The sequence below is a fragment of the Acinonyx jubatus genome, chromosome B2, assembly GCF_027475565.1.
Source record: "Acinonyx jubatus isolate Ajub_Pintada_27869175 chromosome B2, VMU_Ajub_asm_v1.0, whole genome shotgun sequence".
Classification (NCBI taxonomy): domain Eukaryota; kingdom Metazoa; phylum Chordata; class Mammalia; order Carnivora; family Felidae; genus Acinonyx; species Acinonyx jubatus.
In genome coordinates, this window is record NC_069385.1 from 127,484,983 (window position 1) to 127,773,340 (window position 288,358).

Here is a 288,358-nt window from a genome sequence, read left to right on the forward strand (position 1 = left end):
GTGAAGGAAAGATAAGGTAAAAACAGAGAGGGAGACAAACAATAAGAGACTCTTAAATACAGAGAAAAAACTGAGGGTTGCTGGCCTGCAGGTGGGAAGGGATAGGTTAAATGGGTGATAGGCATTAAGAAGGGCACTTGTGATGAACACTGGGTGTTATATGGAAGTAATGTTGATGAATCACTGGGTTCTACTTCTGAAACCAATACTACACGGTATGTTAGCTAACCTGAATTTAAATAAATAAATTAAAATAGAAAAAAAAAATTGAAATCTTAACCTTCAAAAAAATAAAAAAAGAAGTGGTGTTCAGTCATGGTGTGTCAGTTCCCAGTCTGCTCAGCCTCTCCCACCCTTTCTTAGGACAAGGACCAATGCACTTACTAACAGGATATATGCTGTCAGCACTTGGTCTTTTGAGACGTGAAATTTCCCTTTTCTCAGAGCATCGTTTTTGTTAATTCAGATTTTCCTGAAAGCATAGTTTTCGTGCATTTAATGCCCTAAGAATTTGGAAATAACAGACATCTACATTTCACTCTAAATGAGACATCTCTATATCTGGAATTATAGGCTTTTTCTTTCCCTGAAAATTACTCAGGAACATGAAGGTTAAATTTCTTTCCCAGGAAAATTACTCCACAAGAGTGGAGTTTGAATGCTACTCTTTCCAGGGCTGCTTTCCTGTGGTCTGTTAAGATGAGGGACACAGAAAGTGGCAATTATATCATCAGCCTTTAATGCCTGATTCTTTACAGAACAGACAATCCCAATTTTCTATGAAATTTTCTACTTTAAGTAGTGTTATAGACGGAAAGGCTGAGACTTCATAGTTAACAGTCCAGTCGGATCTGCACTGTAGAAGACTTTTTACCACTCCCTGGTGGATAAAGTAAGAGAAACAAGATCCCCAAGGTCCAAGGCCAATGAATGAGCAAATTGGTTAATTCTTGGAGGGGGGTTTGGAGGAAAGGAACAGCAGTATTAAGTGTATGTGGACCTGTGAAGTAGGCAATAATTTGGTAACTCCTTTATTTAAATGTTCTCTCTCCTTATTTTGTAGGGCCCACCATTGGGCCCAGGTCCTTCACTGTTGTGTTCATTCTGGCCCACCACTTTAGCCTACTCTTCCTACCCAGAGGTCCCTAACATTTCCATGTTAAAGGAGGAGTCCCTTTCCCAGCCAGCTTCGAGGCAAGATTAGCTTCCATCTCATCATACGCTGTTCAATTGTCTTGCTGCTGATAGTTTTTCCTCCCAGACCTGTCTTCTGATGTGCAGCTATCTCAAAGCTTATTCACATTCTGGATGGTAGCTAGCTAGCAATGGGTCTGTACAACGCAGAGTACCACACGCTTTTCAATGAATTTATGCCTCCATATGTATGTAGTATTTCTTGAAAATTTGAACTCCTCCAAACTACTGATATAGTTAACATTTTTGGAACCTGAATTGTTATTAATTGCCCAGTCCTTAACATCAATTTGCTTATAGACCTCTATTTCAACCTGATTTAACTAATATTCCATGGTTGTTAATTGGAAGGCTATTGTCATTAAAAATTGGGCCTCACGTGCTGTGGAAAAAGCCTGGGAACCTAGCTAATAAATTGGGAAGTCTCTAACTCTTGTTACTTCCACATTTTCATTACTAGCAGTCCAAGAGCATGTTGTCCTTATCTGATAAACACAGTTGGCTACAATGGCATACTCAGGAGGCTCCAGTTATGAATTATGAGTGAGGTAGCAAAATTCTTGTTTATGGACATATGCTGCAAGCACGATCCATGATAGCCATCTTGGTCACAGAATGATTGAATGACACACTGAGTGTTTCAGCTGACTGTGTTGATGTGGAAGTGTTAGGTATTATAGAAAATGCAGTCTTAAAATGATAGATCCCTAGACTTGGAAGTGATTCTAGAAATCATCTTCTCTATTCTCTTGTCTAGTGCAGAATCTCATGAAACCAACCCCAACAGATGGGCTGCCACCAGGCCTTTGCTTCGGCATGTCCAGGTTGAGGACTCACTACCTTGGGTGGTTGTTTAGTCCATGGTGAGAGCTGTATTTGTGGGAAGGTCAGCACGTGGTATCCAGTTTGGAGATAGAAAATAAAAGCTTAGCTTCTTTCCTTTCTGTTGTCTTCACCTTTAAGTTCCCTAAACCCAGCCTCACCCTGAACCCCAATCTCAGCAACCAAAGGTGCTCTAGAGTGACTAATGTTATCTGCAGAATTGTTTAAAATCACGTTGGCAGTAGTCTGAGCAGAGAAAAAGTCTATTCCAGATTCTCTGACTATTTTTTTGAGGGTGTTTGTCATGGGAAAAGAGGAGCTAGGGTTCTGGGAAAATTTGGTTAGGAGAATTCAGGTTAAATGTTTCAGGATGTTCCATTTCCAAGGAGAAGCAGAAAGTCAGTAGGTTTTGTTCAAATGAGCTGTGTTCAGTGATGGAGTTGTCATTCTTGCCCCATCTCGACTCCCATTCCTTTTTATATTATTTAGGCTTTAATTCTTAGGCCAACTCTAGGGGGTGGAATGGTAAAAAAGGAAACAAATTGCCTGGAGACAAAGTGCTTTGGGATTTTAGTGGCATAAGGGAAATACTTGAATGAGAGTAACCAAAATGACAGGACCAACCTGAACTATAAGTACCAGGGAGAGTAACACTTTCCCTGCTCCATTAGGTGGCCATTATGACCATTCATTCATTCAACAACGCTTACTGACAGACTATTCTGGACCAGGTACATAGCGATGTATACACCAGAACCACAGACCTTTTATAAGTTGAAAAGTGGATGCTTGCCTAAATGGGATCTATTTTAGTCATTTGAAACTGTTAGTCATTTTTGGCAAAGGAAATCATCGTGATGGGTCAGCCAGATACTACAACTTCTTTCAACATTTGGTAGAAATTGTCAGGGGAAGCCATGCCAAGGCACAGCAGAGATAGAAAGAGATAATCAACTTTAAGATTAAAGGGTATTATTTCTCCATGTGTTAACATATGGTCTGCCACACAATCTCTGCTGCATTTACTGGCTTTTAAATACAATAAGGTGAACCCTAGCTGAGGTAGCCTGAATATCAATGGTGGACTGTTGGCTTTTTTTGCGTTCTGTTTCTATGTGGTATTGAAGTGAAAACACCAACTCCTCCTTCTCTGGCATCCAGATATTACCCTCTTAGCTAGAGAACTAGACTAGTTGGTCAAAGAGACTCGTTTTGTTCTGGTCAGATGGTGGCCTTTCAAGAAGTAAATCCTCAAGCTTGATGTCTTCTGTTATGGAGAAAAGACCCTCAAAAAAATTAATTGGAAGTCACTTAGTATGCATGGATAGCTTCTTAGGCCTTGGAAGGAGGGCAACATAAAACCAAAAACGTATGACTTCATCTTAGCACTTCTAAGAACAATTTTTTTAACTCAAATTTCCTTGAGGAATAAGTAAGATATCCCCCAATGATTCCCACGTCCTGATATTCATGCCCTGTGTAATTCCTTTCTGTTGACTGTAGGGCTCGACTCAGTGACTCAGTTTTAACAGAGTATGACAAAAATGATGGGTGTAATTTCTGAGGTTAGGTCACAAAAAGATTTTAGCTTCTGTCTTGCTCTCTTGACTCCTCATTGTGATGCAAGCCCAGTGTCAACTTGTGAGCTGCTCTATGGTGAGGCTGGCAGGACAAGGAACTGGGAGAGGCCACCAGCTCACAGCCAGCAAGGAACCGAGTCCTTGGTGCACCAGTCTGCAGAGAACTGGCAGCTGACAACTGAGAGCAATCTTCAGATGAGACCACAGTCCTGGCTAACCTTGACTGCTACCTCATGAGAAATCCCAAGCCGGAGTACCCAGTTAAGGATCATCTGGATTCCTGAAAAATGTTTTGATTATTTTGAATGTTACGAACATTCTTAAACGGTCTTATCTTTTGATAAATATATGTACATATTTCTATCAGAAATATACCTAGGAGTTGAATTACTGGGTCGCAACATGTATTCGGATTTAGTAGATACTGCCAAGTAGTTTTTCAAATTCTACATTGTCACCAGAAGAACCCTCGATCAGTCACTATTTTTGACAGGGCAGGACTCTTCACTGCTGCTCAATTCAGCACAGGACCAAGGGTGCCATGGGATATAAACAGCATGTTTTATTAGTAATAACACCAATGAAAAAATAATAACAGTGAAGGTAACCTTTTGGATACCTAATTATCTAATGTATTAATTTTTGAAAAGCAACATATAGCCAGGATTTCATTATGTGTTATTATTTTACGTATAATGAGTACTAACAGAACAAAACATTAAGCACAAGTTAAGATACATAGATACTGTGGCTCTGCTTAAATTAGATTTTTTTTGGAGATAAGCAGGATTAATGAAAAGAAATGATGGAAGTAGAGTACTTTTATATTATATTTTCACTATTTGGGTTATTTAGGTGAGCCCATGCTTTTATTTATTTATTTATTTTATCATACCTTTCCAAGATAATAGCTGTCACTTTCTGCTTAACATTACTAGTGAAGATATCATGGAAGCCTATTGTTTTTCAACATAGAGAGAGATTTTGCTGTATTACACCTATTTTTCAATTTTATATCAGTAATAACACTTTGTTGATCTATATGGGCTTTTAGCATTGTATACTCAATAAAGTTAATTAGAATGTTATTGAAGATACCTGGCATTTTAATTACCAGCATAAAAGGCAGATTCCTTTATTAGAGTCATATTTTTTGAATTCATGGTTATAGCCAAGACAAAAGAAAAAATACTCATCAGCTTGGCCTTGTGTCTATACCAAAAGAGATGTACAAAATTCAAGTTTGGCAACACCAGGCTAATACCATGGGCACTTCAGCCTAGACAGGCATGGTTTGGGTAAGGGAATACTTGGTGGGAGGGTGAACTTCTCACTTGAAAATCTCCAGATGATATAGTTGTCCAAATCTGAAATATGGGTAACGTTAGCCTTAAGAAACTACCCCAGAAACAGTAAAGGAAAAGTGATCAATGTCATTATGGTAGGAAACTATTCACAATCCATATTAAATGTCATGGTTTGCGATATGAAGGGATGCTCTACTAAGCTTAGGAATCTCTCTTTTGAGGAAAAGGTATAGAATGGAAAAGCAGGTGCCCCTCTGCTTTCTGAGGGCTGTGTGGTATTGATGAGCATGGGCAAGAACAACAGGGATTGACTACTCCCAGTGCCTTCTGTCAGGGATCTCAGGGAGCCACCTGGATATAGGCCTTCTGTGGGTTTTGGATGTTTTGGTGAAAGACAGCACAAAAATGGGGAGCCTCACTGTGGCCAAAAGGCCCTTGTAGATGAGAGGTTGGGCAGGAGGATAGCTACTCATTATCACCACTAGTGAGTGCTGAGAACACATTTCTAGAGGGTAAGACTGCTCTAACATCAATTGGCTAGTTTCTCATCTTTAACCAGAAACTTCAGGTTTCAGGCCATTATCCAGCTTACCTGTAATAGTAGCCACAAATTTTGGGTTTAGGTATAACTAATAGAAAAATAAATTATTTCATTCCATTTTGTTTCAAGTAGTTTAGAGCTAAATCAGTGTAGACCTATATGCAAATCAAGGCATTTTTGAACATTCAAGGAGAAAACAATGGCATGTAGGTTCATGACCAGACTGTTTCCCAGTACTTCAGCTCATGGGGAGGCTGGGTTTATGGGGGTAGTAGAGGATTTGACCTGCTCTTTGAGGTTCTTAGTGGAATGGTCCTATTTCCTAAGTCGCTGTGAGAGAGCAGTATCAGCCTTTTTGTTGTGCCTTCTCTTTCAACTTCAAGTTACAGCATCTAACCAATCCTTGATGAAGCTGATGAAGGTCCCAAAAAACCATAGCTTAAAAGGAAGAGTTGAAGGAACTGGCAATATTTAAATTATTAAACTTGGAAGAATACATGTTTAGGTCTCTTCCAATACATGGAAGTTGTTGAGTAACAGCAAACTATATATCACTATATATATTTTGGAAAGAAAAGATGAAGTTCAAAAACATAGCATTTCCCCAAATCAAAAAAAGCTGTTAATCAGTAAATTGCTCTCCTTTCTGAGATTGTTGGGTTAAGTACTCTGGTTTCATCTTACTGCATTGCAGATAACCTCAAATTCAGTGATGTAAAACAACAACCATTTTGTCATCTCTCATGATTTGATGAGTCAGGAATTTGGGCAAGGCTTGGCATAGTGATTATTCTGCTCTAAGTGACTGAGGTTACTCAGTGGCACTCTGCTGGTGGATGAGTTGGTCTGGGATGGGGGTGGGGGCTAAGATGGCTTCATTATCTTGTCTGGTGCTTTGGTGGAGGTTGCTGGAAGGCTGAGTTCATCTATGATGGTTGACCAGAGCATTGAATGTAGTTTCTCTAGGATGGCAGTCTAAAAGTAGTTGAGCTTTTACATGGCAGCTCAGGTCTTCTATGGAAAGGATTTCAGGAATGAAGAAATGAAAGCCACCAGTCTCCCAAGGCCTGGGCCATATAACTGGTAGCATTGTTTCTACCACATTCTATCAGTCAAAGTAATCATAGAGACCACCTAGAGTTGAGGGGAGGGAAGGTGGACACCACCACTCAATAGGAGCAGTGATGACAATTTTATGGTATTCTATAATCTACAATTTTTAGGTAACAAACTCTAAGTCTGATTGTAATTATTTTTCATGCTATGTTTCCTCACTGTCTAAACTTGCTCCAACCAAAAAGAAGAGGAAAGTATGCTTTTTTTTTTTTTTTTGTATTTTGGGTACTTATTTTCACTAATAGGAAATACTTATTAGGACCCCTTATGTTTGAATTAGTTTCAGGGCTGGTGAAACATTGCTTAAATAATTACTTAAGTCCTAGAACAATGATTAGTGTGAAAATTAATGGGGGTTCACTAATTGTATCAGCAGCAAGCTGACCAAGCATCTTTTAAAAAATGTCTATTGTCTTTGGAGCTAAAAAATGCTCAGTGTAACTCCTGGCACTTGAGGTGAGCACAGTCTCTTAGTCACTCATCCTGCTGCAGTGGAGGTCTTTGTTTTTTTTCTTCTCAGTTATTCACGTGTTTGTTTTTATAGAGAGATTTCTGACAGACATACTCAAAAGATGTTTTTATTATCTTGTTTTCATTCTTCTACAGAGACTTAAGAAGGTGAAACAGTTGAAATGCTGAAAACAAAGGAAACACTTGTCCTAAGGTGGGAAGGAGTATCTGTAGAAGCAGTTGACTCACTTGGAGAGTTTGTCTTTAAGACAGCAGTGAGAATGGCCCTAAGAATAAATCCTGGGTCTTCATCAGTCTCTACCAATGGTAATTACTTGGTTGCCCAAATTTCAGCTTCTAGGAAGTTGTCTGTAATATACTTGTATCAGTCTTTGAAATGGACAGCTCCCTTGACATGCTACCTTTCTCACCTTTTTAAAAAAAAATTATTTTAAAGAGAGAGTGCAAGTGGAGAAGGGGGGAAGAGAGAGAGAGAGAGAGAGAGAGAGAGAGAGAGAGAGAGAGAGAATGAATCTTAAGTGGGGCAACATCCCATGACCCTGTGATTTTAATTCAATATTCTTAAAAACTTTGGGAGACAAAATATTTAAAGAAAATATAGTAAACCAGGGGTAGATTTCACTGGTTGCTCCTATCCATACCTTGATTTACCATGATTCATAGCTTCCTAGGCCTTTCTGGGTTCTGCAACAACAGGCTGGAAATAATTACATTTACTTCTTTTACGGGGTTGATGAAGTGAAATTACTTGTAATTATATGTATTCATACAATCTCTCCTATATCTATCTATCTATCTATCTATCTATCTATCTATCATCTATCTATCTCTCTATCATCTATCTATCATCTATTATCTATCTCATCTACCTATCTACCTATTTCATGGTCTACCATCTATCTATAGTTTTACATGTGTTGTTGTGAAGTTTTGCTTGATATATCCCCCAGAAGAATCTTGTGATAACATAAGTATTGTTATCCTTCTTTGGTTATTGAGGCTATAAACACAAATAAAGATTTGTTCAGAAGCACAGGGGACTAGCACAGGCAAAGTCTAGAATTCAGAGTCTCTGGTGCTGAGATTCATTGCTTGTTACTACCGCTAAAATGATTTTTAGAGCTGCAACATTATTATACAGTGTAGAATCCCAGTTGTCAGAGGGGATGGGCTGGCTCTTAGGCATGATGAATAGGTTTTATTTTGAGTGCCAACTCTAAATCAGTTGGTAATAGCTGCCTGGAGTACTGTGTGGAGGAGAATTCTGAGGTCTTATCTGAGTTGCAATTATTCAGTGATGTTTGCCATGAATGTAAGATCTCCCATACACACTTGCCATATATTTTCCACCTCTGTTCTAAGACCAAAAAAGGTATTCATTATGATAGGTATCCATGCTGGTTTGTCCGCTGATTCACCATAATGATGCAGGAGAGCATTCATGAAAAAGTATCTACAGAGATTTTGCAGTTTCCGGAAGCTGGTTTTGAACTAAATACGTATACTTCCTCCTTTGGTGAATGCGGTTAATAAAATGTAAAGAGAGCAGTAAGGAAAGCTAACTGACATGAGTACTGACTAAAGTAATTTCCTTTAAAGGAGAGATGCTTGTTTTCCTTGCAGAGTCAGTTATCTACTGCTAAGGAAGGGTGGTTTATTGAGCACTTGTAGTGAGTAGTATGTTGTATTGAAAATTAAAAGTGTTCAGTTCTGGCAGCACCTGGGTGGCTCAGTCAGTTAAGCGTCCAACTCTTTGTTTCAGCTCAAGTCATGATCTCATGGTTTGTGAGTTTGAGCCCCACATCGGGCTCCGTGCCGACGGTGCACAGCCTGCTTGAGATTCTCTCTCTCCCTCTCTCTCTTTCTTCCCCTCCCCCTCTCACTCTCTCTCAAAAATAAATTAATTAATTAAAAAAATAAAGAAGTGTGCACTTCTGTGAAGATGCAAACACAATCAGATGAACTTTATTTGAAGCTTCGATTACACTCTAGTTAATAAGAATAAACTCTATGAAGCCAGTTTAACAGTATAGCAAAATGCATTTCATTTTAAAATTGAGTATTGGAAGGCTGGGAGATTACTTAATAGAATTAGGTATGATGCAACTATAGAGGTGACCCCTACTCTTCATGGATTCCTGGTGCTGGGAACAGTCTCAAAGGCTTATAAATGTGGTTATATAGATCAGAAAATTCCACTATGGCTTTTCCCACTTTGTTTTTGTTTTTGTTAAGAATCACACCTTAGGCATTATCGATGGGTAATTTTGGCCATAAATCAGGCTTGCAAATCCATAGTAGATAGCCTTGCCTGTTGGAATCTTGGAGCATAATACAAATGTTGTTAGCATCCTCTGTCATTGGGTCTGTGGCAGCACTGGCTATTTGCAAGATGGAGTCCATATTACCTTTCAGTGCTTGAGTCCTGAGCTGATGTCTCAACATGAGTGATATGAAGGACAATAGGAAATTAGTGGCTGCTCATCCTTCCACATGTCTGTCCACCAAATCTGCCAGAGTCTCCAACTTCTAGGGCTTATTCTATCTCTAAAAATGTACTTGGGCTGGCATTATTGTGTGAAGGAAAGGATCCCAGAGAGACACATGTAGTATAATCACTAATTAAGGAGATTAATTCATCATTCTCCCTGTCCCAAATCAGCCTTGTTGCTTTATAGTATTGTGGTCCCAAAAGAGTTAAAGTAAGGGATATTGGTTCCTGCTGATCAGGCCACAGTGTGACACCTCCTATAGAACTCACCATAAAATTACATTATTTAATAGATCTGAGTATTGCACCTGCTATCTTATCTCCTCGTAGGTGATTAAGTTTCCCACAAATGCAATTTGTTAATACGGGGCCACATCTTCTCAGAAGGTAAATCTGTGAAATTTGGCAAGCAGTTGCTTTGCTGCAGGTGCAACATGAAAGACCTTGCCCTGGCTTTGCCAAGAAGAAAAATGATGTTGTACTCAATTCCTGGGAAAAATATTCTGACACAGAGAGTAGAATCTAATTCCAAAAAGGGGGAATAGAATTCTAGGGCCCAAATCATGTGCTTCTCTCCCTTTTGGGGAGTATACTACCTCCAAAAGGCTGAGTGGGAGATCAGAGTCTTGTTTTACATGAAGCCAGGTATTGAGCAAATCCCCTTGTTAAATGAAGTCCTCTGATATTTGGAGCTGCAGCCATTTGTGATGATAAATGATGACTTTTACTCTTATGAGCTATGAGAGCTTAATTAGAGCTTAATTAAAGCTAATGCTCAGAATTCTTTGGAAGGTGGAGTGATTAAAAACTAACTTCCATATTGAATAGTCATACTGAAAAGTTGTGTTTGAAATACATGGCATCTCCACTCTGGAGCCCCATGAAATCCTGGCTGGGTCTTCACACCTAAGTTAAAGCAAGAGCTATTTTTTGCATTAGAATTTCCTTAGCCAAGGCTGCAAGGGGCTCAGTGCCTGGGTCCATCTCAGCCCCCTGTGCATTTACACAGTTTACACAGAAGGTCGTCTCTGAATCTGCAACTCCAGCTCGCCATACACGTGTCTCAGGGAGTCACTGGTCATGCTAGCTATCAGCTTCCGAGGGCCAGACACCCAGGGTCGACAAACTTCTTCCCATTGCACAGTGGAGTTGGGCCGGATTTCACTGAAAGGATGGGAAAGAGAGGAAAGGTTTTACTCTTCAGAGAGGAAGATCCAGTTCCCACCTTGATCAGGAAGCAGTAAGAACACCTGCCTGATTCATACGCTCTCCTTCTCTCAATGGATGGTGGTTAGAAGACAAAGGGCTGATTCCAAAAGTTCTGATGCAAATAAGGCCTCTAGATGGGGATGTGCTAGAGACAGACCCATTGGGTCATGGTTCCTTACACTTGAATGCATCAACCGGCCACCCAGTAGACGTGTGGTGAAGCTGGGGCTGAGCCTCCCACCAGCCATGATCCAACTGAATTCTAGGTTGTCCTCCAGCCTCCACAGCAGCCTCATGGATGTGACTAATCTCCTTTGGCTCACTCTGGGCCACTCTGGTTCTCTCCTGGATTAGACTCCTAGCTGAATCTCCAGCTGCCTTTGCTGAGGTCCTGATAATCTAATTAGTTATTGCCAATTCCCTTGGAGTAGACATTGTTCCCAGGCCCAAGATCTAGAACATAACCTTACCTGCTGCCAACTGATGGAGTATTTGCATGCTCTATAATTCATAATCCTGTTTAACCAACAAAATGGGTCCCTTTGACTATGCACTTTTCTGCTACTCATTTGTATCCGTCCTGATAATGGGACTGACCTTTAATGGTTCTAGTATTCTCCTCTTCCTTTGCAGCCTATTTCTGAGGTTTTCCTAAGCTTCATGGTCAAGCCCACTCCAGTGAATGACTGACGTCAATCGGGGTTGAGGGGATTTAGGCTTCTCTGGATGCTTCACATATATCACCCTATTGAAGCCTCAGGAGGAAGTTACATGTAGGTTTTATATACATGATAGTCCTTTGAGATAGATACTATTTAACATATTTAATAGTTCAGAAAAATGGAGGAAGGGGTATATGGGTGGCTCAGTTGGTTAAGGGTCCAACTTTTGCTTTCCATTCAGGTCATGATCTTATGGTCATGAGGTTGAGCCCCAGGTCGGGATATGCACTGGGCATGGAGCCTGTTTGAGATTCCTCTCTCTCTCTCTCCCTTTGCCCCTTCCCCGGCTCTCATGCTCTCTCTCTATCAAAGAAGAAAAGAAAAAGAAAGGAAAAGAAAAGAAAATGGAAGAAAAGAAAAGAAAGAAAAGAAAAAAAGTGGAGGGATAAACAAGCGAAGCAATTTTCCAAGTTCACACAGCTATTAATGGACAGAGGTGAGCTTTGGACTCAAGATGTTCTGAGTCCCAAATTCATGCTCTTTCTACTATTGTATTTCATACAATATCTGCCAAAAGATGAGTTTTCTGACCACCGCACTTGCTTTTTTGGTTTTTGTTTTTTTGTTTTTTTTCACGAGCAAGACAGATGCCCTTTTATTCAATATTAAGAGCTTCTTACAGTGTTGTTCATGGAGGATTCCTGGTCTTTGCTCTCTGACCCTCAGGGAGGGTATGTGCTGGGTGTCTTTGCAGGGAATCCTGGGCCAACATTTCTCTGGGAGAGCACTGGGGAGATGAATATACCACCATGTGTATATTAGAAAAGGGACCTGCTTTCATGGGATTATTGAGGCACAGCGCATCAGAATTAGAAAGGACTTAGAAATCATTTAGTCTAGTGACTTCATTTTACAGGCAAGGAAGATTAGATCCTATGGAATCCTCCACAGTCACAGTCTGATGGCCCAGACCATGGAAGAACAAAGATATGCTGGGGGACATGAAGAGTGTGCTCATGCTCAGAAATGAGGAACATGTTGTACAGAGGCATTCTGTGAATACATCCCAAATGGATGGCACTTACTACTAGTACCATGAAGGGGCTGAGAGACCAAAAGAGCTGGGGATGCTCTAGCTTCAGACTGGGGTGGTTACAAGGAAGGGGAACTGTCAAGGAAAGTCTGGAGTGGTTCAAAGACCTCAGCTATGTAAGCCCCCATTTGTCCCTGGGTGCCAGGGCCGTAGAGCATCACTTTAAGCAGAGCCAAAGTACAAGGAGAAATATGGAGCCCCATACCTGTGTTTAACCTATTCTATGTAAACTTAGAACCCCCAAATTTCCTTAAATAGAGCTAAAATCTATGTATTTTAGCTGGCTGTGGGTGTATATCCTCTGGAATAAAAAGGGGAAATGCCCCAAATCTTAGAAATCTAGGCACTAAATAAGAAATTCTTTTCAAACTCTTATCTCTGTGCCCAGTGAATTGGGAAAGGCATCTAAGTCCTTGGGGACTCCTCACTTTGGAGCTGCTCTAGGCATTGACTTTGACACTACTGGTCTAAATGTGTTAATTTGGTATTTGCTAATTATTTTCCTTATTTTTGTTCTTTATAAATGTGATTCTATACACTATTTCCATCCATTACATAATAGGCAAATTATGTGAAAAGTGCACACACATCACCTATATAGGTATTGTTCAAACTCAGTAAGTTGATTTTACGATTCAAAGTTTGAAAAACATTGACCTCACCATGGGTTTCTTCACCTATAAAAAGCGGACACTGTGGGATATTGAATAGAGTGGGGGGAGGGTGGTGGTGAATTACTATTTGTACTGCACTTGGAAGCGTGGCAAAATATGGTAAAGTGCCCAGTGTTGTTTATAAAAGTATTACTGTTGTTGCTATTGTTATTATTATTACCACAATCCCCTTTGTGGTCATTGCTTCCTCTGCCTGAACTCTCTGTAATGTAACTAAGAAAGTAAGCTCCCCCTGCCTGTTTGCAGAGCAACAGTTCTCTGTCCTTAATTTACAGTGATTAATTCAATATGAATACATGTTTTGAGATATTTATTTCTCAAGAGCTGTGCTATTTTTACCCTGGTCCATTCATTCTTTCTTCCCTGGTTTCCCCAAGTGATCAATCAGAAACACTTAGCAAAATAGTCATCCTGCTTAAGGATCTGGTCTGGGGCCATGTAATGCAGGTGACTACCTCCAACAGAAACTATAATCCCCAAGCTTCACTTTGTTATTGGTTCTTACTCTTATACTCAGTCCCATAATGATATTTGTACATGTATCTCATACATGTATACATGCCTACTCAAGAGAATCATACAAAGATACTCATAAATGAAGATACACTTGCATGTCTAAGTATGCATTTACTTACAGATAACTATGTACAGAAAGAGAAAAGAATCATTTACCCATATTGGTAAGTGGAGTAATACTGGAATAATCCTATTTGCCTGGGGATAGATGTTGTGATAAATGGTTCTCGGTTAATGTGCTGAGCTATCAGGATATGCTGGCCATTTATCATCTTGAACGCACGCAGGCAAATGGGATTATTATTACAATAAACTGCAACTATCTATGGGTTGTTCTCTGTGTGTCTAGCCCTCAGCTTCTGTCCTACTTGAGAAACTCAAAATTTAAGACAAAATTTACAAAGTCAGGGAACTTTTCTCTTGAAATAACTTACTGAACCTGATCATTTTTTAAAGAGAAAAATGAATCTGGAAGATGAATTATTTGATGCTGTGGAAGGATCAAGTGCAGAAACTTGAAAGCTGAGAGTCTGTGGGGGCAAGCACTTCCAAGCATCTGAGATAGGAGGGAGGCGGTGGGAGAAGGCAGACAGGTAAACCATCTCGGAGCACAGTTGGGTCTTACCCTGAACAAGGAACAAGCAGCACTGCCTTCCTTGTTCCTAGTTCAATTGCATGTTTTCTGGCTCCTGCCTTCCAGGCTCCCTGCTTTGAGCTTGAGACCCCTTGCCTTCTAGGGCCCTGGCAGGAATGTGGGTGGATAGGTAGGGGTAGTGATTCTCTTGACGATTCAAGATGTGTATCCTAGAAAGGAATACACTCTTACGAAGGATTCTTATTCTGCAGAATTGCTCTTTTTAAGGGTCCAAGTTGTTACATGGATCTGCCACTCTAGATCAGATCTTGGCAGGAGAGGGTACCCTGGAGTTCTTGTAATTATCTGACAATATGGATGTGGGTGCTGGCTGGCTCAGGTCTTAGTTGTGAATGTGTGTGCTGGAGTCAGGAGGAGACAGAGAGAATAGTGCTCTTTCCAAAGTCCCAAGCCCACCCTAGGTATTAAACATTTTCTCTCTCAAGTTCTTTCCAATGTTTGACAGTCTAGGAGAAATAAAGCTACCCTTGCATTGAGAGATCCACCCTATGGATCTGGATTCCCAAAACAGATTGAGGACCTGGCTTTCTGTCTGTTATCTATCTGCAATAGACCAGTGTGTTGGAAGTAAGTACCAATAGTACCTTAAAAAAGAGTGTGGGCAGGGCATTTGCCTTGTGTCCATGTAGGGACTGGACTCTTCCATCCTTTCCATGATTCACTCCACTTCACTACCCCAATGTAAGATAGTAACAATAAATGCCTAGACACTCAACCCACTTGGAGCCCTATGCCTTCCAAATGGTGGGTCTTTACACCATGTGATGATTAATCTTTCTTCTAACACACAGATGGTCTTTTTTCATGCATTGGCCTGTGATCAAGGTGGGATTTGAGGCATAGCCAAGGTGTACAGGGACCAGGGGGTTCTGGTAGCTTCAGATGAAGCTTCTGGGGTTACCGTCTGAGAAGGAAAAATTGGATGCAGCAGGGGGCTGTTTTGAAGAAGAAACTTGTTTCACTTTGCCTGAGTGATTCTTGCATCTGATTCAAGTGGGAAGGTGTGAGAAGGGGTGAGTAAGGCTATCAGTTCTGACAAAAGCAAGGCTATCACTGCTGACCTCTCCCTGTGGCTGAAGATGATTTCTAATTTAATTTTTTTTTCCTGCAACTTTCCTATTAGCACAGGAAGGGTGTTATGTTTTGTGCTTGCATTCTTTAAAAAGCACTCAAATTATTTTCTCTGTTGTTTATTGCATTCATGGGCAGCAGGCATTTCTTGGACAATGGGATTACAAAGGCTGTGAGCACTGTAACTTAAAAGAAATGCAGAGAGCACTTAGTGGGCAAAGTGTTCTTTAAAGGCATCCCAGAAGGGGTGAAGGAGGCCTTGGCCTGGTCCCACAGATTCAGAAGTAGCTTTCAGAAAGCGCATTGAAGATAATTCCTAACATCATCAGGCACTTTCCGCAGCCCTCCACCTCCCCTTCTCTATTTTAGAAGGTCACCCACAGGAAATATGCTAGATTGATTGATGCTGACAGGGACTTATTTGTGGTAGAAATGAAAGTAATAAACCTCAAAGATTGGGATCCATTCTGGGTGTCACAATTTCAGAGAAGCCCTGACAAACTGGAGTTAGGTGGGAGATGGGGGAAGCTGAAGCCCCATCAGGGGTCAGAGGGATGAAGTCAGTGGAGGTATGAAGAAATGTGACAGTTGTTTGCAAACATTTGCAGGGCACCAGGTGGAAGAGAGTTGGGCTTTGTTCTGTGCCAATCCAAATGACAGGATCACTGGGTAGGATCAAGAGGTAGAATTTTTTCCTAACAATTGGAGCTACCTGACCATGAAATGGGCTGTGTTGTTGGGTGATACTCTTTGTCAGTAGAAGTCCCAGAAACTGCAGCGCACAACCCAATTGCACTAGGCATGGATGAAGCGATTTCATTCTTATTATCACAGAGCCTGAGGTCCCCTGAGAACCCAGTCTGCAAGTCTTGAGGCTCACCTTTATTCTGCTGAAAGGAACAGTTCTAGAGTGCATGTGTCAGCAAAATCTGTGGGGTGGCGTTGGGAAGAAAGGACCCTTGCAAAGGGACATCTTTCAGCATCATATCTGCCACATAGTAGGTACTCAATAGATATTAGTAGCACTGCTACATGAAGAGGTGGCACAATGCTTGAGACTTAGGTTCTGAATCAGCCACCCTGAGTCTGAATCTTGGCACTACATTTTTTTTAAATGTTTATTTATTTTTGAGAGAGAGAAACAGTGTGAGTGGGGGAGGAGTAGAGAGAGAGGGAGACAGAATCTGAAGCAGGCTCCAGTCTCTGAGCTGTCAGCACAGAGCCTGACGTGAGGCCCAAACCCATGGACTGCAAGATCATGACCTGAGCCAAAGCGGGACGCTTAACTGACTGAGCCACCCAGGCACCCGACACTACTCTTATAAGCTGTGAAACTCGGGCCAAATCAGCCAATCCCTCAAAGCCTCAAACTCCTCTACTACCTCAAGGGAGATGCTAATAGCATCCTCATTAGGGTGGTTTTATGGATTAAATGATGGAAGTGCCAGTCAAGTCAACCCTACTTTTACCCCATGACTCATAGAAATGGCCAATAAGAAGGCAGCAGCTTCTCAGACACATTCCTTGGGCATTATATGTAAGTTGGGAAAAGACAGAGAAAGATAAGCCTGCCCACGTCACTTCTCACCTTCCCAGTCCCCACCCCAGGCCTTACCGGAACATCTTCCTCATTGGTTTTGTCACTCCAGGACCATCCAGGTATATCCAAACATTTCGCAGAGTTTCTTTTAGAGGATTGGTGAATTCAACTGTCACCACCATGTCAGAACCAACCATCCTAGTGCCACGGACCTAAGACATGAGTTGGGGGAGGAAAATGCAGTTCATTAGCACCACATAAAAGCTTTCTGCTCTCCTGTGTCCTTAACCATCTTCACTTTTGCTGGTGTTACAGAATGGTTATTCTTTGGCAATGGAACCAGGATGATGAGGCTAGCTGATTGCTTTGACTGGGGGATACCTATTGAGACAAAGATGGAAAATTACTAATTAGGATCACACTCTTTTCCTCATTAGGAAAATCACCCTAATTAGAGCTCAGGTTAATAGCCGTGACCACCAGCTGCTCTCTATCAGCAGGAGATGGAAGTGCACTTGGTGTAGCAACACATTTCCATGGTGAGGGTGGCCAGGCAAACTCTGCTTCTGGACAGGACTCAAGCTTCCTGCCAGGACACCGGGCGGGGGTGGGGGGGGGCGGTGTCTGTGGAGGAATTCCTAAGTTCAAGAGGAAGAGATGGCTCCAGGGTGACTGAGCCTTCTTACTTTTAGGCATGCTTCGAAGAAATATGGCCAAAGAGGGAGTCATCACTGTGGAACTTGAAGAAAAAGAATCTGGACGCTAAAATAGGCCAAAAAGACTTTTCATCCACAGCTACAACACCTGAGTCCAGGAGAGAGTAAGGCTCTTTGTTAGTGAGTTTATCTATGACAAGTCTCAGAAGGATTGGGTATTTGGCAAAGCGTCACATGAGGTGGCCTGAATTCAGTGTCAGTTCAACACTTACTAGTAGTGGGGCCTTACTTAACCTTTTTGAGATTCAGTTTTCTTGTCTCTAAGACTGGACTGACATTCCCATGGGGTTGCTGACGTGGAATGCTATTACTGTTGGCTCTTTGGCTGTGTTTATTAGGTGCCAGGAATGGTATGCCTTCCCAACACCAACCCAGTGAGCTGGAAAATGGCCAGGTGGCTATGGGGTTTGCTTGCTTGTTTCAGAGGTATGTATGCTGAATGGATGGATCTGCATAAGCTCTATACAACTTGGGAATAATAATAGTAGTTCTTCCTTTCTAAGAAAAGGGTAGAATGAGAAAATGCATGTAAAATAGCTAAAACACTGCATAGCATGAGACAGAAGCTCCATAGCTTATGGCTCATACTGTTTTTGGAATAGCAATGTTCAAGGTAGCTTGTTTTATTCACCTTACATTTATATTTTAGTGCACTTTCAACTCCAACATGTAGCCAGTGCCCAGCAAACATTTGTGAAATTAATTTCACTGTTTAACAATGGAATTTATTGATTGAGTTTTCTACATAACAGCCCAGCCATTGTTATACCCCATTTCTTTAAGCAGACATATAATATAGAAAAAAATCATGTGGAAATGAACCTTTTTATGAATAGAGGGAAAGAGGAAGGATAATGCCCAGGAAAAAGACTCTCACTTACTGAATCTGCAGTAAAGAATAAATCTTCATTGCTTCACTGTTTAAGACACAATTTGTGTCTAAATTTATGTCTATGGGATTTTAAAAATCTATGAGAAAAATGAAAATTGCAGCCCAATGCTCTTGTTTAGTACATTCAAATCCACACCCGCTGGGGTGGGGGTGGGGGATCCTGCCATCAGAGGGATCAGGGGGTAGAGCAACGATCATGGTGGTGACCATGGCAGGTGTCACCAAGAGAGCACAGATTGCATGCCAAGTGGTGTGTCTAGCCTGTCACCAGTGGTCTTCAGCCTGGTATGCACAAAGAGTCACCTGGGGGACTTTAAAAATCACAGAGGTGTAGGCCCACTCCCAAGCAATTAACTCAGAATCTCAGGCAGAGCCTATAATAAGTTTATTTTAAGCACCCCTGTTGATTTCTAGGAACCAACTTAGAAAACTGCTCCCCAGTTGAAAATCTCTGATGCAGACAACACATTTGGAAGACAGGCTGAAATTTTCACTGTCTTCCCCAGATGCCCTGACTCTATCGATAGAGATACTGGAAGTACAGAAGTGCATTATTAGAATACTCTTAGTGTTCTTGGCTTAATTCTCAAGTGTGGCTGACATATTTTTCATAAGTTGGGAAAAAAATTTCAGAACACTTTCACATTTAAAAAAAATACAAGATAAAGATAATGTTTACAAAAACTGAATTGGAGAAAGTGGGGCTACTTCAGAGATGCTGTTGGTAGAAGTCTGCTAGGATCCCTTTAATTTCAGGGAAGAACTATTTTAGAGCCATCTGCCATCTTCATGGCATGCTATTACAAGTATGGACATAAGCCCCTTGCAAAAAATCTGATAATAGCTACTGGCCCTTCCTCAACACAGACATACACAGTGATGAATACAAGATACACCTCTCACATGTGGTTTTAGAGGATCCATTACAGACCCAGGTCTCTCTATGGCCCTCCCTGGGTCTGTGGGCTCCAGGTGAAGAATTATTTCCATACGCCAATTTCCATGCTAGCTCTGCAGGAAGACTCCTGCACTGTGGAAAGCCAAGTGCATCCTTCCAGGTCACTCTTGACAGTGATGGGGAAATTTAGTGTTTGAGAGGTTGGTGCCCATGCTCAGGCCTTCACGGATAGGCTTTAGATCTGGCCATGACTTGAAGATTAAGCCTTCTCAGATATCCTCATGCCTAACCAGTTTCCCCTCAGATGTCATCATCGTAGCCAGCTGCTACCATGGGCATGTAAATACTGCCCAGGCTTCCCTAACAATGGAGTGGGCAGGAGGCCAGAGGGAAGTGGGGGCAATGAAAGGAGAGGCCTATTCTCACATTGTAGAGTGCTTCCTTTGCACTTAATGAACACTCATTTTCCTTTTCCCGACATTCATCTTCTGTACCCAGAATTTAAACTTCCTTTGCCTGACTACTGAGATGATAATGAACCCTAGAGACTCTAACCAAACCAAATACAAAAGCCTGTGTAACATTTAACATCACTGTGTTCTGTTTAGAGAAATTAAGTGGAGATACGTTCCTCCCTTCTTTTGAGGAAAATGGAACGCACACATGGTATTTTCACAGTATGTGCTGATTGAGCAAGGAGCATGTTATGGTATCTGCGAAATGCTGAGAAGGCCATGGTGGATGAAAATGTCTGTCCAAATCTAATTTTTTAAGGAATCTTCACCGTTCCCCTCTCTTTCATGCTGTAAAAATAATTCCATATCATTGTAGTTATATTTTGGATTTTCTTGCTATCATAAAAAGTTAAACAAAAGAAGCCCTAAGCAATCCAGAGAAAGTTAGGTCAGGGAGAAACTTTTATGTGTACTTACTTTAGAGAAGGGTAGCCATTACTCAGGCCAAAGAAAAAAGATAAAGTCTATGTCATACTGCATGACATCAAAGTTTTTTCCATGTGTTTGATGGCTCTGATTGTTTTCAATATCCCATTTAAAAAATACATGTTTTGGGGGCACCTGGGTGGCTCAGTCAGTTGTGTCTGACTCTTGATTTTGGCTCAGGTTATGATCTCACGGTGGGTGAGGTTGAGCTCTGTGTCAGGCTCTGTGCTGATAGCACAGAGCCTGCTTAGGATTCTCTCTTTCCCTCTTTCTCTGCCCCTCCCCTGCTCATGCTCTCTGTCTCTCTGTGAAAGTAAATAAATATTTAAAAAAATAAAAATATCTGTTTAAAAAATTTTTAAATGTTTTTATTTATTTTTGAGAGAGAGAGACACAGTGCAAGCAGGGGAGGGGCAGAGAGAGAGGGAGACACAGAATTTGAAACAGGATCCAGGCTCTGAGTTATCAGCACAGAGCCCAACCCAGGGTTCGAACTCATAAACCATGAGATGCTCAACCGACTGAGCCACCCAGGTGCCCCCAAAATATCTGTTTTTTTTAAGTTTTTATATATTTTGAGAGAGAGCATGAATAGGGGAAGGGCAGAGAGAGAGAGGGAGAGAGAGTATCCCAAGCAGGCTCTGCATTGTCAGTGCAGAGCCCAATGTGGGGCTCGAATTCACAAGCCTATGAGATCATGGCCTGAGCCAAAGTTAGACACTTAACTAACTGAACCAGGCACTCCAATGAAAATATGATTTTAAATATTGACATAAAATATGATGATTTTCCAAGTTAAATACCATTCTCCAATTTTGACATCCTGAGTTCTTGTCTATCATACTGCTTAATGATAATGACTAGCTATTTTGATTCTTTGTGAACAAGATAGTTACTAACACAGATACACACACATACATGTAAACTTTTAGAGGGAATTACTTTGTAGGAAGTCACAAGTTCTCTTCCATGGAGCATATGCTTTATAATATGCATAACTGTATTCAAAATTGAAATGAAATGAGGGAAAAAGTTTGAGAAAGAAGTAGTTTAGGTAGCAATATAATTCACACAGTTTATTATTAGTTCACCTCACAACACTTACTTCAAGTGCCATCAATAATGTATTACATGTATTATTGGAAAATACATTTTTTCTTCTCTCTAGCCTTGCTGGTAATAAGTAGCTTCTTATTTGTGAACTCTGCTTACCAGCACCAGCACAACCACTGCTGAGTTTAGCATTTACTACATAATACTAATGGTTTTATGGTAGTCAGGCAATGTTCTAAGTCTGCACTATCCAATATGGTAGCCAGTAGCCACATGTAGCTATTTAAATTAAAATCAATTAAATTAAATTAAAAATTCAGTCCTTAATTGTACTAGCTACATTTCAAGTACTCAATAACTACCTGTGGTTAGTGGCTATCATATTGGACAGTGCAGATTTAGAATATTCCCATAATCATAGAAAGTTCTATTGGACAATTTTTGTTAAGTGATTTACTTATATTTATTATTTAATTCTCGCAACCCTATGAGGTAGGTATTGAATCTTCTTTTTATAGATGAGGAAATTGAGGCACAGAGAAATTAAGTAACTTGTTCAAGGTCACATGGACAATAGTAGGGGAAGTAAGACTTGAATATGGCGAATCTGGTGCCGCACCCCCTATACTGATAGCAATAATAGCAATAATAGTAATTAGTTATTAATTAATTGGTAGTTACTAATTAGTCATTAGCAATAGCGATAGCACCTCACATTATTTTTAGTGTTTACTTAGTAATGCAGGCATTGTACTCATAATTTTACTTACACAGTCTTCCCTCCAGCCCGCCCTATGGGCTTGGGGGCAAACATTATCATCATCTTCATTCAACTGATGTCATTCTGACACTTAAAAGATAATCAAAGGACCCGAGTTACAGAGCTAGTAAATTGGCAGAACACAGATATAAATCTAGGTCTTTCTGACTCCGAAACATTCATCTTTAAACATTACGTACACTGTCATCTCTGACAGCAGAGAGGCAAAAATAGTAATTTTTAAAAATGAAAATAGCTTCTTCATTTTCTGAAATCCACTGAAGAATCATTCTCAGTATTACCTTCTGTTACCACTAAACTTCCAGGTAAGCATGATGATTATACTAGAACCTGAACTAAATGTGAAAATATGTGTACAACCCAACTCTTTGTGTTTGACTTCACGGGAAAAGAATCTGATTCCTATGCCAGAGTAACATGTGACAGGGTAGCCTTGGGGCCTTGATATATTACTTGACGATAATAGGATTTTCCATTTAAGGTAAAGATAGAGATATCATTTTAGAACATAGTGGGATCATATAAAGGTAGGTAAGATTCGTTATTCTTGAAGTTTTACTTTGTGTCTGTGTGTGTGTTTTTTACGATTAAAAAATAGCAAACAGGAAATATAGAGAAGAAATTATGTTTTAGGCATCCCAGTTAGCAGCAATTTCTCATTTGCATTCCCAAGTCTAGGTTGTTCGATGGCTGTGCTGAGTGGGGAGATGCAAATGCTCAGTTTACAGTGGCCGGGCTCACTCATAGATGTACTCTAGGATGCTCTCTCCTGGCTGACGGAGCACACCCACTGTCTGCTCCTCTGTGACCAACAGCCACGATTGGGTGGAGAGTCAAGTCCCCGAACATGTAAAGTCATGGCTGACGGTGCCCCACCTGGGACCCTTTGGGGATACTTACAGCCCATAAGGGCTGACGTCTTTGTTTTTCTCCACAGATTGATAGGACAGTGGGAAGGGGCACAACTGTAGTGGTTGGGACACAGAAAGTGACCACAGTTGGAGGAAACCGAGGGGAACGTGCTGGACTCAGGGTCTAAAGACAATGGGGTTGCCACTGTATGTCTTTGGACTAAGTCATTTGAACTCTCTGGGCCTTGGTTTTTTTGTGTGGTTACTGGGAGGATTCAATGTGATATTATACGTGAAATCATCTGGCAGAGCATCTGAAACATAGAATTTATTGAATCTAAACTCAGTTCAGGTTTAAAGGGAGATCATGTTGCCAGAGTGACCATGAAATCCTTCTCACCCATGAGTTCTCTTATGTGGAATGATGCGGATATAGTTTCTCAGGTACTGGAGAAGAGAGTCACAAAGCAGAGAAACTGCCAGCCTCCACCAACACTTGAAAGAGAAGTGGAGAAGCCCAGGTCCCCACGGCTCTGTGCCAGCCTGCCTGGTGATCTATGGTCCTGGTGACCCAGACATGTGAAAGAGACATGGAGAACCCAAGGGAGGTTGGAAGGGAAAAATGTGCTTGGTTGGAGACAAGGGAAGGAAAAATGGGTCGGGGTTCAGGGGACATTTAGAACACCAAGTCTTTGTTTTCATTTTTTTTTTGCCTCACTGGAAGGTATCAATATTTAGGTGGTTGCAGAACAAAATGCAACTATAGGAACGCCTCACAATTTACCCAGTAACCGTCATGGTGACATTCATTTCTCAAGTGGTTTCCCAGTTTTACCCTCCCCTCCAGGGCACAGGTCTATGCATTGGGATGCTGGAGGAGTAGGGCTTGGGCACTCCCCACAACCACCCTCTGCCTTGCTCTACCCTGGTTAAAATGGGAGCTTGGGGGGCACAAGCAGAGAAGGAGCAAAAAGGATTCTACACTTAATCTCAGTAAGAATGCTGAGTGCCAGTTAAGAAAAACTGGTGGTGTTTCAAGTCAGAAGAGATGTGGATGTGGGGCCAGCACTGGGGTTTATCTGTGCAAGTTAGGAAAAGGGCACTCCTTTTTTGGCATGGCAGGTGGAGAGTGGGATGGATTTGGTCCCCTCTCTACCTCCCCCATCCCCAGGCTGGGTGCAGCCTGCCCCAATGTGGGTGTTGGCTTGGAGTGGGGCCCACTCAGAGGAAGGTCTTGGCACCCATGCTGGGGAGACATTTCCTATGTGGCCTGTGTTATCCTTATGACTACAAGCCCAGAAAGCTGAGACCCCACTGATCAGTGCTGGTCCTGCTGATATTCTGCCTGTTGATTTCTGTGAATTCCCTCCCTTCGCAGGCTCTGTATACACGGTAGCCAACCCATGCGAGAAAACAGCAACTGTGCTTCTGGAACTGACCTAGAGCAGCCACTGCTAGAAGGAAAATCAGCAATCTCTCCCTATTTCAAAGAAAAAGTCAATAAAAATGTTCTTGGTGGTGACCTTTTCTCTGGTTATTTTTTTAAGAGCATTTGCTAAAACCTATTTATGGAGTGGGCACCAAATAACTATTTGTTGAATGAACTGAATACATGAATGAATAAATGAGTGAATGGCTAAAAGGGAAGAATCAGAGGGAAGAAAATTCTTTTATCCAATGGAAAATATATGCTCACGCTGGGATGCCTGGGTGGCTCAGTTAAGTGACTGACTCTTAATTTTAGCTCAGGGCATGATCTCACATTAGTTGGTTCGAGCCCCAGATCAGGCTTTGTGCTGATAGTGTGGAGCCTGCTTGGAATTCTCTGTTTCCCTTTCTCTCTGCCCCTCCCTTCTTGTGTTCTCTCTCAAAAATAATTTAACATTTAAATTATTGCTCACACCAATGGAATATTACTTGGCAGTCAAAAAGAATGAAATCTTGCCATTTGCAACAACATGGGTGGATGGAACTAGAGGGTATTATGCTAAGCGAAATAAGTTAGTCAGAGAAAAACAAATATGTGATTTCACTCATGTGGAGTTTAAGAAACAAAACAGATGAACATAGAGGGAGGGAAGCAAAAATAAGATAAAAACAGAGAGGGAGACAAGCCATAGGAGATTCTTTTTTTTTTTTTTAATTTTTTTTTCCAACGTTTATTTATTTTTTTGGGACAGAGAGAGACAGAGCATGAACGGGGGAGAGGCAGAGAGAGGGAGACACAGAATCGGAAACAGGCTCCAGGCTCTGAGCCATCAGCTCTGAGCCATCAGCCCAGAGCCTGATGCGGGGCTTGAACTCACGGACCGCGAGATCGTGACCTGGCCGAAGACGGATGCTTAACCGACTGCGCCACCCAGGCCCCCCATAGGAGATTCTTAAATACGGAGAACAAACTGAGGGTTGCTGGAGGGGTGTTGGGTCGGGGGATGGGCTAAATGGGTGATGGGCATTAGGAAGGGCACTTGCTGGGATGAATACTGGGTGTCATATGAAAGTGATGAATCACTAAATTCTATTTCTGAAATCATTATTACACTATATGTTAACCAACTTGAATTTAAATTTAAAAATAACAACTAAAAAAGATAAAAATAAAATCTTGCTCATGTCACTCTTGGCCAACACCTATACAGGTGGGGGTGTGGCCCAACCTCAGGGTGGGGAAGGAGGTGAGGCAGGTCAAAATGCTGTTAAAAATGCTTGGAGGCGGGGCGCCTGGGTGGCGCAGTCGGTTAAGCGTCTGACTTCAGCCAGGTCACGATCTCGCGGTCCGCGTGTTCCAGCCCCGCGAGTTCGAGCCCCGCGTCGGGCTCTGGGCTGATGGCTCAGAGCCCGGAGCCTGTTTCCGATTCTGCGTCTCCCTCTCTCTCTGCCCCTCCCACGTTCATGCTCTGTCTCTCTCTGTCCCAAAAAGAAATAAACGTTGAAAAAGAAAAAAAAAAAATGCTTGGAGGGGAACTTGGATGGCTTAGCCGGTTAAGAGTCCGACTTTGGTTCAGGTCATGATCTCACGGTTTGTGGGTTCGAGCCCTGCATCGGGCTCTGTGCTGACAGCTCAGACCCTGGAGCCTGCTTCAGATTTTGTGTCTCCCTCTCTCTCTGCCCCTCCCCTGCTCATGCTGTCTCTCCTTCTCTCAAAAATAAACATTAAAATTTTTTTCTTCAAAAAGCTTGGAAACAGTCAATCGTTCTCATTTTAAATGTTTAAAAGATTTTTTTTTTTTAATTTGGGGACACCTGTGTGTTGATAGCTGTAATTAAAAATTTATTTTTTAATTTTAAGTTTTTATTCTAATTCCAGTTAGTTAACATACAGTGTGATATTAGTTTCAGGTGTACAATATAGTGATTTAACACTTCCATATAACACCCTGTTCTCATCATCACAAGTGTCCTCTTTAATCTGCATCACCTGTTTTACCCAACACCCCCACTCTCATGGTAACCATTAGTTTGTTCTGTAGAGTTGAGTCTGCTTCCTGATTTGTCTCTCTTATTTTGTTCCCTTTGCTTGTTTGTTTTGTTTTTTAAATTCCACATGAGTGAAATCATATGGTATTTGTCTTTCTCTGACTTATGTCGCTTAGCATTATACTCTTTAGCTCCATCCATGTTGCTGCAAATAGCAAGATTTCATTCTTTTTTATGTCTGAAAAATATTCTTTTGCACACACACACACACACACACACCCCTCTCCCATATTCTTTATCCATCTATGGGCACTTGGGCTGATTCTGTATCTTGGCTACTATAAATAATGCTGCTATAAACATAGGGGTCATGGTTGTAATTTTTTAAAAATCACACAAGTAGAAAGTGGTTATGTTTTCTTCTCACAAAATTGTTCCCAGTTCATAGGAGAAAATTAGTTCTACTGCTGTTTCCTGACGTTCTGCAAAGGTTTCAGGGTGTGTTCCACGTGATAATACTAAAGAGCTATTTTAGAATGACACTTGGAAGAGTTTATTTCCCAGATACTGAATGGAGGTCGTCTGAGGAACAGATGAATGCCTAGTCTCTCAGTCTTACCCCAGGCACTTTGAGGGTCGTTCCCCTCCTGTGAGGGTTCCACAGGGAACAGCGCATGTGCTGAACACCCAGAGGTCAAATTTGATGTCACCAAATAAGGTTATGTTCACTATAGGCCAGACGGCCACATGCTACCCTAAGCAATTCTCTGGGGTGTGCCAGCTGGATTCACAGTCATGGATGTGACCAGGCAGGGGACATTTATCAGCAACTACCAGGTCTTGGTGTGGTCTAAGCATTCTCACAACCATCACTGATGTTAATACTCACAACTGTAAATTTAAAAAAAAATTTTTTTTAACGTTTATTTATTTTTGAGACAGAGAGAGACAGAGCATGAACGGGGAAGGGGCAGAGAGAGAGGGAGACACAGAATCAGAAGCAGGCTCCGGGCTCTGAGCCATCAGCCCAGAGCCCGACGCGGGGCTCGAACTCCCGGACCGCGAGATCGTGACCTGAGCTGAAACTGGCACTCAACTGACTGAGCCACCCAGGCGCCCCAACAAAATGTTTTTTGATAGCATGGAAAAAGAGATACATGTTCATTATAGTTTACTGGGTGTCTCTCTCTGCCATTTTCCACATGAGGATCATCTAAGGCCACACATGGTGGGTGCTGGAGATAGCTAACTGGGAGCATGATTTAACCTAGTCTCAATCTTTATTTTCACAGGGACAAATGTAGTCCCAGACGAGGCCCCTTAGGATGTAAGAACATGTCCACTGAGCTAACTGCTTTGGTTGACAGTGACATGGGTTCAGATAGGGGGGCCAATATTGTTCCAGGTTGATCTTTATTTACTCTACAAAGGGAGCAAGGTAGGGACAGCAGCACACTGGTTGCCAGGCTGCTCCAGTCCCAAGGCTGAGGCTGGGGACTCATGGAAGAAGGCAATGCCTTGGACAGAGGCTTTGAAGAAAAAGGAGAAAGAAAACAGGGTTCTATTGGGAGGGCAGAGCTGACAATAATGTTACATTCATGCTCTGGAATCTTCACTGGAGCTTCTGTTCACAGCCTATTATAAATTCTCAGGCAAAAATGACTCTGAGCTGCCTTTCTAGGTTTATCTTCACTAGTCTCCTGTTGCCACACTCGACTCCAGTCAAGGCAGGCCTCTAGCTCTTTCCATGGGCTGTCCATCTCTCTCCTTGCTTGTTGCTTGAGATGTTTTCCATTCCTTGAGGATGGCCTATTGTTCTGCAGCCTTGAGTTTTGATGCCTCAACCCAATGTGATCTCTCTTTCCCTGAAGAACACAGACCCTTTGTTAAGGTAGGCACTTTCCGTGGAAGTTCCCATGTGAGAGCAATGTAGCCTTGTGGTTATCTGCATGGTCAGAAAAATTCCACTCCTTCCCTGATCAGCACGTGATCATGGGCAAGTCCTTTATGGACAGAATGGCAACCATACTAACAATGCCCCCAGATGCTCAGTGTTTACTCTGCATGGGACTTAGGCATCCATCAACTCATTACACACACACAACGACCTATGAGGTGAGCACAGCTCTAGTGCAGAGGAGAAAACAGAAGCTATGATAGATTAAGTGACATATCCAGGCTCACACACATGAGAAGCAGGTTTGATCTCAGAGAATTTGGCTCCAGAGCCCTTTTACTAAGATGCTACCACCCCCCTGGGGCCTCTGTTTTCTCATCTATAAAATGGGGACTGCAATGATACCCACCTCATAGGATGGTCATGAAGATTAACTAATATAATACAAGAGAAGTACAATAATCTAGAGATCAGTGGTTCCTAGCTGCTGTCATTGTCATCACCATATTCTGGTGTCCCAAATTAAACTGGATGGGCTGGACAGTCATGTCCTCCTAACCCTTTGCGTCTCATGTGGTATCACCCTGTGCCCAGCATATTCATCACAGTGACTTTGAGAAAGTCTGTCTGCTCTGGGCCTGATCCAGGCTCAAAGAGATCAACAAAGGGTTCTAGATTTTTCCTAGAATTTGGGAACATGTGTCCTAAGTAATTGTGGACCCCTGAGCCATTGTGCTTTTGTGCTTTCATGGTGTTTGACTCCCTTGCCAACTCCTGCTTTAGACAAATTGTCTAACCCCTCTCTCTGAGGTCTCCTGGGCAATGTTTCAACATAACATTTTCTTTCTCCTCTCCCCTCTGCCTTCTCTCCTCTCCTCTCCTCTCCTCTCCTCTCCTCTCCTCTCCTCTCCTCTCCTCTCCTCTCCTCTCCTCTCCTCTCCTCTCCTCTCCTCTCTTCTCTCTCCCTCTCTCCTGTTCCCCCCTTCTCTCCTGTTCTCTGTGTCCTCTTTCCCTCTGTTGGTCACTCTCAGGGTAGGAATGGCTACCTGGACACACAGGTGCTTTATCCAGGAGAACCTCTTCCCTTGCTTGGATTTAGTGCATCCCTGGGGCTGATATGGTAATAGGTTAGTGGTTTAGGGGCAGCTGATGTGAAGCTGCTCCTGCCTCCTTTCCTGCACAAACAGCACTGGACAGGAACCAGGATTTCCATCTCACTCATGCTGGAGTCCTGGTTCAATGACCCTGCCTCTAAATAAGTTTCCTCCAGGAACAGCATCCCCCATCTCTTTCTGGAAATAAAAATTAAAAAATTAAAAGGAAAACTGACCCTGCAACTCTTTTAAAGGACACTTGCCCTGCCCAGGTCACTCAACTTGTGGCAGAGGCATTTTCATCACACTGCTTTTTAAGTCAACCCAGAAGATAGCCAACAAATAATCCTTCACAGAAATAATGTCTAAAAGATTGGGGCACCTGCGTGGCTCTGTTGGTTGCACATCTGACTCTTGATTTCAGCTCAGGTCATGATCTCATGGTTGGTGAGTTTGAGCCCTGCATTGGGCTCTGCCTTGGTGTTGTAGAACCTGCTTGGGATTCTCTCTCTCTGCCCCTCCCCCACTAATGCTCTCTCTCCCTCTCTCAAAATAAATAAATAAACTTAAAAAAATAATGTCTAAAAGACGAAAAGGATTAGTTGCCTTTATACATCCAGTTTATTGGCAGCAGTGCAATTAAATTCTATCTTATGCTGTGGTTTGAGGGTTCCGCAGCTTGGAGGGGCTCCTCCTGAGCCCCTTCACAGGCACAGGGCATGGATTCATAATGAAGCGGAGCACGCGGCCCTGCCCCCGAGGGAGCACCTGCCATGGGAGGGGGGGCCCCGCCCTGGTTATGCACCGGCACCTGATGCTACTGATTTTGTGTTCTCACAGCACTGACACACCTCTGGAGGAGCCCTCTGCTACCCCTCCATGCATTTGTTTCTTCTTCTGCCTGCAGACTCTACACACACTCATTTTCCCTCTGTCTCCTAAGGCCTCTTTCCTGGATGGTGCTGTGACAGACCGCTGTGGGTGGTGCCTGAGTGGAAATGCTCAAAGACACGTGATGACTTAAGCCTTCCTTGAAATGAAGGGCCTGGGCTCTCTGTCTCAATGGGCATGACGGGTCTGTGTTTGGATGAGCCGCCTAGGGTGACTCATGTCACGGTCCTCAAGTGCCATCCACACGGGTGCCAAGACTCAGTGACAGCCCCACTGAATGCTACAGGATAGTCATTAGCTTTACAAATGATTCACAGCAAGTGATTCATAAGACACAAGGAGTGCTACCTCCCCTCCCCCACCACCTTTAGGGGCATTTAAAGTATGCACAACTTGGTAAACTTTGATTATCACTTTAGAAGAATGAAGCTTAAGACCTGTGCTAACTCTTTTAATCACTTCAGGAAAAATGTTCTTCAGCAACTTGGGAAGGCCTCTAATCCCTGGGTAAGGCTCACAAATGGTGTCATACTCCAAGGACATGGATGGAGGTGTGGATTTCTGCTCATAGGGCAGGAAGGTGTCTCAGGATGTGGTTACAGATGCTGCCAGTGCTCCCTCAAAAGAGGGAGCGACTAGGTTGCTATATTTGTCTTCCATTCCCACCCATCCTCAGCCCTCCTCTGCCAAATTCCTTTGAACCACTTGGGCAGAGATTTCTGGTGGTAAATGGAGAGACAACATTAAAACTAGTAGCCAAACAGTCAAACTAACCCTATGGTGACAGAAGTCAGAAAGGTGGTTGTCTTGGTGGATGGGGGGTGGGAGGGTTATTGACTGGAAAAGACACGAGGATGGAACTTTTTGGGATTTTGGGAATCCTCTATGCCTTTATGTGACTAGTGGTTGCAAGGTGTATACATATATAAAAAGTCATCATCACCAAGCTGACATCTCAGTGTGTGCATTCTATGGTATACAGTTATACTCCATGAACAACATTACTGCCCCAACACAGGTGGGAGATGATCCCAGTGGTTTCCATTTCATGCCATGCCTGACCCACTTTATTCTGGAGACACTGAAATTCTATCTGTATCCATTACACATCTTTATCTTCCTCCACAAGTATGTTTATACCCATAGGTTATATTTATATCTGCAGCCACATCTATATATTTAAATCTGGAGAGGAGAGAAAAGTGTTCTATGTGTGTGTCTATATATAGGGCAGTTTACTTCTTTCAAAGAACAGGAGGAGCTTAGCTCACCCCTCCTCATGTTTTTTTTTTTTTTTTTTTTTGAGAGCAGGACATTCACACACACACACACACACACACTAAGCCTAGTTGTCTGATCAACCACCTTTCCTTCTCCCTTATCTGAGATGGTAAAACTGACCTTGATGATGAGCTTGGGGATCGCCAGCACGGTGGATTTCTGCTTGGCCAGAACGTCCCTGGTCTCACTGACACGCGCTGTGACAAAGAAGTGCAGGAACCCTTGCTCTAGCAGCTGGCTCATGTACTCGCCTGCTCTGATCAGCACTTCCTGTTTCTTGACTGGTGGGGGAGAAACAAACATACAGAGCATTAGGCCCGGAGTGAGACCTGCTTGACTTGCCCCAAGTGCCCCATCTTTCCCATACTAGCCCAGCATCCACCAGAAGCACAGCAAAGGTCAGGGGCAAATGGAACAGAGTCAATCAAGGACAAAACCTCCTGCTTCTCAGGTAAAACAGGAATGTGCTAGAAAATTTAATATTCAGTAAGCCTTACTAGAGAAAATGAGCCGATTTGCTCCCAACAGTGCTTTTGCTGTTGTAGAAACGCAAAGCTGCGACAGAGATGTTTAAAGTCAAAGACCAAGGGGTTTTAACTGGGGCTGCTTTGAGCTGACCAAGGACAATATCAAGATGGCAGATGTGGAGTAGTGAAACCCAAGGCCACTTCATACAACAAGAAATATCTCATAGGCCATAGGCCACCGTTAAGCAAAACTGTCAACTACTTAAACCCTCCCCTTGTAGTGCTCCACATTTTCTTTCCAGCCTTTTATGTACCAATCTGACATGATTTTTCTATTTAAGAGAAAGAAGCCTTTGAAACCAGTTTTTACCCTAGGCATTCAGCTCTCTCCCACCCCCTTTCTATTTGCAACTTAAAAGACCTCTGTGCCAAATCCTTGTTTCCTCAAGTCACTGCTGTTAGCTTTCAGGTGTTGAGGACAGGCCAGTGAGGAGGGCATTTGGAAAATGGGGGAGGGGTGGTCTGGGATCCCTTCTGCTCACCATCAGGGCTGAGGACAGGAATACTCTCCTGTGGTTCTGAGTAAAACAGTGAGGTTCTGTTTGGCAGCATTGCCCACTTTCTCTATCATTCTCATTTGCCACTGCCCAGGATTCAAGAGAGCAAAGGCCACTTTTGTGTTATCAGCTCAGCAGGCAGGCCCAACGGGGAAACGGGTGGCTCACGCCCCCATCCCCACTCCCAGAACACAGGCTCTGTAAAGGTTTATGGAATTGAACATCTCCACCACTGCTTCCCTGCCTTATGTCTGCCTTTGGCCCAAGATTCCTTCTCCCTGTGGAAGTTATTGAAAGGAATGATTCCCATGCTCCATACTTGAAGTGCAAGGGACAGTCCCCAGTTGAAGAAATCTGAAATGAGGACAGGACTCTGTGTGGGGTGAGCCAGAGCACAGGGAAGGCTCCCTGACTTGTCATCCCACAGGCGAGGGTACATCAGGCCATGCTCATCATCTATGTCAAAGTCTCTTCATGGATGACAAGGTGCTGTGATGGTCTTGAGCCTCTGACTGCAGTTCTCAATCCTGGTTGCAGATCACAATCACCTGCGGACATTTAAAAACCTGCCCTGCTGAGTCCCACCACAGACCAATTAAATCAGAGTTTGGGGGGCTGGGGCCCAGGCATTATTTTAAATGTTCCAGGACAGTTGATTTTAATGTGCAGTTGGGGTGGGGAGGCACTGCTCCAGCAACCCCCCAGAGGATCCCCACGGAATCAGCTCTATAGAAGCCTCAGGTTACCAGAAGGTATGGCCCTTCCAGTGCAGCTGCTTGCTGCTCAGTGCGGTCTGCAGCCCAGAAGCACAGCCGTCACCTGGTAGCTCATTAGAGAAGCAGGTTCTTTGAACCCACCCCAGCTTACTGAATTAGGATCTGCATTTGAATAAGTGTCCATAGGACACATATTCAGCTTTGAGAAGCTCCCAGAGATAGGAAGGAGGTTCTAACAGAAGGGGTGGAGTTAGGGCAGAATTAGGGTGGACAGTCTCAATCTTAAAACGGAAAGTCCTGCACCCTGGAACCCATGCAATTCCTGGTAAGTTGGACAGGTTGGTCATTCTAGGCCAGTGGTTGTCAACTGGGGGTAACTTTGCCCCTAAGGGAATGATTAGTAATGTCTGGAGACATTTTTGGTTGTCACAACTGGGGATTGCTACCAACATCTAGTGGGTAGAGGCCAAGGATTCTGCAAAATATCCTATAATGCACACAATAGCCCCCACAACAGCCTGAAATGGTAGTGGTATCCGGGCTGAGAAACCCTCCCCTAGGCTATGCCGACTTACTAGAATGTATTGGTCCATCTCAGACAAGTACTAAACAGTGTGGCTAGGTTTTCTGGGCCAGTCCTATTCCATTTAGAATCAGCCTTTAGAATCTATGACCTTGGCTTGACCTTGGCCCTTGAATTCTGCTTTTTTGAATGACCCATTCATATTGCCTTCTTTGGGTCTGAGCCTGGATCCTACTTCCTCTATGGCTCCCCTGGTAATTAATTGTCCAGACACATAAGACTCCATCCCTTGACTGGCTACAACCTCAGATGAACACAAAGGGCCTCTTTTTCACTCCCCCAGATCTGGATGCATGCAGTGGCAAAATGGTACGCCTTGAAGAACATGCATTTTGTCTCTAGCTGCCTCCAGTAATAATAAAAAAAAAATTGGACTCCTTCTAATTATTACTGGAGGGCTGTGTTTGACCACTGGGTTCCTTTAGGCAGGCGAGATGTGCTTGACTTCTTTCTACCAATCTTAACGGTGGCTTTGGCTACCTTTATAATGTTGGCACCAGGGCATTATTCTCTGGGGCTGGAACATTCTCTAAATCATAGCACTAAGGAAACTGGGCTGTGCTTCCAAGCCCCAGAGAACAGTGCTCCTGAAATAGTATGTTATATAAGTGCTGTGTTTTGCCACTGCACAAGAAATTGTTCTAGATAAAGTTTATTAAACGTGGCAAGAGAAAGAAGAATAGGTTTTCATTCTATGAGTGGTGGAGCTGGGATCCTGCCAATATCATTTACTGTGTCTGGGGAAAGCCAAGGGAGACACAGACAGGAGCTGCCTCATCTCTTTTTCCAAAAAGCAAAGAAAACTAAATATAGCCAAGTGGAAATGATAGCACCTTTGAAGGTACTGGAAGGTTTAACTTATTCAAATCTTCCAAGCTGATTCTAGCCCACACATTCTCTTTAATCATCAATCTGGAAAGTATGCCTCCCATTCTACTTGGAAAACTTTCTTTGTAACACAGCCTCCTGGGACTGTACTCTGACTTGCTTGATCAAGGTCTAGAGTCAAGTGGCATTTTGCAATATACTGCAATTTATTTTATCTTATTTTATACTATTTTATTTTGTTTTATTTTATTGAAATTTATTTTAAATTGCAGTATGCAATCTATTGCCTACAGCCAATGCCACCTGGCCAGCTGTCCCTAGATCAATGACTGAGAGGGTTAATGGATCATGCCATTCTAGCCTACGAAATCATATAAGCTTCTTATCTCATAGGATTAGGGAGAAAAGGGGAAGAAGATGGGGCTCTGGGTCTCCCGTGAAGTGGGAAAAGGATGGTGCATAGTTAAACCTGAGTGAGATCATGCCTCATTTCTGCTCAAAACCCTCTATGGGCTCCTGCACTCACTTGGAATCAAAGCTAAAGTCCTCACAAGGGCTCACAGTTCTTTACATAATCTACACCCACCACTTTTCTCTGGCCACCTTTGCTCCCAACTCCAGCTTCCTACCTACTCCTTGAACACATCAGACATGCTCTGGCCTCAGGGCCTTTGCATTCACAGTTTTTTTCTGGCTGCAAAGCTTGCTCCTTTCCTTCTGTCAGGTTTCTGTTAAATATTACCTGGTTAGAGAGGTTTTCCCTGGTCACCCTACCCACACAGCATCCCCTTCATCCCTCACCCTGCTTTACCCTGTTTTATATTTTCCTCTTATATGCATAATCATACTATATAGTACTTGTTTGTTTATTGTTCACTCCCTTAAGACCACAAATTCCATGAGGGTAGGCACTTCTGTTGTGCTCACTGCTGTGCCTCCAAAACAGTATCTAGACATTCAGCATGAAATAAAGGTTTGGGGAATGAATCTACAACCCTGTGATGTGGGTGGTATTGTTCCCAGGAACAGAAGAGCTCTGATCAGATCACTTAAGTAACTTGCCTCAGGACACACAGCTGGTAGGTGAGGTAGTCTCGATTTACCTAAATCTCTATTTACCTAATTTCAAGATCCAGTTTCTGTAAACTCCACTGTGTCTGCCTGTTCTAACCAATTGGGATGCCTGTTCTCTTGAGTCCTTTATACTGACTACCCTTTTCATTAATAATTACCTTCCCTACCTCGAGGGATCTAGGAAAAGTGCTAGATCTCCCAGTTTTACCCCCCACCGCCCCCAAATATTATGGTGATTTCCTAATTGTTAGCCACATTATTACAGCTATGGAATAGCTCAGTCTTGGAATTAGGATTTTTCAGAACAGTTCCCCACTTTTCTGGGGCTATCTTTCTAAAGCCTCAGAAGGGTGTATTCACAGCGGCTTGGGACAACTGGTGAATCTAGAAAGCTTGAAAACAATTGGGTGTATGAGTTGGTTGTCTGGGGTTGGGGGTGCATATTAGTCTTGCTTGCCTCCATGTTGTAAAAACTTATTATTTGTTCACCTTTAATTTTTTTTTTTCTTTTTCTGGGCCATATGTCAGGTCAACAGAAATCTAGTGCCTTGAAGCGTTCAGGTCCTTTCTAGCCTGCTCTAATTCAACATGCTTGGCCTAGAGACCAGGTTTTCCTGGTTAACTGATTCTACCAGTCATGTGACCAACTTTTGTGCCCCCTAAATACTAGTACCCCAAGAAATGGGTACTATTCAAGACTGGTTGAAATTGCAACCTCCAATGCAAGCTGGAGCCTGTCCAGCCCAATCCTGCTTAAAATATTCTGAACTTTTACAGTGAAGGAGATGCTTTGGAAGGCCATGCATTTGAGGGAGGCTGGCTAGGATCAAGGATGAGAAAGAGATCCCAGAAGAGGCAGCAGAGAGAACAAAACCCTTCAAAGGCTCCTGGACAGCACATCCTGGGTCTCTAGCGTCCTCTCTCAAGGGTGGGCTCATCGCTGTCCCTATACATCAGCAGATGAGTTTTCAGAAATGGCCTGTCTGCAGAGCTTAGATCTCCTGCCTCCTAAATGGTAAAGCAAAACACATCATTCCTACTGGGGTAGCCTGCAAAACTTTACCTGACTCAGGGAGAGTTACCAGTGGGTGGCCTGCTGTCTGTCACCTGTGCATCACAAACTTTCCTGGGCACTAAAACCCCTTTGGGATATTGTTAAAATGTAGATCCTGGTTTGACAGATGTGGGGTGGGGCCTAAGGGTCTGCATTTCCAACCACCTCCCAGGGGATGCTGATGTTTCAGGTCCTCGACCCACACTTCAAGTAGCAAGAAATTACATTTAATTCTCATGACTCATGGGGCTCTAGGCTTTGAAAATTTTGGTGTTCTCTTCTTTTTTTTTAAATTTTTAAATATTTATTGACAGAGAGTGAGAGTGACAGAGAGAGAGAGAGTGAGAGAGAGAGAGATAAAGAACCCTAAGCAGGCTCCTTGTTGCCAGCCCAAAGCCTGATGTGGGGCTTGAACTCACAAACTGTGAGATCATGACCTGAGCTGAAATCAAGAGTTGGAGGCTTAACTGACTGAGCCAATCAGCCACCCCTCAGTATTCACTTCTATGCATGAGAGGTGAAGGTGACATTTGAGGCCCCCCCTTGGAGAAAGGGATTCTCCCATGTGGTTCATGCTCCTGAGCTCTGGGACAGGATTTTAACTTTGGAAGTTATTAATGAGTGATACCACCAAGACAGACAGGGAGGCAGAGAACAATTCCCAAGGAGAAGAGCCCCCTCATTAGCTTACAGGACATGGGCTCCAGAGTCACTTCAAATGTCTCCTTCTTGAATTCTGTCTTGGAGACTCCCGTGTAGAAGACAATGTTGCCTGAGAGATAGGCTGAGAGGGTGTAATGGTTGGGGCTGTTGTTCTGGAAGGTGATGGTGAGCTTGAAGTCTCTTCCCAGCACAGCTTTCTCCACTTCAAAATCCATGTCCACGTCAGACCTTGGTTTGACAATGCCTTCTGTGTTGAGGGACTTTTTAGCCCCATACATCAGTGCAGTTTCTAGAGCCAGCCTCTCTTCTTCTTGGCCTAGGAAAGAGGCAGAGATAATCATAGGAAAAAAATAAATGCAATCCATCAAAGAGAAATTAATAAACACACAGTGTTGTCCTTGCTGGGTAGCCTCCATAAGCCACACAACTGCCCTTCAAGACAGGTGTGTCACCATTATTCCTATGTTACCAATTCTGCAAAGTCAGAGTTCTGGTCTGCCCAGGCTGCTGAGTTAGGTGGCATGACCAGGGCTTACCTGCAAGGGGGATGCTAACAGACTTGCTCTAAGGGCTGTTTCCCCAGTGTTGCTACTACAGGGTTCAGCAGGTAGAGTGGCACAATCTACCTGTTCTCAAATAGTGGCATCAATTTGCTTCTCTCCCCAAATCCTAGCTAGAATTTGGGGATCTCTAAGTAAAGATTTTGGCAATAGCTACATCTAACCACTCCAGCTGGTGCTATACGAGTTTTTTCCTATTCATGGATCTTTCTGGTAAGACCTGTAGTCCTCATCTCTCTTTCCAGTTGGGTCTCTCCCCTTTGCTCCTGCTGAGCTGACCCCTGGGCAGCTGCCATTCTGCCCTCTACTCCTTCCCCTGTTGCCATGTGGCCCCGAAAGAGTGCAGAGATCACTTTTCCCAAGCAGTGCACGGCCCCATCCACTCAGACATGACCAATTGTTAACAAGCCTTACCTGCCAAAGGGCTCTAAGTGGGGAGCACTGGGTTCTCTAGTGCCTCTGGATGTTCACTGTGTTTGTTAGAGCCTGTCAGAGGTTCTGAAATTGAGCCCTAAGGTGAGGAGACTTATTTAACCAAGACTTCCCAAATTCATCTGACACTGAACACATTTGTTTTGAGGGACACCTATTGGCATCTGGTGGTGCACCATATTTTCTAATGCAGTTTGAGATGTGTGTGCTGTTTTCAGGTAAATGTCTTCTGTTGGGATTTCCAAGGTGGCGGGGGAGGAGAGGAAGGCGGGGTGGGGCAGGGAGGAAAAGGGTTAAGTTCTGGAAGAATCAAACAATAGCTTTGTGCAGGTGTGGAAGCAAAACATACAGGTACAAGTCAAACCTCAGGGTTTGCTCCTCTTGGCTCAGCTGGGCTGATATTTCCTTACAGAGCCCTGGACAAAATGCTTGGCTTGAGGGGACAGGGCTTGAGGAGGTATGGAAAGATAGTCATTATTCTCTTTACCACCTGACTACCTTTGGGTGTATCTTTGTGCATCGTGGAAGACACGGAGGCAAATTCTTTGACTTGTGAAAACTAGTCATGGAAATGTTTAGCAAAAAAAAAAAATCACTTTGAAATAAAAATGCAAACTTTTAAATTCATTAATTTTTTAAAATTATATTTTAACGTATATTCATTTTTGAGAAACAGAGTGCGAGTTGGGGAGGGACAGAGAGACAGGGAGACACAGAATCCAAAGCAGGCTCCAGGCTCTGAGCTGTCAGCACAGAGCCCGATGCAGGGCTCAAACTACTGAATGGTGAGATCATGACCTGAGCTGAAGTCAAAGGTTTAACAAACTGGGCCATCCAGGTGCCTCTAAATTTGTTAACTTTAAAATAATGTCTTCTATCTTAGTAATGAGATGCAATGCAGATGAAGAAGCCAATAACAATATCTACCACTGATAACGATGTGACAGGTATTATGTTTAAGTGTGTCCTCGGCACTGTCTCATTTACTCCTCAGACAACTCTACAAGGCATGCACTATTGTTACTACCCATGTCCTTATTTGTAAAAAACAAAAAAAAGGGTGCCTTCATCAGAGGATTGTTAGGAGGTTAGAGGGACTATGCGCATGAGAATCAGCAGCTACCAGTACTTTGCAAAGACAGAAAATGACAATAGGTGTTGGCAAACAAGCTTGAGTGTGGTGTGTGTGTGTCTGTGTGTGTGTGTGTGTGTGTGTGTGTGTGTGTGTTAACAATTTCTCTCATTGTCAAGATTGCAAGAATGTGCCAGGAACAACTGGTCTAGGACAAGCATTGGCTAGCACACATGCTTACAGATCAATAAGAGGGAGATAATAATAAGGGGAATGAGGGGCCATGAAAAGGAAAGTTCAGGGAAATGTTTTAGCAGAGAGCACCTGGCAAACAGCTCCTCGAGAGAGCATTACTGATTACTGCTTTGGATGGCCACCAGATATGCATTTAGGCAAAATGCAGGAAGGGAACCCCAGCAGCGGGGGTCTGGTCAGAGAGTGCCACCTTGGTGGGGAGAGAGGCCGAGCTGGTCCCAATGAGGAGAAGGGGCTGCGGAAGTCTTGTGGTGAGCCACGAGAGACTTTCTATAGGGTCATGGACAGAGGTGCCTCTGGCCCCCCTCTGAGGATCAGCCAGCCCTGTGAGCGGGAAGCCAGGCCCACATAGGAGGCAGGGACGTCAGGGTCTCCCCAGAGCACTGCAGAATCCCCGTCTCTCTGCGGTTGTGCTTTATGATCTGACATCTTCCATAATTCAGGGCCATGAATTCAGTGCCATGGGAGAATGATCTAAAGCCAGATTACATTTTTTGAGATTCCTCTGTGGCCTCCAGGAGCAAGGTCAAAAGCAGCTTTCCATTAGCTCAGATATAATGAAAGCCCCCTTTTATGTCTGTGGAAGTTTCTTCTCATTGTTCAGGTGTTAGCTCAGATGTCCCCTTCTCAGAGAGCACCCCCCTCCATTACCCTGTGTAACGTGTCCCCAAACCCAGCTCTCTCAGCTCTCACTGACACATTGCCTGGTTTTCTGTCCTTTTCCCAGTACTTGACTCTGCATGACATTATTTTCCCCACTAGAACCCATCTACATGTCCCCAGGACCTACGATCCAGCTTGGAACAGAGGCTCTGAAGGATGGAGAAGCACATTGGAGAGGCACATTGCTTTTATCCAGAGACAAAACTTTCATCTTTATGATAGATACTAAATAGTCCAGTTTGGGACATGTGATGTGCATGTAAGTTCACCTGTGAAAGTGTCACCTGCCTTACCATTCATTTGATGATTTGGTGCGAGTTGAGCCACTATAACGTCCAGGCACTGTACTAGGCTCCGAAGAGAAGCACAGCCCTTCCCTCACAGGTCTTGGACACAAGTGCAGAGAGATCACTGTACATGTGTCCATCACAGACTCTGGGGCAGACATTTGCGTGTGGGGCAGTAACATGGGGGAGAGACTCAACACCTCCTGGGGGCCGGGAAGTCTTCTCAGAAGGGTTTTTCTTTCCACAGTAAGAGCAAGGGCATGAAGACAATGGCAGCCTGGCTCTGTGGATGACTGTCAGCAGCTCTCCTGGCTGCTGCTTGGGATGCCTGTGGATGTGGTCGGGAGGTGCAGCGAGGGTGCCCTAAAGGCAACTAGCAGAGGCTTGGCGAGCTCTGATTGGAATGCCCTTCAGGCAACAGGGGAGAGGAAGGGCTTTTAAGCAGCAGACTCAAATTTATATTTTAGATATGTCACTTTGGCAGCAATGCATGCATTACACAGAAGGAAAGAGGATGTGGGGGGAAGGTGGAATTGGGAAGCTCCCGCTGGTAGCTGGGAGAAACATACTCAAAGCCCGAGCTAAGAGTAGTAGTATTGTGATAATGATAGAACTACTGGCAGGAGCAGAAACTGACTCTTACTGGACACTTATTCTGAATCAGGCACTATGCTAAGGGCTTTCCACACCTGATACCTTTAAATTCTCAGAGCGTGGCCATGGTATAGAGATAGGACAGGAGGTGAATTTGAACTATTTCAAAGGGGACATTTAGAAGGTTTGCTGCTTGACTACATTGCTAAATCTTGGGTGGGGGGGGACTGTGTTCTCTTCACTGGGGTCGGGAGTGGGGGAAACATCTGGGCAACGGAGGAGTGAGAGAAGGTGGCATACAGGAAGGGTCTGTTTCAGGTTTCTAAGGGAGACTTAAGTGAATGTGGAGTTGAACAGAGAAGCTGGGCCAACGACACCGACTGGGCTGGGGGCGATTGGTAGATATGCAAATGTTAACATCAGCCTTGGAGAAAGAATGTCAAGTGGGTAGGAATGAAGCCCAAGGGTTGAGCCTAGACTAAGTAACCTTCAGAGATAGGGGAAAAAAGAGGAGTTTAGAGTTGCAGAAGGGGATAGAAGAAAGAGTCAGGTAAGCTGGGATGGAACCAGAGTGGAACAAAGAAAGGGAAGAGAGAATTTCAAGATCCAGGGCTGAGCAGTGGTGTCAAAAGGCACAGGAAGCTGAGGCAAGCAGGGATCTGCAAACATTTGTTTCACTTCGTGATCAGGGGGTCTTGGCAGACTTGGGAAGAGGAACTTCAAGGTTCTGCTGCCAGTAGCAGAACTGAGGTATGCTAGGCACAAAATGAAAAGAAAAGGCCCCTGATAGGGCGCCAAGGGCGGGCAGCTCTTCCAAGATGTCTGGCCATGGAGGCCAAGAGGAAGAGAACAGGGTATGTTCAGTGAGGGATATATTGCTGAAAAAGAATTTCGTAACTTTTTTTTAAATGCAGGTGACACTTGATCCTGCTTAAATGCAAATGGGAAGGAGCTAACAGGGAAGGAGAGACAAAAATACGAATGACAGAGGGAATAATTGATGGAAGAAAAAGGAAATGGGATCCAGACACCATCATAAAAGAAGATAGATTGCCACACAAGTTTTAAGAATTCTGGTTTTCAAAATTTTATAGTTTCCTAATCTTATATATTCGAAAAGAGGTATAAAATTAATATTAAGCTTTAGTTCATCCAAGTGAAAAATGATCTTTCCACAATTTAGTTAATTAAAATAGTTAATTCCTAAATCTGGTAATAATTTCTATCTGTTTTTATTCATCTCCACATTTTAGTGGCCACATTCAGCATTTATGGAGAGAGAAATTATATGAGAGATTCAATAATGAGAATCAGAGTGACAAATGCATGACCATGGATGCCAGCAGCCTTTCCTAGGGGCCCGTGGCGATGTCTATAATCACTCAGTCTTTCCCGCCAGATCCCGGCACAGTCTCTGGATCCTTCTGTAACTAGCATCCAACTTGGTCATTCCTAAAGTCAGAATTTAAAATGCATCTGCCATTCTTGAGTAAGAGGCTAATTAACCTCCTGGGATCAAACTCCAGCCCAGAAGCAGGATGGGGAGTCTCTTACAGCTCTCTGTGAAGATCTAGGGGTTCTTCTGCTTGGACCAGACCCCCACACCGCCCACCTCCCTGAGCCTTGCCTTCTTGCCAAATTCTGGAAGCCTGACCCTCAGAGGTCTTTCTCATTCAGAGTTGGGACATTTTATTTCTTTTAATCTTGTGTCCACCCCTGGTCAAGCCCCTGACTCTGCTGTGGAGTTTTTTTCTTTTTCTGGGGGGGAGGGGGTCCTTTCTTTTTTGACATCTGACCCTGATTTGGCTTTCACTGCCACCTCCATAGATGACAGCTAATGAAAATGGTGCTCTGCTGTGTGGTTTACACAAGACAGCTGGTTGTCTGGATGGCTCCCTGCAGGGTTGCCTCTTGCTCTCAACACTGTCTGCTCAGGACTTCTTCCACACCAGGAGTTTATCTACAGTCCCTACTGGGCTGCCTTTTCCTGGAGAACTCTCTCCTCATGCTTCAGCTGGCCGATTCCTGTTTATCCTTCTGTCTCAGTGAGCCCATCACTAATGTCCTCCAGGATCCTGAGTCTGGCTTGGAAGTCCCCTCTCTGTCTGCCCCTGTTCCAGACACCTGCTGCATAACTCAGTGAGGGCTTGCTTCTGCTAATCTCTCCAGCTAGACTGTGCATCTTGTTCCTACATAGTGCTGGGAATATGGTGGATGGTTAATAGCAAGTTGTTGAATGAATGAGCGAATAAATGTGTGTATACTGCAGCTAGTTTCTTTCTCTTTTTCTATGGACTTTTAGTTTTCCTTTCCCGGCCTTTGCCTGTAACTCTATTACAAGAGGGCATTACTTGTTTGTTTGGTTTCATTGTACTCAGGGTTGAAAAAAACTCTCATTTCAGGAAAAAGCCAAAAAGAAAAAAAAAACCCAACTTTGTATCTATGTTGTGCAATGGATGATAACCAATAGAAGAGAAGAATGAACCATTTCAGAAATGCAGCAAAATCTCACTAGTTCAGATGACAAAAATCCTGAATTTCTAATACAATGCATGAGAGTTCTCAATTCAGCAAGCTTTCTCTTTATAGTGCAAATTGCTTTTTAAAATAAGAGCAGAGAGACTGTCTAAAATATTTAAAACAAATTCTGCACTTCTTAGCACTTCAGGAATACTGATGAATATTTAGGTATATGCTAATTACTTGTCATTTCTATCCATTCAGTAAAATAAATGCCACTCCTAAGAACCTCTGCTGGTGAATCATTTGTAAAATATACTCCACATTCTCCATCAAGGCACCCAAGCTCCTCTACCTCCTCTCTACTCCTGACCTTGGGTGGCTTTGTCTCCAGTCACTAGGCATTCTGAACTGATGGCTTAGTAATGTCTTCAGGACACTAAACACACACTACTTCACACCTCCATGCCTTTAGTCATTGATGTTCCCACTGCCTGGAAGCCCTTGTCTATATTTCTTTAATTGTGGTCTGTGACTTTTCTTATCCTAGTCTGCTTTTTCTGGATCTCCTGGTTGGACAGAGTGTCCTCCTTCTTTGTTCCCCAAGTTCCTTCTGCATGATGATCCAATCACTTTTCCAGGAATGGAAACTGGGTCCTGCTCACCATGAGGATCCCTGCCACCAAACCCAATTCCAGACATAGAGTAGGCACCTGGTACTGATTGAAATGGACTTGAACTCAACGGCTCCATTTGAAACCATCTACACAATAACTATTATTAACATTAACATTATTTTATAACTGAAACCTAATGGGCCTGAATTAGTGAGATTACACTGTCCTGTTAATATTGTATTATCTGTCTCAAGGGACTTTTGTGATAATTCAGTGGGACAATGTATGTGAAAATAGTTTGTAAAGTACTAAACAAATGTGAATGGTTGTTTAAATTTCTGTAATTGAACTAAAATGATACTAGTTAGACAATGTTTTCTATTATTGGAAGTTAAGATTCTTTCATGTTTTTGTGCGCAAGAATACATTCTATATATTGTATGAAAATAGACATGACTTTAAACCAAATCATTTTCACAGGCCACGTGAAAGGGAATTTTGCTCAGAGCAAACAAAGAGAACTACAAGGAAAATTGTGGATGTGGTGTGTTTACCTCATGAGAGTTTATAGTTCATTTTGCAGGACACATTTCATAGTGACAGTGGGGAAGTACCAAACAAGCTTGGGCAAAGAAATCTTCATTCAGTGGCAGTAAGTTACCTTCTTGGAATTTGTAGGTATCAGTAATATCCCTTATGCCATCTCCTCCAACTTCTTTGGTCACAATTAATTTCCCAATGTGGGTGGTATCAACGTTTTCAACCACATGAGTGCCATCTTTCTTGACTGTAATGTAAATGAGATCACTGTTGACCTAAAAACAGGAGAGGAGAGCATTAGCCATCATTCGATGTCCTTGTCACCAAAATCTCTCTCAGGGATGTAGTCATCTGGGATCCCTACAGTTGACATGTTCCTTTCTTCAACAACATTGGATTCACAGGGCTGGACTCATTTTAAAATGAATCTCAAGGGCAGTCTAGCTTCCATTAGCCACCAGGTGTCATAAGTTAAGAGTATCTGGACTATTGATTGTTCAAGCATCAACCATTTCTTTCTTCCCTTTTTCTTCCTGGTGAATCCCACCTCCTCAGAATGAGCCAAAAGCACCAAGCCTGTTCCTTGCTTTCCCAGACTGCTTTTAAGCCAGCCGTGGCTATGTGACCTACTGCCAGGAAGAAGAGGAAGTCTGCTGGGTGGCTTCTGGGAAGGATTCTCCTCCATTATAAAGGAGAGAGTTTGCCCTTTCCTTCTGGCTTTTGCATGTTTTCACAAGAAGCGACATGATGCTTGGAGCTTCTGTAGCCACCCTGGGACAGTGAAGAGAAATACCGCCAACAATACAAAGATGGCCAAGTAGAAAGATAAGAAGCACATGAGGGCTTAGCAGTGCTGTTAAATATCTGAGCCAACCTTGGGACTGCTTCCTTTAGGATTGAGAGAAAATTATAGTTAAATTCCTCTTGTTTAAGTCATTTTAATTCTGTTACTTGCAGCCAAAAGCATTTTAATTGAAAAATGATATTAGGTCATCAGGAAAAATTCAGGTAATTTTCTAGTGGTTCAGCAACTAAACCATGTTATTTGTGGTGTTTGGAAACAGCATCTTGGGGCCATGCTGGCTGACCCCCAAACTCTTCTGACATTCTGCCTTATACTCTACCTTTCAGAAACAATGTCTAAAGCTGTGCCTGAAGGCTGATTCCCACAGTGTCTCTTTTTATATTCTTTACAACCACTTTCTTGGGATCCCATTTACTAGCATGGGAGTGGGTAGGAAATACCAACTATGGTGCACTGTCAGGAGCTCCAGCTGAAAACAGTCCCTGATGTGTTCACAAAATGCTTTCTGAGCTGCAGATTCCTACTCTTTCAAATAGGGCAATAATAGAAACTTCCTCAGGGTGGTTGCCAGAATTAACTAAAAAAATGTCTGTAAATTACTTATCATAGGGCCTGGAGTGGATCAAACAGTCAATAAATAATAATAACAATATCATAAATTAATATATAAGTAGCACTGCCCAAATACTGTAGTGCTATAGTCTTAAACATGGACAAAATACATTTGGTAACTGACAGCCTTTGTAGGATTTACTTTCTAATAAAGGAGATTCTGTGCATTAGAATCACCTGGGGAACTTTTAAAAAAATAGATGCCCAATCAAGGAGGTCTTGGGTGGGACCCTAAATCTATTATTTTTTTATATTTAATTTTTAAAATTTTATTTTAGGGAGAGAGAGAGCAAGCAGAGGAGGGGGAGGAGGAGGAGGTGAGAGAGAGAGAGAGAGAGAGAGAGAGAGAGAGAGAGAGAGAGAATACTAAGCAGGCTCCATGCTCCCACAGCCCTGGGATCATGACCTGAGTCAAAATCAAGAGCCAGAATCTCAACTGACTGAGCCACTCAGGTGATCCTACATCTATTATTTTTAAAAGAAGTTCTGAAATATTGTCTTGGACAACCAGACCTGAGCACCCCAGCAATATGGTACAATAAGTACCTTGTGGGGGAACGTCTAAGATACCATGGGAGCACCTGGGGCAGTGGGGTGGGCCAGGGTGGGCGTGGTTAGGAAGTAACAGCCAAGTTGAAAGCTGGAAGATGCATAGGAATTAGCAAGCTAAAGTATCTCATGTTAAGTGTTCATAGCCAAACAACCAAAACTCACAAAAGAACACAAGGAAATTTTGGGAGGGAATGGCCATGTGTAGTTCCTTCATTGTGGGAAGGGTGTCACATGTGTATGGGTATGTCTGAACTCATCAAGATGCATATGTGAAATGTGTGCAATCTTTTACATTAATCATACCCCAAGAAAGCTAAAGAGAATAAAGCAAGAAGAAGAAGAAGAAGAAGAAGAAGAAGAAGAAGAAGAAAACAGAATGGAGAGAGGAAGGTTGTGACAGATAGAGAGATTGGCCACTGCCAGGATATCTGAGGGTATTTGAGAGACACACTGGATCAGCTGCAAGAACCTTGGGTTCTGATCTGGAATGCGTACTTTTAGAAGCTTACATTCCTGCTTCTATAAAATGAAAATAATTATACTTGTTCTGCCAATTTCATAAGAACGTTTTAGTGAGATAGGATCTATGTGAGCATGGCATATAAACTTTAAAATTGAGTAAAAATATAATGGTTCTTATTAGGTAATGTGGAACTTGATGATAGAACCCTAACTTTCCAAATTGAGGTTAAGAAGAACAACTTTTTGCTGCTTTCTCACAAAATGCTCTGAATTTACATGAAATCTGACCTCTACTAAGGAGAAAACAAGTAGCCATCATTTATTGAATAACCATGAGGTTTCAGGGACACTTACAAATTATGTAATTGAAACCTCACAACCATAGACATCTGATAATAATATATATTATTATCCCTATTTTACAGATGAGGCTGCTAAGTGGGTCAAGAAGCTATCAGCAAAGTGTGTGTAGTCACATAGTTGGTTGCTGCTAGAGAATGAAAATCCTGGGCTGGCCCACAGCCTGTTCCCTAACCTTCAACCTGGGCTCGCCCATTCCCTGACCTTCATCGTGCATTGCCTTTTCCACATGCTCCTGCCAGACCACGAGTGCTGCCGTGAGATGGTGAGATGGTTTCATGCCTGGGGTTCAGGTGGTTCCATGGGCCTCAGATGTCTGAGGGGTGATAAATGGTGGCCTTGTTCTTTAGCAGAATAACCATGGCTTCACGGCACCAGCCATAGAATGTGAAAGGCGAAAATATGAAATCAGAAATAGGCAATGACAGAGCAGACACCTAAGGAATATTTATCATTTTGGGGGGTGGGGGAAGTTAAGGAAACTAAATGAGCTTCCTGAGAATTTTGGCTTTCCCTCTGGAGGAGACCATACAAGCCCAAACAGCTCCCTCCTCCACTTGCTAATTATAGCAACAATGCTGATAAATATCCTCTTAATAACAGCCCTTACAACAGTTTAGTTTTCCAGTGAGACAAGGCTAAATATGAAAGTGGCTAACTCATTGTTTCCTCTGGAGTATAGAGCTTAGGAAATTTATGTGGGCTAAAATCTCAGGCCAGCCCAGCAGTACTGTCCCTTGTGGAGAGAGGAGAGGAGAAACCCACATATGAAATGGCTATTGCATATGTATGTCGGGGGAGTGTGGAAGGAAAGTATTCTTTCCAATCGACATTAGCAAGCTTTCTTTTTGGTTTTAGCCACCAGTGTAATGGTCCTCCATTTCGGCTGCATATGAGCCCCCGAGTGCTTAAGAGAGTACCGGTGATAACCTAGGGGCACCTGAGTGGCTCAGTTAGTTGACCATCCAGCTTTTGGTTTTGGCTCAGGTCGTGATCTCACAGTTCATGAGCTCCAAGTATAGCTCCAAGCAGACAGGGCAGAGCCTGCTTGGAATTTTCTCTTTCTCCCTCTCTCTCTGCTCCTCCCCTTCTCTCTCTCTCTCTCTCTCTCTCTCAAAATAAATAAATAAACTTAAAAAAAGTACCAGTGATAGGCCCCCATCCAAGGTCAATTGCATGTCTGTGGTAGACTGTTATAAATACAGGTGATGCTGGAAAAAATATTGGACCTACACTGTATGACTTTAGACAAATTACTCAATATCTCTGAGCTTGGGTTTAAAATTCCCATTCTTGCAGGGCTGAAAGGTAGATTAGTACTGCTAGAGAAAGTCCTATGTTTAAGGGTAATTTCTTTTGAATGGAAAGGAGTCTTAGTGGCCTTCTAGTCCTATCCCTACATGTGAAGGGATGTGGTTATGCAGAATGTGGGCATCCCACCGTGAAACCCAATGCTGGTTTCAGCACACCACACCTTTGCCTCCTTGTCACACAGGCACTTCCTAGTCAGCCTCTGCTGAGGTGCTGAGCCCCAGGGACTCAGCAAAGGTGGGCTGGGGCAGCTGGCTAAGGGTCCCCTCTCTACAAACTTCTGCTTGTGCCCGTGGAATGTGAGCATATGTCTACTGCTGGCAGAAGCTACAATTTTTACCAATAAGGATAGAAACTCTTCTTAGGGTCCAGGAAAATTTGCTTTGTTCACTCACTTCCAAGTAGAGATAACTACAAAATAGGCTGTGCAGAGAAAGTGATGCTCCTCTAGGGGCATATGGAGGCACTGGGTACCTGCTTGGTTGGAGAGCCTTTCTGGCACAATTGTCATCTGTCTACCCTGTGCTTGCCATTCCTTCAGCCTGTAAGGGTCGGCTACATGTTCAGGCACCTGTGTGTGCTCCCTGCTGCCCCATCCCTGGGCCTCATCTCCCACCAGGACTTGCCAGCACCTGAGGGCACCATCTGGATCCTATCACTCTGAGACTGTTCTCAGCAGTGTACTCTGCATCAGATTTTGTTAGCTTGCTGGCTTGGTTCACTGACCCAACCATCCATCCATCCATCCATCCATCATTCATTCAACAAGTATTTATTCATGACTACAATGTGCTAGAACTTGCTTTCAGTGATGAGGATACGTTCGTGGAGCTTATATTCTAGAAGGGAGAGAAGGAATAATACTAAGGCAGGATAGAAGGATAAAAGGGCAGGAAGTGAGATTTTCGGTGGGGTTGGGGTGGGGGGGAGTGAAGGCCTTTTTGAAAAGGTGACCTGTGCAGAGACCTGGATACAGCAAGGGGTCAGGCATGCAAAGTGTGGTGGAGGCTGGGGAGGGCTTTCCTAGCAAAAGGAACGGTATATATAAAGACTCAGAAACAAGACTATGTTTGCATGTTGCCAGAAGAGCAAGGTCAAGATGGCTGGAAGGAAATGAGGAAGGGATAGGGGTGGCAGGAAAGCCAGTGGCCAGATCACACAGAATCTTATAAAGACTTATTATGCAAAATTTTATTATAACAATGGTGGAAATCCATTAGAAGGTTGGGGGCAGGGGAGTGATGTGTTTTATTTACAATTTTAAAGGACAATTCTGGCTGATTTATGGAGAATAGACAGGAGAGGGGTAAGAAAGCAGAAGGGAGGTGGGCTAGGGGTCAAGTTCATAGAGCTCAGTGTTGTACAGAGCCCAAAGGGTTACAATGGGGATCACAGACCTGGGTGGACACATGGTGTTTTTGGAAGGTATTTCCAGCAAGATGCATGAGGAAGATTAAGAAGAGAAGCCAATCTGATTCCCAAATCATATATGGTAGTTGAATAAATAGAGAAATTATTTTAGATCCAAATAGGAGCCCTAAGAATGGACTAACAAGTGGTAGTGAAATAACCTTGAGTTGAGAACTGCTGACCAAGAGCAAGGGAAGATGCTACATAGCTTCTGAGCAATGGAGCAGTTATCCTGGCCCCGGGGGACCAGCTGTCATTGCTGCAAACATCAGCTCGGTGCCAGGGAGGGAAGGGGGAGTGTGCATGTGCAGGAATGTGCATGCATGTGCAAGTTTGGGATGGAATGGTGTGAAGGGAAGGACAGAGACAGTAAGAAGCTAAGATAGAAGCGAAGCAGCAACTCCCAAGCATTCAGTGAACATGGGAACTCAGGAGGGGACTCTGGACTTAGGACTGCTCTGCTCTCTCCCTTTAGAAGCTGTAGGCCACCACGAGTGAGGGAGAGAAAAGGCAGATGGGCTTCTAAAACAGAGGCCTTCTCAGAGCATGAGAAGGGAGGAGGGCAGAGAAGTGGGCATGGCATCAAGCCCTGGAAGAAATCCAGACACATGAAGAATACATTTCTACAATGGAGGAGGAGAGGGAAAGGGGCAGAGGTGGAATGCTTCCCATGCACATGCCTCTTTTTTTATTTTTTTCAATTTGAGTACAGTTGACACACGATATTACATAAGTTTCAGGTGTACAACACAGTGATTCAACTTCTCTATACGCTATGCTGCGCTCACAAGTGTAGCTCCCATCTGTCCCACACAGTGCTATTACAACATCATTGACTACATTCCCTTGTGCTGTGCCTTTCATCCCTGTGGTTTGTTCTAAAACTGGAAGCCTGTATCCTCTGCTCCCCTTCACTTCTTATTTTGGATTCTGCTTTCACTGAAGGAGACCATGGCTCTGAGAAGATCAAAACACGTCAGCGAACATGATGTTTAATCCAGCCCGGAAGTGAGTAAGGAATGACCAAGAAAGTCAGCGAAGCGAGAGGCAAGAAAAGGCAAACTCGGCCGACCGCCTGGGGTGTCAACAAGCAGGCTTCCGCAGCCAGCGGATGGAAAAGGGAAGGAAGGATGTAGAATGAACCTGAGTCACGGACACTCTCATTAAAGTTAAATACGATGCCCCCCATGCGGTCCTACTCTGGGTACCCTTGAGAAAATGTTCCTCACACACTTTGAACAGCTTGAGTGTCTCTTATAAATGGCTCAGCCCTGGGGCTCAGCCCGTGCCAAAGCAACAAATTGTATGCTCTGTCAGACAAGTCTGCAGTGGCTGAGAGAAGAGTAATTATGATCTGTGAATCCCGATGACACGCATAACACCCCGATCTATATTTAATAATAGCAAAAAGCGTTTGCATTAACAGCTATTAGGCAATGCACTCTTGGAGAGAGGTCTCCTTCTTTGCAGCAATAAAGCACAATAAAAACATGAAAACAAGTCTTTGTGAATTTTAGAGTGATTTCCCATTAAGAGGTTCTCCCAGCATCGTAAATTATCAGTTGGCAGCTGGGGAGGTTGGGAGAAATCTTCAAATCCCAAAGTGAAATCGAGGGGATGAAATTCTAAATATGGTCTGCCTGTTTCCCCCAGGCTTCTAGCAACTGCAATGGTAGTTTCCGTGGAAGAAATACTGTTCCCTTTGTGTATTTCAAATGCCCGATCTTGTTGTCTAAATATTCACACTTCCTAATGTTTACTTCCTAAATGTTTACTTCCTAAACATTTCTGGATGCTGCCTCCACTTTCCCTGCTCTGCTGTTGTCATTTGGGGGGTTCAGGCCCCTGCCTTCTCAGGTGGGAATGGAGAAAGCACAGCCTCCCAGCTCCCCTTCCCCCACCCCTCCGGGGCACCACCTTCAAGTCCAGGCTCCTTCGGGCTTATGTCTCTCCCCTGTGGTGGAGGGGAGTAACCATTTCTGAGGATATAAAGTCCCCACTTTTGTGAGTCTGCACAGCTTGTAATTTCCCATACACACCATCCTGATGCTCAATTTGTCCCCTCTGCCTAAAATTCTTTCCTTCCTCCGGCATCTTTCTTACCCCCTTGGCCTCCGTGTGTTCCCACAATGCTCTGCTCATCCACTGTGGCTATCACACAGGTGTCATTATTGTCTGCCCTCATATCACCCTCCCTCCCTGGACCATGTCTTATGGCCTTTACTGTCCTACTCAGTTCCTGACCCATATTTCTCAACTAACAAATCTGCATGTATTAAATATAGATCATTTATCACCCACATTGCTTACCTGACAATTAGTTCCACAGTCTCTCGTATTACTGTTATTTAACTTTTGATGCACCTTGTGTACTGTCACCTTCCATCAAGAATCTATATTCTTAAGGGAAGAGGCTTCTGAATTCCCCACAGGACAGTGCCTGCCACATATTTATAACAGGTATTTATTCATTCCTGAGTAGCAATAGAGTGTGATGGTTACTGGCATGAGCACAAGTACCTGCCTGGCTTTAGATCTTAGCATTATTATTCATTAGTTCAATGAATGTAGAAAGGTTACTTAACCACTCTGCCTCAAATTTCTTTTCTGTAAAATGGGAAGAATCATAATACTGATTTTATTTTATTTTACTTAAATGTTTATTTATTTATTTTGAGAGAGAGTAAGTGGGGAAGGGGCAGAGAGAGAGGGAGAGAGAGAATCCCAAGCAGGTTCTGCACTGTCAGTACACAGCCCGATAAGAGGCTTGAACTACAAACTGTGAGATCACGACCTGAATGGAGATGAAGAATGGGATGCTTAACCTACTGAGCCACCTAGGCGCTCCCATAATACCAACTTTAAAGGGTGACTAAGAGCCTCAAATGGTAGGCAAAGTGATTACATAGTAAGAACTCAGTATACAACAGACATTACTCCACTGAGTTTATTGGTGAAACTATACTCTGGGCAAATCCTGCCTCTCAGCCTGTCACATGTTTCTCTGCTCTCTACTCCCTGCCCTCAGCAGCCTCCCAGCCTTCTCCTTTACCAACACCTCTTATATTTAATTTGAATTTTAGAGATCTCCTTGGAGTAATCTCCAACCACCTCATCTGCTTCTAGTCCCCATCCACATCTTCCAGAATTTCAGACCCTTCACCAAAGTGTCCCCATCAACCCATTAAGTGTGCTGCCTCCAGGCTGCCTTTCCCTCCCCTCCATATTACAGCAACTTGGCTCTCCCTCCCTGTGGACGGAGGATGGCCTGGAGTGGCAGAAAATGGGTTGCAGTTCCCAGACTAAGACCATGTCTGGCGTGCATTTGATTTTGTTTTTACATGAATAGCTAGGTTAGTCTGGGAGTGAAGCAGTATGCTCTGAAATTTCAATTCATGGACTGTCTCTACCAATCTTTAGCTGAAAGATTCACTTAGCCACTTAATTTCTTAGGAGCAGTTGATACCTATTTCATGGGCATGAAAAACTAAGGTAAGGTTAGTAATGCAATTGCTTTTCAAGGAGAAAATCTTAGAATATCAAAGAAAGAAAAAAGTTAAGTAACAACTGCATTTTGATTTAAGAGCCTAGAGGTTGGAATGATGTCTAGTTAACTTTGTAGACATGAAACACATGCCATGTACCTGAGAAATTTAGAAGTAACAACCTGGTGTATTATTTTTCAAGTGTTAACAGGTTGGGGAAGAAAGCACTTTTCTACAGTTTTTCACTTACCTCTGCAAAAACAAAGGGTGCATCAAACTGGAAGCAAATATGACCATGCTTAATGGCTTGAACAGAGGCTGGACCACACCGATACATCCCTGCATCACACAGAGGAAGGGAAGTATGAGTTTGTCATCTTCAATTCTGTCCAGACGCAGATACAGGCTCTATAGAGGCAAGTGTTCCCAACTTCATTGCTGAATTAGCCCAAATGCTTCCCATGGTCAGAGAGGGCAAATGACCAACATGTGTAATCAAGATGGCTTTGTTGGAAATGCCTCCTCAAAAAAAAAATTTGAAGCCATGAGAAGCATACAGGGCATCACTATTTCTGTGTCTGTTCTTCCACCTACAACACATACTCAAGTGTGTTTGTACCGAGCTGTTTGCCTACATAGGATTGATCCTTTTACAACCAACTGGTGTTTGGAATGTTGGAAAGGGTAATGTGTCCCTAGTGGTTGTGTTGTTATTTGTTTTGATTCTTGGTTTTTGGTTTTGGACATTATAGACATATGTCAAGTGTTAAATAGGGAAATTTGGACATTAACCACACATGTTGATCAATGCCCAACATGCATTCAGGAAGTTAGTAGGTATATGAGTACTTTGATAAAGTTCCTTATTTTAACCAGCTAACTCTAGTTAATAAGAAATTAACTGCCATTAGTCATCTCTGATGTCTCCTCATGATATATAATCCAGAACACCAGAAAGTGTTGAACATTCTTCCTCAAAATCCAGCATAAATAAAGCATAAGAGACTCTTATGAATAAGTAATGAATGTTTATAGATATATATGTATATATACATACGTCAATATCTCATATCAACACCTGAGGAAGTAAGCATAATGTCCCCAGGCCACTGATGTTTATCATCATATTAAAGAGAAATGGAGGCTTATGATGTGATTTTATAAAAGTCTGGGGGAGGTCACAGCTGCCGCTCATTGCTTAGCATAGCCTGTAAGTTAGATGACAAATACATACTTAAGTTTTGGAAGAAATCAAACAACATAAAAAGAAATCAGGTTCTGGGAAAACAACAATTTAAAGGATGATCTGTAACTATTTTTTGAGTTCCTTATTTTCTCTACTGCCTTATGTCTTATAACTGTATATCACAGAGGGCTGAGGTATATTTTAGAGCCTAGCAAAAATGCTTACACAGATATATTTTTTTCTCTTGTCTTCAAAACTGCTTATCAAAGCAAGAGTAGATGAATTATATATGTTAAGTTTTGTGCTTTAAAAAAAAATTTTTTTTTTACCAGTTATAGAATAATCAGGGGAAAGCCGGCCATTGAAAGGAAATTAAACCTGATTGACAGGCAGCTAATACTGTACATGTGCCCAGGAAGCACACTTTTGATGTTGGTTCCCAAAGGGAGTGTTTCCCACACATCAAAAGCAATCCTAACAGCAAAATAAAGATGGCAGTGAAACAAGTTCCCTGAGGGAAGATGCAGTTTTACCATCACTGTTTTCCTGGGGGGTGCTGTCCACGGCTTGCCAACCTCCAAATCCAACAGGAAGATCAGACCTTGTCATCCAGGCTTCATTCCAGCAGTGGTAGTTCCTGAGAAAACACCACTCTGGTGAGATTAAACTTCCCATCCCATTCAATAAAAAGTTGACCAAAACTCCTGCAAATATGCTATATACAAATTGCTGGAATGGCTTAAACCAAATTGAAGACTCCGAGAGATATTCTGGCCTTGAGTTTGCTGGGAAGATGCATTCCCATTGGCACCATGGGAGGGCACCAGGTATCTGAACATGGCTCTTTCCCTCTAATATCAGTTTCAAGGCCACCCAGAGCATTAAACAGGTTTTTTTTTTAATGTGTTTATTTTTGAGAGAGAGAGAGAAAGAGAGAGAGAGAGGGAGAAAGAGAGCATGCATGCATGGGGAGGGACAGAGAGAGAGACACACACAGAATCCAAAGCAGGCTCTGTGTTGATAGCACAGAGCCTGACACAGGGCTCGATCTCATGAACCATAAGATCATGACCTGAGCTGAAATCAAGAGTCTAATACTTAACAGCCTGAGCCATCCAGGCACCCTAAACAGTTTTGATCTTAACCACTGTCTGCTTTAATGAAACAGAAAGCACTATGTGCTAAATGGGTAGAAAAGAAAAGTTAATTGAAATAGAAATACATATATGTTTGAATTTCTTTTATATTTATATTTATGCATATTAGATTTATAAAAAGCATATGTCCTGTAACAATTAAGCAATAAAATGCTTGTGTTTATGGGCTTAGGCCATTGCCATAGAAACTATAACATTAACTCCTGATTATAATTGTCTCAAATTTGTGGTAAATTTCCATTTGGTGTCCAACAAGAATAAAAAGATGTCAGAACAAGTATCTCTTTACCCTTTATCAAAGGTGGTCAGTCTACGAGCTGAGGGTCATGCAAAACTTTTCAGAACTTCGCATGTGACCCTTAAGACAAAAGCATGGAATAAAATGGTATCACGAATTATATTATTATGTCCTTGGAAAGACCTGAAATTATATGACAGTATAGAAAAAAATGAGAGCACGTTAACCCGTCTGTGCTATAGAAAATATTCATATAGTAATAACAATTTAACAGTGGGGTGAGGTAGTTCTTGCAGTCTTTGTTTATAGTACTGTTGAATTTCAAATCCAACTACAGTTATCCTTTGCCTAAATGTCCTTCAATGTCAGGAATTCAGACATGTTCCCATCTCTGAGTTCGGCTCATCTTTGGTTGGCTCAAGTCAGAGTTATTGATTTAACGATGTGCCCTTTATGTACCAGACTAGGTGCTGGGGATGTGTCAATGACCAACACATAGGTTCTTGCCCATAAAGACCCTCATGATCCAGGAGGAGTGACCAACAGGTAAACCAATTTTCTGTGAGGCTTAAACAAGATAATGCATATAAAGCACTTAGAACAGGGCCTGGAATGCAATAAGTGCCCCAAAATAGTTAAGTCTCAGACTTTTAAAAATAATTAGTAGCAGTGGTTTTAGCTACAGTGGAAATTGGTTTGGGATGCACTGAGGTCTCAGTGGGGCAACTCTCAAGGTGTGAAGAAAAGCTTCACAGCAGGAGTGATATTTGAGCTAAGTCCTGAAAAATGTGGGAGTTTAGAAAGTCAAGAGATGAAAGAACAAAATTGTGGAGGCATGAAATAGCCCATACGGCATGTCTGGGGGACTGCACACTGTTGTGGCATGAGGGCGCCATGCTCCAATCTCTGTGTGCATGGGGGAAGGAGGGGTGGGAGGCAAGCATGGGCAGGAAGTCACAAAACTGACAAATAGCATAGCACTCACTGTGTGCCAGGCACTGTTGTCAAACTTTTATGTTCATTGGTACATCTGATGTTCCCATACCCTATTAGAAAGGTACTATTATTCTTAACTCCAGTGTGCATGGGAGAAAACTGGAATACAGAGAGGTTAAGAATTTTACCTGAGGTCACACAGCTGGTTAGCTGTAGAGCTCTGGGGCCCATGCTCTTAAACCATGAGCTATGCCATAGGGGAGGATGAGACTGTGAGATCCTTTTATCACAAATCAAATAATTGAGCTCTATTCTTGGGCAAGTTAAATTTGCAGATCTGTCTTTGTGGAAGGTGGGTGGGGTGGCAGGATGGGTGACAGAGCTGAGGTGGCCTCCACCCCTTGGGAGGGCAGGGAGCCATGGGCGGGTACTGCCGACAGGCTTGTGGTGGTGAGGGAGATGGATGAAGGAAGGAAGACTTTCGTGTTTCCAGGGAGTATGCTGGCTCCATTTACCAAGACTGAATGAAGGAGGAAGAGAAGACGGTTTGTGTTGGGGTGTGTACTGGGTGGGTGACAGGTTCAATTTTGGACGTGATGAACTCGGGTGCTCATGAGAAACCCAGGAAGTGAAATCCTAGAGACATTTTTCCGTGCACAAGTGACACTCGGGATTGGACAAGTTATTGGTGTCTGTACTGCTGGTGGAGGAGAGTGAGGACAGAGCCAGAGGAGGGGAGCACGGGGAGCACAGGTTTCTCCCCTCAGAGTGATCTAGGTTGTGAAGATAGGGCAGTGGCTAGAAGGTAATGCAACACAGGGAGGATTGTTTGGGTGATTTTCACATTAGAAGAGATTGTTGTGCCTACAGAGGAGGAACAAGTGGACAGGAAGCAGGAACAGAGAATAGGAGATGGAATAAAAGATGGGAATACAAAGAGCACAGGAGGATGAGGTGGAGAGCCAGACCATGCATGGGTGTGGAGGCATTGTCCGCAGGGGGAGGGAGATGTAGATGTAGGTCAAGGTCAAGGTGTGGAGGTGTTAGACAGGCACATGAGGTTGGTTCCCACTTGAGAGCCTGCATCTTTGCACTAAAGCTGGAAGGAAGGTCACTGTGAGCTTAAACACGACTGCTCACCTCCCTTCAGAACAGTGAAAGTGCATCATTAGGCAGAGAGATCCAGAGAAACAACAATGAAACATTTGCAAAATCCCAAATGGACATAGTCCTGCTTCCTACACAATCCGTGTGGGCAATCTGTGTTTAGCAATCCTGGCTCTTGCTAAGATTCCACTGTTACACCACTACCCTAGATTAATAGATGCCAGAATCTCCTTATTTAAATTCAAATACCCTGAGCCAGGTTAGCCTTGAACAAGATAAGCATGCTTTGAGTTTCAGATCTCAGATAAGGAACTGAGGTTGGGGCTGGGCCTTAGACAGTGGGTGGTAAGCCAATGGCTGTGCTCCCAGGCCAGCCATGAACAGAGTGGGAGGGTGCTACCTCCGAAGCCATGGGGCTTTTTTAAAATCATGCCATTCTCTCTGCTGAAGAATAGCCAGGGAGAACTCATGCCATGAGAGTTCCCTTTGGGCTGGATGTTAAGTATTTCTGGTTACACATGCTTGTCTTTGATTTCAAGGTCCCCCATGAAAGGGACTCATATTTACAGACATTTCTGAATTCCATTTCCTTGCTCTGCAGGTTGGGAAATACATATGCTTCCTGAAAGGTTATTTTAAAGTTTCTTTATCTAGATCTGTCATGGTCTTTCTGTTTTCATCTTGTAATTTCATTACGCATTCGTAACATGAGTGATTCACTTCTGGGGTTCTGTCCGGTTCACCGTCACATTCCCAGCACTAAAGCTAGCCCTTAGGAATTGCTTGGTTGAAAAGCAAGGACAACCTTTAGTAAGTGTAGGACATCTCCAAGGCAGGTGTAATTAAACTCTTGTTTGTTTGTTAGCTATTAAGATTCACGGTTTTATATTTTCTCAGAGGCTTCATTTGAAACCTGACTTCTCACTCTACAATCAGAATGCACAGTGTCACTTTAAAGGTAAAAGAAAAATATAAACCCTCAAAGTGATCTAGTTTTCTTGTTGCCGGTTTCTAAAGAAGTGGTGTGGAAATTAAAATAAAGCCCTCATTTCATTGAGAGCTATTTAATCAAGTTGAAAATAACTTTTTTGAGGGAGAATAATGATGGGGGTGACAAATGACAAGTGCTTTATGTTACTTTTTGTCTGTTTCCTGCAGTGACAGCTAGTGATTTCTAGAACTTCTTTCAAGGATGCTAATAACTCAGCAGAATTGGTACAAAGGACCCACAGAATCTTCACCAAAGGCAGATCCTCACTGGAAAAATAGCATCATGCATTGCTGAGGGACCTTCGGAGGGACTGTCATAGCATTGGTTTAGTTTATCCCTTCAGTAAACCCCTTTCCTTGGAATTTATATGCACCAAATAATCTTTGCATAGGTGCAAAGACAAATATATCTGAATGTTCATCCTTGTGTAATTTGCAAGAAGAGAAATCAGAAACAGCCTAACTGTCCAATATGTGATTGTTTTGAAATACGAAACAGAATTTATTCAGCCACAGAAATGCAGATCTACATTTATTAGGCAGGATAGATACTTATGGCATATTAAATGTTAAAAATCATACTCCAAGAACACACACAGTGTATGTGTTCATTGTACATGTAGATATGCGTGGAAGGCAGAATTTTAAATGACCTTCACTCTTGTATAATTTCCTCCCCTTGAATGTGGGTGAAATCTATGAATAGAATGGTGTATCATGCCTGTGATTATGTTACTTTATGTGGCAAAGAGGATTTTGCATATGTAATTAAGGTAATTAATCTGTTGACTCTGACTTAATTAAAAGGGAGATATCAGGGTGGTCCTGACCTAATCAGGTAAACTCTTTAAATCTGGGTGTAGAGGTCAGGGACAGAGCAAGGTGGAGACCTGAAGCAGCAGAGACATTCTCCTACTAGCCTTGTAAAAGATGGAAGCTTCCATGAGTTCTACAACTGCAAGGAACTGAATATTTACAAGAAACTAAAAGGGCTTCAAAGAGAGCCCGGAATATCACATGGGACCACGGCCCCAGCTAACGCTTTGATTGCCATTACTTGGGACCTTGAGCAGAGGACCCAGTTAACCTGGCCCAAACTCCTGATCCAGAGAAACTGAAAATAAACTTGTGTTGTTTTAAGCTGCTAAGTTTTTTGTAATTTGTCATGCAGCAATAAAAAAATGAATATGATATGCAAAGAGACATATCAAAGGATACTTAAGGAGATACTGGAAATTTTCTGAGCAGTTAGAATATGGATGACTGACTTCTGTATGATTTTTTCAGCAATGTTTGAAATTTTTATAATAAACATGCACTAGTACCCCCTTCCCCCCCTCCAAAAAAAATCTAAGTGCACAGTTCAAAATTTGCTCTGGTTCTAACCACTGGCTCAGGTCATATCTACAGTTGCTAGAGCCCATGGGATGTTGAAGGCATAGAGAACACAGCTGAGATCCAGATGGGCTTTGGGGCTCTGTGTTCTAGATGTTCAAAGACAATGAAGTGGATAATTTAACAAGGAGACCTTTACCGCCTTTAACTTGGCTAACTGCTTAAACACTCCACAGGGTCGTCTCATTTACAATCTGTCCAGGAAGTTTTCCCTAAAAGGGAAGAAAGAGCTGTGGGCTTGTAACCCTGTTTTTGCAGCTTTATTATGGTTCAAGGGAAGGTACAAATAGGATCGAGAGAAAGCCCTCGAGGAGATGTGTTGGACCAACTTCAAGTGTAAACCAAATATTTGAATTCTTTTATTTTAAAAATGACAGGGGGTGGAAGAAAGATACTTATCTATCTTGCAAATTGTGTATTTGTAGCAGATGGGCACAGCCCCACTTCCCTGGCTCATTTGTTATACTCTTAATCCAGGCAAAGAGATTGGTGACAGAAATGACAGCACACCCTGAAATTGTTTAGATCTGGCCATTCCAATGGCGGTAGGCATGGGGTGGGGTGGGAATTGTTGAAAGAAGTAGGGACAAGTTGGTGGGTTCTGAGGCTTGTTTAACAAGACATTTCAAAGAGGAAATGAAAGCTTGGACCAAGAAAAAACTTGTCAGTTAGGAAAGGTAATGAAGCAAGACAACAAAAAGGAATTATTCAGAGAAAGGGAGGCATGCTTGAAGAATCTTTTATGGTGCTGGGAGCTGGGAGCTGGGAGCACTACCCTACTTCAGAATGCAGCTGTTCATAGTTAGGGGCTGTTGAAATACTAAAACCAGGAAGGGACATTTAAAATCTTTCTGGGGTTGTCATTCAAAAGTCAGAGGTCCAGTCAGGGGTAGACCAGGCTAGTGTCACCCCCCATCCCCCCAAAGAAACCAACTGCCCACCAAGAAAAAAGAGAAGTAATGAAGTAATGAAGGTATTTTCTCTTCTTTTGATAGTTTCCCCTCTTTTTTTTTAGCGTTTATTTATTTTTGACAGAGAGAGAGACACAGAGCACGAGTGGGGGAGGGGCAGAGAGAGAGAGAGAGGGAGATACAGAATCTGAAGCAGGCTCTGGGCTCTGAGCTGTCAGCACAGAGCCCGAAGTGGGGCTCGAGCTCAATAACCACAAGATCATGATCTGAGCCAAAGTCGGGCACTTAACCAACTGAGCCTCCTGGGCACCTCACTCTTTTTTTTTTAAAGTTTTTATTTATTTATTTATTTATTTATTTATTTATTTATTTAAAGCACACAAACATAGGAGTGGTAGAGACAGAGGGAAAGAGAGGATCCCAAGCAGACTTCACTGCCAGAGCAGAGCCCAATGAGGGGCTTGAACTCACAAAATGCAAGATCATGACCTGAGCTGATGCTCAAATGACTGAGTAACCCTGGTGCCCTGATACCTTCCCCTGTTTTGATTATCTGTTTTACTTTTCTCACTGTGGCACCAGAAAAAGGGTAAGACAGAGAATAAAGCTAAATTTGGCAAAAACAAAGCAAAAACAAAACAAACAAACAACTCTTAAAATGCTCAGGAAGTAGATGTCACCTGTCCATATGACCCGCATTTGCCATTACTTCTTAGCAGAAGGCTCTCTGTAACTCTTCTGGGTTCCCTGTGCTGGATTCAATTTGAACATAAGGCCCTGTCCACCTTTACTACTCTCTCTGGCATAGAAAATTAGGAATTGATATCCCATCTGAAAATGAAGAAAAAATTGGATTTTGAGAAGATTTGGTTTGGATAACTCTAATGTATAAAAAATGCCTATAATAAATCCTGCCCAAGTTTATCCATAATCATTGAAGGGATTTAAAAAAAAATACAGCCAACAGTCTCAATAGGTACCAAAATTATCATTTTGCATTATAAAGCTCTTTATGAATATAAAATTCTAAGGTTGATAGCTCTTATTTATACAAGGTTTTCTAGAGGTCTTATTAATCATCAAAAGAAATTAATACATGCAGTATAGCCTTTGTGGTGTATATTTTATTAGCTTCTTTTTTTAATGTTTATTGTTTACAGACAGAGAGAGACAGAGCATGAGCCGGGCAGGGGTAGAGAGAGAGGGAGAGACAGAATCAGAAGCAGGCTCCAGGCTCTGAACTGTCAGCACAGAGCCCGATGTGGGGCTCAAACTCACAAACCATGAGATCATGACCTGAACTGAAGTCCAACACTTAACCAACTGAGCCACCCAGAGGCCCCTATATTTTATTAGCTTCTAATTATGTAAAAACTGGTAAATATTGAATGGTATGTATGATGACTCTCTTAGGCAGAATTTATGAGTAACCAAAACATGATATTTTTCTTATTAATGAAAATATCTTAGTGCTTTCTATGTGATTTATCAGATGGTTCTCACTTTCTCTTGAATTTTAATTTTCTGAGATGTATTTGTAGTAGCCTTTGATTTTGTTTAACTTCTCAAACTCCCTCCCTGCTTTCTCTCAAGTGGATGTTGAGTATATTAGGGACTTCAGGCCCTCTTTGAAGATATTCTCTTATAGGACTATCATAGGAAAGGGAAGTCTACGGCAATGATTTTCAACCTTCAAAAAACAACACCCCTTCCTAGTTTTAAAGAAAATATTTTATAACATTCCTTTATTATACTGAAATTAAGTCCATAGATAGCTTTTTACACACAATTTCTAAAAGAGCAATATAATGCCCTATAATGTACAAAATAAATAGAGAAATAAAAGGATATACATAAAATAACACGTCTTTCAACAGGTATGTGTCAGGAAGATGATACTAGATACTAAAATATTCCTACAAAATGTAAAACTGTGAAGGAGTGTGGTAGACTCCTAATTTGAAATCACTTGTGTAGTGGTTAAAAATGTGCTCTAAGGAAACTTTTCTAAAATGGTAGAGTAAGGACTTCCAAGAAAGTGCTCCTTCACAAAAACAATGAGAATACTAACAAACATGATGAAAGCCAACTTTTCCAGAACTCTGTGAATGAACTGAAGACTTACAACAATCTGAAGACTTAGTCAACAAAAACAAATGGATCTCATTAAGAATAGTAGGTTTTGTAGCATTTGAATTTGCCTTATTCCCACTCCCCCTCTCCATAGCTCCATGGTAGTCATGAAAGTCAGCAGCTTCACAAATATTGTAGCTATAAAAACTTCCAGCCTAGCAACCAATGAAGGGGAGAAAATGGGTTTGTAACTCCCTAAAAGCGCCATCTCCAAAGAATTGTCACTAACTTGTTTGGCAGTTTTCTGAAAATCTCCATTCCCAGGACTTCTTTTTATTTGATTTGATTCAGACTTCACTCTGTGCAAATTACATTATCCAAAGGATGTTTTTCACAAATAATTAGAAGCAACTGTTTAAAATCATGGTTGCATAAAGGGGTGACACCAATTGGTGATAATAAAAGGCTGGCCCCCTAATAAGCTTAAAAGGAAACCCTAAGGACTGAAATGTTCACAGGGGGCTTTGAACAACTTTGACATACTCTTGAGAGTCTAGGTGGCCACACACATATGCAGGGCTGTGAGCATTCCCAAGAAAGCCCTAAGAGGGCTCTAAATTCTCATTTCTAGCTGATCTCGAGGTACTGTGCAAGCAGGAAGTAAAGGCGCCAGCAGAATTATAAATTTGCTGATGGAGTGTTGAAGACCTTCTTCCAACAAACAGAGAGCTCCTTAGTAAGACTGAGGCCTTGTTAGTTCAAGGTATTTAAAGAAATTTTTGTCCAACTGTTAACTAACCATTAAGCTAACCCAGCAGAGACATCTGTGGCCACACATGATAAAGAATGGACACTTGACAGAATTAGTCTGGTAAAGTCATCAAACAAACAAACAGTAGCAGCAGCAACAACAACAACAACACAAACATCAACAACAGACTCTGGGGAACAGGAAATCTGATTTACAGAGTTGTCACATTATGTTATTTAAAATGTCTAGTATTGTTGGGGCACCTGTTGGGTGGCTCAGTTGGTTAAACATCCGACTTGGGCTCAGGTCATGATCGCACAGTCCGTGAGTTTGAGCCCCACATCGGGCTCTGTGCTGATAGCTCGGAGCCTGGAGCCTGCTTCAGATTCTGTGTCTCCCTCTCTCTGACCCTCCCCTGTTCATGCTCTGTCTCTCTCTGTGTCAAAAATAAGTAAACATTAAAAAAAAATGTCTAGTACTGTTTAAAAATGGAACACATGCAAAGAAACAGAAAAGTATGGTCCATATACAAAAAACAAAGAAACAAAAACAATCAAGAGAAACTGTCACTGGGGCGTCTGGGTATCAGTTGAGTGTCTGACTTGGGCTCAGGTCATGATCTTACTGCTTGTGAATTAGAGTTCCGTGCCGGACTCTGTGCTGGCAGCTCAGGGCCCGGAGCCTGTTTTGGACCCTGTATCTCCATCTCTCTGCCACTCCCCCACTTATGCACACACTCTCTCTCTCAAAAAGAAATAAACATTTAAAAAAATTAAAAATTAAGAGAAACTATCACCAAGGAAGCCAAGACATTGGGTTTACCAGACAAAAAGTTTAAGGTATAACAAACATGTTCAAATAACTAAAGAAAACCATGTGAATGATGTCTAATCAAATAGAGGATATCAATGAAAAAGATAACAATTATGAAAAGGAATCAAACAGAAATTCTGGAGCTGAAATATATAATAACTAGAATGAAAAATTCAAAAATTCACTAGTGGGTCTCCAAAGCAGATCTGAGTAGACACAAAGAAGAAAGAATAAGTGAACTTGAAGATAAGTCAGTTGAAATGACTAGTCTGAATAACAGAAGAAAAACTATGAAGAAAAATGAACAAAGCCCCAGAGACATGTGGGATACCAGCAGGTGTACAAACATACTCATAGTGAAGGTCCCTGAAGAAAAGGAAAGAGAGAAAGGAGCAGAAAAAATATTTGAAAAAAATAACAGCTAAAATTTTCCAGATTTGATGAGACATTAATGTATATATCTGAGAAGTCAAAAAATCTCAAATAGGACAAACTCAAAGCTATATATATGTATATATGTGTGTGTGTGTGTGTACATACATTTATAGATACACACACACACACACACACACACACACGCGCCTAAATACCTCAGAGTCAAACTGCAGAATGATGAAAATAAAGAGAGAATCTTGAACACAGTATGAGAAAAGTGATTCATTACGTATAAGAGATCACTAATAGGATGAAAACTGACTACTCATCAGAAACCACGGAAGCTAGAAGCCAGTGGGATGATATGTTCAAACTGCTGAAAGAAAAAGTTAAATAAGAACTGTATATCTAAGAAAAGTATCCTTCAAAAAAGAAGGCAAAGGTAACTACATAGAGAAATAAACAAAACAGTATAAATGTATATTTGCTTTTAATTCTTCTTTCTGATTTTATTTATTTATTTATTTATTTATCTATCTATCTATGAGAGGGAGACAGAGAGTGAGTGGGGGAGGGGCAGAGAGAGAGGGAGACACAGAATCCGAATCCGGCTCCAGGCTGTGAGCTGTCAGCACAGAGCCCAACATAAGGCTCGAACCCACGAACTGCGAGATCATGACCTGAGTTGAAGTCAGACACTTAGCCGACTGAGCCACCCAGGCACCCCAGATTTTAAAGACAGCTTCATAAAGCAGTAATTGTAAATTGTGTTGGTGGGCTTATAATGTAGAAAGATATAATCTGTATTACAATAACAGAACAAAGGCAGAAGGAGCAGAACAGAGTTTTTGAATGCTATTGAAATTAATTGGTATTAGTATGAACCAGGTTGTTGCAATTTATGGTTTTAAATTGTAATCCCCAGGGAAACTACTAAGGAAAAAAGTGAAATATATATAGTCAAAAGAAACAGAAAAATAATTAAAATAGTATACCACAAAATATTTTTTTACACAAAGTAAGAAAGTAATGGAGAAATAGGGGAAGAAAAAAGACATAATGTATATGGAAAGGATATAGTAAAATTGCAGATATATATCAGTAATTACATTAAACACTTGTAGACTAAACACTAAAGTCAAAAGGCAGAGACTGGCAAGATGGATAACAAAACTGTATGTTTTATCCAAGAGATACACTTTATATTCAAAGATGCAAATAGGTTGAAAGTAAAAAGATGGAAAAACAGGCTGTGAAAATAGACTCAAAAGATAACTGGAGCAGCTATATTTATGTCAGACAAAATAGACTTTATGACAAATATTGTTACTAGAGACAAAGAAGGAAATTTTATAATGACAAAAAGGTAATGCTATTAGGAAAACATAATAATCATTAACATACCCATATCTAAAAGCAGAAGGGAAAAATAGACAATTTAACAACCAGAGGTAAAGAGTAGGGGGGAGGCAAAAGGGGTAAAGTGGGTCAAAAGATACAAACTTCCAGTTATTTGAACGTTGGTAGTTGAGACCTTAAATGTCTTCATTACACACACACACACACACACACACACACACACACACAAATTTTGTAACTATGTAATTTATGGTGATCATTTTGCAATATACACATATATTAATCATTATGTTGTACACCCAAAACCAATGTCACTTGTACCTTAAGAAAGACAAACAAGCAAGCAAACAAAAAAAAAACAATTTAACAAATAAAAGTTGGATACTTCAATACTGCACTTTCAATAATGGACACAACAAGCAGGTAGAAGATTAACAAGCAAATAGAAGACTAGAACAACACAATAAGCCAACTGGACCTAATGGATGTCTACAAAATGTCCTACCCAACAGCAACAAAATACACATCTCTCAAATGGGAATGAAACATTCTTTGGAATAGACCATATGTTAGGCCATAAAGCATATCTTAATATTTGATCCATTGATATTTAATCCAATTACTGATAAGTAGGACTGACATCTGCCATTTTACTGGTTCCTTGCTATATGTATTATGTTCTTTTTCTTCTTTATTCCTCATTCCTTCTTTACTTTGTGTAAAAAGATATTTTCTAGTATGCCATTTTAGTTCTTTCTCTGTTTCTTTTACTATATATTTTTTTCAGTTTTTCCTTAGTAGTTTCCCTGGGATTATAATTAACATTCTAACTGAAAACTCTAGTTCAGATTAATACCAACCTATTTTTAATAACATACAAAAACTTTGTTCCATTCCCTTTGTCCTTTGTGCTATTATTATAATTTAGATTATATCTTTCTATATTGTAAGCCCAATATAAAATCTTGTAATTTTAAAATTACTGCTATGTTAATTATATTTCAGTAAAAGTATTATTTAAAAAGTGAGCTCTAGAGTCAACCCCTTTGGGTTTGTAATTCAGGCTCTGCCACTTATTGGCTGCTGACTATGTTTAGGTTACTGTGCCTCAGTTTCTTCATCTATAAATGGAGACAATAATAGCAAGCACCCTAACAGGTTGTTAAAAAGATCAAACAAGTTATTATGTGTCACCCAGTTAGATCAGAACCTGGCACAATGAAAGCACTCCATAAGCATGAGCTATTTTGATTCTTTGGAGGTGGCAAATAACTTTTACCATCCTTTCTTCAAGGCTCTGGTATAGATTCAGAGTGCATATTCTTAGTTCTCTAGTGACAGAACTCATGATCTTGTTCTAGAGGAGTCCCTCAAAGACAATTTGGCTGACGGTAACATTAAAAAGATAATCTATTTGAAAAGAATGTCTTCCGTAGATGTTTGGAATTGGTAGCCTGGATGTATCACAGGTTAGTTTTACAAACATCTGTAAGCAGTTTGGTCTATATTCAGAAAATTTTCTCTACTTTTTTTCATCTGGAATTAGTTTTTGTAAAATCCTTTTTTGCACATGCAGTAATTAAAGCTTAGTACTATACAAGAATCTGAAAGTCCAACTAGCTGGAACACACTGAGTCTCTAAAGCAATGTACAAGATAGATCAATCTAAACTTCAAAAACACACCTACAATATGCAAACCAGTATGCCCAGTGCAGAGACTGCAATGAGAATTAGGATCAGTATTATATCCCGTGCTGGCCTCCAGGTGTGAAGGCTGCTTAATTTCTGCTCTAAAACTTGTTTCCCAAGAGTTTTATTGATAGAGTCAATACTTCCCATTGCAGCAGAGATTTTTGCATTTAGAGTGAAAAAAAAATAAAACAATAACAACTGTACTCTTTCCAACAAGTGTTGAAGGAAGTTGGAATTTTTGTAAAAGAACGAGACTCACTGATGCCAAAAACTACAAAATTTTTCTGTGGTGTCTGTTTGATTTTTTTTTTTCCTTCCTTGAGAGCTGATGTGAAGTCAATTTGCAAAGCAGCACCTAGTGAGTGGATCACAGCTGGCCCTGTGCAGATGAACAGGTCTTCACAGAGAGCAAGTGGTAGAGAACTATGCTCTACCGTTGTAGAAGCATATGGTACTTCTACTTTCTAGAACTTTCTGGAATAATGACAGGAAAGCCCTTGCAAAGAACAGTGAAATTTATTAAAACTTTTTTTTGAGGAGGAAGCTAGAAATGTCCCTAGAGATAATTAAGACCAAACTCATACATTTACATATGAGAACATTACAGCCCAGAGAAATCAAGCAACTTGCCCAAAGTGACCCAGCTAATTAGTGGCAGAGCTAATTGTATTACCTTACACCATGGAGAGAAGAGAGGGAGGGAAAAAAATTACAAGAATAGTCTGACTTGATATAGTGTTTTTCCATGATGCCTTGGGGAAAAACAAAATAAAATTGTGATTACTTTCCACTTGGATCACTGACTAATGCTTAGATTGTTGCAACTTTGAGCTGAAACGGATAAATACAAATGTGTTTGTTCACAATTATTTTCAAAAATTAAATTGAAAACACCAGTTTAATCAAACCTCCTGAATTTCAAATGAAAAGGCAATAAAGGAGGTAAAGACTTGCTGATTGTTTTAGTGTTCACCATTTTCCCAATTATCTTTAATATCATATAAAATGTTTAAAACTTCGAGTTAGGATGTTTTCTACATCTGCAATTGGCCAATCAGCTGGACCTCAAGAAGCAGACGGGTCAGCTATGGATCTTGGCATACACGCATGTGCTCAGACCCCTTCTCTTCACATCCCCAGGGCATGGATAGCACGAGCTTCCGCCCATCTCTCTTGAAGCTCCATTGTCAGGAGTTGAACAACTTCCCTGGGAATGTGAGCAGGATGGAAAGGGACATGGGGAGGAGTGGCTTAGAAACTGAACAAAAAGAAGTCATGGGATCTAGACAGCTGTTGTCTTCCAGAGGGAATTTGGGACACTGTTGGCTGTTGGACCTCTAAAACTAAGAGAGTGAGGAGGGGGTTTGTCCTTAAAGAAGCCAGGGATTAGACACTTAGAGGGTAGAGAAGCAGAAAAGGTGGTGAGAGGTGGAGAACAAGGATCCAACTTCTCACTGAATGCACAGCCTGGGGGCATCAGCTCCTTCAGGAAGGCAGGCAAAGAGCCAGGTGTTCTTGATGGCATAGAGGAAAGGAGTGGCAAGGGGCTGGAAGGCGAGTTAGAGCAAGTTTGGATATTCAACAACTGTGGTCATACGAACACAGGCTAACTCTGCATAAGCTTTCATTCCTTCCTGCCTGGTTCTTGAAGCAGATTGATCTCTGGTTGTCTCATCTTGGTGCTTTAGACTTTTACAGGAATATCCTTGAGTTTCATCTGTGGGCCAAGGTCATTTCCCTGACATTCTATCTGTGAACAGCACAGCCAGATGATTACAGGGGGATAATGACTTTGAGCCCATGGCCACTTCCCAGGTGAACAGCCTTTGCCTTTTCTCCCCTGGGCTTAGAATCGAAGCCCCTTTCCCTCATCTCCATGCTGCCTGGTGTTATATTTTATAGAGTTCTATACATGGTTGTCTCATCCACGAACATTGGATCAAGCTCCTCAAGGGTAGTGGCTAATTTCTCTCTGAATCCTTAGCATCTGGTATTTGGACATATTAGTGCACAATAGTGTTTGTTAAATGAATTAAATGACACTCAGTTAAATGAGCATTAAAAATGTTTTCCAACCAATTCCATTTATTAAGTCCTTGCTCTGTGCCCTGCACCCTGTTACATGCTGGCAAAACAAATGAAAATAAATTAGATCAGACACTGCTCCCCCTGTGGGGGCTGCAGTCTGGTGGGGGCCAGCCATGAGGTGGGCATAGTTCTTTCACCCAGAATCATCAAATCTGACTACATCCTCTCCAGCAAAAAAGGACACAGGATAAACGCTTTCATTTACAAGGAGAAGAGCTCTTCACGGAAATACCTTCATGACACTAATAAGTGCCACCATCCCTTTCTTTGAAAATTGTTTCCATTTCCACTGTGATAGTCATATAATGAGGTGATCAGACCGAGCTCTTTCAAGGTGAGGCCAAACCGTCACCTTACCCCTGCCCATCAGAGTGAGCTGTGTTCTCCCTCCTCAACGAGCCCTCATATCCCTATTCACTGTTTGCACTGCAGCTAAACATCGCACAAGCATCTTCATTAAACTGTCCACAGTGATTCATAGATGCCTTCCTCCAGAGGTTACACATAATTCAAAACCCATTGGCACACAGGGGACAGGAGGCTTAAATTGTTCCTTCCAGGATATGTTACCTTGCGTTGGCCCTCTCAGAATTTCATCTGCTACTGTGAGGTCCAATTATTTTGTCCAGCTGTGCCCTTCCAAGGTGCCTTGGCCCCTCCCTCTCCTGAATTGCTAAGAAGGGGACTGACTCTTCCCTCTGTGGGCATCAGCGGTGTGTCCGCTCTGTGCAAAACGGCCCCCTGTGAGGCGAGGCACTTTCGAGGAACGTCTACCATTCAGGGATCTGAGGTGGCAAACCAGGAAGCAGGAAAATAAGCAGTCAGCCCTCCACAGTCTGTGGAGCTAGAGGGAGAAGAGTCAAGGCATGGACTGAAACCCCACACTTCAGCCACCTTGGTCTTGGGGAGTGCTGAGGATAATATGCCCTTGAAAGCATTCTTGCACTCTCCCTCTGAACACTTCACACTGGCTTACTTCTGCTCTGGGCACACTGGGCTTGGCTGAGTCACAAGGAAGAGGACACCCTGGGCCACTGGGGCCCACTGGACAAATTAATTCACCACAAACTGTGTACCACCTGGACACCTCAGTGTTGAAGAGATGATGGAGGCACAAGACAGAGATACCAAGAAGTCATTCTCATGGTTGCCTTTAGAAAGAGAGGAGGGGGCAGGGCAAGGAGGGCAGGAATCACACACAAATCAGGAGGTAGTTGGGGCAAGTTTGTCTGACTGGAGGCTGAGGAGGGTAGTGGGTCCAGGACCTTGTGGGGACGGCACTTACTCCTGAGATCCCTGCTAGGAGATTCGTTAGGCTGTGTGTTGTCAGCTATGCTGTACTGGCTTCTCAATGGTCACTTGATGACCACCAAATCCTCCCTGTCCTCACCTCAGCCTCTGTCAGCCTTCTGCCCCCCGCCAAACTATAGCTCAGGCAGCTCCTGCTTCTTACCAGTGGCCATTACTAATCTAAGGAACAGGCACTGAGGAGCACTGAGAAGTCTGGGCCTAGCACTATAGTAAGTACTTTACCTATATTACCTTCAGGAAATGGTTATCCTCATTCTACTGATGAAGAAACTGAAGCCTCAGAGAGGTGAAGTAATTTTCTCAAGGTCACACAGCAAGTAACTGTCTAAGCGAGAGCTTGCTGTGGGGGTGTGTGGAGGTGGGGACCATGTATTGATTGATGTGTCCAGGGAAAGTCGCTACCAGCTTTTTCAATCAAGGAGGGTCTCAGAAATACTTTTGGTTTTATGGAACATCTATAGTTGGTAGGATCCACTAGTGTTTGCACTGGGAGGGTTGGGGTAGACACAGATTTCTGCTTTTGTTTTAAAATTTTTCCAAAGTGAAAGAAATAGCTCAGTCATCTTAGGACATGGGACACACCCCTCTTTTTCAGACTGCTTCAATGTGCTTAGGTTGATGGCAACATACTGCCTCCAAGAAATTCAAGCTGTGTGACTAATAATGAAGGCAATAATAACAGCTAACACTCATTAGGCACCTGTTATGCTTGGCTCTGTGCTGAATGAAATAGGAAATTTGCTTTAGAGGAGGAAAGAGGCACAGAGAGGTTATGCCTTGCCCAAGGTCACACAGCTGGTCAATGGCAGAGCCAAGCTTTGGACTCAGACCTTACTGAGCCTTTAATCTTTGTGCTCCATGGTCAGTTGTGTCCCAGGTTGGGTTAGTGAGACGTTAGTCACCATATATTGAAAACCCACCATGCACCAAGCACGGGGAGGGAAGAGGAGCCTAGGGCAGTGGTCCGGTGGTTGAGGATGGGCAAGGGTCTCCAATCAGGAATCATAGTCCCAGGGTGATGGGACTTTTGTGGAAGGCAATGAGGGAGCAACGGGCAACAGGGACAGGGAAAGGAATTCAAGTAGAAAGCCGAAAGAGGAAAGGGTTACCAAGAACAAAATCTATCAGCTTCACAATTTTGTATCAATTTTGTTTAGGGCTACATGGGGTTATTTGCTAGGGTGCCCACTGAGATTTATGATGGGGGCATTTAGACCAAGGAATAGGGAGGAATCATTTCCAGTCACAGTTGGCTACAAGGGCATTAAGTGTGTGTGTGTGTGTGTGTGTGTGTGTGCGCGTGCGTGTGTGTATTTAAGGAAAAGGTGTGCAGTACAGAATACCAAATAATTCTCATTTTGCCATTTTAAACTGTGACAACAGGCTTTTGGGGCAGCTATTTTGGTCTGTTTTTGTCATTCCATATACATTCAGGGCTGCTATACTGTAATTCCAAGGGCTTAAATGATGCTTTAAATTGCTGTTCAATTTATAGAGGTGAGGTTTTGTCTTGCCTGTCCTCTCTTGCTTACCATTGCTCAGATCATTCCCTTCAAATGAACTGCACTGTTTTTTATTCATAGTAGCACTCTGCTACTAGTTCGGCGATTTCCTCCTTGCAACATCCTCAAATGAGCGTTTACCAGCACTGGCAAGTTAATGCTGCTCCTACAACTGGGATTCATTCCTGTAACACGGGGGAGTTAAGGCACTTCTAACTTTTAATTTCTCTTAAAATGAGCTTGTAACTTCCTCCTATCCCCATTCGGATGCTTTTACAACTGACAGTGTTTTAGCTTTATTACTTATAAAGAACAACCATAGGAGACACATTTTTGGCTTGGAAATTCCAACTAGTTCAATGCCTGGCAGTTTTCCCCCATGCAGACCTCCATAAATATCTTTTACATTTGGATTTCTCCCCTCCTTTTAGAATATTGTTTTGGACTGAGCAGGTCCTGTGGACTAAGGAACTTTCTTTGGGATCTTAAACTCCCCATAGTCAGCTTGTGATGAAGTTGTTCAGGGCAGTGAAAGAACTATGTGGTTGGTATTAGTAACAATTTCAATTTTACTCCCATTTTTATTTCTTTTTTTTAAATAATCTTTAAACGTTTTTTTAATGTTTATTTTTGAGAGAGAGAGAGAGAGAGAGAGAGACAGAGCACAAGGAGGGGAGGGTCAGAGAGAAAGGGAGACACAGAATCCAAAGCCGGCTCCAGGCTCTGAGCTGTCAGCACAGAGCCCGATGCAGAGCTTGAACTCATGAACCATGAGATCATGACCTGAGCCGAAGTTAGACGGTTGACCAACTGAGGCACCCAGGCGCCCCAGACTCCCATTTCTATTTCTGATTGAAAGATGAAATCACAAATCAAGAAGAACCACATCTTTACATTCTAAGAGCAATCCCATATTGCAAAGGCAAAAAAAAAAAATGTGGTTAAGGGTCAGGTATTGCATTTTATTCTCAGCTTGTCAAGTATTTGACCTTGAGCAAATTACTTTAACCTTTCTGGGCCTCAGTTTCCTCATCTGTAAATGGCGATATAATAAGATGCCACATGATAAAGCTGTTCAAAGAATAAGATACGATTGACTACACACAGATACTGGTACATAGTAAGTGCTTAATAATTGTTAGATATATTACTCTTAGAGTATTGAGAAAGAGAATGCTGGGTTCCCATATGTCTGCCATTCACCATAATATTCTTATACTAAAGTAGAGAGCAGCTACTGTGGGCTCTGGCCTAAAGGCATAGCTAAAACTATGGGCTTTTTCAGTGGTTGCTGTCATAATGCAATGATTGATCTTTATTACTAGAAACGCAAACTGCCTGTTCAGTAACATTTCTCATTCATTAGCTGAAAACAATCTCTGCCAATCAGACATTTCTGACTATGGTATTGAACAATCCTTAAAATAGAATGGGAAGAAACATTAGGACTAGCCTGTCTTGTGGTAAATGTGTAATATCACTTTAATATGATATCAGCAAATGCCCTTGTAAATCAAACTCACCACACCGAATCCTTGGTGAGTTTGGAGTTCACGTTCCCATCTTCTTCCAGGAAGATGTCCATTTGCAAATTGGCATCATTATCATGGGCTGAGAAATAATTGGTAACAACTCTCGCTGGTATCCCAAGGCATCGCAAAACTGGAAGCAAGGACAGACCACAATGAAACCCATCACCAAAATTTAATAAATACATAGTGAACAATCCCTTCTCATAAGGGATTTCCTTCTTTGCACGGGTTGTCCTCAAATGTTCCATACTGAAGAAGGGGGACTACTGTCAAGCTTTGGGACTATGGAGAGAAATCTTGCTGTGTGATCATTCAAAATAAGTGGAATAAAAGGAATAAAATCCCAATAACAGTGTTACAATTGTTTACTTGCTAATCATACAGTCATTAAAGTCATATTATTTTAGTTCATCTAATGGGACTATGTCACTGAAAATAATTAAAAAAAAAAACTCAGCTAATAGGAAGCTATGAAAGAGGGCCTCAGTGGTGTTAGCTCTCCTGGTTGGAATTTGCTCTTGTGACACTTGGTAGAGGGCGACACTACAGATTCATTTTAATTGCTAGATAATAAATTACCTGGATGCATCTCTTGCCATATGTACATAATGATTAAATTCAATCCAAATGCCCTCCCTGGCTCCCAGGATGCCAGACATCAGGGCTCATTGAAAATAATTCAGCTGACAATTTTAAGATTAATGACTTGGCTTGTCTTTTTTTCCCCCTCAGAATAGTTTAGCATTTTTAACCAAAGACTATCCACTTCCTTCAATAGAACAACCTTGGAAGTCCAAACTTAAGTCTGGTAGCGTTCAAGTGTCCTCATTAATGGACTTAATCTTAATACCCTAAACAAAAATGATGGCACTTACCACCCGCTTCCTGCTTCTGTCTTCCTCTATTGATTCACAGACCCTATTCAAGGCACAGTTTTACCAGTAATATGATTGGCACCCTAGTTCTATTTCAGGCTGACCACTAATTCCCAAAATGAGGCTTGTTCCAGAGTCTGCCAAACTCATAATGTTAAGGACAGGTGAAGCCTGATACTGGGGCACCAGCAGCGCCTTCTTCCCAACTTCCCTCTTGGGGTTTATTCTTACTGTGACTTCCTCACATTGTGCTTCTGCCTTAGCTTACCACCAAAGCCTGTTTTTAGGAATAGACTTGATGACTCTTTCATACAAAAAGCATAAATGTGGGAATGCAAGCTGGTGCAGCCATTCTGGAAAACAGTATGGAGGTTCCTCAAAAAACTAAAAATAGAACTACCCTATGACACAGCAAATGCACTACTAGGCATTTATCCATGGGATACAGGTGTGCTGTTTCGAAGGGACACATGCACCCCAATGTTTACAGCAGCACTATCAACAATAGTCAAAGTATGGAAAGAGCCCAAATGTCCATCGATGGATGAATGGATAAAGAAGATGTGGTATATATATACAATGGAGCATTACTTGGCAATCAAAAAGAATGAAATCTTGCCATTTGCAACTATGTGGATGGAACTGGAGGGTATTATGCTAAGTGAAATTAGTCAGCCAGAGAAAGACAAAAATCATATGACTTCATTCATATGAGGACTTTAAGAGAAAAAAAAAGATGAACATAGGGGAAGGGAAACAAAAATAACATAAAAACAGGGATGGGGACAAAACAGAAGAGACTCGTAAATATGGAGAACAAACTGAGGGTTACTTGAGGGGTTGTGGGAAGGGGGATGGGCTAAATGGGTAAGGGGCACTAAAGAATCTACTCCTGAAATCATTGTTGCACTATATGCTAATTTGGATGTAAATTTTAAAAAATAAAAAATAAAAAAATAATTATTTTTGAAGATGTGAATGTTTAGCATTGTTAAGCAATAAAGTAACAAATATACAAATTATAAATAAAAAACAGTGAAAGAAAAGCATAAATGGATGGAAGGTGTTCACTATTTTATCTGGTTCTAAGCCTGAAGGAATTACATTGGGATAGTGAAATTGTAGACAGCAGGAAGACACAAGGGAGAGAGGGTCCTTTCTGTGTTCCTGGAGGAATTTCCTATGAGAAGCTTCTCCCATAGGGTACCCTCCACATGGTCTGGGCTTGGGAACGGTGAGGGAGGGGGCTACCTCTAATTGTTATTCCATCATGAAGTTTAACTTCTGCTAGAACATCAGAGACCAGCACTTCTACAAAACTGATACACTGGCCTTTATTTCTTTATTTCTTCTAAATATATTACTTTAGCCCTTGGATATATGCAAATGACTAAGAAAATAATCTTACCTAGTTGAATCCCATTGAAAATCAAAACACACAACACAAGACTCACAATTTCTTTCCACTTGGCTATCACTGACTAATCTTGGACTATTACAAGTTTGAGCTAAAACTGTGAGGCTTCATGATCATTTATAAAAAATGGCCTCATCCTGGCTTCCAGCCACCAGTCCCTCATTGATTTTTCTGATTAAAAGAAAAAATGCTAACTAGGTAAAAAACATTTTTTATTAACAAGCAAGCAGAAAGGACACTCCAACTTGAGCTTAATGTTTTCTCCAAGGCTGTAGAAATGGCAAGTGAATGGAAATCATTACCAATGATGAAGACATACTGAGATAAATGTATTTTTAAAAATATTCACTGAATTAACAATAATGTTGTCCAGATCTAGAGAAGCAAATGCCATTTCAAAAAATGATGCATGAGGCTGAGGAGAATAATTCTGTTCTCATATGTTTTCCCCTATAGATTAGATGTTGGGTGGATTAAAAACTAAAAGGGAAACTAGGGAGTAAAGACTGTTCATTAAGTTCTGATATCTAATTGCTCAGGGGCATTGAGATTTGCATGTAAAAATGGAGATGAGACCACCTGTCACAATCCCTACCACAGTTACGGTAAAAATTAAGTGCACATATTTATAAAACTTCTCAGTGATAAACAATAGGAGAATAATAAGCATATTTATAACATTTTCAATAACAAATAAACAGTATATATCTTTTATTATTTATCACTTAAAATTTTGTTAATTTAGTCTTTTTAAAATGCGGGGGGGGGGAGGGGGTGGGTGGTTACTGAAAAGAAAATGGCATATCTTTTCCCTCACAAAATTTCTTTGCCCCTGGGCCCCTTCCTCCCATTTCTCTTGGTGTTGAGTGATGGATTATGTAGGAAATAGTCCATCATCCTTTCTATAAAGATTCTGCAGTCAAAGAGAAACTATGAGCATATTTGGCCCAGTACAATTTAATTATGCATTGACTACATCCCAGAATAGCCATCCATAAATTCAGAGAGCTAACAGGGGTTGCTAGATCTCTTTGCCAGTTTATAGATAAAATGTCTTCAAGTAAAATTCCCTTTACATTAAAAAAATGTTACTCAATTGGATACTTACATGTGTTAAAGACACCAGCAAAAACCCAGCACTGACCATACCGGACTGGATTCTTAGTACTCTGGTATTCCAACAGAATGTCAACGCTTCCGGTCCAGGCTGATGGGGGAACACCATAGGCATAGATGTTGTCCCAGGATCCAACAAGGACACCTTCATCATCTTTGGCATTAACCTAAATGAGAACATGAGTGGTAAGAAGGAAGAAGGAACATTTAGAAGAGTTCCCTCTAGTCTCTGACATCAAGCAAACTAAGGCATCCAGTGCCTTCCAAATGTCCTTCATGACAAAAACAATTCCACTACTGTTCCATTCACTGTTGTGTCATCAGGGAAAGTGACACAATAACTGTGCAAGAGAAAACCAAATAGCCAAGGCTGCCTCTCAAATAACATATTATCGAAGTTAAGGTGGTATTGAATAGCAGCTAGGAAGAGTTGTAATGTTTTCACCACATGCTTAGGAAAAGATATGCCTAGGACACGGTCTGGTTGGAGTAGTGAGGAAGAGAGGAAGAGCACCCACAAAAGAAGACAGCTCAAATAGGGATCAAAGAGGGACCTTGACTTTGTCGAAGGAGAATTCGAAACTGACACATGACAAAAGACAGATAGGGAGAGTGGGGGCCTAAAGTCTGATGGTCTAGTGGCTCTTGACTTTTATGATAAATTGTAGACTCTAATGAACTGAAAAAGTAAGCAGATGTCATAGGAAACCTTAACAGTTAGTAAGACATTAAATTCTTATGAATACCTTACAATGTTTTAAACAAGTTGCAATAAAAAAAGTATTTCCTTTATGATTGCTTAAGATTTGGGTTTAGGGGCACCTGGGTGGCTCAGTCAGTTGGGCGTCTGACTTTGGCTCAGGTCATGATCTAATGGCTCTTGAGTTCAAGCCCCACGTCGGGCCTGGAGCTGCTTCCGATTCTATGTGTCCCTCTCTCTCTGCCCCTCCCCTGCTCGTACTCTGTCTGTCTCTCTCTCAAAAATAAATAAACATTAAAAAATTAAAAAAAAAGATGATTAGTGTTTATAGTTATGTTAAAAGATATCTTCATTTACAGGAAGGGCCTGGGTATTATAGTGTAAGTATGGGGGAGACTTAAAAATAGCATTCTTGAATATTTGGGAAAATCTTACTGCACATTCAGACCACAGTTTCTGGTAGCAGCAGACCTCGAGAGCAGGAAAAAAGACATTGTGTGTTTAGACATTAAAATGGTTAAGAAGTAACCCTTTCATGGCCTCAGTTTTTTGGACGGCACTATTGAATCTTACCTCTCTTGGTGTTACTTTCATCATGTTTAATTATAGTTAGAAGATCGTCTAGGTAAGGAGCAGAGGGAGCTTTTCTAAAAACTGGTACCACTTCAACAATTGTTATATGGTGACATGATAAGGGGTTAGAGCCTTGCTCTTCAAAATGTTGTCTGTGGACCAGCAGCAGTATCCCCCCTGGGAGCTTGTTAGGAATGCAGGATCTCAGTCCCCACCATAAACCTACTGAGTCAGAGTCTGCATTTTAACAAAATCTCAGTGTGATTTCGTGCACATTAGCTTGAGAACATTAGGTTTAGTCTATGCCGAGAAGATATTAGCAAGCAATGTGAAATGTATGATTGAAGCAGGTGTGTTTGGATTATGAAAACCATGGAAGATACATTAAAATATAGTGCCTTTATGTGTTCAATGCCTTGCCAGTTAACAGCTCAGCCTCAGCACTTGCTCAGAGCCCTCTCTTAGGCTTACTGAGTTTAGTTGTATTGAAGTCTATTCTCCTCACTAGGTCATAAGTTCATTAGGAATAGAGATTTAAAAAAAATCTATGTCTTTTTACTTTTAGCAAGAATTGGCAAAGAGTAGGTGCTCAATAGTGGTTGAATGGCCACTTGTATATTCAACAAGCATATAGGTATTGTATATCTGAATAGGAATAAGACCTTCTCCCAGGAGAGAAATGAACAAGAAAACAATCAAGTGGAAGTAAAGTTTACTAATGTTAAGACAGAAAGATGTACAGGTAAGGCGGAGGCCCAAAGGAGGTAGTAGTCAGTTTCAACAGGTTGGAGGGTGGTGGTGGTTGTGGGTTGAATAGAGGAAATTACATGAAAGCTAGGTCTTGAGTGGCTGAGAGCCAGACAAGACCATCTACATAGTGGAAACAGTTTGAATAAATGCTTAGTGACATGAAACAATATGGCAGGTTCAGGCACCTGTTAGGAGCTCTGCATGGGTATCATGTAAATAAACAATAGCAGATGAAATAAATATAAAATATCATAAGAAAACATGTAAAATGCGCAAACACCTTCTACTGTGAATGACAAACCTTCCACTGAAATACGAGATTTACTCTAGCACTGAGTATTTGGCATTTCCCAAAGAGGGTCCTTCTGGAAAGTGTTCTCTAGATCACCATTCAATTTGATTTAGATAAACTATTTCTCCTCCTTGATTCTGTCTGGTCAGGTTAAAGTTGGTTGATTTGTTTAATGTAGAAAAAAAGTAATTCTTTCAAGATTTCTGAAGGACCTTGTTCAGCTAATTGCAAACTCATGCCTTTGATGTAAACTTTGACTTTATCATGTAACTCTGTGAAATGACTGGGGTGCAACTGGGTTTAGTCAACCATTTTGGCTCTATTTATGATCAACATTTCTCTTTGCAGTTGAATTGATTATTTAAAAATCTGTGTCTGTTATAATGAAGCCTGAAGAGTGCGTTGGTAGGCTATGATGTAGTTTGGTCTTTGTGGATAGGCAGTCTCAGGTTTAACTCACATTACCATTGCCTTATCCTTATCCTTGAGAAATAGAATAGGGCCTATGAATCTCAGAGGAAAAAAAAGTTCCTAAATTATGGTTCTAATGACTGATTTTCAAACAGATAGCTATTAACTAGGAGGACTATTTATAGCATTTGGCTGAACCCAGTCAGCTAAGGGGAAGAGAAAAAAAAAAAGCTCTCTCCTCTACAGACCTTATAATTGTGAATGCTGAGCTGTTTCCCTGTTGCTAGATAAATCACAACTCTCATTTATTAGCATTTGGTTGGATTAGCCACTGTTTTCTAATTAGAATATTGATTTCTGAGGAGCCCAGACACTGAAAGAGGTAAGTCTTTAGTGACACATGTAAAGAGTTAAAGTAATATCTCCCTCCATAGACAACAAGATACGTTTGGGGGGAAACTTCAAGGGCATGCTGGTCTTTCTTCATGCCACAGTTGACTGTTTTAATACCCTGTCATGAACTCAGAGTTTGACCAGTGTCAGAGTGAAATGTCTTGGACTTGTATCATTGGTGGTCTAGGAGACATTATGAGCCAAGGATTTTGGATAGGGAGTGTTATTCAACTACATTGAGGTTGCACTAAATTGTCCTCCTGTAATATCTATAATATGGGAAAAGTGAAAAACCAGCCCCCCCCCAAGTCATTATCAGCAACCCAGTGGCATAACATAATTCAGCAAACTACAAAACCCGGTTCCAAGAAAAATTGAGGAATATATATTGGACTAGAGAAGCAGCATGACTCAGCACCTGACCCTCATCAGTTTCTCAGAAGCCCTACTGTCAAGTCCACAAAATCCTGAGACTTCTCAGTAGTATTTCAAAATCTGTAAAGAAACTAACCAAATTAAAATGCTGATCTTTTTCTTGTTCTGACCAGAACAGTGGAAACAACTGCTGTGGAGAAATGGATGAGAAATGGTCTGCACCTCTAAAGAGGGAGACATTCTGGGACTACAGTGGGGAAATGACCTAGAGTCTGAAAGTTGCCCTGCCCTTCATGAGCTACATCTCCAATTAGATGGGATGGATTCTCGGATGAGAAATTTAACAGAACCTTAAAAGGAAGAGCAGAGCTCTAACAGACTCTGCCATCTCTTCAGCTTCCCTTCCCTCCCCCTTCCAGCTTTTCTCAGGGTACTGGAGAGTAGACAGAATGAAATACATTTGCCTTAAACTGTAGTTCAGAGGAGAAATCCAACTAGTCTTAGATTGGGAAGTGTCAACATTTCACCTACAGTATATTAGAGCAAACAGGACACTTGGAGAAAGTTATGCAAGTATTTATACTTGCAAAGGGGGAGGGAGAGAAGGAAGAAGGGAGGAGAGAGAGAGGGAGAGAGAGAAAGGGAGGGAGAGAAGGGAAGAAAGGGATAGAGAGAGGGGATGAGAGACAGAGGGGGAGGGAGGGAGATAAAGAGAGGAGGAGAGAGGGAGGGAGACAGAGAAAGAGGGAGAGAGGGAGGGAGGAAGAAAAAGAGAGGAAGATAGGGAAAGAGGGAAGGAGAGAGAGGGAGGGAGAAAGGGAGGGAGAAATATAGGGAGAGAGAGTAAGAGGGAGAGAAAGGAAGGGAGAGAGAAAGAGAAGGAGGGTGGGAGGCAGAGAAGGAGGAAGGAAAGGGGGGGCAGAGAGGGAGGAAGAGGCACACAGAGAGAGATGGAGAGAGAGGGAGGGTGAGAGAGAGGGAGAGAGAATATGAAAAAAAATAATACATAGAAGAAAGTAAAAGTAGGAAACAAGGAATTTTCTCACAATCTCTTAGGAGATCATAGATCTAAATGAACAAATTGAAGATCGAATGACATCATCATGGAACTAAAAATAAAGTATAAACTATAAGGAACAGAGTAGATATTGTTAAAAAATAAAATTAATGATATAGAAAAAAGCTTGAGATAAAGGAAATACTATGGAAAATATAATAAGATTAAGTTATTTGGAGATGAGGTAATAGTTATTGAAAAAAGGCTGATACAACATAAGAATAATTATTATCTTTAAAACAGAGAACCCAATAAATGAAGCATAATATGTATTTATGGCATAAGAAAATTTTACCTAATTGAGGAAACATTGAATTTATACTTTAAAAGGACAATCTGAGGAGTGCATGGGTGAATCAGTCAGTTGAGAGTCTGACTTCGGCTCAGGTCATGATCTCATGGCCAGTGAGTTCAAGTCCCATGTCAGGGTCAGTACTGACAGCTCAGAGCCTGGAGTCTGCTTTGGATTCTGTGGCCCCCTCTCTCTCTGCCTCTCCCTTGTTCATGCTCTGTCTCTGTCTCTCAAAAATAAATAAACATTAAAAAATTGAAAAATAAATAAATAAAAGGACAATCTGTGCTCTGAGGTGACTTGATGTAGAATTCTCACTGCTTAGGAACTTTAATTAATTAAGCTATTCGAACTCAAGAATAAAGAAATAATTGTTCAGTCATATAGACAGAAAATGCAAACTAGCAACAAGGGAGGAAATTAGGCTGTCTTTAGACTTCTCCACAACACCATTCACTGGCAAAACACAGTCAATCAATATTTACACAGTCCTGAGAGAAAGAAAGGTTGGCCCAAGAATGTTATGCACAGCTAAGAGGTTCTGTAAGTATAAAGGCAGCCAGCACTCATTTTCAAACATGAAGAATCTCAGGGAATACACCATCCATTATAACCAAACTACTTGAAAAATGATATCAAGATAATTAAAGGCTGAATCAAACAAAGAACCCAGGAACAGAGACACTGTGGTAAGAGGTCTAGTGATGAGAAAAACTCATGTATGTTTAAAAACCTTTGGGAATTATGGTATCAGAATGAATATGAATTTTAAAATTTGATAATATAATGATAACAATATTAAAAAGATTAGACATGAGGGAGGAAAGAGGAGAGGGAGAATGGAAGTATTGATGTTTTAATGTGTTGGTCTCTCTTAGATAATTAACATCATCTAAAATTAAAACATAATCTAAAAATATATAATTATTCTTTTAATGGTTTTAATAGTTTTTAAATAATCTTAGAGAGATCTGTTAAAAACAGTATTTCTTGTAGTGAAGAAACATTTATTTGAAGTTTAGCAATGTCTTCTGTTGCAATTCAGAGTTTTATTTCTGTGAAAGCAAAACTTAATGATTAAATAAGACTTAAAATTAAATAGAATTTGAGTACACTTAAATGTAATGCTTTTTTAAATAAAATAGCACAACACTATTTGGCATAAAGGGAAGCAAACAGATTAATGGAACACAATATAGAACACAGAAATAGACTCCAGCAATATAGTTAACTAATTTTTGACAAAGTTGCAAAGATAATTTCATGATCAAAGTATAATCTTTACAACAAATGGTGCTGGAACAATTGGATATTCATATGCAAAAATGAACTTTGATGCATACTTTGTCCCATATAAAAAATTATCTCAAAATGGATCATATACCTAAATATAAAGCCTAAAACTATAAACTTCCAGAAGAAAACAGGAAAAATAATTTATACCCTTTGGTTAAGCAAAGATCTCTTTGATATAATACAAAAAAGAAGAAAGAAAGAAAGAAAGAAAGAAAGAAAGAAAGAAGAAAGAAAGAGAGAAAAGAAAAATGATTCATAAGGATATACTTACAAATTAATTGGAATTCATCAAATTATGAACTTTTGCTCATTGAAAGACATCATTAAGAGAATGAAAAGGTATGTCCACAGTGAGGGGAAATATTTGCAAATCACGTATGTGGTAAAGGACTTGTATTCAGAATATGTAAAGAACACTATAAACTCAATAATAAGAAAAAGAACAAAATTTAAAACCATGGGGAAAATATTTGAACAGATACCACATCAAAGAAGATACATGGATGGCAAACAAACACAACCAAAGATGCTCAACATCATTAGTCAGAGGGAAATGCAAAGTAAACCCACAATGAGATAACATTATACACCTGTTAGAAAGTCTAAAATTGACACTGAACCACTTTCTTACACCATACACAAAAATAAATTCAAAATGGATGAAAGACCTAAATGTGAGACAGGAAACCATCAAAATCCTAGAGGAGAACACATGCAGCAATCTCTTTGACCTTGGCTGCAGCAACTTCTTACTAGACACATCACTGAAGGCAAGGGAAACAAAAGCAAACATGAACAATTGGGACTTCATCAAGATAAAAAGCTTCTTCACAACAAAGGAAACAATCAACAAAACTAAAAGGCAGCCTATAGAATGAGAGAAGATATTGGCAAATAACATATCTGATAAAGGGTTAGTATCCAAAATCTATAAAGAACTTATTAAGCTCAACACTGAAAAAACAATGCAGTTAAGAAATGGGCAGAAGACATGAATAGACACTTTTCCAAAGAACACCTCCAGATGACTAACAGGCACATGAAAAGATGCTCAACATCAGTCATCATCAAGGAAATACAAATAAAAACCATGATGAGATACCACCTCACACCTGTCAGAAAGGCTAAAATTAACAACACAATAAACAACAGGTGTTGGTGAGGATGGGCGAAAAGGGAACCCTTTTGCACTGCTGGTGGGAATGCAAACTGGTGCAGCCATTCTGGAGAATAGTATAGAGGTTCCTCAAAAAACTAGAAATAGAACTACCCTATGATCCAACAATTGCACTATTAGGTATTTACCCAAAGGATACAAAAATAGAGATTCTAAGGGGAACATGCACCTTGATTTCTATAGTAGCATTATCAACAGTAGCCAAACTCTGGAGAGAGTCCAAATGTTCATCAACTGATGAATGGAAGAAGAAGAAGATGTGGTATACACACACAATGGAATATTACTTAGCCATAAAAATGAGTGAAATCTTACCATTTGACATGATGTGGATGGAGCTAGAATGTATTATGTTAAGTGAAATAAGTCAATCAGAGAAAGACAAATATCATATGATTTCACTCAAATATGGAATTTAAGAAACAAAACAGATGAGCACACGGGAAAGGGTTCAACAAAGAGAGGGAAATAAAGTACAAGAGACTCTTTTATCCCTTTATTTTTATTTTTTTATTTTTTATTTTTTTAAATATGAAATTTATTGTCAAATTGGTTTCCATACAACACCCAGTGCTCATCCCAAAAGGTGCCTTCCTCAATACCCATCACCCACCCTCCCCTCCCTCCTACCCCCATCAACCCTCAGTTTGTTCTCAGTTTTTAAGAGTCTCTTATGCTTTGACTCCTTCCCTAACCTCTTTTTTTTCCCTTCCCCCATGGACTTCTGTTAAGTTTCTCAGGATCCACATAAGAGTGAAAACATATGGCATCTGTCTTTCTCTGTATTACTTATTTCACTTAGCATCACACTCTCCAGTTCCATCCATGTTGCTACAAAAGGCCAGATTTCATTCTTTCTCATTGCCATGTAGTATTCCATTGTGTATATAACCCACAATTTCTTTATCCATTCATCAGTTGATGGACATTTAGGCTCTTTCCATAATTTGGCTATTGTTGAAAGTGCTACTATAAACATTGGGGTACAAGTGCCCCTATGCATCAGCACTCCTGTATCCCTTGGGTAAATTCCTAGCAGTGATACTGTTGGGTCATAGGGTAGATCTATTTTTAATTTTTTGAGGAACCTCCATACTGTTCCAGAGTGGCTGCACCAGTTTGCATTCCCACCAACAGTGCAAGAGGGTTCCCGTTTCTCCACATCCTCTCCAGCATCTATAGTCTCCTGATTTGTTCATTTTAGCCACTCTGACTGGCATGAGGTGATATCTGAGACTCTTGACAATAGAGAACAACTGAGAATTGATGGAGGGTGGTGGGTGGGAGATGCGCTAGACGGATGATAGGTATTAAGGAGGGCACTTGTTGTGATAAGCACTGGGTGTGTATGTAAGTGATGAGTCACTGAATTCTACTTCTGAGACCAATATTACACTATATGTTAGCTAACTAAAATTTAAATAAATAAAAAAAGGCTGATAATATCAAGTGTTGGGGAAGATGTGAATGCCTGAGACTCTCATACCCTGTTGGTGGTGATGTAAAATGGTACAACCACTTTGGCAGTTTCTTAAAAATTAAACACACACCTATCATATGACCTGACATCCCTCTCCTAGGTATTTAAGAAAAATAAAAGCTTATGTCTATACAAAGGCTTTTGCATGAACAATCCTAGCTTTATTTGTAAGAGGAAAAAACTGGAAACAGCCCAAATGTCCATCAACAAGAAAGTAGATAAACAAGTTGTGGTTCTTCTACAGAATGGAGCACTACTCAGCATTATAAAGGAATACAAACAATAGCATGAATGAATCTCAAAATGAGATAAAGAAGCCTGAGCTAGACAAAAAAAGAGTGATAACTGCATGATTCCACTTATGTAAAATTCTAGAAAATATAAATCAATGTGTAATGACAGAAAGCACAACAGTGATTGCTTGGGGATGGTAGACCAAGCAGAGAATCATCAAAATGAGAAATTAGAAAGTAAATGTCTGAGGAGCAATAGATATTCGCATTATTTTCATTTTAGAGATGATTTCATGGGTGCATCAAAATTATCAAAATGCATTCCTTAAATATGTGCATTTTATTGTAAGTTAAGTATATCTTAACAAGGCTATAAAAAGTAAGTGTACTACTTTTTAAACTACCATCTACAGTATAGTGCCATTTATTGTTTTATATTGTTTTTAATGTTTATTTATTTTTGAGAGAGAGACAGACAGAGTGTGAGCAGGGGAGGGGCAGAGAGAGAGGGAGACACAGAATCCAAAGCAGGCTCCAGGCTCTGAGATCGTGATGGAGGGTGGTGGGTGGGAGATGGGCTAGATGGGTAATGGGTATTAAGGAAGGCATTTTCTGTACTTGGGTATATATATATATATATATATATATATATATATACATATACATATACATATATATATGTGTGTGTGTGTGTGTGTGTGTGTGTGTGTGTGTGTGTATCTGAATCCCAGGCTTAGGCCCATGGGGTGTGGTTACACTGGGTTTGTTCATATATAGCAAAGGGCAAAGACAGTGCTCTTTGAGGCCAACATTTCAGGAGTTGAGCCATCGGGGACTGGAGACTGTGGGAAATCCAGCAAGGAAATAGTGCTTTTTGGGTGAGAGGCCCTTTGAATGGTGTGGCTGCAGCAGGACTGGCCTATGCTTTGTTCTGAAGTGAGATTGCCAGTAGATCAGCTACTGTGATGTTAAGGCCTGGTGCTGGCATTGCACAGTAGACCTCCACTCCAGGGTCAGAATAAGTCCTGGGTTCCTGTACAATTCAAAGGGCAGGGAGGGACTTAAAGCATAACCAATACTGGACTTCTCTGTAATTTTGGTCTTGGAGAATTGGACAGATTTTTAACTGATATTGAACAATAAAGAGAAGTGACATTTCTTGATTCTCCAATTCCCAAAAACTATACTTTTACATTTTGTATAATTACAGTTTTTTCTGCTTCTTTTTAATTATATAAAGGTATTTTTCCTACCCTGTGTGCACACTGTATATGGCTATGATGAAATGACTTTTGTTTGTTATAAACCTATTATATTTTGTTAAATTTCATTGTTAAAAGTTATGTTCTCATAAAGGCTAGGATTTCTGTAAATCTTGTAGAATACAGTTTTATACCTAATCCTGTCTATGACGGTTTCTGGAAGACCTCTGGATATAAAATCTGGGTTACATGAACTAGCTTCAAAGATAGAGAGTTAAATGTGGGCAGGAAAATAATTATTCCTTGAGTAAAATTCTTTCCAGATTTTTGTGAACCACAGCCCCCAGCTACAATCTGGTGGTGATCAATCTTAGCTGTAGGTGGAAGTGGTATAGTGGATGTCAAATAGTACCCATGACATTCTAGGGATTTGCAAAAGTAGCTCAGCGGTCATTGTGTTGGGGGGAGTGGAGAAAGAGATGATTGAATGGTAGTGGTGTTGGCTTCAGGCACCATCTCTCTGCAATGACAACAGCTCTGCCTTTCTCTCTTTATCTTTCTTTCTTTCTTTCTTTCTTTCTTTCTTTCTTCTTCCTTTCTTGTTCCTTCCTTGTTCCTTCCTTCCTTCCTTCCTTCCTTCCTTCCTTCCTTCCTGTACTTGGGTTCAAGTGATATTTGCTTAAAAAATCATTCCAAAAAGTAAACTTTGAAAATTCATTCATCTTGTAATGTAGAGATCTGTTACTTGTATTTGTCCTGTTGTTTGTCAAGTCATGTGGTGAGTGTAAAAAGGGAGATGAGCAAATACATGAAAGAAACAGGGTAGTGAGAACTCTCTTTCTTCCCTTGCCTGGATTTTCATCTCTGATCCTTTCGGGGCTTTCATAATACCTCTAGCAGCTGGGATTTTGAGTGAGAAAGCATTTATTATCTCCTTGGCTTTTCATAGTGGTGGGCTTAATAAGCTTTTTTTCTGACTCAGTACTATTAGAAATGTCATACTCTCTTCTTGGAATGCCCTTCCATTCTCAAACCCTTTCTTTACATAGCGCATGTCTACTGATTCTTTGCAACACAGTTGGTTTCATTCTGGAAATCTTTACCTATAACTTTAAACTTTTGTTCCTTAAAACATATTATTGAGAAAATTTAATGGCAAACCATATTCTGGGAAAAATATCTTCTACACACATCTGACAAGGACATGTATTCAGAATATATAGAGAACTACAGCTCAATAATAAAAAGACAACCAATCCAATAAAAAAGTGGGCAAAGACTTGAAAAGATACTACACTGAAAAAGATATATGAATGGCTAATAAATGCATGGAAAAGTGCTCAATCATTATTTATCAGAGAAATAAAAATTAAAATCCCAATGAAATACCACTATGCACCCACTAGAATGGTTAAAAATTAAGAAAGCTGAAACACCAAGAAAAGGTGGAGCTGTGGAAAAACTGGAACTCTCCTGTATTGCTACCAGGCATGTAAATGGACCAATCACTTTGGAGAACTGGCAGATTATTATAAAGTTAAACTTACACAGACCCTATCACATAGGCATGCCACCTATAACTACTTGCCCCAGAGATATGAAAGATTAAGTACAAGACTTGTACAAGAATGTTCATAGCAGCTTTATTCATAATGGCCCCAAATTGGAAATATCTCAAATGGCCATCAACAGGTGAATGGACAGACAAATTATGATACAGAATACAGTGAAATGCCACTTAGCAATAAGAAAGGATACATTAAAGACACGTGCAAAAACCAATTGAATACAATAAGCCAGTCCCCAAAAGTACATACTGTATAAATCCATTTATGTGAAGTTTAAGAACAGGCAAATCTAACCCATTGCAAAAAAACAGAATGGCCATTGCCTACGAGGGTGTGGATTGACTAGGAGAAAGCACAAGGGAAATTTCTGGGCTGAAGATAATGTCTATATTTTGGTGTTAGAGATTACCTCAATCCAAACTCACTGAAATTTGCATTTAGTATCAATGCATTTCACTGTACGTAAATTTTACTTCAAGAAAGAAAAAAAATGAATCAACCCTACCCTATACTGTGAAGCATATAATCACTCTTATGCAAATGGCCTTTGGTATATTTACTCAACACAAGCTCTGACAGGGGTGGGTAATTAGTTTCATTTTTCATGAAATCCTTTACAACTAGAGATTATTAACCTTGTCTCCCTTAGTAACTGAGGATTCTTCTTTGGCCAAAACATATTTTACTAATTGATAATCATGAGAGAAATAACCAAATGTGGACAAAGAGAGAGATTGGGATTTTAAACTCTTCAAGTGTCTGCTTTTTACATTGCTATCCCACTGCTGTATGGTGTAGAGCTGGTATAGATAAGCCTCCAAAAACATCTGAATGAAAGGAATAGATGAACCAGAAAGGCAAAAAATCAGAGTAGAAACAGGAAAGGAGAAAGCTGTCATGGAGGAGAGAGAAGGAAAGGGTTAGAAAAGAACCCAAAGGGCATAATAGTGTGTGGTGTATCCTAAAGGCTTTCCTGCATTTTGTCTGTCCATCCTGGCGGTGGTTGTCCCAGGAGACCAGAGCAGCCCCGACTGCACAAGTTGGTGGGAGCTCTGAAAAGCATCCCTGTGTTTCAGAAATTGCCTATGTGATTACAAAATAGATGCAGCATTGAAACCTCATTCCAGGAAGCAATTCAGGGACAGCAGACATTTAGATTGACTATGATTATCACATTCGAGAGATGGTTTGTAATAAATGTCTGTTTTTCTCCAAAAATATGGGGAGAACGGGCATAAGAAATGTAACCTTAATAATTGAGAAATCAAGCTGTTTGCCCACAAATGGAAACTTCATTACATTGCTAACTTATAAGAGAAAAAAAATGATGTCGGTTTACTGTCCTCTCCCCACCACCCCCTCACCTAAAAGGGAAGGATTGAATCAGACAGGGCTTGTAAAAGGTATTATATTTGTATCCAAGGAGCTCATGTGATATGGAAAGCAGACAGGTGGAAAGGACAAACCTAGGGAAATATGACATTGTGTATGGAAGGCTGGGGTCAGGCAACCTGAGATCCATTTGCAGTACTACCAGTCATCTTGGGCAAGTCATTTAACTTCCTGATACCTCATTTCTTCATCTGCATGTTGCTTGTCCATAGAATGAATACAATTTCTTAAAAGTGGCTATGAAAACAATTCTGTTGGGTAAATTCCACTTTCCTACTGGTTTCCAATGTATTTGTTAACTGTCAAAATTCTTCAGAAAGTGAAAATGAAAATCCCTAGTGAAATGAATAAGGTGACATTAAGGTAGCATGTTTGGCTTAAAATCATCGTTGGATTGCCTCCCTCATTCCTGAAGTATAGAAATGCCTCCTATGCTTAGGGAACCCTCAACTCCAAATTTAAGGGTTTAAAACAATCTTTTTAGAATTGGTATTTTAGTATTTTATGCTTTTGGACTACAATCACATTTTTCATTAATTCTAACCTATAGATTCTGGAAAGTTGCCATCACTGGGGGCCCTTACTGACTGAGGTACATCACCATTGGAAAAGTTATAGAGAGGCACACAAGGCTCTTAACTTTTCCTGCTATCCCAAAGTGAAGAATGTTATTTCTGACATTCCTGGGCCTGAATCATAGAGAAAGAATTAAAATACAAAATCCAAATCGATTTTCAACCTAAAAACTCTGGGTGGCGACTCAAATACATCATGAAGCCTACCTCTGGCAATGGTCAACAGCCTGGAAATTTTAACTTTTAGGCATCTGTAGAGTTAGTAATGCAGGTGTGTATGTGTGTGTCATTGCCACTCTTCCAAAACATCAAAAGGAAGTGATATCTTTACTTTTGCAAAGATGGCAGCAAATAACATTCAGTGTGCTCTCACTGATTACCTGGTGGTGGTGATCATCTCTACTGCCATTAGAAGTTCTGATTTGCAATTATATAAATCTTTGACACAGGAATGGGGGAAACTAATTATTACTACATAATCATGCTTTTTTGATAGATGAATTTTTTTCAAGAATAAGATCCACCTAGGGAAATGTGAAAAAGCTCCACAGTGGTGGCATGATGGGGACAATAGCCATTGAGTACATGGGTCCTCAGTTCACTCCAATAAAGAGGGTTTTAGTTGCTTATAAGCCAAAGACTCAGCTAGATGATGTTTTTTAAATTTGTATTTTATTTATTTTTATTTGTTATTTATTAAAAAAATATTTAAGCTTATTTATTTATTTTGAAAGAGAGAGAGCAAGCACGAGTGGGGTAGGGGCAGACCCAGAGGGAGAGAGAATTCCAAGCAGGCTCTGTGCTGACAGCACACAGGGCTTGAACTCATGAATCATGAGATCATGACCTGAGCCAAGATCAAGAATCAGGCCCTTAACCAACAGAGCTACCCAGGTGCCCCTATATCTTATTTAAAAAAATAAGTAAGTAAAACTGTTAGGGAACTGCGTTGTGGTTGGTCTGAATGATTAGGGGAATAGACCTCATGTTTTCATCTATGACTTTATAGTTTAGCTGGGATGACTGAGGGGTGGAATTTCTAACCTAAGTGAATTTTTGAAATGTACTGAGTAATCATGCTAGTTTGTTGCTTGAAGAGGTTTGCTCAACATGAAGTTTCCAGTAAGATGCCAAAGTCAACAACTAGAGAAAAATTAAAATGTGGTTTTGTAGTAAGTCTCCTGTGGAACTCCTTGGAAAAATATCAAAGGAGTGGTGATGTCACTACTGTTTTTTTACATACATGGAAAGAAAAAAAAAAAAACCTTTCTAAATACCAGGACAAAGAGGAGTGGAAGCAAAATGGGTAAGGTATTTCAGTTTATCCGTGAGATCATGTATAGTGAGGTATCAGAAGCCCTGAAGTCCGTCTCGTCCACAAGGCCTGTAGTCATTCATCTTGTACTGGGCCCTATGAAATTCTAGGACCTCCCTCCAGTTGTGGTCAGTTTGATTTACTAACTGGAGTTCAAGGTATTTTTTTATAACACAAAGGAGTATACCAAACATCGATTGGTTAAAAAAAGTTCAGTGTTGAGTTAGTTCCCAAAAAGGCACAGTCAGAACAGGGTATTAATGGGGATTAATGATGGCACTGTGGTTCGATATTAGCAAAAGACCAGGGTTAAAAATAAATGTGCATACCTCAAGGGAAGCAGGAAAGTCCAGGCCAGCATCATATAAAGACTGGACTTTTAAAATATATAACTATATTGAATTTTTTCCTCTCCTTCCTTCTAAAATTTCCCAATAATGTCACAATTTTATTATCATTATCATCATTATCATCATCATCATTATCATCATCATCATTGAATTAAGCCCCTAAAAGAGTAAATTAGCTCCAACTACATTTTCCTGCACTGCTTTTGGTAACTGGATCTTTGAGCATAATTTCCACCATGGAGAAGGGTTTCCATGAATAATAGCTGGTTTACTATTGCTATGGGCCCTTGTCAGCCATGCTTTTACTTCTTTATCCAATATCCCAACACTTGTCAGGCCAGTGGTTAGTCCTGGGAAAACTCCAAGCAAAGCTCGAGAGATTTGGTTTCCCATACAACCCCATGCTTATTTCATCAGAGAATATGCCATGCTGTGTTGAAATTTTCTATTCATCAGTCTGTCTTTTCTACTAAACCATAAGCTCTTGGAAGGCAGAAATTATGTTTTGCCTACAGATGTATCCCACTATCTTTTTAAATTTTTTTTTTAATGTTTATTTATTTTTGAGACAGAGAGAGACAGAGCATGGACAGGGGAGGGGCAGAGAGAGAGGGAGACACAGAATCTGAAACAGGCTCCAGGCTCTGAGGCTGTCAGCACAGAGCCCGACGTGGGGCTTGAACTCACGGACCGTGAGATCATGACCTGAGCAGAAGCCGGACGCTTAACCGATCAAGCCACCCAGGCGCCCCTGTATCCCACTATCTAGACTGGTAGATTCTCAACAAATACTTGTTGAATGCATGAGTTAATATTGGGTGTTTTACCACCATAGGCGTCATTATAGCAGTCACTACCACCAATACCACCATCAAGCCATATTTAGTACCTCATCCTCTTTTGGAACTCTTTCCTCAGGGATCCAATGCCTGTAGCTAGTCAGAATTCTTTTATATTTCCACCTTCTTTCGCTTATCCCCTATTCCAAAGTATCCTTATTTTGGATGCCATTCCTTTGTGTGTGTGTGTGTTTGTTTGTTTGTTTTCTTTAGGAGACAGCTATGTAATTTGATGTAGTAATTGTGTTATTCGTACTAATGTGTGAGTAGTGACCTTCCTAGGAAATATGATCTGACAGCAAAAATACTATCTAGTTCCAACTCAGCCCCTCATTTGCTATGTGACATTGAGTGACATCATTTCCAAGGGCTTCTTCACCTAGAAGATCCCTGAGGGTCTTGCAGATTTCATCAATCGGTTTTGTGTGCATTTCAACATAGACTTTCTGTTGATAAAGTCTCAACCTAAAGGAGAAAACCTGCCATGGAGATGAGATTTTAGGGGTTTCTCAGTGAATAAGCAAGTTGCATCCGCAACAGTGGCCACTGAAGCAGCAGTGTGTCTCCCTGGAGAACCTCTCTGCCCATAGTTGCTGCCAGATCCAATCAGTCAGAGGACAGGTAGCCACCCAGCAGTAATGCTAGGCTATATTGTCAGTGCCTTTCCTCTTTCCCAGAACCGTGTTGTTTTTGTCACAGATGGCATAGCACAACTGTTTTGATAGTCTGACAGCGGCTCAGAGTCCATGTCTGGTTTCTTCCCAGTAATTCAAGGCCAGCAATGGAATGCTTTATTAATGTCCTGTGAGCAAAATAAATTTTCAGGTGGTACAAAGCATCCTTCTACAATTTTCCCTGGCCCAGAACTTGGCAATTGTCCTGATGGGGACTGTCGCATCAGATATGATGTAGAAAGAAAACAGCAATCAAACAATGTAATTTAAAGGAGCAAGTGTAACTTTGGGCAACATTCTTCTTTTTTTCTAATTTCCTCTATTTAAAATTTTTGTCTCTCAAATTGTTCTGCAGTGTAGCTTTGGTAAAATGTACCCCTCAGTGTTTAGAAGAGCCTGAATAAAAGTTATCTTATGTAAGGTTATAACATCTCAGACCCAATCCCCCAACAATGAGATTACAGGATTTTTAGGCTTTCTTTCTCTAGGGAAAATCCAGTAGCTCAAGGCTGTCCAGATTGTCATAAACTTTTCCAGTTTTCACATCAAAGTGAAGTAACAGCAACTCCAAATAAGAAGAAAATAAGATACTGAATTTATAAGGAAAAAAAAATAGAAGAAAGAAAAGCATTGGTTTGAAGAATAAAAGGATATCCATGTTACCACTGGGAATAACTAACGTGGTTTGAGCAGAGACACAAAATTTTATTTTAAGGATGAAGTGAGACCTGCAGGGTTGAGTGATTTATTCTGGGTCACACAGTAAGTCAGTGGTAGAGTCAGAGCTGAGAGGTCTGATCTGACAAGGGCCAGGGCCCTTCCCACACAATGCTGCCTCCACTTTTGCTTCAGTAGAGGAATGAAAACCAGCAAGTTTTGAATGAGCTAAGAAGACAGATCGTCTATGCGGGTGAGAAGAGAGGGTTATGTGTCCATTGCATGGACTGGGAAACTGAACCACAAAGGAAGTTAGTGCTGTGGCCTCTTTGGGGGTGATTTTTGACCCCCAGGGGACATTTGGAAATATCTGAAGACAATCCTGGTTGTCACAACTGGAGGGTAGAAGGTGCTACTGTCATCTCTAGGGTAGAAGTCAGCGATGCTGCTAGAATCGTCTTGTGCACAGACCAGCCCCCATGACAAAGAACATGCCAAGATCATTGACACTGGACAATAAAGATTTTTATCTGGGGATTGCGCACTTAACACCCAGATTTATATTATCATAGTTATCATTAGAAAGTTTGCACAACTTGAGTTATTGTCTGTACTCACTTAGCATGGTGCACTCACCAACTCCTTGCAAATTCCCTGCCAATCTTCAGTGCTAGACTTTGCCATGACAAAGTAGGCAAATTTGTCTTTGAGGCCCCAATCATCTTCTCTTGCCTCTTGTTCCTACCTGGCCCTCTCCAGGTGTCCAGCCAGGACCAGGCTGTTCATCTCCACTCCTTCCTGGTAGCAGTTGATCTCAGGAAATCATTGTTGTTGCCCCTCCCAGAGAATTTGCATGTCATGATGTATGCCTGTCTTAGTATTGTATCCACTGTAAGGGATTTCCAGCCTCGGTGACCAGGCTGGGGAGATGCTTAGGAAGAATTCCTAAAACAGCCCCCAGCAGTTTCTGTTTTCCAACGGACTGGGCCAGCCCCTGAGAAAATGGGCACAGACTCCTTTGCCTGGGAATCAACATTCTGGCTGGACTCGTGCAACTGCAAAAACATTTTCTTTCTGGGCTTTCTAAGTACACATTGGAGCATGTGGGTGGCTCAGTTGGTTAAGTGGCTGACTCCTGATTTTGTCTCAGGTCATGATCTCACAGTCCTGAGATGGAGTCCTGTATGGGGCTCCATGCTGGGCATGAAGCCTGCTTATGCTTCTCTCTCTCCCTCTGCCCCTCCCCTACTCATGCACATGTACACGTAGGGTCTCTCAAAAAATAAATAAATGCATCTTCTCCTATTTGAAGGCAAAGTTTTGAGAAATTTGGGGGGGGGGTCTTTGTTTTGTTTTTCTTTCAGTCTCTGTTTAACTTCACTCAGCAATTTCAGGATAGATATCCAGAATTTGTGAACAGGAGAGGAACTGTCTGAATGACCAGAGAACAGTTGACTTTTTTTTTTGAAGGATCATGTTTTTTATTGATTTTTCAGAGGCTCAATATTTCAGTTTCTAAAATCATTTTAATGGAATAGATTTTAGAAAGATTTGCAGAGCTCTTCTAAGGATTAAAAGAGAAAACAGTTATGAAAGGGTTTTGAAAACTATCAAACATATATTCTGTATATATAAACAATGGTGGGGGTGGAAACAGAAATATGGTCCAAAATGGCCCACAGTGGGGCCTCTGCCCCCTAACATCCAAGAAAGACATCCCCCTCTACAAATAAAGGCAACCCAAACCAAACTATCCCTTCCTGCCCACCCATAGATTCTGTTTAGTTCTAAATCTTATCATTGGGTTATAGGCTTTCAAAATTAGAACTCCATAGGCTTTTTGTGATTAATAACATTCAGGGCAATTTGCATTAGGATTGTGTGCTTAAAACAAGACTCCACTGCTTCCATTGGCCAGGTGCGTCTACCTCCATGTTTGCTTCCCTCTCGCATTGCTTGTGTTAGACAGTGGTTTCTAGATTAGTAAAAATACACACAACGTATGAGTAAGCTTAGGCTGGTGAACATGCCATTTCAGAATGCTTAAGAAGGCATTAGTTCATATTCAACCATGAGAGCTGTTGCCTCCTTCTCACTGCAAACCTGCCATGGTAACTTCAAAGGAAAAGAAAAATGGGAATCTTGTCTAGGAAGCAGGAAAAACAGTGATCAACTACAGGTCTTATGTATGTTGTTATAAATAGTTATTATAAAGAAATTCCTAAATTCTTTAGAATTCATCATCTTTTCATTGTGTCATACGTAAACTAACAACAGAAAACAAAACTGCCTTTAGATACTGGCTTTTACCTTCTTTTTATGTCCATGATCTTCTAAATTTACATGTAGCTTAAGTACTAGTAAAAAAAACAACCTTTGGGGGTTACTAGGTGGCTCAGTTAGTTGGGCATCTGACTCTTGATTTTGGCTCAGCTCATGTTCCCAGGGTTGTGGGATTGAGCCCCAAGTTGGGCTTAGCACTGAGTGTGGAGTCTGCTTGAGATTTTTTCTCTCGCTCCCTCTCTCTGCCCCTCCCCCTCACTCTCTCTGTTTCTCTCTCTAAAAAAACAAGCAGCTTCTTAAAAGCTAACCAGAAATTAAATTTCATACCACTCTCATTCTAATATGTTTACATGAACAATATTGATTTTATTTAACTCAAACCAAACTCAAAGACAAAATTTTTCCAAAGAGAGAATTTTGGTTTTTTTAGAAAACTTAAGGAAATTGATAATAAAGGATTTTGAGGGGGAGGGGCTCAGTCTTTGAGTAAATGAAATAGCACCTAGATGAATGTTTCTCAGGAATATTCCGCGCATGAACCAGATTTGGTATGGTTTAATGCATCAAGGGCAGGATGTATGTACTGTCTCTATCAGGACAGTCTAGGACTGCACAGAACCTGAGCAACACATTTAATCTGCCTTCCACACCTGACCCCCAACTTTCCCATTCATGGTGATTCTATCTCCTCTCCAGGAAGCTGTTCCACTGCAGGATCTCTATATTCTTGAAGATGCTTCAGGATCTCCTACAGAGAGCAGCATGGGAGGTAGAAAGTGTCTAGATTTGGAGTTAGCAGACCTGGGTTCCAGCTGAGGCTTTAATCACTGACAAACTGTTACCATCCTGTTTTCTAACTTGTAAAATGGTATGTGTAATGCCCACTCTACTTATCTCATGCAGTTAATGTGAAGAATTAACTATAAACCGTAAGCTAAACTACCTTTTATAAACTATAAAGCCCTATGGTGAGGTATCATTAGAACAGAAGCTAGGATTTAGAATCACTTATTTCTTTACTCTCACTATGGGTGTGAAAATGGATAAAAGCAGTGTCTTGCACATTTTTTTTACTTTTTGGTGCTCCTTGATGTTTGTTTGTTTGTTTGATTAATAGATAATAGTCACTGACATTTTGTCACAGTCACTCCTCAGTCCCTAAGCAAGAGATTCTTAAGAATAAGTGGTCTATAGTATCATTTCATCTATCACCATTTGTCTGAAGCCAAAGAAACATACAGTACTGAGATAAGATTTTGTTCTATAGCACTGAACAAATTCAGGGAATTCAAGACTCTAACAAATAAAAGTTAAAGTGTCAGTCATCATTTCAACAGCTCTTAATGAACTGGCATCTATGCTGAGGCTAATGACATGTGTAGTCAATATTAGTAATCAGTACTCGCTTACCATTGCAGATCCAACACGGCTGACCTTGATGGGATTCCCTCTACCAGAAAGGTCCATTTCTGCTCTATCCATCACATACAGGCAAGCATCAAGGATGCCATCCTCAAACTATTTGGGAAAAATTAAAAAATAAAATGCAAAAAAAGAAAAAGAGAAACTTCTTAATATCCACTTTGCAAAGCCGATATTTTATGCCAAAAAAAAAAATTAAAAGAAAGCACAACAAAATGTTCAGGAATGTGTGTTTCCTATATAGCCATTATCCATAATCCTTAGTATGAAATACTAAAGTAGAAGGAAGAAGACATCCTCTTTTGTTTTTCAGTAAAATGGATAAAAACATACAAGCAAGCTAGGAACATAAAACAGGACTACTAAAGAGCTGGTATACTCAAGGACCATGAACCAACTTGAAGCTCTTCAGAAAACTGTACAAGTTAATTTAGAAGATTTCTCCAGCATGTGGGCTCCAGCTCCCAAGGCAAAGGAATGAATGATTTACCAAAGTACGGCCAAAGCCTCAAGAACTCAAAAGTAACATGAATCCTTGTGCTTTTCGAAAACAAATGGCTCTCAGGTACATCACAGGGAGGTACTTTGGGCCTGTATACCTTGCACTGGAAGTAGTAGGAGACCTCGTGTCACAAACGTCTGCCCAAGGTCTCCCTTCTTTCAAAACAAAGTGGACTCTAGGGTCAAAGGGCAGGCAAGACGGCCTGGAGAAAGTTTATATTATCAAGAGAACAGCCTGGTAGTCTGCTCCATTGCAGAATCTCTGTGTTCTTCAAGATGTTTCAGGATCCCCTACAGAGAGCAGCACGGGAGGCTGTTCATAGTTGATTTCCTTAGAAAGAACTACTGACCCCATGAAACACCATGATTTTCTTTTAAAAGAAAAGGGGGGGGGGACAAGGACAAAATAGTAATAAAATGGCAAAATGGGGATATTTCACCTATACTGCACCTCACTGTACAAGAGACTTCCCTGAATATAAACACCTTGCATATTATCCACCCACGTACCTGTGACAGAAACCATAGTCTTAATGGCTAATAACCATGTAGTTCTTTATTAAATCCAGTTAGCATTCCAACTTTGTGTGCACCCTGAACTGATGGGATGGATGCAGTAAAGTAAGGGCACTATTTCTTCAGGTATATAATAAAGAACTCATTATTCTGGTTCTTATTAAGCACCATTTCTCTGTCTGTGGGACATGAAGCAGTGAATTGAAGAGGTAAAGAAATAGTTATAGGACTAGTTGTTTCTCTGCATCACAGCAAACTACTGGCTTGGCTGGTTACTTGGACTGAAAGACCCATATTCATGGACTCTGATGACAACAGACAGATGGTGGCTGTGCTCAAGGGGGTATACCCAAAAACTACTTGGCATGCTGGCTGAGGAGTGTCCTGATCATGCTTGGGACTCTTTCCCAGTCCTACTTGTTACCCACCTTGGTGAATTTTTTCTTATTGGTTCTCTACATAATGTCACTTTGGGGACATAAATAGAATCACACCTACACATTAGGATTTAGAACACTAGACAATAGGCAATATCATGGATTGTATGTCACTCAGGAAGGGAGAGCTTGTAACCAGGGAGCAAGGTGGGGCTGCAAAAGCAGAAGAACACACAGATGATCCTCTTGGCAGGACATCAGAAATGCAGGTGGGCACATGATTTCTCAGGAGTCCGGGTGAATGAGCAGGACATAAAGTCAGGCAGACAAGGCAAGAACTAGTGATGACACAGGTCCCAGTGGCCAAGCTGGAGCAGGGGTAGGGGATGCAAGGGGAGCCCACATGGAAGTCAAAAGAAGACATGAGAAGCCAAGAAAGTATCATGGGACCTGGTGACGCCAGGTTCCATGAAATGTGCCCGCTAGATACCCAGAACAATGGTGCACAATTCCCATCAGCTCAGCCAAAACTCTCTACTAAATAACACATTCACGTTTTCTCATGTTGCTAAGGAGGAACCTTTGCTGATCCACAGGACAATGCATTCATTTATGGTAATATGGTAGAAATATCAGTCACTTGTTCCACTGTTAAAGATACCAAGCTGAAATAGTTTGAATTATTGAATATCTAAAATGGAATATCATTTGCTATTTTATATCCAGGCAGTCATGTGAGATGGCAGTTGATAAAATGTCTCAAGGCAAAAGTCCAGTGGGCCCTCCTTTGATGAAATGGTGACCGTCTTTTCTAATTCTAATTTCTAATTTTCTAGTATCTTATACTAACATTTGAAAAAGGTGATTTCTTTGAGTTGAGCACACACCTTGAAGTTATCATTATCAAAACACTTTTCCTTATAAGAAAAAGAGAACTTTAGTCCATTCGATGTTGAAGAATGATGTCTGAGCTAATGAGACTTCTCTGTACTGGATGACAAGCATTTCTCACTAGAATGCCATGTTATCCATAGAATCTCTGATCTTTGGAATGTTGTAATACCTGAAGAGACGTGATTGCAGTGGCTAAATTATGCAGTTGCCTTTGTAAGTCTCTGCTCCTAGGCTGCTTGGAGCCTCAGATCCTGAAAAGCAGGAAATTGTGCATGTCTAATATCCACATATCGTGCCTTGCAGTGAAACATGTGACAAAAAAGTATCGAGGAAAAATGTCTTTGACAGTGACAAATTGTAAATGCCTCACCTGACCATAGCTCCAGCTTCTAGTCTTGATGTCATTGAAGTCTCCATAAAATATAACCCCGATGTCATTCAGGACATACTCTTCTCTTTCTTTATCATCATCCAGATACACAGCATCCTCTGTGTCAGAATTTAAACATAATGACAATTACCAAACCAGACTGTTTTTATAGACTTGTAAGTGTGTTCTGGTCCTAAACTGCAATTTAATCAACTAAATGAAAAAAAAAATGTCTTTTGTTTCCACTAAAGAGAGCTCATTTCCCAATATGTAATTTCAGCAATGGTGAACCTAATCAGTGGCCGACATCAGCATGTAAAGGATGGCATTTGTCAGCAAAATGCTGACAAACTCTGGCTTTAAGTTCCAAGCAGCACAATTAAATTGACATGTCTCATTAAACATTTTTAGGATTCTGGGACATCAGTAGTTTCAGAATCAAAATTCCATGATGCAGATATGAATCTATAACACAGAGCGAAGAATAATTTCCAAGCTATTAACGTTAATAGAAAACTAGCCGAACTGAAATGATTTTTAAAACAAGTCTGGGGCATATTAGAATACAGCATGGTCTGTCATGCCTGGTGTGTGTGGCCCATCACTGACAGGAGGAGGCAGGCTGGGGGTCATCTCCTATCAATGAACAATCCTTTGTGAATGTGTTGGTAAGTGTGTATGCCTGACTGGCCTGCTGAGTCAGCTTCTTCCATCGCAAGGACTTTTCTTCCCTGTGGCTATAATCTCAGAAAGGCCATGCTCCCCACCTGCATACTTAGTAATCAGCCTGGTACTTATTCCCAGGCCAGGTATGAAAGCGTCAAAAGCATCATTAATAAAGGCAGGACAATACAGATACAAGTTACACTCAAGTCAATTTGCATGTCTGGAACAGGGGCATGTTTGATTCTGATTGGGGACATGACTTATTATGTTTCTCTAGCCCAGGTCATACCTGCCACCCCTATTACCTTTTGGGGACTCTTTCCTCCTCATTCCATGATAAGACTTTTACCACTCTCTTTGGAGTGGCTGTCAACTTGGCTGCACATTAGAATCATCTGGGTAGATTCAAAACTTCTGATTCCTCTTAGAACACTAAATTAATTAAATCAGAATCTCTGGGGGTAGGGGAGATCCAGGCATCTGGTGCTTTTTTTTTTTCATTTAATTAATTAATTAATTTCACGCATCAGTGATTCTGATATGCAACCCAAACTGAAAACAAATGCTCTAGCCCTTTGTTATCAAAAAAATTGTTGAAAGACCAGTGGCATCAGTGGCACCTGGAAGTTCGTGAGAAATCCAGTCTCAGGCCCCAGCTCAAGACCTACTGAATCAGAATCTGCATAGTAACAACACCTGTAGGGGATTTACCTATACATTAAGGTTTGCAAAGCTCTGTTCAGTCCAACCAGCTTAGATCCCCATTCTGGGCTACATTATAACTTTGCTTGATTCTTTGGAGAATCCTTGTTCTTGTCTTATCTCCAGTACTTTGTTTTGCCTTCCTCTTTCTTTCTTCTCCCTTTTGCCTACTATTTGCCTGGTTTCATGCAACTGTAAACAAATATGCACACACACACACACACACATTTATGTGGATACTAATATCCCATAAACTGCACACATTTAAAGTGTACAATTTCACAATCGAAATAGTAAACACACCCATCACCACAAAAATGTCCTATGTCCCTTTGTAATCCTGCCCTCTGGATTCTCTCTCTGACCTACCACGCCTGCCAGAGAACCCCGAATATGCTTTTGGTCATTGTAAATTCATTTGCATTTCCTAAGATTTTATACAAAAAGAATCCAGTGTCTACTTTTGGGGGGTTCTGGCTTCTTTCACTCAGGCTAGTTATATGAAATTCATCCATGTCGTATGTATCAATGGCTCATTCATCCCAAAACCATTTCATGTTTCCAGAACAATCAGAGTCACATGACAAATGTGCTACGGGCTTCCCTCCACCCTGGCAGATGTGAGCTCTGATGCTTTCATACAGGCCTTCCCAGGTCTGGAGGCAGAATGCCATGGTTTTACAGCAATCTCCAATTAGGCAAAGGCCCCTAAACTGAAACGAGAGCTTCATTTCCCAGTGGAACAAACCAGGGACAGTACATAAAGGAGTGCCAACGGAGTCTGAGGTCAATGTTTCTGAGTAGAGAAGCACAAAAGAACATTTTTAAAACAAAATAACATGAGGGTGTGCTTGAAGGGGCAATGATCATTTACATGCGAAGTCCTCCACCAGATGCAATCAAAACATCCTGAAAAGTAAAGGCCACATTTGTTTTCATTCTTTTATGATAGTGGTTTAACTGTTGTGACCATTGTAATGATAACATTGTAGTCAGATGGGTTTCAAATGCCTATTATTGAGATCGAAATCTCTTAAGATCACTGAGGTCTAGAAGTGCCATTTGGGAATGCTTTTTTAACATGTCATTACAATATGAGATGTTTATGGCCTTGTCCTATAAGCTATTAGAAACTGGATTGTATTATAGAGCCACTGTAATTTAAACGATTGATATAAAAATAGATTAATGGGTCAAAATAGAGAGCTTAGAAATAGATGTTACTATATGCATGTTTCTATGAAATTAATATGTGGTAAAGAAAATATTATAAATCAAAGAAGATGACTGGAGTGTTTATTAAATTCAGCTGAGAAAATTGGCTGTGTGGGAAAGGTAAATTTTCTGTACATCAAAATAAATTGAAAATTAATTTAAAATCTGAATTAAAAAATAGAATGCATAGGAAATTTAAAATAAAAATTTAAATTATTAAACAATAAGTAAATAAAAACTTAAAAAAAGAAAAAAATAAATTGAATATTTGGTCTCCAGATGAAAAAGTTTTATACAAACAAAAATAATAGAAAAGGTAAAAAAGGAAATAACTAATGTGGTTTTTTAATATAAATATAAAACTTGAATTTCAGATACAATAAAATTTAAAGTACATAAAAAACTAGAGAAATATGTCCAACAACAGAAAATGTTAGCATATTTTCCTTATATGTAAAGAATTTCAATAAATTGATGAGAAAGTCATAAAGTGCATTTAAAGTCAGCAAAAGGAAAACCAGTTCACAGAAGAGAAAATGCACATAGAAAACAAATGTATAAAAGCAATTTTAACTGAGTAGTAACCCAAGGACTGCAAAGGTTTACAAATAAATTTTTATCCACAAAAAATATAATTTCAATCTATTTTCATTCTTCTACAGATAATATTTTTTAACTTGACTTTAAAGTTTGGATTTTTCTTTGAAGTTTTGACATTTAAACAGTTTGCATCTAGGTGTGGGTCTTTTTTTTTTTTTTTTTTTTCATTTATCAGGTTTGATGCACTATGATCCTTTATAGTTTGACAATGTAAGTCTTTCTTCAGCTTTGGGAATTTCTTTCCCTTTTATCTTTGACTATTTTATTCTTTTTATTTTTCTGCATTTTCTTATAATAAAGTGACCTTTAGGCAGATATTAAATTTTCCCTATGTCTTCCATGCCTCTTATCATACTTTCCTCTCTCTCTCTCTCTCTCTCTCTCTCTCTCTATATATATATATATATACATATATATATCTGTATATCTATATATCTATATCTATATCTATCTATATCTATGTGTGTATGTGTGTGTGTGTACACAAAAATATGTATGCAGTATATAAGAAAGTATGATAAGGTGCATAGAATATGTATATATTTTATTCCATATATTTTACAGTATTAGAGGTAGGAGCAAGAAAGAATACCATCTCCAGAAGAATTGGGGAATTCCTGGAATGAAAAATGGTTGGATGAAGTTTGATTATCCAGGTAATGGGCAACTATAGTAAGGCATTGGGAAGATCTCTATATACTACTACAGAGGGATATCTAGGATCTCTTGTTAGATTAAAAAAGTGGAAAAATATGTATATAGATTACTACTTTTTATCTAAGAAAGAAGGGAGATAAATAGGTAAGTAGGTAGATACATATTTATATAAATACACATATGTACTTACATTTTTAAATGTAGAGATAAGCGAAAAATTAACAAAGTTATTATCTAAAGTGTAGGAGGGAGGGTTGGGAGTTAGACTTTCTTTCTGAAGTATCTTTATTGTTTTGTAATTTGACTTTGAGGTTATGTAAATGTTTTGTAAAGTTATAAAATGAAACTAAATAGAAATAAAAGACAAAGCAGTTTCTAAATAAATGAAGCCAAAATGAAACAAATGAATATGACTCTAATAGATTAGTGGCTTTGAAAAAGAGAACTATTTCAAGTTACTTTGGTTTTATTTTTTAATTATTTATTTATTAATTTATTTACTTATTTATTTATTTTTGAGAGAGAAAGAGAGAGGCAGAGTGTGAGTGGGGGAAGGGCAGAAAGAGGAGACACAGAATCCAAAGCAGGCTCCAGCCTCTGAGCTGTCAGCACAGAGCCTGCTGCAAGCCTCGAACTCATGGTCTGCAAGACCATGACCTGAGCTGAAGTAGGATGCTTAACCAACTGAGCCACCCAGGTGCCCCTATTTATGTATTTTTTTGAGAGAGAGAGTGAGCAAGATAGCATAAAAGAGAGTGGGCATTTGTGCATGAGCTGGGGAGGGGCAGAGGGAGAATCTTAATAAGGCTTCATGCCCAGTGCAGAGCCCCATAACTTAGGGCTCAATCTCCCCAGGGTGAGATCATGACCTGAGCCGAAATCAAGAGTTGGACACTAAACCCAGTGAAGCCACCCAGGTGCCTCATGTTTCAAGTTACTTTATTTAAAAAAAAAATATTTTGAGAGAGAAAGTTCACACAAGTGAGCAGAGAAGGGGCAGAGATAGAGAGAGGGGAGGGAGGGCGAGAGAATCCCAAGTAGGCTCTGCACTGTCAAACACAGAGCCCTAGGCACAGCTTGAATTCATGAACTTTGAGATCATGGACCTGAGCTGAAATCAAGAGTCAGATGCTTAACTGACTGAGCCATCCAGGCACCCCTCAAGTTACTTTAAAACAGAGTAATTTTACTATATATCTGCCGTAGAATATAACATAAAGACAAGAAAAACTGTAAAATAAACAAACAAAAAAAGAGAAAGTAAACTGTTTTAGTAACCATGTTGTTACTGATAATATTGATATTGTTATTTTGAAATGAATATGATATAAGCAATCATGTTAATGGCATTAGAAGCCAAGATTTGCAGGATAAGAGAAAAAATACATAAGTAAAATCAAAGAAATGGAATTTGAAACCTCATATTTTAATTTCAAGCCACTTCTTACCTAGTATTCTTTTGCAAATCATTTTAGATTTAGTGCTATCTTTCCTCAATTGTTTTATTAATTTTTTTTAATCTGGAGGGAAGGGCATTCTTTTCTTTTTCTCTCTCTCTCTTTTTTTTTTTTAGTGACTTACAGGCATGCTCTGATGGTACTGCAGCCTCCAGAAATGGGTATCATAACTCCTGCTGTTGCAGACTAAGAGCTGGACCGATTTTGAATAAGAATGAAAGCATTAAAAAAATCTGACTTCAAAAAGAAATTTTTCTTTAAAATCTTTGTAAAATGGCTACAAGACTGACTCATCCTTGGAAAGCATCAGAACTGAGTGAGGTTCACATGCTTGCTGACCCTCCCAGTGCCATCCATTTCTAGAAGTTCCCTATCTGCTTGTGCATCCTCTCTCAATCTTATATGCACAGTCTTTTTTTTTTACTCCAGAGAAAGAAAAATGTATTGAATAAAGAAATTTAATACATAAAATTATTAAATAATTCTTTTAAAAGTGTAACTTAATCGTGTCAAGGATAAAGCCAAAGAACTTGTCTGAAAATGCTGCCTGGAGCCTACTGTGTAAATGCAGGTGTTTTGTAAAATAATCTTGAAACTATATATTGACACGTGTTTGGTCGGATTGCATCAGGTTTAATTTGTTTTGTTTTTCATTTGAAAATGACTTTAGCATTGATTCATTCCATGATTACCACATTCTTCCATTAAGAGATGTAAATCAGTGCAGTAATACTTCAGAAGTCTTAAAGAGTATGAACTTTGGGGTTAGGCGGCTTCTTTGTTTCTTTGTCCATCCGTGTCAGTTAAGATATTTGTTTCTAAGAAATCCTTTGATGTTTTAAGCCAGAAATTAGTTTCGTAAAGGTATTTTTGAGTATAGTTTGTGTGAAGGAAAAATATTTAGCTTTGGTAATAACTTTTCCAAGCTGACCCTGCTCTAGCAAGATATTTTTCAGTGCTTTTATTTTATTAGATTATGTATTTTTTCTGAAATATTTTGTAATAATTAACTTTTTTTGGTATTTGTTCCATATGAAAGGTAGTTGGTCTGTAATTAAATTGCAAATCTAAAACCACTGTTAGTTTTGTAATTCAAAGTATAGGTAATTTTGTCCTAGTACATCATCATTCCACCTGCTGCTATAGCTGGGATCCCATTGATCTTCTAGCTACCATTCATTTCCTCACAGTTCACAAATGAAGAATGTGAAATTCAGTGAATGCAGTTACTAATCTTATCGGGGGGGATGAATCTCATTTCACCAAAATTAAATTGTATTTGCACTGAAATGATGATACAAGTAGATGGCACTCTCTGGAGTTGGAAGAACTCCTCACTTAAGACTCCAAAGTGGCTTATTCAGCTAAATTATAGGTGACTACTCTTCACTTTGTTCACCCATTGGGGAGTGTGATTTTTTTTAATGTTGAAAGGTGGACATTCTAACTGCTGTCAAATATCTCTGTTTTAGGAAGACATAACAAGAAAATTAAAAAAATATATATGAAGGGAGATACTGCTTATCTTTTCCCATATTTTTGTATTTATTCTTTTATGGCCTTCAAACACATTTTTGGAGATTTGCTTTTACCATGATTTTTCATCAACAAATATTATTAAGATTTTTTTTTTCTATTTCTACTAGTCCCTGCAATACTATGAAGTGTTTCAATCAGAGCATACTATGATAGTCAGAAATCTAATTCCATTATAATAAAATATCAAATAAAAGGAATTTATAAAAAAATAAATTTAAGTTGAAAATATCCTTAATAGCTCATAATAGCTCATAATAGCTCATAATGCATTTTCTCTTTAAAAACTACGTTTTCAACTTCTGTCCACTGAAAAGAACTGGAAGAAACAACCACTGCAGTAGCAGTGAGTCTCTTGAGCCTAGATTATGGTCTCTAAGTATCATTCTTTTCTCTCCCCTCTCCTTACTAGAAAGTACCCAGGTTCCTTAAGAGACATGACTCATAACAAATCTGGGTCAAGAATTGTACAAGACCATTTCGAAATATTTCCTCCTACCAGAAAATAAAGAGGCTATTAAAGATTCTAAGAGTCACGACAAGGAATCAGAAATAAATTTGAAGGGGCATTCACTGTCCAAAAAGAAGACAATTCAAATATGAAAAAGAAGTCACTGCAAAGGATTAAAACACAAAAAATTTCAATATTCATAAATTTATAGTAATTTAAAAAAATTCATTGGTTATCTTTGCAGGGTGCTAAAAACCAACCCATTATTCTGATAACTTAGAAATAAGGAAAGAGACACATATCTAGACTTCTTATATGAAAACTACCTCAAGGCAACAAAATAAGTGATGCTAATAAATGCAGAAGGAATGGTAAGATTAGAAAATCACCATTTTTGCAATTGCTAATGAAATAATGAATCTAGGCTTTGTTAAATGGCTAGTGGGGAACTTCATAATGGATGGATAAGATTGACAAAACCTAATCCTATTGATAAATCTAAACATCACTAAAAAAGTGACAACCAATCATTATATATCTCCTGATGGGATGGATGCCCTGAGAAGCATACAGCATGACTTACATAGTATTCTTGCTCTACCTTCCCAACCACCGCCCCTGCCACAAAAAGAAAATGTTTCTCTTTAAGACAAATTTGATTGAGTCTCAGATTAAGCTAACTGCTTAACAGAAAATACAGGGGCTACAGAAATGTTACATGACATCAGGAGATAGCCTAAGATGTGGCAAAATCTTGATAATCATTGAATCTGGGAGATATATAAATAGATATTTACTGTACTATTCTTTCTATTTTTGAGCTTGTTTGAAAACTTTAATAATAAAAATAAACCTTGCCAGAGGGCATAAAAGAAAACTTGAATAAATAAGAAAAAAATTTCAAAATGTTTCTAATTCCTGTAAAGATTCAATATTGTAACGATATAAATTCTACTCAAATTAGCTGATATAGTCAATGAAAACCCAACCAAAATTCTACTCAGATTTTTTGAGAATTCCGCATTTTAAAAGTTCATCTAAAAAGGCAATGTGAAAAAATAGTCAAAAAATAAAATGTTGAAAATGAAGAAATATTGAGGAACTTTTCTCACTTTGGCTCTAATTTATCCATTTCGGTATCCATGCCCTTTGCCATGTAACCAGTCATCCTATCTAAAGGTAGAACATCTCCCTTTTTAAAATATTTATTTATTTATTTATTTATTTATTTATTTATTTATATTAATTTTTTTAACATTTATTTACTTTTGAGAGACAGAGTATGTATTGGGGAAGGGCAGAAAGAGAGGAAGACACAAAATCTGAAGCAAGCTCTAGGGTCTGAGCTGTCATCACAGACCCTGATGTGGGGCTCAAACCCATGAACAGTGAGATCATGACCTGACCTGAAGTCAGATGCTTCGCCGACTGAACCACTCAGCTGCCATTAGAACACCCCCCTTTGGACCTTGGAGGTTACTTTGGCTAAAGGGTGTTAGTCGAAGTGATGCAGGCAGGGGTTTGAAATGTGCTTGCACACTTGACCATATGCTCTTGCATTTCTGCCATCATCATAAGAAAAAAACTGTCCCAGCAAGCCCACTAGTCACAGAAGGATGAGGGACATATGGAGCAGAACATCTATATAGCTGTGTGGTGAGGAGTAGGACCTTTCTGGCTATTCTCATCTGAAGCAGAGCTGGCCAGTTCAGCCCAGCTCAACCACAGACAAGCCCCGGATCCATGAGAGAAAATGCTTGTTGTTATAGACCAATGACATTTTCTGGTCTACATTTAAAACTTATTGCGATCTTTTTTTCAAGTCGATTTTATTTATTTTAAGACAGAGCACACGTGTGTACACGAGTGGGGGAGGGGCAGAGAGACAGGGAGAGAACGAGAATCCCAAGCAGGCTCTGCTCTGTCAGTATGGAGCTCCACGCAGGGCTCATAAACCATGAGATCATGACCTGAGCCAAAACCAAGAGTAGGATGGCTAAACATCTGAGCCACCCAGGTGCCTCTTTCTGGTACGTTCTTATATAACAGTCATATATATATATATATATATATATATATATATATATATGTGTGTGTGTGTGTGTGTGTATACATACATATATATACATATATATATAGCATTACCATGCATTACTATGATTACTAAAGCAAAGTTATAATGAAAACTGATTTTGACACAGTAATAGAAAAACATATGCATAGAGCTAGATGTATATTAGATCTTAGTAGATGATAAACACGGCATTAAAATCAACAGGTAATGATACATCTGATCAATAAATGATATTTTGACAACTGGCTATTCCTGTGGGAAGAAAATTTCAGTAAGACCTTTTTTCGAACTAATAGAAAATTTGTCGATAGATTTAAAAGATTCATGTACATCTCTTCCTGCCATCCCTTAACTCACCTAAATTGTCCCAGATATGAACAGGTCCAGAAATGCAATACTCAATCAATAAATGTATTTTAAAAAGTTCAACTTCACTAATAATTAGAGATATACGAACTAAACCATGAGATGTCAATGTAATACCATATTTTGCCTATAATATTAGCAAATATTAAAACAATTGATTACACCTGGTGTCAATGAAGGTATGAAGACAAGGATATTCTCTTGTACTAGGGCTTTACTATAAACTACAGCAGTCTTTTTAAAGAGTAATTTGGCTGTATCTAGGCAAATTTATTTTTTTTTATTTTTTTTTAACGTTTATTTATTTTTGAGACAGAGGGAGACAGAGCATGAATGGGGGAGGGTCAGAGAGAGGGAGACACAGAATCTGAAACAGGCTCCAGGCTCTGAGCTGTCAGCACAGAGCCTGACACGGGACTGGAACTCACAGACCGTGAGATCATGACCTGAGCCGAAGTCGGCCGCTTAACCGACTGAGCCACCCAAGCGCCCCATCTAGGCAAATTTAAAATGTGAATTGATTTTGACCAAGCAATGACATTTCTATGTATTTATTCTACAGAAATACATTTGTTTAACATCTATGTGAAACATTCAATACAGCATGGTATGCTATAGTGAAAATAGGAAGCAATCTAAATATTTGTAAGCAGGAGACCAAATCAATTATGGTACAACCACACCCAATGGTTATTAAAAAGAATATGTATGTACTGATATAGAAAATTCTCCAAGATATATTATGCAAGGAAGTAAAATATAGAGTAACATGCACAAACAATTCCACTTGTGTTTTAGAAAAATCCAAACTCTATAGAAATATATACTTATAGCAAAGTATCCAGACAGTACACACAGTTAAAGTTGGGTTTTCTGTGGAGGTTCTCAAGGATCAGAGAGTAGGTGAAAAGGAAAGTTAATGTTTTACCATATATATGACTACATGTATCTATTTGAAAAGGGTAATGTATTCAATTAATTGTCAATTAAAATTAAATCCACTCCAAAATGCATCAAATGCATGGAAATACACCAAAGTGTTTGTGATATGTAGATCTCTGAGTTCCTTGTATGCTTTCATTATTTTAATTTCTATAAGGCTTTAATCATCAGAAAAGAGTTAGTTTTGAAACCTAAAAATTTTTTTTTAAGTTTGGGGTGCCTGGGTGGCTAAGTTGCTTGAGCATCCAACTTCAGCTCAGGTCATTATCTTGCGGTTTGTGAGTTCAAGCTGTACTTTGGGCTTGCTGCTGTCAGTGCAGAGCCTGCTGTGGATCCTCTGTCCCCCCCACCCCCACCCCTCCTGCCCCTCTCCTGCTCACACTTTCAAAAATAAACATTTAAGAAAGTTTTTAAAAAGTTAGTTTTAAATGTTGCATTTAAGTGAAGCTATTTAATAAGAGGTTAAGATCAACTTTCAAGTACCAATTTTTCTTCTTATTAAATACCATCATATAACCATACTTTTTCCTCCTTTAAATGTCCCTGCACCCTTTTCTTCCCAGCACAAGCTAGATTAAGCCTTGTTTGCTCAGTTTCCTGTGGATGCTGTAGTTAACATCCATTCATATGGAGATTATTCTGTGATTTAGTTATTAAATGAAAATGTATGTTTTTAGTATTTACCATGTGCTAGGAACTTTCTGAGTGTGGTATAGAAACCAATGAACTCATTAAAACTCATAATGTCTCTGAGAGGAAGGCATCATTTTACAGGTGAGGAAACTAAGGAAGAGTAAGTAAAGTGTCTTTCCCAGGACCATAGTGCTGGTAAGAAGTGAAGTCAGGAATACTAAGCTGTCTCCCAGGTAGACTGTGACTCTTGGGTCCAAGGCATCAGGTCTCTGTATCCCCAGCACAGAGTGCCTGGGAATGTGGCACAATGAATATGTCCTGTAAGAATGAGAGGTGGGGACAGATATCTGGAGCTTAGAGAGTGAGAGAAGAAGAAAGTGAAGGATTTACTTTTGGGCTTTGGGTTATTATTGATGGGCACTTATAAATTTAAATGGCAAACTATGAATAAGGAGGAGTTCTGAGCTCAAGATTAGGCTACCCTTTTCCTTCCAGCAGGTGAATTAAATCTCACCTCACAACCGGAAGGCATAATCATGAATCCACAGCAAGGCAAGGAAGTCAAGTGGGAAGCCTTGATTTTAATTTTAAATTTATTTATGATTTTAAAAGAAGATTGAAGGTGGAAAGCGGTGCTTTCTTTCCCCCGTTTTTATTCAGATCTGTCACTTTAAAATATAGTTGTCCAAAGCTAGGATAAAAAAAATTACATCACCATGGAAACTCCAAAGCACTCCCTATGTTTGATAGGCTAACAAAAATACGAAAACTTAATCATTTGTCTCTGGAGATTTCTGTTGTTGGTTTTGTGGGGGGGGGGGGTTATATTTACTTTTTAAAAGAAATTTTAATATGCTTTAGAGGCATAGGAGGTTTTACCAGATCCTGGGGTGAAAATTGGTTCTCCACCTTAGTAAAATAGAGAATGCTACTAAAAGTAAAAACAGTGACAAATAACTCACTATTCTAGAAACCCATCAGTTTGAACTGTTAGAAAGCACGTGTGTGTGTGTGTATGTTTGTATATAAGTGTAGGGATTGGAGCTATATCTCCCAGGTAGGAGGAGGTAGGTCTAAATAGCTTATAGAGTTAGCAGCAGCACCAAGGACTTACTGACAACCTCTTGATCCTAAGTGACCTCTGGCAAATAAAACTCAAGAAGAAAACAGATTCCACGTGGTGTCATTGGTGAATGTGGCATGATACCTCCATCTGCCTTACCCATAGCTCTGCCACCAGAACAGACCTTCAATATGCTTTGTAAATAACTTTCCAGGGTGACTAATGTGAAGCAAGTAGTAAAGAAGAATGATCTCATTTATTTTACTATTCCTTTGATGGGAATAATGGAGCAATTAAAAAAAAAACAAATACTGTGGGCTGAGAAATTTTGGTATTCATTTATAGGGCTGATTTCAGGCCCCCTTGGAAATTACCACTCACCTCCCCATACCCAAAGAAAGTAGGAATTTATAACAAACAGGTAAAAATGAATGCTAAGCCTATTGATTTTATATCTGTGTAACTTCTTTGGGAGAAGGAGGGCTATTCATCACTGCCTGAGCTGAAAATTTCCTTTTGCTTATTTACATGCTATTTTAAAGTTTAAGCAAGTCCCATTTCCAAAGTCATTAAAGTCAAGCTCCAATAAGCGAACTCACGGATCAAAGAAAACTACAGTGCCAGGAATGCTATCATACAAGTTCTCTCCCAAAAGACTACCTACCAGCTTAAATCAGAGTTTGGTTTTGTTTCTGATCCTCCGGAAGAAATAATAGCTCAGTCCCTTCAAAAGGGCAAAATGTGTCACCTTTTTAGAGAAGAGAGTAATTTTAAGTGAGGGGATTAGGAATAACTTTTACTTGCCTCCTCTTTCTATAAAAGCTGAGCATCACTGAAGGAAGAGGGAAGCCATATTGGGTGAGGGTAATCACTCTTCAAGGGACTGGCTTCAACTGCAGAGCAAATGTGACTTTGGGTTGGTGTCATCATGATACCTTTTCCATCTCAAAGTAGATCAGAAGGGGTGGTGAACTCCAGCAGGCTCTGCACTCTATAGGCATGTTAAGGAATCACTTCCCGTCGGGAAATAGTAAATCACATGAAAGAACAGCATTTCCAGAGCCTGTGCTTTTGTTTTTCTTCCCAGGGAAGGCTCCAAAGCCACTGTCTTCCTAAAATGATTCAATATAGACAATTTCAAGGCCTGCCTTTGTACCCATTAAGTCTGGAATAAAAAGAATTCATGAAACACAGGCAAGTAGTTCCTCAACAATTGGGTCCATTTCATTCCTTGCAAATATGTTGCATTACATTACAGCTCAGACCAGCTTGGGAAGTTTACTTGATTTGTGCTAATTTGCTAGTTTTGCTGGTTAAGGACTTTTCAGGTACTTAAATATCTTCAGAAGATAGACTATTATTCATAAAGCAGTTCTACAAAGAAAATGTCAGAGTTTTGTTACTTAGCACATATCCTCAAAGGGAGTCTGTGCCCTTGTTGGCATGCTTACTTTTTTTTTTTTTTTATTTTTTGCAAAGAAAACTGTCGTTTGATCTTATAGCTATCAACCTGGTTTTATATTTATTTATTTATTTATTTATTTTTCACAGCAGGACTTTCCAGTGTTGAAAATCATAGAAGCTTCCCAGCTGGCACTTACTTCTTGTTACACAAGATGGGATACCAATGGTTCTGGTTTTCAAAATAAAAGAGCTTATCCTGACCACATCAGAATATCCAAGTTTTAGCCCCAAGCGTGTTTCCTAATTTTCTACAGGACCTTGAGAAATTTATCTAATGCCACAGAGTCTATTTTGTCTCTTGAAATGTGAGGCTCATAATTCTCTTCCTTATTCCCAGAGTGGTTGTTATCAATTCAATTCAGCACACATTCATTGAGCATGAACTTGGTGCCTGGCACCATGCTGGGCTGAATGAGAGAAGAATCCTATTTTCTTTGCTACATGAGGCAGAGAGATACCGGCTTTGAGCGTTCTTTGAAGAGTAGAAACAACTATGCACAGAAAGACTGGCAGATGTTTGTGATTCTGGATTAGACCCTCTCGACTCTGCTCCTTCCAGAAGCATCTCATAAACACCTTTGGACCTTGATTCTGGAGTCATCTGAATGTCATCATAAAAAATGTCTACTGCAAATTCCCTTCTGACCACAATGCCATACCGAGTAATACTCACTTGGTGGAGAAAGGATGAATAAGCCTCCGATGTTTCAGACACTTGCAAGAGTGATGTATGCTATTTTATTAAATAGAGGTTTTGAATAAATAAAGGCTTAAAATTTTCACATAAGCTTTAATAAAACTTCATAAGGAGTCAATTAAGCAACTATCTGATTGCTATTTGATGCAAATACTACCGAAGAGGCTGGGGAGGGCACAAAGATAAGCTACTGACCTGTCTCTTCCCATTTTCTGACTAGGCCAAGTGCCCCATTATATGATTTGTTGTGCCATGACTTATTTTAGTATTTTTTCACAATTGTAATTCATGTTTATTAGTAATTCATTTGTGAAATCTTCGTGGAAGCTCTATAAGGTCAAAGATTGTCATCTTTTTCACTGCCATATTCCCACTGCCTAATTCAACATTGACCCTTAATATTTGTGGATGAATAATTAATATTGTTGTGCTACCCATGAGTACTTCTGTTGTCATGGGGAGAAAAATATACCATCAATATTTGTGGATTGATGGATAATGGCTCTAGTCTGAGGGCATAAACTCTGAGACCCTGAGCACAAGGGACTCCAAATAAAGGGGTATTGCTCTTTCTTACTCCAGGAATACCAGATCTGGTCCATTACTACATTCTGTACTGAAGGGTCTAAAAGACCATGTATAATTACAAGGTATATAGTGTAAAAAAGGATGTCATAATAAAAGAGAAGCTGGTCATATTTATTTACTGTGTGTTAAACATATCCAGATATTAGAAACTTATTGATATCTTTACACCAAATGTAATTGATTTCTTTGTTTAAAGGAAAATAGAAAAGTCATATTGAATAAAAGGTCAGAAATACCAGATGCTAATTTGGTGTCAGATCCTAAGAGAGAGAGAGAGAGAGAGAGAGAGAGAGAGAGAGAGAGAAATATGCATACACTTTGCCCACAAATTCACTCCCACACACACCATATATGTTTTTGACTTTCTTCAAGATGGTAAGGTGTGAGATTACATTTACAACTTATCTGATGGTAGGTTCAGTGAACCTAAAAAAGCATTTAGTTAGAATTATTATATCAATACAGTAAACTTTTATTAAACATTAGGTATGTACCAGGCACTATGCTAGGTGCTGGGATACAAGGTTGAATGAGGGAAGGGAAAATCAGCAGTGGGGAATGTGGGGAGAAACAAGTTACTAAAAGAAGGAAGACTCACTGGAAATGATTGGTGTCCAACCAAACAGAGCAATCAAATACGGACCCTGAGTACTAAGAACGGGTATGGCACACCTAAATCTTTTAGAACACACTATGTGGCACTAATGCTAGACTACCAATCTGGAACACCCTGAATTTAAATAAGGAAATACATTCCATTATCCAGAACTCTTGAGCAATTAGAAAAATAAGATGAGTTCACAATAAATGCCCAACTCATTCCTGCTGCTTTTGTGAGTACAGTTTTCTCTCCAACAGCCTGGAGAAGGGTTCCCTCATGGAATGGATCTGAAGCCTGGTTACCACTATTAAATTAAAAAAAAAAAAACTGACCAATAACTCTCCCTGCATCCGCCCCTGCCCTCACTAGTGTGGTATTGCTATTGATCCCCATTAATGATTTAGTGATTAAGGAGAATAAATTGCCTATGAATGCAAAGCAAGCTGAAAGGCCCCCAGGAACCCAGCTGAACATTCTTTTATCAGCAAGTACTATATGTGCCTGTAATTTTCAATCCAGTGTCCTAAGCCACCTTGGGACGTCACTTCCACATCAAATGTGCTGTGTTTTCAGCATCTTGCTCACCATGCTCTATTTTGTCAACTTCTGACTTCCTCTTTTCTTATCTTTTCCACTTAGGCAATGGCTCTCTTTTTACCTACTACCCAATTACCAGACAATATTTCTGTGAGTCCCTTGTTGTGAATTAGCACATGCAAGCACAGAACTGGTTGGTTGTCAGGTTACAGTGCATTTGGTTGTGCGTGAGGTGCATCACTGGATTCCTTTTTTGGATTTTATGCCTCGGCTTCCAGGCTGGGAAAACCACCCAGTGAGTGACGTGAGGAGGTGACATCTTTCTCCCATTCCATAAAAATTCCCTTGGAGACCTCTGTGAGTAGTAATATAAGAATGTAAAAGGGTATTATTTTAAAAACTGGCACCAGAATTTTTCTGGAGGGAATGGTCTTGGGAAAGTGTGTAGTCCCCAAAAGTCTCATTGTTGGTGGAGCCCAAACAACAAAATTTAAAAAGCCTGCTGAACCGCTCTGCATGAGAGAAGAAAGACAATCTGCTCCCAAGAGAGGATGCAAGAGGAATTTGGAAACAAGGAGGAATGGGAGGGGAAAGAGAAGAGGCAGTAAGGCGAGGAGAGACTGGGATTGGGTTTGGGGAGGAGTTGGTGAAATTTTACCCGGAGTAAGTACACTCTCCTACATTTTGTCATTACTGTTTTGTGATTGGTCTGTAAACCCATGGTCCTCTAAGTGTGGTCCTTGCCCAGCAGCATGAGCATCCCTTGGGAATTGGTTAGAAATGCAATTCTCAGGCCCCACCAGACATACTCAATCTGTGGGTACTGGGCAGAAATGCTTTGACACGCCCTCCAGGCCATTCCAATGAGCTCCAAGTTTGAGAAGCAGTCAGTCTTCCCTCCTCTCATCCTCCACACCAAACTGCAGCCAATGTGTAGACACACAAATGTTCTATGTGACCTTTTTTGATGTTTCAGAGGCAGCACAGATGTTGGCACTGGGAGAAATCAGATTCTGGGAGGTGGAGATACCAACAAGGATATCCCCAAGTAATTTGCAGACATGTTTGGACATTTACAGGCCAAGGAACTAAGGCAACTGTGGTGGTTTTCCCTGTGTTCTGGGGAGCAGGGAGGACCCACCTGTCTTGTCCCTGGAATAAGCCTGCTTCCCACCTCCAAACTCTCAGAACTTCTCTATCAAGCCTCCAATGCTCCCCTCCTTGCTTCTGGTTCTCAGCAGATGACTTTGCTTTTCACATTGCCAGGAAAAACAGAATCACAAAATGTGAACAACCTCATCCTCCTTCCACTGAATCTAGAAAAGTGGCACACTTCACCCATCTTCCACGTTGTTCTTGTCACAGTGGAGGATGGACAGCTCTACCTATCAAGGGCTCTTTACCTGATCCCTGGCTCCTACCCATTCAAGGATTTCATTCCTTAAGTCAGTGCTTCTCAACCTTGGCTTTAAAAATCACCTGCAGGGGCACCTGGGTGGCTCAGTTGATTAAGCATCTGACTCTTGATTTTGGCCCAAGTCATGATTTCATAGTTTGTGAGATCAAACCCCACATTGTGCTCTGTGCTGACAGGATGGAGCCTTCTTGGAATTCTCTCTTTTCCCCTCTCTTTCTCTGGCCCTCCCCGCTTCATGCTCATTCTCAGTCTTTCTCAAAATAAGAAAATAAACTTAAAAAAATTAAAAATCACTTGCAGACTCTTTCAAAAACCCTAAAGCCCATGCTACGTGCAGACCAACCAGGAAGTCTGAGACATCTTCAAGTGATTCCAATATGCAGCCAAGGTTGTGGACCACTATCCTCTCTCTGGGCAGTAAACTCATCTTTTCCTGATTTGTCTCCATCTCCAGAAAATTGTGCCTACTCTATGCTTAAAACAATTCTTCATTGACCTTCATATCCCACCTCTGTTTTGCAGAGAGTTTTGCAGAAAATGGCAACACCTGTTATCTCCACTTTCTTACCTCCCATTATACTGTAGCCAGCACCCATCTCTCTGGCTTCTGTCCCCATCACTGTGGTAAAGAAATCTTTCCAAGTTCCCCAGCGACTTCCATATTTCCACAATGTATGGCCACTTTCTGTCCTTATCCTATTTAACTCATCAGCTGTATTCCAAAGAACCAATTGCTGTTTTCTTGAATTAATCAATCATCCGGCTCTGTGACACCAGGCTCTTCTGATTTCCTTTAACCCCCTGGCTAATCCTTCTTGGTCTCCTTCTCCTTTGTCTAGACTCTAATTGTGGATGATACTAAATCCATGTTTGTTCTTTCTTTAAATTTCCCTGCTAGCTCCTGATAGTGCCCATATTTACATACCAACCTCACTCATTTCCTTGGAGCTCTAGATTCACTTATTCAAGTGCCTACTTGATGTTTTCACTTAGATATTCCACAGATATCACCAAATTAACATTTCTAAATATAATTCCTAGTTTCATCCTTAGATCTTCCTCTCCACTTCCCTCAGTCTTCCCAGCTCTGAAAATGGCACCACCACCAACCTAGCTGGTCATATATACCAGCCACCTAGAGCTATTCTGGACTTCTCCCTTTCCTTCACCTCTCATGATAAACCTTCTGCAATTTCTGTTCTAAATCTAAAGTAGATCTCCAACCCATCCTTTCCTCCTCATCTCCACTGCCACCACCATAGTCCAGTCCATCCATCATCTTTGTCCTGGGTCACAGCTTCCAAATTGATCTGTCTAGTTTTATTCTCACCTGCCTCAAATCAGTGATACCTAGGGAAAGTCCCTCTGCTCTTTTTCTGTAATGCAGCATCGAGTTCTGGGGCTACATAATCTCTGGACTAGGTGACTCCTTCTGAACAGGGAAACCGGAAGTTGCTCACCAGGGATACAACTGAAGACCAAGGCAGTGATCAGGCAGTAGAAAGTTATTAGACTCTACACCTCCTGAATAATTCTCCTATAAACCCAATACATCAGGCATATGACTAACCCTTTTTATCTCTGGAAAACTGGCAACATAAGTTGAAATGCATGTAAATACGTACCCTCTGATACACAGGTGGTATAATCCAGAAAATCTGCAAACATACCAAATTTGGGGTAAATCATATCATTTTATAAACCCCTTAGGGTGCTGGATAGTTACATGAAGTTATATGATTTTCTTTTCGTAATGCAAAGAAAGTCAATATCAAATTCCTAGTTTATTTGTTTTACAAATATGAAGTCTTGAAATGCAATTTTTTTTTACAATTGGCCATCTTCCACATACTCCTCCATTTCAGTCTCCTTTGCTAATTCCTTGCCTATTAGACCCCCCCAAATGCTGGTGTCCTTTAGGGCTAGATGCTATATCTTCTTTCCTCCCTGTATTTCCTCCCTATGTTCAGATTTACATCTCCCAGATTTGCATCTCTGATTCTCATCTTCAGATTCACATATTGAAATACCTACTTGCCATTTCTGCTTAGGCATCTACAGTTATGTCCAACTCAACATTTTCAAAATCTTAGTTTGTCTCTACAACCTCACTCCCCTCATCTCTGTAAATAGCACCGCATCCCCTCCATCACAGAATGTTTTATATCTGGTTGACTAGATTACTGTAAATAGGAGTGCACCTTTGAATGGCACATGGCCCCAGTAACATCTCCTATTACCATCAACCTTGGATATCTGTCTCATAGGTAGGATTATCAGGGACAAGATGATGGGGGTGGTGAGCAGGGAGCATAGGATTAGCTCAGTGCCATCTGCCAACGACACTGGAACTGAGAATTCAAAGAAAAGGGCAGTAGGATCCAGATTTATGTTATATACAAGTAGACAACATTGCTGTTCACTTATTATCTACCTGTAAATGCAGCTCAACCCAAATGCAACTCTCACAAACAATGGTCATTCAAAATCAGCAAAAAAATGTAGACTTATTTGGGAAGACATTAGAGAGCAATACACATGAAGTAAGATAATGTGATAATCTGTCCTATATCAGCTTTTATAAGTTTCATTACCTTATTTCTTAAGATCTAAAAGTGCACTTTCTCCCCTTAATGCTGTTGCAATGTTTGCTTTTGCCTCTGGAACTGAAAATCAGCTCCAAACCAAATATGAAGCAGGGGGCAGATACAGAAGGGCAGAGATGGCCATGGGGGGAAAATACTGTGTGTAACTAAGTTTTTAAATGGAATTGGGAGAAATCCTTGGACTTTGACCTATTTTATTTGAATATAACTGGATGAAGCTTCTGTAACAGACAGAAAGGAATACTCCAAATAGTAGTAGAGATTAAGTTGTATTATATTAAACTAAAGTTACATGTTTGTACATCCAAAGTTATGGCTTATGAAATCTGCACCCACTCTTCATATATACAAATTTATGGGATTCTTTTAACATTCAGGCTTTCTGTTCTTAAATTAGGAAGAGAGAGAAGTTAGTTTTACTACAGGCAAGATCAACTTTATCCTATTTTTCTGAAGCCAGATTATATAGATCCTAAGAGTTTTGAAAGTCAAGATCAATAAGCCTATTTTGTTTACAGAATAATAGCATATACACAGAAGTGACACCATCGACACATCACTCCACAATTTAACTAATTGTGCAACTTCAGGCATTCCTCAATTATGTCCTGGAATAAATGTGTAGCAGCATTAACTTCATATACACAGGTTTTGTCCTTATATACATTAAGGACAAATTTCATAGTTTTTTCTGTCTTTCAACAATGCGAAACTGTGTGTATAGCAAAGGGACATATCTTGTAGAATAATTCTGCTATCCTTCCAAAAAGAGATATACTGGAAAAATATGAACTATTTTTTTTATGAGAAAAATGCTTGCCCCTTCCTTACCTTCACACCAAGGATTGAAGAGAATGTATGTGTCTGTTTCTGGGTTTCGGCTGGTGCGGAGAACGCCATAGGGGGTCCAGACAGCAACATACATGCGGAATTTCCCCACAATGCACTCTGGAGAAGACTGGATGGACAGCCGGACAGACCTGTCCTCTCTCATGACAACTTTGGCCCCCCACTTGCCTTTCTGCAGCTGTGAGACGACAGGAACTGGGATGTAGGTTCCCTTGTTCTCCTGAGGGTAGCGACCTGTGGGAAGAAGCATTGAGATGATTTCACAAACCATTTTTGTTCTGACTCTGTCATCTTATGGCTGAAGGCTAAAATAATTAATTAGACTTGAAATCATAAGACTTGGGTATGAATTTCATTTCTGCTACCAAGTTGCTATGTGATGTTAGTTGATTTTCTGAACTTCTTTGACGCTCTGATTTGTCATGTCTAGATAAAAAAAAAGAATAATGATAATTACAGGAATTTTTGCTCGTTGGCTAGTAGATGAATTCAAATAAGATGTAGCAATAGTAATTTGGGATGCAAAAACATAACAGAGCTTATAGGGTACTGTGAAGTTACCATTGCCTAAAATGCTGCCCTCTAAAAAGTCAGAATTGCTATTTTAGGGAGATAGGCAAATGTTTTTGGGTTTATTCTGAATACAATTTGTTATATTACTTATAACAGGATTATATTTATAGGTTGCACATGTAGCCATTTTCACATTCAACTGAAACATGTGTTTATTGCCAGTCTCATTAGTGATTTAGGCTTATGTCATGGGCAACCAGAGGCAAATTATCTAGATTTGACTCTTGGCTCTGCTACTTCCTTACCCTGGCAATTTCTGCCAAATTACTTGGCCTTTACAAATCCCTATTTCCTTCTCTGTTTCTTCATCGGTACATGAGGAGAACAATATTACCTAAGGATGAAATAAAATAACGCATGTATGATGCTTTGCCCATAATTTCTCATGCGTAACCAATCTCAGCTGTTACTTAAATAGAAAACTAAGATCCCCAAAAGCAAGGGAATTAAAAGCAAAAATGAACTATTGGGACCTCATGAAGATAAAAAGCTTCTGCACAGCAAAGGAAACAATCAACAAAACTAAAAGGCAACCAATGGAATGGGAAAAGATATTTGCAAATGACATATCAGACAAAGGGCTAGTATCCAAAATCCACACCCAAAAAGCAAATAATCCAGTGAAGAAATGGGCAGAAGACATTAACAGACACTTCTCTAAAGAAGACATCCAGATGGCCAACAGGCACATGAAAAGATGCTCAACGTTTCTCCTCATCAGGGAAATACAAATCAAAACCACACTCAGATATCACCTCACGCCAGTGAGAGTGGCTAAAATGAACAAATTAGGAGACTATAGATGCTGGAGACGATGTGGAGAAACAGGAACCCTCTTGCACTGTTGGTGGGAATGCAAACTGATGCAGCCACTCTGGAAAGCAGTGTGGAGGTTCCTCAAAAAATTAAAAATAGAGCAATAGCACTGCTAGGAATTTACCCAAGGGATACAGGAGTGCTGATGCATAGGGGCACTTGTACCCCAATGTTTATAGCAGCACTCTCAACAATAGCCAAACTATGGAAAGAGCCTCAATGTCCATCAACTGATGAATGGATAAAGAAATTGTGGTTTATATACACAATGGAATACTACATGGCAAGGGGAAAGAATGAAATATGACATTTGTAGCAACATGGATGGAACTGGAGAGTGTTATGCTAAGTGAAATAAGTCATACAGAGAAAGACAGATACCATATGTTTTCACTCTTATGTAGATCCTGAGAAACTTAACAGAAGTCCATGGGAGAGGGGAAGGAAAAAAAAAGAGGTTAGAGAGGAAGAGAGCCAAAGCATAAGAGACTCTTAAAAACTGAGAACAAACTGAGGGTAGATGGGGGGTGGGAGGGAGGGGAGGGTGGGTGATGGGTATTGAGGAAGGCACCTTTTGGGATGAGCACTGGGTGTTGTATGGAAACCAATTTGACAATAAATTTCATATTAAAAAATAAATAGAAGACTAAGCATCAGGACATTTTACCATATTTTGAGGCTCATCACACTTTATATATAAGTTATCTCAGCATAAATGTTATTTCTCTTTATTGCTGTCATTTTAGACCAAATTGTTATTTCATGGTGTTAACCTCAAAACTAAATTTCACCATGGGCTCCTGAAAAACATGAAGGTGACAGCATTTTTTAGCTTTTTAGCTTATAGTTTAATTTATAGGTTAGTTTACAAGATAATCAAACATATAGATATTTTAAACTAGAGCAAATCTTTCATTTACAAACTTTTCCGAAATGTGTTAGATATTTAATTCTTCATGACTTGAAGAAAAATACAAATCAGGCTACTAAGTCTGTAATTTTTTTTTGATTGCAAGCAGAAGAATATTTAAGAGAAAAACCTATTTACTTTGCTTTATAGAAAACATGCAGAGTATTCTACATTAAAATGAACAAAACCAACGCTTTATTTGGGCCTCTCCAGTTACTGAGGTCTTAAAGGATTCTTTGGTAGGCATATTATCAAAGACAGAGCATTCTAAGGAGGAGGTTGCATAAGTTAATTGCAGTGTAATTTTGTGAGATACTTAATCTTAATGAAAATAATATTCTACCCAGTGCAAGCCAGGGAGAAAGATTAGAACCCCAGTGCTTTGCTGTGTGTTAGGGGTTATCAGTTAATCACCACTCAGGATGGATATTATCATACATTCAATAAAGTCTTAAACATGGTTTGCTGCCAAGATGTAACAGTGTCGAGGTGGTATTCTTGGGAATATATGGAGCTTAGTCTATGGGAATCCTGCTCATAAATCCTGCCAGAGCTGCTTGTTCCAAAGGCACCTCCATCTCTGTATTTCCTGGGTAGGTTCCTCTTTGTGCCTGCTCAAACTGGGGTGGTGGGGAGGCTGAGGCTGCCCTTTTCTCTGAAGGCGTTGTTGCTCCCTGGAGACCCCATCACTACTGAAGAGTAGACATCAAACACAGTTTCACCAGCTAAGTGGAACCATAATTCATTCATTACAGGGGCTCCTGGAAGCTGGTGTCACTAAATACTGGCTTGGATTTAGAATACACAGTATCAAATATCATACAAGCTCAGTAAAAATAAATGTTCAGAGATACAATGTATGTGACAATGACAGACTTAAGTTTTGTAAAAACAAACAAACAAACAAAAATGATAAAAGGAACGTTAAAATGTATTACATAAGAATGCTCCTTTAGGAGTATAGCAACGAAGTAGGAGAATGTCTCTGAAGCCATGTACTGTGTGCTGTGAGCCTCAACTTTGCACTAACACCCACTTCTGTTAGGAACATTGAAATAACTAAGATGATCACTATTTCCATTATTACACTTGAAATTATGATTTTGAAGACTCATATTAATTTTTTAAGGTTTATTTTATTTTGAGAGAGACAGAGAGTGCATGTGAGTAGGGGAGGGACAGAGAGAGAGAGAGAATCCCAAGCAGGCTATGCACAGTCAGCACAGAGCACAATGAAAGGCTCAAACTCATGAACCACGAGACCATGACTCCAGCTGAAATCAAGAGTTGGATGCTTAACCCACTGAGCCACCCAGGTGCCCTAAGACTCATATTAAATTTTACCTATCAAATTCATGGCATAAAAAAAAAGTAAAGAAAAAGAGGAGCCATGTTTATTCTTCTTGGCTTTGAATGCAGTCACGACCTAATGTAAAGACTAATTTGTTTGAACATTTTTCATTCATGCAACCATATCCCCTACCATGTGCTAGACATTATTCTCAGTACTAGGAATACAACAGTGAACCAAACAGACTGCTTTGCTCTTAGAGCTTGTAGTCTATGGAAAAAGCCAACGCTTGTGCTGTTTATTACATGCCTGTTACTGCTTGATTCCTTATATCAAACTATGAGAAGGAAATTATGATCATCATCCTAACTTGACAAATCAAGAAACAGGGCCATTAAGCAATCTGTCCAAGTGATGTGGCTGGCAAGTAGCGGGCTGAGATCTGAACCCAACCAGTCTGGCTTTAGAGCCTGGGAGTTTAATCACTAAACTGTACGGCAGTTGTATGTGTAGAAAATGCTTTGGAGCTGGTGAGAACTATGTTCAGATTCTGACACCACAATTCACTATAGACATCCCTTTGGGCCAATTGCTTAATTGTGAGCCTCCACCTCCTTGTCTCTGCAGTTCTGGAAATGGAAAAAAAAATAGATTTTACAACATAGTGAAAGCTTTACGCTTGGCGCACGGTAAGGGGTGGCTCAGGAGACATTTATTGTTTGTGTTTAAATATAACTGCTACTGGAAAGTAAAACTAGAAGGAAGAAGAGGTGATTCCCACCCTCCTTCTTCACATGTGAAGAAATGTGAATGTTCCAGGGAAAGCCAGTTATTTTTTGTGGAGGGAAGTGTTGTGGCCAAGAGGAGAGCAATGCAGCTGGCTTAGACCCTGGCTGTGTGATCATGGCACTTACTTGTTGTCTCTCATTTGTTCTGTAAAATGGGATAACAGTGGTCATCGTTTGTGATGGGGAAGGCAGCTCAATAAATGGCAGTTATTGTTATACTTTCCCCCATTGCCTCAGGCTTTCTTATTCCTGTAAGTGATCATTCCTTTGCTCCAGGAGCAGGAAGCCAGGATTGGGTTCATGGACAGTCAACCTATAGAACCCAAATCTACTTTCAAAGGCCAGTTCATTCCTGAGTAAAATACATTGAGCTGAGTAATTTTTCTGTCAGGGGAATACATACAGCTCACTCTCACAATCAATTAAAAAAAGTAGCATCATTCATTATTAACCAAAAAGCCTTAATAATTCCAGAATCATCATATAAGAATCACCTGAACCCTGTCCCTCACTCCTAACTCGTGATTTTCCAAATCATTTATGGTCACTGTCATCTTCATTCATTCATGCCTTGATCAGGAGCTGGCAAGCGATGGTCTACAGGTCAAAGGTAGCTTATGGCCTATTTGTATAAATAAAGTTTCATTGTCACACTCTCACTCATTTGAGTATTAGTGTGCTAAAACAGTAGAGTAGGGTAGCTATGACAGGGACCATATGGTCTGCAATGCCTGAAATATTTACTATCTGGCCTTTACAGTAAATGGTTGCCAACCTGTGACTTAGAGAATTTTACATTTTTTTAATTTAAGGAGTGATTTATTATAGACACTCAGCATCTAATACTGGGATCTAAGAAGAAAAAAATATCGCCTAGTTTTTCCTTCCAAAGAGAAATATATCACTAAATCAATAATAAGCATCTGAACTATTAGGTCAACATTTAGTTTCCTTAACACCTCATAGTTAAATTCCTCACAGTCTTATAGGGTGCTGAAGACATAGGAAGCTGGTTGTGATTTTTTATTGATTTCACTAGACATAGCTAAAGTCCAATTTTATTACTGTACCAGTTGTTTAGAGTTGTTAAGGCAGTTCACATAATGATGAAAATAAAGTAACAGGAAAGAAGGTTTATTTCCTGGGGTCCTTTCCTGTGAGGGAATTTTGCAGATGGGAAACTGAGGCTCTATGAGGTTGTCACTTGGAAGACATCCATATAACTAGGCGGAGGTAGACATGGGGCTCAGACCAAGATATTTGCACCGTTAAACCCATTGTCTTTTCTCTGCATCATGTCGCCTACATGGAGCTAAGGGGGAGGATACTGAAGGTCTTACAAAATAATAATAATAGCAATGTATCACTATTGCTCATCAGTTCTGACAAATGTACCATATTAATGTACCACATGAATACAAAGGAAAACTAGATGCAGGGTTTATAAGAACTCTCTGTACTATCCTCATAGTTTTCTTTAATCCCAAGAGTATTCTAAAATAAACTGCTTAAAAACAAAGATGAAGGAAAGATAAGAATAAATTGGAACATCTGAAGAGATATGAGGTCAAAGGACAGTGAGGGAATATGCCATGGTGTAGAGAAGGACGTGAGACCGAAACATGAATCCAAGGGCTTAACAACCAACTGATCATCAGAAAGAAGACCTGCCTGCAAAGAGGGGCTGCAGGCTATAATGGATTTGAGTCAGTGGTGTTAGCGACTGAAAGACAAAGGGTAAACAATACTGCTGATTCGGTCAGGCCAGGTGGCACCGGACCAGTGTATGGAAGCAAACCTGGAACAGGTAGTGAGTACATTCATCCCAAAGGAAGGAAAAAAGAGCCCAGATTCACAGACGTTTTCCTATTCACTGTATGGGAGAGCTGATTATTAATGTGAGACCTGACATGTCAATAGTACCGCAGGGTCTTGTCGGCTGCTCTATACAACATGTTTAATTCTAACTGTAATGATTTCAATGACAGCTCTGGGGGAGAATTTTCTATGATTGAGTTGTGAGTGAGGAAGTTGTGACAGAGTAGTATTTCATTTCACTAAATAGCCCTTCTCACCCCCAGGAGGTAGCATGTTTAAGAGACCACAATCAGGCTACAATCCGGAACACCCATCCATCAACATCCATGACTGCCCATCAACTATCCTTGGCTAAATCTGGATGTGAACCTCAGCCTTACACAGGTGATCACCATGCACATTTGTTGAAAGTGTGTAATGCTCAGAGAGCTGGTTCCCACACCCCTCCAAATTGTGACTTCTCTGTTGAAAAATACCTGAGCGAGAAAAATAGAAGTGGAAATAAAATATCACAGAAACTATTCTAATTTTTCTTTTAATAACATAATCTTTGGAATTGGACTACCCAACCATGAAAAATACAATTACCAATTGCATTTTTTCACACTTACCTAAAATTGGTGCCATCTTCCCAAATGATCTAGAAATTAACACATGCTCTTAGTTTAAGTGCTTGTTTTCATTTGTAAATTATTTTTGAGGCCACAGCAATACTATTTGTAAGGCAAAATTCACTTGGACCATGTGTCTAGATTTAAATGTCCCTGTGGATTCTTTAACCTCACTCTCTCCTTACATATACATGAGTGAATACAGAGAGATGCACCTAACTTAACACCCCCATTCTGAAGCCAGGAGGAAGAGGGTGAACATATTTAGTTCCTTAAGATTTCATTTTTTACTAATGTTGGCTTGTTGGTTCTGAGCTTTTTGCATGCATTTGTCATATTTGTGTTATTCACATAAAAGACAAAGAGAAATCTACCTCCAGCTCAGACTCAGTCCTATGTGCCCTTGGGGAAAATTTGCTCTCAACTAGTCATTGCACAGACCAGAGAACCCTCTTCATGCAAAGCGCTGCATAGGTAAAATTCCAAGGAGGAACAAGTTGCATTTCAGAAATTCATTTTTTAGTAAGTTAATGGTGTGGAATATTTTTATATTGAAACACAATGTACTATGTGGTAATTAGATTCCCAGGTAGTCCAGGAAGGCCACTAATCAGCATATAGTATGGTCAGTATGGTTGAAAATTATTGCTAATAGAATTATTCTGATTTCACTTTGCTCAGATCTAGAACCGGGAAGAACATAATCAGCCAGAAGGAGGAGTAGGCACCTTTCACTGAAGAAGACATGTCTGTCAGCTACTTGCCCTTGACGCTCTGAAATGAAGCTCATATCTCAGGACACCCCTGTTTCTCTCATCTCTTGGGAAGCTCATCTGTGAGTCAAGTGACCATAGTTGTGCTCAATCTATGCTAGACTTAGTAGTAGCAAATAGTAAGACACTTCTGGTCGTTCAAGGCTTAATTAATCACCTGAAAACCCCAGAAAAACCTTTTTCTTCATATTCACTTAGATATCTATTTTTCTTATGCAACTAAAATATTATCTTACTTGTCTTTAAAGCTCCCATAGAATACCACAATGCCATGCACCAAATAGGTGCCCAATAAATGTCCCCGGGACTGAATTGAACATTTTCACGAATGTCAGGTCCCATTAAGAACATCACAGAGACTTTAGAAGCTCTGGAATGAGACGCCTGTAGCAAGCCAGGTGTCAATTTCAAGCATCCTTCACAAAAAATAAAAATTTCTAGTCCAAAACCTTTTCCTTCAAAGGGTGTTTTCCATTCACATACAAATATGTTTTAAGCTGAGCTCTGACTCCACCTAACTGCAGACTTTCTTTAATAGTGAATTCTTAGAAGAGGATCATCTCCAGGGAACATATGAATATATCATGTCTCCAGCTGGGAAGGTAAATTTCATGATGTTAATTCATTTTTCCATTTGATTCATTTGTTTTTCCCAAGACGCACCTTTCATGCTCAAAATAATCAATCTATTTCCAAATGGGCCCTGGAAGTGTTGCTGTGGCAACATGGTGTATGTGGCAGAGCTGGAAGCAAGAATACAGTAGCCTTGCAGAGGGAAGCAAATCTTGTTTTATCAGTCTTGGGATGGAACAGGAGCACACAGGGCCGGGATGTACTTTTAGAAACATCAGGTTACCAACTACAAAAACAAAACACCACCACAAAAAAAAAAAAAAAAAAAAAAAAAAAAGAAAGAAAGAAAGGAAGAAAGAAAGAAAGAAACAATAAAAAATGGCACAGATTCTTTTGTTCAAAATCAAATCATTTCATCAAGGACCTCAGGAATTTGCCCTATTTCATATCTTGTCAGTGGGAGAGTTTATACATATATTTTCAGATATTTCCTAAAGAAAGGAAGCTTCCTGGCAATGTTTATTCTGTGGCTCCAGTAAACTGGGGAAGGATGGGGAAACTTCTTGAGGACAGAGACTGAGTTATACTTAATGTCATATACTGAGTGGCATGCAAGATGCTTGGAATATAGTAGGTGCTCAATAAATATTTGGTAAATTGAAGATAGATACACTCTTCAAGGAGGCTTGTTTACCTTAATTTTATTTTACGTTTTTTTTTTCACTATTTCCTACGTCTTTTACAATCTTTTTGGGAGTAAGATAAAATTTTGTGAAATAACCAGCACTGTGTTAGGATCTTTGAGTGACTAAAATAATGATAATTATAATGGTAATAATAATAATAATAATAATAATAATAATAAAAGCTACCTCTTGATGCAGACCACCAGCATTAAGAAGTACATATCTTAGATGGTCCAGCAAGGCCAGAGCCTGGCCCAGGGGTCTGCCAACAACACAGAGAGGAGCCAAAAAACATGAGGAAAAAATCAGAGAAAACTCATTTGTATTGAAATATAAGGATTTCCTCATCTGTGAAATAAAACTCCTGCAACAAAGTATTGACACTCACTGTAAACGTGCCTACAGTATGCCAGGCTTTATCTAGGATTGTTAGCCATGAGGAACAGTGAGTGGCAGAGCTTCTGAAACATAATCTTCACAGCTGTTGGGTGCATTGGAAACCCAGAAGAGGAAGGGGCTGAAGGTGCTATGGAAGTAAGAGAGGATCCCTCAAAGAAGGTGGCTTTGGGATGGAATCTTAAAGATGGACAAGGTGGGGAGGAGCCTTCTTGGCAGAGGGAATAAGGAAAATGCGAGGCATAAGGGAATGATGAAACCCCTGTGGCAGTAGAAGCAGTTGACTTGGGCAGGGTAAGAGCCAAAGGGACCTTTGATGCTGTGCAAAAACATTAGGCTGTGTCCCAGGAGATGGGGCAGGAGCCACTGAGAAGCTCTAGGAGGCCTCATGAGATATTCACATTAGGAAGATCAGTTTGGCCGCAGATGGAGAATGGTTTGGAGGGGACAAGCATGGAGGAAAAGCATGCAGAGGGCTGCTGAAGTATTTAGGTAAAACATGATGGTGTCCTCAGGGTGACAATGCCTAGGTCTGGCTAATGACCTAAAGAGGGAGGATAAGTGGATGGATGTAAGGTAGAAGCAGAAGAAAGCAATAGAGGCTTAGCCAAGAGTGAGATGGATGGAGCGAAAGGTGACCCTAGGTTTTGGTTATTCTTCACTCAAGAGCTTCTGACTGCTACTGGGTGCCAGGCACTGTTTTCATTGCTGGGCATACGGCTACGAGTAAAACATCATCCCCTCTAACCCTGACTCATGACTAAGCTGCAAGACTTGATGAGCATGATGCTTTATAAGGGTCTGCTCCAAAAATCAGGCCTGGTGTGGTTAACTGCCATACAGACTTACTCAATAACTAGTTTTCCGGAAATTCCCTTAACCACATGGATGTGTGCCTCATCTGAGAGAAGACAGAATATTTTTAGTCTTTGAGAAAAAAAAATCATGAACATAAAATCTCTACAATTTAGATGAGGTAGGTTATAGAACATAACACTTTGTAAGATTTGTTCATATTGCTGATCCAATTTCTAAGGAACAGGAGGATTGGAAATCAGAGAACTTGGATTTGAGTTCCAGGTTGTCCATGTGGGAAAGAGAACTACTGTTTGTGCTTATCTACTGTGCCTGTTGACCACCTGTTTGTTCTCAGACCCAATGCCACCCCACCTCATTCTGGTTCTACAGAAAATCTTATTCCCAGGCTCCTTTGCCCTCTGGCTTTTAAGTAGGTCTGTCCCCCCTTCTCTCTCTGCTTCTGGAGTTGCTGAATCCCCTCAAAGGCTCTCAGCTCCCATTGGGCACTGCCATGGTTCCAGTTCTCAGGGATGACTTCTGGGTTCTGGTAAGACCTCCTCCTCCTCCATGTGCCTCCAGCCCCAGGTGTCGGGGGAGGTTTCTGCTGTCACTAATTTCCAAGATGCCTCACTGTGACTTCACTGTAACCAATTCCTTTGACTAAACTTCCATTGCTTATAAAACCTAGAGAAGTTTCTCTTGTGCACTCTGAACCCTGACTCTGCTTTGTGTGAGATATTGCACTAACACTCTGTATTGGCTTTAACAGTTATGTCCATGTAATATCTGGGGAAACTGGGGCTCAGAGAACTTAAGTAACTAGCTATCAATTGCAGAACAATGATTTGAACTCAGGTCTGTTTGGTGTAGCACTCAGGCCCGGGGAAGCTAATCAGCCTCTCAATCAATTTCCATCAGTAAACTAGCTTTATACAGGATGAGGTTTAAATAATAATGTGTGTGAAGGGCGTGCCATCGGTTGAACAAATTATTATTTTTCTCGTTATTCTATAGTGTCTGATGGCCACAACAGAAAATGAAGTTCATTAAACTTATATTTTATTTTTATTTCTGAGCATGGCCACATGGGTAGTGAAGAAGGTGGCTGCTGATGTGGCATGGTTCAGAGATTTATTCACAGGCATTTACCAAGCACCATTTAGGTACCAGGTACTAGACAGTAGATACTGAGAACAGTGATGTCAACACAGGTTCATGGGGCATACAGTTTAGTAGGAATAAACAGACAATAAGCAAATCAATATATACTACATCAATGGAGGTAAATGCCATGAAAAAGTAATATAAAGCAATTAAAGGGGACAGAGTGTAATGGGGTGGTGGTGCTGATTTGGAGAAAGTGACCAGGTAGGACTCTCTGGTAAGGTGAAATTTGAGCAGAGATGTAGGAGAAGTGAGGAAATGAGCTGAGCAAACATCTGGAGAAGAGAATTACCTTAAGTGCAAAGGTCCTGAGGAACATGATACTCAGCATGCTTGAGGAGACTATGTGCCTGGAGCAGAGGGAACATTGGAGAGAATCATAGGAGATGGAGTGAGAGAGAGAGCGAGCCAGAAGATCAAATAGAGCCTTGAAGGCTGTTGTCAGGACTCTAGAACTGACTCTGAGTAAGAAAAGAAATCACTAGAAAAGACGTATGGTCTGCCTTAAGTTATTCTTAAAAATCACATTGGCTGCTCTGTGAAGACTGTAGGAGAGCAATTAAGATGATAGAAAGACCTCTTGACTTCTCAAAATATTCCCACTTTGCTTTTTGATCATGAAAATACTTCCAAGAGAGGACAAATTAGAGATAATGCTAAAAATGTTTATATCCCTGGGACATTTGCTTAAATTCATGAGTGTATGATATGAAACCTGATTAACGTACCTTTCCTAAAAACTGGTTTCACAGCTGGAAGAGAACCGGATGTTAAGAATAGGGAAACTTGCTCATAGAAGATGGTATAAAAATGTGGAAGTACTTGAAGTACAAAGTCTGTCTACATAACAACTATTTCTAGGGCAATTTCTAGTCCTTCCCTGGCATGAGTTTAAACAAGGCTCTGTTGCTCTACCAATTCATCGAGGTTTAAATCCTTCAGATTCTAGTGATGTCAAGGACAGAGATAGGATGTTGATGTCACAATGTTTAATTTATTGTACCGTGCTGGATTTCAGTTTTTATAAACCAAACTGCATACCAGTTTTTGTCCTCACTCTGTTAGCAACACTTTCGGGGGAAAAAGGATGTTTCCACATTTCTTAGGGTTCTGCCACCCTCAAGCTGGGCTCTGGAAGCCCAGTGCAGGTTTGGAGGGGGCAGAAAACGCACTTTGAACTGAAAGTGGGGATCACTAACCAGATTCATGACAGCTAGCAGTTTTAGTGCCTACCTCCTTCACATTCTCAATCAACTTCAGGAAGCAGGCCAGAAGGAATTCTCTCTTATAAGAACTAAATCTCCCTAGCAAATGGCAATTGCATGGAGCCAAAGCTCCCTTTGTTTGAGTTGTATCCATCATGTAAGTGGACTGAGACTTGGGAGCCTTATGAGAAAGACTGATTTATTTACAATAATGGCAACTGGCTTAAAAAGCAGTTGTCATTAGCCAACAAGGATAAGATCAAAAGTTTAGCTGAATATCTTCCAAGGAAAGCAGACCTCTGAAGAAATTTCCACTAAAACAGTCAATTCTTGCTAATAATTTAATATCAAAAATGATGGGAATAAGGACAAATCATTGGTAATCTAACAAAATATTTGTCTGTCTTTGGAATGCAAATATATGAATGCAATTCATAACAGCAAGTGTTAGATGAGTTTGCATTGCCAGAAATTAAACCAATTGCTGATAGAGCAAAAATCAGCATAGAAAAATATTCTAGGCAATAAGATGCAGTCCATTTGGTATTAGTCTGCAGGTGGATGTACATACTCAATAAATGTTTATTCAAACAGATATTTATAAATTGCTTACTATGAGCAAAATAATATCATTTTACTGGAGTGACAAAGGTAGGTATACGAGATGTATATGATACATTTCCTGCACTCAGTGAGTTCATAATCAAACATCCAAGTTTAGGCTGTAATTTAAGTCATAAAACTAATGCCACATGATGGTAACAGACCTAGAGTAGTGGATCAATGGTGGAGTCAGGAACGACTTTATTAAAGACATAACAACAAAAATAGAAGTTGAGGGATGGGCAAAAAGAATGACATGCACATTACATAATTATTAGTTCATATGTACATTTAGAGGTGGATGATCATTTGCTTACTAGAGATGTTCATAGTTGTGTAACGAGCTAATCACTGCTTACATTTAAAAGCATCATAAAAGTGAGGTGCCTAGGTGGCTCAGTCGGTTAAGCATCTGACTCTTGGTTTCATTTAGGTCATGATCTCATGGTTCGTGAGTTCCAGTCCTGCATCAGGTTCTGTGCTGACAGAGCAGAGCCTGCTTTGGATCCTCTCTCTCCCTCTCTCTGCCCTTCCCCTCCTCCTGTGCACTCTCTCTCTCTCTCTCTCTCTCTCTCTCTCTCAAAATAAATAAATAAACTTAAAAAATTATTTACAAAAAAGCATCATAAAAACAATTGCACTCAAGCCTGGTGTTTATGACAATGACATAAATCAACTACATAAGTGACTGTGAAGAAAACCATGTTTAAACACAAGGATGTAAAGGAACCACATTCCAGGTTGGACTACTGGAGCCCCGCCTAGAGATGCCTGTGGAAGAAGGCGATTGTTCTTGACATCTCCCCATGGCCCAAGATACTCCAGTCTTCTCTCATTTCCTCTGCCAACTTGTCACCCACTGATTTACCTAAAAATTTTTAAATAGAGGTAATTGTCAAGTATCTCTTCACTTGTGGACTGAAGGTGTACACGTTGGTCTTCCATGAATGACACCCGTCCTTTGGAAAATGGCACAATGAGGGAATTTTGTCTAAAACATCTGTCTACTCTTGAACTCCAAAGTTTAACCCCAAACTCAGAGCATGTGCTCTGAAGTTTCACACTGTCTTCTGAATGGCCAAGAAATCCTCACTTTGGGGCTTCCTCTGAGCCTGCCTCCCCAGCAGCTCCTAGTGACCAAACATCTCCATGCTATACCCAATAAATAGCCTTTTGGCCATTCGTCCTGGGGCATCTGGTCTCAGCTAACAGTAAATAGCAAGAGCCTAATAAATCTACTCTTGCTAAAATTTTAATATCTGATAAAACTAATTATACTACCTCCCACCTCCATAATCACTCTTTATGGAAATAATTCCCTTGGTTGAAATCCATTCACTGCACACAATTTGGAGAGGGAATGGTTATCTGTCTTCACCTCCCAATCAGTGGATCCTGTGTCCTTCCAAGACCTTTCCAGAATCTATGCCTGTCATCTGAATTCTACTGATTCCTCCCTGAGGGAAGAGATTAGGCAAAAGGAGCTTGGTTAAGATATTAATACACCTTATTCAGTCATTGTCATTATGCCTAATGTCAAAATAATATATTTGTGTTGTTTTAAGCCACTAAAATTATAATAATGTTTTGCATCAGCAATAGAAAGCTAAAAGAAACACAAAGTACACAGCTGGCATTTTGTGAAGATTCACTGAGCATCATTTTATGAGTGGTATTATTATCTGCATTACACCATACTTACTCAGGTCTCCTTGGGTATGAAATAGGAGAAACCTCAAGGATGAGAAACACTATGAAGGTCACAGGGGTCAGGGGCCAGGGGTCATCATAGGTATATCATGGAAGCAAAAACAATAAGTGAGATAAACCTAGATTCGATTGGAAAATATTGACAGGAGGTAAAATAGCAGTGAGCATACACAGGACCCAGGCTGTGATTTTTAAATACTATTTTCTATTAAAAGGAAGCAGAGCTCTTTGAAGAAATGGTTGATTTCAGGGCTGGGGCAGGGAAAATATGAGATGAGCTTGAGACGTCTTATTGTGCCAGAAAATAAGGAAGAAAGGATACTGAAGCCAGTTGGAAGAGCTTCCAACTGGCAAAATCTAGGACAATTTGAACATCAAATTAATTAATGATAGTAACAGATTTAAGTAACCTGTTTAATTATAAGAGGAAATCATGAATTCATACGTACATCAATCAATCATTGTATCAATAGAAATTGTGATGAATAGAAAACATTTCATAGTCTCAAGGTACTTTATTGTAAAGTACTTGTTAACTACAAAGAGAAAAAACAAGAACTTTGCAGCAGGGAACCCTGACAGACACCACAGTGTTGGGTTCTGAGATGTGCTGCCCAGAGTCCCTTCAGAAATGACAGACGTATCTTCAGTTGCTGGGAGTGATGCCAGAAAATGATCCTTGGTGGGTCAGGTCTCTTTGGGAATTGCCTAAGCTGAGGAAAACTGCCTATGAAGACCTGTTTCAGCTCCATATCTCTCCATGGGATCAGCTGTGGCCTTTGTTAGGATTGCTCACAGCTCAACCTCTCCCTCTGTCTAAGTATACCCAAGAGCACTCCCTAATTTCTTTCATACTGATTTCAAAGTCTACTTCTTGTGGAACCCAACTGCTATAGAATGAATGCTGGTATTCCCATCCCCCAAACTCTTATGTTGAAATCTAAACCCCAATGTAATGGTATCTAGAGGGAGGCCTTTGGGAAGTGACTAGTCCGTGAGGGTGGAACCCTCATGGATGGGAACAGTGCCCCTATAAAAGATCCTGGAGAGCTCCCTTACCCATTCCACCATGTGAGGACACAGTGAGAAGACAGCTGTCTATGAACCAGGAAGTAGGTTCTTATCAGACACTAAATCTGTCATCATCTTGATTTTGGACTTGTCAGCCTCCAGAACTGTAAGAAATAAATGTCTGTTGTTTATAAGCCACCCAGCCTATGGCATTCTGTAGAGCAGCCCAAATAGACTAAAACACCAACCTATGACAGTGCCTTAATCAAGTGATCAAAGTTAACATCATCAGTAACGGGACGTGTAAAAAAATTACATGCAACCAGATAGGATTCACTGAGAAGAACGCAAAACGCTTCTGTGTATTACTGCCAAAGATGCATAACCAGATTGTAATCACGAGGAAACACTAGACAAACCCAAATTGAGAAGCGTTCTACAAAATTACTGCCTTGGAAGTCCAAGAAAGTGTTTCAAACTGAAAAAAAAACATGACATGACAACCAAATTCAATATGTGATTCTGCATTGGATCCTCTTGCTATAAAGGACATTATTGTGACAACTGGTGAAACTCAAATGGGTTCTGAAGAATAGATGATCACAATTTAATAATGTTAATTTCCTGATTTTGATAGCTATATAGGAGAACGTCTTTGCTCATGGGACATCGGATTGACACCTCTCTAATGGTTCTGAAAAAAAGTGCTTTGTAGTGTTATTGTAAATTTTCTGTGCAGTGTTTGTTTCCAAATTAAAAAAAAATTGCAACAACAGAACATGTTGTATCCACTGTTTGCACAATTATCCACATTCTTCCTTTCTTTCTCCTCCTCCTTCTCCTTCTCCTCCTTCTCCTTCTTCTCCTCCTCCTTCTCCTCCTTCTCCTTTCCTTCTCCTCCATCTTCTCCTCCTTATCCTCCTCATCCTCCTCCTTTCCTTCTCCTTTTCCTTCTGCTCCTCCTTCTCCTTCTCCTCCTTCTCCTTTTCCTTCTCCTTCTTATTCTTTTTTTGCCATCAGTGATATAGATCTTCCAGTTTGCTATACTGAGCAATATTTGTGAAGCTTTCTTTCTCTGGAACACCAATATCCATTCTCCAAAAGTATGTGCTGAAGGAATACCCTCCTGGCTGCCTTATACCCTGTTAAAGCCTATCTTTAGCAACCGGCAGAATACAGCCTTTCCCTCAAGAAGCATCGGCTCTAGGAGAATACAGAACTGAGTGATTGGGAGCAAAATATCAATGAAGGGCTCAGCCCGTTGCATAATAATGCAACCAGAGTCCAAGTCCAAAACAATCAATCTGGGGGGTGGTTACTCAGTAAATCAATGAAATAGGTATGATGGAGCACCCAAAAGGCCAGGTACACTGTGGCATATAAATCTAGGGGAAATGAAGCAGAGAGCAATAACAGACTTCTTTCTAACTTCTGAAGATGATTACCTTAGAGTTGTGCCCTAAATAATCAGGACTGCAATTATTTTTCTTGAAGTTTTATCTTGGTGGTTATAAACACAAATGCTGTCTTTATGAATCATCTTTATTTTTAAAATTTGGCTAACACTCCACTCAAGTGTCTTTGACATGTTTAAAGCAATTTGTTTCACAAATATGAAAGAAAAAATTGAAATGACGGAAATGAAGTAATGGAGACAGTGTGTCATTTTCTACCACTTAGAAATATGTTGCACAAATAAAAAAGTTGTTTGATGGAAAATGCCAATCTAGCTGTTTCCACTACTTCGTTTCCATCATTTTAGTCATAGGAACTTTGTTTTTGTCTCTTCCTATGGAATTAACTGCCTCAGAATACTAAGGGCTCTTGTCTACCCTGTGTGCTAATTTTCTGGTGCACTTTACTGCATATATGTCAACCTAACTTTGAGATGCTGGACATCAAATGTGGCTTGTCTCTTTGGGAACCAGTTAGGGGATTGAGAGGGAAAGATATTTTGCCTTTGTATTTTCCCAGTCAAGGAAACAGGACTTGAGATAGCATTCATTCTTATAAGTCCAAATGGAAAGCATAACACCTTTAATGGAAGAGTTGATTTCATTGTGCTGACTGCTACTTTCCAAAAGAAATTCCTGCACATATGTTTCTCCCTGGAAACACCACAGCGCACAGTGTTGCACACACTTGATTAGCTTCTGGACTGCAAGAAGGGTCAACCCCACAGATTCTCATTCTATGGTGTCTGTCTCAGTCTGCTGGGGCAGCTAACAAAATGCCATAGACTGGCTGGCTTAAACAACAAACATTCATTTTTCACAGTCCTGGAGGCTGAGAAGTCTAAGATCAGGGCACGGACAGACTTGGTTCCTGGTGAGAACTCTCTTAACTTGCAGATGGCAGCTGTGTCCTCACTTGGTGGTGGGGAGACATAGCACTGATTGCTCTTCTTAAAAGGGTACAAATCCCATCATGGAGCCCCGCGGTCATGATCTCATTTAATCCTATTTCCCAAAGGCCCCAGCTCCAAAGATCATTTCAATGGGGGCTAGGGCTTCAATATAGGAATTTGGTGGATGGATGGGGTGACACAAACATTCAGCCTATAGCAATGTCTGTCCCCTCTCCCTTACTAAAGGCCTTTGGGTTGTCCTTCCAGGACTTTTTTTTTTTTAGCTGAGCTCCTCATACTTGGTCTCTTCCCTTAAGGAAGAATCAGTAGAATTCATCAGATTCTGAATACTAGCTTGTCCTAGCATTTCTCACCTGATGCTGGACCTGAGATCTAGAAAGGTCTTGGAAGGATAAAAGGTTCATTGAATGGGAAACAAAGACAGAAACCCATTCTCCTCTCTAAATTGTGTGCAATTAATGAAATTAAAATGTGGCAATTTATTAATTTAAAACATTAGGGTATTATTTCTATGAAGAGTAAATATGGAGGTGAGGGGAAGCATAATTAGTCTTATCAGATATTTCAAATTTAGCAAGAATGGGTTTATTAGAATCTTGCCATTAGCTGTTAGCTGGGACCAGTTCCCTTAGAATGAGTTTCCAAAGGCTGATTTCATGGGACACAGTGTGGAGATGTTTAGTGATCAGCTGCTGCCAGGGAAGGCAGGTGCAAAGGAAGTGTCAGCATGTCAGCATGAGAACTTCTGAGCTGCCTGATGGGCAGTGCAAAATTCTTGATACATTTGGAAGACCACTGCCTCAGTTTCTTCATATGCAAAAGGTAGACTGTAATTGTAACTACCTCCTGGAGCTAGACCACGTGCACGGAGAATGATCATAGACCTGACTTGGGATTCCACACTGGTTAAGCCACACATGGACTTTGGCCCATGTATTCCACTATTTGTTCCCAGTATCTGTTAATGTCCAGTCCTAGTACGCTCCCTGGTGATCTGATTAAACATCCATAGAACTCAAGGCTGTCACTGCCACCCAGAACCCTGAGAGATTATAGAAGATTGTAGCAGTACCTTGCACACTCCCAAAAGAGATCTGGAGAGAAGCTTAGTTCTTATCCGGTAGAGGGCAAAAGTGGCTGCCTTCCCTCTCAGCCCCCATGCGTAGCTCGGGTCTCTTTGCTGCTGCAGTGAGGAAGTACAAAGGAGCCCAAACTATGCCTCAGATGGCACACTGGGGCTTGCTTCCAGCTCTGTGCCTATTTGCCGATTTCTTGCCTCTGGGTCTTTCTCCCTTTGCTCTCCCTCATCTTGAATGGATGTCTCTGCTTGACCTCACCTATGCTGGAGGAAGTCATCATCTCACATCTGCACTTCCAAAGCCAGGTCGACCTGGCACCCCACTCAATCCAATGCTCTTGACTCATCATGTCTTCCCCATCTGAAATAGTTTTTCTGTGCCCTGTTTGGACACTTATTCCATTTTTTAACACCATGAGATTGCTCCCCTTCTCCCTCTACATTCCTCTTATTTTCTAGTAGCTTCTTCTTGCTTCAGCTCTGATTTGGCAATCATATATCCAAGGTTTGCTAAGGACAGTCCAGCTTATGCCTGTTTTCTTAGCACGTCCTCTAGTCACCCCCTCCCTCTCCCTCAAAAGTGTCCTAGCTTGGAGGATGCATTATAGGTCACCCTAGCTGTGATCCACTGAGCTCTATTAAGTCCTGGTTGACCTTGTGCAAGAATGCATTTGAACGTTTGTTTAGGGATGAACAGTTTCAAGACCTGTAAGACAAATGAGTTGGCCCAAGATGGCTATGATATTTTCCAGTGCCCAAATATTTATGAGTCTGTGATTTTATGAAAAGAACAAAGTTTTGGACTGCTTTACCTTTAACAATGAGCGGAGCAGGTATGCTCTTCAGGGAAGCCAATCCTAACTGCTTGGTGGGCATTGGGCATTACTCCTGGGCAATTCCCCTCCTTCAGCTCCCTGTTTCTGCCTTGAATACAAGCTCAACCCTCAGCCTCTTTAATTCCACATACTTTCAACTTATTGCACCCTATTTTTCTGCATCTCTTTGTGCCTGACTCCCCATGCTTTTCATCTTTTCTCTCAATATTTATTGTTGGAATATCTTATTTCCTCAGGACATTGCTCTCTGCAGAGTGTCAGCTAGTTATTCTGCAAAGCCAATTTGTGCAAATTTATAAACGGGTCAGTTGGATAGTATTTTCTATCCTCACAGAGCATTTTCATTTCTTTAGGGGAGCTTCAGATATTATGCATTAATTTGAAGGAGTAACTATAATAGAGGAATTCAACATGCTGTTACTGGAACACTTTTCATGTCTCATCATATAGGCAGCTGTCTCTCTACCTGGCTATAGATTTGGCAGGTGGCAGATTTGGCAGGTGGCATTCGTATATTGGTGAACATAATGTATGAATGAGTGAATGTGATTGAAAATCTGTTTTTATTATAATCCATTTTATTTTCATTCTACACATTCCTCCCCAGAAGCCTTTATTTTTAAAGCATATTTGCTTTACCAGCTTGAAGTGTGAGACAGTGATCACCTCTAGATTATCAAGGAAGCATGGATTGTAGATATCCCTGTCTCTCCTCCCCCTACAGGCATACTGGGTGAGTAAGTAAAAAGGATGTGAATATCATTCAAGTCTCATGCCCCGAGACTTACACCACTTATTGAACCCCCTTTAAAATGCTCTTGAAAGCTGATGGTGACTTAATTGCATTCGATCACGTTAATGAGATTCTGATCTTTGACAAAAGATAGTTTTTCAGGGCTCATGTTTTAATCTGACATGATGAAGTGGACTGCTTAGGGACGATAATGATTCTGCTGTGTTGAGAAGCCTCTACAAGCCTCACCTCTACAAACCCAGTAGAAGGGCTCTGAATTCTATTTAGTGTAAACATTCACTAAGCAAACAATAAGTGGAGGCTGACTCCACAGGGTGAACACATTCCTTATGGGCTTGTCAAGCTGGGTCTCCATACCACCCTGCAAGCTCCATGAAACTCCAGGGTCCTCTAGAACCAACGGCACCCAAACTAGATATAGCCATGAGATCTGATTCCATTCAGGATTTCGTTTTCATTAGAAACATGTGTACGTCAGCAAAAACTATGCTCTTGGACTTCAAAGAATGCTTTTCTCTCAACCTGGAGGGTATACACTTCCTGTCCCTCTTGTGACACTCCCAATTCCTTAAGGTCTATCTCAAGACCTGTTTGCTTTGTCCAAGACTTCACCCTTCCATTCTAGCTTAGGTCCCTCCTGCCTGACAAGTGCAATGCCTGCCTGCCTCTGTGACACATTTCTGGTAGAGAACTGTGTCAGTTCAGCCCTTGATTTTATACTATATGGTTTGTGTTTATCAGTTGTGGAATTCTTCCCACCTCAACTATAGCAAGCTCTTTAAAGACAGGAATGGTGTCTTAAATTCTGCGTGGTATCTCACACAGTGCCAGACACAGCACAGTTTATGCATCAAAAACTCACTGAACCAGTGATGAGATGAGATATTATAAAGTCACCTACACAGAAATGGAAAGGAAGTAGGGAAATGAAAGAAGCTACATCAAGACCCCCTGAAGAAACTCCAACAGTACAGCAAAGGAGGCTGTAGGGGACTAAGATACACTTTAGCCAGAGATAGTCCAGGGCATTCAGAGAATCCAACCTGGCTTCCTGAAGGCTGAAGAAAACCTGTGAACGCATGCACAAATTGCTATAACTCTTGCAACCCCCCTAACTGATGGGTAAATATCAAAACATTCACCCACAGGACAGTGTGTATGTGTGTAGGAGAGACAGAACAAGAGTCAAAGCAAGAGAAAAACAGAGAAAGAGACGGAGAGTTAAGAGAAATCACAAGAAAAGGTAGAAATTCACAAGGGCTGAGATACCGAGAAGAAACAAAAGGTGAAAAGGAAAGCAAAAGAGAGGTGCAGCTATTTATAGCTTGCCTTGTGGTCATCTAACACCTGTCTGGCTCTGGCTGCTGTTACAGTAATGTTGTATGAAGGTTATACTGCCTTAAGGAATACAATAAGGATTTAGCTTTCCTATACAGTTGCAATATTCAAAATAAGGCTGGTAATTGGGTCATCTTATTAGCAAGCAACTATCACTAAGGAGTTCCAAGAGCTTTCCAGTCAGTCCCTCGTCAGTCCATGTAACACACTCGTGGAGTAATGAGAGGGCACTGATTATGAACAATTAGCTCAGTTTTACCCTTTCCTCAGTGGATTTTCATTCCACTTGGACACTGTCTCTCTTTGACTGACCGGAGACTTAAGAGCAAAGTCTAACAGTGGGCACATTAATTTTCATTAAATGTTTTCCCCCCTCCCTTTTCACCCCTAACTTCACATACTGCAAGAAAGACTTAGAATTATATGGAAAAGCCCGGCAGTGCTCCCACTGAATCATCCCTGAGTTCAGACCATGGGTTTCTGGTCACGTACAGTTTCAATTATGTGGGTGCTAATTAGTCAAGGTTATGAATTCTCATAAGTGAAAGAGGTCAATGTAAGACACAGCATGAAGACAGAAACTGAGAGGAGTGAGGGCAATGGCAAATTAGGGGAATAAAAAAGAGGGAGAAAGAGGAGGAAGAAGCCAGGCATCTGTGTGGGATTCTCGTTCTAAACTCCACAGTCCCTTACGACTGTGCCACACAGCACACTTGATATTATGAAACGTACTGGCAACTCTATTGCCCTAAGGATCCCAAGCTTCACTTAGAATCTCCAGCTCTGCAGGATGGGATGTGGGTCACAAGGCAGGGCCGAGGGCCTCCCTGCAGGTCACTTGCACTAGAATATGGATGTATATTCCTCCTACTTTGAGACTAAACAACCTCTGTCACTTCAGCTGGAACTGTAGGCAAATAATTCCCGGCAGAACTTGGCCTGTGGGTTGTCAGGCTTTCTATTTGATTAATTAAGCTGTCAGCATGGATGTTGTAAATACTGGATATTTTTGTTTGGAGGTTCAATGGTCATTACCTTTGCTTTGCTACCAGGAAAGAAAAGAGAGAGCAATGGCCTCCTATTTGCCTTTTTGACAGCATGTTCTTATTTGGTAATAGTCCTTCATTGGAGAACCTCACTCAGTGCCACTGGTCCTGACTACATAGTCTCTGAGGGCTCACCCTGCCGTCTTCTCTCTCACTGCCCTCTCTTCAGACCCAGGGTGAGGGTGGGGCATTACCAGCAGAATACAGAATAGTGGGAAATTGATCCCATAGAAAGCTGCAGAAGAGTCACCTGTATCTAGAGTCAAGCTAAGCTAGTGCCTCAGCAAAAGTACCTATTTACAGGTAGACAATCACGGAATTTAGAGGAGAATAAATGGATTAATATACCAAACAACATAACTAGGATTAATTTTACTATTTGATTACAATCTTGGCCATGCATCTGCCTTCTAAAGGGGCTGAAGTGGACAGACCACTGAGCTAAGATTCTGATCATCTGAGGGGAAGCTAGGGACAGGGGATCTCCCCTCCTCTGCTTAGCCCTGGGTCAATCCCTCAATCCTTGTGCACGTAAGTTTCCACATTTTTCAGTGAGGCTTACTCCTACCCTCCCTGCTTCCCAGTGTTGTTGTGAGAGTAAGAAGAATGCTTTCATATACATTATCTCCTTTAATCCATAAATAGCTGCCGAAGTAAATATTTTCAGGTAAGAAAACAGTCACTTGGGGGTTCAGTGATTTTGTTATTGTTCTAAGTGGTGAACTGGGACTCTCACTGGGTCTGCCTGACCCCAAAGCCTCCCCATCCACTGTGCTGGTTCCCACCCCCTTTATCAGAGGAGCTATCATCCCTGATGTGACTCCATGCTTGGCAAAGTATCAGGCGCTGTAGCACACTCTTTTTCCTCAGACCATAGTATATTACGTTACTACAGGTGAGTCTTATTTGACCATGAAAAAAAAAGAAAAAGAAAAAGAAAAACAAACAAACCCACAATTTTACTACTTCTTGTTATAAGGTAAATTTTTAAAGAGGAAAAAATCATATAGAATGATGTATTGCACATTTACTCTGTCATCCAATAGTAACAGTCCTTCTCCCACCCTGCCCAAGTCTCTTACTGCTGTCCCTGACAACAATCTCAGCCCTCCAATTTATCTTTCATGCTCTGCTACAGTAATCTAAAAAGAAGACACTTACAGCTTTTTAATATACTCCTTTAAAAAAATCTTCCACAGAGACTGTTTATAGAATAATATCTAAACTTCAAGTCAAGGCATAGGAGGCCATCAATATGTTTCCAACTTTTCTTTCCCCACTGAACTTCACATTATTTTTTCTAGAATATATACTTTCCCATTTCATGGCATTAACTCCTACTCATCTTTTGAGATCCAGCACTTTCCGGGGGACTCTTCCAACTAGTCACACGGTCAATCTCTCTCTCCAAGATGCTTTCCAACCATTGTGCTCAAGATACTGGCATTCAGCTCAACTCTTAGTGTGCTGGCTGTCCCCTCCAGACTCTTTGGGAGCAGAAAATGAACATATATTACTACTCCAACCCCAATATAGTGCTTTGCACATGAAAGGTGTTCAGTAAGAGTCCAATAAACACATTAAAAAGGAAAGTAAAATGACTTTATGGTAACAGAAGCCAAACAAAAATCTGGCAAATAAATATATACAAATGTAAAAAGAAAAGTAAAGTAATCCTTTATGAAAAGAAAAGTTGGTGAACAGAAGTGCCAAATTTATTAGTTATTTTAATGTTGGCACAAAATCTAAAGTATCAAAGAGAAAAAAAAAGCAGATAGTATATTAACTTACCATAACCCATAGACTACAGTATCTTGTAGAATTAAGGTAATTTGTAACAGTAGCTCAGCCTCTCCTAGACTGAGTTGTGCATTTTTACTGAAGGGTGTTATGAAAATAAAAACATGGTAGAGTAGTGTTTATAGGAAGACAATTTGGGGAAGCTAACAGCTAAAGAAGATTTGCTTTTTAACGCTGTGTATCCCCAGAGATTTTAAAATACTAATGTGTGCTGGGACTCTCCAAGAAAAGGTATGAAACACAGCATGACCTAAATGCATTTGACCACTTTTTTAAGGAGTCTTTCACATGACACGTGTTCATAGAGAACACACTCTGGGAAACATTGTCCTAGTTTCTTAGATGCCATTATTCGTCACTTCACAAAGGCTTAAAAATGAACATACTTATCGTCAATGCAGAAACACACAGAAGGAAAAATTTGAAATGACATCCCATATAAATGCTGCTTCAAAATGATGGAATGGGTGTCCCATTTTTATTAAAACACAGCATGAGATAGTAGAGAGAGCATAGGCTAAGAAATAATTCTCTAGATCTTACCAGCTACATGATTTGGGGCAAGAAATATCTTGGCAGAGAAACTGCGCTATGTCTATGAAAACCACAGATGGTGATTTTTTTTAATGTTTATTTATTTATTTTGAAAGAGAGAGTATGAGTGGGGGAGGGGGAGAGAGAGAGATTGAGAGAGATTGAGAGAGAGAGAGAGAGAGAGAGAGAGAGAGAGAGAGAGAGAATCCCAAGCTCTATACTTAGCATGGAGCCTGACGAGGGGCCCAATCCCACGACCCTGGGATCATGACCCAAGCAGAAATCAAGAGTCGGATGCTCAACCGACTGAACCACCCAGGTGCCCAATGGATGGTGACTTTATCTGGATTCTCTGAGCCAAAAATCTAAAGGGAACCAGAAGTCTTAAAGGGTCTGGATGATGCTTTCAGATGTAAGACGTGGTTCTTTGCACTCCTCAGCTCCTGCTATACCGGCTCACCTCCTACATCTTGAGAAACTTGAGGTTATCAGGCATGATCAGTTTCCTATCTTTCTACCTAATGCAGTCACATTCTCCCATATCTTTTTCTCAACACCCTCAGAGGAAACAGATTCTTCTTCCTAGACAATCCCTCATCCATGTCTCTTCACTTCTTCCAGCATTCTCCATCAGCCACCAGCGTTTCTCTTGATTCTTGAGGGTTCCTCATCTATTGGTTCTGTCCCCCACGGTTCCCTTCATGTTCAAGTACCTCCAGTCGTAAAAACCCAAACCAAAACACCACCTTATCTAACCTACATTCTTCTCCAGTTACTATCCAAATTGTCTCTTCTTCTCTTCCAAAAGGATAAGTCCACATTTTCTATGCCCACTTTTCGCATCTCATTTACTTTCAAACCATTAAAATTTGGTTTCTCCCTGAGTAACCAGTGCCCCCATAATTGCTGAGTCCATTTGGAAGTTCTTATGTCTCTGCATCTCCTTGTTGTATTTGATAAAGCTGGTCATGCTTTCTACTTTAAACACCCAACTCTCTTGGATTTGGTGACACGGCACTCCCTGATTTTGCCTTCTACTTATCTGTTCACGTGGTCTTTGTCTCCTCCAGGGGCTCTAGTTCCTGGACTGATTCCTTAAGAGTTGTTTGCTCTCAGGATTTGAGCCTCAGTCTGCTTCTTACCTGATTTACTTTGTCTGAATGATCTTGCCACCCATCTATAATGTATGAAATCCAAACCAAGTCCTTAAGCTTCAGCGACTGTCTATTGGACATGTTTATCTGGTAGTCGCTCAAGTACTGCAAACTCAGCAGGTTCAAACCGAATCCCATTTATGCCTCCACTGTTTCATTGGTGGAGGTAGTCTGCATTGTGATTAGGAGAGAATGTCTGGGATCAAATTGTAGCCCCAGCATTCTCCAGATGTGACCTTGAGTAAGTTACTTATACTCCTCCAACGCTCATCTCATCTGAAAAATGCGGATGACCTTAGTCCCATGCCCACAGGGGTGCCTAAAGCATTAAATGGAAAGTACACAGAACCTCTGCACAGTTCCCAGTGCTGGTGAGTGAATTATCAGTGGGAACCACTATCATCATTACCGTTTCCCACACTCACCCTTTTCTCCCAATTTCCCTGCATTCTTTATCTCATTTGGAGTTGCCAGCCTCTATTGTCATAGTCACACAACCCAGCAACCTGGGAGCTGTACCTGACTCTTTGCACCCCTCTGCCTGTACAGACTGCCAATCACAAGTCCTGTGGATTTTGCCACCCAAATGTTCTTCAAATCCCATCCAACCTCTCCATTGCTACAATGACTGCCCTAATCCAGGTTCTAACCCTCTCTCCAATCCTGAACCCCCCACTGAGAAATTTTGATGTCACACCCATCCTTAAGATGCATCAGAGTCTGACACCCCAGACTGGCTTTCCATGAATGCTATTCAAGAAATGCGTGGAAGAGAAATATTGAAGCATTGAGGATATTTCAGTGGTTTATGTGATTAAGAATGCAGAATATAGGGGCTTCGGGTGACTCAGTCAGTTGACCATCCAACTTAGGCTCAGGTCATGACCTCACGGTTTGTGAGTTTGAGTCACACATCGGGCTTGCGGCTGTTTCCTTGCTCTCCCCCCCCTTTGCCCCTCCCATGCTCATTCTCTCTCTTTATCTCTCTCTCTCTCTCTCAAAAATGAATAAAAAATATTAAAAAAGAAAAAAAATTCAGAATATGTGCAATTGATATTGTCCTGTAAACACCTGGGCTCAGGATGAATACCCTCAGTGTGCTCTCAGTGAGCTGCACTCTCAGACTCACGGGATGGTGAAGCTGGAAGGGGCTCGCTAACACACACCACTGGGTGTCCACCAGTATCCACTCTTAGCACTCCCTCTCCCTCTCCTCTGAAGAGACTGAAAAAATGAAATAATCTAATGGTTTCTCTTACAGATAAGGGTGGCAAATGAGACATGAATAGTTTGCTGAACCAGTTTGCTTTCATTGTCCTGATGGGAGGAACAGGCTTTGCTGAGGCCATGCCTCCCCTTTTCTTTCTGTCATCACCAGAAATATGAAGCTTGGAGCTGGGGGAGCCACCACGGGACTGAGGAAAAGGCAAGAAGATCTGCCAGGTGCTGGCCTGCACACCTTGGGCTGTGTGATTGGGCCCAGGGAGGAAGGAACTTGCTCATGAACCCTGTCTTCTCCTTGGAGGGCTAATTGGGTAGGGCTGCTCTGAGGGGGATGGCTGGTAAGGAATCCAGCTCAGAATTCTTTCCTCAGAATGACTTTCTCTCAACAGAGTATCAAACAAGAAGGAGACCCCATGTTAAAGTATAACAAAGTGTCACCATCAGCTATTCCTAAATTTTCATGGCTGCAGCTACAGGTTAGCAAAATCTATAATTAATCCTGCTCCATTCCTTTCATGATATGTCATGGCTTTAGGCTCAGAGGTGGAAAGAAAGAAAAGGTTCCATAGACCTTACTGGGAACATTTTTCAGCCACACCCCACCTCCTCAAATCCATTAACACATCCCACCAAACTCACAGAGATGGCTGTGCTCCTCCAGCAACTAATGAACACAGTTATCAAAGCATGGAGACCATCTGTAGCTCATGCATGGAAAGCCCTAGCCAAGAAGATGCACTAATTCCCCTGTTCACTTTCTCTAACCAGAGGATCCAGCAAAGGATTAAGCTGGGACCATCTGACAGAGTCTATTTATTTAAATATTTAAATATAAAGAAAGGGGTGCCTGGGTGGCTCAGTCGTTTAAGCATTCGACTTTGGCTCAGGACATGATCTTGCAGTTTGTGGGTCCAAGCCCCGCATCAGGCTCTGTGCTGACAGCTCAGAGCCTGGAGCCTGCTTCAGATTCTGTGTCTCCCTCCCTTTCTGCCCATCCCCCGCTCATGCTCTGTCTCTCTCTCTGTCTCTCAAAAACGAATAGATGTTTAAAAAAATAAAAATAAATATAAAGAAAGAAAAAAAACTTGATTTAAAGGCAGAATCACTTATAAATAAATCATATGCCTTAGGCTCTGAAGACAGTAACAAAAGGAAACTTCAGTGGCACAGGGGTGCTCAGTTGGTTGAGCATATGACTTCAGCTCAGGTCATGATCTCATGGTTTGTGAGTTCCAACCCCGCATTGGGCTCTGTGCTGACAGCTCAGAGCCTTTGGCTCCTCTGTCCCCCTCTCTCTCTGCCCCTACCCTGCTTGAGCTTTCTCTCTCTCAAAAAATAAATATTTAAAAAGGAAACTCCCGTGAGTTAACACATCCCAGTTCATCTTACATAAAGTCATGGGGGAAGAGAAGGTAACAGTAATAAGGAACTGAATGCAAACTGGAAACAATTAAGTGTAAAGTTACTTTTTTATGTGTTTTTAACATAATAATAGCTAGTTCTAGGCCATGGTTATATTCTTTGAAAGTAGTGCATAAATTGATCTGTGCTGATAAATCTAATTGTGTTATAAACACTTTAAAATAAATATTTGAGATTTGTTATGTGTTGTTTATTTTTTACAAAGTATTCTCTTTTCTGTTTTTTTCTAATTTTTTAAATGTTTATTTATTTTTGAGACAGTGAGAGGCAGAGTGTGAGTGGGGCAGGGCAGAGAGATGGAGGCATAGAATCTGAAGCAGGTTCCAGGCTCCGAGCTGTCAGCTCAGAGCCGGACGTGGGGCTTGAACTCACAGAGCATGAGATCATGACCTGAGCTGAAGTCGGATGCTTAAATGACTGAGCCACCCAGACGCCCATCTCTTTTCTGTTTTTTAAATCACTACTTCCACTTTCTATGTTTCCTGGTGCACATGTGGGGTGCACCCACATGTATAAGACTTTGCTCTTAATTTCATTTCCAGTGCACATTTGACACATTTCTTCTCATTACAGTAATCACTTTTAAAATCCAATTTTCATGGTTTTATTCAACCCTATTGAAAGAAATACTGCATTTTAAGAGAAAAATCTCTGAGCCCCATGAGCGTCCCACAATGTGCTTTTTTTCACTCTTGGTCCTACCACTGGTGGTGAAACCTCGGGCGGTCATAGCACCCCCTGAATGACCTGGGATGCACAAAGGAGACTGCCTTGGATAAATCCTCTATCATTGGTCTTTTACAGCCCTTCAGAAATGTGTTTGAATTCTCATGCACTAAATAGTAGACTCTGGAATTTTGCTAGTTTTCTTTCCTTGTTTCTGCAATAAATTTGGAAATACAAAATCCTCAAATGTAATGATGCCTATTATGGGCTACACGCATTGGAATACAGCTTAACTCTGAAAGTACACATCATGGGCTCTAAGAAGGATTTAGAATACGTGTTGGTTTTTAAAATATATAGATTTTTATCTCAAAGGCAAATTTGCTATGCTTCCCCCATCCCACCTTTTTACTGAAGGAAAAAAGTCCTTTGTAAAAGAGTTCACATGCTCGCTGAGGGGATGCTGCGGTAGTGCCCAGACCTTCTCCCTCAGGGCTGGGCATGCTGTCCTGGTGGCTCCCAGCTCTCACTAGGAACCCGACCTCACACTCATCGTGTCAGTTTTCCTAAGACTTCCATTATCATAGCTATTTTCTGAACGGTCTGTGGAAAGAGCCTCAGACCTCAGTCAAGTCCACTTCAGGGACAAAGCCTTCCTCCCTCCTTGCACTAAATATTTGGCTGGAAGGAGATAAAATTCCTGTGTAGTTGGAGCAAAACTGGGGATGGAACTTCAAAAGTGTGTTTGTTGACTCGCATGGAGTGATCATTACATTATAAAGGTGTGAAAGGCATTTTAATCGACTACTCCAAACAAATGTGCATACACACACACACACACCCCACACTTGAAAGAGATACATGCACTTAGGGAAAGAAATAAAAATAAATTTTCATCAGATTTAAAAATACTGTGAAAAATATTAGCTGTGGAGTCTTTTCTCACCTGAAGTAATTGTATTAAAAAATATGAACAATAATAGTCTGCTCCCTAAATGTAATGAAATTGTGGTTATTACATTTCACTTATCATACAGGAATAGTGATTTAGTTTTTCTTTCTCTTACCCCACAATTGGGATAATAAACAGTTCTGCCCAGAACCCACACGTCATACTGATGATGTTCATTCTGACTCAGGGATCTCTTTTCCTCCTTTCCCATTTCCACTCTGGCTTCAACCAATTTCCCCACATTTATGTATGAATTTGCACTGTAAATGAAAGTGAGTACAAACAAACCATATACCTTGAGTAGTTAGGGGCCAGAGACTTTTTTCCTAAGGAAGTGCTGTTCATTTTTAGTTCTGATTGTATTATTTGTAATTTCTTTATATATATAATGCATATGTGTAAATATAGATGTAGATATAAATTACACATATACATGTATACACATATGTATATCTCCACATAGATCAATAGTTTTATCTAGATGCGTACATATAATGATATCATCATGCTTGCTTTTTTTCTCTCTTCCTCACTAGTTTCCCCTTTCCTTCTGCTTCTCCCTCCTTTCTACCCTCCCGCCAAGGAATGCATATCATCACCTATGTGTGTGCTTCTTACTCTTTTCTGCACTCACAACACTCTATTGACCTAGGCATGAACACAGTTGCATGTAGAGAAGATCATAGGTACTCCTCCATATTTTGCTTCCTCAATACTACCTCTGTTGAAATCATCTGGCATAGGTCTAATTCATTCTTTTTTTAAAAGTAACAATTCATTGTGTGAATATATCCACCATTCCATTATTAAGAGATTTTTTTATTTTTTGCCACTATAAATAATGCTGCTGTAAATAATAGCCATCTTTATAAACTAGATTTTAAATACCTATGGTATAGATTTCTAAGAGTGGAGTTGTTAGCTCAAAGGCATATGTCCTCTTAATATCCTGAAACTGATAATCCTAAAACTGATCCTGCCAAATTGCATTCTAAGGAGGTTATGAAATTGTACATTTATATCAGCAATGTGTGTTTTTCTCGACATACATGCCAGCAACCGATATAGTTTTTCTAAATTTTTGCCTGTTGGATATAAATGACTTTGGCTTTCCCAATCCCAATGAATTGGAGCATGTTTTCATATGATTACAGGTTATCTGGATTTTCTCAGTTTTGAATTGTTTCTTCATATACTTTGTCTATTTTTCTATTGCTTGTCTTCAGATTGTCAATTTGTAAGAGATTTTTTTCTACATTAACCTTTTATCTCATATGTATGTTCTGAATATTTTTCCAGCTCTATCTTTTATCCATTGATTTCACTTGTGATATTTATATTTTGGTCATTTGTTCATATATATGGTCACTTATGGTATTTTGGTATGTATAAACCAAATATATATACATGTAAAATAATATACATAATTACACATGTATAGATAAATATATTAAATACAAAAATATGTCAAGTGCATATACTTACATGTAACAAATATATACACCCAATAAAATATACATATATACTAAAATACCGAGATGTAAAATACGTTATTAAAACAACAAACAAAAAGCCAAAGAGCCCATGTACTTTTCTTACTCCATGAAACCAACAACTATATTACATAATCTTACATACTGAGATCTATTTCTGGATTCTCTATTCTGTTCCACGAAACACTTCTGATAGTATGTTCTAATAGATACTTCTTATAGAAAATGCTCTACTATTCATTCTTTCTTTGTATCATTTTCTTGATTATTGCCAAGTAATTACTCTTACAAATGAACTCTGTTATTTTATTCAAGACAAAAAAAATCCTCTGTTGTGATTCCAATTGGAAATGCACTATGTTTATATACTAATTTGGGGAGACTTAAAAAATGGAGATATCACATCCAAAACCATATTTGTCTTTTCATTGTTTTTTCATGTCTCTTTTTAAGATTTAATAGCTGCTTTATTTGCACTGTGTGTCTTGGTTTTTAAAATTTGTTTTTACATTTCATAGTTTTAGTAAGTTTTATATGTGGAATATTTTTTCTTATTTCTATTTCTAGGTCCTCACTGCTAAAGAGAAAGGCTATTGACTTTTTAAAATTTATTTTATATCCAGCCATCTTACCAGTTTTAACACTGTGCTTTTTTTCTTGAATCTGTTGGGTATATATATATATATATATATATATACACACTATCATAGCATTAGCAAAATATGTAATTTTATTCTTTCCCAGTATTTATAGGATATTTCTCTTAAATTGTTCATTTGCTGAAATCCTTAAAGCAATGCTTAACAACAACAACAACAACAACAACAACAAAAGAATGACAATAACAGGTATCTCTGCCTAATTTCTGATTATAATTAAATGAATTTTTTGCCACTTAGGATACCAAAAGTTGTTGGTTTGGGGTAAATAATCTTTATTATAATTGAGATTTCTTTTACTTTTATCTTATTTAAAGTCTTTAAAAAAAAACAGCTGCTGAGTTTAATATGTTCCTTTCAGTGAGTATTAGTTTGATTGCCTGGTTTTTATTTTATTTATATATAGGATTATATGGACAGCTTTTTTGATATCGAACCATTTTTGCTTTTTTGTGCATGTGTTTACTTGCTATATTTGTAATGTCTAGATAAATATTTACTAAAATGTGTCAAATGTTAATAGCTATAACATAAAGGATTCCAGGATAAAATTAATTGGGGAAACACTGAACCAAACAGATTTAAATGGTACCTTCCTGAACTGTTAAGCTAATGTGTATTGTCAACCTACAAAAGGAGATTAGAGTATAAATGTTTAGTGAACTTTATTTGATGGTCTATATTTTATGAGCCATTACATGGGAGCAGTTTAGAGCAAAGCAAACTTTGGGAAATGCTTGTATGGAGATTATATACTAAGAATTTCAAATAATACTAAGAATTGCAAATAATTTTGGTACATAAAACCAAATAAATCATAAGAGTAGAGCTGATAAACTAAAAGCCACACTATAGGATTGCAAAGCCATTTGTGAAAAATAATTTAATTAACTAACATTTTGTATTAATTATACTCACTTTTAGTATGTAAGAATTTTACCAGGGTAGGCCCAAATTATTGGTGTTTGGCATTATACAGACCCATCTTAGAATATAAGGTGGTCCTGGAGCTGGATGTGGTCCCAGGTCCAGCCAATTGTCACAGTATAATTCTAGGAAATAACACAATTGCACCTGTATCCCTTTCTACTATGCAACCCATGATATCATGACAATCATGATGTGATGACATAGATGGACTATCATTACATGACTTATGTGTGGCACTTACCAATGACATATTCCACTCTGAAGAAATCCCTTCTGGGGTCGTATGGACGATTGAAGTCAATCTGAATGAAGAAAGACTGTCCTCTACGTACAATCAGGTGGTTGTTTTCATACTTGTCAGTGTGGTGGTCCACTTTGTTGCTGTCCCATCTCTCCTTGAACAGGTGAACATTTGTGACATTAAGGTAGTCTACACACATAGAAAACAATTAAGGGAAACCATTGAGTAACTTTGGTTTAACCACAACTCAAAAAAAAAATAGATTGTTTTTTCTTGAAGAAGCAAGTTAATGAGGCCTGTTAGATAGAACCCTCTACAGGGGGCTGGTGGATTTGGGGGTCAGTCTCTTGTGACATTCTTGTTCTAACAATGACTTTAAAAGCTTCCCCCCCTCTAATTTCATTTTATACCACAGGGCACTTTTGTAGGATAGACAGAGCAGTGTTGATGATGCCTCCCATACAGGTCTAGGTACAGAGAAACTAGGACCAGAGTTCAAGTCTTCACATTCCTACACTCACACTTCTTTCGTGATGGCAGGTGGTCACCATCATGACTACCAACTCACTATGTCACTAACTAGGGATAAGCAGAGTATAGCCACTTCAATTTTCTTATCTTTAAAAAGGGAAGAATCAAATATGATAAACCCTCAAAGAGATGTTACAAGGACAAAGTTAACCTTTAATCCAAAATTCTCCCTTACTTTAGAAAGGGTCAAAAGCCTCCTTTTGTTATTTCTAAAAGTAGATCTGATTCCTCAAAGGCAAGAAAGAAAAGAACAAGTGTGGAGAAAGGATACTGACATTTCATTGAGATACATATAATGGTTTCCACTTTGAACATGCAGGAACAAGCCTCACATTTCCCTAGCTCCTAAATGACCAGTCTGGAAGTCAAACCATGGTATGCTGAAAAAATCTATAGGTTTTTCCTTTGGTTTTTGGAATTTCCTTTGGTTTTGGAGAGTATATGTCAGTTATACACTTATTTGAGACATGATAGTACCAGGTAACAGATCCCCTCGCACCTTTCTCCCGTTCCCTCTGCAAATGATCACTCAATGTGGAGGTCACTCTACCCATCTACATTGTAGTTTGCAAGATCTAGTCTAGAGACAGATTTCTGTGCTCACACTTGGAGTTCTAAAGGGGAATTCATGAGAGAGGCTGGTGGGGGTACACTAGCCTCCTGTCCACCCACCCTTTCCCTGAACCCACCTGTTGCATGCTTTGCCCTCATGGCTGTGAACACAGGGTGCACAGCTGCTGAGTCTGTATCATGCTGGAGCATCACCCTCAAAGACTCCAGGCTCAAAGACTCCTCAAAGACTGCCTTCCTTTGCTTTTACACAGGAATCCTGTGTAAAAGGACACCTGGTCCCCTCTGAACCCATTTTTGTCTCATAGGTGAAATCAAGAAGTTGGACTCATTAAGATACTCTCCAGTTCAAAAGTCTAGGAGTTCCTGAAACATTCTTCATTAATTCAAAGTCCAGGTAATCCTGAGTTTGAATCTCAGGCGTCTTAATTACTTAGGTAAGGGATGTTGCCTCATAGCAGCTGAGTTTTTTCTCACCTTTCAAATGAGGATACTAAAATTTTGAGAATTTCTACAAAGATTCAATGACATAACATGACGACGGCTCTCATACTATGCCTGGCATATAGTGGGGCCATAGTCTTACTTGTGGAGAGCTTAAATATAAACTCTGATGGTCGGTGTGATGCTCAGTGGGTTACTGTGACTGTGATATTACAGCACATAGAAAGTGCAAGATACAGTTTTATTTTTACCCCATTGCAGAACCCTGAACATAGTCCCCTGAAGGGCACTTTCCTTCCATTATGCTGTGGGTGGAAGATGTTTAATTCTCTAGACCTCTCTCTTCTAAGCTGCCTTTCCCCTAACTTCTCTGACCTTATTAAGGTTACAGTCCCCAGTGTTAAGCCAACCTCAGAAAGAGCTAGAGAATCATAAATGTCTTAGTTGAAAAGGACCTTAGTAATCAACTCATCTGGTCATCTTTCTTCACACTGTACCTTTCCATAACGTTTCATTTTGTTTAAATGTCTAAAAACTTAATCCTCAGAAATGGGTTTAATCAGGTCTCCATCAGCATGATTGGAAGGAATGCACTGATATAGCCTCACAGAATCTCTGAGGGCAAAGACACTTTCTAGAGCATCTGATAGACCTATGTACTGCATGAAACATCTTGAAAGCCCGAATGCTTAGGCTTTTTGTCTTCATCTGAATGGGAAACCCACTATCTTGCAAGGTGAACAGTCCATTTTTAAACAATTTTAATTATTTGAAAAACTCCCGTAAGATGAACTGACATTTGCTTCCTTGCAATTTTTCTAACAATGGATCCTGGTTCTGACTTCTGGATAAATATAGAATGCATTCTATTCATTTCATCTGGCACTCCTTAGGTATGTAAAAGCTTCTATTCCTTTGACTAAAACATTCACCATTTCTTCCACTGTTCTTTTCCAGACCTTTTACCCACTACTTTGTTCTGGAATATATTGCATTTTATAAATTCCCAATGAAAAACAATGAGACCACTACATCTTTCCAAATAAATAGTATATTTCTGTTATTTCAGTCCAAGATATCATTAGTATTTTAAATAGTTCTATCTTATTATTGATCAACGTGAAGCACCTGATAAAGAGAAAGCCTTAAAAATACATTCTGATGTCATTTCTATGATTAGGATTCAATCTAGACCCTTAGAAACCACTCACTCATGTTGCCATTTAGCCATATCTATGCAAAGATTTTCTTCTTTGTAGCTCAGTGTTAAGGTTTTACATGTATCTATGTTGAATTTCATCTTACTGCATTCGGTTAATTGCTCCAAGCTTTTAATGTAATTTTAGACCCTAAGCATATATTCAGTGTATTTAATACTCTCCCCAACCTGCTGTCCTCCAGGAATTTTATGTGTGTCATTTTATGTTGCCATTCAAGACATGAATATAAATGCTGATTAGGTCACTGCCTAGTAAATACAACCTAGATAAATGAACAGTGGTAGATACTAAAAATTGAAAAGATAGTTATGACATGGCACCATAAATATTCTGATAAAGTGGTACAGGGTATTTGATGGAGGAGGGTATCTGGAAGGTATAGGGAACCTGTAACCAAGATTTGGCAGGGGGGATTAAGGAAGCTCCTTGGAGGAAGTGAGGTATATAAACAATGGTCAGAAAGGTGAGCAAGTTTTCCAGGTAGAAAAAGGGGTGGGGAAGGATGTTTCAGGGAGAGAGGAGGATGAGTGAAGACTGAGGCAAGAGAGTGTGTAGTTTACTTAAGAAATTGAAGCATGATTAGTTGGCTGGAATGTGCTAGTGGGACCACAGAGGAAAAGTAAGCCACTCATGCCAGTCCTGTAGACCATGTGAGTAATTTGGATTTTAACGGCACTGGGGATCCAGTGAAAAATCTGATACAGCAAAATGACATGATTAGATTTATGTATATAAATTTCAACTGCTTCTGGTGACAGAGTAAGAAAAGGAATGGATGGTGGCAGTGTTGGAGGCAGGAAGGTCGGCTGAGAGTCTGCTGTGGCACTCCAGGTGAAGGATGGGATGAGTCTAATCTGCCTCCAGGTGATGAAAGCACTGGTTCTGGAGCACTGCCAGGATTTGCCTCATCTCATCCCACCACCTCTTCCATGATAATGTGCCCCTGAAAATAAGTATATTGGCTTTATGCTTTGGCTTCCCAAGCAGCCTCGCCAAAGGGAAATATAAAGCTAGAAAGACAAATTCAAGGTTTTTTGTTTGTTTGTTTTGTTTTGTTTTAGTATCTGGCTCTCACTGGTTTTATTCTTATTGCAAATGAAAACTCTGGCTTTCTAGTTCCATGAATTTGGTTAATGTCTAGTGAGTCTGGTTAAAGTCAGTCTATCCCTGAAGTAGTGAAACACAGTACTACTTCTGTGGGGTACTGATATCTATTGGAAGAATAAGAGGGAAAATGCTGCTTAACCAAAGTCAATCAGGATTCTTGCAGGATTTATGGGAGACTTTAATATATTGATGTGCATTGTAAATATCCTATAGGTGCCATGTTTTCCAAACTTAAATGCTCATGGGGACTATTTTCTGTGGAGTTCAGTGTTTTGCAGAATATGTTCTGGGTGATGCTTCACTACTTACTAATTGTGCAACCTCAGAGAAGTTATTTAATCTCTCTGAGCTTCAGTTTTCTTTCCTTTAAAAAGATAATAGAATGTTTGCTTTACAGGGTTTGTGTAGGGATTAAATGAAAAAATGTATGTAAACTGCTTTAGCACAGTGTCTGGCCCTAGCAAATTCTCACAAATTATTTTCATTGTTTTATCATTGTTATTATTAAGAGAGGAGAATAGCATAGTGGATAAGAGTATAGATTTTTGAGGCAGATTTTCTGGACTCAAATCCCAGTTCTGGCACTGACTATCACCATGACTTTGGACCAGTTATACAAACTTCCTGTGCCTCCGTTTTATCATCTGCAAAATGGGGAGGTGTATTCTGAGAAGACAGGCTTGCTTTTCTTTTCTTGCATTGCCACAAGTGGATGAAATAAATTTCCCCTCCTTATTCCCCTCCATATTCCCAGAATATGTTTTTCCTTTTTTTAATAAAAATTTATTATCATGAAGCACTTTGTGTCATCTTAATATAGGCCATTTATCTATGAAACTATAAGCCTTTGCGGACAAGATCTCATCTTCACTGTACCTGGGAAGATGTGAAAAGACGCCATGGGAAATATACCACTTTTTACTTTAAACAAATGTAATGCCTGAAAATTTGGAACTTAGAGTTGGTTATTCATCATAAAATGGATATTCTATTTATCAGAAGATTAATCACGGGAGTCCTTTAAATGTTATTTATCAGACAATTTCATTCTTAACAGATACCAATTTCAGGACTATATATAGTATATTGTATATATGTGTGTATAGTATATTATATATTGTACAGCGTTGAAGATAGTGATCTGTGGTTTCATAATATGAGGCCCCCAGAGTAGCACTTTCATTTCAGACAGGAATAAAGATTCCATGCCTTGATAGTGCATAATTCATATATTACTTATAACATAAGGTAAATAAGAGTACTAATAGATTCTTTTGAGTCTATAAAATATAAGCCAAAAAAACCACTACGGTTTCATAGTGAAAGCAAAAATATATATAATATGTTTGTATTTGTCACATAAATATATATTAAATATATTTATAAATATAAATTAAATAATAATATATAAAATAAACATATGTTAGCATATACATGAAGAATTTGTTTTAAAATAATGTAGTCTGCAATGTTATAATTTTGATAATGCTCATTCTAAGTATGGAGTTTTAAAAAATTCTATTTTTTTCTAAATGATCTTTTCATTCTTTACTGCAACAATCCTCCAACAGGTCAGTGCCTACAGGAAAAAAGGAAAAAAAAATCATGGAAAACTATGGTTGTACTCTGTGTGGGGAAAAACCAAGGCAATGATTAGTAAGATTTCCCTTTGTAATCTCTTAAAATAAAACTGCATATTAAAATAATTTAAACCAATGAAAACATTTCATTTAAAAAATAAAACTTGACCAAGACACGGAAGATTAAAAGCGACATTAAAAGTAAGAGTTTAAAGAACTAATGTTGTAGACTTTAGTCAAATGGACAAGACATATGGAAGGGTAACCAGCAGGGTTGTTTATCGTTAGAGGGAGAAGGAAAGGACAGCATAGCTCTGTGGATTTGCTAGGGGTTGGCCTGAGCACTGGGGAATAAGGTGAGGTCCTCAAACCACTGATTAAACAACACTTCTTTCATTGCTCATGGACAGTCACCACAGATCAAGCTTTGTATTTGGTGTTTACAATACCTAGCAATAGCAAGGGGTCTATAGATGCTGGTTGTAAAATTTGAGCATAGATACAAAAACATCATAGTTCTTTCTCTTGTCCATTTTGGTCAGCGCTGTCCCTCTTCATGTAGTAAACAGTAAACACTCATTAAGCTGGCATATTGATTTCTGCTTTGCTTATTGGATTAATGAGACATAGTTTAGATTGAAGGAGACTTCTCATCTAGGCTCCATTTGCCATAAACAGGAAATGAATTTTCTTCTCCCTGTCCAAGCCCGGTTCCTGGCAAAATAGAGCCACTCATTGTAAGCTGCTTTGTTTTTGTTTTTGTTTTTGTTTTAGAGAGATATTGTAGTTGGAAAGTTGGCAGCTTGCTCTTTCAAAGTGACAGCTTTCAAAAAGTCTACCTAACACGATTTAGCCTAATTCCAAACACATCAGAAAATGGACTGGTTAAAAAAAAAAAAATCTCTCCTCATGAGCCAGCTGCTTCCTGGTCCTCCTACCCTTTCCCTAATATGAAAAAAAGTAGATTATTTTCTCCTTAGGTTGTAAAAATATTCTTTGGAGAATGATTATACCTGTCACAGATGGAATCTTGAGATAAGTTAAATGTTTAGGTTCATATCCTAGGAATTCCCTAGTGAAATGAAATCCCCATGCAATCTTCGGTAATATTATTACCAAAGTGTAGGCATAAATACTGTCCATGGGGAAGTAGGTCTGCTTATTGTTGAAACAACAGGATAAAAGTTCCTTTCTCATATTTCCTTTGGAAACCTCAAGTTTTAAAGTATCATTAATTAGAATGATTAAAAACATTTTCTTAAAAAGAAGCTTATTGTTTTTCAACTGTTGCTATTCAAATGTCCTGTACTGTAAACTGTATAAGAAATGCTTAGCTGCCCAGAGCAAGCTGGAGTAAGAAGTGAGACCAGCATCTTCTCCAGGGACTGAAATCTGTCTGGCCTACCTCTCCTCTTGCTGGAAGTATCTCAACAGCAGCCTCCAAGTTTATTTCCTTCTCTCCATTTTCCCCTCACCATTAGAATTGCCTTCATGAAACATAATTCTGATGATCTAATTTTGCTATTTAGAATCCTTTGCAAGGAGGAAAGGTAAGGTCTCAGTGTACCTCAGTGTACAATAGGTCCCTGCCTACTTTCCCCAGGCTTATCCCCCACCATATCCCCATTACTTGATAAATACTGTTCTCTCTGCTAGAAATGCAGTTCCCATGCATTGCCTGTCTGGAAGACTCCTATTCATCCTCTGAGACCCAACTCAGTTGTCCTCTTTCTCACTGTACCCACACCAAGTTATTCCTTTCTCTGTTCTTTTGCTGCAATAGGCATAATTTCTGTTACGCTATTTTTGCATGGAATTTCAATGATCTTTTCTGTGTCTATATCATCTACTAAATCGAGAGCCACTTGAAGCCAGGGATTGGCTTACTCATCTTTGTGTCCCCAGAGAGAAGTTAGCATAGTTCCTGACACACAGGTGGCAGTCATTAAATGCTTTTACACAAACCGAATGAAAGAATGAATTGATTCTATACAACCTCATTTCTGAATCATACATTAAATGTCTTTCTTATTCTTTTAAAAATCTTCAACCCAGAGAGGTTTATTCTGCACAAAGGAGAGATTTATAATTAATTAGTTAACTAGTTGATGCTCAGAAAGGTACAAGACTCCATTAGCTTGAAAGATTCGAGATCTCTCCTGCATTTGATTTTTTTTTTAGAAATCCAGACTTGCTTTCCAGTTGAATTCATCACATTAGATGTATCCAATAAGGATTATAATCATCACTGTAAATGATCACTATGGTTAACAATGCAGAGTCAAACCAGACCAAGAATATGAGGTTATCTTCCCGAACATTACATCTCCTAAAATAACCTTTGAGACCAGGAAAGCTGTAAAGAGACTTTCAGAAATAACCACTGAGCATGCAGAACAGTCTAATAGGAAGAGATGCAAATCTAGAAATCTGAGGAGATTTTCACATACCATTCGCAGCTACAACTGAGTTCAGAAGAGGGCATTAAGGACCCCTAAAAACACATGAAGATGTCAAACATCACCAGTGAGACTAGCTGGTCCTATCTCTGGGGTTTCACTGTCACCTCAAACATTTCAATTTTTTGTAAATAGTGTGCTGCTGGATGGGAGGAACTTTATGTGAGTTTATACAATCTGAAATGCAGGCTAAAGTGATTCTTAACCAAATACTCACAAAAGCTATGAATTAAGGGTATTATTCACATTCAGTGTATATTATATACATCGACTGCCACAAGGCTGTTTGAAGCGAAAAATCTGCCATTTCCCCCCTTTCCTCCTCTTGCTTTTCTGCCTTTTCAGTCAGCTTGGTACAAGTAGCTTGCTAAAGGGACGCTTTTGGAAAAAATGAGGAGAGTTTGCCTTACGACTTTGAGAGCCAAAGCGTCCTCAGGCAAGGGCTCAGGGAGAGCCAAGCCCTCTTGGACGCCCCTAGTGGTCACTGCATAAACTGCAAGAAGACAGAAGTTAAATACCGTGACTACTTTAGCAGGGGATAACTTGGGACAAGTTGATGTATTTCGTGTCAGAGAAATTTGAAATATAAAGGATAAGTAGGAGACAGTCCTCCTTGATCAGATGGTTTATATGCTGGTATTTTCTTCTGTTCTACTCATCTAGGACTTTCCTCTATGCTCCCTGGGTTCTGAGACCCTGTTCTCATAGTGAGTAGCAATTAGTTCACATTAAATGTATGCATGTTTATGAAATCTGGAACATGCTATTAATAATAAGATTATAATGAATCTAGGGCTGATGAGTCATTCAATTCTCCAGTGACTGTTCATTCATCGTACAGTCATTGGACACTCACACACCTCTGCCAAGGTCTGTAATAGGTATCCCAGAATGTCACTTGGGCTGTGGATACATGATGACTGATTTTTCCAAATAATTCTCTTCAATATAATTCCCCACCTGTGCCTCCAAAAATAAACAAAAAACAGTAAACCCAGTTTGTTTGTTTTTTAAATCAACCCACCTGCTCAAGTTTTCTGGAAGTTTTGATTTCTTATTAGCAACATTTTGTTCAGATTTCAGGTAGACAGACCCTGCAGGTGGTTACACATTCCCCTTGGAAGTGGTGGGCCCCTTTCACTGTGGTGGGCCCCTAACCTAGTAGGGTATGATAACCTGCTTCTGAATCAAGGAGCATTTGTAGGTCACGTACTATGGATCGGTGTCTCATGGGCACTGATCATTTGATCACAATGGCAACTGTAAAGTAGGTATTGCTTCCATTTTCCAGATGGAGAAAATGAAGCTCCCCTGGGTGACAAAGTAAGCAAGTGGCAAATGTGGAAACAGAACCCAGGTCTTCTGAGTCTCGGACCGGGGTGTTCTTTGCTACATCTCACTGTCTCTGTGCACATTTCTCTTCACTGATCCTGTGCCCCTCTCTCTTTCTGTTCTTCCTGCCCTCTTCTTTTAGCACCTTGGCCACCATTCCCCAGGGCCCAGAGTCTTCTCTGCCAGAGGGGAATTCTTCTAGAAAACTGAATACACCAAGGTAATCTGCTTGATAATTTTACATGCTCGTGCTTTCCAATTTTATTTACATTCAAAAGATGGAAGGAAGGAAGGAAGGAAGGAAGGAAGGAAGGAAGGAAGGAAAGAAGGAAGGAAGGAAGGAAGGAAGGATCCTATCTTAGATTGGTCCGTGAAGGAGTGGACATTAATTACTTGCTTTGGCCTCGGTTTCCTCACCTGTAACATGGGAATTTAGATGATTGAATCTTCCTCACCTATAACATGAGGATTAGCAAGTCCTTTTTAACTCTGTTCTGTGGCTCTAACTGATGAAGTTATAGAGAATGTGGCACCCAGCTGGGAGAGATAGCTCAGAACTACAAGTTCACAAGTTTGTCTGGACCCTTCTATTAAACTGAAGATGCCCTTCTGTGAGTTCTCTCCTCCAAATTTGGATGGTACCTTAATGGATGGTACTAGATCTCTCTCTGTTTTCACAATTGAATATCAACCGGCTGGATGTGATAGTAACACAATCAAATCTGTCCACAATGTCGAGAAGTTCTGATTTGCTGGACTTGTTAGTGATCGGCATTGTTCTTTTTCTTTGCTTTCAACTGCTGACCTCTTTCTGATGAGGCAAATTAGCCACACACCCCAAGGTGATGGTGGGCACCTACCCAAGCAAGTGGGTGTTCACACCCAATGAAACTTAGCACAGAGCCCCCTCAGGACCAAAAATGGGCTTGGTGCATGTGTGCTACTGACAAAAAGTGCTCCCTGCTAGATGCCATTCAGGGACATGAGTCTGAATGTCCCTGCCATGGCCCAAGGGAATGGCACCTGTGTCACCAAGCCACTGCTGGCACCTGGGTCCCATCACAGCTGACAGGGCTGAGCGGAGGTCAGCTTCTGGCTGCTACTCCCAGAGCAGGTCCCTGGGGATCAGTGGAGGCAAGAGCAGGGGAAGCAGCTTGCCTCACCTGCTCAGCAGGCTGCTCTGGAGACAAATAGAGGGTTTCCATCTCCATTACTGTCAGAGTCTGGCATCTTTCTCCAGCTCTGAAATTCACAGTGATGGAGAGAGGAGGGAGGAGGGAGAAGGAAGGAGGCACAAGCCAGACAATCAAAACAGCCACAATATTTTGGAAGTGGAAACTTCCAGCTAGAGAGTATTTTTAAAACAGAACGGTAGCCCTGGAAGAGGCACCCGCTAAGCCAGCGCCCTTGTTTTATAGAGGAAATAGCCAAGAGGTAGAAAGACAAAGTGACTTCCCTGGGATCACAAAGCTATTAAGTGGCAGAACTGGGACAAGAATCTGAGTCTTTGGTCCTTTGACCACTCCAAAGAAGGCCTGGGAGTCTTTTCTTTAATACCAGACACTGGCAGGGGCACCTCTTTTGTGGGAGCTTAGTGGAGACAAAGGGTGCTGACCCAGCCAGCACCTGCAGGGAGAAGCAGGTGGCTGTGCCTGTACCTTGCAGGTTGAAGCCCCGGGGGGTCAGCCCCTGCAGCTCCACAGTGGGGAGGTCATCCTCTGCCGCATTGGAGGCGTTTCGGGGCAGGGCTCGCCTGCCTCCAAGTGCAGGTGCGGAGGTCTCCGACATTCTTAGCTTCACAAGCTCCTTGGGAGGAGGGATGGGGGGGGAGGGAGACACAGAAAAGGAATGTGAGGTGAATTACATTGGAGACAAGGATTCAAAAATAGAGAAACAGACATATCTGTGTGAGATAGCACTGGAGCAACACATTTTGAGTTTCGCATAAATAAAACTTGCGAAGTGGCAGTAAGGATTAGTCTAATGATGGAGTATAGCTCCCCAAGGATCTTGGGGAGATTTCTTGTTTGTCAAAACATATGGAAAGCAGAAGAAAAGGGCGTTATTTGAAGAAATGAAAAATGTAAACGATTTTAGAAAGCAGGTTTTTTTTTTTTAATCCCCTCATTACCTCTAAAGGCTGTATCTTTGTGGAAATGTTTACTGTCATATGCCTGTATGTATGTCCATTTCATACAGGCTTAGGAAGCCTAAGTTACTTTTAAGAACAACCTCATCCAGCCGTGTTTAGATAAGCAGCATCCTCTAAAGCATTCATGTTTGCAGTGTAATTCAACCTATGTTTAATGAGGGCCTACTATGTGCCAGGCTGTGATGTGGGCACTTGGGATACACCGGAGAACGAAACAGAGGATTGTTGACCTAGAGCCTAGTGAGGGTTAGGGTGGAGCCCACACTTTCCAGAAGTAAACACAAAGGGGTATAAGAAGGTGGCCATTACTTTGGAGCCAGGACCACACAGAGGAGAAGGCAGATGCAGTCTGTGGGGGGGGGGGGGGGGGGCGGGGAGGGACATTGGCAATTTTAAATAAGGCTATAAATAGCCTTTCTCTAAATGTACTTGGTCAGTGGTGCTAACAGTGCCTTAGCTCCAAGCCTACTTCCCTTTCCTCCGGAGTTTGTGCAAGCAAGGAGCCAGCTCAAATACCACACACCTCACTGTCACTCCCCAGTCTGTACTTGTTGACCGACTGACCAAATAAAGGGAGCCCTTGTTTCTGACCCAAATGAAGCTTTCACCTTGATCACCTGGATCACCCAGTCATGACTCTTGGCTATTTGGCTTTTTTTTTTTTTTCAAAACCAAGCACACCCTCCAAAGATGAAGAGCCTCCACTATAGAGGCAAACCAGAGTAGACTGTTCTAGAAGCAAAGGCAACACAGCTGGGAGACAAGATAATCACTTACTAGGGTATTTGGTCTGGGACGGAGATAGCAATGTTTCCAAGTATAAAGTCTGAATAGGTTTCCATAAATACCTACAGACATATTTACACAAAGTCTCCAGTGAACTCAGGGGACAAGGAGAAAGGGTTAATGATGGAGGGAACACAGGGGAAAAAGCAGTCCTCTGCAGGGGAATAACAAGGGTGGGCTTAGGATCACTAGGGGAGAGAGGGTTTGGGGGTAGTACAGAGCAGAGCCCAGCAGGGCACTGGCCTGTTGGGAGAGAGAACCCAGAAAGCAGAGAGTTGGGGATCCCCAGGTGCTTGGCCAGTAAGAGGATCTTGTGCAGGCCTGGCTGGGTGGGCAGAAGCACTCCCTTCTCACAGGTGAGTGGGGGGTAGAGGGCTAGGCAGGCGCTCAAGTTCAGCTCTCGAATTGGGAGGGGAACAGAGGATGCACAGGGACAGAAAGCCGAGCCAAGTAGGTGTTCTTACCTAGCTCTATCTCCCTATCTCTCTCCATCCTTCTGTCTCACCCCTCCAGAGTCCTCCCTTGGGGGAGCACTCCCAAGTCCCTCATTCCCAGCTAGTGGCCTTCTTGCAAGCAGTGCCTTCAGGGCTACCTGGAAGAGAACCTGAAGAGCCCCCTCTGATGGAAGTGGTGCTGAGTAGGCGCGGAGATAGGGACTAGGAACAGAACTGGACAAGGAGGCTGCCCCTCCCCCGCCCCCTACACCCGGAGCAGCCCTCTGAGGGATTTCCGGAAACCCCAGGCAGGGGGCAGACCGAGCGGGGGCCCCTTGGCTCCTGGTTGCAGGCTCGCAGCTGCCGGGCTGCTTACCTGCGGTCCCCTCCCGAGGTGCCCTAGCCTCAGGCTGGCGCTGTGCTGCTCAGGGACACTTCCTCAAAAGGACGCAGTTAAAAGGACAAGAAAGTTGGCTCTTAAATAACATCCTAACAGCCCCCACCCTCTTCCCCCGTCCCACAGGGTTTTCTCCTCCCCCTTCTTGACAGCTGGAGCAAACCAAGCAGCTTCTAGGACTTCCTATTTACTTCTGCCACCCTGCTGTGTTATTCCGGAGTGAGCCCCTCCTCCCACCCACAACCCCCCTGACTCCCAAGTGTCCAGCCCTGCTTCTCCTCGCCATCCCCACCTCCGGTTCTGCAGCCCCTCTCCAGTGCCAAGCAGACCCTGCCTCTGCCCTTTGGTCAGAGAGGCTGGAAATGTCTTTCTGCACAGGGCAATGTCCCTGCCCTCCGGAATTCTGAGGGCCACTGGTGCGGCTCGGATGAAGGGTGCCTCTGCCCTCTTGCAGACAGGTCACAGACAGCTGTGACCATGCATGAAGCATCCCCTTCTTGTGTAAATAAGGCTGAGGGGCCTGGTCTACGTGTTGGCAACATCCATGGGAACTTCAGCAAGACTTCCCACAGGAGGGGACGAGTAAATAACTTAGAGTGTCAAAAAACTTAGAAAATAACATCTTTTTTTCCCCCTGAAAACCATTCTGGTTTATCTTCAAATAACAGGAGAAATAGAAAATTTTTCTTCTATGTATATATTTTTTTCTGAGTCTTTGTATCTCTAAATAGTCCTATTTTCAAACAACCTATTTTTAACCTTCTTTACTGTCTTCAAATTTCTGACCTTGCCCCTTGATCTAATTTCATAGAGAGCACGGTAAAAAAATGCCATTGGTTAGGGATTCTCTACATTTTCTGCTACTGATCTATGAACTTGCCTGCACACTTACCCATCTTTTCCCTTTCTTCCTCTCATTCAAGTGGGGAAGGTTCCCACCTACCCCCTTGTTCATGGCAAAGTGCCCTGGGCCTTGCTGTTTTGCCTGTGGTCCATGCCACCTTCTTCTCCAGGGCCTTGCTGTGTATCTGTTCTCTCTCCTCTGTCTTCAAGCTCTCACTGTCCTGCAGCTCCTTCCCAATAGCATTTACACAACTTCAAGGCAAGTCTCTTCAATACTTTTTACAACTCTCCCTCAGCCCAGCGCCCCCCCCCCCCCCGCCCCCACCAGCTATTGTTCCTCTCTCTCTCGTCACCATTGCAAGCTTCTGGCATCTGCCAGCTTCTGGCATTCTGTTGAAACCAGCCCAAGCTCACCAATGGCCCACACCAAATCCAAAGGACAGGATTTGGTTATTCACTTGATCTTTGGAGACATTGAACTTGCCCGCTCTTGCCTGAAAGGTCTTCCCCTCCCCACTCCCACCTCTGAGACACTCTGGGGGGGGGGGGGTTCCTCCAGTGCTGCACACACCCCTTTGGATAAACTCTATGTCCCCCTTGCTCTCATTTCCCATCTGAGGGCTCTCATTGCCCTCATTTCCCATGTGTCTCAGGACACATCTGTGTCCTGACATGTCCCAAATCTACGTCTTTAGCCATGATCTTTTCTATAACCTCAGACTCCCCAGTTTAACTGCTTCCCAGCCATCTTCACTTGTCATGTCCCAGGGATAACTCATACTCATCATATCTAAAATGACATGTGTAATTTCCCCCTGGAAACTTGGTCTATGTCAGAAGTTCCCCGTCCCAGTATGCCACCACCCCGCCTTCCTTTGCCAAGCCAAACTTGTGGTGTTGTTCTTGACACTTCCTTCCCCCCACCCCATCCCTAAATCCAATCCCTCAACAAATACTCTCTATTCTTCCTCTTAAATGTCTGTTGAATCTACCCATTCTCTCCCACTCCCACTGTGGAGGCTCAGACCTCCACATCATCCTGTCTTGTCAAAATCACAAGAGCCACCTACTGCTTCTGATCCTGACTCCTCTAATCCATTCTCCTCACTGCAGTGAGAAGCAGCTCAGTGGGGCTCAAATCTGAGATCAAATTCTTGGAATAAATTCTAAACCTCAGTTGACTGGCCTCTGTCATGTTGACCCTGCTTTTCTCTCCATTCTTATCTCTTTACTCTCTCTTGCATGCTGCCGGGGACCTCCCCCTCCACCTGAACCCTGCCCCCCACCCCCTATGCTATGCTCCAGCCCAGTGACTTTCACACTTGTACCACTGCTAGACTACATGAGGGTAGAGACCCCAACTGGAGTTCCCAGGGAGAGTCTGCTGACCATTCAATTACTCAAAAGTCCATCCTGGGGCACCTGGGTGGTTCAGTTGGTTGGGTGTCCGACTTCGGCTCAGGTCATGATCTCATGGTTTGTGGCTTCGAGTCCCATGTCGGTCTCTGTGCTGACAACTCAGAACCTGGAGCCTGCTTCAGATTCTGTCTCTGTCTCTCTCTGCCCCTCCCTTGCTCACACTGTCTCTCTGTCTCTCTCTCTCAAACATAAATAAACATTAAAAAATGTCCATCCTTTCCATGTTCTTTGCTGAGTGCTAGAGAAGGACCATCCTACTCTGATTAGTTGTCCTGGCAAAAATCAAGCCTGGTGTTCCGGATTCCTAGACATATCCTTGCCTGTGTGGGTCTGGGGAAGAGCCCTCCAGATTCAGCTGCACAGCTGCCAGGTCCTGTGATTCCTGGCTGTGCTGTGCATTCAGAACAGGCTTGTCAGCCTCACAACCACCACTTCAGTGCCACTTTTGGCCTGAGATTCACTAAGTATTGTGTGCACATGCAGACATATTGGTTAGCTTCCTAACTTCTCCAAATCACCAACCCAGAAGGATTAAAAACACAATGGCTGGGCACTTAGGTGGTTTAGTAGGTTAAGTGTCTGACTCTTGGTTTTGGCTCAGGTCATGATCTCACAGTTTCCTGAGTTCCAGCCCCACATTAGGCTCTGCTCTCATGTGGAGCCTGCTTAGGATTCTCTCTCTCCTTCTCTCTCTGCACCACCCCCCCCCCCCCCCCCCCCGCTCAGGCTCTCTCTGTTTCTCTTAAAATAAATAAACTTAAAAAAAATTTTAGGGGAGGCTGGGTGGCTCAGTTGGTTAAGCCTCCAAAGTCGGCTCAGGTCATGCTGTTCATGAGTTTGAGCCCCGCGTCAGGCTCTCTGCTGACAGGTCGAAGCCTGGAGCCTGCTTCCAATTCTGTGTGTCCTTCTCTCTCTGTCCCTGCCCCACTCGTGCTGTGTCTCTCATTCCTTCAAAAATAAATAAACATCAAAAAATTTTTTTTCAATTAAAGAAAATGAAATAGCTTTCCTTGTACCTAAAAGATAGTGTCCATAAGAGAATGTCTGAGGGCACCAATTCCTAGCACATGGTTAAAGCCCAGCCATGTTACAGAGACTTTCCTCACAGTTCTGAGGCTTAGAAGTCAGAAGGAAGTTTCCTGGCCATACAATGAACCTTGAGCCATGCCAGAAAATGTGACTGCTATAGAAGCAGCAGGATGAATAGACTCTGAACTCTGTGGTGTCTTTGGTCTTTGGTCTCTGAATGTTTCTTGCTTGGCATGGAGGTGACACAACATATGTATGTAAGGAATGTTTCCAGCTGGTAAAACAAGAACCAGGTTGGATATTTTCAAAAGGGGGAATTTAGCACAGGGGATTGGTTACACAGGTGATGGAAGAGATTGGAAGCCAAAAAGGGGGAAGCAAGTCAACTCAGCAATTAGTGACAACAGGGAAGAGTGGTGTCATCACAGCACAAGGGCTGAGGTTATGTGGCCGGGACTGGAACAGCTTGAGATTTGGTCATCACCAGAAACACTGCCTGTCTGAGGTCAAGAGAGAGAGAGAAAAATGACCCTTGCTCATCTCTTCCTTCTCTTTTCACTCTCCCTCCATTGTCTCGCATTTGTCCAATTCAGTGAAAATCAGTTGACAAAGGAGTCAGGACAGCACAGTCCACAAAGCTGGCACTACCACACCTGTGTCGAGAAGGGGTTCCCAGGACCAGCCCCAGGTTGAATGATTCACCAGGCTGTCATCCTCACAGCTGTGATTTATCGCAGCAAAAAGATAAAAATCAAAATCCACAAAGGAAAAGCCTCATGGAGTGAAGTCCAAAGAAAGCCAGGAGCAAACCTCCAAGAGTCCCCTCCCAGTGGAGTCAGACACATGCAAAGTCCCCAGCTATGAATGTGACAATGCCTGCGAAATGTTGTCCACCAGTAAGGCTCATGAGGGACCCGGTGTCCAGCGTTTTTATTGGAGGCTGGTCACACAGGCAGTGTGCTGAGCACATACCAGACTCCAGCCTTGCAGAAGGAATGCAGGTGCTCAGCATAAACCATCTGTACAAAGTGGACACAGCAGAGCCATGCTCATCACTTAGGGAACAGTGGGACTCCTGAAGTCCAAGTTCCCAGATGCCAGCCAAGGGCCAGCCATGCAAAGAAGTCTTTCTGAGGAGGGCAGTCTCAGGTCCATTGGGTTGACTCCTTTCTCTGTACCCTCCCTGCTTCTCACCCCACTGTCATCCCAGACAGAGGGGAGCAGGGACAAAGTGAAGAGTGGGTCTCAGGGCAAAAAGTTCCAGTGAGGCCAGTCTCTCACTCTCTCTTGCAGATGTTGCTCTTGGGGCCATAGCAGTGGCCTGGAGCAAGAGGAAACTCCAAGGAGAAGGTCCCAGACTGGGGTGATACAGGTCTGCCCCCCACTTTCCCTGACCTCACTGGCTCAGGATGGGACCTGAGGACATGTGCATTCTCTCAGCGTGCATGGCCCCAGACACATATTCTCACTTCTCTACAGCTGGAGGGGCCATGATCCCAGGGTACTGTTGATTGAAACAGAAACCCCTCATTGCCTACTCAAGGGGCAGAGCAAAGATGCCTAAACCCATCACTTAGGGATCCTGGCCCCTGCCAGAAATATGTAGGAGCTTTGGGAGCTGTAGGTAAACAGAAGATGCCTGGGAGGAAGGATTCCAAGTTCTCTGACTCTTTCTGAGTTTTCATTTCACTCCCCTCTTCAGATAAACTACCACTTCTCTCCTTCTTGGCAATACCCAAAAGCAGACTGTATTTGCTCAGGAGATGACTTTTCCAGCAAACTCTATTTGATTTACATGCACAACATCATGTCTCAAACAAACAAAAACCTCAGTCACGTCTGGACCCAGTGGGTTTTTCCAGTTGAAACAGGACCTGGAGTTTGTTGGTTATAAATGTAGTAGCACAGGGAGTGGATATAAATAACAACTGTCCTCCTACAAAGATGCCATACCCTCCAACAGAAGTTGATCCAAGTCTCTCTCTTGGGGAAGACTTTCTCCTCCAGTGACCTTGAGCCTTAGGAATTGGGGGGAACTTTCCACTCCAGAGGATGTGGGGTTGGGGAGAGGATGGGAGGGAGGCTGGGTGGAAAGTGTATAATCACGTTCCAGTCACCGGAGTGAGCAGTTGGTAGAGAGTGGCCTTCTGCATCCATTCATGTCTTGTAGAAGCCTCAGGGGAGTTTCACGAAGTCTGACAATGACATTTAAAACATCAAGAAGGAATTTATAAAGCACCTCTGCAATAGGGCTTGGATCCTGAGAGAGGATCGTTCCTCAAATGGCTCTCTTCCCTCCTCTTTTAGGAGAGACGTAAATCCACACCAGTGACAGTTCCAGATGGCAGATCCTTCTTGTTGCTCAGGCTTCCCTAGGCATGACCCCCCCCTCCCTTGCCAGTGTTCTGCCATCTTCCTTAATCTACTTTCCCTGGAGCAGCACTTTGCTGGGCTCAATCTCCTCATGGCAGGGTCCTCCAGGAAAACAAATGGAGGAAAGCAAGATTTGACTAATGCACTCATGAGCTCCCAGTGAACATCTCTGCCTTTATTATTATTGTTATTTTTCTTTTTGGGAAAACACGAATAACATAAAATTTACCACCACAACCATTTTTAAGTGTACAGTTCAACAGTGTTAAGTATACTCAGTGCTGTGCAACCAACCTTCAGAATTTCTTCATCTTGCAACAGTGACACTCTGTACCCATTAAATAATTGTAGGTGTGTGTGTGTGTGTGTGTGTGTGTGTAAGGGTATTTGTGAGTGTGTGCCTGTCTGTGTAAGTGGGTATGTGTCTGAGTGTGTATGTAAGGGTGTTTGTGAGTGTGTGCACAGGGACAAGAGAGGACAGAAGAATTGTCCAGGGGCTGTCTCAGCTATGTGGACTCTTGGAGATGGGTTTAGCTTCAGTCAACACTCTCCCCTGGCTTCACAACACCTCCTGAGTTCTGGTTGGACTTAAGGAGACTCCAAGAGCTTTTTAAACTTTAAAAGACTTCATAAAATATGACAGAAGTTACCTAGAACTGGATCTCTTACAGATGAAGGCATTCAAAGTGAAGGGAGATCTTGTAAAATGTTGATTAATTAAAGACATCCAAACTGGGGAGAGCGGCCCTTACAAGGCTATCACCGGCCTTACCAATATTTCACACAGACACATGACAAGGCCTGCTTGGTTTTGTTGATTCCACTCTTTACTCTGTTGGTGCCAGACCCTACTGACCACAGAAGCAAAGCAAGAGACCCCACATCCTCCTATCCCACCCACCTCACTTTTCAGGCGGAAAAGCATTCAGTGATAACAAAGAATTATGAAAAAAATAGCAGTTAAAATGGAAACATAGCAATGCATATAAACCAACTGACCAGCAGAAGTGAAACCCAACTGTAATTCCACAAATTTGTTACAAATGCATTGATTGAAAGAACAGTAGCAACTGAAAGCCACAAACAACCTCTGGATAATGGGAAGGCACTACAAATAATGCCTGCTCCATTACAATTGCCAGAATGTGTGCATGTTCGTGTGCTGAAGTTCAGCAGGAACCTTGCAAGTGTCCCCAAGTGTAATATGGCAGCTGGAGTTAGAATCTAGGCTTTCTCCCCTGCTCCCTGTGTGACCTTGGGCAAATTACTTCCTTACCTGTAGAGTTCCCTCACCTGTAGAGTGTGATCAGAATAGTGTCTACCTCGCAGGTTATGAAGGTCAAAGAAGAGGATGCACATGAAACACTGCACTATCGGCAGGAAGCCAACACAACGTTACCAAAGATGGCAGATGTGAGCTGAACAACCCTGTCCCAACCACGATGAATATTTTAACTTTTTATAATAATTGATACCATCTGTACCTTCTCATTATCAGGGAAGTGAATGTTTAACTTGCTAATAATTTCAGATATTTGAAAGGAGGTCCTATCATAACAATTTTCAGTCCAGAAGTTCTTTGGGAGTTTCAGGAGATTGGTAATTGGCAGGTTGCAACTGCATATGTAAGGATACATGTGGGTCTACTTCTAACTGAAGAGAATGAAAAACCTTCCAACACAAGGAAGCCATCAGGGGAGTGGGTCAGAGAAGGATTTAGGATAGAGCACGCCAAGCGAATGGACGGGTTTTTGTGAGGTCCTCAACTTTCTTTGGAAGCTGGCTTCCAAGTTGGTCAAAGGTCAGACCTGTCTGGGCATCGCATCAAACTCTTCTAACAAGGCCCGTGGTTGCCAGCCAGCAGGGGTGCCCCAGTCTATGGCAGGCACTATGCCCACGGCCCTTTTGTTCCCTGTTGTAGTCACACAACACTGCCTTCTTGCTGATGAGGTAAAGCACTGGACCTAGGCAAGCAAGACTCTTCTGAAGGGGAGCAAAAGCAGAGACAAACATTGAAAGTTGGAAACCGGAAGAGGACCTTCAAGTGAGGGCAGGCCGGAAATGGTGAGAACGTGATGTTCTGCAGGTTCTTCCTAGCAGCAGAGCTTCTGGATAAGGATCTATGAATTTCCAAAGCAAGCCAAAGGCCATTGCATAATCATGTGTGGGTGCAAAAAAGAGGACAAGTTCTCTTTCCTTTGGTGCTCACTCAGCAATTTCTTTTTTTTTTTTAGTTTATTTATTTATTTTGGGGGGGGGGAGGGGCAGAGAGAGATGAAGAGAGAAAATCCCAAGCAGGCACTGCATTGACAATAAGGACCATCACTCAGCAATTTCTGAGTGAGGCTTGCAGTGAGGTGCAGAGTCTTTCCTGTGAACGTGTTTCTTGTTAGTGCATTTCTGCAATCGCAATGGTAGGGAGAAGTTGTTAAGGTGGCATCTGAAATATTAGCTGCACCATATGGACATATATCATGATCCACTGAAAATATTTCCCACAGCTTATTTTTAACTTAAATAAAAACAGTTTATATATATACACACTCATGCAGTTCAGCCACCATGTGGAGGGATCATATGGAAAGGCCACATGGACAGAAAGAGGAGCCCGGCTGTCCCAGTGTCCCGACTGAGTCCAACCTTCACCTGTCTTTGACAATTTACCACTGGCGTGAGTCAGCCATCTTGAAAATGCAGCCTCTGGCCCCAAGCAAGACATTCCAGCTGATGCCACGTGGAGCAAACAACCTACTCTGCTGAGCCCCTCCCAAATCATAAACTTTTGAGCAATTAAATAAAATGACTGCTACTTTAAGCCACTAAGCTTTGGGATAGTTGTTACATAGCAATAGATAACTTAGACACATTAGTCACAAATATTTACCTAATACCTACCATTGGTAGAATGCACAATGAATAAGAAATGTCCCCTTTATGGCATACAGTCCAGAGTGGGAAAGTATATTAAAAGCTAGTCTTTTGGACTTTAGTCAACAAGTCTGTTTCAATGATTTCATAGACTTACAAATTTCATAGACTTTTTCTTTTTCACTCCCATGACAAGTATCTGTCATGTGGACTTAATCTACCATATAATATATATTCAAATACGTGTTGATTAGTTAATGAATTAAAGTCAGTAGACGATCTGATCGATGAAAGCAATATGGGTTGCTGACAAGAAATGGGAAGTGAGGGCTTTTAGTAAATTATGTATGAAAAGCCTTAAACAGTCAGCCCCTCATTTAAACCTGGGTGTCCAATCTGAGAGCCACATAAAAGAAAGCATCAAATAACTACAAGTGTAAATAATAATTTGTGTTTCCTAAAATGCTTTACTCAGACATAGGAGTCCTTATTTAAGTGCTATGTGCCCAATCCCTTCCCCCCCAGATAATAACCAACTACCCATTTACATTCTAATTCATGATGTTTCTCTTTCCCCCACACTTTTTTGGCCACTTATCCCATGGCTTTCATGTCCATCAAATCAAACTTGTTTTAATCATGGAGCAAGTACAAAGGGAAGCACAGGGGGCTCCTGGGAACCTGTAATGCACACCTGGGTGACAACTACCCATCCCGAATCTGAGAACAAATAGAGGGGGTCCCAGATAGGTTCCGAGTTTGGAAATGTTGGCAGAGCCACTTGGTATCCATGAATGGTGGTAAATCTACTCAATACCTTGAGCCACTTCTGCCAACTTCTCCCCTCCCTGCTTGCATTACTATCAACTGTATAAACTTGGAAACTTCAGGCAAGATCTCATTTTGAGAGGGAGCTAGTGCTACAGGAAAAGAAAAATAAAGTATGTCACAGATGAACACAATCTAGCTAATTAAATCAACTTGAGACTAACATGGTCCGATGTTTTTCAAGTCTTTTGTCCTATGAGAATACTAATTGATATAGCTTTCCATAGTACTAAGTTCTTCATATACAGACACACACACACACACATAATTTATTACCGCACATTTTAATATATGTATATATAACACACACACATATATATAATTTATTAGTGCACATTTCAAATTTTCATATGAATATTATCTTTTTATTATGTAGGAGTTCTATGATATATTTACATATATTTGCATACATATAAAGCATATGTTTATATATACATAAAGCATATACTGTGTGTGTATATATATATTTACATATATGTATAATAGATATCATAGGGTTGAACACCTTACAGAAAGATATAGAAATTAGAAATTATTTTGATTTTTAACATTTGTCTTCAGAATGTTTTAAACCAAAAAGGCAAAAGGGGGGTGCCTGGGTGTCTCAGTTGGTTAAGCATCTGACTCTTGATTTCGGCTCAGGTCATAAACTCACAGTTCATGGGATGGAGCCCCAAGTGAGGCTGTGCCCTGACTGCTTGGTTTTCTCTCCCTCTCTCCCTGCCCAACCCTGCTCACAGGCACGAGTGTGTGCTCTCTCTCTCTCTGTCTGTCAAAAATAAAATAAACTTTAAAAAATAAAATAAAAAGGCAATAGATACTAAAAAGTACTTATCACTCTTTAAGTTGGGATTGATTATGAAAAACACAGTTATAATTTATTGCTCAATATTAATACCTTCTAGTTGTAATAACTTATATCATACAAAGCACTTCTATGACTGCTATTTAAGCCTCAAAACAGTCCTCTGCGGTATCTCTGAATACAAACAAGGAAACTGAGGCTTGAAGTGGCAAAGGGACTTGTTTGTAATCACATAGCTGGTAAGTTATACATCTGGGACTTGAACTAAAGTTTTGAGTTTTTTTTTTTTAAATAAAATTCATTGTCTCAGCTAAAATACACTTTTGTCAAGACATCATCACTTTCTTACTCAAAATTCCTCTTCAAACCTACATGTTCCAAGATTCCTGTAGGTTTGGACTCATGCTACTCTCAGAAGACAATTGATTGCTTCTATCCAAATCCTCTGAGTGGTGATGTCAGCAAGTAGGCACTTGCTCAGGGCTTTTTAAGTAGAGTAAGTAGGAGACAATAAAATGAGGTGGCTAGCCTGTACCTAGTGGACCCCATCTTCGTGGGTGGAGTGCCCTTGGACAGAGCATGGACTGGCTTGGGTCCCCTCAACCCTGACCACAAAGCCCAGCATTCCTTGACTGAAACCCTGTGGCTCTTGAGTAACCTATCCTGCAGGAATGTGGGAGCAGGATGCTCACCTGAAGGAAGGACTCCACTAGGAAGACCGGTGAAGACCGAACCAAATCAAGTCTGTGTCAAGGTGGACCCCAGCACTGACCTTTAACCAACCTTATCCTTCACTATACTAAAAACCACACCCAGGGGTGGAGATTAACATGAGACATGAGATGCAGAGAAGCACGACCTGTAAGTGCACAGGCACCAGGAAATCTCCACCTGGACATGCTCAAATGTCACTTCTTTCCTGTCCCTTTAAAACCTCTCCCAGCCTTTGTTCTGAGAACCAGCCCAAAGGACTCTTTCTTCTGTGCTATCTCCCTTGTGCTTGAGCATAAGCCCTAGTGAAGCCTTGCCTGGAACTCCCATTTGGCCTCTAGTCAATTTCTATTGCTTAGAGAGCCCAAGGACCCAAGCTAGTCACACCTCTACCCAATCCTTGTCAGTCAAGAGACTGCAATAAAGTATAGTTTTTATTGGACATCTGTATGGGCCAGGGATTCTGCTGGTGGCTGTAGGGAATTCAGCAGCAAGCATGGGAGAGTGGCCTTTCCCTCAGGGCTTACTAGTCAGCCCCTATGCTCATCAATGAAGGAAAAGAGCAATATTTATCATCCATCCTGGACACTTCAACCCTGATATTCCCACCCTTGAGAGCTCTTCGCATGGCTCAGTCTTATGGCATTTTGTTCATTGGATTGTGTACCACCTCGGTTCCCCAGAGCAGGTTAGAACCACCAAGTACTTCAGCCATTACCATCCTCGCTCCAGCCTTCACTTCTTCTCTAATATAAAAATGTCTTTCACCACAGGCAGGAAATATGACAGAAGAACTTTCCAGTCTAACAAATGATAACGGAAAATGCTTTTGTTTCTGGGACTTGGCGATCAAAGTGCATTGCACGTGTTCGTCAGCTGTAGTTCAGATGGTTTCTATTTTACTCTGCATTAATTTTTTATGAAATCTCTCTAGGACCCAGGAGACCAGTAATTGGCTTTTAGTTCTTTATTCTGCGTGTCGTGTCTAATTGCTGAGATGGTTCCATGATAAGGCTCACATTTTAAGGTGGCTTTAATGTATTTACCAGCCTTCCCATCTGCAGGCAAGCTCACATCTCTGTGTGGAATGTTAATCACGTTTTTCCTTTGGCGGAGAGAAGGAGGAATTATTGGGCTATTTATAGATTTTCTTTTTATTATCATTTTTCACATCAGTGGCATAGCATACAGAGCATTGCCAACAACAAACCTCAGACTCTATTTTCTAATTTCAGTTTGATTTTTAAGAAGAGTAAGAAATCTGTGCAGTAAAAGCAAGGCCTATTTCAAAGGAAGTCTGTTCTTGGTAGAAAACACACTCATGTGGTTAGTGATGTATGATGTGAGGCCAGTTGGGCCCGAGGGGGCGTCTTCACTCCCCTTAAGAGCAGGAGCCTGATTTTGTATTAAATTGTCTCTGGATCCTTTAGTGCAGCCAGCTAGTGGCTCTCACAGCCTGGACCTTCTTTGTGGCCCCCATTAGCAAAGGACCTCAGGGCTCTTTTAGAAAACACAGTCCTATAAAAATGAGAAGAGAGGCCTGGAGAGTTGCTGGTTACCAAGGGTCTACATGCAAGGCCAGAACTCCAATATCTTTCTCTAACTTCAGATGTTCTCTTTCTACCAAACTGCAAATGCTTTTCAGAAAATAAGAAGATGGGGTGCCTGCGTGGGTCAAACAGTTAAGTGTTCGACTTTGGCTCAGGTCATGATCTCGTGGTTCATGGGTTCAAGCCCCACGTTGGGCTCTGGACTGACAGCTCAGAGCCTGGAGCCTGCTTCGGATTCTGTGTCTCCCTCTCTCTCTGCCCCTTCCCTGCTCATGTTCTGTCTCTCTCTCTCTCTCTGAAAAATAAAATAAGCATTTAAAAAAATAAGAAGAAAAAAAGTGGTCATCTGGCCCTACTTCCCTAAAGGGAAGTTACCAGAGATATACAGGATCTGCCTACTGCAGCTGATTTTCTTCCAACAGTGATTGTAGCTACACACCCTGGTGGAATGCATGCAAGACTCCCCTGAAACTTAATCCCTTATCCTTGACTTCCCCAATCGTTTTCAACTTTTTACAAAGCCTAGATTTTGCATTAACATTTCATTTTTGGCAGTTTTGCCCTGATGGCACTTTTCCCGGTTTCCTGACTGCTCCCCATGGCGAGGGTATCTTGGATTTGTGTTGGAGATATCCCCTGTCTTGTGTGCTAACAGCTCGAAACTACCTAGACTTCATTCACTGGAGTGTCTGGCTTTTGATCCGGGCCCTGGTTAGACACCGCACTCTCCATGGTCATTAGCCTCCTTTCTTCTGCAAATCTTCCCATCTACTAGACAGCTTCTGAACGACTGTTAGGTCTGAATTTGCTAGTATTTAACTCACTCATCACAGACCATAAAAACCTGCTCCTTGAAGTCTCTCAAGTGTGTGAAAGCTGAATGTGTGGGGAGGAGCTGCCTTTTAATGTCTGTTTTACCCTGTGTTCTCAGGGCAAAGAAGTATTGTTCAGCTGCATTTGTTCAGTCCTTGAAGGCAGAAGGCAGTGCTTCCATTAGAAGCTTTGGTTCATTCAAAGGGAAGCAATCAATTCAATTCTGCAAGCATTCATTGAACACTTCCTATGACCTAAGAACAGTGCCATAGGGCACTGTAGGGCAGTGCTTCTCAAATGCTGGTGTGCGCAAGGAGAATCACCTGGAGAGCTTCTGATGGCATGGGTCTCCCATTCATTCTGGGGTAGGCTCCCATTCATTTGCATTTCTAAAAAGTGCCAAGGGATGCTGATGTGGTCTGTGGACTCTCCTTTGAATAGCATTGCTGTGATAGACTCCTCAATGAATTTGCAGGGTTTTGTGGGAAGACATTCAAACATATTCACATTAGATAATAAGACAACCCATAATGCAGAATCAAATTTTCCAAGTTCTCAAATGCACATTAGAGAGAGACAATGCCAAGTGCCTTCAGAAGGTGATGAGAACAATGTGGACCAAAGGCATCAGACTGGTCAGTTGCCAGTAGCCTGAGGAAGGAGTTTGGAGGTGGCAGTTTTGAAGAAAGGGCATAACATGGATGGGTGGAGAAGAGGGGAAGGCTGTCTGGGACAGGAAAGTAAAGATGATATTTAATGATAATAAAAGTGATTATTTAATGGGGAGCTTGCACAGAGAGTTGATGAGATTAGTTTTTCAAGGTACGCAGTGTTAAAAAGACCACAAATCCCAAAAGGCATCATTTAGGTTAAGGGCCCAAGTCTGTAAACCAAGACTTAATACGTAACCCAACTGCAGTTTCAACACACTCCCCCAACCCAAATTGGAACATTTAACCAGTAAATATGGGAATTTTCTGGTCAGCATAGGAAATTTACTGATAGACCTTTTCCTTCCCCTTAGGAGGGTGGCTTTGCCTACAACAATGGATTCTTTGTTAATAATTTCTTTTTTTCCACTCCTTCTCTACTTGTAAAAACCTTTCCTTTCCTGTAGCCCTTTGGTGCTCCCCTCTACTTGCTGGATATGGTGCCAGACTCATGAATCGATTAATAGGGCCAAATAGATCTTTGAAATTCACTTGGTTGATTTTTTGTTATTTAACAGCTTTGGTGGCAGCAACAGCCGCTGAGCTGTCAACACAGAGCCCAACGTGTGGCTTGAAACCATGAACCGTGACATCATGACCTGAGCCAAAGTAGGACACTTAACCAACTGAGCCACCCAGGAACCCTAGGAGTGAGCATTCTAAAACTCAAAATGATAGAAACTAACTCAAATGTTTTTCAAGTTCATGTGATCTGGGAAAATATTTAGCTGATGGTTTAATTTAAATAGACCCATCTTTAGAATTATCAGCATTGAAGTTCAAACTTCTGTTCCACCTGGGTTTACTAAAGTCAAATAAGTTGATATGATCTCTGTTATAAAATGTTTTTTGTTTTAATAGTGTGAGAGAATAACTGACTTTGATGTCTCATAAAGTTTTTATTTAGTTAGTTAGTTTTTATTTAAATTTTATTTAATTAACATACAGTGCAATATTGGTTTTATTGGGTCATTTAAGCATAACTGTTAAGAGCAAGTAAAATAAATAGGTGTGTATAAAATTAAAATGTTTAGGTAAATGTTAAACAGTCTTCCAAATCTATTTGGTAACTTAAAACCTTACAGTTTTGCTGAGTTAGGTTAAATGATAAATTAAATTAAATCTATTAAATATCAAGATCATTTCCAAATAAGATAAAATACTGAAACATTAATTACTGAACATGGATTTATCTACTTTTCTCTTTCTTATTATGGAGTAAGTGAAGATAAATTTGCATCTGTTAACAAACACATTTTGTGCTTTATTAAAAGATTATACTTTATAGTTTCTAGAGCTTTTGAAATGTATTCATAAATTTGCCATTTGAAAGAATGTTGGTGTAATAGACAGTTCATAACTGCTTACTTATTACTTTTTAGTAGAAATTAAGGTTTCTAGTAGTTAAGAATTCTAGTAAATATAATTAAGACTATTGGAAATAATAAGGGAAACAACTCTGTATGCAAGGAATGTAAGATGTGTGTTTTGGTAAGAAATAGTGTGAGAAATGGAAATACATTCTTTGAAGGAAAAAGTGATTTTGTCCTAAAGTGGGGCTGGTTATTTAAAGAGGGAGAAGTCAGGACAAAATCTGAAGAAAGGAAGAAAGAAAGAAAGAAAGAAAGAAAGAAAGAAAGAAAGAAAGAAGAGAAAGAAGGAGGAAGAAGGAAGGAAGGAAGGAGGGAGGGAGAGAGGGAGGGAGGGAAGGAGGAAGAGAGGGAAAGAGAGAGGGAGGAAGAAAGAGGGAGGGAGGAACAAAGAAAAAGAGAGAAAGAAAGTTGTAGAAGGTTTGCTCAAAGGAATCTTTGGAAAGAAACTTTATGCCTGATCAGGACTGACTAAGATTGAAATGAGTAAGTTTTAATATCAAAAGTAAGCTAGTACAAAATTAGAATTTGATGTTTTCTCTAATAGAAAGACAAAGGGGGGGGGTGCCCTGGTGGCTCAGTCTGTTGAGCTTACTTTGGCTCAGGTCATGATCTCACAACTTGTGAGTTCAAGCCCCTTCTTGGGCTCTGTGCTGATTGCTTAGAGCTTGGAGCCCATTTCAGAATCTGTGTCCCCCTCTATCTCTGTCCCTCCCCCGCTCACGATCTGTGTCTCTCTCTCAAAAATAAATAAACATTAAAAAAAAAAAGAGAAAGACAAACGTTTCCATTTTTTTTTTCTTTTTTTGGATGGGTGGATTTTGGGTCTGGTTAAGTCTTTTTGACCTGGAATATTCCAAAGGATTTGTTAATTAAACTAATTAGGCTTATTTGATATGTTAAATTACATGGAAAGCATTTTGAAATAAAAAGTAATACTATGTTTTCTTTATGTTGTATAATAAGAATATGGCACATGTGGATAAAGTCTATTCTGCTTCTACAAAAAATGGCCCCTCCTTGCCAGACTTTTGCCATCCTATGTCCTTGTAACATGGCAACAGTCTGCTCCTGAATCAGAGAAATTAAGATGGGTAAATAATGATTGTAAATTTAATGAATAGTCCAGGCTATGGGAAGCCCAGGATGGCTACTTGGTTCTTCACAGCTCCCTGGAAAATCCTATTTAAAAATTTTTACCTTCCTTCACCTACCATGGTACATTTAAGATGACTCAGATTATAATTAACATTGGTGAGGAGACTTTCATAAAATCGCAAAAACAGTGTACCATCAATGTCTAACCTGTCAGGTCCATAATCCCTGAAAAGTCTTTTTTTTTTTTTGGTCCCCAGAGGCTTCAGACTTCCTCCTTTTGGGCCCTTTGAACTCTTGCAGCTGGATTTCATTCAACTGCCAGTTAGCATAGGTTATCAATATATTTTTGTTATTGTTTATATGTTTTTCTGATGGGTTAAAGCCTTTTCCTGCCACAGTAATCATGCCCTCACAAAAGAAAAAAAAACTGTTAGAAAATGTATTTCCTACTTGGAATATACCTTCTATAACCTTTGGTGAACAGAGCACCCACTCAATCACACCAGCCTTAACAAAAACCTTGCAGACATCTTGGAATTCTATCAACATATAAACTTCTGCTGATTCCTTGTTGTCTGGTGCTAATCTAACCAGCTACTGTAAGTTTCTACTGTCTTATGCTCAAGCATGTCATCAACAGGTTAAAGAAGACTCCCCAGATCTCCAGTTCAAAGGATCCTGGTACTCACAGTGTAAAGCCTGATTGAGTATTCTGGAAATGTCATCAGAGGAAGACAACCCTAGAGGCCAGATGAAAAGGACATTACCAAGTACTCTTGATGTCTAACACTGTTGCAAAACTAGAAGACATTGAGCCTTGGGTACATATCACACAGCTAAAGAAATTTGGTCCTGTATTGACACTGGAAACCTCTGAATCAAATTGACGAGAAGAGAAGCAGCTGATGTTAGAGTAGACTACTTCCACCCAAGGTAACAAATTAAGACTTCGTACTTTAAACATGAAACCTTTCCCCTTTTCCTTTCCTTTCCTCTGGCATTGGCCTGGAAAGATAATACCTTCATTTGTGTTTCCCAGGCTATAGCCAAGGAGGGTAACCTCTAGAATTTAGAGCAATCTTTTATTTCATGCTAGGAGAAAATCTAAGTGTGCCTCTAACTTTTCATAAGAAACTAAGACATCTCATGAGTCAACTCCCCTAAGTTTACATCACTGAGTTACAAATAACCTACCAGGAGGTTTCATGATTTAGGATTCACTCCTTTTGGTATGTCCCTAGTTCCCTGGTTAGGAATAAATGAGGCTTTGATCAAGAGCTTCTCCTTAATTCTTGAAATTATTGCACAATCTGCTGCTAAAGCAATAGCTGCCCAACAAAGATCCTTAGTCATTATGGCCAAAATAGTTTTTGATAATAAGAAAGCCCTTGATTATTTTTTAGTTGAGCAAAGAGGTGTCTGCTCTGGCCAAAACCACCTGCTATACCTGGATTAACACTTCTGGGGAAGTTAAAACTCAATTACGGAAGATCACCAAGCAAGCCACTTGGCTTAAAAGGGTGACTCCTTCAGTAGAGTCTTTCTTTGACTTAAGTGATTTGATTGGTTTGGGTGTTGGGGACCATGGCTTCAAAGTGCATGCCAAACATTGGGAATTATCCTATTTATAGCAATCACAATAATCTCCCTGGTGCATTATAGTCTCTCAAAAGCTTTAAATGCATTTTGCAGCCACTAACCATCGAGTAAATGATCTTCCTTATACAGAACATCAAAGAAAAAGAAAATAGACCAAGTCAAACCATGTGAACCTGAAGTTGTAACCTGTGATTATCACAGAAATTAAGCATGACCTGTGACTAGTACACAAAGGAGCATCAAGAGCTGCAAAACCACTGAGTGTAGCTGAGAGAAGCTCTAATGCCTTAAATGTTGATCATGTCTCTCAGTTAAGCTGAGCCTGATCCAAGGGCGGGGGCGTGGGGGGGGCGGTTTAAAAAGAAATTCACAAACCCAAAATGGCATCACATAGGTTAAGGGCCCAAGTCAGTAAACTAAGACTTGCTACCTGAGTTAACTGCAGTTACAGCCCTTCCGAAATGGAACCAAAGACCAGTCAACATAGGAGATTCCTGGTCAGTACAGGAAATTTACTGATAGATCCCTTACATTTCCCCTAAGAGGATGACCTTGCCTAAAACAGTGGATTATTTGCTAATAATTTCCCTTTTTCCACTCCTTCTCTGCCTTTAACAACACTTTCTTTTCTGTAGACCTTTGGAACTCCCCTTTACTTGCTAGGTAGGATGCTGTCTGATTCATACACTGATTAATAAGGTCAACTAGATCTTTAAAATTAAGTTGGTTGAATTTTTGTTATTTAACAATAGTTCTGTGAAAATAAACAAAGATTAACAAATAAGAACAAGAAAATGCCACTTATACTGATGTTGCTATAATGAGGGAGTCAGTCAAGGAGAGACTCAAAGGCAAGCAAAGGAAGGGGATAGCTTTCTAGTGGAATAAAGGGAAGTTAGCAAGTGTGCCCTGATTGGAGGCTGTTGGCTTAGGGAAGCTGTAGACAGGCTAACAACATAAGGCATTGTGTGTGATTTGTTAGGGATACATAGTTGATTCCCTTTTGTTAGTCCTAAGTTGGGGGTAGGGACAAAAATGAGAGAAGCTGTCATTAATTAGGTCCTGACCATTTGGGGCTGATTGTTAAAGCCGTTGTTTCGTGTTCTGGGATGTTACTCAAGATGGCAATCAGGTTTCCTGCAAGCCCAACTTACAGAAGGCTGTCTTTCTGGATTGGCTGGAGGCAGGCCTCATTCTATTGTGCTTGGCAAGTATTTGATTTTTTACAAATTGAAGGTATGTGGCAATCCTGCATCGAAGAATCTTTGGGCACTATTCTTCCAATGGCGTTTGTTCACCTTATGACTCTGGGTCATATTTTGGTAATTCTCACAATAGTTCAAACTCTTTCACTATGACTATATTTGTTATGATGATCTGTGAACAGTGATCTTTGATGTTGCTGTTGTGATTATTTGAGGGCACCATGAACCGCACCCCATATAAGACATTTAATTTATGAATGTGTGTTTGGACTGCTCCACCAACTGCTGTTCTCATTGTGCCTCCCTATTTCCCGAGACACAACAATATTGAAATTAGGACAATTAATAACCCTACAGTGGCCCCTGAGTGTTCAAGTATAAGGAAAAGTCACATCTCTCACTTGAAGGCAAAAGCTGGAAATAATGAAACTTAGTGAGGGACACCTGTCTCAAATGCCGAGACAGGAAAAAGTTTAGGCTTCTTGCGTGAAACAGTTAGCCAAGTTGTGAATGCAAAGGTAAGGTTTTGAAGGAAATTAGAAGGGCTACTCCAATGAATACATGAATAATAAGAAAGTAAAACAGTCCTATTGCTGATATAGAGAAAATTTTAGGGGTCTGGATAGAAGATCAAACCAGCCACAACATCATTATCCAGAGCCTAATCCAGAGCAAGGCCCTGACTCTCTTCAATTTTATGAAGGCTGAGAGAGGTTAGAAAGCTGCAGAAGAAAAGTTTGAAGCTAGCAGAGGTTGGTTCATGAGGTTTAAGGAAGGAAGCCATCTTCATAACATCAAAGTGCAAGGCAAAGCAGCAGGTGCTGATGTAGAAGCTGCAGCAAATTATTCAGAAGATGTAACTAAGGTCATTAATGAAGGTGACTGCACAAAACAACAGATTTTCAGTGTAGACAAGACAGCCTTCTATTGGAAAAAGATGCCATCTAAGACTTACATAGCTGGAGAGAAGTCAACACCTGCCTTCAAAGCTTCAAAGGACCAGCTGACTCTCCTGTTAGCAGCTAATGCAGCTGGTGACTTTAAGTTGAAGCAGTGGCCATTGATCATTCCAGAAATTCTAGGGCCCTTAAGAATTATACTAAATCTACTCTGTGGGTGCTCTATAAATGAAAACAACAAAACCTAGATGATAACACATCTATTTACATCATGGTTTACTGAATATTTTAAGCCCACTGTTGAGACTTACTGCTCAGAAAAAAAAATTCTTTTCAAAATATTACTGCTTATTGACAATGCTCCTGGTCACCCAAGAGCTCTGATGGAGACGGACGATGAGATGAATGTTGTTTCCGTGCCTGCTAGCACAGCATCCATTCTCTAGCCCATGGATCAGGGAGTAATTTCAACTTTCAAGTCTTATTATTTAAGAAATACATCTTGTAAGGCTAGAACTGCCATAGAGAGTGATTGCTCTAATGGAACTGGGCAAAGTCAATTGAAAACTTTCTAGAAAGGATTCACTCTTCTAGATGACATTCAGAACATTGGTGACTCATGGGAAGAGGTCAAAATATCAACATGAGCAGGAGTTTGGAAGAAGTTGATTCCCACCCTCGTGGATGACTTTGAGGGGTTCAGGACTTCCTTCAGTGGGGGAAGTAACTGCAGATGGGGTGGAAACAGCCAGAGAACTAGAATTAGAAGTGGAGCCTGAGGATGTGACTGAACTGCTGCCATCTCGTGATCAGACTTGAACAGATGAGGAGCTGCTTGTTACAGATGAGCAAAGAAAGTGGTTCCCTGAGATGGAAGCTTCTCCTGGTGACAATGCTGTGAAGATTGTTGAAATGACAACAGAGGATTTAGAATATTACATAACTTGGTTGATAAAGCAGTGGCAGGTTTGAGAGGACTGACTCCAATTTTAAAAGGAGTTCTACTGTGGGTAAAATGCTATCAAATAGTGTCACCTGCTACAGAGAAATTGCTCATGAAAGAAAGGGTCAGAATGGCAAACTTCATTGCTGTGTTATTTCAGAAGTTGTATGTGCCACTCCCCCTTCAGCACCCACCACCCTGATCCGTCAGCAGCCTTCAACATGGAGACAAGACGCTCCACCAGCAAAAAGATGATGACTCACTGAAAGCTGAAATGATGTTTATTTTTTAGTTTAGTTTATTTTAAAGTATTTTTAATTAAAGTATGTATATATGTGTATATATATATATATATATATATATATATATATATATATATATATTTAGACATAACACTATTGAACACTTAATAGACCATAGTGTAACCTAACTTATCTATGCACTGGGCAACCACAGAATGAATTTTACTTGCTTTATTGCCACATTTGTTTTATTGCGGTGCTACGAAACCAAACCTGCAGTATCTTCAAAATATGCCTGTTCTGCACATAGGACATTGGTCTTCTGGGTAGGTTGCTGCTGGTCACGGGTCAGAACTCTATTTTTATATATGGTCTGGCCATTGTCTGTTTGTATATTCAGTCTCTCAAGTTGGATACTTTAGGGTTTTGTGGGTTTTCCTGATGTTATCCATCCCTTCATTTTTTTTTCCATTCATCTTTTGGGAATGTGGGCTTGTAGCCTCAGTCCACTTCACTGGTGACTTATGAGTCCCCCTTTTCTTTCTTTTTCTTTCTTCCTGAGCACTGAGGAGCCCCTTCTGTGTTCTAAGTATTCTATAACCCCTCAGCTAGATAATGAGTAAACTTCTGGGGGAGAAGATGCTGGTCCCCTGAGTAAAGCCCAAACTTTGGGCTGCATTGCTGCTCACTGGGTGAAAGCTATGACCTATATCACTGCAGAGATGCCAAGGCTTCTGGGGAGGCATCAAGGACTAAAGGTCACAGCTTTCCCCTGGACCTCATGTGAAAGGACAATTGAGCGCTTTCTGCAGGAGCTTCCAAGTCTCCAGACAGAGGGGAGTGCTGTGGATTCTTGTTAGAGGCACGTGGCCGCAGGCCCGGGTTCCTCTGCTGATGGAGGGAAATGGAAACTCAGCCTGGTATCCTTTCTTGCCAAAGCTAACATCCTACAAGGCCTGCAGGTCCCAAGCAACTGAGCAAGGTCATCTCTTTTCTTGGCAAGCACTTAAAAAGGCTCCACAGCAGCAGTTCCTAGACATCATGCTGAGCTTTTGCGGGAATACCCTCTGCTCTCACCATCTGCCTGCTGCTGCTTTGGCCTCAGAGTTGGCCTACCAATTCATATCTTCCAGCAGAGATGTCCTTCCTTCAGGTTTCTTGACCAGCTTCTTGATGATGGTCCATAATCTCTTAGCCATCTCTCTGCTCTGCAGGTGGCTTAACCCTGTTTCTTTATCCCATTTTCATTTGCTCTCTGAAACTCTCTTAATGTGGTCCCAGGATCTCTAGTGATCTGTGAGCACTTAATTAAATTTTCTAAGTGAAGCCCATGTGTTGGCCATCTTTTCACTTTTTCTCTGAATTGCTATTTGCTGCACTTAAATTCATTACTAATGGAAAAATTCAACAGGTAAATCCATCACAAATTAAATTAATTCAGGAAGCTAAAATGGCCATAAACACTCAATGTAAAATATTTTAGCATTTGAAAAGTCCATAGCAAAGATTTATCATTTACAATAAACACAGATATTATTAAAATAAACAATACACCTGGAAAGTAGGACTTTTTCAGTTTTGACTTCAGACATGCTGAGTATGTTTGGGCATGTGTATTTTTTTTTCTCAACTTCTCTTGAAGCTACTTATGGCCAGGTGATGGAACCCTGGACCATGGGAAATAAATGGAAATGTGTATAAAATGTCTGGTGTGAGTCCTTAAAGGTGGAGTGCATCCTCTGTTATTCTAATTTCCTTCTTGTTGGCTGGAATGTGAACACTATGGCTGGAGCTAAAGCAGCCTCATGAATAAGGCAGAAGCCTTAAGGATAGTGAAAGAAGCAGCAAATTAGAAAAAGCCTGAGCTCTCATGGCTCCTAGTCCTGGACCACCTTGTCAGACCCTTAGGTGAGAGTAAAATAAACAGGTGTCCAGTTTAAAGTACTGTTATTTTTGTTATTGTTTTCTAAACCCTGGCAACCAAACCCAATTCTAATTGATACATACACTAAAATAATCAAAGAGCAAAGAATAATGTTGTATTGTTCTTTAAAGGATGGGAAGAACATTTATGCCACACACGACTTCTCTATATTTTATCATTCTAAATTGACCCAAAAGCTTACTTCTTGGAGTTGCAGACTGTAAGCCACCATGCTCACAGTCTTTAATGAGTTAGAACTGCTTATATACACAAGATAAAAGAGAGGTCATTATATCCAGCCACTGATGTTTGTCTTCATATAATCACCAAGAATAAAATAACGTCATGTCAAGTGTGGAAGCAGTGATGACATCATCATATCAGGAAAGCTTCAGGTTAGAAATAATGAGTTTTCTTAAAAAAGAAAAAAAAGAACAATCAAACAAAAAAATAGAACAGGATTAACATAAAATATTTGGATGGTAAAAGCCAGGCTTCACAATCTCAATTTCAAATACCTTCAGGGACGAGCAAATTATATAAATGCAGTGTGATTTAAGACTACTGGAGAGGCAGGAACTCATACTCAAAACCTGAGAATCCATGCCTGGCCTGAACACACTCACCTTTTCCTGAAACATGCTTCTGACCAAATAAAACACACTGGTGAGCTGGTCTGATGTTTGGGCTACAAGTCGGTGCCTCTGGTAAATTTTGATCAACATTTGCTTTGGATTATAGTAGATTCCATTGTTGGGACCAGACATGCTCAGGCGGCAAAGGGGTTTATAATCAAGGGAAGGAAGGCAAGATGGGTGAACACAATTTCTGTCTGCATGTTGACTTTTAGACACTGGAATGCCTCATTAGGATCAGGAGTTATAATCTGGGAGGGTTACTTTTGAACTGGGTATGAGGTATGGGGGCTAAGGGAATGATCCAGATCAGAAACCAAAAACCAAGTACTAGATAGAAAGGAAAGAGGTACACAGCCAGGCTGGGATCCAGAGATACCTAATTTTCAAAACTAGAGTTTCAAATCCAAACAGTAAACCATCGGTCTTTTTCTTCCTTTCCAGGTTCATTGAGCTATAATTGACATATAATATTGTGTATGTTCAAGGTGCACAGTGTACAGAGCCATCAGTCTTTTGAAGCATATATGACAAAAAGTAACCTGTAATATGTACCACAGTCAGGGTTAAGTTCAGGAAGGAAAATATGCAGAAAACAGACTGATAGGCTGATAGTCATTCTTCCCATCTACCCACCCAAAAATACAAGGCTCAAAAATAATTACATAAAATCATGGGGTGCTTGGGTGGCTCAGTTGGTTGAGTGACTGACTCTTCATATCAGCTCAGGTCACGATCTCTTGGCTGTGAGATGGAGCCCAGCGTCAGGCTTTGTGCTGAGGGTGGAGCCTGCTTGGAATTCTCTCTCTCCCTCTTTCTCTGCACCCTCTCCCTACTCATGCATGCATGTGCACACTCTCACTCTCTCTCTCTCAAAATAAGTAAATGAACTTAAAAGAATAGTTAACAAATAATTAATAATTAACAAAAGACTTACTAACAAAGTCTTGAGTTAATGACCTACTTGGTCCAAATCCCCTTTAATTTAAATAAGTGTATGATCTTAGAAATTATTAGGAATGTATCTGCTCCCTTTAGTCTCTAGTTTGGTTATTGACAAATATACAGCAGTATTTCATAGACTATGGTTAAGATAGGCTACATGGTCCAACACCCCACATGAAAAAGCCGACAATTCAGAAAATTAAAACACATTTTCCTATAACATTCTTTTTTCCAGGCATAACACTGTACTTGAATTAATTACCTTGCTAGGAAAAAAAATAGATAATTTCATTTGATATCACAAAAGAACTAGAATATTAGAAGATACTATGAGGGGTGCCTGGGTGGCTCAGTTGGTTGAGCGTCCGACTTCAGCTCAGGTCATGATCTCACACTCTGAATTCGAGCCCCGCATCAGGCTCTGTGCTGACAGCTCGGAGCCTGGAGCCCACTTCTGATTCTGTGCCTGCCCCTCCCCTGCTCATGCTCTGTCTCTCTCTGTCTCAAAAATAAATAAAAACATTTTTAAAAATTAAAAAAAAGAAGATACTATGAGAACATGCACTGAAAAGAAGAGCTAGGAGTGAATCACAAATCTTAGAGTTTATCCTTATACTCCTCACTTGGGCAGCATCTTTACTTGAATGAAGGCAAGCAGCACGTATGAAAACTTGCCAAAAAAGCTCAATATATAGGAATCATCACATTGACATCTAAAAGGAAGAAAGCATGGTTCAATAGCATCAACCCAATTTCTCACATCTACATTGTGGGACAGATGGAGAAACAAGTTGACATATAAAAGGTCACTGATTTTGATATTCCTAGGACAGAAATGTTTCCAACTGGGAGTAAATCCACAAGTCACTGAAGTGTGAAGGGCTAATCCACTTTATTGCCTTCATCAAATATTTAGAAATGGTACAATGTTCATTGGAAGGAACTAAAAGGATAAGAAAGGAATTTTTAGGTTCTATGATTTAAATATGCACAAGCTAGATACTGTATTAAAACACTGGCTTTTTTTGTCCCTATGAAAACAAGAACCTTCTTAGTGGAATTTGAGACAGAGTCAATGGGACTGTGTATCCAAAAAATATTATAAGTTTTGCATATGTCTTTATAGTGGTAACACTAAAATCCCACTTGAATATTTTATAAGATGGAAGAAGCCTGATGGTCACAGGCCAGTCATTTGGTCTGCTGGTCCAGTGACTGATTTTTTACAATAAGGATTTAGGGTTAAAGATTTACATTAAAGATTCAGTGGCTGGCCTAAAACAGAATACCAGTGAGGCTCCCTGCATGCATTGATTCCTCTCCCCAGACTGTTTCAGAGATAGGGATTTTAAAGAGTCCACCGAATTGTATGTGGCTATTTTTAGAATAATTAAAGGATAAAGCCTTTAGTATGTGAAGTCAACCACTAGAATAAGTTACCCTGGGATCCATCCCAAATACAATGAAATAATACACTCAACAAAAGCTTAAAATTAAGAAACTTGTTTCTAACATTCTTAAAATTCTGCACAACAAAGTAATGAAACTCTAAGAATCCAGCCAGCATAAAATTGGTTCAATAGGATACAAAAGTTTATGATACAAAACAGTAGTCATCACAAATTAATACAGCTTTCCTCCACAGGTACTATAGTTCTTTTTCAGGACAGTGGATGTCCTTTTAAGATTTTATTGATAAAGGGAAAAATAACTACATAAGACAAGACTGTTGAAAGATAATCTATATTCTCAAAAGAAACTAAAAGGTATTGTAAACAAGTTATAACACATAAGCTACACTTACTTTTCTCCTCAGTCCAAGTTATGGTTTCCACCAGCTGTTGCAATCCCTAAGCAATGGGAAAAGAATCAGAATTGCTGCTTTGTTTTTGTTTTTATTAGTTAAGGTGGGAAAAAAATAGGCTGATGTTAAAAGCACTGTAAATTTGAAATAATAATGCCTAAGTTAGAGTCACAGTTGGGCCACCTTTGTCTGTGCAACCTTGGACGATTCAGTTTATTTTGTCTTAGTTCCTTTTCAATAGGCTGAGGAATTTAAATAGATTAACTCTAAATGCTTTTCAACATCTGACATTTACTATGGCTATGTGCAGCTGTTTTTCCCATTAGGAATTCTAAGCTCTTGTCATTTTCTCCTTACACCTATTGGAAGCACCATTGCTTTCACCTCTGGGATCCTTTCTATGAGGTCCCCAGATCTAGGAGTAATCAGAGTCCTTTGCTGGTGATCAGTTCGGAAATGGGCATGTGACTCAAGTTGGGAACATTAAAATCAAGAGTTCTGGGAAAGTTTATACTTGTTTTCCTGAGAAAACTTCTGCTCTCTTTCTCTGGATCTGGTTGGGTGCAGAATGTCAAATCTGATCTCCCTATTACTCTAGAAGTGACGCCAATATTTTGAGAAAAGCTGAGTCAAAGGACTTCCGGGAAAAATGGACCCAGAACCTAGGATAAAGTTAGCACTGAAGTTGACCCTACTCTGCACTTAAAGTTACATGAGCCAACACATTTCCTACTGGAGCTAGCCAGTTGGAATTGGTGCTCTCTGGTTCCTACTGACAGACATTTGAAATTTTCATTTCATTGTACTTGAAATATTCATTCATGCTAGTCTTTCCTCTGTACTCATGCAGCACGCTGTGGAGGAAGTATTAAGAATGACTCACCAGCAGTGTCCAGTTGGTCTAGAATCTCAGCAGTGGAAAGAACCTAAGCTGTGAGGTTGTTATGCAGAGAAACTACATTTCATTCATCTTTGTGTCCTTACAAGTTAGCAAGGGAGTAGGCAATTAATACATGTGTCATGAATGAATAAGAAAAGATAATATTGGCAGCTTACATTTGTTGGGTGCTTACTACTTGCCAAAACACACAAAGCAATTGTTTCTTTTAGATGTTCACATCCCAATCAGATGCCATGCCACCATGATTATTCCCACTAATCAAATAAAGTGAAAAATTAAGTTACTTGCCCAGGAGCACTCATAGGATTTCAATCAACTTGCCTGATTTCAGAGCCTAAGTTCTTATTTATTTATTATTTATTTATTTATTTATTTATTTATTTATTTATTTATTTATTTTCTGCTTCAGGTTTATTTGTACAAATAGCACAGGAGGGCACCAGCCTCATGCAGAAAGAAGCCCAAGGGTCACTGCAGTCCATCTGTCCTCACATCAACTAACAGAGACCTCTGGACTGGAGCCCTTGTGGGAACCTGGAAACCTTTAGGAGCCAGGGCTGGAGTGGCAGCTGCAGCGTGGGCTTTAGCTTGAACCTTGCCTTTGGCCTTTGGTGGACAGAGCCTGAGCTACAGCCTGGGCTTTAGTTTGAGCCTTGCTCTTGGCCTTTGGCTGACAGAGCCTGAGACCCTTGGCAATGTGGGTACAAGCAGGTTTCCTGAGCTTGGGGTGAGCAATGTAAGCAAGTTGATTGAGCTGGTGGCTGCTGCCTTTTGGGATCTTGGACTTAACCCCATTGGGATTGACAAAGGCTTCTATATCCTTGGCACATGCACTCGTGGCTTTGGTGTTGTTGGTCTGCCTCTTCTTCAGGCCCTTCTTGTGCTTCTTGGCAAAGTGTGTATCCCTCAAGAACTTGGGGTCCACCCCCTTAACAGATTCCTGTCTTTGTGATTGGGGTTTCTTGATGCTGTTTCTGTGCCATTTTCATGATCAGTGGTGTGTGGTGTGGTTCTTGGCTTTGGCCATGTCTGCACCAAAGCCTGTGTCGTCTGAGTGCCTAGGACCAAACAAGTCCCTGTTTTTGACCTCAGCTACTTTAGATGTTTTCTAGTTCAGGTCCACTACAAGTTTGCAAACTGTTTGCACCATTTAATTCAGATGATTTTGCTTTAATAGGAAGTCTTTCCCAGTGAAGAAAGCATTCATACTACCCAAATAACAGTGGGTCTTCCTCAAGAAATAGATTGCCATCTTCTCACCAACAAAGCCATGTTTGGGACAGTGTGCTAGTTCATTTCATTACCAGAAAGGAAACTCTCTTCTCTATATGATAATCACATATATAGAGAGTTTCTATAATGGTGTACAGCATTTTTTTCTAGCTATTCCTTTCAAGCTGCTACTCATCTCATAAAGAACTAATTGGGGGCTCCCCCCCTCTCTCTGATGTTGCTTCCCCTTATCCCTCACCTCACTTCCCCAAACACTCCTTACTGCTTCCCCTCCTTTGCTTACTTTTCCCAGGGTCCAGGTCCACCCTAGGTGAGTCTCACCAGGTTCCCAAAGTTCTGAGCATTGCTCTTGGCTCCAAAGCCATGTCCTTACTACGCTTTGAGGGAGGAGGCCTGAGGTCTTTCAGATTCCTTAGAGGGGAGCATCTGCAGAAAAAATAAATAAAAACCACATCAAAACCATCTCTTTTAGCCAATATTGGTAACTTCCTATGGAATAGCTTCAGGTGTTATTTTGTTAATTAAGAACATCTTGTTCTTCCCCAAAGGAAAAAGAAGGAAAGAGAAGATGAGAAAGAATAAAAATTCTACCCTACAAAAGGTACACCTTCTGGTTGTGCTCATTTTTTCTCACATGTTGAGGAATATGGAAAATGATATCCTTATTGAATGTGTTTGGGACCCACTGGTCTTGATCATGCACCCATCTGTCAGACACTAATGGGAAATTGATCTTTCATGCACACAGCATGTACAGGGTAAGAGGAGAACATAATGGATCTTTTTTAAAAATGAAGCAAAGATATTGCCTTCCTCACTCTTTTGGGTTTCTGACTCTGAGATCAATTGCTATCTTGCGGATAGCATTCCATTCATCAATGGAATGAAAAATTTTGTATATTTGTGCATTTTTTTTTCTGGATAAAGAGTCTGTGACTCCAGAAAGTTTGATGACACATTCCTGATCTGTCCACCAAATGCAGAGAGAGCAGTCAATTATGGTTCTTCCACTTATGGGTATAGGGAGACATATATATTTAATCACATTTTTATGAAAATAAGACAAATTAACATATGAACTCGTGTAGCATAACCATGAGAATCTATGCCATGTCTTCAGACTGTGCTTGTGCCTTTTCCAGCCTTCTCACAAATACCCTTCAGCCCTAATGGAGGAAAGAGTAAGTACATGCCTTATTCTATGTGGCTCAAGAAAGGAGGGTGGCCAATTTGAATTTCACTTGGAGATGGTTAAATGGAGAGGTCGTATAACTTAAAATAAAGCTTGAAGACAATAAAGGTCAGTTTGGAATTTTGCCTTTTCTGTTATGAGACAATTTGGAGTTATGCAGATGAGTTTTTTCACGAATTGAAAGAAATCTTTTCATTTTTTTAGTAATGATGGACACATTGTCACATGTCCGTTCCTAGCTTTTAACTTTTGCTTCTTCTTTGGAATTTAGATCACTTAGGAAAATATGGTAGCATAGACCGTAGTCTACTTGGCAGATGATTGAGAAGATGAGCTTGTTCTACAGTCCACCACACTTTACAAGACAGAGGAAAGAATATAACAAGTATTAATTGAATTAAAAACCATGTTATTTTTGTAGATGTGTGTTTAGATAATTATCCTTGAAGGATTTTTATACTCATTTGGAAAGCCTTGTACCATAATAGAGACTTTTACAAATAAGCACATTGGATTAAACATCATTTGGATTATAAATCAAGCCCTAAATAGGTAAACCATCTGCCTTCTTTGCTGTGAGTCTTAGATACCAACAGCTCGACTAAGGCACTCTGAATGCTTCTCAGTGGTCACCCCTGACATTTTCTGACATGCTTCCCAGAACTCAGGGACCAAGGAACATCTGGTGCCACATTTATGATTTATCATACATAAACCAAAGATGCTAAGAGTGCCGACATGAAAGAAGCACACTGTAAACAAATTTGGTTTGAACAATAATCAGTCTTTGATTTGTGCTGTTAACTTTTCAAAAATTTTCATAAATGAGCAACATGAAATCACATTTACATATCACTTCATCATCTCCAGAACCCCTTTCCATGTATTATTTCATTTGTCTTTCACAAGAACTCTGTAAAATAGATGAGCCAAGGACTCATATCCACATTTTTCAGATGAGAAAACCTAGGGCTAAAAAAGGTGAAGGAATCTGACTGGATCACACAGTTAGTAAGTAGTAACATTAGAAGATCTCTAGTGTTCTTTTCACTATATTTTGATGTAACTCTCATGTAAATGCCTTACAATTGTCTTTCCAGATAATTAGAGTTGATACTATGATAAATATCATAATTATGTAAGTGTGATAATTATAACGTAGTCTCAGGTTAAGTAGTAGTTTCTTTGAGGAACCACTTCTGGATTCCAAAGAAAAAGGGGTAATGTCTCATTTGAGCCTTCTGAATACACTATGTTCCTAGACCCTAAGGATAAAGAAATGAAGGAATCTTTTAAGAGTGGGGAATGTGGCCAGGAAGAGCACTGAATGGTAGAGTCTAAGATCAGTACCCAACTAGTTATGTGGCCTTGGTAAAAATCACTAGGGATGGGTGCTAACTTTGTGGACAATGGGCCAAATACTGGTAGGTGCTAAAATCCTTCATGCAGTGTCCTTAAAAATCTGTTTTCTAAATGAGAAAAAATTAACTAACTCTCCCAGGGTAACATAACCAAGAAGTAAAATTGAGATTTATGTCTTCAAGACCTGCACTGGCCTCAACATCCTCACTAACTTTGTTGACTGCAATGACCTTTAAAATTCCCTTATATCTCTCAAATTCCGAGTCTACTTTAGATATGATAGAAGTTCACTAACAAATCACATTCTCTCAGTTGACTTCATTCCTGTAGTTCTTCAGCGATAATTTGAAATTTAACCTAATAAAATATGATATATCCAGAAAGACCATCATGGTTCTATAGTACTAGTTTGCTATTGTTATTGTCATTGTTATTGTTGTTACGATTCTGGTTTTAGGTGTCTCTAATTGTTTACTTATATCTGGTTTAAATTTTATTTATTGCACCAAATCATGTATCTTGCAAGACTGTACATACCTTGCCTGTTTTTTATGCTACCCAAATAAAATGTCATCTGGCATTAAGAATAATATCCTTTTTTCAAAGAAGTCTAACCTGACAAGTTAGTGTTTCAATCCACTTTTTAGTTCTTTTAGGAAGCAACTGAATATAATTTCCAGTATGGAACATACTTACATATTTTGTGGGGCTTATTAAACCAAATTTAGGAAATTTAGTCTCTTTTTCCTCAAATATTTTTTTTATGACTCATTCTTTCCTTTCCTTCAGAGATTTCAATTACATGCATGTTAAGACTTTGGATATTTTATCATTTAGGCTCTGTTAATTTCTCCCCCCTAATCTGTTTTCTCTCCACTCTTCAGATTGGATTAATTTCTATTAATCTGTTTCTGTTGATCTCTTTCTTAATGTCATCTCCAATTCATTGTTAAATCCATCTGTGAATTTATTACTTCAGAAAATTTATTTAACAAGTTTTCCATTAGGTTTTTTTTAATAGTTTCTTTTCTCTGTTGAGATATCTTATATGTTCATTTGATATGACCGTACTTTCTTTTATGTTTTTGAACACGGTTATAATAACTACTTTAAACTTCTTGTCTAGTAATTTCCATATCTGAGTCATTTCAAAATTAGTCTCCATTAATTCCTTTTCTTTAGAGCATAGATCATCTTTGCTTGTTTCTTTATGTGTGTAGTAATCCTTGATTACATCCTGGATATTATATGAATAATGTATTGTAGAGACCATCAATTGTGTTGTGTTCCTCCACACAGCGTTGCTTTGTTGTTTGTTTGTCTTGGCAGTCAGTTAACTTAACTGAACTCAAAGTCCAAATTCTGTCTCCCTTTCAGTGGGAAATGGCTGAAATCTCTAGTTATTCCAGTTTTTTATGGGCTTCTTGGGATCTAACCTTTGCATGCATGCTGAAGATGTGGGCAGATTTTATTTATAGAATTTGTAGCTTCCCACTATGGCTCTTTCCTTTCCAAGATTTCTCCCTTCACTTTCTGGTGGCTAGGGTAAAACCAAAACTCTGGTCTTCTGATTTCTCAATCATAAAATGGCTGCTTCCTTCCTATCTTAATTCTAGCTGCCTTCTAGGTCACTGACTGGGACCTGTACTTAGGTGAGAAAAACAAGAAACCCACTTCCTGCCATATCATTTTTCCAAGCATGGACTCCCCTACAGTTTCTGCTTTAGTCCCTCTGCAGGGATCTCAGATTGTTCATATTTTGCATTTTGTTTTTCTTACCTGAGGAAGAATTGATCTACATAAACTCCTCATCCATTACGAGAAGTGTAATTCCTAAACCTTTTTTTTTTTTTGTGGCTTCTTTGAAGCATGTGAAGAAATTGCTATCAATCAGTCACTTTTTTGGAATTCATATACTGAAAGAATTTTATCATATCCTAAAGCTAACTAAATAGAGGGTCCTGAATAGAAATTTACAAAGAGGTCCTCAGTTTGTAAAGGTTTCCAATAATGATGATGATGATGATGATGATGATTAATAATAGCTTCTGATAGCTCTTGTGTTTTCTAAAACTAAGGCAGTTGATAAATTTGTTAAGATTATTAAAGTATATGTCTCTATAGGTCTGACAATCATTGGATAGATATTTGAGTTCTATAACCAGGTCAACATTTGGGAGATTTCTTAGATGAAATTGTGCTTCAGGACTTGTACTTCTGGGCTGGATCAAATTTGACCTTCAAGAAAAGTCTCTGGTTAATGAAACTATATTAAGAAGCCTTTAATATAATTGGTCTCCATAACACAGGGTGGAACACTATCAGGAAGCAGTTAACAGAAAAAAGAAATCTATGTTCTGGGTTAGCTGCAGACCAGTTTAAACATGACCAACTCCTCCTTGTTTCTCAGATGATTTCACTGCTAGGAGATTTGAGGATGAAAAACTTTTGCAAGAGAAAGGACCGTTTTGAGATACAGTTCTAAAGTTTTTGTTAGTACTTGAAAGTATGGAGTAACATATTTTAAAGATCAGAGTAATATGCTCACAACTGCAATACAGTTGTCCTCAGACATAGCTGAACATAATCAGAAGGTATGACCTTGTTGTCTCCAGCTGTAGGATTTCAATAAGCAATAAAGTTATATTAGATGAGATCTGCTCACAATTCCAGTATAGTTAACATACAGTATTAAATTAGTTTCAGGTGTACAATATAATGATTCAACAATTCTATACATTACTCAGTACACATCAAGATAAGTGTACTTTTGGGGCGCCTGGGTGGCTCAGTCGGTTAAGCGTCCGACTTTGGCGCAGGTCATGATCTCACAGTTCATGGGTTCATGGGTTCTGTGCTGACAGCTCAGAGACTGGAGCCTGCTTCAGATTCTGTGTCCCTCTCTCTCCATCCCTCCCCCACTTGCGCTCTCTCTCTCTCAAAAATAAACATTAAAAAAAGATAAGTATATTCTTAATCTCCTTCACCTATTTCACCCATCCCCCTACCCACTTCCCCTCTGTTAACCATCTGTTTATTCTCTATATGAGTCTGTTTTTTTGGTTTGTCTTCTTTTTCTTTTGTTCGTTTGTTTCTTAAATTCCACATATGAGTGAAATCATATGGTATTTGTCTTTCTCTGACTGCAGTATTTCACTTAACATCACACTCTCTAGATCCAACCATGTTGTTGCAAATGGTCAAGATTTCATTCTTTTTTCTATGGCTGAGTAATATTCTGTTGTATATGTATACCACATCTTTATCCATTCATCTATCAATAGACTCTTGAATTGCTTCCATATTTTGTCTATTGTAAGTAATGCTGAAATAAACATAGGGGTTAATACATATCTTTTCAAACTGGTGTTTTTCATAGTCTTTGGTTAAATACCCAGTAATGGAATTATTGGATCCTATGGAAATTCTTTTTTAATTTAATCAATTAATTCAATTAGTTAATTAATTAATTTGATAAAGATTATATTTTTAATTTTTGAGATATCTCCCTACTGTTTTCCACAGTGGATGCACCAGTTCCGCATTCCCACCAACAGTGCACAAGGGTTCCTTTTCCTTCACATCTTCATCAACACTTGCTGTTTCTTGTGTTTTTGATTTTAGCCATTCTGACAGGTGTGAAGTGATAGTTCATTGTGGTTTTGATTTGCATTTCTCTGATGATGAGTGATGTTGAACATCTTTTCATGTGTCTGTTGGCCATACAGACACATTTCTCTTTGGAGAAATGTTTGTTCATGTCTTCTGCCCATTTTTAATTGGATTATTTGATTTTGGGGTGTTGAGTCATATAAGTTCTTTATATATTTTGGATATTAAATCATTATCAGATATGTCATTTGTAAATATCTTCTCCCATTCAGTAGGTCTTTTAGTTTCCTTGGTTGTTTCCTTTGCTGGGCAGAAGCTTTTTATTTTTATCTTTAAAAAATTTTTGTTGAAAGAGAGAGAGAGAGACCACAAGGAGGGGAAGGGCAGAGAGATAGGGAGAGAAAGAATCCCAAACAAGATCCACACTGCCAGCGCAGAGCCCAACGTGGGGCTGAAACTCATAAGCCCGTGAGATCATGACCTGAGTGGAAATCAGGAGCTGGAAGCTTACCCAATTGAGTTACCCAGACACTCCAGAAGCTTTTTATTTTGAGGTGGTCCCAATATTTTATTTTTGCTTCTGTTTCCTTTGTCTCAGAAGACAGCTAGAAAAATGTTGCTATGGTCAATGTTAGAGAAATTACTGCCTCTTCTAGCATTTTTATGGTTTCAAGTCTCACATTTAGGTCCTTAATCCATTTTGAATTTGTTTTTGTGCATGGTTTAAGAAAGTGGTCCAGCTGTATTCTTTTGGATGTAGCTGTCCAGTTTCCCCATCATCATTTGTTGAAGAGACTGTCTTTTCCCCATGGCATATTCTTGCCTCCTTTCTTGAATAGTAATTGACCATACAAGTGTGGGTTTATTTCTAGGTCCTCTATTCTGTTCTATTGATCTATGTGTCTATTTTTGTGCCAATACCATACTATTTTGATTACTACAGTTTTGTTGTATGCCTTGAAATCTTGGATTGTGATACATCCAGTTTTGTTCTTCTTTTTCAATATAGCTTTGACTATTCAGGGTCTTCTCTGGTTTCATACAAATTTTAGTATTGTTTGTTCTAATTCTGTGAAAAAATGCTATTGATATTTTGATAGGGATTGCATTAAATCTTTAGTTCAGTTTGGGTATTGTAGATATTTTAACAATATTTGTCTTTCCAATCCATGAGCATGATATATCTTTTTATTTGTGTCATTTTCAATTTCTTTTATAAATGTTTTATAGTTTTCAGAATACAGGTCTTTCACTTCTGTGGTTGAGTTTATTCCTAGGTATTTTATTATTTTATTACTATTTATTATTTGGTGCAATTGTAAATGAGATTGTTTTCTTAATTTCTCTTTCTGCTACTTCATTATTAGTGTATAGAAATGAAATGTATATCTGTATATTAATTTCATATCCTGCGGCTTTTCAGAATTCATTTATCAGTTTTAGTAGCTTTTTAGTGGGGGGTTTTCAGGCTTCCTATATAGTATCATGTCATCTGCAAATAGTGACAGTTTCATTTCTTCTTTACCAATTTGGGTGCCTTTTATTTCTTCTTGTTGTCTGGTTGCTTTGGCTAGGACTTCCAGTACTATGTTGAATAAAAGTGATGGGAGTGGATTTGTCTTTTTCCTGACCTTAAGGGAGAAGCTCTCAGTTTTTCATCATGAGTAGGATGTTAGCTGTGGGTTTTTCATATATGTCCTTTATTATGTTACAGTATGTTCCCTCTAAGCCTACTTTACTAAGGGTTTTATCATAAATGGATGTTCTACTTTGTCATATGCTTTTTCTGAATCTATTGAAATGATCATATGGTTTTTATCCTTTCTCTTATTGATATGATGCATCACATTGGTTGATTTGCAAATATTGAACCACACTTGCATCCTAGGAATAAATCCCAGTTGATCATGGTGAATGAAATTTTAAAATGTATTGCTGGATTTGGTTTGCTAATATTTTGTTGAGGAATTTTGCATCCATATTCATCAGAGATATTAGCCTGTAGTTCTCTTTTTACATGATGTCTTTATCTGGTTTTGGTATCACGGTAATGCTGCCTCATGGAATGAATTTGGAAGCTTTATTTCCTCTTCTATTTTTTTGGAATATTGTAAGAAGAATAGGTTTGGTAGAAGTTGTCTGTGAAACCATCTCATCCTGGACTTTTGTTTTTTGGGAGCTTTTTGATTACTGATTCAATTCCATTGCTGGTAATTAATCTCTGTTTTTTCCTGATTCGGTTTTGAGAGGTTATATGTTTCTAAGTATTTATCCATTTCTTCTATATTGTCCAATTTGTTACAAGTATTCATATTGTTCCTTTATAATTCTTTGTATTTCTTTCTGTAGTGTTGGTTATTATGTCTCCTCTCTCATTTCTGATTTTGTTTGAGTCTTCTCTCTCTCTCTTGATGAGTCTGGCTAAAGGTTTACCAGTTTTGTTGATTTTTCAAAGAACCAGCTCCTGGTTTCATTGATATGTTCTATTGTTGTTTTTTTAAGTTTCTATTTTATTTATTTTGTTTATTTTGGCTCTAATTTTTATTATCTCCCTACTTCTACCCTATTCTTCCCTCCTTATGTTGGGTGCATAAATATTTACAATTGTTATGTTTTCTTGTTGGATTGTTCCCTTTATGATTATATAGTATCCTTCTTTGTTTCATGTCACTTTTAAAGCCTATTACGTCTGATATAAGTATTGCTACCCTGGCTCTCTTTTACTTCCATTTCCACGATAAATGGTATTCCATCCCTTCACTTTCAATCTGCCTGTGTCTTTAGACATGAAATGAGTCTCTTGTCAGCAGCATATAGATGGGTCCCACTTTTTTATCCATTCCATCACCCTATGTCTTCTGATTGGAGCATTTAGTCAATTTATATTCACAATAATTATTGATAGATACATATTTATTGCCATTGTTACTTGTTTTATGGTTGTTTTTCTAGTTCTTCTCTGTTCCTTTCTACTTTCCATAGCGATAAACATGGATTCCCTTCTATTTATTTTTTACGTATCTGTTGCTGGCTTTTGATTTGTGATTACCATTAGGTTTGTATATAACATCTTTTTTTAATGTTTATTTATTTATTTTGAGAGTGTGTGTGCAAAGGACAGGGGGTGGGGGGGGGGGAGAAAGAGAGAGAGAGAGAGAGAGAGAGAGAGAGAGACAGAGAGAGAGACAGAGAGAGAGAATCCCAAGCAGGCTCTGCACTGTCAGTACAGAGCCCAATGTGAGTTTGATCTCATGAGCTGTGAGATCATGACTTAAGCCGAAACTGAGTGAGACACTTAACTGACTGAGCCACCCAGGCACCCCTGTATATAATATCTTCTGTATGTAGCAGTCTAGTTTAAATTGATGGTCATTTAAGTTTGAACCCATTCTATAATCTTCTCCCCCACCATGTTTTAAGTATGTGGTTTCATGCTTCCTTTTATTTTATGAATCCCTGGACTAATTTTATAGATCTACTTAGTTTACTGCTTTTACACTTTCTACTTTTCTTACTGTCACTTATGGTCTTTACTTCCCACTCAAAGAGTCCCCTTTAAAATCTCTTATAAGACTGATGTAGTGAACAAATTCCTTTAACTTTTGTTTGGGAAAGACTTTATCTATCTTTCTATTCTGACCAATAACCTTGCTAGTAGAGTATTCTTGGCTGCTGGTTTTTTCTTTCAGTACTTTGAATATATCATGCCATTCTCTTCTGGCCTGCAAAGTTTCTGCTTAAAAATCAGCTGATAGCTTTATGGGGTTTCCCTTGGTGTAACTGTTTTCATTTATTCTTGCTGCTTTAAAAAAATTTCTCTTCATCACTACCCTTGGCCATTTTAGTTACTATGTGTCTTGGTGTGGGCTTCCTTGGGTTGGTTTTTTTGGGTGCTCTCTGTGCCTCCTGGATCTGGATTTCTGTTTCCTTCCCCAGACTCAGGAAGTTTTCAACTATTATTTATTCAAATAAATTTTCTGCCCCCTTTTCTCTTTTGTACAGGTATCCCTACAAAGTGAATGTTATCATGTGAATGTTATAATGTGAATGTTATCATAATGTTGCTGTGTTCCCTAAGTCTATTTTTTTTAATTATTTTTCTGTCTTCTGTTCAAGTTGATTATTTTGCATTACTCTGTCCTCCAGGTCACCAATCTGCTCTTCCACTTTCTCTAGTCTATTATTTTTATTCACTCTGGTGTATTTCTAATTTCAGTTATTGAGCTCTTCATCTCTGGTTGTTCTTTTTTATGTTTTCCATCTCTTTGTTAAGGGTCTCACTGAGATCCTCCACTTTTTTCCTCAAGTTGAATGTATATCTTTAGGACCATTACTTTAAATTTTCTATAAGGTTTATCTCCATTTCCAGGAGGTGACTTGCCATGGTTTTGTCCTGTTCCTTTATTTGGGACATATTCCTCTGTCCCATTATTTTGCCTAATACTCTGTGTCTGTTTCTATGTGTTAGGAAAACCAGCTATCTCCTGCTTTTGAAAATACTGGCTTTATAAAGAAGAAGTCTAGTAGTGCCTTGCAGTGCAACATCCCTTGTTCATTAGAACCTGACCCTTCTGGGGTATCTCCTATGTATGCTGTGTGCACCCTACTATTGTGGCTGAGCCATGTTTGCCTTCAGTCCAGTCATCTGCAATAATTTATTTTGTGTGTTATGGGCAAGGTTTACTCCCTGTGTTGTTAGTGGTCCAGTCTAGGGTCACCCTGGGCTTGAGATGAGTCAGACCAGGCATTTGCCAGAGATGCAGTAACACCAAACAATGTTCTGCCCTGAAAAACTTTTGTTGGTGGGTGGGACCTGAAGTCAAACTACTTGTCTACCTTCAGCCCACTGTTAGAGTCTTAATCTGATTGTTGTGTGTGATTATTTTTCCCTCTCCATGGGCAGGGACTTTGGAGTGGTGCTGGCCCCTACTGGGGCTGCTTACACACCACCAGGCTCATGGCATTGCTTTAGATAGGGTTCAGCCAAGATTGTGTTGGCTAGGGCAGGGCATGTGGCCTTAGCAACGTTTTTGCTGGTCCACTGCAGGAGGAGACCTGCAGACAGTGGGAACCAGGCAGGGCAGGTTAGAGGGGGAAGATCTGCAGAAGCAGATGGCTGTGGGGCAGCAGTACTAATAAGGCTTGGTGGATCTGCTGTGGGAAGGGACATGGAACAGAGGCCTGGCTGGAGGGGGCAGGTCCACAGGAGAATGTGGGGACAGGGCATGCTATTAGTAAGTTAAGTAGCAAGTGTTGGCACTGAGCTGATTTATGTAGGTGTCCACGTGTTTATGTTAGAGGTAGGAGAGGAAAATGGTGTCCACCAACTCCTTGTTCATGGAGAAGACTCCTAACATCCCTGCCCCTCCAGCACATGCTCTAAGATTAGTAAACAAATCTCCCTCCCATATACCCCAGGCATTTTTAAAACTGTTGCTTCTATGCTGTATATCTGTAGGGCTGTTTGTTGTGTTGTCTCTATAAGGGGAGGATTAGGTTTCCTCTTACCCTCCTAGCTCTCCCAGAGCCAAGCCTGCTGATTTTTTAAAGTTCCAAGTGTGAAGCTCCACTGATTGTAAGAACTCATGAAATTCAGCCCTTTCAGTTTTCAAAGTCAAATATGGGGATTTGCCTCTCCTGGGTGGATGCCCTGTGTGGGCTCTCTGGTGTGAGAGCCTATTTTTCTCCCCCTTCTGTGCCTGTGCCATCCCTCCCTCTGTGGGCAATTCCACTGGTCCACTTAGCTCCCAACTGTGTCTCTGCTTTTCCTACCCTCTTTGACCTCACCTCTTCTGTACATTTAGCTGTGGAGAGTTTTTTCTGTCAATCTTTGGGTCATTTTCTGAGTTATTTACACTGATGTGGGTGTTATCTAGTTGTATCTGTGGAACGAGGTGAGCTTAGGGTCTTCCTCCTCTGCTATCTTCCCCAGATGTCTCACAAGTCACTTTTATAAAAGCTTTTTTTTGGCTGTCATATAGTCTTCAAGAATCATAATTAAACCCAGGTTTAATTTTGCTGAAAATCAAGTAGTTTGTCTTCTTTATAGAGAAGTTTCTGCTCATCAATGCAAGGAAGAATTCAGAATCTCCATGGAAAGGAATTTATACCTCTAGGAATGACTACTCCAGAAATTATAAAATTTAAACCACTGAACCTGACAGATTACCTAAAGTGTTCTTATCTAACCATTATGTCATTTCATTTAAAAGCTGGATGTGCAGTATTTAGAACTAAAGACAATTTTATAGATCATATAGTCAAGACCCTCTATCTCCAGACCTGAAACAGAGGTCCAAAGCAGAGATTTGCTTCAACATCTGACTAAACAAGGAATCTTCAGATCATAGCAATGAGACTGTGAGAGCCTGTTGTTTTTCATGTCTCTGTGCAGCGATAGGATGGAAATTTCCAGAGTCTTAGTCATCATACCAAGAATAATCCATGAAAACACATACTTGGCATACCTGAGGCTTGGGTCTCAAGTTCCTATTTGATTTTCTATCCTGGGAAACTAAGCTAAAAAAATAGGTAAGCCTCAAACACTATGTTTACCCCGTCATCCTAAGACATAGACTGGAAGCCAACCAAATAGCCTGTTCTTTGTTCCATCTCCTTGAAACTACACCTTAGGTTTGCCTTCTGGATCTTATCTTTCCTTCTGTGGAGAAAGAAGGATACAAAAACACAAAACACAAAAGTGGTGGAAAACAAGCCATTCTTCCCCAAACCAGCTGGCCTAAGCTTCTATACCATTTTCCCTTTATCTGGGCCCCATTTTAATTTGGTTTCTAAGTGTTATAATACTTTTTAAGGTAAAAACCCACATCAACCATACAGGGGAAAATGGAAGGGAGAATAGCCATGTAGAGATGCCATGCCATCACTATTGCCTAGAAATTATGTCCTATGGGATGTAGCTGCAGTAGATGCTGCCAATTACCAAAGACCTGTAGGAATCCTACATCTCCCAGAAGCTTATGTTATACGTTCATGACTGCAGGTCAGGTAATTGATTCCCAGATGATGAATAAGTTCCATCTATGGGGAGAAAGAAAGGTGAAGAGAAAGAGAAAAAAAATGTAAATCCACTGAGTGCTCACCAAAAATAAGCTGAATTTATTTTGAAAAGCTCAATTTGAATTGACTATTGTTTTCTTCCATTCGTAAGAACTGAAGCCTCATTAGCTCAGTAATAGAGAAAAATATGTTTCATTTTCTGCATTCATTTCATTTTCATTTTCACATTTATGTGTCTAAAAGTGAAATAAATCCTCCTAAACAATCAACATTTTTTAGTGCCCATTATGGGCTAGGTGCTCTGTTGTGTGCTTAAAATTGCCTCACAAAACAATTTTTTCTGAAACAGATACTGAAAAGAGAAAATGAAGGATCATGGAGAATGAATATTTCTCACTTTAATAAATTATTTCCAAAATGGCCATGAAAATAACCACACTGACTTATGTTCCAATAGCATTGTATGAGAATACTGGTCTCTCTATAGTTTCATCAGAACATACCATCAAACTCAAATAGATTTTTAATCATATCTGTTTTGATAAAAGTAAATCTAATTGTTTTAATTTCTCAACATCAGTGAAACTAAGCAAATTTTAATGTATTTAATTAAACTATAATATTTCTTCTGTGAATTATATGTTATATCATTTGTCCATCTATTATTGGTTGTTTGTATTTTATTTACTAGTCACTGTAAGTCTGTATTTATTATAGTTATTAATTCCTTAACTGTTATTTACATTCATCTAGTAATAATTTGTCATTTAACTTTTAAGTGTCTTTTTAATAGAGGAGATATTAATTTTATGGGTTCATATCTATAAATCTTTTGTGTTTTGCCTTAAAGACATTCTCCATTTCAGTTACAAAATAATTCTCTATTAATTTATAATTTTGCTTTTAATATTTAGGACTTTGCATCTGAAATTTACTTTGGCTTTGGTGGGGGATAGAAATTGTTTGGTTTTTTTTCCATTAAGTATAGAGCCAGTGTCCCAACACAATTTGTTGAATTTTTCTTCTTTCTCTGTTGATTTACAGTGACTGTATGTCTGCTCTCAGAGACCAAATTTCCAGATAGACATGTGGCTGTGCTTCTATCCAAAGTTCTATTTTACTTTTCCACAGATCTATTAACATTGTCTCATGCCATATGAGCAGTTCTCATTGTTCTTCTCTTTTAAAATTATTATAGCAATTCCTGTTCATTTACTTTTGGAGATGATTTTTTTAGCATCTAGCTGATTTTTATTCACATTTTCAATGTTTTTAAATAATTACTATATGTAATTAAAAAAAAATTTAAGGGGCGCCTGGGTGGCTCAGTTGGTTAAGCCTCCGACTTCGGCTCAGGTCACGATCTCACGGTCTGTGAGTTAGAGCCCCGCGTCGGGCTCTGGGCTGATGGCTCAGAGCCTGGAGCCTGCTTCCGATTCTGTGTCTTCTTCTCTCTCTGCCCCTCCCCCGTTCATGCTCTGTCTCTCTCTGTCTCAAAAATAAATAAACGTTAAAAAAATTTTTTAAAAATATTTAATGTTGTTTTAACTTATTTTTGAGAGAGAAAGAGAGACAGTGCGCAGGGGGAGGGGCAGAGAGAGAGGGAGACACAGAAACCGAAGCAGGCTCCAGGCTTCTAGCTGTCAGCCCAGAGCCTGACGTGGGGCTAGAACTCACAAGCCATGAGTTCATGACCTGAGCCAAAGTCTGGTGCTCAACTGACTGAGCCACCCAGGTGCCCCTTGTATGTAATTTTTATAACCTAAAAATTGGGTCTTATATTTTTTGTTTTTATAAGGAATATAATATTTTAAATACAAATTAAAGAAAACATTTCTGCATATAGTTTTGCTTTCTTTCATAACCTAGTTTGATGCACATACCCTGATGCTAATTTTCTTGTGATAAGAACTTTTAGAATTTATTCCCTTAGCAAATTTGAATACACAATACTTTTAACTATAGTCATCATGCTGTGCATTACATCCCATGACTTATTTTATAACTGGAAGTTTGTACCTTTTGATTCCTTTTTCCCATTTTACCCCCTGCCCCAGCAACCACAAATTTGTTATAAGCTTGGTTTTTTTTTTAATTTTTTTGCTTATTTTGTTTTTCTAGATTGCACATATGAGATCATATGGTATTTATCTTCCTCTGTTTGACCTATTTCAGTTAGCATAATGCCTTCAAGTTCCATTCATGTTTTTGCAAAATTGCAAGATTTTATTCTCTTATTCCAAATACCTTATCCATCCATGCATCAATGGAGACTTAGGTTACATTCATATCTGGCTATTTTAAATAATGCTGCAATGAATAGGGGGTGTATATAACTTTTCAAATTACTGTTGATCTTTGAATAATACAGGGGTTAGGGATGCTGACCTCCTGCACAGTTGAAAACCCATGTATAACCTTTGACTCCCCCCACATTAACTAATAATAGCCTACTGTTGACCAGAAGCCTCACTGATAACACAGTTGCTTAATACATGTTTTTATAAGTATTATACACTGTATTTTTATAATGAAGTAAGCTAAAATCATAAAGAAGAGAAAATACATTTGTAATAGTGTATTGTGTATAACTGGATGCACACAGTTCAAACCTGTGTTGTTCAAGCATCAACTGTAGCGTTCCATTTTCTTTGGATAAATACCTGGAAATGAAGTTGCTGGATCATATGGTAGTTTTGTTTTTAATTTTTTGAGGAACTTTCATACAGTGTTCCATAGTGGCTGAACCAATTTACATTTCCACCAACAGTGCATAAGTGTTCTTTTTCTCCACATTGTTGCCAACACTTGTTATTTCTTGTCTTTTTGAATTTTTTTTTCAACGTTTATTTATTTTTTTGGGACAGAGAGAGACAGAGCATGAATGGGGGAGGGGCAGAGAGAGAGGGAGACACAGAATCAGAAACAGGCTCCAGGCTCTGAGCCATCAGCCCAGAGCCCGACGCGGGGCTCGAACTCAGGGACCGTGAGATCGTGACCTGGCTGAAGTCGGACGCTCAACCGACTGTGCCACCCAGGCGCCCCATCTTGTCTTTTTGAAGATAACCACTCTAACAAGTGGGGGGTGACATCTCACTGTGGTCTTGATTTGCATTTCCCTGATGATTAATGATGGTAAGCATCTTTTCATTTGCCTGCTGGTCATCTGTATGTCTTCTTTGGAAAATGTCTATTCAGATCCTCTGACCATTTTTAATTAGATGATGATGATGATGATGATTTTGCTGTTGAGTTGTATGAGTTCTTTATATATTTTGGCTATTAACCCCTCATCAGATATATGATTAGTAAATATTTTCTCCCATTCAGTAGGTTGCCTTTTCATTTTGTTGATGGTTTCTTTTCCTGTACAGAGGTTATTAGGTGGATATAGTCCTACTTGTTTATTTTTACTTTTATTGCCTTTGCATTCGGAGTCAGATATAAAATATTGCTAAGACCCATATCAAGATGCTTACTGCCTGTTTTCTTCTAGGATTTTTATGGTTTCAGGTCTTACATTCAAGCCTTCACTTTGAGTTAATTTTTGTGTAAGTGCAAACAGTAATCTAGTTTCATTCTTTTGCATGTGGTTGTCTCTCATTTTCCCAACACCATGTATTGTCCTGTCCCTGTAGCATTTTCTTGCCTCCTTTGTCATAAATTAATTGGCCGTATATGTATGAGTTTATTTCTGGGCTCTTCATTTTGTTCTGTTGATCCATGTGTCTGTTTTTATATCAATAAAATATAGTTTTGATTACTAAAGATTTGTAATATTTTTTGAAATAAAGGAGTGTGATGTCTCCAGTGTACTTTTCTCAAGATTGCTTTGGCTATTCTGGGACTTTTGTGGTTTTATACACATTTTAGGAGTGTGTGTGTGTCCTATTTCTCTGAAAAATGCCATTGAAAATGTGATAGAGATTATATTGAATCTGTAAATTGGACACTTTATCTATTAATTCTTCCAAACTGTCAGCATGAACTATCTTCGCATTTGTTTGTGCTTTCTTCATTTTCTTTCATCAATGTCTTCGAGTTTTCAATGTACAGATTTTTTATCTCCTTAAATTTATTCCTGGGTATTCTTTTTGATGCAATCATGAATGAGATTGATTTCTTAATTTTTCTTTCTGATAGTTATTAGTATGTAAAATGCAACAGATTTTTGTAAATTTATCTTATACCCTATTTTATTTAATTCGTTTATTAGTTTTAACAGATTTTTTTGGTTGAGTCTTCAGGGTTTTTCTATACAAAATATCATGTCATGTGCCAAAAGTGACAGTATTACGTCTTTCTTTGCAATTCAGATGCTTTTAATTTCTTTTTCTTGCCTAATGGTTCTGGCTGGGACTTCCAATACTATGTTCAATAACAGTAGTGAGAGTGGACATCTTTGTCTTGTTCCTGACCTTAGAGGAAAAGCTCTCAGCTTTTCACTGTTGAAATATGTTAGCTGAGGACTTGTCATACAAGGTCATTATTATGTTGATGTACGTTCCCTGTATACCCACTTTGTTGAGAGATTTTTTTTTTATTATAAATGGATGTTGAATTTTGTCAAGTGATTTTTCTCTGTCTATTGAGATGATAACATAATTTTTATCCCTCATTTTATTATTGCGGTGTATCACATTGATTAGTTTGCATATGTTGAACTATCCTCACATCCTTGGAGTAAATCCCACTTGATCATGGTATATGATCCTTTGTATTGTTGAATACAGTTTGCCAATATTTTGTGGAAGATTTTTGTATCTCTGGTCATCAGGGATATTATATATATTTTTTTCTTGTGGTGTCTTTGTCTGGCTTTGGTTTCAGGGTCATTCTGGCCTCATAAAATAAGTCTGAAATCTTTCTCTTTGCTTCTGTATTTTGGAAACGTTTTTTTTTCTTTTTTCAGTTTTTCAGTAATGCATTTTTTAATTGGAGTACAGTTGATATACAATGTTACATTACATTAGTTTCAGGCATACAACATAGTGATTCAACAAGTCTACACATAACGTTACGCTCACCACAAGTGTAGCTACCATCTGTCACCATACAACGCTATTACAACACCATTGACTATATTCCCTATGCTGTGTCTTTTATCCTCATGACTTATTCATTCCATAACTGGAAGCCTGTATCTTCCACTTCTCTTCACCCATTTTGCCCATTTCCTCACTCCTGTCCTCTGGCAATATCAGTTTGTTCCCTATAATTTGGGGTATCTTTCTGCTTTTTGTTTGTTTATTCTTTTGTTTTTTTTTTAGGTTCCACGTATAAGTGAAATCATATGGTATTTGTTATTTCACTAACTAGGTCCATCCAGGTTGTCACAATTAGCAAAATCTCATCCTATTTATGTATTTATTTATTCATTATTATTTTTTACGAGTTTTTTTAAACATTTCTTTATTTTTGAGAGACAGAGAAAGACAAAGCACGAGTGGGGGAGGGGAAGAGAGAGCAGGAGATACAGAATCCCAAGCAGACTCCAGGCTCTGAGGTGTCAGCACAGAGCCTAACAGGGGGCTCAAAACCATGAACTGTGAGATTGTGACCTGAGCCGAAGTTGGACTTAATCAACTGAGCCACCCAGGTGCTCTGATTCATTATTGTCTTTAAAATTTCAGTATAGATAACATACAGTGTTATATTAGTTTCAGGTGGACAACATTGTGATTCAATCATTCTATACATTATTCAGTGCTCATCATGATAACTATACTCTTAATCTGCTTTACCTATTTAACCCATCCCACCATCCCCCTCTCTTCTGGTAACCATCAGTTTGCTCTTTATAGTTAAAAGTCTGTTTCTTGGTTTCTCTCTCTCTCTCCCTCTCTTTTTTCCCCTTTGCTTAATTGTTTTGCTTCTTAAATTCCACACAGGAGTTAAATTATATGGTATTTGTCTTTCACTCACTGATGTTTTCACTTAACATTACAGTCTGTAGCTCCATCCATGTTGCAAATGGCAAGATTTCATTCTTTTTTTATGGTTGAATAATATCCCATTGTGTGTATGTATGTGTATATGTATACACATGCATACCACATTTTCTTTATTCACTCATCTATCAATGGACAGTTGAGCTGCTTCCATATCTTGGTTATTCTAAATAATGCTGCAATAAACATAGGGTGGAAGAGCTTGAGAAAGATTGCTATTAATTCTTTGAATGTTTGGTAGAATTCACCAGTGAAGCCATTCAGTTGTGGACTTTTGTTTTTTGGGAGGTTTTAGATTAACAATTCAATCTCCTTGGCAGTATTATTACTATTCCGATTTTTTATTTTTATGACTCAGTCTTGGAAGGTTCTATGTTTCTAGAAAATTACCCATTTCTTCTAGGTTGTCAAATGCATTGGTGTATAATTGTTTATAGTAGTCTCTTATGATCCTTTGTATTTCTGGAGTATCTATTGTAATGTCTCTTTTTTCATTTCTGTTTTATTTATTTGAGACCTCTCTTTTTTTCTTCGTGAGTCTAGCAAAAGATTTGTCAATTTTATTTGTGTTTTCAAAGAACTAGGTCTTAGTTGCATTGAACTTTTCTATTGTCTTTTCAGCCTTTATTTCATTTATTTCCACTCTGATCTTTATTTCTTCCTCCTTCTACTAACTTTGAGGATTATTTGTTCTTCTTTGGCTGGAAGGCTTTTTCTCTCTCCTTCAATTCTGAATGTTAACTTTGCTTTGTAGAGTATTCCTTGCTGGACATTATTTTTTTTCCTTTCAGCACAGAATATATCATGCTTCCTCTTCTGGCTTGCAAAGTTCCTGGTGAAAAACCTGCTGATAGTCTTATTAGGGTTCCCTTGTACGTAATAAGTTGTTTTTCTCTTGCTCCTTTTAAGATTCTCTCTTTGTCTTCAACTTTTGACACCTCAATTATAATGTGTCTATGCGTGGATCTGTGTAGCTTCATCTTATTTGGAATTCTCTGGGCTTCCCGAATCTGGATGTCAGTTTCCTTCCTGAGGTTAGGGAAGGTTTTAACCATTATTCTTCAAATAAGTTTTCTTCCTTTATCTCTCTCTCCTCTTCTGGGACCCTTGTAATGTGTTAGTATTCTTCATGTTGTCCTATAAATCTTTAAGCTATCTTCACTTTTTAAAATACCTTTTTTTTTCTTTTTTGCTGTTCTGATTGGGTGAGTTCCACTGCTTTGTCTTTGAAATCACCGACCCTTTCTTCTGCTTCATCTAGTGTGCTTTTGGAACCCCCAAGAAATTTTCCAGTTTAGTTACATTTTATAGCTCTGTGACTTCTATTTGATTTTTTATTATATTTACTACCTCTTTGTTGAAGTTCATACTTTTCTCATCCATTCTTCTTCCAAGTTTGGTGAGCAATTTTATTTTCTTAAACTCTTTGTTAGATAAATTACTTACCTCTGTTTCATTAAGTATTTTTTTTCTGAAGTTTTATTTTGTCCTTTTGTTTGGAACATATTCCTCTGTTTCCTCATTTTGCTTGGCTCTCTGTGTTTGTTTCTATGTATTGGATAAAATAGCCACCTCTCCCAGTCTTGAAGGAGTGGCCTTGGGTAGAAGATAAACTTTATTATTCAACTTTGCCTCAGTTTTTAGTCTCTCAAAACTTTGTGATTGTCCAAACAGCTGATCATATTTTCAATAACTTCCAGTTCTGAGTGCTTGTCAAAACCTGTCAGTGTCCCAAAGTGGGGTGGGGGGGAAATTTCAGTCAGCACTTAGTTTTAGGCTGAAAAGAAGCCAGACCCTCAGGCTGCCACTTTTAAAGTATGTAAATATATACTATCTTGTGGGACAGTAATTGTAAACCCTACCAGCCTCCAGACCAGGCCACCTAGAGGTATCCTCTTGGCAACCACTACAAAAATCAGGGCTCCAGATGAGTGTATAATTTATTTTCTGGGGGATACCAGCAAATTGGAATAAGGCATAAGAGGAACTCAGAGATGGCATTCCCCAGCCTATGATTCCTAGGGCAGCTCCATAGACAAACCTGAAGCCTGCCCCTCATGCCAAAGCTCCAGGCCAAGTAAATAGTTTTTTTTTTTTTTAATTTCACAGAAAGACTGAGGGTATGTTTCAGTCTGTTGTCTTTGTAGTGCCTTGTGGGCTGTAGCCTGACAAGAACTCTCTCTTGAATTGTTACAATCTCATGGGACCCAGGAACACAAGCCCCTCTGGCCACTGGAACTAGGAGATCAAGATATGTCCCCTGCGTGACAGCCACAAAAACTGGGGCACCAGATGTGTGCAAAAGTGCCCCTCTGAGAGGATACTGACACTCTGGAGCATGGCAAAGGGAGAGCATGAAGATGACACACTTCACAGTCACCAAGGGAAAAAAAAGTGGTACCTGCCAGCTTACACAAGGCAGAAGGAAAGTACAAAAATGGTGTCTGTAAATTGGATGGTAAAGATTATATCCACCAGAAAAAAGTGGTGCTTACTAGATTTAACAAAGTAGAGGGAGAGCACAGAAATGTTGCCCATCAGTGCCTCCATTCCCAGAGGGTATCCCAACAGACCCTTTCCCCTCTGGTGGATGTTTTTAGATTAGCAAAGAAATATCTTTCATATAGACTGCTGTCTCTGCACTGGGTTGTAGGGTGGATAAGTGCACACAAACCTTTAAGAGCAGTTTCTCTGTTCACTAAATCCATTTGCATCTTGTGGATGTGAATCCTATTGATTTTAAAAGCCATATGTTTTGGGGGCTCATCTGTCAGGTGCAGGTCTTAAAGGTTGAGGTGCCTGATGTGGGGTATAAACACTTTGCTTCTCAGAGAGAAGCTCCAAATGTGTGAGTTCCTTCCCAATTGTGAGCTGCCATGCAGATGGAGGTGGGGGGGGAGGCACTTATGGCAAGACCATACCTCAGCCTCTCCTACCACCTTAATGTGGCCTTTTCTTTTTTGCTGATGTGAAGAAGCTGTTCAGCTACTTTTTAAGCCTTTTTCAGAAGCAATTTTTCCATATGTAGCTATAGATTCAGTGAGTCCATTGAAAGAGGTGAGTTCAGGATCTTCCTACATTCTCACCTTGAACCACCTCCTCAGATAATTTTCTAAATCAACTCACTACTTTCCATGAAATATCCTGCCATTATGTTAGTTGATGTTGCATTATTTATATATTGATTTTGGAAAAATACCTGTCTTTAAAATATTGAGTCTTCTCTTAAACATAATCTATCCTTCCATTTGTTAATTTTTTTTCTGTACTTCATTAAGCTTTATACTTTTTTGGTAAAGGTTTCTTACTAGGTTTATTTCTCAGGATTTCATAGTTTTTATTCTTACAGTAAATTACTCTTTCTCTTTACATGGTCAATTGGTCATTTGTTATGGAAAATATACTGATTTTTTAAACATTGTTCTTATAAGTGATTACTTTGCTAAGTCTTTCATTAGTTCAAATCTTCTTTCAGTTTGCCTTCATATATTTTAGATTTTTTAAATATACTGGCTTACCATCTGGAAAAAAACCTCTAAAGTTCTGTATCTTTTTTCTAGTATTTAAAACTCATATTTTTTCTTATTTTATTGCATTGTCTGGAAGCTCCAAAACAATGTTGAATAATAACAATAATGGTGGGAATCTTTTTCTTATTAGAATAAAATTTAAAAAGCAGAAATATAGCATTAGTAGATATGAAAATCTAAAAGACTGTTGTTTCATATTACTAAATTGTCATCTGAAAATATTTTTGGCAAATCTTACTTTGACCAGCAGTATACAAAAGTATCTAATTCCTTAAGCCACATTTTGCATCCAATAATTGCAAGAAATGAATCTGATAATTTAAAAAATGGTTCTGATGTTGAGGAGACTATAAAGAAATGAAGTCACTTTGGGCAATCTGGCATATCTTTTTAAATATATTGACCCAAACAAAGTCTGCATTAGTTTTGTAAGATCATACCACGGAAATAAATATATTGGATTGTGGTAGATAAATACACTGCCAAAATGGCCTAAAATGTATCTTTTCCTAACACTAAATGTACTTTAACAATCACTTTTCTTGTCTAGTTATTGCTACACTTGGATTATGTCACTTTATTATTTCTGACAACGCATTTTTTTTTGCATTTGTGTCAGTTAGGCTTGTGAAATTTGTGAATTTCATATTTACTGATTTTTTTAAACTCTTCATCACCTTCAAATAACTGGCTAGGTTAAAAACTGCTGCAGACTTCTAAAAGATCTGTGGAATGTCATACTGGCAGAGAGGTCTGCTAAGTGGACTTGCCTGATAGATCTCATCATTTTAGCCCATGCTGGACCACAGGAGTCAGACTTGCTGGATTATAAATGGAGTAATATTTCTCATTTGCTTCTGTCTCTGCTCTGACTTAGATGAAGGATTTAAAAACAAAAATACCTTCTGGGCACTGCTTCTTGCATGAGCTCTGCCCATTTTAATCACAAGAGTTACCCATTTTTAGGAATCAAGTGCTAGATTCTAATAGGTTCTTTTCACCCTAATGGGGTTTGAGACTTAAGAGGTTCGAAGTCGACAGAATCAGAATTTAAAAAGCAATAAATCATAACTGGACATGGTGTTAATCCTTGAGTATTTCTACACCCACTTGCAATCCAGGCAAACTCCTATCAAGTGTCTTTTTGATGGTTAAAAGACCCAGTAAAATAAAGAAGTGGGTACAGTCCATATTATTAATTTTGATCCTTTGGATTATTGAATCATCCTTTCATAATTGCTTCTATTCTATTTCTACACATTTATGTTGCATTCGCCTAGTATACAGTTAGCTCAGAGTACTTTTTGCAAAAATAAAGAGTTGTTTAGTGAAGGTCTGTTGGCTTCTTGCTTGTTTTATTACTGCCAGCAGCACAGCATCAAAAAGGACTATTTAACAAAGTAGCCAAGGTCCTTAAATGATTGCTCAACCAGCTCATCAAAACGATCTCACGGAGTAAACTATCTTTGCATGTTCCTTTCTTTATTATTTGTTGGTCATTAAAAAAGGAACAGCTGCACAGACAAGCCCCTGATAGCAGCAGCTCTAAAATGATAAAAGTGGAAAAATAGTAACTGTATAGAGGAGAAGTCTGGAAGACACCTCTTTAATCAAGGGATCAAAGTAAATCCAATAATGAAATAAATCAACATCCTGTGCCTCTTGATACAATACACTGAGAACACAACATCATTTTTTAGATATTGCTGCCCAAAATGCACAATACTTCCTTGTGAGGAAACACCAAACCCAAACTGAAGGACATTCTGCAAAATACCTGGCCCATTCTTCAAAAATGCCAAGGTCATAAAAATTAAGCAAAGACTGAGGAACGAACTATTCCAGATTGAAGACGACCAAAGAGACAGACAACTGAATGTAATACATGATTTAAAATTTTCCTTTGTTATAAAGCACATTAGTATGACAATTTGCAAAATAAGAATGTCTATAGATGAGACTAGATGATAGCATTGCATCCGTGTTACCTTCTTGGTTGCAATACTTGTACTGAAGTTATATAAAATGATTTCTTTGTTTTACCGATAGAGAATCACCTGACCACTCCTAGCCCTAAGGGAAAATGGGAAATTCAGCCTATATGCCAAGTATCAATGGGCTGGCTAAGAATCAGGGTTCTGTTACCCAAGAAGAGGAAGAGAAGAGATACTAGAATGAAACTAGTGGTCTTAGTCCAAAAGCACATGTTCTTGGGGAAGTTGATGGTTAAAAGAACAAGGTCATATAAAAGGAAGACTTAGTTTAAGGCTATTACAAGCGATCTCATGGGTGGGAATGAAACCATACCATGCTCTGGTTTCATGTGGTCTGCAATGAAAATAAAAAGGCCTGAGGCTCCTCATTATCATGCTTTCTCATGGGGCACAAATTACCTTCACCTCCACTTTCCTTTTCCTCTACCTACCTGCCTCATATATGACTCCACATGGCATTCCCAGTTCCCAAGTCTATAGTATGTGGCAGGTGCAGCTTGTACTATCAACTGTTAGTGCCCATGATATTCCCATTTACATCTGATTGGTCCCACCCATACTTTTGTGAAAGAACAGAAGTTGACCACAACATACATGAAGTGCTTTAGGACAGGTGTCCATCCTGGTCTAATCACAGGTGGCTTAAGAGAGAAGAGACAATGTCACATGGTCACCTGAACTCTCAAATAGGGCTACAGTCAGAGATTCTCCAAGAAGAATAGATAGTCTGAGTGAAAATGATCATGACCTCTAATACAGTACTTTAGATAGACAGGCTGCAAACTGGAATATACTTCAGAATACTTCCCACCTGGACAGAAAAAGGCTAAAATGGAGATGAAGTGGTCCATTTATTTCCAAAAGTAAAAAACAAAAACAAAAACAAAAACTGCTAGGATCTATCTTGAGAACAGCAAATCAAGGAGCCACAGAGGAAATGTACAATAAGCATGATGAAAGAAAATTACTCTCAATAAAAACTGTTACTGGACTTTTTCAAAGACCTTTCCCTAAGAGCATATGTATAGATTGTACTGGGCATGGGAGGGACAACAGGCAGTAAATCTAGGCAATCTGCAGTCAGATGAAAAGAGAATTGAAACCCAAGAGCACCCCTCACCCCTCCACCCCCCAACCAGTAAGATTTCTGCCTTTACTTGAATCTTTTTCCTAGACTCAGAAGGTCTTGGTAAATCTGGCAGCTGTCACAAAATACCATCTGTCCTAAGAAAACGGGTGCAGAGGTGGCTGTAACCCAAGGGATTTTCCAAGCGCTGTCAGTGTGCAGTTTTGCTGGTAGAGAAGCACGATCAAGTAGCTGACAAGACAGTGAAAACCCTACAAGCAAATTCTGGAAGTTGTGCTCACACGGGAACAGGTGCAGTTTTGGGTGTACAAATGGGGTGATGGCCACCCACCTGCCCCAAAGAAGGGGAAAGTGAGAAGGAGTCCACTGAAGACTGCTCACATTCAAGAGGGGCCAAGAGAGAAGGAGGGAGTGGCATGGGGACTATATAAAGTGGGCAGGGGTGCCTGGGCAGCTCAGTCAGTTAAGCATCCGACTCTTGATCTCAGCTCAGGTTATGGTGTCCCGGTTCTTGAGTTTGAGCCCCACATCCTGCTCTGCACTGACAGTGTGGAGCCTGTTTAGGATTCTCTCTCTGCACTTTCCTGCCTCTTTCTCTCTCTCTCTCAAAATAAAAAAATCTTAAAAATTTTTATTTTTTTAAAGTGGGAAAAAGGCCAGCCATCTGAGAATCCATCTGTATGTGGGGAAATGTATGGATTCATCAGTACTGCCTGTAACTGTATAGCCTACCGGCCAAGAGCTGGCTCCTAACCTGAGGCCATGCTGACATCTCAATGCCGAAAGTGCTCATTAGCTGACAGATTCAAAACTGTCCTCATAGGCTCTCTTTAAGGAACTTAACCAAGCATTTGAAAGGCAAATCTTTGGGCCCTTTTCTGCCATCATTGGTAAGAGGGTCTTCTGCAAGTTGCAGGGGAAGGCACTTCCCACCGCTGGTTCTTTCAGGTGGGGAGGCAGGTATTTGGTTCTGGTGCCTAGATTTTGCAGGAGATTCTGAGCACTGCAACCACTTATGTATCTCCCAGCGAAACTGCAGCTGTGGGTCCTGTTTGCTTGGAGACAACTCCTTGGTGCTTTTTAACTAAGCCCCTGGCTGTTGTTCTGAGCCAGTGCTAGGAGGACAGCAGACTAGCTGAGGAATACTTTAAAGCTGGCTTATCCATGCAGTGGAGGCTCCCTAAACATGAAGCAATGGTCTCTTGACGCAATCAGATGTTTGAGAGGAATCTGAAAGATGCTTTTAAAAACTAGAACCTAAGTTAGGCAAGGACCAGATGCACACAAATGACAAATCACAGAAATATGTGCACAGGAAACACACACACACACAAACACACACACCACACACCACACACACACACACACACACACACACACACACACACTATTCATTTGCACAGTAAACCCCAAGCAACAGCAGCAGCAGCAGTTTGTAAATACTTCTTTCTCACTCATAAGAGACAGCATGAATTACATTTCTGGAAAGATGTCTGAGCCGTGGGTGGAGTATCTATCCCCCTTTAATGATGAAAGGATTTGCAGACTCGGTAAGTGTCAGAGTCTCAGGGCTTTCCTGCACTGAGGGGCTGCTCTCACCTCTGGAGTGGGGAGCACGGCCCTTTGCAGAAGCTTCAGACACTGCTCATTTGCCTGGAAAGAAAGACAAAGGTGTTCACCTAGGGCACATCTTGAGACCTATTGGGGATCTGCAAGCCTGTGAAGGAGGTTGGCAGCACCCTGCCTGTGGCAAATGCATACATTCTACCCTAGTGTGAGGCATGTAGGCTTCATGTCTAGGTAGGTGCTTTGCCCTCCTGGCAGTTTTTCCTTATCTTTGGCTGTGTCTACCGCGTGGTGAGAGGTGCTTCTTCACAGGTGGTCAAGAGGCCAAAATGCATAGGAATGTAGGGATGTCCCTTGTGACACTGGGTTCTGGGTTTCATTATTATTATTATTATTTTTAAATAGGTGCACCTGGGTGGCTCGGTCAGTTGAGCATCTGGCTCTTAGTTTCAGCTCAGGTCATGATCTCATGGTTCATGGGTTCAAGTCCTGTGTCAGGCTCTGCACTGACAGTGTGGAGCCTGCTTGGGATTCTCTCTCTCCCTCTCTCTGGCCCTCCCTTGCTCTCTCTCTCTCTTTCTCAAAATAAATAAATAAACTTTAAAAAAAAATTTAAAAAAATTTTAGGGGTGCCTGGGTGACTCATAGTTGTTTAAGCGTCTGACTCTTGACTTCAGCTCAGGTCATGATCTCACGGTTAGTGAGTTGGAGCCCCACATCATGCTCTGTGCGGACAGCATGGAGCCTGTTTGGGATTCTGTCTTTTTTCTCTCTGCCCTTCCCCTGCTTGCTCTCCACCTCTCTGTCTCTCTCTGTCTCTCTCTGTCTCTCTCAAAAATAAATAAATAAACATTAGGAAATTTAAATATATATATATATATATATATATATATATACACACACACCTATACATATCATACAGTATATATGCATCCATACAAAAAAATATAAATCTTTTATTTAATTAACAAACACCTACACACCAATTCCTATGTACACTTACATATTGGTTACTATGCTTAAGACACTCTTTCAAGACCTTTACAAATGAGAATTCATTTAATCTTCAAAATAGCACTGCAGTTGCTTTTCTTACCCCACTTTACAGATGGGGAAACTGAAGGTTGGGCAGGTTAACTTACACATTCAAGGTCACACAACTAGCTTGCAATGAATCCTTGTTCAAAGAGTCCCTCTGACTCTAGAATCTTTTCATTTCTGTTCTAGCCCACCAGCCCCTCCCTATACCAGCTCTGCTTGCTCTCCGCTGGACAAGGACACACAAGGGAGAATTTAGGAACTTACTCGAGCAGTCTGGTATAGTATTAGGGTTTTTACATGGCTATTCTTCCAGGTTACAAACTCTGTAAATGATTCGGGGGTATGTGCATGTGCACCTTCCGACCATTCAAATTCAGCTTTGCAAAGACTTAGACATTGTATAAAGAGAGTTCTAGGTGATGACTTTGTTAACACTGCAAACAATTGTTAATTGCGGTGCAATTCACACTAAAGCTTGTGAAGTTAGAGAAAGTCTGCTTTCACAAAGTTGCATTTAAACTATACATTTATTTACCTCAGATAAAAATAGGAATAGTCTAAATGTACTTCTAAGAACCTGCTACCGAATGGTACAAAGAACAAAAAAAATCTATTTTAAGTGCAAATGTCTGGTTATTTACCCATTGTGAAATTCTAGACCTTCATTAGTCCCACTGTTAATTGGTTATTACTAATTGTAACTGGCATTTATGCTGTTGATACTTGCTTTTATTTTATTCTTATTTTTAGAGATATTTACTCATATGTTCATTCTACATTGAAACTGTTTCTTACTTAACATTTTTTTGAATGTAGTCATTGTCTGAATGTAGAATGTAGTCAAAGATATTAAAGTTTTAAAAGATATTAAAGTGTTAAAGTTTTTTTTTTTCATGCAATAACAGTTGCTTGGGGAGTGTCTTAAGGACTTATTTTTTTAAAAAAATTATTTATTTTTGAGAGAGTGCAAGCAGGAAAGGGGCAGAGAGAAGGGGACAAGAGGATCCAAGCGGGCTGTCTGCTGACAGGCTGACAGGCTGACAGCCGTGGGCCGACGTGGGGCTCGAACTCACGAACCTTGAGATCATGACCTGAGCGGAAGTTGGATGCTCAACTGACAGAGCCACCCAGCACCCGTTAAGGACTTTCTGAAATGAGTAAGAATAAAAATTTTGAAACTAAAGAATAGGAGATCCAGAGTTCTTATCACCTTCCCTCCCTGAGGAAGCCTCACGGAGCAAAAATGTCAATGTGGGAATCAGATGGCATGCTGTGCCAAGGCTTTTAAAGATTATAAATTCCCTCGTCCACATAGTGCCCGTGGCAGACCCCAGGAGAGCCATTGTCCTAATGATGCCAACTATGTCCTGAAAGATATCAAGAGAATAGACACCAATGTCCAAAGTAGCCCAGGGGCAGGCAGAGTCCAGACCCCCTGTGGAATAGGGTTGTGCATTTAGCAGATTAAAATGTAGGAAGGCCAGTTCCTGTGAATTCACACTTCAGATAAACAACAAATAAATAATTTACAGTAAATGTATCCCAAATATGGCTTGGGACATACTTACACTAAAAAAAATAACTCAAATGTAACTGGGGATACTTCTATTTATCAGGCAACCCTCCCAGGAAAGCAGTGGGAATACAGATGCATGGAACCCACTTATCCCAACTGACAGATGAGTGCAATATTCTTTGTTGCTGTTTCGCCCCAGTGAGCATTATAAACGAATGTTTTTGTGCATTCAGGAGTTGAGTATATTTTGGGGAGTCTCTGCTTAGCCCTGAGTGAGAAGGTAATGCTAGCAGCAAATGAGACTGGAAGTCGGAAGCGCTGAATTTACACCCTTCCCCTGGAGCTCTCTGTGTGCCCTTGGACAAGTCAGGTAATCTGCAGGGAAGGGAGAAGGAAGGAAGAAGTTTGCAAGTGCAAACCATGGCCCAGCTACATCCGTAAATTGGGATGATATCTACTAACTAGGTATGGTTTTTGTGAGGCTTCAATAATATCAACCACATTAAAGTGCTTTTTGGACACAAAAATTGTACACCAAAATATTACACAAAGATGAGATATCACGGTCACGTTCACCAACTTTACCTGTTTGGGGAGAAAGAAGAGAGGTGGAAGAAGGACAGGAACCCCCCTCCTCCTCTTCCTCTGGTCTCTGTCTCCTTCATCTAGAGCATCTGATGTGTCTTTCTATATACCAAGGGAGGTAGTGTTACCGAGGACCACCCCAACGCTCAGTAATTAATTCAGTTCAAGATGCCAGCACATGAATGACTCAGCAAAACTTGATATTTTGTTAACCTAAACTTCTTAGCTGAGAGCAGCCAGACTTTTTCACAACTAACCAAATCCATATCCAAAAGAGTTAAGTCCTTACATGCCACAGATATAACACAGGTTTCTTTACCAAATAAAGACAGAGGGTCAATTGTCTCAGAAGCGAAAAGCTGACACACATAAATCGCTATCGGGTGGAAAGAGGTTGCGGGTGGAAACATTCTTGGAGTCCGAAGATCTGAATTTGAGGACAAACTCTGCTACATGCTGTGTGATCTGGGCCAGTCAGTCAACCTTTCTGAGCCTCAGGTTTATCATTTACACAATAAAAATAGCAACCATCTATCTCATATGGACTGTTGTGAGGATTAGGTGATATTAGGTGATATAGTATGTGTATAGCACTTTGGGAAATGCAATATGCAATAAAATGCAAGTTGTAATTCTTGTTTATCTATGTTGTATTTGTGTTATCCTGCCTGAAAAAGAAGTGAAATCCTCTAAAACCAGCCCAAAGTATCAAAATCCTCGCATTATTTTTGTCATCTAGTTCCTACATTTTTGTTTTATATATGTGTGTGTGTGTGTGTGTGTGTGTGTGTGTATACATATATATGTATATATATACATTATATGTACATTATATGTATATATATATGTATACACACACACACACACACACACACACACACACACCTCTGTGACATAAAATTGCCCTTGCTTTCCTTCAACTAAACTTTGAAGTATTTGGGAGACTTATATACAATTTAGTTTAGCAGTTTGGAAGGATGTTGAATATTTAAAATATGTCTTTTTTTTTTTTCTGAGGCTGTGAGAGCCTCAAGATGATTTTGGTGTCTGTAGACATGCCCTCTGACAACACAAAGTCAGCTTTATAAAGCTCTCCACCTTTCATACCCAGACAAACTTGTTAACAGTGCCAGCAAATGAGAATTACAGTGCAATTCAGACAAAGGGGTGTAATAAGTCGGAGGAAATCTGCTTTGGCAAGAATCATAGCAGATGCGATGCAGATAGCTCCGAGCTGTAAATGTCACTCCCTACCACGTGTAGGTCTCAGCTGAGCAGGTAGGGGTCCACCTTACCTGGAACCACTGAGCAATTGGGAGCCTGACTAATATTTATTATTCATAAGAATTGGAGCCAGTGCATTTCAGACATTTGCAAAACGTTGCAGCTGTTAATGAGGTGGGGGAAGCGATCTGTTCCCCAGTGGCCCCCGACTGTGTTTATTTGAATGTGTGATCATTAGACTGCACAAGTCTCTCTGGGGCTCAGTGCCCAGAGTGCATTACACCCTGGAGGACGGGAAAATACTTTAATTAACAACAGGAGTGGGCAGGCCTGCTGGGCTCCTTCTGTTCCCCTCCTCAGGACCTGAAAAGTCAGCATTCAGTCTTCACCTCCACCATTTTCATTACCAACATAAAGGAAAACACTAAGCAACCATTTCATTTTGATTTGGAAAGACTACTAAATAATAAGACATTTCTCCTCCTTCCTTCCTCCAGTTCAATGTTATTAGTAACCAACATACCAACACACCAACACATACCCATTTACTACAATGCTCACACACATACATGCATGCATGCACAAGATGTGAACCTGACATTCCTCGATATCCCACATGCTCTGTGAATATTACAGCACTCCAGGGTGCATAGATGGATAACACGCCAAATTGGCTTGGAGTAGGCATTCATGTGAAGGTGCACATTTATGTTAGTCAGTTACTCAGATAAATGATTTGGTCCATTAATTTACATAAAAGGGTGGCAAATTCTTAGCACACTGTCTAGCTGAGAGATGGTGTGTTTTTGTTTGTTTGCTTGCTTTTAAATGGTGAATTAGTGATTTCTGCCTGATCTGGTTTTATTTATTTATTATTTATTTATTTATTTTAAAGTTTATTTATTTTGAGAGAGACAGAGACAGTGTGAGTGGGGGAGGGACAGAGAGAGAGAGGGGGAGAGAGAGAGAGAGAGAGAGAGAGAGAGAGAGAATCCCAAGCAGGCTCTGTGCTGCCAGCGCAGAGCCTGATGTGGGGCTTGAACTCACAAAGCTGTGAGATCATGACCTGAGCTGGAACCAAGAGTCAGACACCTAGCTGACTAAGCCACCCAGGTACCCTTGAGCTGGTCGTTATTTAAAACTATGTCATACCCAAACAAAATCTGTAGGCAAGGAGAGTGATGCCGCTATGTCCACTGTTAAAAGATGAACTCCCATGGTTGAATCTTGTGCTCTATGTCCCAGGCTGATTGATTGCCACATGTGAATGTGAATAAGAGCAGAGCCAGCTTGTATGCACATTTGCAGACTGACTATTGGTATAGTCCCCATAGCCCAGTCCACGGGCTCACTTCTTGCAGAACTCTAGGTTGACCGGAACTTAGAATTCACTTAATGAAGAGTTACTTAGTAATCACTCTATCACTTGGTAAGTATCGATTGAGCATCCATTGGTGTCTCTCCTTGATATAGGTTCCCAAAACTGTGGACAATCCAGGTGGAGAGAGATCAGTGTCTGAGGCATATTTGGAGAAAATTAAATGTCGGCGTGTAAGGTTGGGCCTTTAACCTTCTGGAAAGCATACTATTTTCCCAGGCATATTAGGGAAGTTTCATTGCTTTTTAGGGTAGTAAGCAAGAGTGGAATGGATGGCAATCTAAGGAAACTTTAAAAAAATAAATGTATTATTTTAGAACAATTTTAAATATACAGAAAATTGTGAAAGCAATATAGAGAATTTCCATATACTTCACAACTAGTTTCCCCTTTTAGTAACATCTTACATTGGCATAGTACATGTGTCATAATTAATGAATCAATATTGATGTATTATTATTAACTAAAGTTCATAGTTTATTTGGATTTCTTTTGTTTTTGCCTAAGGTCCCATTTCTGTTCTAGGCTCTTATCCAAGAGACTACATTTCACTACAACATATTGCTTTCTGTCTTCATCTCTCCTTAGGTTCCTCTGTGCTATAACAGTTTCTCAGATTTTCCTTATTTTTGATGACCTTAGCAGTTTGAGGAGTACTGAATAGGTATTTTGTAGAATTAAATTGGGATTTTTCTAATGTTTTTCTCATGATTAGACAGGGGTTGTGGTTTTTTGGAAGGAAGACCACAGAGATAAAGTGGCCCCTTCATCACATGATACCAAGCAGACATACTATGAATATGATTTCTTGCAGATACCATTTCCTCCTCTAGTAGACTATTGGTTAAAAATATTTAAGACCTGGGGTACCTGGCTGGCTCAGTTGGTTAAGTGTCCCATTCTTGGATTTCGGCTCAGGTCGTGCTCTCACAGTTCGTGAGATCAAGCCCCACGTAGGCTGACAGTGCAGAGCCTGCTTGGGATTCTCTCTCTCCCTCTCTCTCTGCCCCTCCCCTGCTCGTGTGTGCTTACTCTCTCTGTCTTTCAGAATATTTAAAAAAACATTTTAAAAAATATTTAAGACCCTTCTTGCAAAAGTGGACATACAAGGAATCTATCATACCCACAAGTTCCCTGGTCCACTTCCTGGATCATGGCTGGCCTCTTATTTAACTTATGTGGGTTGTAGACCCTACTATTTATCGTGCAGCATCTTCTTCCCCAAGTAAACATCATTTCCAACATTAACACTAAATATTTAAGATGTACAGAGGCTATTAACTCATATAGAGAATATGGGTTTAATTTCATTCTAGAAGATCAAGTAAATTTTGTTGTACTTATGTGTGAAAAATTTTGGCAATTGTTTCAAGAAAAAGCCCAACCTTTACATTTCATGACTTGTTGGTGATCTTTGCACTCTAAATGTGCCTATCACAGATGAGTATTTGGGGTGTAATTTTTCTTTAACAAAACTTACGAGGTTGGAACATGAGTATTTACTGATCATCTACTCTGCATAAGTATTTTATGTATTGAACCTAATTTAAATATCACAGTAGCCCTATCAGCCAGGAATAATTATGAGCACCTTATAGATGAAGCAGTGGCTCTGGTGGACCAGGTCACATGATTGCTAAATAATGAGGGAGAATGTCTGAATGATCTAGGTTCTTCTATGATACATCACACTCCTGCTGGCATATGTTCAGAGGGACAGAGTGACCTCTCTCATGGACCTGAAATGCCCCATCACAGGTATAAGACTTTGGACCTTGGAGAACTTCTAGGCTTCAAGAAACTTCTGGAAAAATGCAAGTTTTTTATTCTTATAGACATTTCCACATCATTTGTAGGCTTGATTGAAAAAATTCTTTATACTTCTTCATTTACTCTATATTTAGGCATGGTTCTTGTTCCTTTTGGATCATAATGCAAAAATAAATGTGTTTATTATAACTTCTCATAAAAATTTAGAGGAGTTTCCCAGAAAGTCAAGTGAGGGTGACTTTAATAATGGAGTAGAATAGATAAATACTTCATCGTAACCAATAATTGATCAATATGAAAATACTTGCAACAATATAACAAAGTAGACTTCTATGATATATAAGGAACTAAAATAACTTAATGAGAAAAAGAACAAGCCAATGGAATCATAAGAAAAGCTCAGAAGGATGTGGGTTTCAAATGAAATAAAAATGGCTAATAAATAAATGTATGAAAAGATATTCAGCCTCTTTACTATTCAAATAAATGCAAAATTAAACCACAATATGGTTTTAGATACATCAAATTGGCAAAGGTTAAAAATGCTAGTATCCAGGGGCGCCTGGGTGGCTCAGTCCGTTGAGCGTCTGACTCTGAATTTTGGCTTGGGTCATGATCTCACAGTTTGTGAGATTGAGCCCTGCATCAGGTTCTGCGCTGACAGTGTGGAGCCTGCTTAGGATTCTCTCTCTCTCTGCCCCTCCCCCACTCATGCATGCTCTCTCTCTCTCTCTCTCTCAAGATAAACAAATAAACATTTTTTAAAAATGCTAGTACCCAGAGTTGGAAAGACAGTGAAAAGGAATAATTTTTTAGCAATACCTAGCATAGCTTTAATGTATGTTTCCTTTGAATCAAAGACTCTATTTCTAGAAATTTATCCTATAGAAATATTTGTTCAAGTATGCAAAGATACATTTCCCAATTTGTAATTGCATAATTGTTTACAAATAACAAGAAAGAAGAAACAACTCAAATGTCAATTAATGGGAGTATGTCAAAATAAATTATAGCACACACATGCATTGATTTCGGCTCAGGTCATGATCTCAGTTCATGAGATCAAGCCCCACATGGGGCTCTGTGCTGACAGTGCAGAGCCTGCTTGGGATTCTCTCTCTCCCTTTCTCTCAGCCCCTTCCCCACTCATGTGTGCTCACTCTCGCTCTCTTTCAAAATATATAAATAAACATTTTAAAAAATATTTAAGACCCTTTTTCCAAAAGTGGACCTACAAGGAATCTATCATACCCAATTTCCCTGGAGCTTCCCGTTGGAAAGCTATGCTACCATTAAAAAGGATAAGATAGAGCTTTTTATATCAACATTATGTTTGCAAGTGAAAAAAATCAGGTTGCTGAAGAGTTTCTTTTCTTACCCAATTTATGGCAACATATATGGCTTTTCTATATGTCTGCACACCTTTTATGAATGTCGTAGTGATGGGGCTTTACAAAAACAAGATTCCTAAACTCCGTCTGCTCTTAGTTCTTTGGATGGGATTGTGTATGCATCTGGCAATAGAGCAGCAATTTAAGAAAACATCTGTAAGTAGAGTAAGTATGTTATAAGCAGTAGGTTCATAAATTCATTGAAAACATGCTAGATTGGAGTCATTGTGTATTATTAACTGAGTCCATGGTGACTTCAGGAAATAGCCAAAGCATGGAAAGTTACATAAAATGACTCTTTAAACATGCAGATTACATTAATTGAATGGTCACAAATTTGATTAACATTTTCTCTGATTTTCTTATCACATGCTGAATATTATAAAAGGAAAAAATATCCATGAATATTACATAAAATATTCTTATACTCTTCAACTTTAAGTAATTGCTGTTCAACTCTAATTAAACCATTTGAAAAAAAAATAGTCTGAAATGTCTTCTGATATTTTACCCTGCTTAGTGAGAATCCATTGAAGGAGAGGCTTATCACAGCCATACTCATATTTTACTTATGTTACACCAATGAAGGTAATGAGCTGAATATAATAGATGCACCCAGCCCGAGAAGTAAATACATTATTTGGAAAAAACACTAATTGTGTGGGCAGACCCAGTATGCGGCCTCTGAGGTTCTCAGCACAGAAAGAAGCTTCTTACGCCAAAGGTGAAGGCCACGCTCTTGGTGTCTGCAAAACCTGAATATAGTTGCCATGTCTGTTATCTTTGGAACTAAACCTAGTGCAATACCCTCTGGATGTTCTTGTGTAATTCTAGGGCTTCAAATGCATATCATATTTTAGTGATACTCAGCCTAAGTTTGGTTCAGAAAATAGTCACTCCAGCCACTTCTTTTTTTTTTAATGTTACTTATTTTTTGAGAGAGAGAGAACACACACAGAAATGAAGGCGGGGTAGAGAGAGAGAAAGGGATACAGGGGATCCGAAGCGGGCTCTGTGCTAACAGCAGAAAGCCCAATGCAGGGCTGAAACTCACGAACTGTGAGATCATGACCTGAGCTGAAGTCGGATGTTTGACCGACTGAGCCACGCAGGTGCCCCTCACTCTAGCCACTTCTAACGTGAAATGGTGAGAATAATTACCCAGTTGTTGGGAAGCTTTGAAAAGGGTACCTGGTCATCATCACAAGAATTGTGATTGAGGGCAGAAAATATAGGCACAAATGTACTTTAATGGGGATGCACAGAAAGGCTACCTCAAACAACAGCCAATAAAGAGGAAAGAACAATAAACGAAACAGCTGAAGGAAATCAATCAGAAAAGAATGGCAGCCTGGTTGGACCCAAGGAGCGCTTTGAATAGCAATAGATTCTGGAAATATTAGCAGAATTTAGCTCAGTCTTACGTGCAGCCTGGCCTGTGAGCTGTTGTTGGTCTACTGTGGGTTTTGTTTTGTTTTGTTTTGTTTTTTTGTAACCTCTCCTCACAAAGATGGTGGTGTAAGACACTGTTATTCCATCTCTCAATATGGGGTTCATTTTCAAATCCTGGCATAGTATTTATATGAAATTACACATACCAAGTCCCTAATGGCAACAAACAAACCTCAAAGGCATCAAGACTTAGATAGGCTTTCAGAAGTCCAGCTCCTTGGTGAATGAATCATGATCTCTTTGATCTTACATCTGGATGGCATCCTCTGGAAGGATCTAATTCCCTACACATTCTCTTATCTCCCTCATATCACAAGATCCAGGCTTAGGCACACAGGCTAAAAGCAAGGAAATGTTTCGGAGTCTAAACTAAAATGACAATTTGTATTTCTTCAAACATCGGGGTTAGTCTTTTTATTTTTTAACTTATCAAAAAAATTTAAAACAAACTAGATATATCTTTTATTCCTGTAATCCCAATATATCACACAGTGCTTAGCACATTGTTGATAATAAATAGTTAAGGGAGGAATAAGATAAAGAGGGGAAGAATTTATTTGAAAGAGCTAGGACATAAATATCCAGTTATATCTTCAATTTCCAGATTTCCTGTAGCATGAGTCAAGTACTAGCCCCGCGAACACCAGAAGACTTAATAGTATTTAAAGAAAGGAGGTGGGCCAGTACTATTTCTACTTCCAGAGAAACCCAAGGGTGACAACAGCAGAGAAAGGAATAAAGTTTCAAGGTGAAGAGCAACCAGTGAAATTAGCTAGAACCCCTAGCTTCAGAGTCATAAAAGCAGCCCCAGAAAGCATAGCACCAGGTCTGGAATGCCACAGTTCATGGATCCACAAAGGGAGAGATTTTACTTAGAAAGGACATTTTATAAGTATTTTCCTAGTGTACATGTATGCCACTGACCAGAGAAATCTGGAAATAAAAGTAGAATTTAAACAATTGTATGTCAGTATTCCTGGGTCTCCATCTCTGTATTCTCAGTGGAATTCTGGCCACCCCCAGACTCTTCATGAAGAGTCACTGATTAATTCAATAAATACCTATTGAGACAGAAACATGTACCAGTCATGGTATGGGGATGCATCTGTGAGAAGGATAACTGTGAATCTCACCCTAAGCAGCTGATGACCTGGGAAATTCTGGGCTCTCTTGGCACTTGTCTTACTTGCTTTTTGAGTGCTAGTTCTGTTGACTCCCACGACATCCACTGTTCTCTTCTCCCCATCCTATTTGCCTTGGAGATGACCACTACCATTAGCCACACCTAACCAGCTGCACTGTCAGTGCCCAGTTTGATGGTGGCCATCAAACTCCTCCATGGATAGTAGTACACCTATCACAGATGTGGAGGACCATCCCTAGGCTGCCATCAGCTGATGGTGCTGAAGCCAGCAGTGCCATTTCCTAGCATGGTAGAAGTTGCCTGCACCCATGTTTCTGACATCTTAGAATTCCATCAGGTGATAGTGACCACTACTAACAAGAAAAACGAAGTAAGGTCACCAGACAGAGAGTAATGGTAGGGATATTCTTTTATATAGAGTGATCAGCAAGGGCCATTCTGACAAAGCAATCTTTGAACTGAGACAGAATAAAGTAAAGAGGGAGCCATGTAGATATCTGGAGGAAGAGCATCACAGGTAGAGCGACCAACAAGTGCAAAGGTCTTCAGGTAAGATTGCACCTGATATCTTCAAGCAACCCTGAGGAAGAGAGCACAGTTGGAGCAGAGGGAATGAGGAGGAAATTAAGTCAGGGAGTAGTCGAATCAGATCACACAGAGTCTTATAGGCTTTGGGAAGAAATTTGGATTTTCTTCTGAATTATACAAGAAGCCTTTGTGAGGAGTTGAGGAGAAAAGTGGCATGATGTGACTTGCATTTGAGAATCATCACACTCTGGCTGGGGTGTAGCAAATAGACTGAAGGGAGCCTAACGGGGATGTAGGGAGAAATTTGGGAGCTTTGAAGTAATACAGGTGAAAGATGATGGTCACTTGAATCAGGGTAATAGCAGTGGGATTGGGGAACATGGTTAGACTTAAAATTTACTATATATTGGATGTGAGGTGGGAGAGAAAGAGAATTAGGCTGACTCCAGGTATTTTTAGCCTGATTAACTTGAGGAATGATGTTAGTTGATTGGGATTGGAAGTCGAAGGGAGAAGCAGACTGGTGGGGTAAGATTAAAACTTTAGTTACAGACAATGTTGATTTCAAGATGCCTGGTAAGCATCCAGGGGTGCGTGGGTGGCTCAGTCAGCTAAGCATGTGACTCTTAATTTCAGTTCAGGTCATGATCTCACAGTTCATGAGTTCAAGCCCTGCATCAGGCTCTGTGCTGACAGCACAGAGCCTGCTTGGGATTCTCTGTCTCACTCTCTGAACCTCCTCTCATGCTCTTTAAATAAGTAAGTAAGTAAGTAAATAAACAAACAAACAAACAAACATTTTAAAAATAGATGCGTGCTAAGCATCTAGTGGAGATTTTGATTAGGCAGCTGAATATGCAAGATTAGAGTATAGGCAGAGATTGGAATTGCTGATTTGAAATTGGACATCTTCATCATACAAATCAGTGGAACTAAGTGAGGTTGAATAGGTACTAAGCATTAATAGATAGGAGAAATGGTCTGAGTACTTTTTCTGAAAGATCCTGGAGACCTGCAACATACAGAACTGAAGAAATGATGGGCATGCACAAAAGCACCTGAGCAGAAGCAGCCCAGTGAGTGTGGTACCCCAAAGATTCAGTCAAGATTGCATATCAAAGAGCAGGGGGTGATCAGCTGTAGCAAATGCTGGTGACACAAGGAACAAAATGATTCTGAAGATTGGCTGAGAATCTAAGAGGAAGGTTGTCCATATAGAAGTCATTGGTAGAGCAAATGAACATTTATTTCTCAAACAGAGACACTTTTAAGGATGAAAGATGATGTGTATTGGTAATCTGTTGTGTAACAAATTATCCCCCCAAATTTAGTGACTTCATATAAAGCAAACATTTATTATCTCATATGGTTTATGTGGGTCTAGAAGTTGGGAGTGGCTTTTCTGCACAGTTCTATCTCAGAATCTCTCACAAGATAGCACTCAGGTACTCTGGCAGGTCAGAGCCACAGTCATCTGAAGGCTGGATTGGGGCTGTCAGATGTGTTTCCAAGGTGGCTCACCCACATGGCAAGTTAGTGTTGGCTGTTGCTGGAGGCCCCAATACTTCCCCCCATGGGCTTACCTATAGGCAACTCGAGTGTCCTGACAACAAGGAATCTGATTTCCTTCAGTGCAAGTGATCCAGGAAAGCAATGCTGAAATAATTACACAGGTCAGCCCTACTCAATCTGGGATGGGACCACAGAGGAGGGTGAATACTTGGAGGCCATCCTAGGGGATAACTGGGGGCCTTCCTAGAGGATGGTTACAACAGAGTGTTACTAATATTTGTTCCCAGACAGCAGATGTGATCAGGGACCACCTCAGACAAACTGAGATGTATAGTTGCCCTAGTCTGGTGACTTTGAATAGAATCATTTCAGGGGAGTAGATGGTAGAGGTGAGAACCACAGCAGTGAAATTTAGTCTTCGGGCACCCAGGTGGCTCAGTTGGTTAAGCGTCCAACTCTTGATTATGGCTCAGGTCATGATGTCACAGGTTTGTGGGTTCAAGCCTCTCATCTGGCTCCACTCTGACAGTGTGGGGCCTGTGTGGGATTTTTTTTTCCTCCTCCTCTGCTCCTCCCCCACTCATGCTCTCTCTCTGTCAAAAATAAACTTTAAAAAAAAGAAATTCATTTTCAAAAATTTTGCTCTATTGCTGGTTGAAAAATCAGCTCTTTTCCTATCTCTTTCCACCAGGCTTGAAGCTGGTGGAAGTGTGAACAGCCAATTTGTCCTTAACTTGTGTCAAAGAATAAAGCCAACAGAGAGCCTCCTGTCAAGAGACGGAAATTCTTGATAATATTGAGCACTTGGGTCCAGTCAAGCCCAAAGCTCACATTAACTGGAAGAGTCATCACACTTTCCCCCACCCCTTAAAAAAATAGATTTCTTAAATTTACAGCCAAAAGAATCCAGATGAATGTCTCTTTTGCTTAAGCAAATTCTTGTCTACCACAATCTGCAAGTGTCCCAAACACATCTAGGTATGTATGAGTGCAGGGAAAACACAGCTTAAATTCAGTCTGGTCTCCCTGCCACTCCAGGAAGGTTGTTCAGATCATCTCCTTTAAGGACTTTTACTTATATCAGCATTTTAATTGGAAGATAGGATTATATAATGGATTTTATATGTAAGAGTATATAGGAACATTGAGTTCATAGTAGTATTTGAGCAACCCATAAAAGTCTATCTTCAAAGACAGGCAATGCCAAGCATCCTCCTATAGAAAGAAACAACATTACTCTGTGAAACACTGAGAGCCCTTCCTTAAATCAACCCAATAACAAAAGCCTTGCCTAGGAAAATGCTTCCAGTGGAACAGTGGGATGGTCCATCCAAACTGAAGTCCATCTCTATACAGGAAAATAAAATGTCTCTGATATTAGATTGTACACTAGTTTCTCTCTCTCTCTCTCTCTCTCTCTCTCTCTCTCTGTCTCTGTGTGTGTGTGTGTGTGTGTGTGTGTGTGTGTGTGTGTGTGTTTAGAGAGAGAGAGAGAGAGCACAAGTGCGAGCAGGAGAGAGGGGCAGAGGGAGAGAGGGAGGGAGAGAGAGAAAGAGAGAGACAATCTCAAGCAGACTCCATGCCCAGCATAGAGCCCTATGCGGGGCTCAATCCTACAACCCTGGGATCATGACCTGAGCCAAAATCAAGATTCAGTTGTTTTAACTGACTGAGCCACCCAGGTGCCCCTCTTTTCTTACATTCTAACCTCCCTCCAAGATCTTGATTCCTTTAGCTGTCCAACAAGAACAAAACTTGATTTTTATATAGCCTCTCAGGAATTATTCTACTTGCACTATACCTATTTTGAATTTGAAAAAAAAAACAAAACTTGACAGATAGAAGGACAGGGAGGGGAGGCTACAGGGGAACAGAAAAAGATGGCAGTGGCTGAAATCAGCCTGCAGTCTCTCCCTTGCTGAAGGGCTATCCGAAGCTGTGGAATAAGGGCTTGCAGCCACCTGGAGGTTTCCCCACACTGGTGCCTCTTTGGAATGCACAGCAAGGGACAAGAGCAGAACTGAGCTGTGCATGCAGAAAATTGAATGAGTCCATTGATCCAGCAAGTCTGAACAAATTCTCATTCTTGTTAGCACAGCAATTAGTTCTTGTGATCATTGGAGCATTGAGACAAGGCAGTTTGGATGCCACTTGTATTACTCCCCTGTTTTACCCCAAATGAAACACATTCAGATCGGGACAGAGCAAACCTCCTTAACTTTCAATCACCATCTGCTTCAATTTAGGAAATGGACTCAGGAGAAGGAGTGGCTTAGAGGTGACATTCAATTTCAAGGTCTCCCCACTGCTGCCACTCAGCATTAGCTTGCTCCTTTCAGAGAACGGATACGTTTCCTGGGCATCTACTTTACATGAGATAATTTCTTAAACATTGTCTCATTTAATCTTACAGGTAGGATTTGTAACAGCCTCTCTTGAAGAGGTTTATTATGGAACACCTACACATAGTAGAAACCCCCATAATGAGCAAAATGCACTAATGGGTTGAATGTAAAACCTGGACCCAGAACCCACAAGAGCCAATTTATGATCCCAGGTCCCCTACTGTCCTTGAGATATGACCTCAACAATACCTCAGTTTCCCTTAAAATGCAATGTATAACAGAGTAGTGGTATTGCCACATTGAATGTAGCTTCTATAAAGAAAGCATTTCAAAATGCCCGGCATGATAACTCTTGAGTAAATAGGCATTTCACACTTAGACTTACCCAGTGAGGGTGTGGAGGATGATGTGAATTGATCCCCCTGCTTTCTTCATGCAGTTCAATGTTTCCAGATGGTGCATTCAATTAGAGTTTATTTCAGCATCTTAAGTGAAATCTATTGAGAAATGATAGTTCACTTTAAAAGTGTATACTTTACAAGGGGGGAAAAGCATATGAACATACCATCCCTAATCCTCCATAGCTCAGGGCATGGAACCTGCCATAACTTTCCCCAGCCAGACTTACAGAGAAGAATGCAGTTCTGTTTCGTCTGTTGAGTATCAGATTTTCCTTCCTGAACAAGGTTTCTCAACTTTGGCACTATGGACTTTGGAGTTGGAGAATTCTTTACTGTGGGGGCTGTCCTGTGCACTGAGGGCTGTTTATTAGCATGCTGGCCTCTACCCACTAGATTCCCATAGCGACCCCTCCCTAAATTGTAGCAACCAAAAATATCTCCAGACATTACCAACTGAGGTAATGTCTGTTTCAGAACCAGGTCTTCTGACTACTCCCTGGCCACCTAACCTAGTCCTTGGGAATGGTATGGGAATTATGTACTTATCTACCTGATCTTATCAAGAAGGAAAAAGTGAATTTCCTCTGAACAAAGTCCATTAAATCTAGGGCAATTATTTCCAGAACTACAGTCATACTTAAATTATTACAGGGCTAAACCAATTTCCCCTGAGGCCATACTGATTTAAGCAAAACAGCCTTTCATAAATTTATCTCCCCCACTGTACTCTTCTGTTCTCTCCTGTGCCTGGAGAGGTTGCACTATTCCCAGGACATACAGTCATAGAGTATCCTGTTTGAGGATACCTTTGGATCCTCTTACACACACACACATCCCTAGGCAGCCTAACACATGGCTATAGGGTGATGAACGGAGTCAGTTTCCACCCCCATGGTTTCTTTTCTCAGCTTGCTTGACTTTCCTTTCTCTGGCCTTAGAATATAGCCCTTCCCTTTCCATTCACCAAGCTCTTACCCACCTTCTGCCAAAAACCCCTAAAGTAACCCTTCCTATCAGAAGATGCATGCCTTTAATATCTAAAGTAATCTAAAATATTTTAATTGAAAATGTATCTCTTCTTTAAATATGCCCACCAAGTTTTTGGCCTTATTGGAGTATCAACAGGAAATGTTCCAAAAGAAGGGGCAAGAAAGATGTTTGAAGGAAAATGCAAATGTGGTGATATAAGTGGAAATGGCACACAAGGCACTTATTTAGGAGATGTGTTCAGGATATAAGTTGTGGCTGTTAAGCGACACAATGGGTTAGCACTTATGACTTACAGAGCCAGGTCTCATGACTCTCTAGTAACTAAAGATCTCAGATATGGTCCCTTGGGCTTGAAATCCCCTTCCCACTTTTATTCATCAAGCCATACTCTTTTATCCTCTAAAACATAGTTCAGACATCTCCAGCAATCTTCTCCAACCCTCTACACCCCAGCTGGATTTGGATGGCCTCAGTCTTGGGCCCTGCAGCATCACGGGAACACATCTATTTCCCTGAGTACAGTCTATTTTTCTGAGCCTCAAATAGACAAGCATGCTCCTAGAGCAAACAAGGACAATAAACATGTATAGGGTATCCTGCTATAATTGATTCCAAATTTACAACAAAATAAAAAATCTAACTATATATTCACACACATGTATGTGTGTGTGTATATATATACATATATAATATTGTATTATTGCATAGATTTCAGACGGTCAATTCTCATAAATAAATAGCAAATTTTTTCCCCTTCTGATTTAGCTAAATCTATACTCAGTGTTAGCATCGACTACTTCTCAGATGCTGTCTGGAAATGCTCACCGCAGCTGGCATTACACACAGGTACTCAAACACAATAAAAAATTAGATGCCCAGGTTTTCTTTGCCCCCTTCCATGTCCCCCCTGCTCCAGACAAGGTTTCCTGTGCCTCACTGCTGTGCACATCCCACTGCTTTCTCCACAGCCATGCACTCACACTCTCATGCTAAGACAGCTGGGAAGCTGTTGCAGGAGGACTGGACTCTGGGAAACACAAACCTCACCCTCAAAGAGCTTAAGGTATTGTGAGGACCAAAGGCAGGTAAACAAATAATAATACAGGGCAATTTGGGCAGAGTTTATAGGGTAGGCAGGTAACTCATCTTGGGAATTGGACTGCAAGAAACCTCCTGCAACAAAATGGTATCTAATTTAATTTTTTTTTCCACTTCAGGGGTCCCTGGGTGGCCCAGTTGGCTAAGTGTCTTACTTTGGCTCAGGTCATGATCTCACAGTTAGTGGGTTTGAGCCCTACGTCAGGCTCTGTGCTGATAGCCCAGAGCTTGGAGCCTGCTTTGGGTTCTGTCTCTCTCTCTCGGCCCCTCCCCTGCTCGTGCTGTCTCCTTCTCTCAAAAATAAACTCCCTCTCCCCCTCCCCCCCCATGCTCTGTCTCTCTCAAAAATAAACACTAAAAAAAATTAAATGTTTTTCACTTCAGTATATATTCTTATTTGTAACAAACAAGTATTAAGCTATAAAGTATTTTTGTGCAAGTTTAATGCTTTTGCAGCATGGTATTTATCATCTATGAATGGTTTTGGGGAATTCAAAATTGTTGCAGATATTTGTATGAAAAAAAAACACTCTAACAAATGGAATGAGCAATGATTTTGAAAAGCCAAAAAATTATGAGATGCAGTTTTTTGGTGCTTTGAATAGATTTTAGTGTTCTAGACTATGCCCCACATAATGCTGATTGTTGTAGAATTTTCTAAAGGGGGAATGTTTTGCCATAAACTTGGAAAGCAGCATGGAAGAATGGGAAGAACATGGGTTTTAAAATCAGATCTGGGTTTGAGATCTGGATCTGATACTCACTGGTGGTATAAAATTTACTTACACTGAGTCAGTTTCCCTACCTGTGATACTGAAGGTCTTACCTGCCATTCCAGGGCTATTGTAAGGACAAGGTGTGAAACCCATGTGACAGTCCCGAAAGAGCCTACAGACAGAAATACCCCCTAATCATACACTTATTTTAGGGGACAGAGATAGATTTTAACTGAAGGATCATGCCCTTAGAGAGCATTGCGTGTATAACGTGAGTGATACAGGCAAAGAGAGGCCATGGGTAAGTGTTCTGTGTAGCAGTCTGAGTAACGGCAAATGTCAAGAAGGCTCAGAGAGGGCAACTAGTTCCCTTTCTGACTCAGTGCTTTCTAAATATCGGCAACTTTAAAATGTGTTTGCCCTTAGATAAGCCTTCGGGACATAATTTGTGCAAGAAGAGAGTCCCCTGAACCACCAAAATATCTCCCTATCTGTTCAGTAGTTGGTGCCTGAAATCAACCGGGAGGACTAATGTTTCATTCTATAATTAGAAATAAAATGCCCTAGACAAGGTAACGTCTTAACATTTATAAACTTTTGGCCAAAGAACACAAATAATGGTGTCAGGTCTCTTATAGGCAAGTCTCCAAGGGCAATGGTTCTTAAACATGAAAGGGAGTAAGAACTACCTGGGCAGTCTATTTCAAAAGCAGGTTCAGATATGGGTTTAATGTATACACGGCAGCTTTAGTCACCACGGCCAAAATGTGGAAGCCTCCCAAGTGTCTGCTGCCCGATGACTGGATGAGGCCAAGGTGGTAAACACAGACAATGGAATAGCATGCTGGCTTAAAAGGAAAATTCTGACACAGGCTACAACATGAGGGCATTGTGCTGAAGAAATAAGCCAGACACAAAAAGGCAAATACTGTATGATTCCATTTACATGAGGTACCCAAGGTAGTCAAATTCACAGAGACAGAAAGTAGAAGGGTGGGTGCTGGGGTGAGGAGGGAGAATGAGAAGTTAGTGTTTAGTGGGGACACAGTCACAGTATGGGAGGAAGAAAAGGTTCTGAGACAGAGGGTGGTGGTGACGGTTGCATGAAAGTGTGAATGTGCTTCATGCCAGTGAACTGTACACTTAAAAAGAGTTATAATGGTCAATTTTATGTTATGTTTTACCACAATTTAAAATAATACTAATACAAAGGGGACAAAAGCAGGTTCCTGGGTCCTGCTGCCAGAAAGTCTGATTTAGCAGCCATATTTGTTAGGCTCTCTTCAGTGGACAGGATTCATCCCAGATGACTCAGCTGAAGGGACTAAGATGAGGGCATGAACAGGGTCAAGAAGGCCAACAAGGGTGTTTAGGCACCTGGAGACCAGTGACAGCAGAATGGCATCTCTGCTCCTGGGGCTGAAGAAGACGGAGATGGTGTTACCCGAGCCCAGGTGAGAGCCTGCGCCATGATGGGGCTGGGCCACAATGAGGTGCAATCTGTCAGGAACAGACATGAGGAGGCAAGAGCTCCAGAGATGTGGGGACAAAGCAGGACAGGGGCTGGACCCCTGCCCTTCCTTTTTTTTCATCTCCCACTGGGGCCTCCTGTTCACTAAACCTGACTCAAAGCCAGGCAGCAGTCTAGGAGCCAGGGACACAGTTAGCAAGGGGCAGCCTGGCCGGGCATGAAGCAAGCAGAGAAAAGCGAAGAAAAAGTCTGGAAGATGCAAACAGAATAACCAGTGTAATAGATCTGAGTGGTGCTCAGTGCTTTAAAACAAACCACCTTAGGAAATCCTTTTGTAGGCCCCCCTAACACATCCTAAGGACATGGCCTTAGGGGAGAGGGCTGGAATGTAAGAAAGCACTGAGTGGCCAAAATGTTGACAGTGGCTGACATAGGGTGGCCTCAGTCCATAGAAGAGACACCAAGGCACAATGTCACAACTGTGCCCCACAGACTGGTGCTATTGTTTCCCTTCGGTTCCCAAACTGAATCTGAATGTGAGGACACGGCCACCACCTGAGCAGGCTCCGTGCCATACTGCACACTGCTACGTTTTCTGTGGGGGAGCAGGCATCAGAAATAGATTTACCTCTCAGAGACACTGAACAACTCCTCTGCAGCCCCAAATACAACAGACAGCACACTAAAACCATATACACCATTGTTCTAAAGACTGCATCTGCTTTCAGGTAAACTCTCAGATTAAGCAATAAGTCTGTATAGTTCTAAGAAAGTCAGATGCAGCAGAAAAAAACAAAAACAAAAACACAACACTTTTCAATGTGTATAAGTACAAATAGGTTGCTAACTGTGGGCAAAGAAACAGTAGTTATTTCAAGAAATCATAAGTTGTGTAGAAGCGAAGCATAAAGCATGTAATACACAATAAGCATCAATTGTATAATCATAGGGATTCATTCTTATTTATTCATTTATTTAACTGACATTTACTGAACACCTGTAATGCAGGTGTGAGTCTGGATGCCAGGACGGCAGTGCTGAACAAAACAGAGGAGACCTGGTCTCTTTTGCAAACTGGAGTAGCTAAAGATGTGGCAACTATACTGGTTTTTGCTTCTACCCACACCACAGATTTTTGTAAGTTAACAAGACTGAATTACCCCTTGCAGGACTGTAGTGAATGTGTTGATGTTTTCCTGAGAGTAAAATTCTGGAGTAAAATTCTAGGCTGTATCCTATAAACTCTGTCCACCTAAGCTTGGCACTACAGTTTTCTTCTTTATTTTTTCTTTCCTACTTTTCTTCCTTCCTTCCTTCTTTCCTTCTTTCCTTCTTTCCTTCCTCCCTTTGCTTTTTCCCAATCATACCAAAACTGTTATACTCATTGTGTTTTGAAAATTATTACTCCTAGCCAAATAGTTCTAGAGCACTCCCTTAATCTCCTCTACCAGCAGATTCAAGAGGCTTTTAAATTGAAGTCAGAATACTTCCAGAATTATTTGATTACAGCCTATTTTGTGTTCCTACAAACAAATGGAGTAAATATTCTTCCTAAGGAACTACTCAGTCATATTGTATCTATCACTGATGCCTCCACTCTGACTAGGGTGGCCATCTCATTCCAGTTTTAGCACTAGAAACCCTATGTCCCAGGAAAATGCTCAGTCCCAGGGAAGCTGAAATGGCCGGTCATCCTTTTCCTCTAACACCATAATGCCCAGCAGATTCTCAATACACATCTGCTGTATGAATGAATGGAGAAACAACCTCATTTAAAAATATGCAAAACTCACTCTTACACTTCACCAACTCAGTTCTCTCTAAGACATTTTCATGTAAAACCAGAAATACATGACTTTCATACAAAAAGGCTATTTCTACTTATAATCCTTAAAAATCAGATTTTTTAGGTTCACACCTTAAAATATTAATGTCCACATATTAACTCTGTCAGTATGTTTATTTTAGGATTCCAGGAGAAAAAAATGTCATGGTATTTATTCTTGTTATACTCTGTAACTTTCATTCATTCCAATCTAAGTGGGGCAAGAAAATGCATTTTGGAAAATAGATTTTGTAACTCTGATCTTTAAAAAACAATCTGATGGCTTTGGGGCAGTCATAAACCTGAGATTATGGCTTCCTTCAAGGCAGAAGCAATGAGGCATGCATAAATGTGGTTCTCACCTCTCCCTTCCCTAAATGGCCAAAAACAGCCACATTACATATGTAGCATCACCTGCAGAGGGGCTGAGGAAACTAAAGAAGTTGCATTTGTGTTTCATCGTTGTAGGCAGCCCCTGCCTCATGACCTCACGCTTAGTGAGCCATCATCGGTACAGTGACATTTCATCGTGCACTGATATTTCCCAGTTCGGCTCATCAGGAGAGGGCTGGCTGCAGGCGCAGTATCTCCCACTCCAAAGCTTTATTAGCCATTATCCTTCGTGACTTCAAGGTGAGATCTCAGCATGCAGAAAGAACTGCTCATTTTCCACTGTTTCTCACATAACAGGCAAATTTATTTCCCTTATAAAACAGAAATTGCAGGTGTAAATGCCACCTACACAGCTATTTCACTGCAGGGGCCACCCCCTAAAAAGAGTATCTGATCCACGGGATGTGTTTTTCTGTAGTTTAAACCAAGTTAAATAAGAAAGAGTCACACATTTATTTGCCCCTTTCTTTTCCTTCCTTCCTTCCTTCCTTCCTTCCTTCCTTCCTTCCTTCCTCCTTCTTTCCTTCCTTCCTCCTTCCTTCCTCCCTTCCTTCCTTCCTCTCTTTCTTTCTTTCTTTCTCGTTTGTTAAATAGTTTTTATATTTAAGTTGTCTGTTATGGAGCACTATGTTAATTTCTTTCTTTACTGAGTTATACTTGACAAATAAAATTGAAATATATTTAAAGTGTACTATGTGATGATTTGATACACGTATATGTCGACATTATACAAGGATTCACACCATCAAGTTTTAATTAACACAGCCATCACCTCACGTATTTACCTTTTTTTTGGAAATCACTTACATTTTACTCTCTTGGCAAATTTTAATTGTATCATACAATGTTATCAACCACAGCCACCATGTTATACACCAGATCTTCAGACTTTATTCATCTTATAAGTGAAAGTCTGTACTGTTTCACCAGCCTCCCCTTATTTCTCCCTCTCCCTAGCCCCTAGCAATCACCATCTATTCTACTCTCTGTTTCTATGTGTTTATCTTTTTTTTTAAGATTCCATACATAAGTAATATTGCATAGTTTTGGTCTTTCTTTGCCTGGCTCATGTTTACCATAATGCCCATCAGGTCCATCCATTTTCCCATAAATAACAGAATTTTCCTTTTTTTTAAGTTTATTTATTTTGAGAGAGAGAGCATGAGCAGGGGAGGGCAGAGGGAGAGAGAGAGAGAATCCCAAGCAGGCCCCACACCATCAGTGCAGAGCCCAATGCAGGGCTCGAACCTATGAACTGCAAGATCATGAGCTGAGTTGAAACCAAGAATCGGGTTCTTAACTGACTGAGCCACCCAGACGCCCAGGATTTCCTTGTTTTAAAAGCTAGTATTCCATTTTATGTATATATACCACATTTACTTTGTTCACCTGTTGTCTGATGCTTACTTTGTCCTTCATACCTTGGCTACTGTGAATAAAGCTGTGATGAACATGGGGTATGGATATCTTCTGAAATAGTGATTTCATTTCCTCTACATTTGTACCCAGAAATGGGACTGCTAGAACATAGGGTAGCTCTGTTTTTAGTTTCTTGAGGAAACTCCATACTGTTTTTCACAGAGGCTGCACCCATTTACATGGTTTCCCTTTTCTCCGCACCTTTGCCATCACTTGGTATTTCTTATTGATAATAACATCCCAGCAGGTGTAAAGTGATACCTCATTTTGGTTTCAATTTGCCTTTCTCTGATGATTGGTGATGTTGAGCACCTGTTCATATACTTGCTGGCCATTTGTATGTCTTCTTTGGAAAAATGTTTATTCAAGTTCTTAGCCTATTTTTTATTGTTTTGGGGGGTGAGGAGGGTTGGTATTCAGTTATATGAATTCCTTATATACCTGGGATATAACCCCCATATTGAATATGTGGTTTGCAAATATTTTCTCCCATTCTATAGGTTTCCTTTTTGTATTGCTGATAGTTTCCTTTGCTGTGAAGAAGATTTTTAGTTTGGTGTGGTCCCACCCATTTATTTTTTGCTTTTGTTGCCTTTGCTTTTGGTATCAAATCCAAAAATTATTGTCAACACTAATGTCAAGGAGCTCACCCCCTATGTTTTTGCCTAGGAGTTTTACAGTCTCATGGCTTATATTCAAGTACTTAATGCATTTTGAGTTGACTTTTGTGTATGGTGTAAGATAGGGTCTAGTTAAATATTTTGCATTTGGATATCTAATTCTCCCAACACTACTTATTGAAGAGACTGTACTTTGTATATTCTTCATTGTATATTCTTGGTTCCTTTGTTGAAAATTAATTGATCATATATACATGGGTTTAATTTTGGGCTCTCTATTCTGTCCCATTGATCTATATATCTTTTTTTATGCCAAATTTCTTTTCTTTCTTTTTATTCCTTCTTCCTGTTTTTCTTTTCTCTCTCCATCTCTGATTTCCTAAACTCATTTAACTATAGACACTTTGTATCATAAAATGGCAATTAATAATTTGCAAGACTAATGTTCTTTAGAAAATAGTTTAGGAAATACTATTTAAAACATTGAATGGAGATTGATAATCTACTGTGTCCTCGTTTCCATGGAATGTTCCAGACCTATCTTTTAAACTAAAATGTTCTCACCTTTGGGGTGCCTGGGTGGTTTGGTTGGTTAAGCACAATTTCAGCTCAGGTCATGATCTCGCAGTTTGTGAGATTGAGCCCCATATCAGGTTCAGCACTACAGAGACTGCTTGGGATTCCCTCTCCCTCCCCCCCCAAAAAATACATAAAAAACTTTTAAAAAGTGTCCTCACTTTTACATCTGTAGTGGAATGTTGTATACTGGAAATTCACTGGTTCCAGGCCCAATGTGGGCACTAAATCACTGCTGAATCTCTTCATGTATACAATGGAAGTTTGAAATGAGGTATTTTTTAATGTCCCTTCAGTTTTAATCATTTTTTGTATTAACTGGCACACACACACACACACACACACACACAATGTACACCACATTATGAAGGCTGTTATAGGCCGAATTGTGTGACCTCCCAAAGTCAGTACATCAGAAGCCTTAGCCCTTAGTACCTCATAATGTAACCATATTTGGAAATAAAATCTTTGAAATGGTGATTAAGTTCAAATGAGACTGTTAGGTTGGGACCTGATCCAATATGATTGGTGTCCTTATAAGAAGGGGAAGAAACACCAGGGATGCATGTTCACAGGGACAAGACCATGTGAGGACACAGCAAGAGGGTGTCATCTGCAAGTGAAGGAGAGAAGCCTCCAGAGAAGCCAACTGTGCTGGTACCTTGATCTCAGACTTCCAGCCCCCAGAGCTGTGTGTTTGTGTTGTTTTACTGTGGCTGCCCATTTTAAGGGTGTTCTCCTTGAATCTCTCCTAACAACCTCCACTAATATGTCAGTGGCCAGAAATGTACCATTCAAGCCCCTGTTGAATGAGAAGAGAAGAAATGAATTTTTTACCTATGCACCTCTCCAACAAAATTAAGGAGAAATGAAGGGGATAATGGATTTGGGGAAGACAGTACAAGTGTAGGGCAAAGAGGAATGCATTCATCTAGAATGTTTTATTAATATTTTTGGAGGATATGGGATGTGAAGTAGATCCAGAGGCAAACATGGGGAAAAGGGGAGTCTATGCAGAGTGGTCATCACAGCAAAGACAGAAGGTCAGAGACCATAACTCAGGTAAGAACCAGTGAGACTAGGTCTTAGGGTGAATAAGCCAGTGAGGATAGGTACTAGAAGATTAGTTAGAACACACAAATTTGGGGACTATTTGGGGAGTACCTTAGTTTTCTAGGGCTTCCATGGCAAATACTGAGTGGCTAAAACAACAACAATATATTTTCTCACAGTTCTGGATGCTGGAGATCAGGGTGTTAACAGGGTTGGCTTCTTTCATGGGCTCTATCCATGCCTGTAGGTGGCTGTTTTTTCCATGTCCTCACATGGTCTTCCCTCTGTGTGTGTGTCCTGGGCTCCTGTTCTTATGAGGACACCAGTGTTATTGGATGAGACCCACCCCCAAAGACTTCGCTCTAATCATCTCTTTACAGGCTCTCTCTAAAGATGTCCACATGCTGAGGTACTGTGGTTAGGACTTCAATATATGAATTTTGGGAGGGATACAATTCCACTTGTAACAGGGAAGATCTTAAAATCTCAGTTTCGGAGTTTTTATTTTCTTTTGTATATGATAAGGAGACAGTAGAGGTTTGTGAGCAGGGAAATATTATCCGAGTTATTATTTTTCACCAAGCTAGCCCAGTTTTGTCAGTGTGTAGGATGTACTGGCAGCAGGGAAACCCGAAGGTGACTATTGCCACAGTGTAGGCAAGAGGTAGTGATGATCTGATTTAGGACAGTAGAAATAGAAATTCAAATAGGAGCAAGTGGAGCGGGGGTGGGGGGGTGCGTAAACTCAAGAGAATAAACAGGATCTGGTGACGAATTTGATGCAGAGGTGAGGATAAGGGAAAGGTTGAAGGCCATCTTGATGTTTCTGAGGCCAGTTGATGGAGTGGTGGGGGCCACGCTCTCTGAAATGGGAATAGAAAAAGGAGAAGATGGGGTGGTGTGGGGGAGGGCGAGTATAGTTTTGGGGTCTGATGGTCATTTCGAGATGCGTGTATGACATTGGAGAGGAGCTGTTACAAAAGCAGCCAGTGTATCAGTCCAGAGCTTGGGTCTCACCAAGAGTCATATTTTCAAGAGTAGGGCTGGCCTGAGGCAAACTTTGAGTAGGAAGATTTGTCACTGAGGTCTTTCACCTCCCGTTCTGTTGTCTCCCCTAATCCTTGGGTCCCAGGCCCATGTGCTCCCAAATTGCCTCTCCTCTTACTCCCTAATGCAGATGCCCCTGCACTCAGCCAGATTCTGTGGGTTCTGAGTCATGTAGAAGGAAGACAGAACGATGGTCTCCCAAAGGAACTCTAGTTGGCCCTAAGGGATCCACCTCTGGTAGCATTTCAGGCAGCATCAAGGTGAAGACAGGGATGGTCAGCCCATGCCTGGGAAGCATTTTGACTAAAGATGCCTTCTCAGTGTTCCTCGTAGCACAGCATCTCTCAGAGGACTGTGAACCCAGAAATCATACTTTGCCCACCATCTGTGGCTGCTTCTGACAAAATGCCTTAAGCCCTAAAATTTGTATTTGAAAATCAGAAATCACATGCACTTGCAAACTTGACTTTTCCTGAAGTAGTAGACAGCCAGAAGGGCCCCTTGCCCTGGGGAAAGATCATCAATTCTACTATTCCTCTAGCATCTTTTAATGGATGAATTATCTTTCTGTTTGCTGCTGAATGCTTTTCTTGTTAGGATTAGCTGTGGGCCCATCTCTGTCCAATTTTAGGTTGCACTAAACTGCCACAAAGAAATGGATACTTTCTATTTCAAGCTTACCAAGCCCTATATTTTGGTGAAAAAATGCATGCATTCTACCTGAAAACAAATTCTCTCTTTTCTCTGGACCTCTATTGCCTTTGGGTAGTGTATCACAGATCAGCCCCTGAACTTCCCACTCTACTCCTGGATCTGTCATTGACAGAGTAATGTCAGGCCTTCAGGTTGCTGATGTTCCCTCATTGCAGTGCCCTGCCCTGTGACAGCAGTTGTTGACACAGAGGGAACACAGTCATCTCTACTGTCCTATGGGCCCCCAGAAGAAATGAGCTTGCTTGAAATCGGTCATCTCTGTCCCACACATAGCTTGGAGTTGGGCCAGAGAGAAACAATTTTATTCCTTGGATAGAGAAGAAAGGGGATGACGAAAGAGCAGGGAACAGAGCTAGAAACAGAGGAGCTGGTGCACAGGGCAACCCAGATACAACAGCAAAGGGCTATCAGGGAGACTTGGTAGAACGAAGGCATCCTCCTTCTCTCAGGATCTCTTTCTTTTCCTCTCACAAACTGCATTTCTGACAGTCTTCACTTCAAAGCCAGTGGGAATGACCCTTCCTTTTATCATTCCAAAGTCTGACCTGTTGGCCAAGATCTGAATTTACAAGTTCACCTCTTTACAGCTGAGGATCATCTGCAGCGAAATGATACCTAGCACCCAGTGATTTCCAGGTGGTCATCACCCACTGTGCCTGGGACCCTTGCTCTAGCAAGCAGGTCAGGGTCTTAATTCCCTTCTTGTTTTTTTTTTGTTTTTGTTTCTGTTTTTGGTTTTCTTTTTTTTGGTCTCAGGTAATGTTCAGTAACTTGGAATTATTGTTCTTCCACCTTTTTGTTTACGATTGAGCATTTTAGTGTAGACATCTCTACTCCTCTTAGCCAGAATGAGAAAATCCTATGGCTCTCCAGTTCAGATTTGGTGCTAATGTAATACACCAAGTTTTTTGTTTTGTTTTGTTTTGTTTTTAGTGGACAACATGATTCTAGGAAAAGATCATTGTATTCTCAGTCTCTGCACTGTCTAGAACAGGAGTAATTAGCCTCATTGTTTAATTTAAATTTAAATTAATTAAAATTAAAACAAAATTAAAATCCAGTTCCTTAGTCACACTAGCCATGTATCAAGTACTCAGTAGGCATATGCAGTTAGCGCTACCTCCTTGAACAAGCACACATATAACATTGCCAACTTCACAAGAAGTGTTACTAGATTGGTCCTAAATAACCACTGTTTCAACTATTCTATTTCTGACCTTTGGTTGTGAAATGTAACTGTTTCTTTTCCCTATGCCCTTCTGCCACACACATGGATTTGATCCAACCACAGAAGGTCCCTGGTTACAGGATGTATTTCATTTGTTCTATTGTCTTATTTGCTATTATGTTGATGCACAATAATATACTTGCCAGGTTTGTGACTGATTTCTTTATTTATTGTTTCACAGATGTAATTTGCTTGTGTGATGAAGAGAACTTCTTTCTTTTTTTTAATGTTTATTTATTTTTAAGAGAGAGAGAGAGAGACAGAATGTGAGCAGATGACGGGCAGAGAGAGAGAGAGAGAGAGACACAGAATCTGAAGCAGGCTCCAGGCTTTGAGCTGTCAGCACAGAGCCCAATGTGGGGCTTGAACCCACAAACTGTGAGATCATGACCTGAACCAAAGTTGGACTCTTAACTGACTGAGCTACCCTGGTGCTCCAAAGAGAACTTATTTCTAAGCTGTGCTCTGCTTCTCTGACTGCTTCCCTGTTTTGACATTCATTCATTTATTTTTCTTTCATTCGCTGGATACGTGCAGAGGGTATGTTCTCCATGCTTAGAGAGTGGGGTGTGTTAAGTATGGACAAGATAACATGATAAGATTTGAGACTCTTGTGTCCACTGTCTAGTGCCATCCCTCACTTTCTCATAAAATTATAAACATATGGACCTTGAGGAGTTATGAAAACTTAAATAGTCAGAAACATGTACATTTATTAATACAGAGGCTATCATACAGGAAATGGTCAAAAGTGTTACTTTAATAATCAACCTATTTACTTCCATTATTGTTATTAAGGGATGATATTTCAGGCTCAGAAATAGGAAAGAATTCCTGTCTGACCTTATTCTCAGTATCATCTTGTCTTTTCTGACCAATCATTCTGCAAAGGAAACGAAAAAGCAGGACTGGGATTGTGGTTAGTGTAAATATGTAGTTTCTTGCTAAAACAACCATTTTGACAGTTGCTGCAGGGTGGTGAAATTTCCTGTTTTTTGTTTCACTGCTTTTCTTCCATAGATAAAAACTATGAATAAGCTGCATAGTAGCAAGCAAGCAAACAAGAAATTAGATTCTGAAAATGCTTGCTCTTCTTCTACCAAAGAATGGAGCCCATTCTGGAACGATGACCCAAGACGAAGATAGTTGAGTTTGCCTTGCTCCCTCAGTCTCATTCCTTACTCTTCCAAGTGGTTCAATTGTAAGAAGGATAAAATTGCTGATGAAAAATAACACCACCTTTATTAATAGGCAGTAGAATTTGAATTTAGTAGAAACTCTTTCAAAGAATTCAAAACACTGAAAGACCTGGCTTCTGTCTAAAGCCTATACATGTATGTGGCAGGAAGTCAGTTAATAGGGTGGGTTCACATTTAAGGAATTCATTCAGTACACTAAGGTTACCTCCCCTTCATCTCTACCTGTTCTTGCCTTTACCCCCTGCAGTGTGGCATCTGTGCCCCCCACAGTCATGCAATTACTCTTTGGACCTTCCCAGGAACCTCACAGTTGACCTCCCTGCTTCCTTTGGCATGGCTAACCACCTTACTCTTTGAAAATGTATCCCCAGTATTCACAGCTTTTTTTCTGAGTCTGACCTTCAGAACTCTCTAAAACTGGGTAGATAGGGATGTAGTCCTATTCAAATTTAATAGTATGTCAGATAAGGACCATACGCTATTCACATTTTTGGATGTTGTGAAATTGAGAAAGTTATCTAGAGTGATGGACTACACAATGAAGATAAGAAATCAACAGATTGGAACAATGAACCAATTGCAAAATGTTCATCTTTGAGGCTTCCAAAACAATGTCCAGATTGAGGATGGTAAAAAGGAGAAGTGGGTCAAGAGCAATGTACGAAGGTTGTAAGTGTCTTTAGGAAAATTATGTAAGTAAAATTGGGGGTATGTTAAGAGAAGTTTGGGATATAGAACAAGGCGGTCTGACTCTCTTCATTGATTAATGAGATAATGATTCATTTAATGGCCAGGAAACATCCAGGCAAGTGCGTGTCTGGCACACACTATGTGCTCAGCATCAGACAGTTGTCTTCTTTTCCTTGCTGACTAGACTAGAGCTAGAGCTTTATGGACTCTTCTGAGGTGTGTGTGTACTTTATGATGGGCATTGACATGAAGAGCTCTCAGAGGGAAGCAGCCCAACAGTGAGGAGTTAGAACACCATATGATATAATGTGTGAAGGCACCATGTCTGTCCTCAGATTTGTGAGGGCTGTCAAAGGACATTCTGATTTAGTGCCTCTCCAGAATAGGAAGGACCGCTGTTCCTCCTAGAGGGATCAGACTATAGCTGTGTTACACTGAGCTATAATAGTAGGGTTAAAATGAGTGGCTTTGGGGCTGTCTTTCACCCCTGGCATGTTCTGATCTTTTCAGTAAGTGTAGACCACAAGTTCTATGAAATCAGAGGTTATAACTTTTAAAATAGAGGTTTAATCTTTTAAAATCCTGAATCTCATATTCAACATAGCACTCAGCACACAGTAAGCACTCAAAGAATGATGTGTGGAGATGAGTTGAAGATTATTTCTCTCCATAAATGTGTGTGTTCCTTATGGTTAAGCCCTAGCCCAACTCTCACTGCTCTCCCCCTTTGATATTTCATTCATTCATATGCTTTCAACCTTCACTTCTCTATGGGGAAGGTGCCTAAAAGTCTGACACTTCTTACCAGGCCCATATTTCCAATTCCCTACTGGATATTTCTAATTAGAAATCTCGTTGTCTCTTCAATCACAGAATTACTAAGTTCAAACCCCTCATCTTACCCTCTAAGCAAGCTTTTCCTTCAATTTCCCTGTTTCAGTCCTGATTCAACCATTTATTCAATCACCCAGCTTCTCAATAATACTGCATAAGCATGTCCTTGGGGTTGTGAACAAGAGATATACAGTGTAGCTTGTTATCAGCCAAAATGGGACCAATCAAAGCTAATCAATGAGGTTTGTGTAGATCCAAAGTATGGGCCAGGTGTATGAGCATCTATTGGGGGAAGTCATAGAGAAAACATGACCACCAGTTGACTTGTGAGCTGGATGCTAACAATCAAGTCTCCTCACCCCCTCTCCTGTCCTCAGAATGTGCATTCTGCTTGCCTTTACCATTCCCAGAAACTACCCCAAGGACATACATAGCCTTGAGATAGTAATGTAGTGTTGAGACCATCTAGATGGTACATGTGACTGAATCCAGTTAAGACTTCTATGAAAACCTTTAAAATTTGGCAGACAAGTGCAGAGATGTAGTCATCTTGCAGCTGCCCAAGGCAAGCCTCATATGTAAATTCCCTTGCTTATTAAACCTGCCACCTGCCAACCTGGAGTGGCCAGCCTCTTTCTTTGGTCTCTCCCTGCCCTCCCTGTACTGAACCTGGTTTCAGAATATACCTAGGAAGCTCCCAAGGACGTTATGAACTAACATCATCACAGCAAGGGAGAAGCTAATTTTGGTCAAATATGAATTTTTATATCGACTTAATGAATAAATTCTTGATTATCACCTTCTCTTCATTAATAATAAAGAAATGAGATAAAGAAATGCAAGCTAGTTCCATCAGTGAACTGGACACCTAGGGGAGCCAAAGGTCAGCTATAGTTTGAATCCAAATGTCTTGGGACCAGGAGAGCCGAGGACATAGATTACAGTCCTAGGACAGAAGACAGATGCAGCAGCTTGAAGGCAGTCAGGCAGGAAGAATCTCCTCCTACCCATGGGAGGCCAGTCTTTTTGTTCTATTCAGGCCTTCAACAGACTGGATGAGGCTCAGTCACACTTGGGAGGCAATGTGTTTTACTTAGTCTACAAATTCAAATGTTAATCTCATCCAGAAACACCCTTACAGACATACCCAGAATGATGTTTAACCAAATACCGGAGCACCCTGTGGCCCAGTCAAGTGGACACATCAAAGTAACCATTATACTTTCTATGAGTGACATTTAGCCCCTGTTCATATTCTGGCAATGAAGAGGAGTTCTTTTTCCATTGGTACCCATTCCATTGTAGGGTAGCCACCTATTTAAAAGGATATTTAGCTTTTCTATCATGTCTATCCATCACTTCTAAGGAAGTGACTTCAACTCAGTAGCTCCATTGTCCAATGAGGCCATTGGACTGGATCCTACTGCGGCCCTGTCTTCACCTACCCATGCAGGAATCCTTGATTCCTGCCCTGCTCCCCCTTCCACACAGCAGCCCTTCAAACCCCCACAGGCAGCACCCAGATCTCCCCTTAGTCTCTTTATCAGCTTCTTTTACACTCCTTGTCACCTCTGAGAGTTTTGTAAAACATTTTCTTCACAGCACCGTCATAAAATATCTAGCTGGAGATGATTTGAGGGGGAGGCAGCTCACGAGGCTCCAGGGAGGGCAGAGGCTGCTCCCTGCCTTGGAATATCTCTGTACCACCAGGGCAAGAGAGCCCCCAGGAGGGGAGTCATGGGAGGGCTGCTCCCACTTCATTGCAGAGAGAATGCACAATGAAAAGAGATGCACCAGCAGCTTCAAAGAGGGGAAAATAAGTATCTTATTACAAAACCCAGAGAGAAGCACATTCGAAATGTATTGCTGAACCCAGAACAAAGAAGCCAGAGAAGCACCAACATTTTCCTCAGAGAGGAGTCTCTGGCAGCCTTACCACCCTCTCCCCACAGAGCAAGGTTCCACTGAAGATTTGCCCTTGACTGCGTGTGCTATTCTGCCTGAGTTTTCTTCTAAATGAGGATGTGAAATAACTCTCCTTCTTAGAACCATGGTCTCTGAAGACTCCAGTAAGAGACTAGCTTTACTTTCGGTCATCACTGTCCTCTGGATTAGTCAGCTCTTAGCGGGGCAGCCCCTTTGGCAGAATGACTTCAGAGGATATTTCTCATCTAAAATTGTCAAATATACAGCCTATAGTTACATTTTCATTGTTTGGCTTTTAAAGATTTTTTTGTCAGTTTTCTGAGGGACCTTTTGAAGATATCCTTTAAAAGGATCCGACTGTAAGCTGTGAACTCCTTATATCAGTGAATCCCTTTTCTAAGGATTGGTTGGCTTTCAGGTTGGTGGTACTGCATTTGTGTTGGGCTGCACTGACAGAAGAAAATTATTTACTCTTGGTGTGTGTTGCTTCCATGAAAGACAGCATGTCTTGATTTTCCCATCACTTAAGGACAGTTGGAACACCCAAAGGCCAGTTGTTTGCAAACTTGTTCAATTGGTACAGACCATCTAATCGAGGGCCCCTGTCAGATGCTCTCTAGAAGTTAGAGACCATGTGTTTGCTCTCCTGAGCCTTCAATACCAAGAATTTGCTAATATATGTTTATTAAATTTAGAAGAATCAATACATGAACTTGGATTTCTCTGTTCCTAGCTTAGCCAGGGGTAAAATTCAGCATGCCCTGTGCTTTTTTCAGTAATTCCTTTAATATTTACTTTCCTGCAACATGCCAAGTATTGGACTTGGAGAATTTAAGGAGTGAAAACAAGTAACAGGTAATCATGACACTGCAGAAGAGAGCTATATTACGGGAAACGTGGGTGAGGCTAATTCCTAGGGTCAAAGTTAGTCTGGTTGTTTACAGCTGAGGCTTCTTCTGATTGGTCAGAAGAGGAGAATGCAACCTGGCTAATGGAGGGGAGCTGATAAGATCTGGAGGAGTCTTTAGCACCTGTGGGCCAACAGGGGTAATGAACTCAAATTTTAGCATTTGATTTAAAGCTTTGCAACCTTACCACTAGCACCTTTTGGCTGACCCTCTTACATCTTAGAAGTTGGGACCATCCCTGCCTTCTTGTTCCTGCCACTGCTGGCCTCCTCTCCAGGTCCTCCAAGCTTGTCCTCCTAACCCCCATCTATTCCAACTCTTCCTGCCCAGCAGCCACCCATATCCAGTGTAGCATCCCTTGTCCTCAGGGCATATTTCAGAAGCCCGGAACTTCTTGGTAAGTTTATACTCCTTGGAGGGAGGTACAGAGAAAGTCCCTGGAGTTGTAGTGGGGGGGGGGGGGAAGGGGGGCGAGAGTTTGAACTACAGACTCACTCATCAGAGCTGTGAAAACTTGGGGATATTATACAACATCTTTGTCTATAAAATGAGGATAGCAATGTCTGTCTTAAAAAGGATTGAATGCGATGATGGTGTAAAATAGTTTGTAAGCAGTAAAAATCTTACTGAAATGCAAGGGTCTCGCTTCAGCCCTTAGGAGGACTCATGTGGGCTGAAGCTTCACACCTGTTCACTGGCTCCCTTTCAGTTCTGTTCATCATCAAGTGGCTGAAATGTCTTGAAACTGGCAAACTCCCGTTGTCTACTGGCTACTTCCACAGTTACCCCTTGAATAATCCTGGCTGTCTTATTCCTACTCATTGCCTAAGATGTAATGGGAGCACTAACTTCTCTTGAAAGTACTTCCTGGTATTTCCCTCTCCTTTAATCTAATTAAAAACCAAATCCCATGCTCCTCCAGGGCATGCTGAGGGCACCCTGAGCGTGCCTCTATTAAAGCACACAGGTGGCACTGGTTTTCTGAGCTGTTCCCCTCTGTGAATCCCTCTATGATGGTGGAGGCCACATCTTTGACTTCTAGATCTTTAGTACAGAGTAGGTCCTCAATAAATATTTCCTGAACAGATGAATGGATGGCATTCTGGACTCATCTCTGCCATGTGCACTTTCTACTTTCTCTGAAGAGACTGTCAACCTAAAATGACCACAGTGATTCCACTTCCCAAAGTAGAACTGCACATCTTGATGGTAGATGCTGGCCTGGTGATGGCCTCTATACAATAAGATGCAGGGAAGGAAGCCCAGCTGTCAGTGGTTTCTATCACACACTCCTTTGTGACAAAATTCCTTTATTACATGATTGGATTCTGTGGAGATGCAGACAAATGGCATAATCAAGACTCATATAAGTGCTATGTTACCTTAAAGGATTCACTTTGGAATAGTTGGACAGTAAACACCTCACAGGAAGTGGATATAACATAATATTTAAATGCCTAGACTTTGGAGTCCAACAGACAGGGACTCAAATCTTGGCTGTTTCTCATCACTTACATGATCTTAGTCAACTTTATTAAACTTGCTGGGCCTCATTTTCCTCATCTTATAATCTTTGTGTGCCTCACACATTTGTCCTGAGGGTGAAAAGAGACAATGCATGATAGCAATTAGTACAGTCTCTGGCACCTGGGAAGTGCCCAATATCTGCCAGTTATTGCTTCATTGCTGTCTTTATTTTCATCGTTAGGAAGTCATCCCTTTCATCCTCTTGTTAGCCATGCCCGCACATCTCTCCAGTTCTATGGATGTCAAGGGCAGCATGCTCCACAAGACTGTTAGTGTTTCTGAGAGCATCTGTAGATTTGTGTCTGTTTGTGGAGTTATGTTTTTAAAAAATCAAAATTCTTTACCCCTTATCAAACCAACAACATTTCTGCAAATATTCAATCACATCCCAGTGTCTTATGAACAAAACAATTCCAAACATTTATGCTTTTCCTCTCTCTGGTGTCCAGCCACCTAGATGGTGCCTCTTGCCCTCTGTAGCAACATGTATTCTGCAGGACAAACATATTCTACTATCTAGGTAGTTGCTATGCAAATCTCTTGCCTTTATGAGCAGGTCTGTTTCCATGGAAACAGAAAAATTTACTCCTTTCTCCTGATTTCCTACTATTGCAGGACATATGGGTCAGGGGAAAGAACTCCTGTTTCACTTTTTCTTGATGTGATTAGACAGCCAGACTGTGGTGCATTGCCAAAGTTAAGTGGCTCTCCTGTATCTGTCTGCAAAACAAACCTATTCTCAGATGTGGGCCACATCCTGGTCCCTCAACATCAGCCATAAAACCAACTATATGCCCTAAAGGTGCTCAGGAATGTGTGGTGAGTTAATGAATGAGTGAATGTATAAACAATTAAGAAAGCCAGCTATGTGAATTGTGTTAATAATGAGTTTTTCTAGTGCTGGGCATCAGGGCAAAAGCCTTTAATCTTCTCTGGAAAAAACACTTTTTTCATTCTATATCATAACATGAAAAAGGAAGAAGAGGAGGAGGAAGAGAAAAAAGGACTTAGATAATTAGACAGCTTATACAGTTCCATTTAGATGTATGTATAGCTTTACAGTTTTCGAGGTATCTTCACGTTCATTTAACACTCAAAATATTTTCATTAAACAACTACGTAGTGTTTGTAGCAATGTGGCTACAAATTGAATAGGACACAGTTCCTTCGTTGGTTCACAGTACTCCTGAAAAACATAAAGGGCCTCTATTTGGATTATATTCCATGCAATGATGAGCAAACTGCAACTTGCTCAGGATAGAAGATCACTTGTCCAAGAGACTGGAATCCACAATTGCACTCCCTACCTATACCAAGCTACCTCCTTTCTGCTTCGGTTAGATCAAACAATGTGCAAGCCACTTGTAAACTGTAATAAATGTCCCAAAATACATATACTGGGCAAGAAGACCTTGTGTATGTTCAGTAGCTCAAATACTGTGAGTTTTTTCTAATATAGTTTACTGCCCAGAGTCTGGAAAGGGAACATCAGATGACATTTATAATCCACATCTACACAATCAAGAATTAACAGCATTCATCCCCAGGATGTAATAAACATCACACCACGCTTCTTATACATGGCTACTAGCTTTCTGGCTATCACATAATCAAGCAAACCAATTTTAATACTAATATTTAGACTTGAACTATGAACCTTACTGAAATTAAAAAGCAACACTTTGCTGAATCCTGAACCGAAAGCAAACAGTGATTACTACACCAGAAACAAAAGCTAAATTCCACAGAACCACCAGTGAATCATTTCAAGCAGGAGTTAAATTGGAAAATACTGGACTTGAAAATCAAAACGGTGTTCAGAACTAAATGTCAATGATTCTAACATTGTACTCATGTCAGTCCCTACAATTGACCAGGCATTCAGCAGAAGAAGGATAGGCACCTGCTCACCTGCCACCAAGTACTGGCCAACAAACTTGACCTTGTTATTTGGAAACTAATATGAGTTGGAAAAAAATCTTTTCAATAAAAAGCAAGAAATTCATTATTCAGTGGGAGCCATTTTGTAAAGAACAGCTGCAAAAGCAAATTTCACGTCTCCCTCTGTTGCAATCCCAAGTAACTGAGAGTACTGCTCTGCCACACTTCTATTTTTGTAATGTCACACGCCCACAGAGAGTTCACAGGCACGCTAGCTGCAGGAAAGATTGGTTCTCCCTTTTGTACCACTACCCTTGAAAGGCAGGCAGGGAATTGCTGCTAAAGAAAGCTAATAAACATAGTAACCAGAAAAAAAAAAAAAAAGAACCAGAGGCAATCAATAGATCAATCAATCAGATTACTGAATTCATTTCACTTGTGTCAGAATTTGCACTGTTTGTTGAGGATACAGTGGGGAGAGTTAGGAATTGAAACAGGAAACAGGTGGAATTTGAGATGGGGGTAAAACTGAATGGGGGTAAGGGAGTGACCTGATGTGTTGGTTGGCAAAATCCTTCCAGCAATCCACTGAAACTGCTTTTTCTAGGATCCCAACTTGAAGAGTGAAATTTCCCAATTAGAAGAAGTGGTCGAACCTACAGTATGTGTATAGATTTGATTCTTCACTTGAGTGTACACTCTGGCCCCTCTGTACTTTTGTGTCCAGCCTAGTTCTCAGCAGTGGGAATATGACTAAGCATTTAAATACGATAGATACAACCCTTGCTCTTCTCGGGCTTATATTACAGTAAGCCAATATATGCAAAAGCATGTAATAATGATCATTTAGGTCTAAGTTCAGAACTGGCACACTGGCACTTCTGATGTATTCCACAGGGTAAAACAACTCACAAGATCAGCCCAGATTCAAAGAGTAGGGACAATAGTGTTTATCTCCTGATGAGAGAAGCTGCAAAGTCATGTTGCAAAGGAGATACAGCGAAGGAAAAAAATGCAGCTATTTTTGCCATGAATCTACTGGATTTGCCCCCCCCCCAGAAGCAGATCTTGAGATAAGGAATTGATTGCAAGCAGCTGATTCAAGAGGTGATTCTAAGGAGCACCAGGAAAGGAGTGAGAAAGTGAGACAGGGTAGGGAGGAGAGTCTTTGCAGGGTTTACTCATGAGAAGGTTCTCACTGCGGAAAACTGAGCTCAATCCCACTGGAAGCCTCTGGGAAACTGTACAGAACCTGTGCCAGAGTCACCCCATCAAAAAGAAGGAAAGATAGGGCATTTATGCACCAGCTCCCATCTGTCATTGGCTGAGGATTGCTCCTAGAGACATTGATACTCTGGGACTTCTAGCCTTCCTCTAGCTAGCCAAGCTTGCTTCTTTGAGAGAGAATCACAGGCGGTTACAATAAAGGGCCCCTGTGTACAAGGGAATGGTGAGTTCCAGGGGACAGGGGCCAAGCACTGATGAGGAAGTGTGAATGGAGAAATGACCATAGATTTGGCCACCTGATAGTTGGTGGGGATCTGGACAAGAGCAGTTTCATTGGAGTGGTGGGAACAAAGGTGTGTTTGAATTGGGCTCAGGAGAGAAGAGGTGGAGAAAAAACAGTGAGAATCCATTTAGCAGACTTTCACAGTGAAAGATAGTAGAACAGTGAATGGGGTACAAACTGGAGGGGGCAATAAGACAAGGGAGGGTTTACTTTTTTATTGACGGATATATTGTAGGCCAATTGTATGCATATGGAATGATTCAGTAGAGAAAGAAAATGTGATAATACATGACAGAGAATGGGCAACTGTGAGATTCTGCTTGCTTTCTTGGGATCCCCCCTCTGCTAACGTCAAAAAGCCCAGACTAGCCCAGGGGTACACAAGGAGGGTGCCAGACCAAGGCATTGATGGAAGCGAGGTCTCCTTGAAGAAAGACCCTGCAACATGGCATTAAGAATCAGTCACTGTTGTTCTAATCCTTTCCCCAAAGGATTGATGCTGTTTAGCAGAATAAATATAAAATGGGGAAAGAGAAATGCCCAGATCTTTTGACAACTTCAGATAAAGATCTGAGCTGACATGGGTGCCATGAAACCACAAATACCACCATAACACCTTGTTATACTTGAGATTCATGGATTCAAATTAATAGAGTCCTGGTTAAAGGCCATCTTACGGTGAGTTCAGTGGGTCTATGGACCCACCTATAGTCATTTCTTTAGTCCCTGATTACATAATAGGGATGGACATACATAGCATCTGACAGAACCTTCATATTCATATTGGTTTCCTGACCTGTGGAGTAAGAGCCATAATAATAGCCAAGGCCAAGCATAAGACCTTAAAATTGCCTCCTTTTCCTTAACCGAGATAGTAAGTCAGAAGTGATACTGCATCCCAAGGAGTTTGTCTGATATTAGTGCTACCCTCAAAGATTTAACAGCATGTGGAAGTAGTGCTTCTCATCATTTCCCCATTTAATTCACCCATATGGCCCTTGCAAAAACCAGATGCATTATGGAGCTGATGGGCTGATATCATAAACTTAACCGAGTGATAGTCCCAATTACAATTGTTCGGGATGTGACATTTCTGCTAGATTTAGAACTAGATCAACATAGCCCCTTGCACTTGGTATATGGATTACCTATTTGGCAAATGCATTCTTTTCTATGCCTATCAAGAAAAGGGATCAAAGGTAGTTCACAGTAACCTTGGACAAATAATTTCATTCATCAATCATCTTTATTTCTTATGAGCTCTGTTATAACATAGCCCAAGTGATTTTTGATGATTTGGACATTTAAAAGAAAATTGTCTTGGTCCACTATATTGTTACCATCATGTTAGTCAGGCAAGCCTGGGTAGCAGGAAATGGCAAGTGTTTCCTATGCTCTTGTAAGATGTGTGCATTACTGGAAGGCAATAGAAAAAACCCTACAAAAATTTAGTAAAGTTTCTAGGAGCTGTAAGTTCTGAAGCATACCAAGACATCCCCTTAAGTTAAAAGGACAAGCTATTGCACTTTGCATTTCCTGCCACTAAGAAAAAGTAACAATGTTTGGTAAGTATCTTTGAAATTTGGAGATAGCAGCAGGTTCAGGCTGCAGTGTGAGCCTCCCTACTGCTTGGGTCATATGCTCTACAGACCTAATAGAGAGAAATACCTTTGGTAGAAGGGAGAGGTGTGTGGACTCTCATGTAAAACTCAGTGGTAAAGGCACAGTGCAGAACACAAGGGTTCTAGAGAAAGGTAATGCCATCTGTTTCAGAGAACTATTTACTATTCAAAAAGCAGCTCGTGGCTTACTGTTGAGTCTGGATAGAGATTGAATGCCTAACTTTGGAACAGCAAGAGATTATCACATGACTAAAGCTACCCATCATGAACAGGGATTAACCAGGGCCAACAATTTATAGGATTGGTCAGGCTATGCAGTAATCTATCATTCATTGAAAATTGGACCCAAGCAGGTCTGAAAAGCACAAGCAAGTTAGATGAACATGTCTAGACACTATAGCTACATATTTCAATTGCACAAATGCCTTTTCCTCACTTCACAGCTATGTGAGCTAAAACATGGATTACTTGCAAACTAGAACCCTACTGAGGAGCTGCCCTGGTGCAGAGTGGAGAGAAGAAATACTTTCAGTGGACAGGGCAGCACACACACACTTGGATATCACATGTGTGTGCAAAGAGAAGTGGTACTAGGTAAGGCTTCACAGGAATCCTTGGACATTGATTAATGGTCTGGACAGAGATCAAGATGTACAAGTTTGAAAGATCAGAGGCAAGGAGTTGTGGAGAAGAACATATTAGAAGGACCTGTGGGAATGAGCAGAATGAGTCATTGGGTCAATATCAGCAGCTCAGCCACTCAGTCACTCAAATGCAGCAAAGTAGGTGGGCACATGACTGTAGGATTATCATTACTACACTATGTCACTTCACCTAGAAACTGCCAGACTGATAGAATGATGAATGGCCTCTTGAAGGCATAGCTAAAGCATGAGGTTGGCACAGCTGAGACACTCCACAGGATCGGCATGGAACATGGTCATTTGGGATACAGTATATGCTTTGAACCATTTTTTTGTAGGATACATTACTCATGATAGCTAGACTACATGAGCCTAGGAGCCAACAGTTAGGAAGGAGTGACTTCTCACATAATCACTTCCAGTAACCCACTTGGGCAAATGTGTGCTTTCTAACCCTATACTTTTAGAATCATTTTGATTTGAGGTTCTGGTTTCATGGAAGGGAGCCCAGAGTTTACAGCAAGACTTCCCCTAAACCCGTTAAATACAAAGCTATCATTGTTACCTGGTCATTTGGGGCTCCTACTCCCAATGTACAAGCAGGAAAAAAAAGGAATTATTATATTGGTGGAAATAACCAACTTTGGTTATCATCAGGATCTCTGGTTACTGCTAGATAAAGAGGTTGGAGAGGGTATATCAATAATTCAGAGATGGCTTTTGGTGCTTCTGTGCCTAGTGATAATCACAAATGGACAGTTGTAGCAAACGTGGCATACCTAAGGCACAGAAACCAGACGTTCAAACCTCTCAAGAGTAAATGTCTGGGTTACCCACTGCATAAACAAACTAAGCTAATAGATGTGTTGGATGAGGGTGAAGGAAATCTAAAGTGGATAGTAGAAGAAGGAGATGAGTATCCATTACGTCCCTTAGGACTAACTGTAGCAGGAAGACTGTGGCTTGTCCATTAATCCTCCTGTTGGCATTTGTTTTGTTGTAGTTTAAAGAAAATACACCATGAAGTATTAGTTCCACCTTCAAGGATTAGTTACTAGAGCAAACTTAAGATAGGCCAGAAGCTGATCACAGCAGTGCAAGTATTGATGCTTTACCCAAGGATTTTGTGCCAAAGCACCTGTGACCTTCATTCTCTAATCACAGAAGCTTGTTTGGACTTGCTTCTGTTCAGGAAGCAAGCATGTTCAGGACTTGCTTGAAGTGCTAGAAAGTTAATTTCCTCAAAAGGAGACCTCAGCTAATGTCATTTGGGTTGGTTAAATAAATGACCAATTCAGCCCACCGTTGGGTGGGACAAACTGAAGCAGATTATATATAGTCTTCCAGAGGCCCTCTGGTGGAATGAAGTCCCAGATGTCCACAGGCTAGCTTGCTCATTAATGTCACCCATATTGGCTTTCTTCCGTTCCTCTCAGTCCCAATGTTTCCTGCTATTGTTACAGAAGCCCTGACATCTTTAGAGTTGAGTGTCTTGAGCAAACCAGAGGAAAGGCTGTTTCCTTGGAAAGAAAGAAAGAAAGAAAGAAAGAAAGAAAGAAAGAAAGAAAGAAAGAAAGAAAGAAAGAGAAAAGGAGGAAGGAAAGAAGGAAGAAACAATTATTATAAATTTTAAAATATTACTCCCCAAAGGAAACATAATTAAGAATATGACATTAAGGTTTGTGGGGTTTTTAAAAAAATATTTACTTATTTATTTTTGAGAGAGAGAGACACACACAGTGCAATCAAGGGAGGGGCAGAAAGAGAGGGAGACAAAGAATTTGAAGCAGGCTCCAGGCTCTGAGCTGTCTGCACAGAGCCTGACGCAGGGCTCGAACTCATGAACTGTGAGATCATGACCTGAGCTGAAGTTGAACGTTTAACCGACTGAGCCACCCAGGTGCCTGGAAGTCAATGTTTTTAAAGCAAAATAATGACTTTTCCATGGAAAATAATCAGAGGACAACCAATTGTAAATTGCCATAGTAGCTCAGGCAAGCAATGATGGTGGCTTGATCCAGGGTTTTAGCAGTAAAAATGCATTTGCTTGTCAGTTTCAGAAATTGGTATGGATTCTATTTAGTCCTCTTGTAAACAGAAGCTTGAATTTTTCACCTGATAAGATTGTCTCAGTGCTACAAGCTTGGACAAAAGGAATTGGTAAAAATCAATTTGCACAACCAGGGATGGATGTTAGAACACTGACCTCTTTAGAATTGTGTTCCAATTAGTGGGGTTAACATATTACAATAGAGTAATAAAAATATAAAATTATATAAAGCCCATATTATCCAAACTGTTTCTCAGGTCTTGGAAGTGTCATTGCCATCATTACTTTGATGACGAGAGTAGAACATAATGGTTAGTTAAGAGTCAAGGAAGTCAAGCCTGGCTACATGGATTCAAGTCTATGATCTGTCCCTTAATAGACAACTTAAACTGTCTGTGTCTCAGTTCCCTCACTCGTAGAGTGGAGATAATAGGATCTACCTCATAGGTTTATTGTGAAGATTAAGTGAGATAATATCAACAATGAAAAATCAATATCATATGATATTCTGCAGATATTTAATAAAGGAGAAATTGATCAACTTTATGTTGATATATTTAAAAATTTAGATGAAATAAACAAATTCCTCAAAAAATGTCTGTCATCAAAACTGACTCAAGAAGAAACAAAAGGAATAGATAGTACTATAATCATCAGTAAACTTAAGTAAACTGAACTCTCCCCAGAAAGATGCCTCAAGGCCATTTTGTTTCACTAGATGGTTCTACAAAATACTCAAGAGAAAGAATTTGCAATTTTCTGAGACTCTTTAGATAAGAGAAAAAGCATATTACCCAATTCATTTTATGATTCTAGCAAATTTTTGATACCAAAATTCAATAAAGATAGTAAAATAAGAGAAAAAACTCATTAAGATCTATAAACTTAATGCAGAAAGTGTAAACAGAACATTAGCAAATGTAATCTAGCAATTTTTTTTAAAAGAAGGATAAATCATGGCCAAATTGGATTTACCCCAGGAATTCAAGATTGTTTCAACATAAGGAAGTCTGTTGCTGTGATTAACCACATTCACAGATTAAAGGAAAAGTCCATGTAAATAATGTCAGTAGATGCAGAAAAGTGGTTAATTTCAATATTCATTCATAATAAAATACTATAGTAGACTACAAACAGCATAGAATTCCCTTCACATGCTAAGGGGATCTGCAAAAATCCTACATCAAATATCTTTGTTTTGGTTTGGTCTGGTTTATCTTGCCACTCTTTTTCCAGTTTCCTAGACTAATGCTTAAATCATTGGTTTTGTGCCTTTCTTTTTTAACTTATATACTCATCTTGAGGATATAAGTTTTCCTCTAATCATGTCTTTGACTGCATCTCATAAATGTGAGTAGGCAGCATTTTCATTATTACTCAGTTTAAAACATTTTCAAGCCTCTATTATGATTTCCTATTTGACTCATTAGTTACATGGAAATATACATCTTTGCTTTAAAATATGTAGAGATTTTTCTAGTCTTTCTTTCTTTAAAACTGCTTTCTACCTAGTTGCTAGAATATATTCCTTGTGCTTGTAAAATATGTTGATATTTTGCTTTATGATCAAATACATATGAACAAATTTTGTAACTCTTCTATGTGTGCTTTGAGAAAGTATTTGGGGTGCCCGGGGGGCTCAGTTGGTTAAGCGTCTGACTTTGGCTCAGGTCATGATCTCATGGTTCGTGAGTTCAAGCCCCAGGTCAGGCTCTGTGCTGACAGCTCAGAGCCTAGAGCCTGCTTCAGATTCTGTGTCTTCCTCTCTCTCTGCCCCTCCCCCACTCATGCTCTGTCTCTGTCTCTGGCTCTGTCTCTCTAAAATAAACATTAAAAATAATTAATAAAAGGGCACATGAGTGGCTCAGTCGGTTGAGCATCCAACTTCAGCTCAGGTCATGATCTCACCATCCATGGGTTTGAGCCCCGTGTCAGGCTCTGTGCTGACAGCTCAGAGCCTGGAGCCTGCTTCAGAGCCTGTGTCTCCCTCCCTCTCTCTGCCACTCCTCTGCTCACTCTCTGTCTCTCAAAAACAAATAAAAAGTTTAAAAATTTTTAAAAAACAATAAAAAAGTGTGTATTCTTCAGTTCTTGAGTGCAGTATATTATGGTCTAAATTTATAGTCTAAACCTATAATTTATACTCTTCTATATTTTATATTAGCTACACCACTTTTAACAGTTTCCTTTGGATGCTTCTGTGTTTTAAATTCCTCTTTTGTTTCTTTAAACTTATTAAGCATAGCTGTTTTATGATCTGTGCCTGATAATTGTAATTTCAGAAATCACTTTTTCTGTTTTCTGCTGTTTTTGCTGACAATTTATCATGGTGTCTCATATCCTTGTGTACCTGCCTATCTTTGAACATAGTATTTGAAAAAAGAAAAAAAAATGTTGTATAAATAATTTGAGGCCTTTGATGGTGGTGCCTTCCTTCAGACTGAAGGTTTATTCTTTTCTACAGCTGTGTTTGGGGCCCCCTGTGTGAGACCGCCTGAATGCAAGTTTAAGTTTGAAGCTCCCCAGACCAACCAGAGGAAGAGAACATGGGCTGCGACTCAATGCTGGCTTGCTTCTGGTTTGCTTTGACCCTAAAGCTGAAGACCGTTGGTATCTGAGCTTTACATTTGAGTGGGGATATAGCAGACTTTTCTCCTTGGGTGGAGTCTGGACTTAGACTTGTGTTTCCCTTGCCCTGGGATTCTGCTTTTCATCTGCTCTCTCTGGATCAGCAAATGCCCTCACAGCAAAAGTTTTAAAGATTTTTTTTTCCTATTTCATGTGGCTTTTTCACTTGTTCTGAGCAAGAGGGTTTGTCCAAATTGTCTTTCCATTACTGGAAGCAGAAGATTCCAATTGAAAAATGTTTTAGGTCCCAAATTGCAGTATTTATCTCATCAGTAGGAGGGTAATAATAACAACAACAACAACAACAATAATAATATGAACCCACTCTTTTCTTATAACTATTAAGCAAGATAAAGATTGTAAAAAAACATATTGTCATTTTTTTCACTATAGTGGCATTTAAGTTATTTTTCAGAAACAGACTCTAAATTGAAGTCACTATAAGGTCTCTAACAAAAACCACAAATAATATGCTCAAGCTCTCCTTTTCTGTTTACTTTAAGGATTTGCTCTGTTTCAGACTTCTCAAACAGTGAGAAATGTTTTCTTAACAAAAGAACTCAATTTTACCACCATAAATAAATGAACAGAGTAGAAAAGATTTCCAAGTGATAACTGAAAATATACACTTCCCACATGAAGGGAGTGATTTTTCATTCTGTTTATGAGAATGGCTCAAACTTCATGATTTAATTTTGCCTTTTTCTTAAAAATAAAAACAAGTCCAGTGGAATCCCAAAGTAGCAGAAATACCTTGTTAAAAATCTTTAAATTACTCCAAAAGCCAGTGAGCCCATGAAAATAAGCTCAACTCTGAAAACTCTGAAAATGGTTCAGTTTATTCCCAAAACCTGCCTAGGAAAGAAGTGAGAACCGGATCTGTTTAATTTCAAGTCTAAAAACATACCCAATTTTATTGAGTTTATGACACCATTAAGCTGCAGATTAGGGGAACCAAAATAACAAAATTACAAATCATGCTTTGCACCTAACTGAAAGCAGATGAAATTTCTCCAAATTCATCAGTTACCCCATAAAGGATCCTAATCTGAGACCCACGGAGACTTTCTCCATACCAAAATATGATGGTGATTTTATATTGAAGCAACTGTGATTTCCAAGAAATACATACCATGCATGGTCCAAAGCCTAGCAACTTTCAATTGTATCTAAGCACTTATTTTTTTTATATGTCCTCAATACATTTACGTTGCTGGCTCTGGATTCATTTCGATTGCTCATGGCACTGCTTTCAGTCTGTTGCTAAAATGTTGTGTCACCATTTGTTGTGAACAGTTAGAGACCAAGAAACCTCCAGGCAAAACTCTCTTTCCAAACCTAGATTAGCTGCTAAGAGATCTTGATTCACTTACAATGTCAAAAAAAAGAACAACAAAACCAAAGTTTTCTATCACTTTAAAGTGAACAATTATGTTAAAGATAATTTTATTGACAGGATAAAGGCTTTCATGTGTATTCTCAACCCTTTTTAACATCTTCCAAACCTGTTCACTGACTCTCATTTGCCATCTCTCTCCTGCAGCAGATCCCAAGCTTTTGGCAGCATTATGGGAATGACGGTGCCTGGCAAGCTTGCATTGCAATGGAAGGGTTCACATGTAAACTTCACGTGAATGTATATGTGGTAGATAACAGTGGGCGCTCAAGCAGGCTAATCTTCTTATAATACTTCTTATAATACTAATCTTCTTATAATACTTTTTCTTTTGAAAAGTAAGAGAAAACACTCATCATGTACAGGATATAGAAAGGGAGAGAAACACAAAATCAATTAGATATTCCCCCATGTAATCTTTGGTGGATGTTTGGCCAGCTTAGGAAATCCTTAAAGCAGAAGTCATTTTGGTCATCCTCAGATTTTCCCTTAGAGTTTTCTTCCTGCAGCCAGCGCTGGCCCCACTTCCTGTGTCCCCTAACCAGGTATCAGGTATCATTTCCAACGTTTCATTCCCCTCATGGGAACCTCAGATTCCAAAATTTTCCTTCTTCCCACCTAAACTGCCCTGTGTTTCATTTCCTCAGAGCTTTGCTCTATTTTGCTCTGCTCTCTTTAAACTGAAAGACTCTTCCTGACTCATATGTAAATACAAGCTGCCCTCACTTAGCACAGTTCCAACATGTGTGAATTTCAGTTACCACTGTATTAAATGTGACTAATTGCATCAAATTTAAACCTTGCAACTTGCTCTTTGGCCCAAAGATCACTACATAAATAACAGATGTGCATCATGATCAGGGTCCAACCATGTCACTCCCTTCAGAGCCTGCCGGCAACTGGTCCCTGTGCATCTGTCAACAGTTCACGCACAGACAGCAAAGCAAGTGGTTGTGTAGCCTCCTTGTCTGCCACTGATAAATCCACATGACACTTCACAAAACTGAAGCTTCAAAAGAGAGAATAAGCCAACAAAGATGAAAGTATAGCAAATAAACAAAAAAGTGGTAACACTGGAAGTGAAATTCAAATTGTTAAGTCTTTGGAGTTGTAGAAGAAATAGCTGATTGTGGGAATATGGACACTGCCCCCACTGGACAGGCTGTAGACATGCAGCCAGAGGGACAACAAGAAGGTGAACTTACACACAAAAATTAGGAAAATGGTTATGATGAACAGGATAAAGACGCCTCAGGTCAGTGACACCACAGCCACCACCAACAAAAATTCGTATTAAAGGAATTCTAAGAGATTTTTCACAACATTGAAAGTTCAAAGGATAAAATGTTGGAGGCTGATCCAAACTCAGAAAGGAGCATGACAGTCAGCCAAGGCCAGCAAAGATGCTGGCTCTGTAGAGTAAATTATGGCAAGAAGAAGACAGACACTGCTCAGACACTGGCACAGACACTGCTCAGACCCCTCTTCATAAATTTTTTTACAAAAAATAAAATGCTTTAATTTCAATGTTTCTAATGTTTTAAATTACAGTGTACTGAATAGATACTAGTTTTGGTATTTTTTTTTCATTTCCCTGTATGTTTATAACCAATGGTATGAAAGTTCTTAATATTTGGGTAAGTTAACACGTTACCCCTTCTATGATGGAGTAGTCAGTTGCACATTAAAAGCACACCTCCCCTCTGTGCCAGGTAACTCAAGTGTGATTTCACTTTTTTCTGTGTTATTTTTCTATTAATAGATGTCTCCACTATGATCCTGATGATAGGATTCATGTCTGTTTTCACCCAACACTCTACTCTGGCACCGAGTTCAGTGGCCAGCACATAGAAGACACTCAGTCCTGATTGAATATATGTGGGCAAGACTTTTCTTAATATTAGACTTTGGGAATCTCTTATAAATAACTTATTTTATCTTTTTAAGTTTATTTATTTTGAGAGAGAGAGACAGAGAGAGCAACCATGAGCAGGGGAGGGGCAGAGAGAGAGGGAGAGAAAGAGAATCCCAAGTAGGCTCCATGCTGGATCCCACAAACCCAACCTTGAGATCATGACCTGAGCCGAAATCAAGAGTTGGATGCTTACCCAACTGAGCCACCCAGGATCCCCATCTTATAAGTACTTTAAAGATCAAAGCCCTGGGGCACCTGGGTGACTCAGTCGGTTAAGCAGCCGACTTCCGCTCAGGTCATGATCTCGCGGTCCGTGAGTTCGAGCCCCGCGTCGGGCTCTGTGCTGACAGCTCAGAGCCTGGAGCCTGTTTCCGATTCTGAGTCTCCCTCTCTCTCTGCCCCTCCCCCATTCATGGTCTGTCTCTCTCTGTCTCAAAAATAAATAAACGTTAAAAAAATTAAAAAAGAAAAGATCAAAGCCCTGTGGCCACAAACTGCAGACCCTCTACCCTAGGAAAAAAATCTTTGTAAAACTACGTACCAGCAATGACCAACAAGAACCATGCACACAGATCCCCAGAGGTGATGGAATTTGTCCCACAGCACTAAAGAAAACTGGCAAAATTGAAGCAACTTCTCAAGCTAATTTTCCTTCTTCTGAGGCCTGATCTGTAGATTAGGAAGTTTCTTTCTATAAAAAGATGACACAGGAACCGGCACATGACCCAGGGGTGATGAAGATTTCAGCAGAACTTAAAAGAAATGGAAGGGGCACCCAGTACAGAAAAGGAAAGTGACCTAATAAACCCATCAGATGCCTGCTGGATTAGGAAATCTTTTAGGAGGGAGTAAAAATGAGGCCATGTAAAGGTTTCTTGCTCAACAGCATGCATTTTTAATGAGACTGCTTTGTACTTTCTAGCCCTTCTCACCCAAGGACCTCATCTCCGGGATCCTCTCAACTTACTCTCCCTGCCCCTGTCACGTCTACACACTTCTGCTCATTAATCGGCACTAACCCTTGTGAAAGATGCAGCTCAAAAATACTGTTGCCCCGGTTCATGTTAATTACTGGAGCAGCTCCACAGGATCCTGAGGGAAGGCAGGGTCCTCTGTGCATGAAAGTGTGTCTTCAGAGGCTAATATTAGGGTTTAAAAATACCACTTTTTGAGATCCAACATGCTTAGTCTGAATAAATCCTGCAAAGAATGTTCCCATGTAGAGGGCAATGCATTTCTTATACAAAATTCTCTTGGGTTCCATTGCCTTAGATTTGGGACCTTTTAGGTATTGAGAGAAGAGCTTCTGTAGAGTTAAAGTAGGTGGGTTTGTGTGTGTGTGTGTGTGTGAATTTTTTTAACATTTATTTATGTTTGAGAGAGAGGGGGAGACAGAGGGAAAGAGCAAATGAGTGGGAGAGGGCTAGAAAAAAGGAAACAGAGGATCCAAAGCAGGCTCTTTGCAGTGAGCACAGAGACCAACGTGGGATCCAAACTCACAAACTGTGAGATCGTGGCCTGAGCCAAAATAGAAAGTCAGAGGCTTAACTGACTGAGCCACCCAGGTGCCCCTAAAGCAGGTGTTCTAAATTTCAGGTTTATGAATGAACTGATATGGGGGAGGTGGGGGAGCCAGACTTCCGTGAAACTGTAGGCATACTTTTGAGTGCTAGTACATTTTTTTCTATAGCAAGAATGATAGCATTTATTAGACCCTTAAAGCAGTTCCGAAAGAACCTTATTATTGGGCTAATGACTTCACCACTAAGCTAAACTCTAAACTTGATTAGCCAAAACGTCTTAGGTATTGCCACATGCATGAGCAAAGTCATTGTCAAATGGCAGAGGAGCAAGATTGAAATTTTGAGGCAGACAAGAATCACCCCTGCCTTTATGTTCCTTGTAGTTACTGTAACCGTTTTCCTGTGATGGCCATAGATGTTTTACACTAGAAAGTACAGCATATTATTTACAGAAATGCTAAAGAGACCTGGACCTTAGGTGCAACACAGTGACATTAATTGGACAAGAAGCTTCTGAGATTTTGCAAAAGTGGTCTCCTACCCAGGATGCCCTCTCTATTAGAAGGCAAGGAAAACATGGCAGATTGGAACCAATGGGGTGCTGGACTCTGTTCCCAGGTGCTCAGTAGGGACCAATCACACACCTCTTCTCAGCAACATGTTCAGCGACATCACATTGGCAACTTGAAACTGACTATCATGGAGAATGTACACTGAGGAAAACAGCAAACCCTGCAACAAATCAGAGCCTTTTTTTCCCCCAGAGATCCAGTATTAAACATTTACCAACACACTACTGATTGTACCCATTCGTGAACATGGACAGGGACTGGTTGTCTAGGGGCCATGCCTGTGCACTCAATGGAGGCCTTGAGAGACCCTGAGTGTGGAAAATATTGGAAGGTTCCTTTCCATAAATAATTCCAAAATAAAAACTGTGCTACAACACAAAGTAAAAAAATAATACGCATACACCAAATGTAAAGCCTTTTTAATGATTCTGATTGCAAAATTCTGGATATGTTTATGGGAAATGGAACTCTGTATAGTTATCTGGTATCCCTGCATTGATGGTTCTCTAAACTCATGCTTCATCTGTGTGTTAAGTATCCAGCACAGCTGTGGACACAGATGGAATTTTATTTTGCTTTCTCAAACAAGAAGCATATTCTTTACTGTGCCAATGACCACAGGCCTACATTTTTCAAGGTTTCTCAAACAAGGTATTTTGTTTGTTTGTTTTTTTATTTTTTTATTTTTGCTACTGTCAGAAGCTTCTGACTGGTTATACTGCCAAGCAGTAACAAAATGGCTTGGCTAATATAACCTGGATGGGCCTAGATGAGGCACCTTGGCTGAATTCCTGGAGTCAGGCTCCCAGTCTGGAGTCAGCTATGTGCTAATGCCTCTTCCTGTGATTATAGCTGCCCTAGGAAATACAGGGAAAAACCCAGGGAGAGTAAACCAGATTTCACTCAGCCCTGACTTCACCAGCTCACCCAGGGCTCTGAGAACCTGGGACAGCCCAGAGGCCAGCAGATGTCTGGAGGACTAAAATATATGAACCTCCAAATTCACACAGGTTACACTGGCAAACACATCTCAAATCTGTAACCAAACATCTCCTCGGTTGTTGGTTATGTTTGTGTTTGCTGAGAAGCAAATACCAGGATGGGATTAGATGTCCAAGGGGTTTATTGGGAGACAAATTCAGGGAAGTTAGGCACCATTTTCAGGGTCTGGCAAGTGTGGAAAGAAAGAGGGAAGATTGGAAAATTAGGCAAGGGAAGGTCTGGACTGAAGCACAATCCCAGGTTTAGCACAATCCCAGGTTCAGCCCAGCTGATGATGAGGCCTCCATCCATCGGAGTCACCCATAGAAGTCCTGCGTCTCACCAGAATGGACCTGCTTTAGGACCATTGTCCTGCCCATTCTAGCTGAGAGCAGCCCACAGTGAGCCTGGCCTCAAGTGAGTATGACGGTGGATTCAGAGAGCAGTGACTGTGCTGTTGGTCATTTGTGTTCCTGTAGCAGATCTCAGTGGTACATTGTGATGGCCACCACAGTGGTTATTACCATCCTTGCATGGATAGCTTGTCAATGAATTAGCTTATTTTTTTAACAGAAAGAACTGCGATGGAGACAAGGATTCTGTATATAGAAGTGTGAGAAATATGAGGTCATTCATTCATCATGAATATAATCCTAGACCTGACAATCACCCAAGAAAATGTCTGCACCTCAGATTAGAAATAAGAACTGGGTAGAGAGTCATCTAAAGCTATCTCCTTGTTGACTTTGTCTACGGTTCATATTATTGGGCTGATGACTTCACCACTCAGCTAATCCCTAAACTTGATTGGCCAAAACGTCTTAGGCATTGCCACATGCTGACAGCAAAGTCTTTGTCTCATGGCAGAGGAGCCATGGCTGAGGACATGTCAGGAGTTGAGATGCCTGGAGCTTGGGCAAAATGTGGATTCATCCTTGGTGTTAAGAATGTATACCTCTGTGCTCAGACTGGAGGAAATTAGTAAGAAGGATGATGTATTTGTCCATCAGAAACCAGTGCTCTGTACTTTACATTTTCCTTATCTAATTCCCTCTTTGCCTTCTATGACATTAAGCAAACGAAGTGTTTTAGAAAATTCTAGTTCTTAAAATTCGAGAATTCAGAAAAGTGATCTTCATTTACTCCTAAAACAGAGTTTTAGAAAGAAAGCCAATACAATGGTGACCACAGTAATTAAAGAAAGAAATCCCATGGGACAGATGAAATTTAAGAAGAATAGAGGTTAGATGCACTTGGCCCAAATACCTTGTCTTACCTTGGCAATCTCCTATGAAGACTAAAACTTAGGAGAGTCTGCATTTTGTTTTAATAAGGGAGTTCAATTCCCCTGGACAGATTATAAAAACATATGCATATTAGTGACCCAAAGGCTCATTACATAACACTTTCTACACAGTGTTCCATAGCCACTGTCATAGATTTAGGAACTTAGCAAATCATTAACTCTTCCAGCAACCTTGCAGAGGCTTTCTCTGACATCTCCAGCAGTCCAGCTCCATCGTCCCTCAAAGGCAGCAACTACAGTCTTTGATCAGAGGTCTGGGTCACTTCAGAAACTGTTACCTAGTCATTTCTTGGCACATGTGTCATTCTACTTGCTCTGAAAAGGAATTCTCTTGGTTCAATGCACAGAAGAATCAGAAGTTCAGAAAAACAGATTCTCCATCTCTCTCTCTCTCTCTCTCTCTCTCTCTCTCTCTAAAGGTTGAATGAACAAATGAATGATGCAAGTAGGAGGTGAAAATTTACACCAATGTCAATCTTACTTTCTAATATCATATATACCCAATTGAACAAAGAACTGGATTTATACCTGGGCAATGCACAGAGCAGCATAAATGTCCTCAGACCTCTTCTCAAGCCTGTTCCAGGCAGTAGAAGACATGACAAGAGCACTTGATTTCCTCCATTCACTTGGGATCCCTCTAAGTAACAGATGAATGATAATTCCTTGTTTGCTTAGTGTTTCATTGTTTTAAAAGCAACTTTATATGTTACCTAAGATTTACAACAGACTTGTAAAATAAGTACTACACATATCTCTGCTTTCTCTGAAGAGGAAACTGAGACTCAGAGAAGTGAATTAACCTATTCAAAGTCAAGCAGGCAGAGAGAATGTGAGCTGGAATAATAACAAAGCAACAATGGCAATCATCTATTTAAAATTTTTTTTAATGTTTTATTTGAGAGAGAGAGAGAGACAGAGCATGAGCAGGGGAGGGGCAGAGAGAGAGGGAGACACAGAAACTGAAGCAGGCTCCAGGCTCTGAGCTGCAGCACAGAGCCTGACAAGGGGCTCGAACTCACATACCAAGAGATCATGACCTGAGCTGAGGTCGGATACTTAACCAATTGAGCCACCCAGCTGCCCACAACCATCTATTGAGTGCTTATTTTGTGCTAAATACTAAGCACTTTACGTAGATGACTTCTAATTATTAAAAGAACCTTGTAAGGAAGGTATTCATGTGTTCATTTTACCTCCTTCAGAGGAAGCAGCAAAGTGCTTTTTGTATATAGATTCTCAAGGAACATTAGCAGATTGACCTATTGGAGGAAGATAATACATAATATGTTGGCTGAGTCCAAATCCATTAAATGTTTAAAAAGTAACTCAGAATTTTACAGAACTGTAGCTGAGCAGCAAACAGAAAAGGGAGGGAATATTAACCTAATTCAGGAACATTAGTTTTCTAATTGGGCTGTTGTATTCAAGTATATATTCTTGGCCTCCATTTTCACTTTTGATTAGATCCCTCTCTGTCAAAGTTGGCACAATATTTAGGTGTAGTCATATACACCATAGTTTTGCATCCTGCAGGATCCCCAAAGCCATAAAAACCCTTCCTAAGGAATTAGCTCGTAATTGATATTCCACAACTTAACCTTAGGTTCTCTGTAGACCTGCTGTCTATCATTTACATCTTAGTGTAAATAAATATTTTGAGCACAGGTTTTGATGAAAGAGGCAGGCAGGAAAATAAAGTAATAGGAGACGGGATGGGAGAAAGAGGAGTCAGGAAGGAGATGCAGAAAGGAGGCGGGGCTCATAGAAAATGTGATGCACACCTTTGACAGTAAACACAATTGTTTACTGGGAGCAAATCAGTGCACAGCCACACATAGCCATTCTACTCAGTATTCCCCAACTGCCTCACTGATTTCTTTTTTTTAAAATTTTTTTAATGTTTTTATTTATTTTTGAGACAGAGAGAGACAGAGCATGAGCAGGGGCGGGGCAGAGAGAGAGGGAGACACAGAATCGCAAGCAGGCTCCAGGCTCCGAGCTGTCAGCACAGAGCCCAACACGGGGCTCGAACTCACAGACTGCCAGATCATGACCTGAGCCAAAGTCAGACGCTCAACTGACTGAGCCACCCAGGCACCCCTGTCACTGATTTCTTATATCCTTTCCACTAACATTCCCTCGCCTTGCACATTCACACTCACACAGATAAGAGAAGAGACATTCTCCCAACTTATTTCCAGGATGTGACTCAGACACTAAGGAAATTCTGTCTCCAGTATGGGTCCTTCTGCAATTTAATAAAGGAAAAAGTGATAATTTGCAGTGAAGCAAAAACCACTAACAATGCAGGAAAAAATAAGAGAAAAGCATACTAGGCGTGCCTGGGTGGCTCAGTCAGTTAAGCATCTGACTTCAGCCCAGGTCATGATCTCGTGCTCCCTGAGTTCGAGCCCACGTTGGGCTCTGTGCTGACAGCTTAGAGCCTGTATCCCACTTCAGATTCTGTGCCTCCCTCTTTCTCTGCCCCTCCCTCCCTCTCTCTCTCTTAAAAATAAACATTAAAAATATACTGACTGCAAAGATGTTTTATTGCTAAAATGGTTTACTAAAGTCCCTGCTGTTGTTTCTTTTCTTGGAAGTCTTAAATAGGATAGTCCATGAAACACTTGGGTGGTTTCAGGACAAATATAATTGTTGGGAGAAAGGTCAGGGTCAGAATTCATTTAAGGTGCTCTCATGTCTCCTGAACCAGAATGGCTGTAAGTAGCAGAGAAAGTAAGCCAAATGTGTGAGCATATTTGTATTCGTGGACTGATGGTCTGGCTCTGCACTTGAGAACATGACCCCCATGAGTCCATTTCCATTCTTCAAATCTCATTCTTCAAAATATAGCTCACTTTCATGCTTTCTGGATGCATTTCTGAGGCTCTCAAACCTGGAACCCTTCCCTCTCAGAAATCTTAGGGCTAATTTGGCTTATAGACTAGAAGAGAATAGTGGCAGCAAGACCCAGCTACTGTCCAGTGAGCACGTGGCAATAGGGTTTTGTTTTCCAGAGACCCAGGAAACAGGACTAAATAGGGTTAGCTACATTTTGGGACTCTCTCGGCCCTATCACCACAGGATCTCATCAGGTATTTGGAGCAGCCTCCTCTGAAGCCTACATCTGGCAGAGCTGAGTGTGACCCATTGGTTTAGCACATGAAGAAACATTCAGGAAATGCAGCCTCATTGATGAAGAGGCAGGGGACCTGGGAGCTATCTGTGAATATTATTTGGGTCCCAGGTAACTTGTGTGCCTCCTCCCAGAACCAAAAGGAATTCAGCCATAAAACAGTCTTGGTCAAACCAGGTAGGTCAGTCGCCCTAGCCACAGAAAACCAGGGTAGAGGAGGGCCCCATGGAAATGAAGACTGATTCTTTGTTGGGGGAGCAGAAGGCACACAAGAGCTGATCAATACAGTGTCAGAGTTGGGGTGAAAGTAACACTTGGGTTAGAGAAGTGTCCTCCAAAACAACGAGGTCCCTGGACAAGACATTTCCTCCAGCTGGTTTAGAAGGATTCGTAGCATTAATTCATGACCATGGGAGACTTCCTACATACAATTTCAAAAAAGGAAAGGGATGAGAATCTAATAAGAAGAGATCCTAAGTCCCTGAAGATGAGATACCTAGAAAAAGGATTGGTGACTCATCAAAGATCTAGCTGATAGTGTCTCTGCTCCAGTGCAGGGCTGACAGAGTATATGGAAGGCCCCACACTGTAGACTGAATGTCTGTGTCCCCCACCACCGACCATTCATATATAGAAATCCTAAACCTCGGTGTGATCATATCTGGAGGTGAGGCTTTGGGGGTGTGCTTAGGTCATTAGGGTGAAACCCTGATGATTAGACCACAGACAGCTCCCTGGCCCCTTCCTCTATGTGAGGACAGAGAAAGAAGACCACCATCTGAAACAGGAAGTGGACTCTCACCAGAACCCAACGGTACTGGTGCCTCATCTCGGACTTTTCAGCCTCCAGAACTGTGACAAATAATTCTGTCATTTATAAGCCACCCTGAGTTTATACATTATAGCAGCCTGAGCTGACTATGACAGTCCTTAAAGAGCATCCCCCACCCTGGGAGACAGGGACATTAAGGAACACACTCTGTCAAACCTGATGATCACATCTGTGACTGGATTTCCTTCTTTTTTTATTATTAAAAAAAATGTTTTAATGTTTTATTTCTTTTTGAGAAAGTGCAAGCTGGGGAGGGGGAGAGAGAGGAGGACAGAGGATCTGAAACAGGCTCTATGCTGACAGCAGCAAGCCCAATGCAGGTCTCAAACTCATGAACCATGATATCATGACCTGAGCCAAAGTCGGACACCTAACCAACTGAGACACCCAGGCGTGCCTGGATTTCCTCCTTAATAAGACTTCATATTAGGGCATAGGCTCATCATTTCTGTCAGTGGGGAAGTGGGCTATCCTAAGGGGCAATGTTCTGGGACTTTATCCCCCTCCAAGACAGCTCTAAGAAGCACCAAAAGGCCCTTGGGCCTCAGAGCAGCTACAACACAAGATTTCCACTCCAAAGGGGGAATCCCCAAAGCCCATGGGCTATGAAGTGAGGTAACAAAGCCTCCCAGGCCTAATATTTAGCAATTTGTCACCTGCTTTTCTCGGGAAGGGGGGAAAAAAACCTGGTAACAGAATAATCAGACATGCAGATTTCCAACATTTCAGAGACTTTTAGGAGGTGAGAGTCACAGCTCTGAACACCTGCTGCCAGCAATAGCTGCCTATGGCCCTTGGGAACACCCAAACTGAATGTGAGTGGCACTGCTCTAAAATGTTCTTGTCCAATTTGTTCTAAATCTTCTGCATGCTGGCAAACCCGACCACTTGCCAGAGGGAGGGCTCCACCAGCCTCTGTCTTCAGTGGCCAACAGGACAAGACTAATTGCCAGAGTTGCCACATCCTGGTGTCCAGCTGATGCTATCCTGCAAGCAATATTTTTTTTTTTAATTCTGGACTTTCACGCACACACTGAAGAAAAGAATCTTTTCGGATTTTTGCTTCAAGCCAGTGACATCTTTGATGGTGCTGGGTAATTGGAAAAGGGATTTAAATAGATCTGGAGGCTTTCCAGCATTGTAGAATTTGCAAACACTGTACAGAATCCGTAAGCAAACAGAAGTTACAAAGCAACTCTCCTCTCTGGAATTATTCAAGGATCCAATCTGAAGAGATTTTAGTTTATACTGAGGTAATGCCAGGAGGCCATGAAAATAAGAACAAAGTAGCATGGGCTGGGGGTGGAGAGAAAGTCACTTTATGGTAGAGGAAAAAAAACCAACAAAAAACGACTAGCGCAATCACCCATGTGTGATGGTGAATGTGCATGGGGTTGAGGAGCCCCCTGGTGAGGCGGTTTAAAGGAAGAGCTATAGGGACAGAGATGTGCCTTGGTCCTTCTGGGCACCTCTATCCAGAACTTCTGGTCTTCTGTCTACAAAAGTAGTTCTGGGAGAACAGGAAGTCTGAGTGGTGGGGCTGCCCCTAAGTCATTTCTAATAGATTGTGTGTGTGTGTGTGTGTGTATGCATACATTACACAGATTCTCACTTAGTTTGTTAAGCAGGGCAAATATTCTGACTTGAATGCAAACTGCTTGCTCATTTTCCTACGTAGCAGCTATCACTAGCTACAGAGTCCTGCACACACACACATGTAGAGGCACTTGCCTTCCTCTGCAGGTGCACATACTTTTTCTTTAAGTTAATTTATTTATTTTTGAGAGTGGGAGTGTGAGCAGGGATGGGGCAGAGAGAGAGGGAGACAGAGGATCTGAAGCGGGCTCTGTGCTGACAGCAGACAGCCTGATGTGGGGCTCGAACTCATGAACTGTGAGATCATGCCTTGAGTCAAAGTCAGATGGTAAACTGAGCCACCCAGGTGCCCCTCTCCTCTGTGTGATTTCAAAGTGTGGAACTTCATTGCGTAAAAATCAGATTTATTTCTTAGAAAGAGCATTCCAGAAGCTTATTGGATGAAGGAACGTGGATCACAAGCTTCTGCATAAATGTTATTGCAGAAGGTCAATGCCTGGTTAAGACAGTGGCAGAGAGCAGCCTGAGGCCTGAAATATACAACAGATACAGTATTACATGCTTAAGAAACAACAAAAAAGGGCTTATTAAGAATTTTCTTTCACTAAAGTTTTCTACTACTTTAAAAGTTTTCTTCAAAGATTTTTATTTAGCTTTTTTTAAAAAAAATAGACAATTTGGGGGGCACCTAGGTGGCTCAGTTGGTTGAGCACCCAACTCTTGATTTCAGCAAAGGTCATGATCTTGTGATTGGTGGGGTCAAGCCCTGTATGTGCTGTTAGCGAGGAGCCTGCTTGGGATTCTCTCTCCCTCTCTCTCTGCCCCTCCCCTACTCACACTCCCTTTCTCTCAAAATAAATAAACTTTAAAAAAAATAGACAATTTTAGAGCAATTTTTAGATACATATACAAATTGAACAGGAAGTACAGAGATTTCCCATATGCCTCTTCCTCACTCCCAACCC

The 288,358-nt window shown here is 40.4% G+C and overlaps 1 protein-coding gene and 1 long non-coding RNA gene across 2 annotated transcripts; both read right to left on the reverse strand.

Moving 5' to 3' along the window:
* Positions 1 to 8,963: 8,963 nt before the first annotated feature.
* F13A1 (coagulation factor XIII A chain) lies at positions 8,964 to 171,332 on the reverse strand. Its single transcript, XM_015083089.3, has 15 exons — positions 171,196 to 171,332; positions 169,106 to 169,253; positions 158,205 to 158,393; positions 123,966 to 124,217; positions 102,863 to 102,981; positions 100,193 to 100,300; positions 78,891 to 79,065; positions 75,482 to 75,620; positions 55,793 to 55,896; positions 54,324 to 54,412; positions 45,198 to 45,351; positions 37,625 to 37,912; positions 31,775 to 31,935; positions 17,018 to 17,154; positions 8,964 to 10,686 (listed from the first exon to the last, which is right to left on the reverse strand). The coding sequence occupies exons 2-15, from the start codon at positions 169,233 to 169,235 to the stop codon at positions 10,533 to 10,535; spliced, it is 2,199 nt and encodes a 732-aa protein (XP_014938575.1). The 5' UTR covers positions 169,236 to 169,253; positions 171,196 to 171,332; the 3' UTR covers positions 8,964 to 10,532.
* A 23,315-nt stretch (positions 171,333 to 194,647) lies between these two features.
* LOC128315677 (uncharacterized) lies at positions 194,648 to 263,499 on the reverse strand. Its single transcript, XR_008298707.1, has 5 exons — positions 262,899 to 263,499; positions 243,549 to 243,660; positions 200,247 to 200,389; positions 197,830 to 197,875; positions 194,648 to 194,859 (listed from the first exon to the last, which is right to left on the reverse strand). It is a non-coding gene; the product is annotated as an uncharacterized LOC128315677 (long non-coding RNA).
* Positions 263,500 to 288,358: the final 24,859 nt, after the last annotated feature.

Excerpts from the sequence above, each read along its gene's own strand:
- F13A1 (XM_015083089.3), bottom strand. The coding sequence starts at position 169,235 with ATGTCGGAGACCTCCGCACCTGCACTTGGAGGCAGGCGAGCCCTGCCC. Across the intron at positions 124,218-158,204 it reads CAGAGTGGAATATGTCATTG|GTCGCTACCCTCAGGAGAAC; the intron begins GTAAGTGCCACA and ends TTCTTCCCACAG. Across the intron at positions 102,982-123,965 it reads CTTCAATCCTTGGTGTGAAG|AGGATGCTGTGTATCTGGAT; the intron begins GTAAGGAAGGGG and ends ATTCTGACACAG.